Source organism: Sorex araneus, chromosome 2, assembly GCF_027595985.1.
Source record: "Sorex araneus isolate mSorAra2 chromosome 2, mSorAra2.pri, whole genome shotgun sequence".
Lineage (NCBI taxonomy): Eukaryota > Metazoa > Chordata > Mammalia > Eulipotyphla > Soricidae > Sorex > Sorex araneus.
Window position 1 is genome coordinate 371,965,531 of NC_073303.1, and position 288,358 is coordinate 372,253,888.

General features: G+C 40.7%; 1 protein-coding gene across 2 annotated transcripts; it reads left to right on the forward strand.

Annotated features, from left to right (window-relative positions):
* Window positions 1-57,405: 57,405 nt before the first annotated feature.
* CDH7 (cadherin 7) lies at window positions 57,406-216,173 on the forward strand. 2 transcript variants are annotated; one of them, XM_055126070.1, is made up of 12 exons: window positions 57,406-58,866; window positions 72,412-72,819; window positions 127,104-127,398; window positions 132,268-132,387; window positions 139,583-139,750; window positions 141,913-142,100; window positions 169,958-170,211; window positions 181,936-182,072; window positions 182,918-183,039; window positions 183,715-183,832; window positions 187,425-187,676; window positions 202,134-216,173. In XM_055126070.1, exons 2-12 carry the CDS (start codon window positions 72,610-72,612, stop codon window positions 202,625-202,627), a joined length of 2,358 nt encoding a protein of 785 aa, XP_054982045.1. In that variant the 5' UTR covers window positions 57,406-58,866; window positions 72,412-72,609; the 3' UTR covers window positions 202,628-216,173. The 2 variants fall into 2 exon arrangements, with proteins under 2 accessions (XP_054982045.1, XP_054982046.1); XM_055126071.1 differs by lacking the exon at window positions 57,406-58,866 and adding an exon at window positions 59,073-59,147.
* The last annotated feature ends 72,185 nt before the right edge of the window (window positions 216,174-288,358 follow it).

The window sequence follows — 288,358 nt, forward strand, 5'->3', positions numbered from 1 at the left end:
CACCAGAACCTTCCCCCCATCACTTGTGAGTCACTCATGCCATGAGTTTGGAGAGATCAGAACTGAGGGAAGGGAAATGGTAAGAATACTTCAAGGCAGTGTCCTTCTGAAACAACATCAATTCTGGGTTCAAAAAGAACCCTTTGATTCACTTCTCACAACAGATACCAAAGCGATGTCAGGAGTGACATAGTTTTTGTTTTTGTTTTTTTTCTCCAACACAACTAACAATGTCCTATTGGAACCTCCTATCTACCTCATTATTTCCCCAGTTCCTAAGTCACTCAAAATACCTCCCCAAAATAAATTGCCTATCGCCGGGGGCATTATGATTTATTATTACCTGAAGGATTAAAACGTATCAGTGATAGCCACTCTTGCCTGTCCTCTCATCAACTTGAGTGACCCTCCACCCCATTCCTGGTCCCAGTGATTGTCACTTCTGTCTTTCTGACAAACATGCCCATCATGAAAATATATTTTAGCTCACTGGCATAAAATTTTATTGACTTTGCTATGTTTTTTACAGGATTTTTTTCAACATTGCCCTCTTCACCTGAGAGATGATAGCTGTACTTCCAATGGAACACCATTACAATATCTTTCATTTTTATATTATTTTAACATTTTGATATTGCAAAAACTATAAGTATATATATTTAGCTAACCTGAGATGAAGCATCTACATTTAAGGTACATCCCACATGGTCTTACTGATTTTGATACAGAACTTAATGTGACTTTCTAATAAATTTCTAATTTTCAAATTAAGAGTGTTTGCAAATTAAGAAAGACAAGCTTTGTATCAATCTTTTGATTCTATTAAAATAATTCTTCAGTTATAACATTTTTAAATAAAAGTGCGGATACTGCTATTTGCTTTTAATTTTAAAAGTAATGTTCCATGAATCTAATCTAGAATAACAGTTACTCTGGTATGTCCACATTGTAAATTATCTCTTTAAATTTCTCATAGTAAACGTAGAGCTCTATAGACCATACTCGAACTGCTAAGTAAAATCTGTACTACTTAGGTACATAAAATTGATGTGAACAAACGCATATTAGTAAGACTAAATGAATGTGCCTTAGAGATTTGGTTTCTAAAAGTGATGTTTTCTGGAACTGTCTTGGAAACAAAATTCTTACACATTAACCATGAGTGGATGGTTTAAGGAAGCAGTAATAGTAAAGGGCAAATAAAGTGCCTTTTCTTTTCTAACTAAATATCAAGTGAGCTCAACTTCAATGATGCCGTAGCTGCAACATGCATTATAGAATACAGAGCTAATTGCTCTAGTGTTTCAACCCTCCAAGCAGTGCAGATGTTATGCAAATGGTTTAGTGCTCATTTTCAGAAAGTAAACAATTGCGGTAAATTTTGCAAGAGTTTTTTCTCTCCCACCCCCCCACATTAGCACTCAACTTTCCAAAATTGTTGCTAACTGCAATGTTAGTGCTCAAATAAATTGAAATTTTGGAGGGGCAAAAACCTGTCAGACGTGAAAGTAGTCTGGGATTTTTCCTACTTGTAAAAAAAAAATTCTATTACATCAGAAAGCAACATGCAGTTAAATGGAGCGATTAGTATTAAGCTGGCTCCATAATTTGTGGAAACATGTTGATATCCACAGATATAAAGAATTTATCAGGTAGATTTGCAATAAGTATAAAATACCAAAAGACTCCTTTATTTACATGAGATCTATAATGAAAATAAAAGTGAATTTTTTATAATGTGTACTTATTTTATGTCAACATCAAAGGCAAATATGACAAATATTCTGTTAATGGTAAAATATAAATCTATTTTTGAACTCCAGCAGATAACTGTGTGTAATAATTTGTGTTTATATATCACCTATGTAGCTGAGAAGTCTGAATCTTAATAGTTTCTATGAAGTTTAATACAGGAGGACAGAATGGGGATATTTCATGATCATAAGAGTTTGGGAGAGTTTCTTATTGGCTTCCATTGTCAGTGCAGAAAGCTGGCACAAACTTACGGACATAAAATCGTGCACATGTATGATTTCAGGACTTCTCCTATTTAGAAATCCCTAATTGAAAGTGTCGATATGGGGGCCAGAGAGATAGTACAGCAGGTAGGCTCTTTGCCTTGAGTGCACCTGACCTGATTGGATTTCTGGTGCCCCTATGGTCCCCCAAGCCAGCTAGCAGTGATCCCTTAGTGCAGAGCCAGAGGTAAGAGCTGAGCACTGCCCAGCCAGGCCTCCAAACCAAAAACAGACCAAAAAATAGTCACTTTGACTGTCAATCTCAGATCTTAGAGACCATCTGCATCTCCTGCTTTCTCTCTCTCTACCTCCCTACCTCTCCCTCTTCCTTCCTCTCCCTCTCCCTCTCCCTATCCTTCTCTCCCTATCCCTCTCTCCCTCTCTTTCTCTCTGTCTCTGTCTTTGTCTCTCTCTGTCTTTCTGTCTCTCTGTTTCTCTCTGTCTCTCTCTGTGTCTCTGTCTGTGTCTCGCTCTGTCTCTGTCTCTCTCTGTCTCTCTCCGTCTCTGTTTTGTCTCTCTGTCTCTGTCTCTGTCTCTGTCTCTGTCTCTGTCTCTCTCTCTCTCTCTCTCTCTCTCTCTCTCTCTCTCTCTCCCTCCCTCCCCCTCTTTGTTTTCCAAAGTCACACTGTGCCTTTTCAGATAACCGCGAGCGCCTGTGCAGAGAGCAGAGCAGCAGCGTCTAAACAAACCACACCAAGCTGAGCCGTTGGTACCTGGAGTAAGGAACACGGTGGCTGCCATAAGACATCCAGTAATGAGATCCTCATGATTGGAGCCTCACCGGCTTCAATGGTGAGAGAGAACAAACGGTTTCGGCTCGGAAGAGCAGCCTAGAGCCGCAGGCATGGGGCTGCATTCTCTTTCAGCACCTTCAGAAAGAATCACCTTGATTTTCCATGCCTGAACTCCAGAGCGTTGGAATAATCCAAAGTACTGATCCAGGGAGCTGTCTGGAAGGGCTTGGTGCATGCCTGGAATTCTCCAGGCCTGGGACTTGATTTCTGGCACCACACCCCCTCACCCCCCAAGCTCTGCCAGGTGTATCCGGGGTGACCTTGAGTCACCCCAATGTGTGGTCCCTGAGTCTCGGGCGTTTCTGGGCTTGAGCATTCTGCATCAGGTCTGAGCACTGAGGTACCAGGCCAGCAGAGGGGACTCAGTACCAAGGCGCTTGGCCCGGAGTCCCTGGGAACTTTTTTTTTTTTTTTGCTTTTTGGGCCACACCCAGCGATGCACAGGGGTCACTCCTGGCTCTGCACTCAGGAATTTCCCCTGGCCATGCTCAGGGGACCATATGGGATGCTAGGATTTGAACCTGGGTCGGCTGCATGCAAGGCAAATGCCCTACCTGCTATGCTATCACTCCAGCCCCACCTGGGAACGGTTTTAGAGCGTGTTCCCTCTCTCCACGAACAGGAAAGAGAAGCTATGTCTATTACCAAGTCCTCGGGTGTGGTTGTTGCCTGTGGCCAGCTGTTGAGTCACTGTTGAAGGTTGAGGTTCCTAGGGAAGAGAGGATGGAATTCTCTCGGGCGGGCATTCTTGTACCCCCTTCTCAGGCAAGCCTTCTGCCAAATTTAGCAAATAGCCCTCACATTTGGCCGTGTCACATTGCTCTCTGGATATGGCATCAAAGAAACAGGATTTCAGATTTGAAACAATTATTCTTAAGTAATACTAAGTCCAAACTACACATATTGCTCCTTGTGGATTTTGAACTTGCTGCAGGACTGACAATGAAAGAGTTGGAGGCCTCATAAAAAGTTGTGTTTTTTCTTTTCTTTGTACAATTTTACTAGTGTCTTGTATATCCTGGGTATTAATCCCTTATCAGACGGGTATTAGGTAATATTCTTTCGCATTCTGTAGGCTCTTTCTGTATTTTGGTCACTGTTTCTTTTGAAGTGCAGAAGGTTCTTAATTTGATGTAATACCATTTGTTTATGTTTGCTTCCACTTGCCCTGGGAAAGATGGATGGTTAAAGAAACTTTGGTACATCTACACAATGGAATACTATGCAGCTGTTAGGAGAGATGAAGTCATGAAAGTTGCTTATAAATGGATAGACATGGAGAATATCATGCTAAGTAAAATGAGTCAGAAAGAGCGGGACAGACATAAAAGGACTGCACTCATTTGTGAAGTATAAAATAACATAAGATGAGGCTGACACCCATGGACAGTAGATACATGGGCCAGAAAGACTGCTCTGTAGTTAGAAGCCTGCCTCATGAATGGAGGGAGAAGGCAGCTGGAATAGAGAAGGGATCACTAGGAAAATGATGGCTGGAGGAATTGGTCGGGATGGGAAATGTGTGTCGAAAGTAGATAATTAACCAAACACGATAACCTCTCAGTATCTGTATTGCAAACCATAATGCCCCAAAGTAGAGAGAGAGTATGGGGAATATTGTCTGCCATAGAGGAAGGGTGCAGGTGGAAAAGGGGGAGGGTATACCAGGGAGATTGGTGGTGGGGAATGTGCACTGGTGGAGGGATGGGTGTTTGATCACTGTGTGATTGTAACCCAAACATGAAAGCTTGTAACTATCTCACAGTGATTCAATAAAATTTAATACATATATATATGTATATACATATATTTTTTTAAGCTGTGTTTTGGAAAGCTGTTACACTCGCCCTGAAGTTCAGAAATCTTTGCTGTTCAATTTCTGTTGCTCCTTTAATGCAAGAAGAATGCAATTCAGAGAAAGTAGTTTATCCGGAAAATAGAATTTATCTGAAATTCTATTAACAGAACATAGTACTACCTCTTTTTTTTCCTTCTGAATTTAGTTTTGCTTACTAAAAGGATAGCATGCTTAACTATTACTTCTCTATTTGATTTCTAGTTAATGTCTCTTTTTTCTTACATTTGTGGTAATGTTCTTTTATTTTAAAAGCTCTTTTCTTTATTATTCATTTGGGGAGCCTCTAAAATAGCGCTCTGGGGTTCAAGCAGTATCTGGTCTCTCAAAGACTCCCTTGAGTCCCTCCCAGCAACTTGGCCACGTGGGCTAGTATTTTAATGCGGGGGCTCAAAGGTGCATGTTACTAAACCCTGGGGTGCAGTAGAACACCTGTGCCACCCAACAGGGTTTGGGAACCCTTGGCAAGATTTGGGAGATTATAAGGGGTGCCAGGGATCTAACCTGGGTTGGACGCCCGCAAAGCAAGTAAGTGCCTTACCCGCTCTAGTATGGCTCTGGATGTCAAGGAGTGAATCTTAAACCCGTGCCATCTCCTCACTCTTAAAAATATTTTAATTTAAATGCCATTGCTTTACAATAATTATAATTTTGGGGGAAATTTGCACCCAAAGGTCTCTTTTTAGTTTTTCAGTGAGTTACTTCTACGCCTTCCAAATGACTACACGTGTTAGATTTTTGCTGTCATTCAAAATTAACCACACATCCCTATAATAAACTCCTGCTCATTTTTTTTAACAGATCAAGATAAAAGTTTCAAATGTACTGCTAAATAGATCAGTATAATTTGCTTGATCCTGTATAAATAGCAAAACCACAATTATTTCATGTTTTGAGTTTGAATAAACCCAAATCAACAACAACAACAAAAATTAGAGATATCCTTTGGAAAAACTAGTTAAACACTGAATTATCCAGTATGCCAATTGTACACTACAGGTGTTTCCAATTTAATCAGTATCTTCACAACTACCAATTAGTCTCTGTGTTGGATTTTAGAAATAATAACAGAAAGTTGGTTACTCCACTAGCTGTTTATGCCCCCTGCCTTCTTTAAACAGTAATGATATATACACAAGGAAAATAAATTAGGCTTTCTCCCTGTATGATATCAGACAATACTAGTAATTCCAACAGAGAGCCATTTTAGTGCACTTACATTTCCTATCGCAGAGACAGTCTTAGAATTAAACACTTAATTCATACAACGATCATTCTTTTTCTGACTGAAATTTGTTTCCAAAGGAGACAGGAATTATAGTGTTCGATAGATTCAATTTCTAGCTACATGACGTTATATGAGATGTTCTGGCTAATTGAATGGCAAGAGATTCACAGTTTTTCAGAATTGTCACCTTTGGGCCAAGCAGCATACATAACAAGCAAGAGAAAGGCAGGAGTATCCGGGTAACGCTACATGCCTTTACTTCAGATAGTACTCATTATCAAGGGATAGGCTTGAGAAATAGAGCAAACTCATAGGTTGTTGGGACTAATAAAAATCACAAGCAATTTATCTAATGTCATTTTGATTTTATGTAATTGAGAATAAAAGTTTATCAAAGTTAGGAAGTTGTCACTTGTCACTTGTCATCCCATTGATCTTCTATTTGCTCAAACGGGTGCCAGTAACGTCTCCATTTGTCCCTGTCGCATGCTACATCTACTACCCAGCCACTGCCATGCTCCAGGCCACTCTCCAGACACTTGAGCCGAACCTCACACACGAGTGAAGCCCCGCAAAACCAGGTAAGCAGAACTTTGTGACCTTGAACTCTAGGTTCAAGGAGACCTGGAAACAAGATCCTCTATCTGCCTCTTCCAATCTCCGGCATCTGAGGGAGGGGTCAAACTCAGACGCCCCACCCTACCCAAGTCAGATAAATACCTCACTGGCCGACCCCCACTACACCCACTACCCAGCCACCGCCATGCTCCAGGCCACTCTCCGGACCCAGTGGCCGCCATAAGACACTTAATACTCATTATTTCCGCACTATATTTGATAGGTTTAAGTTTGGTGTGAACCATGGTAACAACTCTAAGAGCAATTGGAGGCCACCCTAAAAGCCTTCGTCCCTCCCGAAGAGCCTGGCAAACTACTGAGTGTATCCTGCCCACATGGCAGAGCCTAGCAAGCTACCCGTGGCGTATTCGATATGCCAACAACAGTAACAACATTTGACCTCATTCTATCAGTTAGGAAGTTATTTAAAGTAATTGAAACATCCAATGATTATAAAAATGCTTTACGATAATCAAAGAATCGAAGATTATGCACCTTGCCAGACTCCTGTATCAACTGCTAGTGTTCTGATATTTTTATAAACCAGTGAGCTCAGTGCCTATCTACAAGGTACAGTAGTGCAGAGTTACTGCTGTTAAATGCTATTGAAATTGCATTGTTAATTCCTCACATGATGGCATAATTTTTCTTGATTGAAATAAAGTGTTTCCAATTACATACCAATTTCTTAAAGACACATCTAGACGTATGAATTTTTAAGCTAATGAAAGCAATCACAAAGATGTATATCTAGGCTTAACTAATTATTAATCATTTTGAAGTAGATAGGAATAACACATCATTTCTGAAACACGGGGTAAGGAAATTGAGCTTACATAAAAGTTCTTATTTTTCAAAAATTATTAAATCTAAATCACTGGGTACTACCCAACTTTCCTTTTAAAATTAATTTATCGAGTCACTGTGAATTACGGTTATAAAATTATTCAAGATTGAGTTCCAGGAGTACAATAATCAAACACCAATCCCTTCACCAGTGTCTACTTCCCTCTGCCAGTGTCCCAGTTTCCCTCTCGCCCCCAGCCGACCTCTCTGGCTGGCATATTTTGTTTTCTTTTACTTCTGTCTTCTTAGACTCTGTGATTTATAATTTATCTGTTACTGATAGGGCATCACACATATCACTTTTCCTCCTTTCTCCTTTCTTCACCCAGTCCTCGTCCGAATAAACACTTCCCTCTATCGCTGTCTTAGTGGTTTCTTCCCGGAACTATCCCATCAGCACCCACAGTGGAAAGCCTCCTACTGAGGACCTGGTCCCTTGCCCTTCATCTCTATTCTCTGTGGGCATCAGTTGTTCCCCTAATATGTTTCTTTGTATCCCCCAAATGAATGAGATCATTCTGTGTCTGCCCCTCTCTCTTGGACGCATTTACTCGGCATGAGACTCTCCAAATTCATCTATGTGGCAGCAAATTTCAAGATTTTATCTTTTCTAATGACTACCTACTATTCCATTGTGTAGATGTATCATAGTTTTTTTTGTCCAGTCATCAGTTCTTGGACATTTACTTGGGTTGTTTCCAGATTCTGGTTATTGTGACTATGCTACAATGAACATAGGAGTGCAGATACCTGATCTGCATTGTTATTTTTGGGCCCTTGTTGACTTACCGAGTGGAAGCTCAAATGCTATTTTTTTATAATTGTTCATATTGTCTTCCATAAAGGCTGGACCAGTCGATGTTCCCACCAGTTGTGAAAAGAGAGTCCCTTTTCCCCCCACATCCACTCCAAAATTAGTTGTTCTTTGTGATGCTGCCAGTCTCTCTTCCTTTTGGCTGTTTGTGTTTCTCCTTTGAGGAAGTTCCTGTTCATCTCTTCTACCCATTTTTTAGTAGGGCTAGATGTTATTCCTTGTTAAGTTCTACCAGTGCTTTACATATCTTTGATAGCAACCCTTTATCAGATGAGTGGTGGGCAAATAATTTCTCCCAGTTTGTATTTTGATCTACATTTCCTTTGAGGTGCAGAAGCATCTTAATTTGATGTAAGCTGTTTATCTTTGCTTCCACTTGTCTGGTCAGTAGCAATTTTTTTCCTGGAGAAGCCTCTTCCTGTCATGCTATGGAGAGTTCCGCCTGTTTTCATCTCTGTACCTTATCAATTTAGGTCTGATATCAAGCTCTTTAATTCATTTTGGTTTGATTTTTGTGCAATGTTAACAAAGAGATCTGAGTTTGGTTTTTACTTGTTTGTTGTTATTGCATGTGGCCAAACGGTTTTCTCAACACCATTTGTTGAAGAGATATTCCCTGCTCCACATTATATTTTTTTCTCCTCTGTTGAAGATTGACACCATATACTAGGGTCTGTCTCAGATTTCTGAAGATTTCAGTGTCTAAGGGTCTTGAGTTTCTAACTTTCTGAGGTTTTTCTATTCTTCACTGACTTTTATCCTACTTTTTTTCTGCCCCACACTTGTTTGCTATTTACCCCTAACATGACTTTGTCTAATCCTGGTCCTCAGTCTTGGAATGTATACAGTCATGTATCATTCTCTTCCACTTGAACCTGTGAAACTTACATTCACTTATATTTTAATTTCATAATCTCCTGTTTTCTAATACAATTACTTTGTTCACATCTTTGTCTTGGGTGACTTTTTAAAGTTTATGGCGTTTAGTTTCTGTTTTGTTTTATCATTTGCTCACTTACTGCTTCTCTGTGTAAAGGCTACTTCAATTTTGACCAGAAAAATCCTTTGGGCAACCCATTACATTCAGTTTCATTTTAGAGATAGGTTGTCTCTCTTAGATTTCTGCCATCCAATTTTTATTGGACAGTTAAAACAGTTTTAGTATATAATTATTGTTTTGGTTTCTGTATTAGCTCAAGGGCTACTATAATAGTGAGACATGTTGAGTGGCTTAATCAACAGAAATTGCTTTTCTCATGACTTAGGAGAAGGGAGTCTACCATGAAAGTGTAAACCAAAGGCTGGTTCTTTGAACGTCCAAAGGGAGGCATCTGTTCAGAGACTGTTTTATAGATAGCCACCATCTCCTCACATCTTCATATTACCTTACTTCTGGATTCAATTCACAGTTGTTTCTTCATGAGTCTAGGTATATCGGATTGTTTATTTATTTAATTTTATAGTTTTAAAGTTAAAACTCCATTTTAACTTGCTCTTAGAAGACCTGATCACTAAAATAGGTTCATAGTAAGGGATACTGAGCATTGGAATCCCAAATAAAGACTTGGTACAGAAATAATTCAATCCATACACTTTCCTTCAAATCCTGCAGAATTCTTTAATGAAGTTAAAAGCATGCATAGGAAAGATATCGGAAGGTTAAAGAAGCCTCAATGGTTAGTTCATGATCATAATATTTAGTTTGCTGTATCTAAATCAGCTGAAAACTTCATACAGTTGTCATTGCTGTTGTTTTGTAATTATTTCCCTCTGTTCTCGTTTTCTCCATTGGCATGGCTTAAAGCCACAGGAAATGCACAGAATAACATCAAGTTTACACATTTGCTGTTAAATAAAATGCCTTCTTAAGAGCCACAGCAGACCTTTAGAAAATTATTGCTGAGCTGTTGCACTGCAGGCAGTGAGAAAAATTCAATCAATTTCTGCTATATTCAATTGCTCAAATCTAAAATATCATTCCTGAATAGACTTTCTTAAAGAGAATCCCATCATATTTAATAGTGTTATTGTTTGGTATTTTTTCCTACTGAGAATTGGTTTATACGGAAATAGAAATAATCTGAGCTAAATTGTGAAAATTTCTCAATGATATTCTTGTCATCAGTTATTAAATGATCACCATTGTGCTATGCTGTTTATAACTACAAATAGCATTTTAAAAATAACTAAAACCTTTACACTTTTCTTTGAATCAATGACTAAATGGTGTGGGATATTTTAACTACTGAATGAATTGTCTTAAAAGAATTATGAGAATATCTCTTACAAATATGAAATGAATAATGAAGCAGAAATTTGTTTTTATCCTTAGTAAATAGGACAAATTTTAAACTTTAGCATAATTTAATGTGTGAAATATGAAAACTAAATTATATAAAATATCTAAAAGTCATAACATATAAATTTATAAATGGGTAAAAACCTATAAGTTTATACTTAAGGAAAATATAGAAATTATGTATTTTAAGCAGCATTTTTATTTTTCAAATAAACAAACTAAATGTTGTATAGGCTGATTCTCAGGGATGAGATATAAAGGAGAATTTTATATTATCATTCTTACAGCTTTTTCATCTGAAGAAAGGAAAATCACTGTATCACTGTCATCCCGTTGCTCATTGATTTGTTCGATCAGGCACCAGTAACATCTCTCATTGAAAGGCTTATTGTTACTGTTTTTGGCATATCCAATGCGCACGGGTGGCTTGCCAGGCTCTCTGAGAGGGGCGGAGGAATCGAACTCGGGTCGGCCACGTGAAAGGCGAAAGCCCAAGCTCTGTGCTATCGCTCCAGCAGTGGTACTGTTATATCTATCTATCTATCTATCTATCTATCTATCTATCTATCTATATATATATATCACAGTATCACTGTATCACTGTCATTCCTGGTGATCATCGATTTTCTTGAGCAGGCGCCAGTAATGTTGGCCAGTTCATCCTAGCCCTGAGATTTTAGCAGCCTCTCTTTACTCATTCTTCCCAGTGGTGCCGCATTGGAGGCTCTTTCATGGTAAGGGGGATGAGACCCATCATTGTTACTGTATTTGGCATATCAAATACACCATGGAGAGCTTGCCAGGCTCTGCCATGCATCAGGATGCTCTCAATACCTTGCCAGGTTCTCCAAGAGGGAGAACTAGGCTATAAGAAGTTCGGGAGCTTTGTTTTATAGTCTCTGGATCTTGGCCATTGATGGGATTACACAGTGCCAGGGACAGTTTGTGAGTGTGGCTGCCAAACTATTGGAAAATGCAGGATCTGGGTGGAAGAGGCCCAGTCCCAATCTGAGCAGCCTTGGAGATCTCAGCCCTGGGTCCCACACACCTGGGTTCCTCTGCCGGTTCCTTCATGCATGAGGCTTTTCCGAACGTATGGAGAGTGGCCTTGAGCATGGCTGTGGCTGGGTTCTGGAGGTCTTTGGCTGCCGGAGCTCTGTTCAGGGTGCGAAGGGAAACTCAACCCACCCCCTCTGAGGGGTCCCAGTGAAGACAATCAGGCATGGGGACAAGAGACTCTGCCTCTCTCTCTCTCTCTCTCTCTCTCTCTCTCTCTCTCTCTCTCTCCATATATATATGTATAGATAGATTAGATAGATAGATAGATAGATAGATAGATAGATAAAGATTTTAAATTTGATGTATTAAATTTATGGGAATATTAATAGAGAGAAATTTTTCCAGAACAAACAAAATCTTATCTCTGTATCAAATTCCTAATCTGGGGCAATTATTTTATTGTGAATGGTTCTTTGTGTGCTGAAATGTCTACTTGGGGACATGTTGGAGATATTTGTAGTCTAATAATCTAATAGATATTTTTGTTGTCTAATAGAGATTTTTATAGTCTGATATTCCTTTCCCTTATCAGATTTTAGATACAATAACTTGTTACTTACTAACAAAAGTGATTGTACAGAAGACTTCCTAAATCTTTCAGGTCATCAGTTACTTCCCATCTTTTGCTGAGATTTTCAATAGTGGCTGAACTAACAATGGGCCTCTTGGTCTTAGCGTGAACATGGGTTGTAAACAGTTTCTTAACTTTCAGAGGAGCTAACTGATTTCATATGCCATTCCTTTTCATTTCAGACTTCATTTAGAAACCCTGAAGTCTACCACATAGTAGTTACATACATCACTATTTCATTCTTTCACTTGTCATTAGCCAAAACTCAATATCCACTATTACTTATACGTGTGTTTCTTCATAAAAGAGTCATTACCGCAGTTGTTTCTAAACAACCTGCTGTAAGGTGAATAAAATCATATCTCACCTACACACCATGTAGGACTGCATCTATGTCGTTTGTCAGATCAGTTTTCATTTTCATAGAACCCTCGATTTTAAACTAAAAAAAGCTAACATATAAAATCTAAGATATTGAAAATAAAATATGTGAGTCTAAGAAATCTAGTACAGACTCATTCAATACAATAAAATTTTAAAACTTGCTGAGGAATAGAAACATGTGCAAGTTTAGTGTGTTTTTAAGTTTCTAGGTGCTGTAACTGGGATATTGGAATATTGTGTGATAATTTTGCACTGAATAAAAATTATTTCAGAAGTTTGGAAAGTAACAGATGCAAAGCATGCATCTCTTAACCACTTTAATATCTCTCCAATCAGACATAATTTCAAACATGGCATAATACCATCAGTGACAGGAATTGTAGCATATATATGATTAGTTAGGGGAAAAAACAATGTATCATGTATCAGTTTTGATAGAGAAAAATCTGTTTAGAAAAAAATGGATTTGTTGGGTATTGCTTACAGAATCACTCTATGTACCAAAATTCACCAATTGATAAGTAATTGCATACTGTGCCTTACAGGTCTTCTGTATATTTTTAATAAGCATTTCAAAGTGCATTTAGGAAGTATGGAGAAAGGACTTTATACAGATTTAAAGACGTCATGTTGTTTTAACTGAAAGGAACACAGAGGGTCTTTATCAGAAAATTTATTATTCAATCAATTTTCAAAACCTGATTAATTTTTATAAAAGAGAAATATTGAAACTACCATTTGAGTAAGAGGTTAATAATAAACTTTTAAAAGAAAGAACATTTGTTCTTCCTTAGATATTGCATGAGAGCGTTATCGAGTTTGCTTTGTTTGTAAAAATAAAGACCACTAGAAATAGAAAGTCTAATCCCTTTTATCCAATATCTCTGACTCAGTCAACAAATGGAAATAAAATTGCTCAGAAGGATCCTTAGACAAAATTGAAGGAACAATTGTGTTTATATATAACCAAATTAGGGCACTGTTTGTTTTTATCTGATTTGTGTTACATGCTATTTTCTCTTTTAATTACAAAACTAGCAAGGGCAAATTTATTAATCTTCCTGGAAAAAGAAGTCGCTGTCATTGTTGTTGTTTAAATCTGGCAGGGATTAATGTCTACTTGCCTGTCTCATAGAAATAAAGAGAAAGTAGTTATGAAAGTATAATGGGTTATCGGGATTAGTGTTATTAAACAACGATCATACACTGACACAGCTTTCATTTAAGTGTACGGAATAAATGAACAGATCTGTTCTGTAACTGAGATTCAGCTGGGCTTTTATTTGATCATCTCACTGCCTATAATAAACTCGGGCTTATTCAAATAGAGTGAGAAGCTCCTCTCTTTTAAAAGCTGAATTAGGCAGCATTTCAGAGGGGGTAAAATCAGAGGCTGCACAGCCTCCTTTGGTGGCAAAGAAAGCTGAAGCCAACTGAGAATATCTCGGGTAAAGTGCAGGGTAGGCTCTGAGAAATTAGCACACGACCCACCGCACCCTTTATAAAAAGACACTGGTATATATATTATTAAAACATTAGCAATAAAGATAAATTCAGACTTCACACATTATTGGTTTTATAAATTTTATAATTATTTGTATTAATAATGCCATAAAAGGGCCAGAACGATAGAACAAGAGGCAGAGCATTTGCCTTGCATGTGGCTGACCTGGGTTCCATCCCTGATACCATATACGGTTCCCCAAGCCCTGCCAGGGGGATCCCTTAGTACAGAGTCAGGAATAAGCTCTGAGCACCTGCTAGGTGTGCCCCACACCCCAAAGAAAGAAAAAGAAAGCAGCAAAGCACTATATTATCCCACCAAGAGTAAAGGTAAGGAGTATAGCAGTTTAGAGGTTGCCTTACACCAATCTGTCCTGGCTAGGATATCCACCTCTATATATGAAACTCTGAGAAACACCAGAAATAACCCCTGAGCACAGAGTCAGGAGTAACCCACGACCACTGCTAGTAGTGACACCCCCATCCCCCAAGGCCCCCAATAAAAAACCCTAATCTAAATTTCTCACGAGAGGATATTCAATAAAACAAGTTAAGTATCAATTGATCTCGGTCCCAGCTTGCAACTGTATGTGGTTTTCCAAAGCGACTTGGGATCTATACAAAAGTCTCCTTTCAATGAAGACGTAGATCATTATCCTCTGCCTCTGGCATCAATAAAAAATACCCTAATGTTTCTTAAGTTAAGCAGTAAACAGAGTATAATCAACTTATGCCAGTAAGTTATCCTCCTAACAAACAGTTCCCTTAAATCCATCTTATAGTGAAAAAATATTGAGCAACTATTCAAGGCAGATTATTAATCAGAAACAAAAGATTATGAACATAAGAATAAAAACTTTAAAGGGGAGAGCACAGAAACATAAACAATTTTATTTATTTATTTATTTTTTTGCTTTTTGGGTCACACCTGGCGATGCACAGGGGTTACTCCTGGCTCTGCACTCAGGAATTACCCCTGGCGGTGCTCAGGGGACCATATGGGATGCTGGGATTCGAACCCGGGTTGGCCGAGTGCAAGGCAAACGCCCTACCTGCTGTGCTATCACTCCAGCCCCAAAACATAAACAATTTTAAAGAAGTCACAGACTTGTCCTATAAAAAGATATATTAGGGATATATGCCATGATTGCTATATGTTACTAAAACTGGCTCAAAATTAAATAGAAATACATATCCCTGACTCCAACTGCGTTAACTAACTTGAAATTTCCCCACAATAAAACCAGGATCAGACGATGATATCACTATTTTCCATTACCATTTGTATTGAGGTACTATCACTGTCACTATCACCCCATTGCTTATCGATTTGTTAGAGCGGGAACCAGTATCGTCTCCATTGTGAGACTTGTTGTTACTGTTTTTGGCATATCAAATATGCCACGGGGAGCTAGCCAGGCTCTGCTGTGCGGGCCAGATACACTTGGTAGCTTGCCGGGCTCTCTGAAAGGGGCGAAGGAATCAACTCTGGTCGGCCACCTGCGAGGCAAACGTCCTACCGCTGTTCTACCGCTCCAGCCCATTGAGGTACTAGAATTTACAATATCAATAATTACACTTTCCACTGCCCATCATTCCAACACCACAGCCATCCTCCCGTGTGCTGCCCCCTTTCCACCAGCCATGTCCCAAGGGCTTCTTCCAGCCACTCCCCTCCCCAGGAAAGCTCAGTTCTATAGACAAATCTCCAATTCCAATAACTTTGGCTATTTTTCATTCCTTTACTCTTTATATACCACATATGAGAGTGTTTAGGCTTTTTTGTGTTTTTTGTGGCAGTGGTGAGAACTACACACACGCAGATGAGTAAAGCTAAACATCCCAAATTCCACAAAATAGATGACATCACTATTAAGTGATGTCAATAATTAGATAATAGATCATACCTATCCCCCCAAAAACATCTTATTATGAACCAGGGTTGGAATGTGTCTTAGCCATACTACACTTGCCATTTGTGCAAGTGAAGAATAAGCAGACAAATAAACAAATGGGAAACACAGCAGGACCTGGAAGATGACTTCGAGGGCTGGAGGCATAGTTTTGCTCATGCGAGGGGCAAGTGTTTTATCGCCAGCACTGCTTCATCCTCTGAGCACACGAGGCAGTCAGTCCAGAGCAGCCTCGGGGCAGTGGCCCCTGGGCATCTTGAGCATCTCTGACTGCAGCCCAAAGACAACAAACAAAAGAGTAGGGCACCATTCGCCCGATTTTATGAGGGTTTTGTGGCTCTAATCCAAAAATCTTTCAAAAAAATAATTTTTGGAGGAGGGTGGAGAAGAGTTGGGCTGTGGCAGTTGGTGCTCGGGGCTATTGCTGGCCCTGCACTCAAAAATTACACCTGGCATTGCTTGGGGAACCATGTGGGTTGCCCTGGACCAAACCCAGATCAGTGGCATGCAAGCCAAAAGTCCTGCCCACTGCACCATCTCTCTGGCCCCTGGCGTCTCAAGTTTAAAATAATTATACTGTAGAGTATAAAATGGACTGGAGCAACAGCACAGTGGGTAGGGCGTTTGCCTTGCACGTGCCGACCCAGGTTTGATTCCTCCGTCCCTCTCAGAGAGCCCGGCAAGCTACCGAGAGTATCCTTCCCGCACGGCAGAGCCTGGCAAGCTACCCGTGGTGTATTCGATATGCCAAAAACAGTAACAACTAATCTTACAATGGAGTTACTGGTGCCTGCTCAAGCAAATCGATGAACAATGGGATGACAGTGCAACAGTGCTACATAGTATAAAAGACAGAGTCACATCTACTCTGTGAGCATACGAATATTTTCTACCTCTCAGTATTCCTTGTATAAACAGATATCTCTCCAATTGGTTTAATTCTCTGAAGATTATTTCTACTAGACTCTGCAGGGAGGACCCAGGGAATCTTATATTCTATGTTTCTGCACACAGCAGAGAATTGGTACAACCCTTGTACTTGAAAGTCAATTTGGTTAGACATAGAAATCTTGATTATTTGACCATTTGATTTCAAACATTATTGTGAACGAAAATTACAAGCACAAAACTGAAGTCGTAATACGTATTTATTGACCGTGGTGAGAGAACTTTCTACATTTGAAAGTTTCCACAGAAAATGGAATTAAAGAGATTTTTCAGAAAAAATAAATATGTTGTCATATAAAACAATAAAAGCAACCTACAAAGAAACAGATGATGCCAAATGATATATTCATATCCGTAGATTTTCATTTAAAACATAAAGCAGCAAAGATCACTCAGAAACGCTGCATCTCTCAGGAACACTGAAAACTATAAAATATTACAATAATCAAAAAAGAAAATACAAGACCTGCGGGATTGAATTGAGAGTCACAATTGGCAGCTGACATGAGCTTTGCCAATTGGAGCAGATGGTATGGATATGATTTGACTCTGTGCCACAATCTACCCCTGGTAAGAGACCGGAATTTATGCCAAGAGAATACTTGGAGGCCACCCTCCTCCTACTTTTGCAGAGACTCATGGTAGATGCTTTGCTGTCCCCTCCACAGCACCTGTCACTACACGTAGTGTGAGATTTTAGAAGAAAGAATGAAGTCCATCTTTAGGATTGGGAAACTATATGCTTTTTTTCTTCAGTATTAGCAGCAATACCAGTGCTCACTGATTGAGTCAGCTAGAAATTAGTTTTTTGTTTCTGAAATATTTTAGCATATTATTATATGATACGCTAGATGATAATATGCTGGAGTGATAGGACAGCGGGTAGGAATTTGCTTTGCATGAGGCTGACCCAGGTTCGATTCCTCCATCCCTCTCGGAGAGCCCGGCAAGCTACTGAGAGTATCCCACCCTCGAGGCAGAGCCTGGCAAGCTCCCCGTGGCGTATTCAATATGCCAACAATAGCAAGAACAAGTCTCACAGTGAGTCATTACTGGTACCCGCTAGAGCAAATTGCTGAACAACGGGACAACAGTGCTACAGTGCATTTCAGCATATGAACAGGACATTTTACCATTACACTTCTGTCAGAACCATAGCACATAATATTTGCTAGCACCAGAACTGGGTCCAGGAATTCTAGCAACAATGTAGCACAGACACACCAAGAAGTCCAGGTTTGCTTGCTCTTTTCCTCTCTGTGAAACAAGTTGGTGTGTATGCTTTCTGTTTAGAAAACAAACGCTCTCAAGTGGCTCATGCAAAAATGGTCTTCCTTACTCCATTGGCTGCAGCCCTGCAAAATGCAGCCAAATTGCAGTTTGAATATGAAAACAAAGGGCATCAATCCAACAATTCTTTTCTGGTGCTCTCCGAGAAGTATCCCCAACAGCGAAAACATGAGGTAAGCCCTAACAGGTTTTTCTAGACACAATGAATCTGAAAGTCATTCCAAGGGAAGACAACGAGATGAAAAATCCATCAGACACGGAAAAAATGAACTGCTCAGCACTCGATAGGGAGAAATGGAGCTTTAAGATTTCCAGTAAGGTTTTGTCCACAAAGACTGATGTATTCTCCCCATCATAAAAATCAAATCTCCTCTCCTACCACTAATCTCAGATCATTCAAATGTTCTGCTTCGTTGAGACTTTGGAGTCTGAATCGCTTGTTTCTTTTCCTCTAATCCCTGTTAGCTTTGTTATTTCCGATCCAGCCTAGTCTCTGGGTTCTTGCCTTTACCCTCACTCTTGTGATAAAGCCCAGCATTTCTTTGCTATCATAGCCATCAGAATAAGTTATGTCTTAGAAGCCCAAAATCTGCATCTGCCAAGACACTTTCATCTCTGAGCCAAGTGTGGGAAAAATATTACGTTATGGCAAAGCTTATGGCTTGTCCCTAAATTATAATCTCTTATTTTTAAGAATGTAAATACAAGTAATTACATATTAAAATAGTAGAAACTTTAATAATTTATGTGTTATATCATATGCCTCTATTATCCATAGCATATGTATATAGTAATTGCTTAGGTCAAATGCAACTTTACACTCCATACTTTTTTTTTTAATTTTATTTTTTATTGAATCACTGTGAGATACAGTTACAAAGTTTACATATTTGATACATCACCAAAAACGCCCCTCCCACTCCCACTCTGCCTGTGTGGCAGACAATTTTCGCTTTACTCTTTCCTTACTTGGATTGCATTCAATTTTCAACAGGAGTCTAACTACCATTATTTGGAGATTTTCCTCCAACAGTCAGACATGTTGGATGGCATTGATAGATTGTATGTTTCATTTTTCATACTTTTTAAAATTTTTATTTTTTGACTTTTTTGGGTCACAACCAGCGATGCTGAAGGGTTACTCCTGGCTCTGCACTCAGAAATTACCTCTGGCGGTGCACAGGGGACCGAATGGATGCAGGGGATCGAACCCAGGTTGGCTGCATGCAGGGCAAAGGCCCTACTGCTGTACCATGGTCCACCCCTATTTCATACCTTTTTAAATGCTCGTTACTCACCTGAAGAGCAGAGTGCTTATATAGAACTTCTCAGTTCTCTTCAAACTTGTTTCAAATGTTCCTTCCCTCTTCACACACGAACTTACTTTACAAATTAAATTTTTCCTCTCAGATGACATCACAGATAACAACTTCTTTCACAAATTTAAAGTCCACCTGTGTTGGCAGCATGTTGTGGAAGGAAAAGTGTCTTTGTGGTCCAAGGAGACACACGTTCTGGACAGCCTACACCTAAAGAAGAATGGACCTCAGGATGAGGATGAAGCCTGGTGTCCACTGGGAAAGCTCACAGAGCAGATGTTGCAAAGTTCATGAAAGTCCCCTAAGGAAAACATCTCATCTCCAACACAGTGGACCAACATACATTATTTAAGAGAACAAGAAAAGATTCGTTTTTTATGGGAAACTCACAATCATACTTACTAATGATTATAAGATCATAATTACTGTTGACTTTCGCTCACCTAGAGTTCATATAGTCTTGTTGTGAAATCACAGTTTTGTTAATCATATAGACTATATAGACATATAATCTATATAAGACCCTTGATATCTAGATTATTCAACAAAAAATGTGATTTGTTGGCAATATATTTTGTCCAAATATCATAGAAAAAATATCAACAATAGGGCCCTTAGCAATAGTACAGCTCGTGGACCATTTGCATTCCACAAAGCCAGTTTGGGTTTGAGCCCAACTTCCCATAGGTTCCCCCAAGCCGAACCAGGAGTTATCCTTACCAGAAATAAGCATGGGGCGCCATTGGATGTGGCTCCATAAACAAACCAAAAAAAAAGAGAAAAAGTTCAGACAAAAAAGATGTTAAATTTTTAAAAAAGTATAAAGCAACTACAATTATACATTGTTACCTGATAAATTTTAAGTAGAGTATAACTTTTCAAATAGAATGCAACTAGTTCTTTAAAGAGAAGTTGTCTAGTTAATGTAAAGGAAAAAACCAAAATACCCATAATTAAATTTTCAAACTTGAAATGATAAAATAGCTATCAATTTGTCCTTTTATTTGAAATGATTTTATTAAATTGGATATTTTGTATTCTATATTTTGAATTTAATTTCATTTGTTTTGCTTAATGTCATGTGATAACGATAGTTATGATATATATATATAATTATACTCAGCTTTTAAGAGTAAATGAATCTTTATGGACACACTGTTGACTTTTATGGATTATTCTTACATAACATAATAAGAAATATACACCTACTCATGAGTTTAAATAGAAACAATTTGCAAATTGCAGAAGATTAAGACTCCATAATATACTGCACATTTGTAGAAACTGAATTTCGGGTTAGAATTGTTTTTTACAAATTGCAAGTGGGTGGATTGAGTGGTGACATTAAGAATGGGAGAAATGCACCCCACGATTAAGCCTTGGAATGAGAAGTAGGAGTTCCATCTGCTTAGGAGAGAGTGGTTTTTACCCAGCAGTTAATGTTTGTAAGCATTATAAAAATTTCTCCAAGGATGTCTGTACTTTTCAAAGTAGATGTCATTTGTAAAATCAAATATAAATATTGATAAATGTAATGTGTGGGTATATACACTGTTGATGTTTTCTCTAAACAAGATCTCAAAATGAAGTACTGTTGAAAAGTAGAAAAAGGCAAAAAGAATAGTTTGTTGTATGTTGGATATCATTCCTCTCTCGGATGGTAACTACAGAATTATTGCAGTAAAAGAAAGTTAATAAACAAGCAAAACTTCCATAAATCACAGGACTCAAGCATTTTATAATTTGCTTACTAACCTTAAGAAAACTTGCTATTTAACCTTTAGAATAATGTAGCAAATTGACAAGTAATTAAAATGAGCTAATTATTATCAAATTATTTTCTCTAAGAATGAAAGCACACCTTTCATTGATGGTAAGTGGTAATTCTCTAAAAACTGAAAAGTTTCCTATATCTGAATAAAATGCCTTAAAATTTATATGTCAAACTTATGGACACAACTGACAAAATTTTTCCATGACCACTTAAAGATTTTATAGCTTCAAACCTGCAAGCTATCCTGCTGCAATACTTTAGCTTCTGTTTGCTTTATTTGTCAGGTCATACCAGTGGTGCTCAGTGACCACTTCTGACTTTATGACCAATGAGCACTCCTGGAGCTGCTCAGGAAAATATGCAGTGGGTATAGGGTATCAAAGCTGCATGCCAGGCAACTGCCCAGGGTACTCCATCTTCACTCTGAAGGATGCTGTGTTTTAAAGAGAGCTTGAGTTCATTTGTGTCCACAATACTTATATTTTCCAAAGTATTCTAATTTCATGCTACTGTATTCCATATGGTAATGGACAACATGTGAACATATCTACATGAGATATTATTAAAGCACCCATCTTTACAGTTGTGCTCTAAAATTAATATTAAAAATGAATACATTGTAAAAATAAATACATTGATCATTGTCATTTGATTGCCATTTTCCTGCACAGTCCATTGTAGTTGCCTTTACCACAAAGCATTTATTTATTTACTTGATTGTTTTGTTCAATCAACAGTTGAACTTTATTTTCTGGTAAAATCTTCCTGACATAAGAACAATTGAGAGAAAAATGATCGGGCCATCTCAAAAACTCAAAAGACTTCCAAATAGAGAGAATGCTTGGGAGAAGCCGGGAATCAAGTGCAGGACTCTGCAAAGTGCAGGCTGAATGGCACTGCTTGCAAAATTCAAGGACTCTACTGGATTCTTGCTGACAGTACAAACTCTGAGACTGTATTTCCACAGTGGCTCATTCGTTTGGGCTGAAACTTAAGCAAATGGTGGTTACATCCAGCACTTTGTCTGACTTCTCAATCTTTTGTTTCACTGACAACTAGCTAGTTACAGCACAATGATAGTTGTCAAATGTGAATAAATCAATTAAGGAGCAGAACATTTTAACATGGGAATGTAACAATTTTGTTTTGTAGGAGGGGGAAGCCTGGGTGCTCAGTGAGTCCTTCCAGGTCAGAGGAGCTCTGGGACTCCTCCTGCTCATAGGTCACCCCACTAACCCAACCCGCCACCCCCGTGTATTCAGGGGAGCAGTCAGGAATGGGACCCAAGTCCCTGCATGAAACACATGTTCTCAGCCCTTGTAAACTTATTTTGCTACTGATACACTTTGCTTTTATTTTATATTTCTTAAAATTACATCTATTTAAAATATTGATAAGGAAAGGTCCAGAGTGTCCTCTTGATAAAATCTAAATATTTTGGATAGAGAAAAGGAATAGACTGGAGCGATAGCACAGCCGGTAGGGTGTTTTCCATGCACACAGATGACCCAGGTTCGATTCCTCTGTCCCTCTCGGAGATCCAGGAAAGCTACCAAGAGTATACCGCCCATGCAGCAGAGCCTGGCAAGCTACCCGTGGCATATTCGGTATGCCAAAAACAGTAACAACAAATATCACAGTGGAGACATTATTGGTGCCCCCTCGAGCAAATCAATGAACAACGGGATGACAATGCTACAGTGCTACAGAGAAAAGGAATGTCAATAGTAAACTTACTTTGAAATTGTAGTCCAGCCCTCATGATATGTTGAGAAATTCAAATTATAATTATTTTGAATGTAATAAGTGAGTTTTTGTAGAAATGGTTTAAAGGATCTATTCAGTTCTCTGTGATTATGATAGTCTTGGTTTATAATTAAGGCAAAATGCAAAAAATAATATATAAATATAATAAAATGTTTCAAGAATAAAAGTTTATGTGAATCACTGAAATTTGATAACTCAAGATAAAAAGAATATGATATTAAATGGAGTTAGTATAAAGCAGAATTTTTTCATTTATTTTTACTGATTTAATATCAGGATGCAAAAGTGTAAATGCTTCTGCTTTAAGGGTACAGTGTTACCACAACAGAACCCCTACGAAGTACTAATATCCCTCACCATAGTCCATGGAATTATTTTAGTCCACTATCCCTGATTAACATCCATTCTGTGCTCAGTCCACAGGAATTGTCTTTCATTTTTCATTTGGCATTTTCTCTCTTTTTCACTTTGTATCTTTTACTGGGGAGATGCACATACCAGATGCACTGCTAGCAGGATTGGGGGTGCATATGTGGGTGCCGGGAACAAACTCTGGTCAGCTGGTAGCAAGGCAAGCACCCAACTCACCCACATACTATCCCTCCAGCACACACTTTTTTTTCCCACAAACTACCTATGAGTGGATCGTCCAGAATTTCTCTCTTTTCTTCTCCTTCTCATGAACCCTTCTGCCTCTATCCATGTTACAGCAAAAAGCAAGATTTCCTCATTTTTAATCCCTGAGCAGCATTCCATGTTACATACATATCACAAGTTATTTATTTTCAGGTCATTGCTATTATAAACAGTGTTGTAATGAACATCTGTGTGAATATATCTTCTGAACTAGTGTTGTGCGTGCTCTTTGGATAGCTCCTTTGGAGTGCAACTGCAGGGTCATGTGGTATATCCAGATTTAATTTTTTTTCAGAAATCTCCTTTCAGTTTTCGATAAGGCTAAATCAGTTTTCGTTTGCACCAACAGTAAGTGTGTGTGTTGAGGGAACCCTTTTTCTCCTCCCCTCTTGCACTTGATCTGACTTCAAAGTACTATTGACCACAGACCTCATAAACATTAACAAAAAATTCCCAAGTGTGTACCTCATACTGTGTGTTCTTACCACAATAAAAAAAAGTTTTTTAAAAAAAATATAATTTTTAGGAAAATATTCAATATTGAAAAAGGATACAGTGATAAATACAGTCTATTCCATATAAAGTCAATATAGAAGTGTATTTAAAAATGACTTGGTAAGCTCTCCTGATGTCTGGAACTCTTAATTTAGTGCTCAAAACACTAGGAAGTTATTGTGGCAATAATGGGTCTGGAGTGATACATGGTCTGAGAAATTGTTACAGAATCATTTGAAATAACATAAAACAGAAACGATCTAATTTTCACAAGGAAAAATACTTCAAATGGCATTTAGAAGATTTAATGTAATGGGGAAACACATTGTGACATTATTTAAATAAATAACAAGTTTCAACGTGCATGAAAAAAAATGTAGCATAAAAGAACACAAACTCAACTGCTGATCCCAATGGCACAATGCCTAGCTCACAGTAGAACCTAAAAATGTTGAATACAAAATTTTTTAAAACCAAACACTCATTTCTAGCTGTTTTTAGTGTTTCATGCCAATAATTCTGTGTTTTATATAAACCCTGTATTTTCTGTCTTCCATAAAGCAGCAGTTGGTCTTGAAAGAGTAGTCAAAGAGGGCGAAGACTCAGAATGCACAATTGGCATAGGTGGGGTGAGACAGGAGACAGTCTACTCATTGGACCGGTGGTGGGCAGATTCGAGGGAGCACTGGGAAGTCAGAGTGGGGTGACAGCATGGTGATACAATACCCAGAGAGAACAACTTTCTCCAAAACACAGAGGGAGGGAGTGAGTAAGACAATATCCTGGGGACTGGACACCTGTGTGTGCTCATGAGGAATTCAGCTCTTGACACGAGTACGGGGGTGAAGTGGGTTCTCCAAAGCTAAATGCAAAAGGTATTTCTTACATAAAGTTACCAAGCTGGTTAACAGGAACAGTAGGATGGGCCTCAGTCCAATAGTGAAAAAACCTTCTATGCCTTTTGGTGTCACACCTGGTGATGCTCAGGGGTTACTCTTGGCTCTGCTCTCAGGAATTACTCCTGGTGGTTGCTCAGGGGACCATATGGAATGTGGGACCCAACCAGGTCTGGCCAAGTGCAAGACAAATGCCCTCCTCTCTGTACTATCACTAGATTCTTGAATAATTTTCTTGAGCTCTTTGTTTTTCTCCCTTATCAGACAAGTGGGAAGTCAAAGATCTGATAACCTAAAACTAGAGCCCAGAATTGGAGACTGTTTAACTCTTGCTTTTCATCTTCCTCACCTCCTCTTTCTCTCCTTCCTCTTTATTTACTACCTTTTTTTTTTTACTTTTTATACTGTCGTCTTTACTCAATACTTAATATTTAGATCACATCTCAGTCTGCACTGCCCACGTGCCACATGTTTAGGTGACTAGGGGTTAGGTGACTATGTGACTAGGGTTACCATATTGGACAGCACTAATGTGTTAACCTACCATTTCTACTGTGTAAGTGCCTCATTTTCTTCAAGAGTTTTTCTCAGTCAGGCCCTAGAGAAAAAAAGAAAATGCTGCTCCTTGTAAAAGGGCCCTTCCTATCTTTCTTGATATTAACAAGGCTCAAATAACTCTCAAGATGAAGAAATGTTAAGAAAAATGAAATGAAATACAACCAATTTATAGATGAAAAGATTGAGTTTCAGAAAATTTAACTCTAACGAAGTGATAGAACTTCTTCCCAGATACTCAAAACCTTCATAGTTTAAAGTATGGGTCTGAAGATTGAAATGCAAATCAACTAGTTATTTTTAACCATAACTTAAAAAGGGAAAGAACAGAAGTTATTAGAGTTACCATTAACATCTAGACTGGTAACTTGTACCCTGTGCTATTGCTCTGGTGATTATTATTTTCTTTAAAATATTATCAATATAGTAATGTATCTCAAATAAAGTACAATGTCACATTATTTTTCTTGGAAATGTTTCAAATCCTGTGGTGATTCAGGCGTTAAATGACAACCTTAGTATTAAAAAATGAGAATAAAATGAATTAAAAGTGCAAGTTGAGTCAAAATATACCTGAGAGATCCAGTTGATGCAGGGTGAATAGAGGGCAGACAAAGGTCAGACCCTGGCCAGCTCTGGTCTCTGGAGAAGGTACTGGACCCAGGCCAGAGAGCTGGGAGCTGGCGAAGAGCTTCTACTATACTACGATCGCCTGTACCTGCTCTGTCTCTGCCACGTCTGAACAGCCTGCCCCTAGGTCTACGCATGCGCCCTCAGCTATTACACTGCAGAGACTCTTTAAGGTGCTAATTGCTACATGACCACTTTTATGGCTGAATCTGGGTCCTTTGTGGAACTTTTAGGGATGGAAATGGATCTAGATCCTTTACATAACTACGAATGAGAAATAGTAACAAAACTATTCCACTTTAAAACACTATAGGAAGAGACACCCAAATCCTTAAACTGCAAAATAAATGAGTAGCTTTTTTTTTTCTTTCAGTTTTTGATAGGGTGGGGCTATCAAACACCCAACAGGACTCAGCCACTACTCCTGGCTCTTTGCTTGGGTCTCACTCCTGATAATTCTCCTGACAGTCCCCATGCGGTGCTGAGTCAGCAGCAGGCAGGAAAAGTGCCTTAATTTCTACACCATCTCTCCAGAGAATGTGTAGTAGTTTCATGCTAGTCCTTTGATGACTACGCCAAAGCGTGTCTGTTTATTGACAGAGGTGAAGGGATAATTATAAAACAGAAACTGTAGGCTTGGGAAGGGAGAAGCTAGTGGAGGAAGCTGTAACTTAAAAGAAAAAGTCTTTATACTCATAAAAATCGTGAGAGTGCCTGATGTAAATACTACCTCAGCCTTTAAAATCTTTAGGATCAGCATTTAGTGTCAAAAACCAAAGGGAAAATAATTTAAGTAACGGAAGTTATATCAGACAAGCTCATAATATTTTTGATTTATAAACATGTGTTAATATAAATTATAATAGTAAAATTTGAACTATATTAAAATACTATAGGTAGCAGATTTTAGAATAAAAGAATTGCCTTAGAGATGATAGTATTATCTTCCCTTTTAAACAGTTATCCATTATAATTACTAACTGAAATCCAGAGAAACTAAGGCATAAAACACTATTCTGAAAGTCAGTGAAATAATTATCAGGTGTCATGATAGAACTGCTCTCACTTTAATCTTTTATCAATTCAACAATGTAAAAAATAAAGGCAACTATAAAACAGAAAATTATTATTTGATAATATTTAGATTTTTATGGTGCTTGATAATTCAATTCACTTGTCTGTATATAATAAGATGATATTGAAAGTGGGTGTGAAATTATATTTAATAGACAATAAACTTAGAAGAGAACATTCATGACCAATTCAGTTTTAAGACCTGATTACATAAAAAATGACAAGGCAATTAGCATTATAGATTTAGTCCACAGTAAGAAATACTGAATGGCTGCTTCTTCTCAAATTATAGAGCAAAGTTGTAAAAATTAGACAAGAGAAATTGAAAGATATTCCATTCACAGTAAGATGAACAAATAATTAATTTTTTAAAATTTCTTCTTCAGGGCTTAAAAACTAAATGCATAAAGTAACCAAAGGTCTGTATTACTTTACATAAATATTAAGATACACCTTGTAGAAACAATAACTGAAGATAAAGTATAAATGGCATGAATATTTTATACTGTTGAAAATAAATTGGTATTTATTTGTGTTTTATGTTATAAATTTGGGGTATTAAATGCAACCCCCATGGAGATAAAACATAAAACTGTTTTCCAAATATAAAGAAAAGTAAATCAATCCATTCGTGGGCTAAAGAGGCGGGAAGGCATTAATAAAGAGACCAGCTCCCCATGAGGTACTCAGGGAACATTGGAAAGAGCAGAAACATGTGCTCCCTCCGCAGTAACTACCTTAACGGGAACTAGTTAAGTTCTCTAACCAAAAGTCAGGTGTCAGTAGAAATGACCTTTTTAAAAGAAATACTTAAATATACACTCTTTATATGAAACTTGTTTTAGATACAGACAGGCAAAAACAGTTAAAAATGAACGAATAGAAAATGAAAACACATAACCAAGAACCCCAGGATGCCCAAATCAATGCCAAATAAAATAAATTGTAGATGAACAGGTGTGACAAGGGACATAAAAGAATATTACATATTGATAAAAAGTATCTTTCCATGAAGAAGATGTAACAATTAAAAACGTTCACTGCCAAGATTCTGGGAACACGGCAGAGCAGACGCCACCAGCATCCTACCTGCTACTTAGACAACAACGGCCGGAGCATAAACTGTTTCCCACCACTATTTTATTATTTTATAACCTGTAATTCATTGAAAGCTTCCTGCTTCCAGGAAAAGGCTTGGAGGAAAATTGCAGTTAATTTTGGTCAATTTTGGCTCAGTGCTGAGGTCGCTTCCGGTTCCCCTAAGCTTAGCCCAATTCTACCTCTGGGAGCCCGGCACTTGTTTTATTCCCCCCCCCCCCCAAAGCAGCTTGCCAGACACGCTTGCAAGATGGACCAAAAATGTCTTAAAAATATCCTCTGCTACAGTCTGTTCGCTGATCAGCGATTGTGCTTCTGATCACAGAAGGAAAGCCAAAGAGATGGCAGCCTCTACCATTAAAGCAAACCTCTCCCCCTCCTGCAAACCTATCCCCCTTTCGCTAACATGAATCCCAGCAGATCTAAAGGACAAACGCCCGTTTCTCTTTCTTTCCCTCTTTTTTTTAAGTCAAATTTTAAAAATTAGGTAATTTACAGCAATTGCATATAGTGGAGATTTTAATGTCTAGGGAAATCCGTAAGCCAAGAGATACGTTAGAAGCTCTAAAGTTTGTCCTTACTAAAGAGATCATTTTCAGCCATCAAATAAAGACAATACAAAAATAGCACCCAAAACAAAAAGCCTGGGGGAGGGAAAAACATTATTTCCAGAGTAATCACAAAATTAGTTCCAAATATGGTGTTCAACAACAACAGAACCCAAAAAAGATACGAGACAAGAAAGTGTGACTGTGGGGGATGGGATGGGGGAAGTCGGTGGGATGCTGGGATCCTCAGTGGAGAACGGACACTGGTGGAGGGATGGGTACTCAAGCAGTGTGTGACTGAAACACAAGCATGAAAAAATGTAAATCTGTATCTGTACCCTCATGGTGACTCATTAATTTAAAAAAAGAAAAGAAAAGAAAAAAAGTGTGACTCATTTGAAGTAAAACAAAACAAAACAAACAAGTCTTTTAAAGTGGCCTCAGGAAAGACCTACTAGACAAAGACTTTAAAACAGGTAATTTAAAGATCAAAGAACTAAAGAAAGAATAAAAAAGTCAAGGAAAGTCTGTATTCACAAAATAAAAAACATCAAAACCTCTAAATCAATCAAAATGATGAGTTGGAGAGATAGCTTAAAGGGATGAAGGTGCATGTCTGGTATTTGTGAGATAATGAATCAAAGCCTCACCACTGCGTGGCTTCCAGATCATTGCTGGCACAGCCCTAATATCTCCCAGCACACAATGCCCGCCCTCCCCACCCCTCCCCGAAATGCAGCATGGCTGGCCCAAGCAGCAAATCATTAGGCCTCTACTTTTAAACTGAGCCATACCAGAAGTGGACCCCAAACCCCAGAATGTGGCTGAGGAGAACCCCTTTAAGTTAAAAATAAATAAATAAATAAATAAATAAATAAATACCAAAATGAAATTTTGTATTTCCAAATGCAATTCAGGGTTAAAAGCAGCTTTGAGCAGTCAGGGGAAAATTACTCTTAAAATCTGGAGACAGGCCAATGGACTTATTAGGTCTATGGTTTCAAATGGGAAAAAAACAGTTGTAGAACTTAAACAAATTTGTGGCCTATCCTGAAGCAAACTAACATACATATGTGTGTTCCCAGAAGAGAGAGAAATAGGAGCATAGTAGATATTTGGGTGAGGGTGGAGGGGAGATGACTTGAAGAAATAATGGATGAACTTCTCAAATTTGACTAAAGACAGATAATATAAACATCTGAGAAACTTAACGTGCCAATATAAAGAGAAAATAGTAATTTAAGAAAATAAAAGAACTCCAAGAATGACTTAGGAAGGACTCAGATTGAGAAGCATGACATTTAAAAATTTCAAATAAAAATTTGAATTTTCGATTCCACCATTCTTCCCGCACTAACATATGCCTCAGAGACCTGGGCCATATGCAAACAGGATGAGAACGCTACTTGGGTATCCCAAAGAGGAATCGAAAGAGCTATGCTAGGAATATCACGTCTCACTCAAGTGAGAGAAGGAATCCGGAGTTCTGACCTCTGTCGATGGTCAAGAATCAGGGATGCTGTCTCTTTGCCAAGGCATCAAAAATCAGATGGGCTGGACATGTAATGCGATTCAGAGAAGACCGCTGGACTAGGGCTTTTACCGACTGGATTCCACTGGACGTCAGAAGACCTCGTGGCTGCCCACCAACTAGATGGTCAGATTTCTTCATCAAATCCCTGAATGAACGATTTGAGGCTCTTCCTGTTCCTGGAGTGAGCAGATATCACTGGGCTGCACTAGCTTGAGACAGGAATAAATGGAGAAGTTACTGGTGCCCGCTAGAGCAAATGGAAGATCAACGGGACGACAAGTAATACAAGTGATACTGTTGGTGGGGATGGAAAATGGTATAGCTACCTACTAGAAGACATCTTGGTAGTTCCTAAGAAAACTGATGGAAATATTACCACTTTTTTTCTACCTTGCTCAAGTTCTTGCTCCCATGCACTCAAGACAAAAAGCAGAGAGTGGAAGACAAGAGAGACAACTTGAGTAGAAACATTATCTGAGGAAAAGAAGGGAAGGGAAATTGGCTATGGCACATCCCACTTAAAGATACAATAATGGACTTATAAAAGGGAAATTGGTGAGTGAGTGTTAAAAAAGGTAATGGGCCCAAAGCATAAATTACAGACATGGGCCCGGAATATCGAAAATTTAATGGTCTTCAATATCTGCACTACCTCAGCCCCAGGAGGAGAAGGAGGAGGAGGAGGAGGGAAAAAAGAGGAGGAGGTGGAGAAGCAGGAAGGAAGGGAGGAAGGAAGGAAGGAAGGAAAGAAGGAAGGAAGGAAGGAAGGAAGGAAGGAAGGAAGGAAGGAAGGAAGGAAGGAAGGAAGGAAGGAAGGAAGGAAGGAAGGAAGGAAGGGAGGGAGGGAGGGAGGGAGGGAGGGAGAAAGGGAGGGAGAAAGGAAGGGAGGGAGGAAGGGAGGGAGGGAGGAAGGGAGGGAGGGAGGGAGGAAGGTTATCTAATAGATGTCTGCAAAGTCTGTGAACCGAGGGACTTGTAGTCACACTTTGAAATTATAAATCTCTCTAGAGACCAGGTCATTATTAAATAGAATTTATCAGTTATGGCCAATACAGATTTTTCTAGGATTCATTTTCTTCTCCAAACTAAGTAAAGATGATGCATTTGTTACGGATAATATATCTACTTCAGGATAGGAATTTCTTGTATTTAGCTCTCTCTTTGCCCTATCAAAATCAATTTTCCTTCCAGTTCTTCTCTCTCATTATACACCAGTCCTTATGTTGCAAAACAACGTCCTTCCACTGATCTGCTCCCATGAGTACTGTCTATATTAAGAATGCATGAATGACTGATTACATAAATGAATGACAGAAAACAACTTGAAACTCCAGTTCAGCTGGATGTGGATAAAATAGAGGGCTTGAAGTATAACAAGAGAACAAATCTGGGTATTTTTCTTTGCTTGTTTTAAATTTGGCGGTCACACCTGGCCATAGTGGAGGTTTAAACCTAGCTCTGCACTCCGGAATTAATCCTGGAGTTTTTGCTCGGGAACCATATGATAGGGAATGCCAGGGATCAAACGTGGGTTGGGCATGTATAACGCAAGCTCCGTTCCTGCTATGCTATCTCTCCAGCCCCCTAGCATGTATGTTTCATACTAGGAAAGGAGCTCATATACCTCTGTTATCCTATATAGTGTAAAAGGAAGTTTATTTTAAAACTCTTTTGTATTTAGCCACTGTAAATTCAATAATTCTTTTTACACTAATTTCTCATTTAGAACTAAAGTATTCTACCAAGGACCACTTAATCTACTTAGATATATCATCCTAAATTGAGTATTATCGTTGAAACTATCACAAAAATTAAGAAAACACTACAGACACATACACACTGATGTACTTCTTATAGCAGTCTCCCATATCTGATATAGTTTTAAAATAAATTTCATTTACTTTTTATTATCCTCTGGTTTTGTGCCAATGCAATATTAGGTCTCCAAGTTTGGGCACGCATGAATGTGACAAACTCAACGAGAATAACAATACGCATCCTGCAGAGGAGAGATGTAAGATCTATCCTTGCAATTTGCGTAGAAAGTTTTTCCCCAACTTCATTACTGTTGTAAAGTAATATCTAACCATAACCACCCATGTTGTAAAAATAGAAAAGTAGGAACTCAATGAATTGTCCTATTCATGCAGTGGCAATGAAGGGAAGGTCCTGGGTGTTCAGTTTGTCACTGCATTTCTTCACCGCTTTTTCCCCTCACCAAGTCAATTTTCTTGCCGCGGACGTGTGTCTCCTCCTCCTCTAAGTGCTTGCTTGGAGGGAGAGCCTGAGAGCAAACATTGAGCATCCCACAACACCAAGCATCGGATGGTGCCTCTAAAGCTCTTGGCACTGGTACGTTTGCCCCTGGGCTCGGGGCAGATGGCTGGGTCAGCGGCGGCGGAAATGATAGTCCCCAGGACCAAGGAAACAGTGGGGCGGCTTCTGCGCGGGTGTCTAGCATCAAACCACCCGGAAAGAAAACGGTTTCACTCAAGGGAATAGTGGCTATTTATTTAGGAGCCGGCCACTGGGTGGGGCAAAAGCACATACTTTGTCCTAGGACACTGATCTACCTGACAAGTATAATCATGAAGAAGTCTAGTTCCTTCTTTCTCTCTTCTGATTCTTTCTAAGTGCACTGGAAAGCTCAAATTCCGATCTGCATGTTAGGATCCGGGACTGTAGTATCTAGCATGTGAATTGTTTATATATTTACCCATGTTCAAGAGAGTACACCTCCTCCCGCCTCCCGTCCCTGACACAACACTCCAGGGACTAAACATAGTAATTAATTTGTAAAATACAAAGTAGAATTCCAAGTGATCATTGTAATTTATAATACAATTTTCTCTCCAACAAATTGTATCTCTTGGGCGGTTTTTTTTTTTGGTCTTTCTGGGTATATATAATTTTGCTTTTGCCAGGCAGTTTTTAAAAATGATAGTTTATTGCATTTTCTCCTTACTTCTGTTGCTTTATGATTGTTGTAGTTACATTCATCAAACACCACATTCATATTCAGCAACATAATTGTGGCCGTTTAGTGTCTATAATCACTTAAAGAGAATGAGTGGGAATTAGCCCTTAGCTGGAGTGTTTAAAGAGGGAGAGTGAGCGTTCGTGTTTAAAAACAGACGAGCCAATTTCTGTCCAGATTTCATGCAGAATTTGTGCCCAGTCTGATGTTCTTTGGATTTGGGCTGGGAGGAGAGGAGACACTGCATCTCTGAAGAATTCAAATGAGTCCATTGTAGAAATGCAGTATTTGGGTGAGACATGCGGCGATGTAGTGATCATTTAAGGAAACTTAGCACCGTAGACAGTGTCAGCTACTTGGACTTTTGTCATCTATGGACAATATGAGAACGACGCTTGAAGCATAGTTTCCTGTGGAAGAGAAAAAAAAACCCTTTTCAAATATGCTTGTAATAAATGTGGGAATAATAGAGAATATTATGCCGGTGGTAGAATGCCCATATTAAACTAAATTTGAACACTTCACACTTTTCAGACTTATTTATTTGATTTTATTAAGAGGAAAAAGGATATTACAGCATTGATTTTTGGAAGAAGAAATGAAATTAATCTTCCATGACATTTTCCTTAAGTCTCATCATTTGTATGTTATCAAGAACATCAGCTTGAAGGTGGAGTAGATCAGAAAAAAAAGTGCTTTTATTTTCCTTTTAAAAATTCTTTCTTACGGTAAAAGAATTTACCAACAAAAAATCTACATAGTAAGCAAATAAAATATCTTACTTTAAGTATCTTATTAGAAGAAAGTGTTAGGAAATTGGTCAAAATTGCATTCTACGATCAAAAGGACTGTTCTCACCATCCCCATTATTCCATCGCAAGTAAAGAGATAAAGGAACACTGAATGATTCGTCCACTCTCATTGATGACCACTCAGTAATCTCACAGAATGGCTCTGTAACAATTTTATAAGTCAAGATGGTACAATTCTAAAATACGAACAAAATGACCCATTAAATGCATCACAGAAACGCTGTAGGTAGCAGTAAGGAAAGGGTAAGAAAAACCCGAAAATATGTGAGGCTGTAGGGAAATTAATAATAATGATGGTGATGGTCCACTTACGGAACCCGATGCCAAGTCCTTGACTGAGAGATTCATATTTCTTAGGCTCAGTCCCCACAATTCTGCAAATACAGGTTTTATATTTTTTCGTAAGTGGTAAATCTAGAGAATAAAGAACTGCAGCTTGGCCAAGGTTACCTTGAACCTGGGTGAGGGTAGATTCCCAGTGCATTTATTACGACTACAAAATTAAAAGTAGGCAACAGAGGTATTATTTTACACACGTTCAATGCCCTATAGCGCCTAAGTCCTTTAATACTACTATTTTATGCTTTCAGGAACTTTGGAAGGATGCATTGTTATTAACCCTGTGGTACAGATTTTTAAAAAATGATACTTAAAATAACTATAACCCTCCTAACCCGGGACCCAGCAGAAAGGAGGAAACTCCCGTGCAGCGCAGCCAGCCTGCGTGGACACGAGGCTGAACGTGCAGAGCAGGGACACGGGGGCGAGGAAAGACACGTCCTGCTCCCCGTCCAGGGGAGGATTCATCGCCTTTTCTATTTATCCTTGGGTGACAGGTTACTAGAAGAAATGTGTCTCGAGGGGAGCCATGGAAAGAAAAAATATTTGAGGAAATAAAGGTGGCTTACAAAGGCTTTGTGTGCCGGCCAAGTTCTGGAAGAGCTAAATCTGCCCGCAGTTAAGGGAGGCTGTGAGTTATGGGGGAGCGCGCGGGGCCCCGGGCAGCTGCGGTGGGTTTCCAGCCAGCCTCTGTCTGGTACTAACGAGCCGCGCTCCAGCGTCACGTGACTTCTCGTGCCTGACTTCTCCCTGCTAGTGAAATCAGAGGGACGCGTGATACAGTGTTTCGGGAACTTAGCGACTCTAAGAAAGTTTGACCTTGAGTGCACTTCTGCTCCAAGACGGCACGCACACCTGCTGCAGCATCAAAGGTGACAGCAACTAGGATCAGAGAGACAGAGACAGAGAGAGAGAGAGAGAGAGAGAGAGACAGAGAGACAGAGAGACAGAGAGAGACAGAGACAGAGACAGAGAGAGACAGAGAGAGACAGAGACAGAGAGACAGAGACAGAGAGAGAGAGAGAGAGAGAGAGACAGAGAGAGAGAGCGCCTTGGTGTGCTGAGCTCCCGAGCTGCACTCTAGAAGCCTGGGTTCTAGCTCAGCTCCGGGTTACCCTGAGCACAGTCAAGAGCCACCATAGAGCACTTATCTAGAAGTTCTGCCAGCCAAGTTCTGCCAGCCGAGACTTAGAAGCCCCCCTCCCCCCCAAAAAAGAATACTAGCTCCCCTCCTGCCCCAGACGGTAGCAATAGCAAGATCCTGTTCCTTCAGGCCATAAAGTCTGGAGTAGAGAGGAAGACAGGAAGAAATCGTGATCAAGGGGAAACGGAATATGCAAAAGACTGCTTTAACATTATTTTATTATTATTATTATTATTATTATTATTATTATTATTATTATTATTATTATTTTCTTTTGGGGTCACACCCAGCCATGCTCAGGGGTTCCTCCTGGCTCTGCTCTCAGGAACCACTCCTGGTGGTGCTCAAGGGACTATATGAGACACAGAGGATTGAACCCAGGTTCGCCACGTGCTAGACAAACGCTTTCCCCGCTGTACAATAGCTCCTGCCCCAGGAACAGAGTTTTAAAACAAACTGTATGTTCTACTTGACTCTTAGTGTTTGGAGGGGACCACACTGGGTGGTATCCCGGCTCCTCCCAGCTCAGTGCTCCCTTCCTCGGGATTGGGAGCCCCGTGAGGCACAGGGCCTGTCCCCTGAGCTCTCTCTGGCCCCACACTGCTTATTCTGGAAGGGCAGTTAGACATTTCTGACAAGATGCCTTCCTACCAGCTTCTCTGGTCCTCCTGGACACCTCCATTCTCTCCACTCAAAGGCGTCTCAGCCGAAGGCACTTCTGCCCTGGGGAAGACACACCTGCCTTTGGGACTGACTCAATTCTGCGTGACTGTTTTTTATCAAAAGCATCACCAGATGTCTATTCTGGTTCCACAAGAAAAGTCCTCTGCCCTTCCAGAATGCACGGGAACCAGAATTTTGAAGCATTGTTAGGGACAGTGCTGCATGTCACCCAAGTACTGAAAGATGAAAATATGCGTTATCTGTGGTGGGCTGCCCTAGCAGTAGTCAGGACACTGCAGTGTGGACCTGACAGCTTCCTGGCTTGCCTGGTGATGATTTGGTGCTACAGGACACGTGGGCTACAGGATGGAAATGCTACATCCATCGAAAGAGGGATCATTTGGTGCCCGGGTGGAAATCAGATCCTCTCATAGGTGAGGTGTGTCCTCTTCCTTCAGCAATATTCTAACCCAAATATAAATTATTTTAATATGCATAACTTTCTTTTTATTTTTCATTATTTGGGGGGATAGTATATTGAGACTGTTTAGTTACTATATGTATAGGTGGTTTTGTTATATACGAATTTCATTTTAGAATTTTAAATGATGGTTAAAAATCACTGACTGAGACCAAAGCTAGTCCAGTAGTGAATGAACGTGTGTCTGGCACACACCGAAGCAGGGTTCTGGCCTCTTTATAAGGAAAATAAACTCCTATGCAGAAACTCTGGCAAGCAGAGACTGCCAAGGGACGCTGAATCTGGGCGACATGGCATCACCATGGAATGCATTTGGGATGTCCTTGAGTTAGCCAAAGTCTTTCTTTGTGACCTTGGAAACCCAGGAATGTGTCCCAAATATGCTCCTGTCCTTGAGGTGGCCTGGTCTTTGCTTTACAGATGACGTGATAGAGAAGTTTGGCTTCTGTCCCCTCCCTGCAGCGGCCTGCAGAAGTCCCATCCACCCTTCATGGAGAGTCTAGAAAGCAGAACTCTGGCCATTGTATGCGGCTCAGTCTTTCAGGCCTGTGCTCCACTGGGTCCGTGAGCATCATACACCTGACTTCTCCTTGCAGTCAGGGAGTACCACTAGGCCAGGGGAAGCCCTGGGCAGCCTGAGTATGACTGGGAGTGGTCCTGGAGACCCCCGAGAACTATTAGGGTAGTCTCAATGATACCTCGAAGCCTCAGGGCGTAGACAAGCCTCATACCCAGGGGCTTTCACAGTGAACCACCAGCCTGGACTGGCAGAAAATCACTGGTGAGGTCCTCAGGCCCCTGAGCCATGCTCAGAGGCCCACAAAATAATTAGTAAGTAAATAAAACCACTTGCTCTGCCCAACATTGTATGAAATAACTTTAGTTATTAGGAGACTCCTTTCTAGAAGGAGCAGGACATGGATACTCCCTTTAATCCATTGTTCCTTGCACACCTTTGATTTGACAGTTGCTTCATCTTCAAAACTTGAAGGTTAACTGACTTTCTATTTTAATTTCATCAATTAAAGACTAGGCAATCTGTATGAAAATGAGCAAAAAGTCTTAAATCTATGTTTCTGCTAATTTGCTGAACTAGTATTTACAAAAATCCCACTTTTGAGCATAAAGTCAGGGGGGTTTCAGTAGAAACCAGCAAGCTTTAGAACTGCAGGAGGAACCATCCTGATGAGGATGGACAGAGAGGGTTTGAGGGAAGGGATAACATTTGGAAGCCTAAAGGTCAAGTGGTGTTTTGATGCGGCAGAAGAGCAAACAGTATGAACAAAGCTATTTGGTATTTTTTTTTTAATTCCATTGCTCAGAGAATAAGGAACTAGTCAGTCTGGGCATAGATATGGGCTTCCAGATAGACGGACATGGTCATAGAACTCTCTGGAATGCTGCTCTTAGGAAGTGGATGTCTCCTTTGACTATAAGGACCCATTTATGTTTAGGGAGAAGGTATCTAACCATCCAAATGAGCGTAGGAAAGGAACTCGTAGTGTAAAGGAAATGAAGGAACAGTGAAGAGGCGGCCGTTTGTTTCATAACGCAGGAGTGGCAGGAGGCTTGGGACCAAAGCAGAGCGGAGCTCGCTCTTCAAGCCCGTGTTCTCCTTTGAACGTGTATTTCTCTTTCTATTTTTTTTATTCCACTCTTGGAAGCCCGTGTTCTCTCTTGAACACGTATTTCCTTCTCTTTCTCTCCTCACATCTTTCTAAGGAAGTGTCCTTCAATAAAAAATAGATCTTGCTTTACTGAAGAATTGAAAGAGTGGAAAGGAGGAAGGCAGATCAGAGGGAGGCGGCAGTTTCTACTCGGTTGTCAGGGCAGGGAAACACCGAAGGGACAGTGCCAAGGACCCTCATCTTGGTCATACCAGTAACTGTAAAAGTGAATTTTGCTCTTCAGGACAAGCCCTTTTTTTAATTGAATCACCATGAGATACAACTACAAAGCTTCCATGTTTGAGTTTCAACCAGACAATGATCAAACACCCATCCCTCTACCAGTGTACATTTTCCATGTCCCCGGTATATCCCCCTTTCCAATCCTCCCCATGCCTCCATGGCAGAGAATTTCCCCCATACTCTCTATCTACTTTTGGGCATTATGGTTTGCAATAAAGATACTGAGAGGTTATCACATTTGGTCCTTTATCTAGTTTCAGCACACAGCTCCCATCGTGAACGATTCCTCCAACCATCACTGTCTTAGTGATCCTTCTCTATCCCAGCCGCCTTCTCTCCCAGCTCATGGGACAGGTTTCCAACTATGGGGTGATATTTCTGGCCCTTGTGGAGGACAAGCACATTAGATAGAGACTATGCCCCCGTGAATTCGGTTTGAAAATCTCTGAGCTGCCTCCAGATAAACTTCCCTCAAGGAAAGGAATATTAACATTAGAAATGTTAAAATGTATCAGCACCTTTGAAATGTATTAGCACCTTGTCAGTGACTTATATCACTTGTCTTCCTGGTATAGAATAGATTGATTAGAACAGACCTCCAAGAACTCAGAGGATGAGACAGGGCTAGACTCATACTATGCATGCAGAAGGTCCAGATTTGAATCTGGTACCACATGGTTCTCTGAACACTAGAGCACAGAGTTGGGAGTAGCCCCTGAGTACCACTGAACCCTGATTGAAAACTCATCATAAAATCAATATAAAAGTAATACAAAAATAAAGAAGACTCAAGCACTTTCTTTCAGGAAAAGACAAGCGAATCAGAGTTATCAGCGTAGTAGGGCGCTGCACCCACAGTCACTTCTGCAAGATACGCACCTGCACGCACTTTCTCCAAGTCAACCTTCAAGGCACTTACTCCACAGAAACCCTGGTGATAACTCTCTCCTATGAGGTCATTTACCAAAGGTTACTAATTTTCCTTTTTTACTCTCATTTCTTAAAACCATTAAGCATATTTCTCTGTGACAACCTAACTCTAATGCACTATAAAACCAAGACGTTGTAATTACTGGGCTTTTATACAAGACATGAACCATCATTTTCATCATCTCATAACCACCAGGAAATACTGGAGGAGAAAGAGTGGGCAGCTAGCAGGACCTCCCTCTAACCTGTGATGGACTGAATCAGACATTAGGGAAGCCACCTTAAAAAGAGGACAAGCACTCCCAAAACATGGCGGCTCTGGGTGGAGAAACTGATGAATCTGAGTAGAGGAAGAAATGTTTCACCCAAAGTGGGAACACAGTAGTAAATAATAAACTGTGTGGGTAGACATGCATGAGTTCATTTCATCTGACATGGTTACAATTTTAAATCACTTAACAATCCTCACTCGCATTTACCCAGTGACAGCCAGATTATTGTGTGTTTTCCCTAATGGCTAGTTCATGGGTAAAGACTCTGGTTGTCTCTCTAATTATCTTGTACAAACTGAACAACTGATGTACATAATTCTCTTCAGCTCAACTAACATAAAACATAATAAATCAGCATTTGAAACATATGAAGCCACCTTGTCTTGTAATCACATCTGAACCAACACTTGGAAGACTCCTCTCTCTCTCTCTCTCTCTCTCTCTGAAAATGACTTCTGAGAGAGACAAAATGTCTTCCTGTAATACTCCCAACATCATATTGATTGTAACTTTGCCAAACTACAATTTGAGAAGTACCACTGTGGGTAGAGTGAAGGTCAGGATTAGATCAAATACAACAAGCCATATTAGCCCCAGAAGCATCCTAGAATTAGGGTGATGCTATAATTCTAGTTCAAAACCAGATCTCACTTGAGAGAGAAGTGAAGCATCCACCAGCTGTGAGCGAAGAATGGGAGGGCAGCTAGGTCAAAGGGCCAGCCTAGCACAACCAAAGCACATGGCCATTCTGCTTATAACTCAGCTTGCTGGTCCACCTTGAACTTGATGTCTACATTATGACTTCTTTTGTGAATCTTGTAGAAACCAGATTGAAAGAAATAGCTTTATCCTGTCACCTTGTCACAAAGCCCTGGAACCTTACTGGAGAGTTCTCGTGGGTTTCAGCAATGAATTTACTTTAGCAACAGCAAATATCACTTTTCAGAGTGAGCTCCATTCTGCTTCGGTCCATCCGTATTTATTGTGTCTTTTCAAGGAAATCTATTCCAAGAAAAGTGAGAGTGAAGTCCAGGCCAATACCAAAATATCAGAGTATTAAACTGGGTTTCTTTGAGGGGGGATAAAAATCAAAAAGAGGAGAACACCTCTGGCCCTATTTGAACCCAGGTATTGTATATGGTGTGTGGACCCAGAACCAGGAGTGATTCCTGAGTATCACTGGTTGTGATCCCCCCTCCCCCCAAAAAAAAAGCTCTTCTCATTTTTCCTTGTATCTCTTTTCCTCTATGACTCCTTTTATTCAGTGGCAACCACCGGGTTGTCACTAAATGCACAAAATAGTTTTGTTGATACAGAGCTAGTACAGCAGGAAGGGCACTTGACTTACTTGGGTTGACCTAGGATGAATCCTGGTACCCCATATGGTGGCTAGAACCTTTCAGGGGGAATTCCTAAGCACAGTGTCAGGAGTAAACCCTGAACATCACCAGATGTGACTCCCGTCCACAAAAAAGAAATAGTTTTGTTGTGTCATCAGAATGCAAATGTGCCAAAAGTACACCAAGAGATAATCCAAAATCTTATTAGGTCAACTAAAATGTTGTTTTTAGTAGCATGGAGTCTCATACTAGCTCTACTAGAAAGAAAGTGAAATTTTTATAATATACTATGTATCGGACTGGAACAATAGCACAGCGGGTAGGGTGTTTGCCTTGCATGGGTTCGATTCTTCCGTCCCTCTTGCAGAGCCCGGCAATCTACCGAGAGCATCTCGCCCGCACGGCAGAGCCTGGCAAGCTACCCATGGCGTATTCAATATGCCAAAAGCAGTAACAACAAGTCTCACTTGGAGATATTACTGGTGCCCACTCGAGCACATCGATGAGCAACGGGATGACAGTGACATATTATGTACCACATGGAAATAGGTTCGAATTTTGATGCATATAGTATGCTTGGTGCAAAAACTAATTTGATGTGTATATGCAAGATGTAAATGTGTATCTGTCATTAGAGTTTCTCCTTCCTGCAGTGGGAGTTCCCCCGCTCTCCAGATTGTCTTTATTTGGGGTTTATCACTCACAACAGCCTTGCTGAAGTCCCTGGTATAACAGTGCTGGGTGCAGACATCGTTTGCTGGAAAAGATTCCTCTGAGTACATTTTGCAGAAGGAGACAGCTGCTATAAATCATGTGGGATTAAATAGTCCATTTCAAATGTCTTAAAATGGAATTAATTAAAATTAGATCATATACATAGGAGTATATATATTATATATGGTAAATATAAATATGTATATATTTATATGTCTATATAAATATATAAGAGAACCTGACAAGTTTATGAGAGTCTATTTCCCACTTGGGAGAGCCTGGAAAGCTCCCTGTGGCATATTCATATCCAAAATACAGTAACAGATATATACATACCTCTCAGAGAAACTGGCAAGCTACCGAGAGTATCCCGCCCGCACGGCAGATCCTGGCAAGCTACCCGTGGCGTATTCTATATGCCAAAAACAGTAATGATAGGTCTCATTCCTCTGACCCTGAAAGAGCCTCCAATTGTTGGGAAAGACGAGTAAAGAGAGGCTGCTAAAATCAAAGAGCTGAGTGTAATAGAGATGTTACTGGTGCCCATTAGAGTAAATTGATGAACAGCGGGATGACAGTGATACAGTGATACATATATATATATATGTGTGTATATATATATGAGGAAATAATTTAAACCCATACCCACTTTTTAAAGATGACTCTAAGTATAGGCTGTTTCTGATGGTCACATACAATATTATTTTGAAATACATTATTCTGGTTGAATCCAAAGAAAGATATTCCAGTAAGATATATCTTGTATATCTATATTGTACAAGACTTTGTATACCATAAACACTACAGTCAAGAAAAAATAGACATGGCTATGTACACAGGCTTTGGACTTTTGGTGAAGATTCTGTGATCTCTCTGGAGTCGTCCTTCCCTAGTGACTTTCACCATATGCTATTCTAGAGAGTTCAGTGGCAAGATAAGATAAACTCTACCTCCTAATCAAAATTCAGAGGGGGGGAGGTTTTTAAAAGAAGGTATAAAATAAAATACAGGGTTAAATTTAATGCTCTCCATGTATTCGATATATTTTTAAATGTGAAATTTAAGAGGTGGATAATTACCCTAATGCTAGTATTTTAATTATTTAGATACCTTTTCTCCTGCATATCTAAAATATTCACAGAAATATGTGAAAATGAAAATTATCAGTGCTTTAAGTCTGGCATCCTGAAGCACTCTGAACACCTATAAGCCAGTGGAACAAAAAAGAGCGGAAAGTGCTACTTTTCCCAGTAATATTTCAAGGCCAGCATCAGGTTCTGAGATCATCCAGTGATGGGTGGCAGCTATGGCTCTGCGCAGGCCCTGCACATGGTCTTTTCAGACTTGTGAAGGAGAAGAGCAAAAGCACGAAGCAAAAATCCCTCTAAAGCAAGGGAGGTGGGTGGTTCCCATTCTAGATCCCCACACACTCCATCCCGGAGCCTTTGCTCTTTTCTCCTCCCAGCATAAGAGAAAATTTAAAATATTCTCAAAGGTGATCCAAGTCTTGGGCACTCATCACCAACCTGGCTGCAGACGCAGCATGGCTATTTTTTATTATTTACCCGTGGTGTTATTATTTATTCCCAAAAGGCAACTCATCATGAAGATACCAGGCAACTATTTCCTTGGAATTTACCACTTGTTCCTTTAACCATTCAGTGAAATTTAGTTTATTAAGATCTTAAACTTGATCATGACATGAAGGTAAGAATCCTAGTACTTCACTGACATAAACAATCCTTTTTAGAACAAAAATGGAGTTACTACCCTATGCAGACAGAGCTTACATCTCACTGGGTGGCTAATGACAGAAGTTTCACAAAGAAGAATAAGCCTCCCATAATACACTTAATTTCCCAATACCATACCATAGTGGGGAACATCTTCTTGACCCACCTGGTGTGCAGCTACTGCCCCAAAGCATGAAATTTGATGGTTGGTGTCATGCTCTCCTCACCATATACCGTAAATACAGATGCTACTCTTTCTCAGATGAATACCTAATGATTTTAGATCATTTTTAACTCTTTCACATTTTATTGCCAAAAGAAACATTATTTCTCATGCAAAGTTCTGTCTGGTTCTACCAGCTATAGTTCACCTGCTTTGAAAAGAGAAAGGCCATTGTCTTTATATTTTCTATTGCCCCCAGTGGTTGGAGAGGTACATTTAAAACTAATTTTTTTCTCAAAAGGCATCATTGACTTAACTTCTCCTTGCCAAGTGCCTTTGTTTTGCTTGACATGCACAAACTTCCTTGTTGTTAATTTCACTGTAAATTCCATTGTGTTACCAGACACCCTCTGGATGAGACTCTGTGGATCAATATTCTGAATTTATTTTTGTATGGAGCTATTAACACCAGTATCAGCAGGTAATTAACTTCCCAAGTAGAGATATCATTCCCCATCTTCATGAGAAATCACATGCTTATGCTAAAGAAGTATTTCTATTTGCATCTAACACACATCAAAAGAATTCGTGGCTAACTTCCAAGTTCATGTGAATTCTGGACTCCATGGGTCTAATTTTTTGGCATTGTATAGCTTTAATATATATTAGGAAAGGAGTGAGTTGAAGAACCCATAAAATGTCAATCACAAAAGGAGATCCACATTTGAACAAGATACAGAGCTAGGTAGAAGAGCTCAATAATAAATACTTCTCAAAATGTACAGCATCCTTCCAGAAAGGATAGGTCACTCCCATTTAAAGTGACCACGGAATTCACTTGAAAGGTCAGCATTCACTCTACCAAAGTTAAGAGCAGAGATTCTCACTTACCAGCATATTTTAGGAGATGACTACCTTGGCCAAGGAACATACTGTATGTTTAATGGTAGTTGGAGAAATGTGCAAAATTACACATCTTTTCATTTCTATTCTTTTTTGAATACTTAAGTAGTTTAAATTAACAACTATACAAGACTCCATTTATTGACTGAGTACATGTTACACAAGATCGTACAATAAGTCCCAAGTGTATGAGCAAAGAACTCTGCGCCAGGCTGTTTTCACTCAGGGCTCCCCAGAGGGGGCGGGTGAGAACCCTCCCCACCCCAAGGGACCCAGCCCCCGCAGCCGACCTTCACTACCCACCACTGCCACACTCCAGGCTGCTTTCCGGACTGTGAGGCAACACAATACAAGACACTTACTACCTATTTTACATAATTACCACAGCATATTTGATGGAGTTCAGACAGTAGGCAACAAATCATAGAGTAATGCCTATCTATCTATATCTCTTGCCCGCACACCTGGCTGTCTTCTCCAGGGCCCCTCGGAGGGGATGGGCTTCAGCTTCCCTCCCCACCCTGAGCAGAGCTCCCGGCGACCGAAGACCACTGGAACCTAGCTACAGCCATGCCCAAGGCCCCTCTCCACATGTCCGAATAGGCCTCACGCATGAAGGTACTGGAAGAGGAACCCAGGTGTGTGTAATTCCATCAACAGTCAGCACCCAGAGACTTAAAAGCAAACTCCCAGAAGCGCACGGCCGCTTGTAGCCTACTTCTCCCTCTGGGAGAAACTGGCAAGCTTCTGAGAGTTTCCTGCCCACATGGGACAGCCTCACAAGCTTCCCATGGTGTATTCATATGCTAAATCCAGTAACAAGCTGGATCTCATTACCCTGACCTGAAAGAGCCTCCAGTGCTACATCTTTGAGAGGGCTGAGCTGAGAGAGACTTCTAAGATCTCAGGGAAAGGACGAATGGAGAGGTTACTGAGCCCATTCCAGAAATCAACGATTAATGGGTATTTCGTGATTCATGATTCATGATCTATATCTATCTATCTATCTATCTATCTATCTATCTATCTATCTATAGAGAAAGGAAGAAAGAAAGGAAGGAAGGAAGGAAGGAAGGAAGGAAGGAAGGAAGGAAGGAAGGAAGGAAGGAAGGAAGGAAGGAAGGAAGGAAGGAAGGAAGAAAGAGAGAGAGAAAGAAAGAAAGAAAGAAAGAAAGAAAGAAAGAAAGAAAGAAAGAAAGAAAGAAAGAAAGAAAGAAAGAAAGAAAGAAAGAAAGAAAGAAAGAAAGAAAGAAAGAGATTTACACATACCTACATACTTCTTGGAGAGCCCGGCAAGCTACCGAGAGTACCCTGCCTACACAGGCAGAGCCTGGCAAGCTCCCCATGGTGTATTCAATATGCAAAAAACAGTAATGATAGGTCTCATTCCCCTGACTCTGAAAGATCCTCCAATCATTGGGAAATAGTAGTAAGGAGAGGCTGCTAAAATCTCAGGGCTGGGAGGAATAGAAACGTTCCTGGTGCCAGCTCAAGTAAATCAAGGAACAATGGGATGACAGTGATACAGTGATACAGTGTATGAGCAAAGAAGTGTACTGTGCTCAATAATGACAGATCCAGGGAAATAATAAGAAAAATATTGGGGCAGCTCTATACTACATGGAAGTAAGGCACTTGGTTTGATCTCCGGCACCTCATGGGGTCCCCTGAGCACCCCCAGGAGTGAGCTCTGAGCACAGAGTCAGATGTAAGCCCTGAGCACAGCTGGGGAATCCCAGAAACCCAGTATGGGTACATAGGGTCAAAGAGATGTCTTAAGGAGGTGGAGACAGTCTGTGCATTCAGGAGATTGTCCATTTCCCAGTGCCACATTGGTCCCTGAAACACCACCTGGTCACCCCAAGTACAGAGCTGAACATCACCTCAAAAACATTCTGAGGATAAAGTTTAGACTTCTAACATAGCACAATAGTTCATAGTATTTTTGGCCACAAAATCTCAATCAATAAAAAACCTAATTTTTTTAAGTGTCAATAGTTCCAATAATTGGGAGGTCTGGGTTGAATGGGAATTCAGGGAATTTATTATTATGAAGCTGAGCACACAAAGAAACACTGGGGGCTGATTCTACAGTTGTGTGTAGAACTGATCCAGTAAATTCCAGCAGAGAAGAAAGAGCAGGCTGAGTCGGTTCTTAAAGACTGCTGGATGTTCTTATCTTGCCTAATAGATTCAGAACATTGTGTTTTCCTTTTTTTTTACATAGTTGTATTTATTTTTCTCATAAAGATATCAAAGAATCCATTAATTACGTAATGTTATAATGAACATCTTTAGACCTTATTTATTGTCTTTTTAAAAATTTTATTGAATCACCATGAGATAGTTACAAGCTTTTATATTTGGATTATAATCTCACAGTGATCAAACACCCATCCCTCCACCAGTGCATATTCCCCACCACCAATATCCCTGGTATACGCCCCCTTTCCCACCCTCCCCCTGCCTCCATGGCAGACAATATTTCTCATACTCTCTCTCTACTTTTGGGCATTATGGCTTGCAACACAGACACTGAGAGGTCATCATGTTTGGTCCATTGTCTACTTTCGGCACGCATCTCCCATCCTGACTGATTCCTCCAGCTATCATTTTCTTAGTGATCCCTTTTCTATTCCATCTACCTTCTCCCCTCCGCTCATGAAGCAGGCTTCCAGCTATGGGGCAATCCCCCTGACCCTTGTATCTACTGTCCTTGGGTATAGGTCTCATGTTAGGAACACAGTCTTTTAAAAATAAATATGAGACCATTGAAATGTGTCCTTTAAAGATTCTTTGTTTAACCATTTTAAAAGCCTTGATTGAAAATGACAGTGTCATTTTAATCAATTTATGCTGCTTGTTATGAAGCTTCTTTTTATCATTCAAACCTGCGTTCCCCCATGCTTTGTGGGGAGTGGAAGTCTTTCTCACTAGTTTAAAACTTCTCATATTCTGTGCTGAAGTCAGGGACAGTCTATCAAAGTTCACTCAACCATCACATTGCTTCAATTACTTCCTACATAATGATCTCTTTTCCTTTAAAATGTCTTTAGCCTTCTGCATGCATGCGTCACGCACACGCAAAAGTTTGTTAAATATCTAAGTGTGATGGTGTGAATTCCTCAGGTGTTGGAAGACAGAGAAACTAGAGGGTATTTGATAATTAGGTGCAACTTAATAAGTGCCCAAGTGCTATTGTGCCTTGCTGTCATTCAGCGAACAATCCTTTAGTTTCTGAGGTCATTCTGACCCCCTTTCCAATAGGACCGGCTCTTAATATCCAGTGTATCAAATCTAATCCTACGGTTTACTGTGCACCAGTGCAATCGGTCTGCTGGGAGCTCTGTCCTCTCTTCCCTGTGAATGGAAGTCTTGCTTCAGCCCTGCCGGTGGCTTGAATCGCCTCAATTTGTTCTGGCAATCAGCACAGCTGCTTCATGTGAAAGGCACGGGGACCGCTGACCATCGCATTAAGACTGACCTCAAGCTCCATGGAAGAGGCTCAGCCCTTTCTCCGGGCCGGCAGAGCGTGTGCAAACACAGCAGCTCAAGCGCAAAATGGTGCAGTGATTTAAAGCCAGGCTCAGCCTGCTTCTCCTGCTAGAAGCGCGCTGAGACCAGACGGGCGGTGGGATCCTTGCCACATCTGCTGCCTGTCCCCGGGCCCTTGACTGAGGACCGAGGCTTTCTGAGGGCCAGACGCTCGGTGAAAAGGTGATTGAAAGCTGGCCAGGGGCGGAAAGAGTTTCCCCTTTGTGCTCAAGGGTTCTGAAGGAAGTTGAGTTGCTTTTTTTTTTTTTTTTCTTCTGCAAAACTGCCAGGGGGACAAAAATCTTTTCCCAATTAGTGCCTAATGGACTTACAGAACTGTGAAAAGTTACATTTTCTCTCTCTTTGCTTTTGTCTCAATATCTCCAGCCTGGACTCAGTTCATCAAAAGTGCGATGGCTTTTCAACTCCTTCCACATCTGTTATATCTGAGCTTCCTTGAATAGCGCACAGACAGTGGAATGGCAGGATCTTCTTTTGACTTATTCCCGTACTCATGGTAAAAACCGAGTATTTCACAGAAAATATTCCCTTGAGTTGGATATGTACACCTTACTCTAAATTCCTAATTTCCTATGCTGGGCTTCAGTAAGCCTTAGCACTGTAGCACTGTTGACCCCTTGTTCATCAATTTGCTCCGTCAGGCAACAGTAATGTCTCCATTGTGAGACTTGTTACTGTTTTTGAGATATAGAATAAGCCACAGGTAGCTGGCCAGGCTCTGTGGAAGGGATACTCTCTGTAGCTTGCCGGGCTCTCCCAGAAGGACGGAGGAATCGAACCCGGGTCGGCCTTAAAGTTAGAATAGTGTATGGTAAAAACTAATGATGTTTAGGTAGGTTTCAGGAAGTAACAAATTTGTTTTATTTTATTTTTTTGTTTTGCGGGGCAGGGGTGCGGGGTGGGGGAGAGACGGGTGGTCACACCCAGCTCTGCTCAGGATTTTACTCCTGTCTCTGTGCTCTGGGATCACGTCTAAAGTGCTCAGGAAACCGTATATGGTGCCAGGGAGTAGACATGGGTTGTACACAGGCAAAGCAAACACGTATTTTTCCCAAACGTCATTAATGATTTTGTTCACCACAAAACCAAGATTTTTTTTTTCATCTCTTAAAATTATCAGACAGTCAGCTGCAAACCTATGCTCTTATTGACCTGAATTCTTCGAATGCTTCACAAAAATTTGAGGGTAAAGTATAGAGAAAAATTGGAAAAAAAAAACTTAGGTCTACAAAATGCTAAGAGTTCTAGAGATATTAATGATCGTTATCCATGTTCTATTTATAATGAAGACAAATACATTTGAAAATACTTAAGTTTGTGAATGTTTTTAAAATGAGCTACTGAGGGAATAGGAGAGATTAGGAAGCAATGGGACTGGCCCTTGACCTTGAGCCCCGGAAACTGTGAGATATGAATGTTTGATGTTTACCCCCCTCGGTCCCTGGCATTTCTTAGGCAGCACAACGAGAATACAACATTTACCTTTGCTATTAGGGATTATAAATGTGGGCTCCTGGAGAAGCCCAACAGTTAGATGAACGCACAGACTGACAACTGGAGAATGCCTCTCCCATCTCAGGGGACTAGAGGATGCTCAGGTTCAATCATACTTTTAATGGGAAAATGTAGCCTGGCTGTGGCCTGATTTTCGGTGAGTACAAGAGATGTCAGAAAAAGAGATTTGTCTGATGCGTTTTGGATAACGAATGCTGGAGGACACATTTGAAAAGAAATGTGTTTTTGAAACTATGCGATTATGAAATGTGTCGGGAGGTTGGGGAAAGTTAGATGGGCACATACTGGTGAACTTAATCTAAGTCAGCTACAATTTCATGTTGGGGCGTTTTATATTCATTTCAAACAGGAAAGGTAGTTAAACATATTTTAGCTCTTTTAATCTACAGAATACTTAAATATTCAAGAGCTACCTCAATTTTTCTAACAACAGAGCTATTTTTATTCTTTTGCATAAGTCTTATACATACTTAGCTAATCTAGTTAACTTTTGAATGGAAGAGGCTTGATGTTTCACAGAACAAAGGAAATGAATTCTCAATCAATAAGGCTTCAAAAATAAAATAGCTTTCTTGCCATGAGCTATTTTTATTTATTCATTAATATTTTTAATGACATTATGTTGGTTGACAACACAATGCTCTTTAGAAAGACAGTTTTGTGCCACTTTAAATGCATGTTTCTGCACTATGATGCCCACCACAACAGACCCTCCACCATAGCGTACTGGGCGCCCCCCTCCTTGACGTCCACTCCATCTCCTTCTCAGCAACCTTCATTCCAGAGATAAAATTTCAGGGTTTGTTTCGGCATAATCTGCTCCTTGATCAACAGGCCTTGAGCTTTATCATATCCATGGAGTTATCATCCTGCGAAATATTTCTCAACCTTTCCAAACCATGGTCCCATTTGACTTTATTTCCTTCCTATGATCCGCCCATCCTATGAGCTGATCCCTAGTCTCATGCCATGGCTCCTATTAACTCATTTTTGACATGCCACGCCCCCCCCACCTTGGGACATCCTAGAGGCCTAAATGAGACCTATAAGAGAACTATATGCCCCCTGGGGGTGACACATCAGAATATAGTCTCTCTCCTCTAAAAAATAAATGACTCGGTCTCATTGGGCAACTCTCAGTCTCCAAAGAACAATGCATCATGAGTTATATCCCATTCTCTGTATCTATATATTCTATTAAGTTACCATATTGACAAATGTTGCCATATTATTGATGCTTTATGGGCAATGTTAGTTCACTCGCCACCTCTGTCAACAGTGTGCTGGTAACCCTCCACCTCTGGTTCAGATCTCTCTCCTTCCCACCACTTTGTGTCACATTTTCTTGATCTGTTGGCACTATTCAGGTTCAAGTTTGTCTCCACAGGGGACAAAGCTGCCATGTTATGTCTTCTTGGATTTCATATATGAGGGAGATCATTTAGTGACTCTTTCCCCTTCACTTCACTTAAGATGCTACCCTGACGCCACCCAGGTTGCAGTGTACTTCATGATTTTATCTTTTCTCATAGTCAGGTGGGATTCCTTGGTGAATAGAGGCTGCAGTTTCTTTTTCCACTCATCTGTTGTTGGGCGCTGAGGTTGTTTTCAGACCTTGGTTATTGTGAATAGTGTTGTGGTGAAAAGTTGCGCATATGTCCTTGTGGATTAATCTTTCAATATATGGTGAGCAAATGCTGGGGCAGGATAGCTGGGTCATATAGACATTCCAGTTCTGATTATCTGGAGTCTACACACAGTTGTCCATAGGGATGAACCAGATGGTTTCACTAACAATTAATGAGATTGCCCTTTTTGCTGCATCCTTACCAACAGTGAGTGTTAACATTATTTCAGTTAAAATAAAGTTACACTTTTTAATGGTTTTTGGGTCACAACTGCTAGTACTCAGGCATCACTTCCGAGTGCTTTGATGACTGCATATAGTGCTGGGGGTAGAATCGGGGTTGATTAAAAGTTTAACCCCTGTACTATGTCTTGGATCATGTTCTAATGAGGTACTTTCTTACTGACATGTACTGATTTCTCTTTGTTGTTCTGGTTTGCATTTCAGAAATATTCAGTGATAACTAACACTTTTCCTTATTAATTTTCTTTGAGGTAAGGCAATTTACTCAGGGAAAAAAAAGTAGGAGAGAAAGAGTTTTATGCTCAAGAAAGAACACAAATTTTCCAGGATGGAAAGAGCTGAATGATGAACATTTTTTCATATGGATATTTCCATCATGACTTAGTTTTAAATAAAATGTTAAAGTATGAGGTCATATCTATTTGGAAGGAGGGGGGGTATCTGATAGTTCTCAGGTCTTATTTCCTGATTCTGTGGTCAGGAATCATTTCTGAAGGTTATCAGGGACTCTCATCTTGTTCCAGAGATCTACTGACAGATCTGCTGAGTGCAAGGCTAGTGCCTTACCCATTGGACCATCTTTCTGGCCCTATAGTAAATTTATGAAACAATCCCATATCTTTTTGAATTATAGTCACAACACTGATAAAGTAAGAGTCTTGGTGTCTTCTAGGTGACAAGGTATTGAGCCCAAATATCCTCAGTGATTCGTAGAAATTTCATTGCTAACTAAAGCTTGTTAACCTGCTCAGACCATTATGTATAACTGCACCTATATATTTGGAAGGACACTTTTATTACTCAAGTATAACACTTTTGTGTTAACGTTAAACACAAAAAGGCTCACATGCATGCCCTAATGAGTATTCCCTTTCTATCACACCTTACTCTCACACAGAAACACCAGTGCATTTGGAAATGTTCCTGCTTAGGTCAATGGAAGCTGTTTATATTGTTTATATTTATATTCAGGAAATGCATCTCACTCACTTACTGAATCTTTTGTAGTGAACCCTATAGTGTGGTGTTCAGAGGGACCATTTTGCTCCATGGGAACTGGAGTGAAGGAGTGATGCTCATTAAATTCCTCTTCACTCATTGAGACTTCAAATAGGAAAGTAGAACCACTTGGCAATTTGCAAGGGTAATGACTGCTTGGGATTTCACCTTTATGCATGCTGTAGTTCAGGTTCATAAAAAGACTACTGCTATTCTTGACTCTAAGTAGCTTCTAGGGCGGCCGTTCTTCAGGATTTTATTAAGCACGCTTCCCTTCTTGAAAATTCACCTCTGGCTCATTTCACCTAATCCTTCTTTCTAAGGTCTGTAATTTCCTCTTCTAGTCTCCCCTTCTGATATTCCCCCAGAGCAGAGCTTGGGCCTCAAAGTCGGGAACTCCAGAGAGCTCTCCTGACTCCACGCAACTGTGGGAAGAGGGCTCATCCCTACATGAACATTTCATGTGAGTTCCGAGAGCAGCAAATAGCCTTGAGTGTGGCACCCGCAACAAAACCTCAGAGCACAGGGCAAGCCGGTACTCGGCTCTACATACAAAGGAGAATCAAGGGAGGGATGCTGAGAGCAGAGCAGTGGGTGCAGGGGGTAGAAAGATCCCCAAATACACAGTCTCTCAGGGGCGCGTTGAGAGAGCCCTCCCTCTGTCCAGTGGTATAGAGGACGATGCGCATGACATGACTCTGACTGGATCTGAAAATCCCTCTTTGCTCCACAAGCTGAAACCTTCTCCAAATAGTCCCTCTATATTGTTACTACTAAATTCTATTCATGTTCAAAGCCCAACATAGGACCTGATTTTGACTGGCTTATGCTTTCAGAGTTTGCCAATAAGCAACCTCATCTTCCTCTTTCCATCCCCGTATATCTCCATTTGCTGCTCTCTGACTGAATTCACTTCTTTACTGCTAGGTTATCATTACATGTGAGCCTGGAATATCCCTCCATGCCCGGACCTTCCTATCCTCATTCCTAGTCCCTATCATCTGTGACATTAAGTCCTGTGACACAGTACATACTCAGTATTTTTGAAAACAATGTGTGCTAGAGAAACTTTCCTTCTTTTTTTTCGCAAAGACTCTAAGCGAAAGACTCTATTTCTCTCTATCACAGAGAGAAATGTCTCACAGAAATTTGCATCATTGCCTTTATCTCTGAAGACTTTAAGATGGCTTTTATGGAACAGCTATAATTCAAGTGGCAGTGCAAGCCTACTTGCATTATTTCTGACAATTTTGATCTGTGCCGCTTTTAAAAAATAATTTGCGTTCCAAGGCTTCTGAATTCAGAAACACAATAGCACTCCGGGAGTCTCATATGCTATTTCCATGAGGGTTCCCTTGCTTTGCAACGTAAGCCAAGGAAAAATCAAGTGCTCATCTGAGTGCGCTGGCTGTTCAGAAGACACTGCTGAGAAACATGACAGGCGGCAGCGAGTGTGTCTCGTCACAATGATAACTGTGACCCACAATAACTGGGTCAACTGCTCAGTCCGGGGCGATTGGTTGACTTCCTAGGTTTGTTCCAGGGGGCTACGGAATCTTCACCCCGTGCCTTGTCTTGGTGGTTCTGGTGAGCATCAAGCTCCCTGGAATATCTGAGCCGTGGGGCAGCAGCTTGGCGGAATGAATTAACCATCTGAGGGAAATGCACCCTGGGCACCACACCTCCCTTCCCACAGGAGCTGAGCAGGCTCCAGCTCTTCCGTCCTGATGCCTTCTCACCTGAGGAGAATCGAGGAGACAATCCCTTCGACTCCATTAGACTCATGGGCATTTTCTGAATAGTCCTGTGGTGTTGGGCAGCTCCAGTACTCCGTGAGCACTTTTGGCGCCTTTACCCTAGTGGTAAGCTCTCCAAGGAAATACTCACTTTGAATTCATTTTTTGGACACTGAAAATGGAGCCCTAAGAATCTCCAAAGTGGCCAAATGGTTACGTTATCCCAATCTTCTGTAGTCTAGAATTCTTGTGGGGAGAGGCCAGGGTCACTAATGAGATGCAGTTGGGGTGACCCCCTGAAGCTAATTAAGTCGACAAGCCTTTATCTCCCTTCTCTCATTGTTCACACATGCTCTGATATCCATATTCATGCTACAAACAGCTTTATTTATTTCATCCATCTCATTGTTTGGAGGCCACACTCAGTCATGCTCACAGGTTCCTCCTGGCTCTGATCTCAGGGACCACTCCTGGAGTGTTTGGAGACCATATGGGGTACCTGTGATCAAACTCAGGCCAGCTATGTGCAAGACAAGCACCCTAGCAGCTGCACTGTCATTCTGGGCCAAGATATCTTCCATGTCTTTGCATTTTTGGATAGCAGTGGATGCGTTATCAGATCTTTGCTCCACAGTTAAGTGTCTTGGCCAAAACTCTTCTCAAATGAATTTCTATAGAATCTCCTAAAGATTTCTGCATCTCATGACCCATGATGCCTTCAAAAGGCATCTAGGGCGTTCCTGCATGTTGACTGTAATGTTGACCCCGGTCTCCTTTCATAAAACAACTTCATAAAATGACCCTTGGATCCCATCCTGCTCCAAACATCCCAAACATTTTCTCTTCCCACTCAGGAATTTCTGGATCTTGCTATGTCATCCCACACTTGACCTTTCTGCGCCCGTGTCCTCGAAAGTCTTCTGGTGTGTGGCAGAGATGTGTGTCACCCTTTGTTTCTACAACAGATTGAAAAGGTCTGAATAAAATGGACCTTATTCATTTGGGGATTTCCGTTCCCTATTCTAAGATTCACAAAGCGGGGGATCTGGTTAATATTTAACAAAGAATTGAACGATTGTATTGAGCCAGAAAATCTCGGACTGACTTCCATCACGAAGATGGAAGCATACTTAGATGAGAGGAACTGAAGGACAGATACATCCTTAGGAAAATGCTAAGCACTGCATAATGAAAAGATGCATTTCTCTTATTAGCCACCATTTTATATTGGGAGATATATTCACAAGATACTATAAATGGCCCAAACTTTGGGGGAGCTTGCCTTATGAAACTATTCCTTACTTTCTGACACATCTACGTTTCCCCTGGCTCCTTAGAATTTCTACTGAGTTCTCAATGATTAGCTCTTCTGCCCTTAGCTAGCAGATACCAACGCTGCAACTCGGCCACTGGCATTAAGATGGGGTAGAATGAATATGATCTAATCAGCAATCTCATCAGACACTTCTTAATTGCACCAACCCTGCTTTGGGAGATAAAAGATGTCGGGAAGTACTTTCTATAGCGACAAAAACCACAACAAAGTTCTTCTACCTTTCCTTGTCCCTCCTTCTTCAAAATATAGCTCTGCACAGGTTATTTTATTGATTTAATCAAGAGAGTAAGATTCTTTTCCAGTAGGGAAAAAAAGAGAAAATGTATCAAATTTGTGTACAGCGTTCAGTGACATTATGCAAAGAAATAAAACCTTCCAGCAAGAGTTTCCAAAAAGATGGCTTTACGTATATGAATATTAAATATTAGATCATAAATTTGAAAATTATATGGAAACATGAAATTTCCTAAGTGAACATATGCAGTTATGACCTACATTTGTATCTCATGGACTCTTAAAACATCTGGCAGCACCTAGCTATTTAGCTACAGTTCTTTTTATTTGAATTTCTCAGCATGCTAGCCTTTCTAATCAACTGAAACTCGGAAGCCGAGGAGGGGAGAGGAAAAGGGAGCTCGTAAAACAGGTCTTGTTCCTGGACATGAGTATACAGAGTAACCCAGTGACCCTGTGGTGTCTTCCCTGCATCTATGGTCCCTAATACCTAAGGAAAAAAGCTTCCTCCAAAGTATAAGACAAAAACACCCTCCTGGAAGGATACCTCTCTACAGAGTCAATCCTTTGCCACATGGCCCCAACATCCTACATGTGTACTCTCTCCTTTGTCCTGAATACACCCAACTCACTGCAGACTTTTGTCTGGTTTATTCCTCCTACAGTCATTTTCCAGCAGATTCCACACGCCCAGCTCATTCCTGAACTCGTTTCTCAGTGGAAGTCCCGTCTCTGGAGAAAGACAGCACTTGGGCTGGAGGAATAAGAGAGCAAGGAAGTCACTTGCCTAGCAGGTCACTCTGGGTTCCAGCCACACCATCCTAAAGGTGCCCTGAGTTCCACCAGAAGGAAGTTTTGAGTATGGTCAGGTGTGGCCCTCCTCCCACTGGGAAAAAAAAAAAAACAGCTCCGTTCAAGAGATAGCACAGTGGGCACTTGCATTTCAACGTGGCTGACTTGGTGCTCTCCCTGGCACTGCATGTGACCCCCAGAGCACCATCAGGAGTGATCCCTGAGTGAAGAGGCAGGAGTCAACCCTGAGCACCTTGCGTTTGCCCTCACCCCAAATAAACTTAGAAAAGAAAGATCAACCTGACCTCTCTAGATAATCAACCGGTATCACTTGGTTCTGATGAGAATCTCGTCTTTACCTTCCAGCTTGTTTCTGCTTGGTGGGAGGAACTCTAGACCTGTCCCGAGGGCGAGCGTTTTGTCAGTGTTAGACGCAGTCCTCTACCTACTGAGCTCAGGCTGTTCCTTCTAGAAGATGGGTAAAGTTATGACAAAAAACATCTTCAAAAGGGCCTGTTGAGGGTGTGAGGGCATCTAGTTCAGCATGGAAAGATTCAGAGGACAACAGCATTCATACATAAACACGCATGTTTGCAGCAAATTTGGGGACAGAAGAAACACAATAATAAAAATGATCTCTAGATTTATTCCTGTATGTGGTGTCCTTGAATTAAAACAAGCTAGCACACTAAGATGGTGGCTTGCCTGACTCCTGATCAATATTCCGCCTCTTACAAATGGAAGACCCAGACAAACAACAAAGGGGTTTACATAAAACTTGAACTTCCCCGAGTAGTGTTCATTGTTGCCTAAGACGCAAACATCCATTTCTTTATTCAACAAGCATTTACTTTAAGCCAAATATGTGCTGTGTCTTGATTATACTGAACAACCATCTTGACGTTTTTGTAAGTTCCATCTCAAAAGCAAGTCCATTAGAAGTATTTTTCTAGCTTTTTCCAAGGGTGGCTCCTTCCCACCCTCTGTGGCTCTCCTGTCTTGCTGCTTGGGACTTCTGAAATTTTCACTGTGACCCCCTTGTAATATCTTGGGGTCCAAAAAGGCATATGAACCCAGGTTGAGAGACACAGCACACACTAAGCATCACAAATGTAGGTAACTCTATTAGAAATCTGTAACATTGTAGACAATATTTACCAGGACAGTGGAGTTCTTTTGGGGGGTGGAGACATTGGTCCACACCCAGGGGTGCTGGGGGACTACTCTCTGCCTCTGTGCTCAGAGACCATGTGTTCCATAAATTGAACCTCTCACCGGCTTTAGAAAGCAAAGCACACACTCTGCTATTTTTCAGGCACCAATGGAGGTTATTTTTTTTGTTTTTAACGCAGAAAAAAAAAAAACATACGAGAAAACCAAGTCAAAGAGCTCAATGATAAAGCCATAATTTTGGGTACCTAGAGAACGATGCAAGCCCGGACAGAGAAGTGCATCCTGGGAAAATCCAGGCGCTGAGGGGGGAGAGAGAGAGAGAGAGAGAGAGGTCGGTTCTAAACGTCCTGAGGTTTGGTGCGGGCTGGAGGCTGGGTGTGCTGGCTGCAGGGCACGCCTGGAGCAGGGGAAGGTTAGCAGGCGGCGGAAGGCAGAACTTTCTCAATGAAGCGACGCGCTGCCAACCGGGCGCAGGGTACCCCGAGCTGCACCCCAACGCCCGGCATGTCTGTGGCTGGAATTCTTCGCACAGAAGCCGAGGCCGGGCTCACCAGACGAGAGGGTACTAAGTAGAGACGTGGGAAATGCGAGCTCGGTGCAGGGGAGGGGCTGGGCGGGGAGAGGCGGCAGGTCTGAGCCAGCCGGCACAGCTCGGGACCTGCAGAGCCCCAGCCCGCCGCACCCGCACTTTGAGCATCGCCGTCCAGGACCGGCTCCCGGGGGCAGCATGAGCAAGAGGGTCAGCGGGCGTGCTCGGACGTGAAGCTCCATCCCCCGGCGACCCCCCGAAGCGGATACTTCACCGGCAGGTAAAGGAGGAGGCTCCGGGCAGGGGAGAAGCAACTTGCTCCCCGCGCCGGCTGCAGCGCGTCCTGCCGGCGCCCCCCGCCCCCCGCATCCCCGCCCCAGCTCCGCGCCCCCGCGCCAGCTGCGGATTTTCCAGGCCCCCTCCCCCCCTCCGTAAATCACACACCTGGGAAGTTGGGCACTAGACGGCCCGCGAGGGGAGGGCGTTTGGCGCCAGTGAAGAAAAGTCCAACTAGGGCAGCGGGAGGAGAGCGAAAGGGCAACCGCGCCGGGCCCGAACGCTGTAAGTTGGGCTGACTTTGCCCACTTTGCCTTCGGCCTGGGGAGCTCCGGGGCCCCCGTCCCTGCTCCCCATCCCCCACCCCACCGCGGGGCGTCGGGGCCAGGGGCTGGGCGGGTGGATGGGGTCGGGGGTTTGGCTCGGCCGCGGCTCGGCTGCTCCGGCTGCGGCTCCGTCGGCGGCGCCCCGGGGTTCCCGGGCATCAGCTCGGTGCGCAGCGCGCTTTCGGCGGGCACGGGGGAGGCGCGGGGGGCGCGGGGCGCGGGGCGCGGGGTGCGCGCGGGGGTGCGCGGGGGTGCGCGCACGGGCCGGCCGAGCGGCCGCCTCTGCACCAGCCCGCGCCGCCGCCACCCGCCGCCCCCTCCCCTGCGCTGGTCCCGGAGCCCCCCGCGCACCCCGCCGCGGGGGTCCCCGTGAGCCCGGCGAGACCCCAGGTGAGTGCGGGGGTCAGTCCTCGCCGTGCGCCCCGGCCCGCGGGACCCCTGGAGCTGCTGTTCTCGGCGATCGTCCTCCCCACCTCTACCCGCCCCCCAAGTTCTGGCCGCACCGAGGGCGCGCGGGGCCCGGGAGACGGCGTGGACCCCCGGCGGGTGCCACGAGACTTGGCGAGTTCGCGGAGGGGGGAGCAGATCGCCGCGAGTGTGGACGGCGCCCCCCGCAGACGCTGGCCGGGGCCCGCCCGCGCCCCCTCGGAGCGGGGATGCTGGAGCGCGGAGCCAGGCGGGGGTCGCGGCCGCCGGCGGAGGGGGCGTGTGCGTGCGCGTGCGGGGGTCCCCGCGGCGCCTCCGACTCCCGGCCCCTTTCAGCCACCACTGCCTGGCCGGGTCGGTGGGATTCGGCGACCCAGAGCCTCCAATCCAGCCGCCCTTTGCTTCCCCGTCCTCAGCTGGGCAGAGGGCCCCGCGCGCCACGCGCCTCCCCGTGCGCGCTGGACTCCCCCCGCGGTGCTCCCGTGTCCCCGGGCTCGGGGGTGGCTGGCATTGGCCTCCCGGCGTGGATGCGTGGGAAAGGACGCGCGGTCTGTATTGGCTGTACGCTGTAGCGCGCCCGCCGCCCGGAGGTCTTAGCTGAAGTTCAGGTGAGTGGACCGAACCCAGCCGGGGCCGGCGGGAACGCGGGGTCGTCAGGCGCCAGGGCCAGGGGGGCATCGGGCTTGGTGCATCAGCGGACTGAGCCGGGGAGGGACTTGAAGGAGCTTCTCTTTATGAGATCGCCAGTGAATGAAATATCCTTCGGTCTGGTCCTTCGGAACTGCTGTAAGCAGAGAGGTTGCAACCCCTCACACCCCCCAGTAGGTAAATGGAACTTTGTGGGGGGAAATAGAAAGAAAAGAAAAAGAAAAAAGAGTGCGAATAAATAGCTCAGGCTAAACGACAAGTAATGCCTCTTGACTATCGGAGTAATAGCACAAATTTACATATATTTGGGTAGAGTTTAAGGGGTCGTTTTTTTAAGGGAAAGTTTGCAGGGATAGGCAACCAACAACATCAAAACAGTTGAGTGTCTTTAAAGAGATAGGGGCTAGGGGTGAGGCTGTGTGTGAAGAGGAAGAAGAGCCACAAAAAAAAAAAAAAGTGTGTTGAAGCTTTAGGGAACTTCCCGGAGTAAGTTCTTCCTTAGAATCCTTGGGCTTTCTTTCCCTCGCTCTTTTCTTAAAACTGCTTAAAGGAATACAATAAGGAGAATCTGTCTTTTCTTTAAAAATGTGAGGGCTCTTTGGAACAGTATGAATTGAAAATCGAATGAATGGAGTCTCCAGTCAAACAGGCAACTTTGGAGAAATCTTGGTTCTCTGCTAGTTTTTCCGGGGAGCGGAGACTTGGTTACTATCTGACCAGAGGCAGGATTAACGGTGGCACCTGCTAAAGAACTCCAGTGCCAAGAGCAAGGGAACAGCCTGTAAGCACTGCCCCTTCTCAGCCTGCTGGGTGCTAGCAAGCTGGGAAACTTTCATAAAGGGGCACCGTGTGCTTAGAGTGGGCAACAAGAGATCAGTAGAATTGTTCAACAATCTGACAGATCTCAAACGCTCCTGAAGTCCACTTTTGTGGCTGTCATCCCGGAGTTTGGGACTTTCTTATCAAAGCGTCAGAGCCCCTTTGGCTGTTGGCTTAACCTTGAGTTGACTCTACATTTTAGCGTACAGTAGAGAAGGAGGCATGGGGTTGTGGGGTCGTGGGTATGAGAAGTTAAAACCAAGCTCTGCGTGTCTGACGGCTTCAATATTCTGCCTCTCCTCCCATTGAGCATCTCATTTAGCTTTGTTTGGGGGTGGCTGAGCTAGTAAGGAAGTTCCCAGAATGTGTTCTGATCTGGAGGGAGTAAATCCATCTTTGTGTTAAATCCAGTCCAGTATCTTTTTCCCATTCCTTGTGAAAATCTTTCGGATAAACCGTTCGGTGCCGTGACTGTTTCTGCCTAATTCCTGTCTCCCAGGGCTTGCTGAGGTTTTGCCTTCATGTCCGATCCCATCCTCTGTATACCATCATGCTTCTCTCTTTCACCCCAAAGCGGGTTCTGACTCGCTTAGGAGGCTTCAAACCCTTCGCCAGGAACCGGAGTTGGAGAAACTTCGAAAATAACTTCCATGCATTAGTTTGATTGCACAGGGCCTGTGATAGAAGCTATTCTCTTTGGCACGAAGAAATCAGTTGCTACTAAATGGGGTGACGAAGGGGAGCTGAGGACAAGGAATAAGGACATGTGATTCGAGTCCTGCGTGTGACCGGCTCGTCAGCCTCTGACAAGCTGAGCCAATCTAGCTGTGAGCAGCAATCCTCGGCTGCCTCCTCTGGGATTTTGCTGGATCTGCAGAAAGAAGCCCCTGCAAACGTTTCCCCCTTGTCATTCTCCAAGATTCCTCCCTGACAGAATTAACGGTGCAAATGAGTATGCAGACATCTGTCCAGACAGTTAATTCTGATTATATTATAGATTTTCATTCTGCTAAGGTTTCTTTGGGGGACTGTTTCTGCAAAGCGTTTATGGAATTATGATGCCTCTTATTGAAGCCACATGCATCATACCTGCCTCGGTGTGAAAGCAAGGGTATGTTACAAATCAAAATGGAGACAGCCTAGATTTCTTGCAAAAGTATTAGGAAAAAGGCTTTTAAATGTGACTCCCCCCCATGTTGGTATTATATAAGTAGCTCAGAAGTATTGTGCTTTGTCACTTTGTTTTTCTTTTTAATTTACATAGGCCTCTGCTAGTTAATTAGAAAGTATTGTTCTCTCCCTTTTTTTCCATGCCTTCACCCATGCAGAGGTTATTTAGTTGAAATTGACTGTCTCAGCCTCTGGAAGAGAAGTTTCCATTCATTTCATACACCCAGACGCACACTACAGGCTGTGTGATTCATCCCCAGCGCCCTGGCCGGAGTATTTCGGCCAGTTAACCATGGGAGCGTGTGGCCTGTGTTTGTAATATTATCTGGCCCAGGCTGCTAATGGATTTGATCACAGTTCCTGGACATGGGAAGTCACATATCACAGAAGGTCGACCCCATGCCACTAATTAAAATGTAATCATACCTGTGTAATTCCTACCTAGAATTGCTATCCTATTTCTACAGCATTTAAGGGACTGTTGCTGCAATATCATGGGGGATAATTAACTGCAGTGTTGTGTTGGGAACTTACTTTTTCCTCATCAGATTTTTTGGGGGATGGAGGGACAGGGGTTGGACCAGAGGCAGTTCCGCTCAGGACTTACTCCAGGCTCTGTGCTCAGGGGTCACTCCCGGTGGGGCGTGGGACGCCTGTGTGGTCCTGGCCAGCAATAGGCCTTTCTTTCTTTCTTTCTTTCTTTCTTTCTTTCTTTCTTTCTTTCTTTCTTTCTTTCTTTCTTTCTTTCTTTCTTTCTTTCTTTCTTTCTTTCTTTCTTTCTTTCTTTCTTTCTTTCTTTCTTTCTTCCTTCCTTCCTTCCTTCCTTCCTTTCTGATCAGGGACAAGCCCACTGTCAAGCTGGGTATACTGGTTCCTTCCCAATTTTCGGGAACATATAAACCGCATCCTACACAATACATCCCTTCCTTCTGAACTCTCGAACCTGCTGATAAGAGCAGACCAGCTGAGCTCTTGTTTTAGAAATGAAAACTAACAATCTGAGAAAGATTCAATCTGTCTTCAATTTCAGTGAAAATGATACATTCCAAAACTAGGAAGTCGGTGTAAAATGATCCGAAGGAGAAATGTTTAACCAACTCCCCTTCACCGTCTCCTGGCCGCCCCTCGGAGACCTGCGACTGGACCCTTGCAGTAGGATTCTGGGGGTCTCACCTTCCTTCTTTGTGAAGAAGAAAGGGCCATCCTTTGGCCCGTGTTCCTTTCAGTTCCTATATGTTGTTCGTCTGTGTCTCCACCCTTTGATTTCAAACTTCGGGGCTCAGGTTTGGGGACGTCTTTATTTTCTTCTCCAATCTGGGCAGGACGGGTAGTTTATGAGGCCTGTCAACCCGGAGTGCTGCCCAGCGGGGTCCTGAACTGCTCACTTTCTCTATCTTTCTCTGCGCCCTCTCAGGAAGATTCTCCTCTTGAGAAGGCCCCTTACAGGAATGTGTGTCTGCATATAGTAAGGCCATTGGATTGGATATGTAAGAGGGAAGGTGTCGCCCAGGTGGATTGAGATGGTTCAGCATGTGGGGCCAGTGCCGTAGGACAGTGGGGAAGGTGTTTGCCTTGCATGTGGCCAAACTGGGATTGATCCTTTGATCTTCGGCATCCCATATGGTTCCGTGACCACCCCCAAGAGCAATTCCTGAGTGCAGAGCCCGCCCGGAGTAACCCCTGAGCATTGCCAACTGTGACTCAACAAGCAAAAAAAAAAATTGTATGGGGGCATAGTTTTGCATTTGATCAAATAATGCTGTTCTTCTTCTGATGGTTACTGGTTCTCAGCAATAAATATTGTAGGTGGAGGACAGTCGGGGCCCTCAGGTTGTGACCCCCCGACCCCAAAGTTTTTCTCTCTCCTTTCTCTTTTCTTAATCCTTGCAGTGTCCCTGACTGGGGCCTGTTCACCTAGAACTGGTTTCTATCATGAACCCTTAGGTGAACCCAGCTGGTCCCTTTATTTCACTCTGAACTGTCGCTAACCTCAGTCCATAGACTGCCCTGTCCCAAATAGCTTGACTAATCAATGGGACCTGCCTGGAGGTGGGTGATAAAGTGGCAACAGATCTTAAAATGTTCCTTGGTTAGACCTATTTTCTTTTCTTTTTTCTTCCATCTTTCTGTGTTTTTTAAATATATATTACTGTATCACTGTCATCCCATTGTTCATTGATTTATTCAAGTGGGTGCCAGTAACGTCTCCATTCATCCCAGCACTGAGATTTTAGCAGCTTCCCCTTACTCATTTTTCCCAATGATTGGAGGCTCTTTCAGGGTCAGGGGATGAGACTGGTTATTGATACTGTATTTGGCATATCGAATACACCACGGGGAGCTTGCCAGGCTCTTCCTTGCAGGTAGGATACACTCAGTAACTTGCTGGGCTCTCCAAGACACACACACACACACACACACACACACACACACACACACACACACACACATATATATATATATATATACATATTTCCTATATGGTTATTTGTCGCAGGGCCGCTCATGCGTGAGGCTTGGCATAAGCATGTGGAAGCAAAAATTAAATTCTTCAAAATTTGAATCAGTGGTCAAGAAGAATGATTATTTTATTTACTTTTTAAAAACAATTTTTTTAGTTAAAGAGTGTGATTTACAAAGTTACTGATAGTTGAGTCCTAGGCATACAATATATTTTTTTAAATTTTTGCTTTTTGGGTCACACCAGTGGTGCTGAGGGGTTATTCCTGGCTCTGCACTCAGGAGTTCCTCCTGGTGGTGCTTGGGGGACCATAGGGGATGCTGGGATTTGAACAGGGGTCAGCTGCATGCTAAGGCAAATGTCCTACCTGCTGAACTATTGCTCCAGCCCTAGCATACAATATTTCAACACCAGTCCCACCACCAGTGTCAACTTCCCTCCATCTGTGTTCCCAGATTCCCTCCCCACCCCAACCCCACCCCATCCCCTCCTGTCAACTTGACAGACATTGCTGAGTTCCAGTGGTTGCCACTTAGATCTCATATTTTCAATGTTGTTGCGTCTGTGTTTTGGATATATGACTGTACCCTTCAGCCATACACCAGTGTAACCGAAGCCCCGGTGCCTACTCACCCATTACTTCCCATTCTCTTCTTCTCTTTTTGATTTCTTTCCTTCCCTGTCCTTCTCCTGTCTAGACACTGGGGTCAGGCTGGATCTAGGCATCCCTGAATGGAGTCGATTAGATCCTATCCCCACACAGGGGGAGCATCTCTTTGGGAAGTGAGTGAAGTAGCAATGCCCAAACTGTGTTCTTTCAGTCAGGCAGACTACAACCTGCTGTGCAGAGAAAGACCATGATGCATACCTGATGTGTGTCTGGAGAGCAAGGACACAGAAACTCTTTCAAGATATTGGATGCATGGGGCTGGAGCGATAGCACAGCGGGGAGGACGTTTGCCTTGCATGCGGCCAACCTGGGTTTGATTCCCATATGATTCCCCAAGCACCGCCAGGAGTCATTCCTGAGTGCAAAGCCAGGAGTAACTCTTGAGCATCGCCGGGTGTGACCCAAAAATCGAAACAAAACAAGCAAACAAAAATACAAAGATTTTGGATGTATGGTGAGGCAGCCTCTTCACTGAATCTAAAGAATACCATTAATCACCCAGGTCATTGAATCGAGCGAATACCATTAGGCACCCAAGGAGGATCCCAAATAGAACTATCTTCTCTTCCCAAAGGATCAGAAAATAAAAAAACTGAGGAGCAGGGTACACAGTAAGCTGTGGTCCGATTTTGCCAGGAAACCACTAACCAGCTGTTGCTATGAACAGCTCTTGAGCTTTTGTTTTCATTGCTAAACATGAAATTGTTCAGCCTTTGTGAGGATTCATTTAAAAAAGGTTGCTTGTCAGAATGTAAAGTTCAACTTTAAAGTAGCCTTGGAAATGACAGTTTCTTCCCAATAGGCCAATAGCAAATTCTTTTCCCCTTCGTTTTGTTGATATTGTTACAGCTGTGATTTCTTGTAGTGGGATGAGGTATAGATCAGCCAGCAAAACATCTTGGGGAATATCAGATCTGGAGGTGTTTGGCATTATGGATTTCTCTGATTCTTCTGGACTGTTTTCCACGAGTCCTTAGCAGTTGCTCTCCTAGAAAATACATATTGCCAAATTTATTTTGGGAATACCTTATTCCATCTTTCTGGGAACAAATATCCATATTTTTTTTTTCCAAAATAGGGCCAGAGCTTCTTTGAAGCAGTACTGGTCAGAGGTAATGGCACTTGTGTGCTAGGTGCTATCTGCTGTTATCTGCCATGCCTGCACCTGGTAGATTCTATAAACAAAGAGAATGAGGGACTGAGCCCGTCTTTGAGGAAACCATTATAATGGAATATCTGAGGTCAGCCATGGGTTATGGACTGAAAGGAACACTTCCATTTCAGTGTTATGGAACCTAAAAATAGGGCTATGTTTCCTTTTAAATACAATCAACAAGTATGTAATATAGCCCAAGATATTTTAGACTGCTTATTGTACTATGCTTATGTATATGTGTGTGAGTGTGTGAATATATATACTATATATATATTGTATATATATACAATAAACAAATATATATATATATTTGTTTTCTTTTATTTTGGACTGGAGTGATAGCACAGTGGGTAGGGCATTTGCCTTGCACGTGGCCGACCCGGGTTCAATTCCTTCATCCCTCTTGGAGAGCATGGCAAGCTACCACGAGTATCCCACCCGCACGGCAGAGCCTGGTAAGCTACCTGTGGCCTATTCGATATGCCAAAAACACTTAACAGCAAGTCTCACAATGGAGACATTACTGGTGCCCGCTCAAGCAAATCGATTAACAATGGACGACAGTGCGACGGTGCAGTGCAGTTATTTTATTCGGGACATCACCAGGGTCTCTCAGGTCAAAGACGGTCTCTTTGACCGTCTACTCAAAAACTCACCTGGGTGATCTCGGGGGACCATATAAGGTTCTGGGAATTGAACCTGAGGCAGCCATCCGCATGGTGAGCTCTTTACCCGCTGTGTTCTCTCTCTGGCCCGGCACTGTGTCATTTTAAGAAACATTTTAGCCTATATAAATTAATTGCCAATCAGGCATGTGCTTAAAATTATCCTGTAGTTATAAATTCATGTGAGCGACTGATTGGATTCTTTTAATCTTTCATGCCACTTCTTTTGTCTTTAGCATGTTGGGGTTGCACTTGTGCTGATGAGCAGTTTGTGTGTTGAAGCATAAAACCCTTTAATGTTTGGTCATGGAGGAACTTTTGGTCATTATTTTTTATAAATTTAGGCAAAACATTTGATTAAAAGCATGAGAATCGCTTGATTTGATTTTGAAAACTGGCTTCACAGAGATGTTAAGTGGAGCAGAAAATCCAAGAAAAGTTTATAATAATTTGTTTGGGTAAAATAATATTAGCTATTAAAGTTAAATGAGTACTAAGCCATCTACTTGGAAATACTTCTTTGAAGAAAAGAGTCACTGGAATGAAACGGGCACATGATGAAGTGGTTTCGAGTTCATACGGTGATGGGGATTCTCCTGGCACTACTTGACTCGCGGTGTGCCTTAGCCCGCCCTGCCCAGCCCCTTTCAGTTTGCCCTTGCAGAGTTAATATTGTGCCTAGTCTTAATCCTCCTGTTACTTGTGGTCCCTTTTCATGTGATGCTTAGTTTGGAGAGAGCATTGAAAACAGTTTCTAAATGGAAAGACAAATACAATGTTTATATCTAACTGGACTGGAGCAATAGCACATCGGGTAGAGCGTTTGTCTTGCACGCAGCTGACCCGGGTTCGATTCCTTTGTCCCTCTTGGAGAGCCCAGCAAGCTCCCGAGAGTATCCCGCCCACATGGCAGAGCCTGGCAAGCTATCTGTGATGTATTCAGTATGCCCAAAACAGTAACAACAAGTCTCACAGTGGAGATGTTACTGGTGCCCGCTCAAGCGAATCGATGAACAACGGGACGACAGTGCTCCAGTGCTATATCTAACCTATCGAATTAGAGCAAACCACCATCACTCTCAATCCAGTGATTGTTAATTTCCAGAGACTCGTCAGGTCCCCCTCACTGCTCTTGCCAGCCTTTCTGAGTGCTCTTTCATCTACTCACCTCTCACCTCCTTCTGTGGTTTTCCTCAGAGTTCTAAAGCTTTCCAATATTAACCGTTCAGCGGTCGGTTCAGATTTGTGGATCTTACAGCAAACTCGCGCCCTTTCTTGCCTTTGTCTTGGAGGTGAGCGACCATGGGCAGACAGCCTACCGGGCCGCCCCTGAAGACACACGGCTCAGAAGAGACAGTAGAGGAGGCAGATGACAGGCAGGAAAATGAACCACATGGAATTCAAGGAGGAAGGGCTGCAAGTATCTTAATTGGGGACATGGCTGAGAGAGACACTGTTACTCCTGGTGCTGAAAGTCGGCTCATGCATGAGGAGAGAAGGTGCCCCTGATGCTTCCCCCATGCCTTTGGGGAAGGAGTGCACATTTCATGTTCAAATCTGGGCTGTTTCTGGTGGAGGACCACAAGGATCTGAAGGCTTTGCAGACATTATCAGGGCCTTTGTTTCTCTCCTGCTCTCACACCTCAGGGCAGAGGAGTTGGGCTGGACAGCTGGATTGGCTTTGAGTTTGACAACCAGACTGTGAAGGATCGAAATCTATGGGGAAGACTGATGAAATTCAGTCTCTAAGGCAAAAAGAAAAGAAATCCAAACATCTTTTGTTTAAGTCCATAATTCTGTTCATTATTAGGCTAAATGCTGCTTTTATAGTTCTGTGCTCTCCTTCCTACCGTTTAATGGTTAAAAGTTCACACCATTCGCATCTTAACACAGAAAGCCAATAAAACTGATTTGATATGATAGTCAAAACCAGAACAGATCCTTAAGAAACCAATTCAGAAATTCATTTCTACTCCCTCATCCTTCAGATATGTAAATGAAATCGAGAGGAATCTAGGCCCCACACACGTGGTAGAAACTCCAGTTGTACTAATCAGAGACCAGATTATATTTCTTTTCATCCTTGCCAACAAACATCCTGAGTGAATTCAAATTTCTAATGCTGTTACCAGTGTTTGACTTATGAAATTTACAGGGAACGTGCCTTTTAGGAAAGAAAGCATGACATCATTTTTGGAAAAATAGTATTTGGGTGCCCTTTTTCTTCTCCATCTAGATGTTTTGATTAATCTCTTTCATTCTCTGGCACTGAATAGAGCTATCTAAAAGAGTTCTTTCCCTGTCAAATTCATCTAAAACAGTCTACTAGAGATCAGAGTACAAGGACAATAAACATCATGTGGACTTTAATTTTTGCCTGACCAGCTTCAAACTCAAAAATGATCATATTACTGGTCCCAACTGCAGTTGGTTTAGTGCTCTTTGAAGAACCAGTTGTTTTAGTGTTCTCAGATGTGTCAGACTCTGCCCTTCACATTTCAGGATTTTCTTCTTTGTCTGATGTAGATAGAGATTTTATTGTTTTCCTTTTGTAAGCAAGGTCGAGGCTGAATCTCTGGAACTTCTTTGAATGTTCAAATGACTTGTCCAAGATTGCAGAGCTCAGAGGTGGTCAATTCCGATTTTATATCTCTCTCTGATGCAAATGTTCACAGTCTTGCACTGGAATCGTTTTAACCTTCACATTTTGATTTCCAGACATTCACGTTCTTTCATTTTTAGCAATGGCAATGCCTTTTGCACAGAAACAGTTAATCAGGATAAGTTCACCTAATCCATCAAGTAGCCCAAAGAATAGAATTTGACTAGATCACATTTTTAAAATGCTTTAGGAAGCAAAGGCTTATGACCTGTTATAATGAGGACATTTATTCTGTCCGGAGGAAGGGGAGCTGTCCTTTAGCCTCGGAGCTGAGGTTCTAGTCTCAGTCCTTTTATCTCCCCACCCCCAGGATCTGATTTCCTGGCAGGTGACGCGAACCACACAGCCATGCCACTCGCCAAGCTCAGCAGCTGCCACCTCAAGGCCTTCCCCCCTGAATATTATGATTCTTGGCTCTGCCATTGCTGTGCCACCGTTTTCTGATTTACGAACTTCCTTGCTTTCTTTTACTACCAATAACTTGTTTCCGGTGGGTTAGATAGATCTGACCTTTTTTTTTTTCTTTTTTGGGTCACACCTAGCAAAGCACAGGGGTTACTCCTGGCTCTGCACTCAGGAATCACCCTTGGTGGTGCTCAGGGGACCATATGGGATGCTGGGAATCGAACCCGGGTCGGCCGCGTGCAAGGCAAATGCCCTACCTGCTGTGCTATTGCTCCAACCCCTGATCTGACCTTCTTAAAGTCGATTTTCTATCTCATGGAGGGCCTCTCTTTAGGATGTCTGGACCCGGGGCTGGAGAGAGTGCAGCACAGCGGGTACTAACCTGTCATGAGGCTGATCTGCATTTGATACTCTGCACCCCGTAGGGTCCCCTGACAACTATCAGGAGTGACCTCTGAGCACAGGAGCAAACCCTGAGCACAGGCAGTGTGGTCCAACTCCTCCATCCTCCAAAAATTGCTTGCAGGACAATTTTCCAGGCTTCAGGTTACTTCTTGCTGACATCTAAGACCTAGAAGTTTCTAAAAAGATGTACTAATGGGCCAGATTCACATCAGGCCCTGCGAGGGAAGTACTTGGGGAGAGAGTGTTCAGTACACATGTCACAGTTAGTAGGCTTCAAGAATAAGGTCATCTGTGCTGGTAGTTCTCAGCCTGCGTCCATTAACACCAACTTGAATTATTCTGGAATGTGTTGTGAAATTTTAAAACTTTTTGGAGGTAGTTGGAGTACAAATATGTTCATGTGAAGGGAGCTCAAACTCAAAGCTCAGTGGGTCGGATTCTCTCAGTTGTGTGAACTGCTGAACACACGTAATAAATTCATAGACTATACAACCAAATGGGATCTTCTGCTATGCATGCTATTTTCTTTAAGCAATTGGACTGTCAGAAATGATTATCTAAGGAGTTGCAAAGTTGGTGACAGGGGAGGTAGAGAGACAGAAAAACTGACAATAATAAAGATTGTGCATTTTTTGCTTTGATAAGAAGCTCTCTCAGCCTTTGGGTTTTAAAACCGTTTTTTCTCCTCTCAAAAAAAATTAATGCTTTTTCTTTCCTTAATTTTCCTATTGTTGATTTATTCATAAACCAAATTCATAAGCCAAGGTGCAGCCTACTGATTGAAGTGAGCATTTTGTAATAACTCCTCATTCCTCTATGTTTTGGGGTGTGTTCAGAACTTTGTTTTGTAACTGATTTTTGGCTACTGCATAATCAGAATTCTGCAATCTCATAAGAAGACTTTAAAATGAAAGGTTTTTTTTTTTCCTGTGCCTCCTCCAGTGACTCCTGGGTGCCTCTTGCCACTATGCTGGTCAGTAAACCCCACCCCATCAGCATTCAGAGAGGAAGGCCCTACTACGTGTCAGCCTTACTGCAGGATGCTCAATACACATTTGTGGAGCAGAAAATACCTGCAGAGCAATCAGAATTCAACATGCTACCCACCATACATGACAATAGGTTTGAAGGGTGGAAAGTACAAATCCTGGGCTTTTCAGCTGATCACAATCAAATCAGAACACATCCAAACAGCTGGTGTACTGTGACTCAGACTCAATCAACCAGTTTGAATCACCTCACTTCTTTATTTCTCTTTAGAGTTTCGAGGAGCGATTTCAAACCAACATATGTCCTTCCCATTTGGTTAAATCCCAGCATCGAGTCGCTTTGCTTTCATATTCTAATATGAGCAACTGAAACTCACTGTACTCAAAAGGCAAAAAATAAATAATAAATAAATAAAGGCTCACATGAAAATGAAGGTTTTTTTTTTTTATTTTAAAATGATGTTGCTCTATTTCCATTCCATAAAGCATATGCTTAAATAAAGTACCATAGAGAAAAGCGTGAAAGATGAAGGTTGTGATACGGAGTGAGGGTAATTCTTGCATCATCATCACTGATGGAATTCGCAAGGATGGTGCGGTTATTGTACATTTCAATCAAAGCCTATAATGTGTATTTTAATGATCGTGCAAATTGAGGTATCTCGGGAAATCCAAGCAGGTTAGTGAATGAGAGGTCCAGATTCTGTGTTAGATTTTTGACATTAGCTCTTCTCTCTTTTCTGATAGGCACCGATTACACCATTCTTGGGCGAAAGCGATTGGGCCGTGGTAACCTCTTCCAATCGAACACTCTACAAATTATTATCTCTGGACTTCCAGCTGACATCCTGCCGGAGGCAAGAGCAGCTCAGCCAACTGGAACTGTGCCTTTTCTCTTGTCAAGGTTTTTTTCTTACACAGGAAAAAGAAAGAGAAAAAAAAAAGATGAAGTTGGGCAGAGTGGAGTTGTGCCGTTTGCTGCAGCTCATAGCGCTTTTCCTGTGTTTTTCTGGCATGCATCAAGCAGAACTTTCAAGATCCAGATCGAAGCCCTATTTCCAATCAGGGCGGTCCCGGACCAAGCGCAGCTGGGTGTGGAATCAGTTCTTTGTGCTGGAGGAGTACATGGGTTCAGACCCCCTCTATGTAGGAAAGGTAGGGCGTTTTGTTCCTTCCGTCGTGGTCGTGAATGCTGGTCAGGACAGAGGGACCTGCTCTTCTTTGCCCTGGGGTCGGAAAAGTAATCTGTCACAACTATGAAGTAGCTTATCGAGTTGTTGATGCTATCCGCTCTGAAGTTTTAATACAGGTATTTTCCACTCTGTGTTATGAAGTCCAAATGAATGGAGTGATCATTCACCCTAGAAAGAGACAATAATGCTTAGGAGCTAGACCACAATTCTCGCACACAAATGACACATAATAGTGATATGTAAGATTAGAACAAAAATATTTGTTCCTCAACGAAGAATAGTGTTTTGTTACAGCCAGTGGAGATTTAACTTTTTTATTTTTTAATTATTTGGGAGGAGTGTGCCATGTTAATGAGACATTAACTCTACCCTTGGAGATCCTTTTGCAGTTGAAAATTTCAGTTTTTGAGCTTGTTGTCTCAAAATTGTGAGAAATTCAGCCCTAAGTTGCTTAGCATGGTCCTGTTTGGATGGATTAAACAAAAATAATTATCTGCTTTGCAAAAGTTCCTTTTGTTTAAAAACAAGTGTGAATGGAAGTTAATTAGGAGTGATATCAGACAAATGGTGAGCAGATTGTGGTAGGTTTGGTTGGTGCCAACTTGTTGCCAAATTGAGATATTTCTCACAATCTCTTTCTGTCTGACTCTCTGAATGGGAGACTTCCCATCTGAATTGAAGGGTAATAAAGTCCGGCTTGTCCCTCCCAGTTATATGCCCTGTCCCTCAACTCTATGATTTTGCCAACTTTCATATTTATAAAGATTTTTCAAATTTTCTCTCAGCTTGGTAAGGAGCATTGGGGAAGGTTTCCTAAAGAAAGTGATTGATTAAAAATCTGTATATACCTGAATTTCTTATCTTCACTTTCCCATCTGTGTGTACCTATCCCTGACACCATGAAGTAGAGCAAACAGATTAATTTATCCGTGAGTACACTTTTTGCTTTGAATGAGTGAGAAGAACCACCTCTTCATTCACTGTGTACATTTTCATCTGATTACACTTTCATCACTGAGACTAAGGAATAATATTTTTTGTTCTTGGATTATTTGCATAAATCAGGGAATCTCTTATAGTTATTACTTTATTTAGTATTTCTATAGTTTGTAAGTACTGATAGTATAACTGAAAACCAAAGGATTAAAGTATGTTAAAATTTTTAGAAATGTGGATTCATTTTGTTTTAAGCCAGTCCCACATTTTTCAGCCCTAAAAAATGGCTTCTGGAAATGCAAGGATTTTTTTTTTCTGCATGTCTAATTTCTAATTATTTATTTACTTATTTAATTTCTTTATACAGACTTACAAATTTTCGTGTCTATATTTCAGTCCTACAATGATTGAGTACCTATCCCTCCACCAGTGCCCATTCTCCACCCCCAATGTTCCCAGTGTCCTTCCCACCACCCCCACCCCTTCCCAACCCTTGCCTTTGTGGCAGAAACATTCCCTCCTACTCTCTCGCCGTTTGGGTGTTATGGCACGCAATGCATGCACTAAGCAGTCATTATATTTGGTCAGTACTCTACTTTCAGCACATATCTACCATACTGGGTGAACCCTCCAACCATCACTTTCCCAATGGTCTGTTCTCCATCCCACCTGTCTTTTCCCCCAGCACATGAGATTGCCGTGGGGCGATCCTCCGGGCCCTTATCTCTACTATCTTTAGGTGTCATTCTCCTATGCTCGCATGTCTAATTTCTTAGAGCATTTGCATTCATAGTACCACAATCTGTATTATACACTGAGAATCATACAAGAGAATCATACACTGGTTCTCTTAATCTTTGTGTTCTTGTAACTGAGAGTGAAAGCTATTATGCATTGTCATTGACTAGAAGTCGAGTTCTTAATTCCATTCATTTTTAATGAGCACTTAACAAATCAAGCTTTTATTCCCCCTATGGACAGATCTATACTAGTTACTTACTTCATAAAATATCAGAGTTAGATGAAATCATGCTTTTCTAAGAATTTTTAAAAATTTGGAAAGCTTCTAAGCTATTTGTATGAATTTAGGTATAAATGAAGTTCCCTGGATACAGAAGGCATTTTGAAGTAGATATAATTTAAAAAAATAAACAGCCTTTTATTTTATTATGTTATTATTTTGGGGGTCTTTGGGGTCACACCTGATATAGTCGGCTTACTTCTGAGTCTGTGCTGAGGCATCGCTCCTGGTTCTGCTCAGGGTTCAAAGGGAGGTCAGCCAGGGGTGCAACTCTCGCCTCTCCGTAGTGACTCTCCAGCCACTCAATGCCCTTTTAAAAAGCCTTATCATTTTCACACACTAACTCAGATTGTTTGTATCCTAATCACTACTGGTAAATCAATTTAAAATTATGGTAAGTCTTGCCCATAGTGTTACTTAAAATCCTAATACACGAGGGCCCGATGGGAAAAGCTATTATTTTATAAAGAAAGCTATGCACTTCTTTTTAACTAGATAATGAAGCTCGTTCTTGACCTCCCTTTAAGTAATCCTGCTATCTTTTAATATTTCTGTATCAGGAAACAAACATGTGCTTATGTCTTACGTATTATATTCTGGGAGTTTGATACAGATACTCTTAGGGAAATACTCATGATATAAATGTTTTTTTTTTTAAACCCTTTTACTTGACTAAATAGAAGAGAAGGACAGATAAAGAATCTGGTATGGGAAAAGATGATTAGGTAAGGTCTTTAAGGAGCACTTTGTATTTACTTGGGAAAAATGGTGAGGGGGTTGAGCACTGTATTTAGATTACTAGAGGACAGAAGGTTCTTCTGGACCATGGTGGTCTGAGCATGCAGACATTTCAGAGATGCTTTGACCTCAGGATAGATATTCTTTCTTTTTTAAGTTTGTAGAGATAATAGCTCTCTCTTGAGAGTCTTTCATTCTGCACAAACAAAAAAAATAACTAGAGGAAAATGTAGAGATAATCAGCAGAGCAGGCAAAGAAAGCTAATTATTCCCTTTCACACACATGCATGTGACCTACACTGGTTAGAGAATCACATGTTTGGAATCTAGCAACTGAGGTCATTATTTGGAAAACATAAATGATAACCTGGTCCTCCAGGTGATTTCTGAGCATGATGGAGAAGTAGGGGATGCATTCCGTTGACTTCACTTTTGTTATCGAGTCTACCCCTTCCTGTGAGTTGTATCCCTTTGGGCAGGCTGCTTCCTGCCTTCTGAGATGGCAATCATGAAATGGGCCATGCAAGTCACTGGGTTAGAATAAATGAGATCAAAATGTTTGAGATATGTATTTAATTAATCGAGACTCGATTATATTCATCTACTTCACTGCATATTACAAATAAACTACTGAGTTGGGGTAATCTGTCATGTGATGTGTCCAACTTTGTATTGCGATCCTTCAAAATGGAAGAAGGCATCATTTTATATGCAAAATAGTACTTAAGCTCATTACAGTTATTACAGAAATTGTTTAGTTTGGATGCACTTAGAAATGCAGGCTGTCCCTTTGTAGGGGGGGGGGGTTATGCTTAGTGGTGCTCAGGACTTATTCCAGACTCCTCGGTCAGGAATCACCAATGCAGGAGTGGGGGACAATATGGGATGCCAGAGATCGAATCTAGGTTAGCCACAAGCGAGGCATGCACCTACCCTCTGTCCTATCACTCGGGCCCCGTCCTGTCTTTAAAGATGTCTTCAATTAGACTTTGAGAATATCAGATTTGTGGGCAAAAGACTCAGTCCTTAAACCGTGATTTTATTTATTTTTGTTTTGTTTTTTGGGTCACATCTGGCAATGCTCAGGGGTTAATCCTGGCTCTGCACTCAGGAATTACTTCTGGCGGTGCTCGGGGGACTATATGGGATGCTGGGAATTGAACCTAGGTCGGTTGCATGCAAGGCAAATGCCCTCCCTGCTGTACTACTGACCTGGCCCCAAACCAGGATTTTAAATGTCAGAGAAATCATGACTGTACATCCTTTAAACCACTGAATGTGGATATACTATTCGTGACTAATGGCCAAACCAGTGGGTACAGTACTTCCAACTGGTCATTAAGACAAAGAAGATAATGATATTTTAGTTAATTTACCATGTTGCACACAACTTAGGACCACAGGGAAATAGTCCGTTGAAGAGGGCGAGAAATGCTTCTAGCACCATCCCTGAGGGCACTCGGCATCCAAACTTCTGGGATGTGTTAGAATCGGTTGGTCCCACCTCAAGGAGAATTAACACCTGCTGCTGGAATTCAGACGCAAAAACCTCTTCATGCCGAAGCTCCCTGGGCCCCTCTTCCTGGCCCTTTCCCGGGGAGAGTGAGGGGGAGAGACAGTTCCTTCTTTTCTCCTTGACTTTGGGGCGGTACCTGCAGGCCGCTGCACTGTGCTAAACCCTCCTCTCCTCCACTTGTCATTTCCCACTGCAAGTCCCCCCTGGCCATCTGACAAGCGGGTGTGTCGCGCAGCCTCAGTTGCAGGGCTGAAGTATTTTCCATCTCTCCTGACCACCAGGGGCTGCCAGCCGCTCTCTGCGCTCAGGGTCACTACTTTCCCTGAAACGTGGGTTCCGTGCCGCGCTCACACTCTGTTCCCTCGCTGCTCCCATCCCTCTTGGCTTGTCCATGACGCCCCTTTCTTCCCTCCTCATTCAGGGACAGTTGATACCGATGAGCCCCGTTCAAATCCAACCCGGAGACGTGCAGTGTGGGCTGGGCCCGGCTTTCCACACTCATGGGCTCATCACTGAAGCCAAGTGCTCTCCACGTGCTTAATTATCTCTCCTCCTAATGCAAAATCTCACCCAGGGACACTCTGTCTTCCGAAGGCTACAGCTGAGTGTTCGGGTCCCAGAAAATAGTCTTCTTGAAAGTGGGTTGTGTTCAAAAGAAATGCCCTATGAATTACAGAGTGGGTGGGACTTCTTTTTTATTAGCGTCATGGATAGAGAAGACTCTTGCTGAAATGTTACCCTACTTTGCTAGTGAAAGTGGGCTATGTGGCTGTTTGCCAAGGAGTTTGGGCAGAGATAGGTTCCGTGGGAGGCAAATATGTATTTTTAGAAATGCTTTGTGGTGGACAACTCAGAGGGCTGAGGGACGTACCCCACAGGGATAGGGCCCTGGGTCTGTCCCCTGTAACACATACCGCCTCCCTGGAAGGAAGAGAAGCCCGGTGGCTTCCAGGACTGCTACAGAGCACCCCAAAATCACCAAGAAAAAACCTTTGGGGCACAGTTTTTGCTTCTTTAGTTACGGTGGCAGAATTACCAAGTAGTAAATGCATTTTTCTGCACGTCAGATCAACCTTTTGAAGTTCCTGTATTATCCTTTACACTATAAGGATAGGCAGGTGTCAGTGTTTGCTGCAAAAACACAGAGCTACCATGGGTCAGCTTCATCTGACTCCTTTGCTCAGTGCTCAGAAGACCTCAGTGAAGGTGTCATGACTGAAGGCTTTCTCAGGGGAGACTTAACAGCCACCAGCCCGAGGAGAGAGAGCTAGGGATTGAAATGTCTTTTTAGTCAAAACAGATGTAGATTGACTGACTTTTTTTTTTATTTACTATCGGTATTAGTCAAAATTATCTGTGAACACACTTCCTTAAAGTGTGCCTATGTTTATACACTCTTTCCTTGCTAATCATTTTCGTGATAGAAGAAGCAATTAAAACAAGCAAACAAACAAAATCAGTCAGAAGCCAGAGAGATAGTACAGCGGGCAGGACACGTGTCTTGCATGCCTTCAACCTGGGTTGATTCACAAGCACCTCACATGGTCTCCTAGGGCCCCACTAGAAGGAGTCCTTGAACACAGCCCCCGGAGTAAGCTCTGAGCATAGCCAGTGGGGGCCAGATGTTAAAAGAAAGGAAACATTCAGTGGACTGGCTGCACAAAACTGTTACGCTAATTGTATTTCACATTGTGAAAACTGTTTACTTGGCAGGGTGTTGGAGTTTGGGGGCCACACCTTGCAGTTACTGGGAGTTTGCTCCCCGCTCTGGTGTTCAGGGGTTAATACCAGATGTGCGCAGGGGTCTGTGTAGTGCTGGGGACTGAACCTGGGTCAACTGCGTGCAAATTAAGTACCTCAGACCTTGCATTATCTCCCCAGCCCTTTGTAGTGATTTCTGAAGTAAAAGAGAAAATGGCAACTCAAATGATACCACGGGGCCTCTGGATAGCACGTGCACTGGAATGGCAAGACAAAATTTATTTGCGGTCCTCATTGGTAGGGCTTATGGAATCTGTATCAGTCTCCATAACTTTAAAAGATAAATGGCAGAATTAGAGAAATGGCAGGAGTGTCACCGAGTCTTTGCTGGTTTAAGCATATATAGATAAGTGCTACATTGGGGCAAATTTTATTCTAATCACTTTCCATGATTTGTATTGATTACCTGTCACTGCGATTATGATCATCGGAGAGACACAGACGTTTGCATAAATATGCTTAGTATTATATCCTCCAAATTCTCTTTGACAGGCTGTCAAGCCCGTCCTCCGTGTTCTCTTCCTGCCTCCACTTCTCCTCCCTTATCTACGCCGCGGTGCACACTGCGCCAGACAGGAGAATTTATAAAATAAACTCTTTCTCCTTCATAAAATTCGCAGTCTGGCTGATAAGTCAAGCAGGTAAGCAGATGGCAGCGGAGAGCGTCGAGGCTGCAGCGACTCCCCAGCTGTGGAGGTGGGCGAGACCGAGGAGCTACCTCGCGGCTCTGTGCAGGATCCCTCGCGGGGGGGCGAGGTGCTGTGATGGTGAAATCTGCGATTTCATAATCCTGTTTTATATAATCTTCAAAGCGAAAGACAGAGAGAGGGTGAATTATCCTCTCCGAAAGTAGGCCAGCGTCTTCTGAAACTATCTTGGGGAAAGCTTTATATAGGAGAAGGATCAGTAAGCAGAAACCTGAGGTTACACTGCGAAGTTTCCCTTTGTTTGGATCAATGGGGTGAGACATAAAATGATGCTATTTTCTCATCTGTGAAATGGAGATCAAATAGGTTAAGGTTTTTGTTCTGTTTCCGGTGCGGCACCCAGCGGTCCTGGGGGTACTCTCAGTTTGGTGCTCTGGGCCCAGAGCTTGCTCCCCAAGGGGCTCAGGGAACCCAGGGATGCCGGGTTTGAAGCCAGGCTTAGGCATGCAGGATGTATGTGCCTACTTGTTGCAATGTCTCCCTGGCACAAGGGAGTTAAAAAAAAACAAATGGGGTCACACCTGAAAGTGCTCAGGGGTCATTTTTGGCCATTCTCAGGGAACATCTGTCGTCCGGGGACCGAGCTGGGATTGATATATTCAAGGTAAGCACCTTGAGCCCCTGCCCCACGCTGACTCTCCTCATTTGAAGGCTTTATTTTGAAATATTTTGACTTAAAAATTAAATTGAAAGTACTATCCCAGAGCCCCCAAAAGGTCATTCTTTTTTCTTGGCTATACTTTATTTATCGTAGGTAAAAAGCTGTTTCCTAATCAACAGATGGTCTTGAGACTTGCAGCTTCCGAGATACGTTTTCTGGTTGGAGCCAATCCAGTAACGCATCTTGCACTTGTGTCTCTCTCTGGTCCTTTCCACCTGAGAGAGGCCCTCGGTCATCATCGATGTTCTGGAAGTTCATAGTCTGCTTTATTCACCCATTGCTTCCTTTTCTGCCCACTTCAGATGATACCATTCGAGCAAGAACAATGCTACATACACATCGTAGTGGGGCAGACCATCATTCACACCTATGAAGTCTTGGCGTACTTGATTTAGTTACTCTGATGAAGAGAGTTTTAAATCTAAAAGTTTTAAATCTTGATGGGGGAAGTGAACTTATATAAGCTGTCCTTGTGGGTTGTGGTAAATGAGGGCAATATCGGATGCATTATTCAGGTCATTGTCCAGGTTTCAAATGAGGAGTATGTTTCTGTGAAATGTGTGACAGGGTTCAGTCTATAACATGGCCAGGTAATGTCCTTCATTCTGTACTGATCTTGTTCCTCAAGACTACATCAATTTAAGCTGCCTCAGGAAAATTGATTTTGTTTTCTTTTTCTTGACTATTTAGTGATATTTTCTGCGGTCTAGGATTTCAAGAAAGTTTTCTGCTTATCGAGTGCTGAGAATAAGTGATTTCTCCTCCATTGCTTCCAATATGTAAATGACTGTTTGGCACTCTAAGGTTGCCACAAATATTTAGCCTTTTTATAATGATAAATAAAACATTATTTTGAAAAAAATAAGGCAGCCAGCTAAGATGAATTCAAGAGAATGTAATCTAGTGTCTTACGTTTTAATGTATTCAAAAGTTGCAATCCAAAGAATGAAGAGAATTATAGTTAATGTGAGAAAAGGTTTGGCCATGATAGTTTTTCCTAATGATTCTTTTTTAGAGTCCACAACTTTTCCATTTCCTAGTCAGTACTGATTCATTCTTCAGGAAAGCCTTCTGAGTTAAGAGGAGAGGCAGCATTAAATTAGGGATGGATGTAATATGTACAATTTGAAAGTAAAATACGTAGAGTCAGGGAGTAAGCATTAGAACTCCAGTTTAGAAGACTTGGAAAACTAATATGAGTTCTTATATCAGCTAGTTAATCATATTCTATAGGTATACTTAGGAGTAAAATAAGTAGAGTCGGAAAAAGCATTAGAACTCCAGTTTAGAAGACTTAGAAAATTGAATCAAATTCTTATTTCAGCTAGTTATCATATTTTGAAGAAATATAAAGTCCCAGTTTATAAAGCTCGCTATACGAAATCCCATGCAGAAGCTCGAAACACCAAGGAAAGAGATTCTTCCTCCAGAATCCCATCTAGACTCCTTGGTTTCAGCCCAGAGCAAATTGTGAACTGTAAATAAACTCGGTGGAACTTCTGATACCAGAACTGCAAGGTGATACATTCCTACTGACTTCAGTCACTAAGTGAATGGTTAATAGTGCAACCGTAGAAAGCTTGTGCTGTTAGGGCTGAAGAGAGGACAGTGGGTAGGACACTTGCCTCGCCTGAGGCCAAGCTGGGGTTTGATCCCCAGCATCCCATATGCTCCCCCACCCCAGACACTGCCAGGAGTAAACCCCAAATGCAAAGGCAAGAGTATAACCCGTGAGAATCACAGCATTTGTCCCCCAAAACAAAACAAGTAGGCAAGAGAGTCCATGCTGTTGTTATAAACCACATGGCATTGTCATTCATCACAAGCGTTACATATACACACAGAGAGCGTTCCTTAAACTTGAAATGTAGGCTGAAAATTTCAATTCTGTAATTGAATCAATGAGAAATAAAAATACAAATTTTCTACAAACTGGGACCAAAATAGAAGGTAATATTTTAGAGAATATAGAGGACATTTTATGTCTATAAAAATTTTGGTTTTTGATAAGTGTCAAGTTCAGTTAAAATATTATCTAGCACTTTCGTGAACATAGGCCTTTGAAACCCTTATCTTTAAAATGACATGATTCAAGAAGACAAAAATGTGCTTTGTAGGACTTTGAAATCATGACTTGCTACTTCCTGCAATTTAACAAGTCTTGAAACTGAATATAGTAAGAATAATAAGCAATTATGCAAGACTCAAGTGACATTTGGGCCATAGAGATAGTACAGCTCGTAGGATGCTTGCCTTGTGCACGGTCAACCTGAGCTTAATGCCCAGCCCCACCTGTGGTCCCCTGAGCACTGCTAGGAGTAATTCCTGAGTGCAGAGTGAGGAATAAGTCCTGAACACCACTAGCCCCCCAAACTAAATGAAAAAAATACAATAACATTTGTTCACCACCATAAATATTAGAGATGAAGCCTAGAATAGTCATTTTCAGAGTAGGCTATGCTCCATAATCAAACTGTGGAGGATTCGGTAAGAAAATATTTAGGAATTTCATTCACTGTCACTGTCGCTGTCATTCTGTTGTTCATTGATTTGCTCAAGCGGGCACCAGCAACATCTCCATTGTGAGATTTGTTGTTCCTGTGTCTGTCAGATAGAATACACCACAGGTAGCTTGCCAGGCTCTGCTGTGCGGGTGGGATACTCGCAGTAGCTTGCCTGGCTCTCCAAGAGGGACAGATGAATCGAATCCTGGAAGGTCGCATGCAAAGCAAACGCCCTACCTGCTGTGCTATTGTTTCACATTTTAAGAGTCACACTCCTTAAAAGTTGTAGATTTTGGTGTATGAGACAGTCACTAAACTTATGGAGTTTCAACTGATAAAAATATTTCCAAGCCAATGGGAAAGACCACTGGCCACTCCACACGGGTGGATCCAACAGACCACGGGATAGTTATAACTCCTCTGCTTCACATTGTGATATTTCAGGGTGCTCTGCAGACTCTGGGCTTGACCTGGCTCAGCTGGGTAGAAAGGAGGACTTCCCCCTCCTGCTTTTGCATGGTGGCTCACCATTGCACCGTCTGGGAAGGTCACCCCTGGAGATAATGACTAGAGCAAAGAAAATGGTCAGGATGTTAATCAAGTTTGTCTCAGCCCATCTTAGACACTGGGTAGGAATTGGACATAAACATGAAACAAAGGCCAGTGGAGAGTGAAGCAAGAGAGTTCACTGAAGCCATCCATGTTTCTCCTTAGATTCTAATCCTTGTTTTCTGTAGGATAAATGCAGTCGAGTAATCGCTCAAAATGGGGCTGTTACAGGAATGGTAATTGCAAGAACTAAAATGATTAACATTCCAGAACATTTTGTGTGTACACAGTGCACAATTTTCTGATAAGAATGCTCCCCTTCCAGTGTTTACTTCTCTTAGTTAAAATGCTGACATATTTTAAGGTATTTAACTGAAAACACACAATCAAGATTTGGACAACACATCCATAATGCTCAACAGATGTGAGCCTGAAAGATCTGTGATCATTCGTGAAATTACTTAAACCAGGCTTAAATTAGATTTTTCTGATTGTGAGTCATTGGAGGGTCCAGAGTAGAGCAGAATGTGTGGAGAGTGAAAGATTACATATTCTTCAGTCGGTTCTTTGGAATGAAAAAGAAATAAAAGCCAGCATTTTCTTTTCCATAATATATCTGAGACATCTCCTCTGAATCTCACATCAGCTCTATCCTTGCTATACAGTTCGTGCAATTTTCTGAGCTGAATCATAACAGAGATGCGTTTAGGTAAAGTTTGCTTGTTCAGGAGAAGCAGATACTGATGAGCCCGAGTCATCTGCATCAGTTGCATTATATCTAAGAAGAGTCAAGCTGTAGGTTCAAACACTGACTGCTAGTAAAGCAGATGGAAACTTGCACGTGTTGGAGCACATAGTGAGAGCGTGTTTGTAATCTTAGAAAATAATGCGTCGAGTATACAAAGAAATACAGGGGCCCCAAAAGCCACTTAACTGTGCCCAGGTATTCAGCTCTGTAAAGTCATTTTCACAAAGATCTGTGTCATGTGATTTGATGATCGCACAGAGCTCGCACTGAAATTAAAGACACACGCTTTATTACAATGGATAAGTTATCTTTGGGGCTGATCATTAGAACACCTGCAAGTAGACTTTTACCTGTAGCAGAACATCTGTGCTCAGTGAATTTGAGCGAGCAGTATGGAGCATAATGATCGGGAGCAAGACTTTTTCTTTTCCCATTGATTAGATCATTTGTTGGAAACGTGAGAACAATTGATGATAGAAAATAAATACAAATGAATGAGGATACAAGCTTAGGGTCAGAGGAGGAAATACATTCTGTTTCAGATTCAATTAAGATTCTGCAGTGAAATTTATGATAAAAACAGAGAACTAATATTCAGATGATGAATCTCTCCTAACATAGAGTATTTTTCTCAGTGTTCTCTCGTCACGTCGTCTCCGGCCTGCGATCTACATTTAAGTTCTCTTTCTTCAGACTCTCTGGGCACCATGATAGACTCTGATTTTCCATCCTACACTGGTTTTAACTTTCTTCCCAGCTTAGACACCAGTGAGAAACACGGCTACTTTAAGCATAAAGGAATCCAGGCTAATTCAGGGGCTTCAACCAGCATTCAGTCCATTGCTTTTCTCATGATTTTGCAAAACAGTGGCATTTCTTAGACTTGAGCAGAAAAAAAATAAATCCTTTATGTGACTTTGGTCTGGTCACATATAATTTTATTCTCAGATTCATATATTGCTAACTGCATCCTTATGCCTAGACATAGACATCTATCATTAATAATAAGCCTAAATACTATATTTATATAATTTTTATAAAAAATGGACAACCTAACACACATTTACTGAAGGTGTGATGGAGCAAATTACATTATATTTCTATTTCCAGTTTATGAATACAGGAAATATTTATACAGTATCCCTTTTGCTTGGTTCCATTTTTTTCTTTCTTTCTTTTTTTTTTTGTTGGTTTTGGGGCCATACCAGGTGGTACTCAGGGCTTCTTCCTGGTTGTAACTCAGGTATCACTCCCAGAGGGCCTCGTGGAAACTTACGGGTGTAGCAGTGTGCAGAGCAAGTGCCCTAACCAGTGTACCGTCTCTCTGGCCCTGGTCAGGTCTTTAGCTTGCTTGTGGTAGAAGCATACACATTAACACCACGTAGCCTGTGCTGAGTTGGAGCCTAATATACATTTATCGGAGACTTAATGGCACAAATAGCATTTTATTTCATCCACTTATAAAGAGAAATATCAACACTCACCACAAGAGACTGTTGTGTGGATCAAATGATGCAGTTCATAGGAGAAGACCCAGAGGAGCAGAAAGGGGGCGGTGTGTTTCTAGAATGAGTGACCTGTCTGAACAACGGCCGTGTACCCGTGTGCAGGCATAAGGCTGTAGTTGGAGATATTCGTTAAATGTACCAGAAGTTCTTGAAATTTTGAAGGACACTGTTGCCTTAAGAAGATGGTGAATTTTAGGACAACTTTTATGGTTTTTTTCAAAGCCTGAATTACATTCACATATGAAAATATTTGAAGACCACTATTTTGGATCCCTTTCCCATTTCCAGCAAATTCTACAGGGCCTGGGAGATATTGTGGGAGATAAGTGCTTACCTTTCATGCAGGAGGCTGCAGGTTCAAACTTCAGCACCACATGTATGCCCCTGAGGACTGCCAGGAATGGCCCTGGAGCACAAAGCCAGGAGTAGCCCCTGAGCACTGCCTGGTGTGCCTCCGCCCCCAACAAACTAAACTGTGCTGAAACAAAAGTAAATGCTCCAAAATGTGAAAGAATCCTGGCACTTTATTCACGCGAGGGTTTCTAGAATGCTCCTCTCATAATCAGTTGTGTGTGTTTTGTGAAACTGTAAGCTCTACTTCCCTCCCTACGCCATGTCCATAGCGGATGTTCATAGCCAACTCATCACTTCAGATAAAGGAAAATCAATATCTTCATTTCTCTTCGCATTAATTGTGTCACAATTCAAACAACCATTGTTTGCATGTGGATGTCGGTAGTAGTTTTATCATTTTTTGAGGAAACCCACATGAACAAAATCAGGATTCATGACTAAATAGATGAGGTCATCAAATAATTAGTCAGAAAGCTAAATGAAGCTCTGATAAAATTGGGAATGAACCAGGAAAGCCAAAATAAATCTCTCCAAAGTGTATCTTCTCCCCACTCCCCCCCAAAAAACATGTTAAATGACGAGGCTGGCATCTGTCTCTTCTTCCATTCCAACTGTGAAAACTCTCCATAGGCTATTGTGACTTGGTCTCCTTCCCCATCCTGTGTTCTCTGTGTTTTCCTTTGGTTTGACAATTAGAGAAGAAAAAACAAGGCTTTGCGTTATAAACCCTCTTACCCTCCTGCATGGTGGTGACCCATTGAAGCAGGCCCTGGTTTTCCCCGAGTCATTGAATCTGACAGGTTCAGAAGAGCTCGGTTTCCTCAGTGACCCCGGTGAGTGTGTCTGAACCTCCCACCGCTTCTCTGGAAGGTTCCCATCTGGGCTAGAGAAATTGTCCAGCGGTGAGACAACTGGCCCAGATTCAGTCCCTGGCACTGCCAGGAGTGATCTCTGAGCAGAGATCTAGTCTGAAGGCCTGAGCACAGCCAGGGGTGACTCCCAAACTATAAATAAATAAAACCAAAAGAGAAATGTCATTCAGAGTCTCTTGTACAGGAGCCCAAAGACAGAGGCACGGGGCTTCGTGTGATCTTTATGCCAACCCAATAACAGCATCATGGACCTTCCTTTTCCTAGAATTTTTAAATTGTTTTAAAATCTGCCATCGCGACCAGAACGATAGTACAATGGGGCAGGCATTTGCCTCGCACACAGCCCACCTGGGTTCCATGCTTGGCGTCCCATATGATCTCCCCATGCCCTGCCAGGAGAAATTCCTGAGTGCAGAGCCAAGAGTAACCCCTAGGCATCACCGGGTAGCACTGTAGCACTGTCGTCCGGTTGTTCATTGATTTGCTCGAGTGGGCACCAGTGACGTCTCCATAGTGGGACTTGTTATTGTTTTGGGCATATCCAATATGACAGAAGTAGATTGCCAGGCTCTACCATGCGGGTGGGATTCTCTCGGTAGCTTGCCAGGCTCTCTGAGAGGGACACAGGAGTCAAACCTGAGTCGGCTGGTGCAAGGCAAACGCCTTACCCACTGTGCTATCGCCCCAGGTATGACCCCCAGAATAAAAATAAATAAAAGCAAACAAACCAAAAATCTGCTCTCAACCAAGCAGATGGGAATAAAGTAACAGAAGGGTGGCGGGAGAGAGGTGACCTGAAATCACACTGGGATGTTCCCTGTAAGATCGAGGTCCCTGGTGTTATTAGTTTTTTGAAGGGGAGGATATAAAGATGAAAAGGGAGTGAAGACAATATGCCACATGGAAGGAAGTGTACAATTTTGGGTGGTTTTCTTTTCATCATTGGGAATTGGAAATGATGAGATAAGTTAGCTGCTATGTGATCATCTCTACACAGCTCAGAAACGTTCACCCTAGTACCCAGTACAGAGAAATGGTAGTGACTTGGTAGCTCAGGCTAATGTGCCAGAAGGAAGTTTAGCCTACTCGGGAAGTCACAAGTGAGGTTCTGATTCAGAAAACTCGACTCTGTAAACTTAGTTTGTCCGCTTGGAAATAATTTATATTTTCTTATCGTGGATGGATCTAATCATCTGTAAAATAAGTTCAGGCATAGGCTTCATCTACTACTGCTGTTAGGACAAATATATGTGAAATTTTCTGTTCATGAACTAAGGTTTTATTCTGAACGGTGATACATGCTTTTACTACATTCAGTCATGACTGGACAATTGTTCTGAGTCAGCTTTTTGCTCTTTGAAGCATATTTTTAAAACAACCTCTAGTGTTAGGAGAAAACAAGAATAAAACCAAACAAGATTCATCACCTTGGCACACTTCGTGACCACAGACAAGTTCTTTAAATTACCTTTCCTTGTTCTCTCATCTATCAAAAGGGACACTTTGCCAGATCTCTCTATCCACAAAGTTGGAGGCAGACTCACAACCTTCAAGAGGTAACATCTGCTAAAGTACTTTGAAATGTAAAGAGAATTACACCCTAGAAGTTATCTTGAATCGGAAGAACAGTGGTGGTTATATTTATAAAACATGAGGGTAAGAACAAAATCTGCAACCAGTTCTTTTTAATGGGTAGAGCAGTATTACTGAGTAAGGCTTGATAATCTCTTTTGGTAATTATTTAGAGGTAATACTTTGATATCTAGTCTATATAAGGAGCACTGCTTTCAGGTTTTAAATTTTACAGATTCAGAGTCAAATCAGTTTTAAACAGCTTGTCAAATCACACATTTGAAGGAACGTCAGTACACACACACACACACACACACACACACACACACACACACACATATGCTTCTTACTCAAATAACCTGGAAAAGCTACTGGCATTTTGAGGTTTACACAGGAGGAAAGAGATTCCGAAGCCATTAGAATTCTACTGAGGGAAAGTGATGCTTAATGGAACTAGATAAATGGGATTGCTTCTTAATCTCTCAGTTAATTTTCTTTCTTTCTTTTTTTAAGACTATGCTTTAGGTCAGAACTTCATTTGGTCTGAAGTTTGGCTCAAACAGCTTGTTGGACTTTACCTATCCTGAACTCCATTAAGTTCTAAATCCAGAAACTACATTTGATGAATTCTTTTTAGTTCCCAAAAGGGTAGCATTTTAACATCTTGTTCAAGTACTGAGGATTAATACTGCTTGCAAAGCGTATAGAGGAGAGCAATACTGACATTTTGAGGGGAAAAGCCATCTATAGCTCATTGCAATTTAATATATGCGTCAACAAATACTGATGTCATTGGAAAGATAAATGATGGGAAACCAAGTGTATGTGTGTATGTGTGTCTGTTTTCCAGTTGGGTGTTTGAGTTACACACAACAGTGCTCAGGAGTCTGGTCTTGGCTCTGTGCTCATAAATGACTCCTAGAAGTGCTCAGGTAACCTTATATGGTGCTGGGATCAAACTTTGATAGGCCACAGGCGAGGCAAGAGCCTCATCTCTTACATGATCTCTGGCATTAAACCAAATTGTGACAACTCCAATAAACTTAAGAAGGCATAAATGGATCATATAGGAAGTTGATATTGGAAATATTGCCTGACTTCTAAGACCTGTCTTTGCAGAGACACCTGTTTATATAGGAAGATGTTATAAAGTAGAATTAAAGAATAAAGGGTAAAAAGTCAGAAGCTGTTTTTCATTTTTTAAATAAATGAAGTGGAAAGATGTTGAAATGTATCATCTGATGATTTGTGAAACAAAGGGAGACAACTTCCTTAAATGCAGTTCTATAGTATTAGGCCAACAACATGCTTCTATTGGTAAACATTTCTACATGTACAAAGGAAAGCAGAAAATTTAACTATGTTCCAAGGAGAGGCATTTCAGTGTTAGGGTAGATTTTATACATTTGATCCTGAAAAGTCCTCAAGGTTATTGATAAAATGAATGTTAATCTCACACAAAGGATCATAGGTGGATTATTCTAAGATCTCTACAGTGTGACTATTCCCTAGGTGAAAAGAGTCTTCATCTTGATGAGTATATGCTCATTTAGATGGATGCATTTGTCTTTTATCTATCAAGCAGAAATATCTAAATGACAAGAGAGAATATTATATCCTAGCCCCACAAACTCTTCATCACAGGCTGACACCATAATTTTGAGTCATCTTTCTTCTGTATTCCTACCATGTATGAGGTGGCAATTCAAATAAGAATATGTCTACTATTCTCACATATCCCCAAATATAAGTGCTCTTCAGCTTTTAATAGGTGTCCGTAACACTATGATACCATAATTTTATAGTAATTAAATGTACAACTTATATTATCAATGCCCATCTGATACTAATATATATATATATATATGTACTTCTGATATTTGTCTAGTAGTTAAATGTGCATCTGAAATTAGTAATGCATGGCTACATTAGCTTTGTAACCATGCCTTCTTGGGTCATTTTTACTAAAAAAAAACCCTCATTTTTGTTTGAGTTCTGATCATTTCTCATTGAAACTTGTTAAGAGACATTTAGCAACTTTAATCTGTATATTTCAGAGTCAATGAGTGTTTTTTTATGGTTGCTTGGTAGTGAACCAAGCCAAATTCTAGTATACCTAAGTGATTGTCATCATTATTTCATGAGAACTGATACCATACTGAGTCAAAAACATGTAGCCCTGAGCTCAACAAAACTAATTATGGGAAGAAACTTCAAGAAAAAATGGGTATATTTTTGATCCCAGAAACATATGCCATTCTTCATTTTTTTTTCTGACATCAGAGTTTGCACAAATGAAAGTAAGCACATCTGTAAATTTTCTGCCTCAAATGCCTTACCCCACAGAGGCCCTAGCTCTCAGGGAAGCTTGGAATAGGTTTTTCATTTGCCCCAAATCAAAGGTGAGTTCACTTTTAATTTTGTTCTCTTAATTGATGGGCCTCTTCTGATTCTAAAGGGCAGAGGAGTCAATCAAGGGATTTCCTTTCCTAAATCTTGCACATGGAATCACTTGCGCTAATTCTGGGCTCCACTAGAGTTGCAGAGGATCCTTACTAATACTTTTTAGAAATCAGTGGATCTAACAGACACAAATAACAAATTATGATCTTAAATGGGAATAGGGTGCGGTGAATAGATTCATGGTATTTTAGAAGGAATTTCTGTCTAAGGCTTCTAAGGGTTAATACTGGTACCTGATAACTTTTATATTCATAAACTAGAGTTTGATGCAGTGACCATTTATGGACTCAAACTCAGCATCCTACAAGAAACACAGTTGCCAAGGAACATGGTTGCCATGAAACAGTCTGATGCTTTTTGCCAGCCTCCTATGTCATGTGTTTGCAGACAATGAACTGAAAGTCCTGCTGTTTTCACAAAGGTTGCTGCTGTATCAGTGACCTTCCATGGATTTCACAATTTACACTGAGTGATTTCTTGCTTTGCAACTTTTACCCTGTTCATTTGTCTTCATTCTCTATTTCTTCTCTGCCTTATTTATTTGTGGAGGGTAGTTTCCTAGTAACAGTAGCAGACTAACGTATTCTGGTATGATGGTCCAAATACAATTCAGGCAGATCCTTTTTTGCTAAAGTCAATAGAGGTATTTGTCCTATCCCCATTCTGCACATCTGAACCTGCTGAAATTTAGGTGTCTGTGTTTGCATTTTGATATAAATAAAACAGAAAAAATTCTGCATGTCCTGGATCATTTATCCCCAACTTAGGTGGCACAAGGTTGACTTCCTGTTTCAGCTCTCTTATGTGAGACTTGTCCCCCCATTGCAGTGAATGGAGTGGTCCTTCCTGTGGTTCTTTGTTGTTTGCTGGTAATCTTGATGATTGAAATGTCTCCGAGGTGTAGTGCTGATGTGCAGTCTGGGGTTCTGAGGCCCACAAAGTTTGTAATATGTCTTAGGGAGATGAAGTGTATCTATAAGTTCGACTTTGCTAAAGTTGGGGAAGCTGATTTGAAGACATAACCACCATAAGTAATGGGAATCAGTCCCAAGAAAAGAGGAAAAACCATTGATGCAGAACCATTCATGTAGTAGAAACGGATGCTGTCCCTTAGCACTTTTGATCACCTTGGAATCCCATTATTACCTACAAGTAGAAATCAACCTCTAGTGATCAGCACACTTAGAGAGCAGGTTTTTGGTCCAGTTTGAAGAGAACAGCTGGCCTGTCCTTCCTTAGTGACCATTGGGTGTGGCAAAAATTATGAGGAGGAGAAAGCCATTGGGAAGACAGGAAGGGAAACAGAAAAATAAAATGCAAAAAAAAAAAAGGAATTTTGTTTGTTCTACATTGTTTTCCTTTCTTTCCGTACTCACCTTTTAAAAATGGCTGGAAGCATGATGACTTGTAAACACATCATTATTTTTCCTGAGTGAAATAGCTCTGAATTTGTAGCAAGAAATCACATGCAAATATATTATAAGCTCAGGGTAAAAATAGTTATGGTATTTACATTTGCATATATTTGCATATAATTTATATGTGTGGTCAGATCCTATTCATGCTATTTTAGAGGGAAAAAAATTAATGTTGTTAACCTCATTTATTATTTAAATTAGCATTTCTCTTTTCAAACTTTTTTTTTTAATCTTCCACTAACCAGTCAACAGAAAGTTGAGTCTGAAATGCACAGAGAAATGAAAGGCTGCCGAGGGTCCCTGCAAAGATGCTCAATTCCAACATCAGATATCTCTAAGGATTTAGTGTCACATCTCAGATAAAACATCCCGGGTGGGTGGAACCTGAAGACTGAATTCCATTCATCTTATCGTTTTGTAGAGGATGGTTCGCTTTTTTGGAAGTGTTGAGGTGGGTACAGAGTGAGCTAGGGGTAGCCCTGGAGAAAGTCCAGTTCAGCGTTCTAAGCAGAGTCTACAACAAGCGCCAAGACTCCTAGGAAGAGTGCCCTGATCAGTGGGAGGAGATAGATCCAACGAGCCAGCCAGGTTGGGTGCAAGTGAGTAGGTCTAGGAGAGCAGGAAGGAAAGGGAATGAGGTCATAACTCCTGGTAGGGAAGTGTCAGTGGCTGTGCTGGCTGGAGTGGAAATGTGCTGTAAGAAATAATGTCCTTGGAAGTAGCCTCTGGAGAGACTCTTCACAGCCAGCGGGTTTGGTGTCTGACAGCATGGTAAGCGTTCGAGCGGGGTGGGGGGCATCCTTTTATTCCTTTTTGTTACAACAGACATTTTTGTGTTGCTGCATTGACTGTTGTGTTTGCACTCTTTCCTTAGCGATTGGAGCCCCCTGAGCCATTTTAAGCCCCTTTTGGAACCAAGGACTCAGTAAATAGGTAGAGAAGTAGGTACTCAAGAGCTGGAACTTAGGGTTGTTCTATTTTTAATATTTGCAGCAAGCACAGATTCAGGAATGGCGTGCTTTGGGTCTTTGGCTAACTAGAATTTGGTTACTTCATTGCAACAAGCCCCTTGCAAAGCAATACATGCAAACTGGGTTGATCGAATTCAGTTTACTGTCTCTAACATAATTTGTATGAAATGACTAGAGAACCATAATGCATACAAATATTGATACAAATCATATAACATGCCTTGTAAAAGTTTATATATTGGTTAATTTGCAAACCAAAGGGGCAAAGGGGCAAATGTTTAGTTCTTTGTAGACAGAAATAATCATTTTCTTCGACTATGCTGTCTGGTCGAGAAGATTATATATTATGCTCTGTGCAGTTTAGTAAAATTATGCCTTGTTGGTAGATAATATAGGGGAAATCTTAAGATCCTTGAAATAAAAAAAAAACTAAAACTTAATGAAAATTGCATCTAAAGGTGTTTGGGGAAACAATATATGTAATTTTCATAGTGACATTGGCTTTTAAATAGAAGACATAACTCTTATCACAAGGAGACTAAACAAAGATTACAACAAAAGCAAACATTTTGAAAATAGAAGTAAGGTTTTAATTAGAAATAGTAGAACTGAAGTTTTGAAACAACATTCTACTTAGATGCTGAGACTTCATTTGAAAGTGTGTCATAAATAATTGTAATGTTCATTTCAACTAGCAGCTTCTTAGGAATTGGCATTCAGCATCTTTGGTTTATTTAAGCTGAGGTAGGATCTGGCAAAAAGTACACTGTGATCATAAATTTGTGCTAAAATTCCCCATTAATGTGACTGTAGCATGCATTGGTAATGATGCAACTTTCACTGTTTCACTTAACACACATTCAGCTTGTATTTCTATAGTAAATATACTTGGTTGTATCATGGAGATTGAAGAGAAGTTCTTTGCAAGTTAAATATTTTAATATGAAAACCACTTTGTGGGGAATACCTGACCTCCTTAAAAAGATGACATAAAGTGAAATAATAAGGGTTTTGTGAATTTAAAGCTCTGTATCTGTATAAATAAATATATATATTATCATATGTGAACTTCATTTGGACATTGGACCAAGTGTGTGCCCATTAGACTCTTACACCCTCTTCCCAGTCATGAAAAATCTATGAAAATATGAATCTAAGTTTTAAGCTGATATAAATCCTCATCTGTGTAGCGTGTCATACATTATACTAAAAATATTTCATTGAATGTATTAATAGAATCTCCAAAAAATGTGGGGTTCTGGTACTAAAGGGTATTGTAAAGGTGTAGCTTCAAGGGTTGGTAACTCCTTGGGTCAGATCATATTTTGGTTTTATGTCCACTACTCCTGACAGTTGTATGGGTTTTTACCAAAGCAAATGAGTCATTTCTATTAGCAATGGTTACTGACTCTGCAAATTGTAAATATGCATAAAATACTGAGGAAAATTTTATCCAAAATGATGCATTTTTAATTTTACCAGAAATTTGATAGGTTCATAAATGAATATATAAAGAGGCTTTTATTTTTGCATACCCCTTCCTGACCTTCCCTTCCTTCTCCCTTCTTAGGTAACTATGGCATCTTTTTTTTTAATCAAAGTTCACTAGTTTTTCTGTCCGTTTATCAATTTCATATCTTGTGTTTCACATACAGATAAAAACATCCAGTACTTGTGGGTTTTTTTTTTTTCTGACTTATTTTACCTAACATAATTCCCTTAAACTCCTTTCACCTCACATAATTCCCCTAAGCTTCGCTTGCAGGACATTTAATACTTTAAATCTGTTGAATTATGGACGTACACTTAGGTGCATATTGGTCTACAAGGATGGCTGAAATTTTGATTTAGGGGACATGGTTATGAACTCTTCAAAATTGTATCTGCTGTTTTCTACTAAAGCTGCTGTTGATAGCGATGGTTTGGTACACACTGATTAAATTTAACAATACTTTAGATGGTATTTGCCACCCATTCTACAATATATGCCCTGGGATCCTCTGCAGAACTACAATGTTTCTACATTTGAGCCATATCCCTGGTCAATTTTAAAATATATTTTACGGGTAAAGAAAGTACACTTTATAAGCAGACTGAGACTATTCAGTAGCTTTGTGGGCAATCTATTTTCTGAATGAGTTGGTAAAATTCAGAGCATAACTAACCAGTTACTTTGAAGAGTGGAGAAGAGTGTATATCATATTTACTTGTTTTGTTTTGTTTTGGTTTTTTGGGTCACACCCATCAATGCACAGGGATTACTCCTAGCTCGGCACTCAGGAATTACTCCTGTTGGTGCTCGGGGGGCCATATGGGATGATGGGAATCCAACCCAGGTTGGCCATGTTCGGTTTCCTGTGCAAGGACAGTGCCCTACCTGCTGTGGTACTGCTCCAGTCCCCATATTTCCTTTTTTAAAGGGAAATTGATCTCAGTCAAATAAGGCACTGAAATCTTGCTTGAAAATATTCAGCAAGAAGAAAGGCTGATCCTGGCTCTGAAAAGCTTCATTGTTTTCACAGCATTTTTACTGAACTTTGTCTTACTTTCAGCACACTGGAAATGAACTTCAGTAATCAGGAACTCGTCAGATTTATTAGGTAAATGCTAACAGTAGAACTCTCAGCACTGTTTTGGGTTTTAGCAGGTATCCTGAGTAGCAGTGGATTCACTCAGTATGGATTAATCACCAGCAACACACACTGATCTTGAGCCTTAAAACATTTCAATCCCAGCTGGTGCTATTTCCATGGAGTGCTCCTTCTGCTAGAGCACTAGCCAACTCTCCACTGCTGGTTCAAATCAGAGGAGGGGTAAAGATAAAAATATAAAAGCAGTCAATCACTTTAGACTTGTCAACATCACTGAAATAGTGGATGTGTTTATTCTAAACAACACACACATATTCTGAAACTAAGAAAACTACAGAGAAGGAGGCAGAGAAAAGGCAAAGGAGTCAGGGTAATGAGTAGGAAGGAAGGGAGAGGATGTATTTGTGGTTGAAAAGACTGGTGGGTCCATGCAAGGACAGGGGGGTGGGAGAAAGAAGAAAAGGAAGGAACCTTATTTGCATTGGGTGGGAACTTCATTGGTACAAGGCGGGCTGGGAGGTGAAAGTGATCAAGTTCAGCCCTCAGTGGAGTGGGGTCATCTGCTGGTCTGCTCTGCTGATTAAATTGTCATGTGTGTGTGTGTGTGTGTGTGTGTGTGTGTGTGTGTGTGTGTGTGTCTGCCCGTCTGTCTGTCTGTCTATCTGTCTGTCTGTCTGTCTTGTAGCTTTTAAAATTATTCCTAATTAAACCTGTCTTATGATACCATTCCCCAGATCTCTGTTTAGTTTTAGAGAATAGCATAGGAAATTGTTTATGTGGGAAGAAAGTGTCTTATTCCTGCTTCACTAAGTTCCCAGATTTTTAAAGAGTGCCAGTTTCCAGGAAGAATTTACTCCGAACGGGCCCACCCCGTGCAAGTTTAGATTGTGCCTGTACTTAAGACCCTATGACTAGTTGAAAAGCAAACTGCTGGGTTAAGGAAGCACAAAATCAGAAGTTGCTCGTGATCTGTAATGTTCCTATAATAAATCATAACCAAGGGGCTGGAGTGATAGCACAGCGGGTAGGGCATTTGCCTTGCACGCGGCCGACCCGGGTTCGAATCCCAGCATCCCATATGGTCCACTGAGCACCGCCAGGGGTGATTCCTGAGTGCATGAGCCAGGAGTGACCCCTGTGCATCGCCGGGTGTGACCCAAAAAGCAAAAAAAAAAAAAAAAAAAAAAATCATAACCAAGATTTTTTTTTTTGTATCATGCATGACTTTACTCTTTGATCAAACACTTTAGGAAGAATCTTGACTCTCCATCCATGTGGCTATGTTCTGGACATAAAAATATGCAACAGTTCAATCTGGTTCCCTTGTAGGTCACATTGGAATGAGGAGACAGACATGATCTCTGTGTTGTCTGATAGAAGATTTCATAAATGTGCAATGAAAGATTAGGGAAAGCCAAATCTTTCATTGTCATCAAGTCATCCTTGGGATATCAGACAAGTCTTTAAACGGGAGCTGATATTTAAGCTGAGCTTTGAAGGATAAGAAAGGGGTCCCTGGATGAATGGGGTGAAAGAGAGCTTTTTGTTGTCCCTGAAGAGTAAACCAAACAAAGATCCAGAAATAGATACAATATCATTTATAAGGGATTCAGCAGGCCAAAGAATAAGACAAAGCAGCCATGACCTGGAGTCACAGCATGCAAGTTGAATATTCATGCGGAGGAATATTTGTGTTTGTCTTTCGGAGCACAGGGCCGTGATCTTGGGTCCATTTAAGCTTTAGAAGGACCAACTCCATGAGAGTCAAAGGGCTTGGAGTTGGCGTGGGCCAGACCGGCGGGCCTGTTTAATGTCGGATGAGCACCACAGGCAGGGTGGGAAGGGACTTGAACTCCCGTCAAGGGGGTGAAGATAAAAGGATGAAATGTGTTAACCATGACTTGGGAAGTTGAGTTGTCACACGCTGTCCAACAGCGAATTGTTGAGTTGATCATTGGAAGGATCCAGAGGAGGGGATGAAACTCTGCCCGTCATGTTAACCGTGGCCTCGGCAGCACGAGCCAAAAAAAAAAAAGTGCACTGCACAATGAAGGCGAACTCTGTGCTTCGGGCTCATGACAGGAAATATCAAATTCACTTGCCCTTGGGCAGTGCTGACTTTAAACTGCCTGAGGGATGTGCACATGAAGTTGTTCCCTGTAATGGAACACTCGACTCTGTAACAGAGAAGGTAGTTGAGGAGAACAAGTTCTTGAACATGGTTGATGGCGAAGCCTGTAGGGTTTAATGACTCCCTGGAGAGCGTTTCTATTTAAAGCTTCACCCTTTCGGGGTGAAGAGTTCAAACAAGGCGCCTGAAATGCACTTGGCTTTTGCATTCATTTCTACTTCTCATCCCCTTTTCCCAGAAATATGTTTTCCTCTACAGTGTGGGGGATCCGATTTGGGCTCTCACACCTATGACCCCTGTGATTCGCCATTGAACTGTATCCCCGGGCCGTGGAAGACTTTTAAACAATACCACATTAAACACTCTTAGTGGCCTTTGAAAGAAATACTATTTTAGTGAAATATTTATGAAGAGAAATAGATTAATTCAAAGTGCACCCACTGAATTGTACAATATTTATTATGAACCACTATATAATAATGCATTACTTAGATGCAGAAGAAAATTGTGTTTAGAAAATAACTTTCAGAAAGTGTGAAAAATTTTTATTTGAGAACTTTATTGTTTTCTTGCTTATAAGCATCTCTTCTATGAATATGTCAAATAATTCACTGTATTCACTGTTATCCCATTGTTCATCGATTTGCTCTAGCGGGCACCAGTAATGTCTCCATTGTGAGACTTCTTGTTACTGTTTTTGGCATATGGAATATTCGATATGTCAAATAATGATAATAGTATTTAAATTTTTTGCAGTTAGTTGCTATTCCTTTCAGTGCCTGTGCTTATTATTTCCATTTGAAACCTAAAATGTCAAATGACATATGTATTTATATGTCATTTGACATATACAATCATATATGAAATCACATCTGTGTGTATCTGTGCACCTTCATATATTTGTAAGTGTGCATACATGTATTTGTGGACAGGCTTCTAATTCAGTGCCACACATCCATTAAATTCATACATATATATACATTAAAATTAATATTGAGAGACTGGAGCAATAGCACAGCGGGTAGGGCATCTGTCTGCCTTGCACACGGCCGACCCGAGTTCGATTCCCAGCATCCCATATGGTCCCCTGAGCACCGCCAGGGGTAATTCCTGAGTGTAGAGCCAGGAGTAACCTCTTTGTATCATCAGGTGTGACCAAAAAAAAAAAAAACAAACAAAAAAAATGATATCGAAGTTTGTTCCGAGATTGTACTGTCTTTTCTTTTCCTTAGTGTTCTTAGTCAAAAAACACTAATCTATTGAGGAAATTCATTATACCCATTTTATTGGAAGTTTTTGTCATGAAGGGGCATTAGGTCTTGTCAAATGCTTTCTATGCCTCTATTGAATTTATCATTTACCAAAAAAAAAAAATTTGTGGTATTTGCCACTACATGGATGGAACCAGAAGGTATTGTGCTGAGTGAAGTTAGTAAGACGGGTTGGGACTGATTCATAATAATTTCTCACATGTTGAATATGAAGAAGCATAGTAGGAAAATAAGGAATGGCAAAGGCGGAAGAACCTGAACTTTTATAGAACTGAGCTTAACAAGGCAAGGAGAAGGCAGAGTGTGGGCCACCTAGTCAGTGGTGAAGGGGAACAGTGCCCTGGAGGATGGGGAAGCTGTAAGCATGGGACCGACCATTGCCAGGACTCTAAGTTCTAGAGACTAAAATAAAATAAAGTAAATAAAATAGTGCTTCCATAGCAAAACCTGCTCCTGACTTGTATTTTGTCGATGTCAAGCTGTGTTCTTTTATATTCTCACACTTGAGTGAAAAAAAAAAATTGAGATTGTAGGAATAGTATTCCTAATCAACATCTGTGTTTGGGATACTAAATCAAAAAATTGTGTACACATTGAGAAAACCTGGGCGAAGTTCTGTCCTCAACACTCCGCTCCCCGATCATTTTCTGCCCTTTTTAGATGCCCTTATGCACTGTCTTCCTTAGATTGAGGCTGGACCAAAATTCTTAGTGACCATGGTAAATAACATACTATATCATGGTTATTTGATATTCTCTTGAGTCTGCCCCGCAAAGTCTGAAACTAGTTTTGTGATTCTTTTAGACTATGACAGAATTATTGGGAAAATAAACACAATGTGACTTCTAGTTTGAATGAATTCCTTCTCAATAGTGTAGTAGATTCTCCAGTCTTTATCCTTCATCTGTTTCTCTTTGGCCTTTCATTAAATTGACGTCTGTGGCTTTTAAAGAACTGACATTTGCCTAAATCATCTCTCTTACTCTCTGTTTAGTATGCCGATTTGTATCTCTGGTACTCGGATAGTGACTTATGAAAACAAATGATAATAACCGTTTGTTGTTTGGTGGTATGTCAGAATGTTTTTCTTAAGTGACCCCAGCTGACTGCTTATTAAGGAAAAGGCTCTTAGAAGCTCTAGTCGTGCTCCATTGAGTCTGAGAATAGTTGCTGTAGCCAACTTCTTCTCTGAAATGGTAAAGCATATGGAAGGTATCTTCAATGTTTTTGTTTGTTTGTTTGTTTTTGGCTTTTTGGGCCACATCCAGAGATGCTCTGGGGTTACTCCTGGCTCTGCACTCAGGAATTACTCCTGATGGTGCTCAGGGGACCAATGGGATGCTGGGAATCGAACCTGGGTTGTCCACGTGCAAGGCAAATGCCCTACCCACTGTGCTATTGCTCCAGCCCCTCTTCAATATTTGAAAGAGATAAGAAGAACATCAAAAGGCGTTTTTTTCTGGGCTCTGTCCTGCAGGGGAGCGAGGTGCTGTGCCCGCTATAACTGAGGGAAGGTTAGCATGTGTTGAGTATGAATGTAACCGACCCAAACCCGAGCCTTGAAGGTGCTCCCCTGTCATTCTTCTCAGAGAGACTGTCAGGGCAGGGCAGGAAGTGCTCCAACCTAGGGCACTGTAGCCATTTGACGTTTTATTTTCTTGCCTGATACTTTTTTTGGTTTTATTTTGTCTTGGGATAGACTTGGAGGTACACAGGACTTACTCCAGGCTCTGTGCTCAGAAGTCATTCATGGTGGGGCTCAGGGGATCATATGTGGTGCTGGGGGTTGAAGCCAGGTCTGGCGTGAGCAAGACAGGCACCCTAGCTGCTGTAGTTTCTCTCCACCCTGCTCACCCCCCACCCCATTGCCTAAGATTGAAGGAGCAGAATGAGTATGTGTATCATTTTCCTTGAGCACTGAGCTTATGCCTCACCTTCTAGCCATTTCTGGAATGCTGTTTTTATTTTCATCTTTTAGCTTGTATTCTTGCCCGCTTGCAGACTAACCTCAGAGCACTGTTGCTGAGCTTCACCCAGAACTGCAAGCCAGAGAGAAGCCTTGTCGCTTTGTCCTTATTGCCATTCTCAACTGGCTTCCAGAACCTTCTCAACCTCACAGACCAGTTCGGTTTGACCTGCATCAAAACGCAGCTCTTAATGAATTTCCATTTTGAAAAAAAATGCAATTATCTGAAGCATTTTGCCATGTTCTAATTACTCTTGGTTAGCGGGCGACCTGGGAGTCTCACACAGGTTTCTGCTTAGCAGACTCAGTCTGACCTTGGCTGTCCCAACACTGACACCCCTGCTTGAAGAGCTTAATAACTTCCTTCCCTCTGGGTACATAGAACTTCTGTTTCTTCTCTCATATTTGCTGAGGGATTGGGGGATTATTCTTGACAATTGGAGTGCGGGGAAGGGGGACAGTGTCCAAACTTCCATCGCACAAAATTGGAGACACTTCTGTCGCATAAACATAGGGACACACTCCAACTGAGTGGGTCCTTCTTCATCTTATTCCAGAAAATGCATAACATGTAACAGAAAGTACTTAATATAATTCCAGTCCAGACTCTTGATTGAAAATCCAAGATTTGTGTGTGTGTGTGTTGGGGGGGTGGGGTGGGTCTAACGGTAGTAACTATAAATTGCTTCACAGCATCTCATCATACTGTATTGTCCTTAAAGTAGAACTACTAGTCAGTGTGATTGCAATAGAGACTTGATTTTGTAAAACAAATCTGAGTAAGATCGTCTTGAAGATGTCATGTAGGAAACACAGGAGTGGCAGTGCCAAACAAAATGCTGTCGCTTACCCAGGCTGTTGCATCATATTTCTTTGAGGGACACATACTAGTCCATGCTTCATGTGCTTTTTCCACTTTTATTTGACTGTCCTGGATTTCCTGTTAGTTACCTGTCCAAGACGCCTCATTTCAGTCTGAGGCATTTGATTGTAGAAAGCCCCGAGGAAATGTGATTTAAGTTTGCAAAGCCCAAAGCCGGTTGCCTTCATGGAAAGAAAGTTGGATGGAGAAGCATATAGGAAAAGTGGAAGGAGGAAACTGGACATAAAAAATAGGCAGGAAAGATAGAAGAGTGGCTAGAGGGCTGCCTTGCACAAGCCAGGCCTGGGTGTGACCTCCACTACCTCAAAAGACCCCCGAAGCCCACCAGGAGTGATCTGAGCTCAGGCTAAGCTCTGAATGAAGCCAGGAATTGCCCCCAAGACCAGTTAATAAATAAACAAGCTACATAGTAAGTTATTATAAGATAATGCCTATATTTTATGCTCAGAAATTAACATCATCATCATCATCATCCCGTTGATCGTCGAATTTTTCAAGCAGTCTCAGTAATGTCTCCATTAGTCCTAGTCTTGAGATTTTAGAAGTCTCTCTCTACTCATTCTTCCCAACGATGCCACATTGGATGCTCTTTCAGGGTCAGGGGAATAAGCCCCAGCTTGTTACTGGTTTTGACACATGAATACATCATGAGGAGTTTGCGAGGCTCTCCCATGTGGGCAGGAAACTCTCAGTAGCTTGCCAGTTTCTCCCAGAGGGAGAAGTAGGCTATAAGGTATCGCGTGGCAGAAATTAGCATTCTTGCCATAATTCATACACCACTATCATTTCCTAACACTATAGTCTAAAATACAGAGGCCCCAAACTTATTTAACCTACTACCCCCTTTTCATAAAAAAAAAATGATTGTCTCAGATGCATCCTAAAATCTCCATTAAGTGAAAAAATAGCACAACTATGCCTTACTGAGGCACTGCCACCCCACTTACCTGCCTGCATCTTTGCAGTGCTTAGGATGCGGGGCATTTTGGGAGATGGTCAGTGCAATTCTGGTGCTCATGAAGTCATAAACTCACAGCATCAAAGCTGAGCTGGTCTTTAATACGTAAAGCTATAGGGTGTCTTCCACGTATCAAGTGGGAGAGCATAATAGGACGATATTCCATGACTATGAGTTATCACGGGGCCGGAGGGGGCTCTCAGGAGTTGGCAAATGACTTGAGAAAAGTGAAATAGTGGTGCTGGTGCTGCTAAAATAGAATGTGAAAAAAATATCAAGTCAGAAGAGCCATGTGTAAAGAGAAGAGCAGACAATGGGTAAGCTGTTGTGTTGCATTTGGCTGTGTGTGTGTGTGTGTGTGTGTGTGTGTGTGTGCGCGCGCGTGTGCACTCACGCTTGGGAGGTCAAAGGCCAAAGAGACACACAAATCTTATATTCATTTACTATCAGTTGTGACTGGGATATGCCTTCCTGATCTGCCAGCAGGTGCTAGGACATGGGGTGTGCAAGAACACGCTTCTTCATGGCCAGACCTAGCTTCAAAGCTGTGTCACGGTGGTGTAAGCTTCCGCCCTGTTCAACCACTTTCTCTTCGTCTCATATGAAGTCAGTAATGCCCAACACTGACTTTTGTTAGGAGAATTAAAACCCCTTTACCGCTGTATCTGGCACAGAATCACACTCAAATATAGTAGCTCATTCCCTGAGCTGTTTGAATAAGAGAACTCTAAGCCAATGTGTCATCCGGGTAGCTCAAAGGGAAGATAACAAGTAAAAAACCAAGAAGCACCAGATAGGAAAAAATGAGAGGGACTCCAGGCTTGAATGGCAGCGAGGAGCCTTTGAGGTGGGGGGCGGGGAGGACCGTGTGCAGAAGAATTTCCCATCCAGTCATCCTTATCCAGCCCTGTCCCATAGGTCTCCAGGTCTGAAGCCCAGAATGCATTGCTCTGCAGGGGGTCTGATTATACCTGACATGTGACAGCACAGACCCAGTGCTCTGGGATGCTTTGAAGAAGGTTTTGAATCACAAGCACTGTAAGGAAATATTCCTCTGGCATCCTTTTAAAATTGTTTTGTTTGTTTAGGTCTACAGCAAAAGGGGGTTTTAGTTAATGGAAGCGACATAGAAAGCAAGAGGTAGAACACCCGCCCCCAAAGATGCCCTCCAGCTGTGTTTCTCTCCCCTAATATCCCTCAGTCTAAGGCTGCTACCAGGAAATCATTATCACACAGTATTGCTGCAAGGAGTTTGGGATAGTTCAAATTGAAATAATACATCCAGACCATGTATCTATAATGTGACAGCAAGAAGCAGAGAGAAAATGTATCACGTTGTAAATCTTGGAGCTAGAAAGAGCAAATGGGTTTTCTTAGCATGCATATTTGTAAGTGTCATTAATTGAATTTTGCTTAAATTAGCCGATAAATTATAAACCAGTCCCATTGATAATATTTCCTTGAATGTAGGAGCCTTTATTCCAACAGTCCTGTTTCTGTAGTCTATAAATTTTAATATCTCCTCCAAAGATATTTTAGGGTGTGTTCTTGGCAGAATTTTGAAATAGAAAGCTAATTGTTTTTGTTGAATTAGCTTAACCAAATTCAAGCCTTTCTACACCTGGCAAAGCAAATTGACAGTCTCAAGTGCCGAGAAATAGATGTTCTAATGTCTTTTCTCTCCTTAACTGTCTTCCATAAAATAGATATTTTTGAAATTACAGGAAAGACTCTTAGCAGATGAGTCTGTGGGGTTTTCTGATGATATGGTAGTTGAAACATGTTCTGAAACACTTCTCTCGTTCCCACGGTGCCAGATCCACACACTTCCCCTGTGTGATTTTATGAATTACTTTTACTAACACATTCCTTAAAAAGACCATCTATGTTAGGCACCAGGATGGATTCTAGCTTGCTCTTTGTTTGGAGGGACTTACTGAGATTTAGAGATCAAAGGAGATTTTAAGACTTCCTTCTTTCCTTCCTTCCTTCCTTCCTTCCTTCCTTCCTTCCTTCCTTCCTTCCTTCCTTCCTTCCTTCCTTCCTTCCTTCCTTCCTTTCTTCCTCTCTCTCTTTCTTTCTTCCTTCATTTCTTCCTTCCTTCCTTCCTTCCTTCCTTCCTTCCTTCCTTCCTTCCTTCCTTCCTTCCTTCCTTCCTTCCTTCCTTCCTTCCTTCCTCCCTCCCTCCCTCCCTCCCTCCCTCCCTCCCTCCCTCCCTCCCTCCCTCCCTCCCTCCCTCCCTCCCTCCCTCCTTTCTTTCTTTCTTTCTTTCTTTCTTTCTTTCTTTCTTTCTTTCTTTCTTTCTTTCTTTCTTTCTTTCTTTCTTTCTTTCTTTCTTCTTTCTTTCATCACCGTGAGATACAGGTACAAGGTTTAATGTTTGACTTTCAATCATGCAATGATCAAACACCCACTTCTCCACCAGTGCACATTCTCTACCACCAATGTCCTCAGTATACCCCCCTTTCCCATCCTCCCCCTTCCTCCATGGCAGCCAATATTCCCCATAGTCTCTCTCGACTTTTGGCCATTATGGGTTGTAATACAGATACTGAGAGGTTATCATGTTTGGACCTTTATCTACTTTCAGCACACATCTCTCATCCTGACTGATTACTCCAGACATTATTGACTTAGTGATCCCTTCTTAATTTCATCTGCCTTCTCCCCCAGCTCATGAGACAGGCTTCCAAATATGGGACATTATTCCTGGGCTTTGTGTCTACTATCCTTGTGTGTCAGTCTTGTATTAATTTATATTCCACAAATGAGTGCAGTCCTTCTATGTCTGTCCCTCTCTTTTCTGACTCATTTCACCTAGCATGATATTCTCCATGTCCATCCACTTATAATCAAATTTCATGACTTCATCTCTCCTAACAGCTGCATAGTATTCCATTGTGTAGACATACCAAGTTTCTTTAAGCAGTCATCTGTTCTCCAGCATTTGGGTTGTTTCCAGATTCTGGCTATTTTGGGCAGTGCTGCAAACATGCACATCCTTTCAACCAGAGTCTGACTCACTTTAGCCACCACCGTGGTGGTTGTGATTTTGCAAAGAGCTAGCAGAGGAGATTGCTAGCGTTGGGCGATCATTGGAGAGGAGAGAAGTGCCCCTGTAGCATGGAGAGAGGTTCAGTCATTTAAAAGTTAAACAGAGAGAGGGAATTTGCAGACAGCACTCGGGGTGGAGGGGGGGAGGGACCCTGGGGCCATCGATGGGGGAGAATGGGAACTGGTGGAGGGATGGTTACTTGAGTATTGTATAACTGTAACACAGGCACGAAACTTTGTAACTGCACCCTCATGGTGACTGACTAATTAAAAAAATAAAAATTAAAAAAAATTAAGTGTCCATGTAATAGAGAAGGGATCACTAAGAAAATGATGGCTGGAGGAACCAGTCGGGATGGGAGATGCGTGCCGAAAGTAGACAATGGATCAAACATGATGACCTCTCAGTGTCTGTGTTGCAAGCCATAATGCCCAAAAGTAGAGAGAGAATATGGGGAATATTGTCTGCCATGAAGGAAGGGGGTGGGTATACCCGGGATATCGGTGGTGTGGAATGTGCACTAGTGGAGGGATGGGTGTTTGGTCATTGTGTGATTGTAACCCAAACATGGAAGCTTGTAACTATCTCATGGTGATTCAATAAAATTAAAAAAAAATAAAATAAAAAATAAAAGTGAAACAGAAGGGCTGGAGCAATAGCACAGCGGGCAGGGCATTTGCTTTGCACGCTGCTGACCAGGTTTAGATTCCCAGAATACCATATGGTCCCCTGAGCACCACCAGGAGTAATTCCTGAGCACAGAGCCAGGAGTAACCCCTGTGAATTGCCGGGTGTGACCCAAAAAAGAATCTTTCACAGCTCCAGCATCTGCCCCAGTGTGGCCCTTCTCACTAAGCAGCCCCTCGCCACTGAAGCCTGCTCATCCCCAAACAATCTGGAGCCCAAGACACACAGCCTGTAGAAACTGAGGCTGCCTTGTAGAGTCAGCCAGTTGAGAGCGTGTGTAGGGTGTTCTGCTCATGTGTCTGTGCTCTTCCCTCTGTTCTTGTACATTGGTAAGCTTCCCTGTTCTCCAGAAGCACTCCTGATGCATTACATGTGTTCACGGAATCTCTCATCCTCGGAGTATTAAATATTTGAACCGAGATGGTCAGCCTGGTTGCTATGGGCACTCAGAGGGCCTAGCAGGGCCTTCATTCCTGCATTTGCTTTAGAGAAACACACATCTTTCCTAGGTCACCTGGACCATCAAGGCCTCTTCCTCTCTAAGACCTTCTGTATTTCCACTGGGACGGTGGCATCATCCCCGAAGTGTTCCCTCCAGTGGAATGGGGGTTACTTTTCATTCAGGAAGTGCCACTAATTATTGAACCCAGGCTGGAAAGTTCTTGCCATGGGCATGCTTTCAGAATTTGAACCTTTGCTTCCCACCTTTGGGGACACTCAAGCATGCTTCTTTGCTCCTTTTGATCCACTGACTGCTTCCTCCTTTCAAAATGCTATTTGCAGTACAATGGAAGTACCTTTCCTTCAGCTGCTTCTGCTTCTGCCCTCCGTTCAGGGGAGGGCTCCTATGCTGAGGGTGAGTGCTCTGGACAGTTTGAATCCTAAGAGCCAGATGGTGCCCTCTTTGTGTCTCATTGCTCACCCCTCCGTCTCCTCACACTGAGCTTTTGCAGCTGGGTCATCCAAATGGCAGAAGGACTATCCAGCTGCTCAGCCTCTTCTTCCTGCCCATGGTCTGTAACCAGTTCACCTTCTGTCCATCACCAAAGCCACTTCTGTCTAGCAGCTGGTGATGCCTCTCGTGTGTCCTGGTTCATGGGGGCCTGGGGGGCAGGAAGTCAGAGAGAGCCTCTCACATGGAGAAAATCACGTGACATCCTCCCCGCTAGCCCTTCCATTTCTGAAGCTGGCTAAGTTTCTTCCCCAGGAAGCTCTGTGGCCTTAGACGCAGCCTTTACATCAGAGGCTGATCAGCTGAATGTGGGCAGACTCCGGCTTCTCCTGGAAGGAACGAGTGTTTGAGCTCTTACGGTAGAGGGTTCAGCAGGATAGATTGCATGTCAAGGATCTCTTGGATAATAACCTCCTTGAACGATACCTTTGACAATTTAATTCTGGATCACAAGCATCGTCTTGGTTTGCTTTATAGGTTTATTTTAATCATGCAATGGTTGGAGATACTAATTTGTGTAAGTGTGAGTGTGTGTGTGTGTGTGTGTGTTTATGAGCTCGTGCATATCTGTGTGTGTGTGGGGGGGGGGGGGTGTAAGTCATCTCAGGAAGTGCTCCGTGGGTTCAGGTCCAGTCAGTCGTCTCTGCTCTGAAAGTTCACTGCTTGGCCTCTGTGGGACTTGATCCAGGAGTACTGGGGTCAGCAGCACTACACCTGCCAGTGTTTGGGGGACTCCCTGGTTTCAGGATCCAACTCAGGACCCAGGCACTGCACTCCAGCTATTTCAATTAACTTCCCCCCAGATGTTATACTTTTGAACACACATGGAGAATTTCTGTAGAAAAAAATAGAATATCCTGTTGCTTCTATTTGTTATAGCAGCTTAGGATTCCCTGCCTTGCTGTAACTGAGAAGTACTAATATATGAAAACCACCAAGGTGTTTTACTGTTCTCAGCTTATCTTTCTGGCCCCAGAAGGCTACTCAGAGCCCCAGAGCGTGCTTACAAAATGAACCTGTAACATAGAGAAAATGTTACTGACACCACTAATACCCTTGAAATAGGCATTACTCATAGCCAGCTCTCCACAAAACAGCTCTTTCTTCTTAGGTGTCCCCAGACATGAATTACCTAACAAATCAGCTTGCTTGATCCCCCTACCATGGAATGTTGAAATAATTATAGAGTGGTTTAGGGCTTAAACATAGCCATTATTTAATACATCAGATGCTATTAAATGGATATATAAACATATTGTCTACTGTTTCCTTCGTGTTGATGGAAATATCTATAAGATATTTTTACAAAAGATGTCAGCAAGCCAATAAAAATTCTTTAGTAGTTATATAAATTAAAAGTATAAATTAGGAAGTGACTCATCTTCAGCAGTGACATTGACCCTCAGTCACTTTACATAGGAGTGAGTTTAATTGTTAGCTCAAAAGTTTTCAATAGGATACTGGTTAGATATTCAGATACTGCTATCAACTCAAAAGTTTTGATCATATGAACTTAAGGCAGAGCCTAGAAGTTGACACTTTCAACAAACAGTTATTTTGATGCAGGAAATTTATAAGCAAAACTTCAAAAAATTATTACTTTATGAACTCCCAATAAATCATTGAATTATTTAGTGGTCCTTTAAAATTTTGTAATGAGACAAATATTTAGAGTACAGGTTGTAATGTACTTACAAAGTTGTGCTTTATTTAAAAAATTACATGTGGAATGATTTTCATACTATAAATCAGTGGATTCTATATATTAGTCTTTTTTTCCCCCTAAAAAAGGAATGTACATCAGTCAAATATTTTCCTGGAAATTAAGTTTTGGTTTTCATTGCCAGATCAATTCTCAGTAATACTTTTCTTGCTTCAACTTAAATGCCATTTACTGAGAAAGCACTTATCTGAACTTTGCTGCTTCTCCGACTACATGATTTCTTGGCATTCTGTGGGTGCTTTGGGGGGTCATTAGAAGTACAGCTGTAGTTCAGCCTGGCACACTGCACTTCCAGCTCCAAGCTCACAATGATGAGTCTATGTGAATCAACCCCGGCTCCTCCCTGCCGCCCTCCTGAGCCTCATCCACATGCTCCTGTATATCTGGCTTCTTGAGACCTCCTTCCCTCATTGGAACAGATGATGATTATATTGGCATCATGTGAAGGCAGAAAAAGGCCCAACTTGAGCTCTATCTGCCAGGACAGCCCAGTTTGGCCACCAGGATCTTGTCGAGGACATGCCTCTGGTCCAGGAAATGGTTGAAGAGTGGAACCTCCGCCCCTTCCCCTCTGTTGTTGGGGGAACTAAGGTAGTGATTGTTGGTTACACCCACATCCATTGCAGGGCTCACACATTTGAGTTGTAGTGCTCACTAGAGTTATGTTAGGTTGTTTGTTAGGTTGTTTGTAGTCTTGGTTGTTTTTAGTTAGGTTGTTTGTAGTCTTGACCCTGGTGCTTACCGGGAAGGTATATCGCTCTGACCACAGTTTTTGGATAACTGTTGAGTTGTCCTGCTTGCCAGGGGTTGGATCTGTTAGTTGTGGTGTAAACACACACCTGATTGCAGTGGGGCTGCAAGTTGCTTGTGGCACTAGCAATCAGAAATGTCACAGGGGCTAGACACAGCTGCCAGAATTGTACTGGACACATGTGATGGCACCAAGATCAAACTCACGACGTCAGCTTTGAAAGCTGTACCTGCTGAGCCAGCCCTCTTCTCCGAAGGGGCTCCTTTACCTTGCTAATCTTAATAGGAGCTAAATGGTTACTTTCAACTTTATGAAGGTGTCAAAAAGAATTAACTATACAATTATTATGTACCCAGTGAAGACAATTCAAAACTAAGTGTACCAAATGGGTATTATACATTATTAACACACTAATATACGTGTATCCCTGTGCATTTAGAGCCAACTCTTAGCTCTGCTAGCATTTTCCCAAGGGTCTCTTCATAGGAACGGAGGCAGGGAGGCATCTCACTGCTGTTCTTGTCTTTGCGGGCTGGCTGCATTTCTGTGTTCACATGACCAGTCCTCAGTGTTCTTCCAGATCTTTGTCCGTACGCTGTTCTCCATCTGACCTCAACAGACTCATGGCTCCTGTTTCAGAACTGATAACATCATTCAGAATATTCTTTTGACATTCTTGCACAATTGCAATATATTTTGAAAGGTGTCTCCTCAGACCCCCAGAGATCCCCAAATTGTGGCCCAGTGGTTTTAGCTCTCATTGCTTCTATTTCTGAAAGGACAAGGCAGTGCAAAGCAGACTCTGGGAAATATTTTTTCCAAAATCATTTTGCTTTCGCACTCCGCAAGACAGAGAACACGTTGCCTTTCACCAAAGTCCAGGCCTCCTTGTGCATGCAGATCCCTTGCGCCCTGAACCTCCTTGCAGTTACTATTTTCCCATCTTCCTGCGTGCTTAGGACAGGCGGACAGGCGGAGGCTTTCAGACTGCGTATGACCAAGACTCTCGAGAGAGCTGTCCTGTAGGCTCTCCCCACTGACCAGGAGCTCCTCAGCAGATCCCCAAAGCCTGGTCTGCTATTGTTTGTATGCAAGCATCCTGATTTTTTTGGGGGGGTGAGAGGATTCCTCACCAACAATGTTTGGGAGGTCCAGGCATCCCTCCCAGAAATTCTCATCTTGGTCAACCAGGCTGGTGGATCAACACATGGGCCGAGAATGTGGTGTCGCCTGGACCCTGTGGTACCGGGCTGTTACCTGGCATTGCCCGGGGGCCTCTAGGGACAAACCCTCTGCTGCCAGAACCAGGCTCTGCCCTTAGACTATTGTCTGGCCTTTGCAAACTTATTTTCCTCAGTTCTTTGGGCCACCCCCTACAGTCACTTCTGCTCAACTGGCATTTCTGAGGCCACCCTTGGTGGTCCTTGGAGGACTTCGTAGTGCTGGGGATTGAACCCAGGACCCCGATGCAGAGAACGCACTGCAGCCCTGCGAACTGGTTTTTTGTTTTTGTTTTTTTGGGTCACACCTGGTGATGCACAGGGGTTACTCCTGGCTCATGCACTCAGAAATTACTCCTGGCGGTGCTCAGGGGACCATATGGGCTGCTGGGATTTGAACCCGGGTCGGCCGCGTGCAAGGCAAACGCCCTACCCGCTATGCTATCACTCCAGCCCCCTCGAACTGTTTTTTAAGAACACAGACTGCCCAGCTAGCATCAGCCCCTAGAAGGCAGGCTTGAATGGTATTATATATTTTTTTTTTTAATTTATTTATTTTTAATTAGAGAATCACCGTGAGGGTACAGTTACAGATTTATACACTTTTGTGCTTATATTTCCCTCATACAAAGTTCGGGAACCCATCCCTTCACCAGTGCCCATTTTCCACCACCCGTAAACCCAGTGTCCCTCCCACCCTCCCCAATCCCATCTCCCCCCCACCCCACCCTGCCACTGTGGCAAGGCATTCCCTTCTGTTTTCTCTCTCTAATTAGCTGTTGTGGTTTGCAATAAAGGTGTTGAGTGGCCGCTGTGCTCAGTCTCTAGCCCTCATTCAGCCCGCAACTCTCTTCCCCCACATGGCCTTCGACTACAATGTAGTTGGTGATCGCTTCTCTGAGTTGACCTTTCCCCGGAACGTGAGGCCAGCCTCGAAGCCATGGAGTCAACCTCCTGGTACTTATTTCTACAGTTCTTGGGTGTTAGTCTCCCACTCTGTTATTCTATATACCATAGATGAGTGCAATCTTTCTATGTCTGTCTCTCTCTATCTGACTCATTTCACTCATCATGAAACTTTTCATGCCCATCCACTTAACTACAAAATTCTTGACCTCCTTTTTTCTAACAGCTGCATAGTATTCCATTGTATAGATGTACCAAAGTTTCCTCAACCAGTCATCCGTTCTGGGGCATTCGGGTTTTTTCCAGATTCTGGCTATTGTAAACAGTGCTGCGATGAACATACATGTGCAGATGTTGTTTCGATTGTACTTTTTTGCCTCTCTGGGATATATTCCCAGCAGTGGTATTGCTGGGTCAAATGGGAATTCAATATCTAATTTTTTGAGAGTCGTCCAAATTGTTTTCCAGAAGGGCTGAACCAGTCGGCATTCCCACCAGCAGTGAAGAAGGGTCCCTTTCTCCCCACATCCTCTCCAACAGCGGTTGCTTTTGTTCTTTTGGATGTGTGCTAGTCTCTGTGGTGTGAGGTGGTATCTCATGGTTGTTTTGATCTGCATCTCTCTGATGATTAGTGATGTAGAACACTTTTTCATGTGCCTTTTGGCCATTCGTATTTCTTCCTTGGTAAAGTTTCTGTTCATTTCTTTGCCCCATTTTTTGATGGGGTTGGATGTTTTCTTCTTGTAGAGCTCAACCAGTGCTTTATATACCATTGATATCAACCCCTTATCTGATGGGTATTGTGTAAATATCCTTTCCCATTCTGTGGATAGTCTTTGTATTCTGGTCACTGTATCTCTTGCGGTGCAGAAGCTTTTTAGTTTAATGTAGTCCCATTTGTTGATCTCTGTTTTTACTAGATTGCTTAGTTCCGTGTCACCTTTGAAGATACCCTTATCTTCAATATCGTGGAGGGTTTCGCCGACCTTGTCTTCAATGTACCTTATGGTTTGTGGTCTAATGTTGAGGTCTTTAATCCATTTTGATCTGACTTTTGTGCATGGTGTCAGGTCAAGGTCTAAACCCATTTTTTTGCATGTGGTTGTCCAGTTGTGCCAGCACCATTTGTTAAAGAGGCTTTCCTTGCTCCACTTCACTTCTCTTGCTCCCTTATCAAAGATTAGATGGTCATACATTTGGGGTTGTGTGTAGGGATATTCCACCCTGTTCCATTGGTCTATGGCTCTGCCTTTGTTCCAGTACCATGCTGTTTTAATTGTTACTGCTTTGTAGTAAAGTTTGAGGTTGGGGATGGTGATGCCTCCCATCATCTTTTTCCCAAGAATTGTTTTAGCTATCCTTGGACGTTTGTTATTCCATATGAATTTTAGGATTGCTTGATCCATTTCTTTGAAGAATGTCATGGGTATATTTATAGGGATCGCATTGAATCTGTATAATGCTTTAGGGAGTATTGCCATTTTGACAACATTGATTCTCCCTATCCACGAGCAGGGTATATGTTTCCATTTCCTCATGTCCTCTTTGAGTTCATGGAGTAGCGTTATGTAGTTTTCTTTGTAAAGGTCTTTTACTTCCTTGGTTAAGCTGATTCCGAGGTACCTGATTTTCTGGGGCACGATTGTGAATGGGATTGCTTTTTTCATGTCCCTTTCCTCTGCCTCATTGTTTGCATATATGAAGGCCATGGATTTTTGGGTATTGATTTTGTAGCCTGCAACTTTACTGTATAAGTCTATTGTTTCTAAGAGTTTCTTAGTAGAGGTTTTAGGCTTCTCTAGATATAGTATCATGTCGTCTGCAAATAGTGAGAGTTTGATTTCTTCCCTTCCTATCTGGATGCCCTTAATCTCTTTTTCTTGTCTAATAGCTATCGCAAGTACTTCCAGTACTATATTGAAGAGGAGTGGTGAGAGTGGGCATCCTTGTCTTGTGCCTGATCTCAGAGGAAAGGCCCTTAGTTTTTCCCCGTTGAGGATAATGCTTGCCGTAGGCTTGTGATAGATGGCTTCGACTATCTTGAGGAAAGTTCCTCCAAACCCCATTTTGGCGAGGGTTTTCATCATGAAAGGATGTTGGATCTTGTCAAATGCTTTCTCTGCATCTATTGATATGATCATATGGTTTTTATCTTTCCTTTTGTTGATATGCTGGATTATGTTGATTGATTTCCGAATGTTAAACCATCCTTGCATCCCTGGGATGAATCCCACTTGGTCGTGGTGTATGATCTTTTTGATGAGTTGTTGGATCCTATTTGCTAGTATTTTGTTGAGGATCTTCGCATCGGTGTTCATCAGGGAAATTGGTCTGTAATTTTCTTTCTTAGTGGTGTCTTTGTTTGCTTTTGGTATTAGGGAGATATGTGCTTCATAGAAACTGTTTGGGAGAGTTCCTGTTTTTTCAATTTCCTGGAAAAGTTTGAGGAAAACAGGCAATAGGTCTTCTTTAAATGTTTGGAAGAATTCGCCAGTGAAACCATCTGGGCCTGGGCTTTTGTTTTTGGGGAGGTTTTTGATTACCGTTTCAATTTCCTTAACATTGATGGGTCTATTCAGGTATTCCAGGTCTTCTTTCTTCAGTCTTGGGAGATTGTAGGAATCAAGGAATCCATCCATTTCTTTTAGGTTCTCCTTTTTTGTGGCGTAAAGACTTTCAAAGTAGTCTCTAATGATCTTTTGAATCTCACTGGTTTCTGTTATGATGTCCCCCTTTTCATTTCTGATTCGATTTATTAGAGTTTTCTCTCTTTCTTTCTTTGTGAGACTTGCTAGCGGTTTATCAATCTTATTTATTTTCTCAAAGAACCAACTCTTTGTTTCATTGATCTTTCGGATTGTTTTTTTGGTTTCGATGTCATTAATTTCTGCTCTAATTTTTATTATTTCTTTCCTTCGGTCTGGTTTGGGGTCCTTTTTCTGGTCCTTTTCTAGGGTCTTGAGTCGTAAAGTCAAGCTATCTATGTGGGTCCTTTCTTCCTTCCTGAGGAATGCTTGGAGAGCTATAAATTTTCCCCTTAACACGGCTTTCGCTGCGTCCCATAGGTTTTGGTAGCTCGTGTCTTCATTCTCATTTGTTTCTAAGTATCTTTTGATTTCTTCCTTGATTTCCTTCTTGACCCACTCATTGTTCAACATGGAATTGTTTAATTTCCAGGTGTTTGATTTGATTTTCCGTATTTGTGGGTGGTTAGCTTCTATCTTCAGCGCATCGTGGTCTGAAAAGATGGTTGATACAATTTCTATTTTTCCGATTCGATTGAGGTATGTTCTGGGGCCCAGTACATGGTCTATTTTTGAAAATGTTCCATGTGCACTGGAAAAGAATGTGTATTCTTTCTTTTTGGGGTGTAAGGCCCTGTATAGGTCTATTAGGCCTCTCTCTTCAATTTCTTCATTCAGGGTCAGTGTTTCCTTGTTGAGTTTTGTTCTTGTGGATCTATCTAGAGGTGATAAGGCCGTATTGAAGTCTCCGACTACAATTGTGCTGTTAGTGATGTCCTCTTTGAAGTCTGTTAGGAGTCGTTTTAAATATTTAGCCGGTCGTTCGTTAGGAGCATATACGTTTAAGAGTGTGATTTCTTCCTGTTGTACATATCCCTTGATAAACAGAAAATGACCTTCGCTGTCCCTTTTGATCTTTTTCATCCTGAAATCTATGTTGTCGGATACCAGGATGGCCACCCCAGCTTTTTTAAGGGGGTTGTTTGCTTGGAGGATTGTTTTCCATCCTTTGACTTTGAGTCTATGTTTACTCTGTTTGTTCAGGTGTGTTTCTTGCAGGCAACAGAATGTTGGGTTTAATTTCCGGATCCATTTAGCTACTCTGTGTCTCTTGATAGGTGCATTTAGGCCATTGACATTGAGAGAGATTATTGTGATGTGGTTTGTGTCATCTTTCTGTGGGATTTGTTGTTCTTATGGGGCTCCTCCTTGCCTTACAGTAGCCCCTTTAGACCTTCTTTCAAGATTGGTTTTGAGTCTATGAAGGACCTGAGCTGTTGTTTATCCGAGAAGTAGTGTATGTTTCCTTCGAGTTTGAGTGAGAGTTTAGCCGGATAAAGTATTCTTGGTGAGGCATTCATTTCGTTGAGTTTTTTCACTATGTCCCACCATTGTCTTCGGGCTCGGAGGGTTTCTTCTGACAGATCGGCCGTAAATCTGAGGGGTGCTCCTTGGTATGTGATTTCCCTCTTTGACCTTGCTACTTGTAGAATTGTGTCTCTATCTACAGCATCCGCCATTCTGACTATGATATGCCTTGGAGTCTTTTTATTTGGGTCTCTTTTTGCTGGCACTCTTCGGACTTCTTGTATCTGGACGCCTGCCTTCTCCAGCTCTGGGAATTTCTTAGCGATGATGTCTTTGACTATGTTTTTTTCATTGGGGTTACTTCCCTGTGGTTCTGGTACTCCAATGATTCTTATGTTGTTCCTCTTGAAGTCATCCCCCAGGGCTCTGATTCGCTCTATAGCCATTTTGAGGTCTTTGGCCATGATTTGTTGCTGTCTGTAAGCTTTCTGCAGCTCATCCTCAAGCTCGCTGATTCTGTCTTCGGCTGTAGTCATTCTGCTGTTGAGGGCATCTAGTGATATTTTTATTTCATCTACCGATTGCTTTATTTGTGAGACTTGGGTTCGAAGGTTTGAAATTTCTGCTCTCATTTCTGCTCTCATTTCTTCCTGTATTTTCTTGGTAGACCGTTCCAGCGCTTGATTCATCTCCTCCCTTAATTTATTGGATGTCTGTTCCATATTTGCTTGGAGTAGGTCGACTCTCCTCCATATTTCCTCTCTGAATTGTTTATCTGAGAGGTCGTAGATGTTGGGAGACTGTTTTGAGGTTTCTAGTATCTTTTGTTCTCCCTCTCTTGGTGGAGGGGATTTTCGCTGTTTCTTCATATTGTCACGGAAGTGCAGAGTTGGCACCTTGTAGTTCTTTATTCCTCTTCCTTTTTGTGGGAAGAAGGGTCTCCGATTGTGCTAAACTTCCCTTATTCACTGATAGCTTTTATAGTGTCAGCCTAAGCTAATGGCTATTTTGCGTAAATGTTTGAGCTCGCAAAAGTGAGTTTTCAAAGGAATACACAGTACGGATTGGGCTGAGGTAGCAATGAATAACTGCGGCCGCGTTAGCGGCCGCCGCTGCGGAAAGAAGCCACGCCCACTTTTTAGGCCACGCCCCCTAAGATGAGGACACGCCCCTAAGCAGCAGAGTGGGGATTGGTCAGGATCCGACGGCGGCGGCGGACAGGTGCCAGGCAGGGGCTTCAGGAGAAGCCCCGAGCCGCGGCGGGCAGGGGGCGGGGAGGGGACTTCTCCGCGCTGAGGCAGGCTCTCCAAGGGATTGCCTGTTTACCTGCAGGATGGAGATTGGTCAGGATCCGACGGCGGCGGCGGACAGGTGCCAGGCAGGGGCTTCAGGAGAAGCCCCGAGCCGCGGCGGGCAGGGGGCGGGGAGGGGACTTCTCCGCGCTGAGGCAGGCTCTCCAAGGGATTGCCTGTTTACCTGCAGGATGGAGATTGGTCAGGATCCGACGGCGGCGGCGGACAGGTGCCAGGCAGGGGCTTCCGAATGGTATTATATTTTTGGGCAAAAGACAATGCCTAAGAGTAGAGAGAGAGTATCTGAGAAATTGCCTGCCATAGCGGCAGAGGGAGGGCTGGATGGGGGGGGAGGGTGGGCATAATGGGGACATTGGTCGTGGAAAGTTTGTACTGGTGGTGGGATGGGTGCTTGATCATTGTATGGCTGAATCGCAAACATGAAAACTTTGGGGACATAAAAAAAAAAGAACACAGGGCGCCTTCTGTGGCAACCTCCTGATTTGTCCGTATTAAAATGAATCTCTTAATCAAAAATAAGTCTCCTCCAGCCTTTTGTTTTAGCTGGTTTCAGCAGACAGGAATTTCCTCTGAACACAATGAAGATGTGACTGCAACACCTCCCCTTTCACTTTCTGCCCATAGACCCGGTGGCTCAGAGGGACTCGCTCTTGTACCCCTCCCCCAAGTTACTCCGCTCTAGTCTCCCCGGACGTGCACTGTGTAGCCAGGCTCTGCTGGAACTGGATGAACATTCTCTTCTTTCAGCTTAATCCTGTCAGGGATCGGCATTTATTTATTTTTTTTTTTCACCTGCTCTGGGCTCAGACTTGGCATCCAGCACTAAGTCAGGGGCAGTGAGTCCAGCCAGGAGCCCCGGGTGCAGCTCAGGATGTGCGGGTAATTACAGCAGCAAGACGAGACCTTGGCTTTGATTTGATCAGTGGGAGTTTGACTCAAGGCAGCCTTCTTGAAGTCGTTTGAAAGTTCTGCGTGTGGCCTGGAGACAGCGGTCGGGAGCAGAGCTGAGCGAGAGCCCTGGGCTGTTCTTTGGGGATGGAGAAGGGAGCAAACTTTCCCGAGTTGTTATCACTTGGCCCCCGGGGGAACAAGAAATGACTCTGACTCTGAAACTTGCTGCGACTGTGCTTAGGGCAACTGTGTAGCTCCCTTGCAAAATGAAGCCTGGCGTTCTCCCTGAGGAATGCAGGGAATTCTGTTTCACCGCGACGGGTGAACACAGAGCAAAAGAAAGTTGCATTTCTTCGTCAAGTCAAATCAAGTAAAAGTTTATATATATATATATATATATATATATATATATATATATATATTGAATCACAGTTACAAAGCAGTTCATGATTGGGTTTCAGTAATAATGTTCCAACACCATCCCTCCATCAGAGCATATTTCCAGCACCGATACCCTAGCTTCCTTCCCGCTGACCCCTGCCCCAACAGCTGCCCCTCTGGCAGGCTCTGTTCTCTCTCCCTCTCCTCTCTCTCTCTTTCTTTCTGGCTACTGTGCTTTGCAATACAGGTACTGAAAGGTAATCGTGTATAAGTTGATTTTATTCTTAATTCAACATTCAAGACCAAGCGGATATTTCTGAATTCTCATCTACGACAGATAAATAACCCTAGATGTAAGAGGAAGCAAGACAGCCTCAGAAGGAGTAGACGGAATGACCACTATGTCTGCTTTCCGTGTCCTGGTCTCACAGACCTGTGATCTCTATGATAATGAATGGTGACTCTGGAATAAATTCATGTGAATTTCGGCCAAAAATGAAAGTTGAGGAGTTAATGTCTCTCATATACATATATGCACATATGTGTAAATATATGCACATATATATGATATAACTGTATTGTCTCTCATATGTATATGTATATATACACGTATATACATATATAGCTGCTTTAAGAAAAAAGGTAGATTGTCTTGGTAATTTTCACCTTACGTAAGCGCTTTCTGAATTGTATCCCTTCCCTTTATTACCTGTGCATTATAATTAACATCTATACCTTTCAGCCAGGTGGCTTTAGCAAAGACGCTTCACAAGAAAATTGTGTTCCATTACCCTGGACCACAATGATAATTATAAATTAGCAGTACTTCAACCAGAGAGAAATGACTAATACACTTGTTTTCATCGGTAATATTTCCTCAACAACTTCATAATTACATGGTATCCAGTGGCATGTGGAAAATATCTATTAAAAAGCATAATGAGAAAAGAAAACTTGCGTAGAATGTATATATTCCAGCAGCCTAGTTTCTGTAATTATTGCTTAAATCTGCCCTTTGTACTTAAAATTTTAACCTTGCAAAACTTAAGTAAAAGTTGAACAAAAACCAAAATCATATATATGTACATACACATATATATATATATTTAATTTTGTAATTGAGTAACATGCTTCACAGTGGTTTCCATATTTTTGCCATACTTGCAGTTTCACGAGCAGTCAATAGCCTTCCACCACTGTCCCATGACGCCTTCCCTCCCATCCTATTTTGCCATGGTTGGACTATCTCAAGGTTTCTTTGGAAACTGTCTAATCTCTTGCTTTGTTTCTTTAAACCCTGCACATAAGCAAAATCATCTGGTATTTGTGTTTTCCCTCTGACTCACTTCACTTAGCACGATACACTCCAATTCCATCCAGGTTGCAGGAAACTGTACAATTTCGTTTCCTGTAGCTAAGCACTATTCCTTCATGTATATGAAACAATTTCATTATGCACTCATCTGTTCCTAGGCACTTGGGTTGTTTCCAGACCTTGGCCATTGTGAATAGCGTGATGGACATAGGTGTGCATATGTCCTTGAACCTCATGTTTTAAAGTTCTTGGGATAGAGGCTTAGGAGTGGAATTGCTGGGTCTTCTGAATGTTCTATTTTTAAGTTCCCGAGAGTCACTGCACCCGGTTCCTAATGGACGGATAAGTCCCTCCAGTAGTGGCTCTTTCTCATGTACGGCCATCATTGTTAACATTCTTTTGGATGTGGGCCACTTCACATTTTTGAAATGATGACTCAGTGTTGATTTGATTTGCATTTCCCTGAGAATAGTTGATAATGAACATTTTCCCATATATCTGTTGACCATCTGTATTGCCAACTAGCTTTTAGCTTTAAAAATTAGGCGCTACAGCTCCAAGCCCTGAGTTGAAAAAGTTGTGAGAAAATCACTGAAACTGCAATGCATTGATCTGTTTTTAGTTCTGATCCGAAAATTAAGTGCATTATGGATTTTAGAATGTGAATCAAAAGCATTCCCTACATTTGAGGGGGTTGGGGGGATTCCCCAGGGAGGGTCAAACCTTCCTTGAAAACCTTTATACATGTGTGCGAGAAGTGGGCAAAACAGGGAGAGAGGATAGAGAGAGAATTGTTTCCTGTGAACCAAGTGTATTAGCATGCAAGTACAAAATAGTACATATGCTATTGCCGTGGGTGTACACAGGAAACGTGTGTGTACCCATGTCATGGGCCTATGCAGGAAGGTTTCTGAGCTCCATTGAAACGCTTCAAAGGATAAGGACAAAGCAGAGCTGCATGATTTTGCCTTTATTCATTAATTTTTTCTTATTGCTATTAAAACTTGAAAGACTGAGAAATAAAATAAACCAGCACTCCTATTTTCACCATGTGGCTCTTATATTCCCCAAGCAATGTAAATTATTGATAGGGAATTTGGAATATGGTCATAAAAAAGAACCCAATTTTTTAAGGAAATTATACATTAACGAAGAGGATGGAAATGAGAACAAAGCCAGATGTTTGAATTAAAGCAGAATTAAATGCATTCTGCTATTTGAATTAAAATAGCTTGCCAGAGGGACAGAGATAGTACAGGGCTCATGTTTCTTGACTTGAACATGGTGAACCCCAGCTTTCTCTGTCACTGGCATGATCTCTACTGGAGCAAGGTACCCTGGGTATTGCTGGGTACAGTGTTGAAACCAACAGTAACAATAGAAAACAAAAGGCATGTTTCAGAAAGTATAATAGGAATGTAAGAATTCAGGGGAAAGAACTGTAAGTTGAACTCTAGGTGACAAAGTACTTTTTTTCCCAAAACTCTGGAAACAGTGCTATGCTCCGGCTCTTCTGTGAGTCCATCATGCCCAGAGCAGAGCATATACAGAGTTCTTATCCAAAACAGAGATGGCAGAGATAATGTATGTTCACAAGGAGCCCAGGTTTAGAACTATACACCATGGGAAGCAATTAAATGAATTTGATGGGGCGTAATAGCCTACTTATGGAGATAAGCTTTGAACAAGCATGATTACAGCCTTGACAAAGTATCCCCCCCCAAAAAAGATTTAAAATTTTTGATTGATGTGTTGTTCAAAGAGAAGAGAAAGGAATGGGTATGTTAGAGACAATGTATGTGCGTGCGTGTGTGCATGTATGCTTGCTTTTGTATGTGTGTGTGTGTGTGTGTGTGTGTGTGTGTGTGTGTGTGTGTAGTGAAAAGTTCTGTTGATCAGAGGCTGATGGGGCTATTATGGATTATCAGACATATTCCGTTTTCATGTAAAGTGTGTTTTGTGTTGTTAACCTAGGTAGATTATAAATTCAACACGGTTTGGTATTTCTTACACCGTCACCATATATGGTGCTTGCACCCTGACATCTAGGATTCACATGATTTTATCTTCCTGATAAAAGTTCAAGTTACCAGTATCACAACATACACTCAACTAAGGAGTCTACATGTGTGAATGTTTGTATTCATTTGCAAAAGATTATATATAATAGTACGTACTTTTATAATATATGATATACGTAGTTATTGATAATGCAAAGATTCACTTTGGAGACACTACAGATACTCTGACAAGTCTGTAGGGAACCCAGGAGTAAAGGTGAAATTTTATCTAATTGTGTGGCTGGAGCGATAGCACGGTGGTTGGGCGTTCGCTTTTCACGCGGCCGACCCGAGTTCGATTCCTTTGCCCCTCTCGGAGAGCCCGGCAAGCTACCGAGAGTATGAGCCCGAGTGGCAGAGCCTGACAAGCTACCCGTGCGTATTGGATATGCCAAAAACAGTAACAATAAGGCTCTCAATCAGAGACATTACTGGTGCCCACTTGAACAAATCAATGAGCAACGGGATGACAGTGACAGTGACAGTGTATTTACTAAAGAGCCGCAGCGCTCTCTCTCTCTCTCTCTCTGTCTCTCTCTGTCTCTCTCTGTCTCTCTCTGTCTCTCTCCCTCTCTCTCTCTCTCTCTCTCTCTCTCTCTCTCTCTCTCTCTCTCTCTCTCTGCATCTGTGTGTTCGGCAGTCTCACGCTGCTTCCCCAACCCTGGGGAGGTCAATGGATGGATGAAGGAAGGAACGAGGGCCAGGCTGGTTGGTCTCAGTTGCCGTTTATTCCAATCTGCTCTCCATTCTCCTGTGATTCTCCTCCTGTGTCTTCCTCCCCTCTACTTCATTCTCCTTTTGGATCCCCCAGCCCACGCTTACAGCCTAATTAAATCCCAAAACATTAGGGGTTGGGGCATACACATAGGTGTGGTCATACATAAGTGGAGGTAAAGTTCTTCCCTCAGGGAAGCTGCTTCTAGGACAGATATTCACTCAGTAAGACGACCCTGCCAAGACTGACATTCTAACTGTGGGTGTGTTTCTCTTCTCCTTAGTCCAACAAACATACATTCATAATATTAATCATTTTGTATGGACACATTAAGAAATATAGTAAGCTTCTAGGATTTCTCTCCTGGGGACATCTCGCTATAGATCTCAGACTGTAGTGCTCAGGCCAGATTAGTCTTTCCTAAACTTAGCAGGGTCCTAATCTCATCATTACTTTTTGGATCATGACAGCATTTGTCCATGACCATGCTCTTAATATAATATTATATCATGGTGCTCTGGCCTGGCCCATTTCAATCCTAGAGTAGCTCACAGCTTGCCCTGAGTCCATTCAGTCCCTTGTTGGAACCCTGTTTTTGGGGTGCTAGGAACTATGGGTGACTGAAGTTTAAGTTGAGAAAGCAGATACCCGGGAGTTAATATTACTTGGACTCAGTTAATTCCCAAGTTACTAAAGCATAATATTAACTGTCTTCCTGTGTCAACACAAAAATGACATTGTTTTAAAGTAAACTATGCAAAAAAAAAACATAAGGAGAGGAGAAAGGCAATATATAACTTACAGTACAAGCTCAGTGTCCCTAGAAGGATCTGACCTTATAAGTAAATGAACTCTGATTTGGGGGAAAAGGTGATAGACCAGTTGGGGAAGAGAGCACAGAGAAGAGTTTACAGATAAACACAGAGGAATGGGAGTGACTCAGGAGCACTGTGATGGGTATAATCGGATAAACCTAAGCTCCGTATGGCAAGGGAGAAAGGACAAACCAATGTTTTCCTACATCTAATGATGGATGAACCAATCCCCTGCCCTTGTTACTTGGATGTATCTCTGGGCCACATTGCTGAGAGTATTTGCATTGGAATACACCTGGCATCATGAGTTCTTGGTATTTGTTTTGGGTTGTGTTTTTCATCTGTTGTTTGAGTCGTTTATCTCACTGTAGGATCATAGACATTTCTGTGTCTGCCTTCTTAGGCATTTGCCTGAAAGCATAGGACTTTTCCACACCGTGCTCCTGTGTGTGTATGTGTGTCTGTGTGTGTGTCTGTGTGTGTGTGTAAATAAGAAGGTATATATCAGCACAGGAATGCTTTGGGGTTTTCCCTCCACAGTGCTCTCCTTTTGTGAGTCTTTCTTTCTCCACGCAGAATGTTGGCCGACTTCCACTGACGGCGTGGGCTTGGCTGGGCCTATTAAGATTAGTGATGGACACAGACTCCCAGATTAAATGTCTGAATGCTTCGGATAATTATGTCTCCATCTCAACATTGCAAAGTTGGTCATCAACTCTCAACTGCAGCTGCTTACACTAACCTTGCAAGGACACTGAGCTCAGACTCCAGGCAATTTTCTGCTTGTGAATTTTGGCAGTGATTACAAGTCTAGTGATGGTCCCAGCTGGGAGAAAAGTGTCAGTAATGGGGAGGATGGTTAAGTTTCGCAGCTCCTGTAACAGATGTGTGTGTGTGTGTGTGTGTGTGCGTGTGGGGGGGGGCGTGGAGGAGGCTGCCTGCCGAGATAGATTAAATGGAGGGGGAGCCTTGGAATAGTGGGGAAGCAAACAAGATGGACCACCCATCCCCCTACTGAGCAGCCTCCCACACCATCAGTTAAGGAAGCAGCTCACAATTGCCCCAATGAAATCTTGGGTGCTCGGGTGGAAGGTCAGAGAATTTCAAGACTGTGAAAGGCTGAGCTATGTTCTTGCTCACTTGCCTTGCGAAGTACAGGAGCCCGGTGCTACCTTAGCAGCACTCAGTGGAGAGAACTGGATGAATCCTGGGGTCAGGGGGCCATGGGCATCCCTCCTGAACCTTAGCAGTCACACAAACCTGCCGCAGAAGATCCAGAGCTGGGTCGCTTCTGTATTTCTCAGGGGTATCGCCGCTTCCCGGATGCTCTCTTGCCCGTGAACAGGAGCAGGCAGGCAGAGCAATCCAGCAGGCACAGGAGGGCTTAGAAGAGAGGCGAAAAGGGCCTTCACAGCAGTTTATCCTCATCTCTCAGTCGCCCTTGTGACGCCTGTTCTTGCTTATGGTGGTGGAGGCGCTAGAGTTCATTGCTGTGAGATACTGGCATGGATTAAAGGTCTCCGTGGAAGGGAGCAGGGAGCTGCCCTACCTGTTCCTCTCTCCCACCAGCCTGGCCCCTCTGGCCCCTCTTCCTGAGTCCTTGTTAGATGCCATTGTCCCCACCTGTCTGGATGCAGAATTACATCGCACCGGATTGTTCTCACAACCCCAGGCTGCCCGAGAGCTGGCTGGGGGCCAAGCCCGACTCCTCATCCCTAGTTGCTCTGGCGGCAGAGACATGAGAGATGATTCAGCCCTTCTTTGAGTTCTCAGAGCCTCACGGGCACGCGGGGAGGCACCTTGGCTCAGGCCCTACCCAGGCGCCGCTTTCTTGCTCCTTACAGAAGCATGTGTAGGAAGAGCTAAGAGAACTGGCCCTCGCTCATCTTGCTCTTTATTTGTGGTTAGAATTTTGGCTTTGGGGGGATCCGTGGTGGCCAGGATTGAGCCAGGTGGAGGGAACTCCTGCAGGCAAAGCATCAGCATCAGCATGAGCCCTTTGGGCTCTCTCCCTGCAGGCCACTGTCTTTGAAAATTACATCTCAGAGGATCGCTAGCCCATTCCACATGGAGTGAATCCGGGTGACAGTCTGTGCCAGAAACTCACCCCTTGTGTTATGTAGTCCAGCGTCAGGAGTATAGACACTAAGGGCTCAATTGGGTGTTTAAGCACGTGCAAATGGGAGTCTAAATCCAGCTGAAGTCTCTCGCGTAGAAATCCCTGGGGCAAAAGGCCGTTTCCTCAAAGGCTACCAGGGCAGATGAACCCACACTGTCCCCACTTTCCTAGGCATCTCCCACATATATATTTTTTTATTCGCAGCGCCCTTTCTTTGAAAGAATGCAAATGCAGTTCTGTAGAGCGGCACAAAGCCTTGTGATTTGGTAAATTGGTTTTATTTTTTTTTTGCATTCAGATTAATCGAAGTTCCAAAAATGATGGCAGTTTAGAGGGGATGGAAGATTGTTGAAATGACAGATTGAGTACTGTATTTCTCAGGTTATAAAGTTCAGGAAAATGTGTAATTATTTCTGAGTTTCCTAAGGTTCCTGTGTTCAACATAATGTTCTGACATATAGCAGGGACAGTTCCAGATAGGAAATGCAAATGAGTCAGAGCTGGCCCGCTGCCGACGCTGGGGTTAATCATGCAAATCTAATGCAGTTCTTGGTATTTCAAGAAAGGTTTTAGTTGAAGTCGCGGGCACATATTGATTTAAAATTCCTACTTCAGAGAGCAGCGTAATTTTTTTTTAAGTTCAAATTTGAAAATATAGAATGGGATTTGGAGGCCCATGTTGACTGCACATCAATCTCTACTTGTTAATCATGAAAAGTCATGGGCGGGAAAGACAGATTCAAAGCATGTGCGAGTTCCTGAGCATACTAAATCGCATATGAGAGCTGGATCCACAAATCTGTAGTCCCGGGCTTGGAGTAAGAGCAAAGCAAGCACATGCATGCTTACGGAATATCTACCCTGTTCTAGCACTCACAAGCTGCAGGCCAGAATAGGAATAAAAAAAAAGGCTGCCACTTTAGGAATGATCTAGAAGACCTTTGGAGAAAAGTCTGGTTGTAGGAAGAAATGAGCCATTCTCGCTCCCCAGAGCAAGCCGACACACTCAAATAGCCTTTCTACCGTGCACAATAAGCGTCAGCTTGTCTTTCCAAGAACATTAGAATTTTGTGCGGAGAACTGACCTAGGAATTGCTTATTTATTTATTTATTTATTTATTTATTTTTTACGTAGCTCCCTATCGCTGACTCTCTTGTAAGTTAATCTCCTCTCCCATGAATTTTTCACCAGCTTCACTCCGATGTTGATAAAGGAGATGGCTCTATCAAGTACATCTTGTCAGGCGAAGGGGCAAGTTCCATTTTCATTATCGATGAGAACACGGGGGATATTCACGCGACCAAGAGGCTGGACCGCGAGGAGCAGGCCTACTACACGCTCCGGGCCCAGGCTCTCGACAGACTCACCAACAAGCCCGTGGAGCCCGAGTCTGAATTCGTCATCAAGATCCAGGACATCAATGACAACGAACCCAAATTCTTAGATGGCCCCTACACAGCTGGAGTCCCTGAAATGTCTCCAGTGGGTGAGTAATGAACACAAGCTTTTTTTTTTTTTTTTTCAGCTTTTGGTGTCACACCCATTGATGCTCAGGCTTACTCCTGGCTCTGCACTCAGGAATTACTCAGGGCAGTGCTTGGGGGACGGTATGGGATGCTGGGGATCGAACCTGGGTTGGCCATGTGCAAGGCAAATGCCCTACCTGCTGTGCTATCACTCCGACCCTGAACATAAGCTCTTGCAATGCTTTTTTGGGGTGTTGGAGGATCCAGGGCGCTGAACTGAAAATGTAACCTTCAGCAGTGCTGAAGAACGAAATCCCTTATTGTGCAAGGTTAGGTCCAAGCTGCCTGTGTTACCACGTGGTATGGGACAATTTGTTTCCCTTAGGTGGGGAATGAGAGAAGGCTTCCATTTACACAGTTTTCTCCATGACTTCACCAAATTGCAAGGGTCTCGCATTTCCTTTGAATGGAATATTTGATGTTCAAACAAAGGCTAAAATTATGGCTATGGAGTTAAAAAAAAATGAAGTGCTTCCGGCAGAGTTTTGTGATGATCTTCTCTGCGTGTGTGTTTTTTCACTCAATGATATTAGGGTGATGATTCAGTATTCAAAGCAAGCCTCTGTTACCTGCGCAGAGAGCAGGCCTGGGGCTGGCCAGGTGAACCTTTGCATCCGTTGGTCTCTCTGCCCCTGGAGTGTCTGCAAACCAGCAGTGTGCATCGCCTCCAGAAACACAAGCACAGGAGGACTTATATTGAATTGACAGTATTGGTAAAACTAACTGAGTTTGAGAGAATCTAACATAAAAATCAGGAAGGGCTGTTTTATTCAAACATCTCTTGACTTTGCCTCATTACTGGAAAAAAAAAGTAAAATCCTTTTAGTATACAGTTTGCATCAAATAATACAAATTTAAATCCCATTTATTCAGGTGCCTCTGGGATGGTTTTTAATTGGTGTGTAATTTCAGGATCGTTGATCTTAGAAAACAATTAGAAATGATGGCCTGGGACATGGACCAGCTGTTTTATGTATTTCCTATTGAAAAGAACCTATTTATTTAAAATTAGTGATTGAACTTGTATTTTTTTTTCTTTTTGGTCATACTGGCCAGTGATCAATGCTCAGAGGACCTGTGTGGTATGAGGGATTCAACTGGGGTTGGCTGCACGAAAGGCAAGCACCTTAACCCTGTACTATCTCCCAGACTCAAACTTCCATCATCCCATTGTGCAGAGTCTGATTTTTTTTCAGTAAGGGTCATTTTTTTTTTTTCATTTTACAATTCAGTCAAATACGTATTCTGGAGTGGAATTGCAAGTCTATGTCTCTGTGACCTTGAGGGGAAACCCCAACTTAGTGACCAAGACCTCTGTTCCTGCTCCATGGAAATGGGAAATTATTTAGGATCCCTGGACTCCAACTACTGAAGACATTCAAGCGGAAAGTGAGCCCGGCGATTCAGAGCTGGTTAAGAATTCTGGACCTCTATGGTACCATCTCTGTTCAGTAAAATAGTTCAAACATTTTTTTTTTCCAACCAAATTGGCTTATTTCCACCTTCTCAGCGACCCCACTGCTTCAGACTACTTCCTGCAATGTTGCTTGACACCACCAGCCAAAACAACAATAAGAACAGCAACAGCTGCCAGATTTACAACGTTTTAGAAAATGCAAGGCATGTTTTCTCCAGAATTAGAAGCAGGGATTTTTGGGAGATGTCCTTGAGCAAGTCCTGATTCTCAAGGACATTTTAGTGTCAAAATTTGGCTTGTACACGACCGCCTTTCCTACATGAACTGTAGCTGTGAACATTAGCTAGAGACATGGTCGCGCTGTCACGCTGTCATGCTGTAGTCACATTGTTCATCGATTTGCTCGAGTGGGCACCAGTAATGTCTCCATTGTGAGACTTGTTGTTACTGTTTTTGGCATATCGAATACACCATGGCGAGCTTGTCAGGCTCTGCCGCCATGTTGGCGAGATGCTCTCGGTAGCTTGCCAGGCTCTCCGAGAGGGACAGAGGAATCGAACCCAGGTCAGCTGCATGCAAGACATACGCCCTATGCACTGTGCTATTGCTCCAGTCCATGGACATGGTATTAATGTGAATTCTTTGTTGTCAGCTGCTACAATGTGCAGTACTTTGTGGGTTTTAGAGGTGCTGCCATTGAAATGATTCTGTCTCCCTCTCTTCCTCTCTCTCTCCTCTCTCTCTCTCTCTCTCTCTCTCTCTCTCTCTCTCTAGTGACACCAATTGTACATTATTAATTCCACCTGCCAAGTTACTTTATTTGATTATTCCAAGTCTATGTAGAATTTTTTAAGAAAATTAATGTGAAATATTTTCAGTATTTACTTGTTACTGATTCAGAACACAGAGAACAAAATAAAGAACAATGCCTGCTCATGTAAAATATGATATATGAATTATTGCAAGTCATAGTTTAGGAAGGTGTATAATTCTAACCGTAGGTATAACACCCGATCATATTGTATATCCAAGTTATTTAATTAATAACTAGAAGTTTTTGTTTTCATTGAATACTAACTATAAAATTTAAAAGATAAGAATGTGCCCTTAGGATGGTTTAAGATAGTTTAATCATTGTCATAAGAGCATTGGATAATTATAGAAAATTTGAAATAATCTGAAAATGTGTCAATGATGTATAAAGTTGATGATTATTTCTTAAAAAGTATATGCAACTGAGTTTACTACAGTTTATATTTCCCTCTGGGGGGGGTTGTGTGTGTGTGTGTTCTTTTAAAATAAAGTATGAAATCAGTACTTAAGAACGTCATCAGAAAATATATTTCTGGAATAGTCCATTTTAGAGAAAATAAAAAGCATAAATATTCAGTATATCACTGAAAACCAATCACAGTTAAATTCTTTGTTTTGATTGGGTCAAACACAGTGGTGCTTAGATTCCTAGCTTCGTACTCCATGTCTGTCTAATGGAACCACAGAGAGTACTTGTAACAGGGACCAAACTCAGGCACCCTACACGTGCTCAACTCCACGGAAATTTAATTCTTAAATTAAAAATCTGTCTCAGCCCAGCTGGTCTAGCAATGGAGTGATTGTTAACAAAGCAAAAGTACTTCAGAATTTTTAAGTTTCATATCTAATATATAATGTGATATATTAGATCTAACATATAGTATATGTAATTTCTATTCATTTGAAAGAAAATTGATGTATTAACAGAAGTCACAGTATGAAGGGACATCAGCGTGTAAGAAAGTGGATATGGATGGCTTATGTGAGATATTCTGGAATATAGGTCTATGTAGGACTAAATTGGAAAAAAAATGGTAGATTTTTTTAAAAGGCTATATTTCCAAGAAATTATTAAAAACAAACCTGAATCCAAAGGAAGAGTGGGACTTATCTCCTCTGCTGGCCGAGCATGATGAAAGCCCTTATTAAAATGCCTAAAGAAAGCCTATTTTAGTTTCTAATCTCTTTCCTTTGTTGGGTTTTGGAGCCACACCCAGAAGTGTTCAGGAGTTAGTTCCAGGAACTGGAGAGAGAGTATGTGGGTAGGACGTGTCCCTTGTTCTTACAGGCAGCCTACCTGGGTTCTACCCACAGCACCTCATACGGTGTTCCATGGCCATCAGGAGTGATCCCGGAGCTCAGAGGGAGGAGGAAGCTCTGAGCACCACTGGGAGTGGCCAAAAAAATAAAAAATAAAAATTGAATAAATAAAATAAAACAAGTTTGCTTCCTGCTCTGTCTGGGGATTTTCTCCCAGCAGTGCTCAGGGACTGTGTTGGTGTTGGGGCCTCTGGTGTGGGAAGCATGTGGCATCCATCTTCAATCCTCGTGCCTTTCCGATTTTCCCTGTCTTTATTTCTTTTTTTCCTATTTGTTTGTTTTGGGGCCACATCTGGCTGTACACGGGGTTACTCCTGCCTCATGCCCTGGGATCACTCTTGCTGGGGCTTGGGACCATGTGGGGTGCCAAGGATTGAGTAAGTTGAGCCCCCGGTGAGACAAGCACCATAACCTGTCCTCCCAGCGACCACCCCTCCCATCTGACAGGTAACACTGCAAAGGAAACTAAGAGGAAGCAAGCCCGGTGTTTTCTATAATGACCGAGTGAATACACAGTTAAAATTAGCATGGCATTCTGTCGCCAAATGGAGCAACACAATGCATGAGTTTTTCACATTGCTGAACTTTTCCTCCTGGGGGTGGGGTTGGGTTTCCATTTTTATGCTTGGCACATCAGTGCTGATGTGTATCACCTGTGGCTCGCAGGTGGCTGTGGCTTAATTAACACAAATTGCAGCAAGACATCAACGTGTTCAAGAAAAAAAAATGACACAAAACAAGAGGCAGAAGCACATGAAAACTATTACTAATGACATAAATGCAGTCACCAGATATCAGGTTCAATGGACGGTTGGAACTGGGTCGCTCATTCGGTTTGGATGTTTCCCTTTTTGTCAGACTCTAATGAGCTGTGACAGAGAGACCCCCTGCATGATGAGCAGTCTTGCCATGCTCCTCTGTGCACGTTGATGGAGATCTGCATGGAATGTTCTAGAAAAACTTAGTCCCCTGGTTCTGTTGGTTGAGATGCCTAAAATTTTAACTCCAGTGAATCCTGAGTAGATTCCTATCCTATTGGGCATTATTAATCACCGATTTTTTTGCCAACATACTTTTAGATTTCTTAAATATTTGTGAAGTTTCATTAGTGTTTGTCTTCCTAAGGGGTCCATCATGTCCATTGACATACTCCTTTGTCCTATGCCTCGAAAAATAGAAAAACAAAAACCAATCATAGAGTCTGAGCCTTTTGTGAGTAGACAATGTTTTGTGGTTCTCAGAAGCTTTAAATTCATTTGCTTTGTGGGTTGGTCCATAGGAACCTCGGTGGTACAAGTAACAGCAACAGACGCCGATGACCCCACGTATGGCAACAGCGCCCGAGTCGTCTATAGCATTCTGCAAGGACAGCCTTACTTCTCTGTGGAACCCAAGACAGGTAACCATGGAAACGGGACACTCCTTGCAAACGCATGATTCAGACTTTGACATTGAATTAGAATAATTTGGGGATGGGTGGGGGCAGGTAGGACATCCAAAGGATGTTCAGAGGGCCCAGGGACCAATTCTCTGCCAAGTAGGCTGGATGACTGAGCATGAGAACCTAAGCATATGGTGCTCCTGAGGTGAATTAGAATAAACTCTTCCTTGAAATTATTTTTATTCAGTATCCTTGGCTCTCCTTATTGTGTTTCTCTCAGTGTGTGTGTATTCATCACAGGTAGCATAGGAGTCACTGAAGAATGTTTTGTATTGGGGCTGGAGCTATAGCACAGCGGGTGTGCCTTGCACACGGCCGCCCTGGCCCATATGGTTCCCCAAGCACTGAGCACTGCCAGGAGTAATTCCTGAGTACACAGCCAGGAGTAACTCTTGTGCATTGCTGGGTGTGACCCAAAAATCAAAAACAAAGAAAAGAATATTTTGCATTGTTTAGCAGTATTCCCACCAAGATTAAACACAACATTATATGTTAAAAATCATTCAACAGTGGAGGATAGTGCAGGGGTGAAGGGACCTGCCTTGCATTTTGCTGAGCCCAGGTCAACACCCAGTACTCCACGGAACCCCCAGTAGTTCCGGGTGCCTCTGTGGAGTGGAGCAGCAGTAAGTCTGTGCTCAGGAAGTGCCCGGGCTCCTTCCTGTGTGTGGGGACCTGGGTCCGCCCCTGCCTCTCTCCAATAAAAGAAACAGAATAGACGTTGAGGTATTGTCTACTGACCATGGAAGGAAAGCCAGTTCTTCCCTTTTGTTCCATTTTCATTTTGTTTTCCATCATTTAGAGAACAATTATACACAATAAAACTTAATCTCAGGCTCATCAAGTAGTAGACGAGGTAATAGGTTCAGTTTATCTTTCCAAGAGTTCGGAAATGAGTTTTCTTGGGGAAATTCATTGAAACATACCCATTGGGGAGATGATTTACTAAGTTAGAAGCCCAAATAAATGCTTCATGAAAACAAAAATTCGGAGACAAGGTTTCCCTGAGTTGCACCAACTGCCTGGCTTTGCTTTGCTTTTAAGCTAAAATGAAAACCTTACATTAAGCAAGACTATCATTTGGGGCCTTCTATTTTAGTTATAAAATACTTTTCTCCCTTCTCTATGTATTGGGTAGAGTGGGTGGGGATCAAAATGGGTGGGTGTTTTGTTGATTTTGTCACTGTTGAAAATTGCTCTATAATTTAGACATTTTGTCATTATCATGGAGAAAAATTAACTTTTAAATGGTCACATTTATGAGATTGAATATTTGGATAGTACTCGTGGTCCTAAATGGATATTTCATATATATTTTTAAGTGCCAATATTATTAGATTCTCAAATCTCAGTGTGGGGAGATATTTTAAACATCTCGAGAATGATGCTTCTTGACTCGTTAAGAATTCATGGAGATGGCCTTGGAATTTTTTATACTCATGCAGTGGTAGCATTTGAATCCCACCTGGAAAATCTAGTGAAGAAGAAATGGTTCTTATTAAGCAAGTGTTGCAGGAGAAGCAAATGAAAGTATTTACTTGCGATATGAATGCTGTGAATGTAGAACATTTGCTGCTGGTTGATTTGATGATAGAATTGAGAATCCTAAAGTCAGACACCCACCCGTTCCCTTTATATATCTACTTTTGCAGCATAGAACGACATTGACAAGTTTCTGACAGTTTGTTCACAAATTATACTCTCCTGCATTACATAACTTCCCCCAAAATAGCATGTACCAATCCCAAGGGTTAAATATTTTGCTGCGACTAATGACTGGCTTGTGATTTTAGGTTTGTTATAAGATAATAGGTTTCTCAGAAACCCAGAGGAACTGAGCCCTAGGCCTTTGACTGGACCATTTTCTGTGTGGATCACACTATCGCTTCTTCTAACTTCATTTTTAATTTCAGAATCGCAAAGATCATGTATTACAGGAGAGGAAGGGAGTTGAGTTTAATTTTGTGTTACTTTCACTTCTGATGCTATAATTATAGAAATCATTGGGATTTCTCCTTTTTCTCTCATTAGAGCAGTGGTATTCAGAAAAATATTTCCCCCTCTGATTCTTCATAATATAGAGAATGCATTCTTTTGCGAAAAATAGTTGTGTTTCTCTGACAAAAATGGAAACGTTCTTAGTCCTGAGGCTCATGGGGAGCTGTAAATCAGGTTTGAGTTAGCCTTCTTATTTGCTGACAGTATGAGTCTTATCTATGTGAGAAATAACACAATTTTCCACATTTCTGAAGCTGAGGGCTTTGAGAAGAAGCAAGAAAAGAAAAATATTGAAAATTTCAGACAAGAAAAATATGGAAAATATGCCAAATCAAGATTAGGAGGGAGGGAAAACTAGGTTCAGGCAATTGTTGCTTGGTGTGTTTCTCTTAGTTTATAGCTCATTTTTAATTTTTCCATTAAAATAATATTCCATTTTAATGCTGTTTCTTAATCAAGCGCTATTTACTAATTGTGTACCATTAACCTAGAGTGTGCAGACCTCAGAGCATGAAAATGCCAGCTGCAGCCCTGTTTGCAGGCCAGATGACCGGAGGCTAGCTGGATTTTCAACCTTGATTTTTCCACCCACACAAACGGAAGTGTGAGTTACCACAAAAACCCACGTTGCCAGTTCAGCCTGCAGGGAGCCCCACAGCAAAAACCTGAGAATGCACTTTGGGGCCCTTCTGAGGTTCTTCTCCATCCAGTTCTGAATAGATTCAAACTTTGCAGGAAGGAGAGGCTGGTTCTGAAAGTGCTTTTCCACTCTGCACCCTGCAAGCTGGGGGGTGCCATATTTTGACCTGTTAGATGGCTGAAGGGGACACACAATTTGCAGTTCCAAATGAGCTGGAATTAGTAGGATTTCAAGGTGCCATGGGCAGAATAAGAGCTGTGGGGTGGAAGCTGGGACACCCAGGTCCCCTGACTGTGCTGCTGGGTGTGGAGCACAGACTGAGCGTTAGTGAAACAGGGTTCATCAGCTTCGAGACCTCTCTTCCCCGCTAAGAGGCCTGGCTCCCGGGGCCTGCGCTGTGTGCTGGTGTCATAGTTTCCCGGAAATAAATAAGGCCCAGTCCTATAGTGGCCTTTATATATGTTCCGTTTGTGGCCTGGCTTGTGCGGTGGGCATTCGCTCAGAGCTCCCTATGGGCAATTTCCACATGCAGGTTTATGGGAGGCCTTAATCAGGGACCCTTCATTTGATATCTCTTCTAGAGTTTTCTCCCTTTCTCAGGCGTTCCTCTCTCACTTGCTCTTCTACATCTTTTTGCAGTTCCCTTCCTTGCTTAGCTTAGAGGTCACTGTCACTGTCACTGTCATCCCGTTGCTCATCGATTTGTTAGAGCGGGCACCAGTAACATCTCTCATTGAGAGACTTATTGTTACTGTGTTTGGCATATCCAATAAGCACAGGTAGCTTGCCAGGCTCTGCTGTGCGGGCTCGATACTCTTAGTAGCTTGCCCGGCTCTCCGAGAGGGGCGGAGCAATCGAACAATCGAACTCGGGTCGGTGGCGTGAAAGGCGAATGCCCAACAGCTGTGCTATTGCTCCAGCCCAGCTTAGGGGTAGAGAAACCAAATAAAACAGGCTTAGAAGAACTATGAACATATGAGGAAGCCCTTTTCACCTTGCACAGTGAATGGAGCTGGATTCAGTACAGGGGGCTGGATGCTTCCCTTTCCCCCTCTCCCCGGCTGCTGCCTACCTTCTGACGTCAGTGGGTGTCTGGAATATTCAGACTATTCACGAGTCTAAGTGTGCAGAATCCATGCATCTTTGACTGGCTCACCCTGTGGAGGTGGATTCAGAAATGTTACCTAGCTCTGTTCCAGGCAGAATCTATGCAAATTCTTCAGATATTAGCTTAATAGGATATACTTAAAAGTATATCATCAGTGACTCCCAGACATAAGAGAATGATTTGGAAAACTCATTCCCGGATGAAAAGCCAGACTGTTCTTGAAGAATAATAGTGATAAATTTAAGTTATATAGGCACAGTGCTTTCTTGTGAATATGGATTGTCAATAAATAAAAAGTTTCGGGTTACTGAATCAGATGACACAGTTATAGAAAATTTATTTAGAACGCCTAAGCTCAGAGTCAGTTTCTTCTGGGGTGGTAGAGGATGCATTTTCTTTTTCATTGTTGGTAGCTTAAACTGATTGATTATTGAAAGTAAATAATAGTTTCCATGAAAAAGTCATACAACTATGGAGTTTTGGTTAGACAAGGCTGACTTTTATTGTTTCAGAGATGTAGTGTTAATGTTTTTTTGTGTGTCTGTTTATTTAACATAAAATGCAAATCAAATCCAGTGAGATTTCTTTCCCAGATGTTGGCAGCTTATACCCCAAAATAAAAAACTAGCAACATGTAGAAACCTATCTTTTGGAATGTCCTTTTTTAAAATTCAGTTTTCTCCTTTGCTTATCACACATTTACTTACTATCTGAGATCTTTGGAAATTATCTTTACCACCTACATTACTTTGTGATCATTTGTGTTTTAGAAACAGATTATTTATAAGATCACTTGTAAAAAGACAATTTAAGTCATGAAAAATGTGTAACTTGATGACCCATTTTTTAGACTTTCAAAAAACAGTGTCCACTCAACAGAATTATGTTAGGACAAGGAGTTGCGTTTTTTTTTTTGCCTATGAGTTTAGATATTTTATGCCTCCCCTGGTAAAGCTAATGTATGAGGTTGATGTATGCATACCTATATATTAGGGAAAGGTGAACATTTAAACTAATTTTTTCTAAAAATTTCAGTATTTTATTATCTCCTGAAATGTTCAACTGCTCAAATATTTGAGATAGATGATATATATAATTTTTTTAAAAAGGAGTTATAAATCAAAGCAAATGGCATAAAACAAGATGAAAAACTTGGAGAAGTAGAATTTCCAGAGCCTTAGACAAAGATGGCTTTGCTTGATATTCACTGCTTGTCATGTAGTAGATTAGAGTTAACACAAGCATTAAAAAACAGCCATGAAATATCAAGAGATACTTTATAGCTCGACTGATAGTATGCATCAGGCACTTGTCACTGAATCCAGGGAACATGACTAATTTTCCTTAATAATGTGGTATTTCAAAGACATTTATATGTAGTCTTCAAAGACATTTATATGTAGTCGATAGGTAACCAAGATAATTCAGAAAGTAGTTCCTTAAAGTGGCCTTGAATTGCTGTAAATGTAGCAAGAATACCAATTTATATTTAGTGCATTAAAAAAACCTGATTAACATTTAGAAATGTAACTGCCTTAAAGTAGGGTAACCTAAATGTTTAAAATATTGATTTATGTTTGCATGACTGTGTGTTGGTGCTGGAGAATTAGTTATCAGACCTAAACAAAACTATGAATGTGGAACATAGCATGAGAGTTATGTAACTTGGAATTTGGGGTAACAATAATACATTATTTAAATTGTTCTAAAAGATTGAAAATGTGGCTCACTTGCCCCTACTCCCCACCCCTCCTGCTATCTGGGAGACTAGTTCCCAAGCTAGAATTCTGTGTTGTAGAGAACAAGCATTCTATAGTAACATTTGAGTTTATAGGGGCTGAAGCAATAGTATAGCAGGTCGGGCACTTGCCTTGCATGCAACGAACCCAGTTTCCATCCCTGACATTGCATATGGGCCCCGGGCACACGAGTGATCCTTGGGCACAGAACCAGGAGTAAGCCTGGGACACTGCCAGGTGTGGCTCCAAACCAAACCAAAACAAAACAAGACAGAATTTGAGCTTATCATGTTTGTCTGGCAGATAAAGCAGAACACATAGAAATCATGATAAGACACACCCACTTAAGGATCAGCTTTTAAACAACTGAAGTTGGCGGCTTAATTTTTCTGTGTAACCTTGGAGGATTTAAATAGTCTCTACACTGAGCACAAGGGAGAATATCCCAAATTTGTATGCAATTACTTCTGCTCAAAGAACCCACCTCTATTAAGCAACTGTGATGTCCAAGTCATACACTTGTTCCTCTGGCTATGAGCCTCTAAAGATTTAAATTCTGACATCTCCCTAAAAGTTAGAATCTCTTTAGACCTTTTTCCAGCTTAGTCAATAGACGTAATTGCCCAAAGTGATTATGTAAGATATTGTCCTTGATGGAAAAGATGAAAGTGCAAGAAATGATTAAGTAGCATTCTAGACTTCTTATATTTCATTAGTAAAGATGGCCTCTAATTACTAGGTTCAAAGTCCCCATTGATCAATATTAAATAGATTTCCATTTGATAACATCTCTGTGAACAGTTTCTAAGTCTAATATATTAGGCATATACTTCATTTTACATGCTTACACACAACACATTTCTCCCCCAGAGTAGAGGTTATTGTCTAGTTGTACATGCATACTAATTAAATCAATTAGTTATTAATATAAAATGATGCACTCACTGCAAGAATGACTATTGAGTCATTTCCCCACTGAGCAACATGCAGTTTTGACACATCTGAAGGCTGATGAAGGACTGCCAATATTAAGTGCTCTTGCCTAGAGATGAACATCACCAAAACACACCGGTAGTTTCACATTTGCTCGTTTCCACGAACACAGTCACCCTCTCATTGAACAGCTTCTTCTGACTCTGTCGCAGCCTAAAGTCACCAGTTGATCGTTGCAGTGTGAAATGGTGTTTTGCTCACTGAACGTAGATCACTCTTACTCTTTCCTTTCCAGAGTATGTTTTAACTCGGCAGAGTGGCAGTAGGGCCAGTAGCTGAAAGATTTATGGTGAGTTTATGGCACTAGAATTAAGTTATTAGAGAAGCTGAAAGAAAATCAGGAGAGGTCATGGTCGTAATATTTGTGGAGGTGACTTCCCAGTTACTGTAGGATAAGGAGTACTTTAAATTCTTCTTAAAGTGTTGCTTCCCTAACAATAGTCCTCTGAAACTTAAAGATACTCCTCTGTCTTATACTAAGAAGTCCTACGCTTCTGACACTTCCTGTGTGTTGTGATATTGTCTCTAATTACCACAGCCCATCGGGGTAAGTCTGCTTAAGATGATTAAATCAACAAAGGGCACCGACTCAAGAGAATGTGCTCTACTGGTGTTCATTCATGTGAATGCAGTGGTGATTCATGACGCGTTTTACTGGGATTTGAAATTTTACAGGAGTCATCAAGACCGCCCTTCCCAACATGGATAGAGAGGCTAAAGACCAGTATTTGCTTGTTATTCAGGCAAAGGATATGGTTGGTCAGAATGGAGGACTCTCAGGAACAACGTCGGTCACCGTGACCCTGACTGATGTCAATGATAACCCACCTCGCTTTCCTCGAAGTAAGCCCGGCACATGCGCTGACTTTCCTTGCCGCTCTGTAAGAATGTCTCTAAAAGGGAATTATTTATAAATAGCCTTCATGGAAATAATTCTACTGCATTCTCTGCCAATTATCTGGAAGCATGATTTTAATTCAGAAATGACAGATAACAAGGGTATTGACAGTAAATTGAGGCCATCTAATTTTTTTGCATGACTTCTGTCTTAAATATGACATTTTTGGATCGCATTTTGAACACCTGACCATGGATTATGTCTTTGACTTTAATTTTTGCCTTTTTCATACATCCTATGAGTTGTGAGGCTGTTGCTGGTAGAAATACCCCAATGCAGTTCTTTGGTTCTGCATTTTAAATGATGTTGCTATATTTTTACCGAGAGTGCAGAACTCTCTTGGTTTTCATTCCATGCTTTGTGATAACTAGTGCATGCCCCTTTCACATTCCTTGAGCAGTGAAACCATGTATTTCTTATGCAAACAGTCAGTGATTGAAAAAAAATTTACTCCATGGACCAGAGAGAATGTACAGGAGGTAAGACACTTGCCCTGGATACGGTTGGAGTCTCTGGCTCTCTGTATGGTCCTTGAAGCCCCTTCAGGGTCCCTTCTGAGCACAGAGGCAGAAATCACCTCTTAGCACCACTGGGTGTGGCCAACCCTCCCTCCAGCCACTTAAAACCAGTCTAGAGAACCATGAAATGACTAACTCTGAATTATTGCTGTGAACAAGGCAGTTTTTCATTTAACCAAGTAAAAGAAAGAAAAAGTTCCTCAGGTAAAGATGTCCTGCTTATAAAAAATTTTTAGTGCTCTTTTAGTTTGTAGTGAAGCTTTTCAGTGTACTCCAGAAGGTAAGGAAAATGCAGAGACTATAATGTCTTTGAAATGCTGGTCATAGGAATGAGTTAGCACCTTCCAAACAAATTTTACAAGCAATCATTTCAAACAAGGGTGCTTTTTCTGTAAATGGGAATGCCTGTCTCCTTTCCTTTAAATATTTCAGCTTTATATGTTTCATTTTAATTTTATGCACTTTAAATATTATTTTTGTTTCCCAGGCATTTCAGCATCTCATGGTAAATAGAGAAAATTTTACCTAAGTTTAGCATTTAAGTAATATCTTCCCTCCCTCCCTCTCTCCCTCCCTCCCTCCCTCCCTCCCTCCCTTCCTTCCTTCCTTCCTTCCTTCCTTCCTTCCTTCCTTCCTTCCTTCCTTCCTTCCTTCCTTCCTTCCTTCCTTCCTCTCTCCCTTCTTTCCTTCTTTCCTTCCTTTTTTCCTTCCTTCCTTCCTTCATTCATCCATCCTTCCTTCCTTCCTTCCTTCCTTCCTTCCTTCCTTCCTTCCTTCCTTCCTTCCTTTCTTCTTTCCTTCCTTCCTTCCTCCCTTCCTTCCTTCTTCCCTTTTTCCTCCCTCCTTTCCTACGAAGAAGAGTGCTTGTTGAAAAAAAAAAAGTTTAAAAAGCTATACTGTTCATGTTATGTGTGTGTTTCCTTTTAGTCAAATAATATTATTTTACTGATGCCCTATTGGGTTTGTGTATCTGTATACAACCCACACACATCAGTATGAGCCTAGTTAAATTTATGAGCTCAAAGAAGACTAACATTGGTTTACTTTCATTTCCTTCTCCAATGTTTGAATACATTTTAGAAACATACCATGTTTTAGTAATATACTATGTTTCACTGACATGCTGTTCTGAAAATTGTGTAACACCATGTCATCAGAAATAGGCTTCTGTTGGCCTATTGAAGTTCATGCTATGCTATTTTTGTTTTATGTTTAATATTCAGTTTATTATTTCCAGTGACTATAAATCTATCATGTTTATAATTTCATTATAAATACATCATATAAGATATTTATAGATACAGGTATATTACATTTATAATGCATCAAAATAGTTATAAATATATTTATAATACATTTATAAATTTATCGTATTTACAGTTATATTAAGTTGTCCACTATTGGCTAACCTCCTCTTTCCGCACATCAAAAAACATCTGAGGCTAGAAGGAAGGTGTGTCTTGTACCAGTATTGTTTTAGCCTCCTGTTACAAAGCAAAGATTTAGTCATCAAGTGTTTTCATCGGTTAGCCAGCTAACCGATTTCATTGGTAAAGTCTTTGTTCATTTTGTTCTTCTGAATTTCACAGGGTCTTACCAGTATAATGTCCCAGAATCATTGCCAGTGGCCTCAGTTGTGGCCAGAATCAAAGCTGCCGATGCTGATATAGGAGCTAACGCTGAAATGGAATATCAAATAGTGGATGGAGATGGATTGGGGGTGTTCAAGATTTCTGTGGACAAAGATACACAGGAAGGAATCATTAGTATCCAGAAGGTAATGTTTGGTTTTTATTCTCCAGTGAGAGTAACATCATTGAGATGATTAAAGGGCCAAAGCTGATTTGATGGAAGATTACGTTAGACAAATAGATTAGCCATTTGGAACTGGGATGGTTTTAATTTTATTAAGAAAAGCTAAGATCGGAGAGACAGTCTCAGAGCTAAGAGGCTTTCCCTGCATTAGACCAACCCTGCTTCCAAATCCCTGATACTGCATGGGGTTCCCCGAGCACTGCTACCAGGGGTCACTACTGAGCGTAGAGCTAGGAATACACCCTGAGCACTGCTGGGTGTGAAAGCCCACCCCCACGCGCCCCTAAGGAAAAAAAGTCTGTATTTGTTTCTAGGTATCAGAATCTTAGGAAGTCTTCTGTGACCTTTGTGATCACATTATCGATTTATCTTCTGAGTAAACACATAGCCCTTATCTAAAACACTGTGGATAAATATTGTAATAGACCAATGATGAATGTGCATTGAAGTAGCCAGCTTGAATTTGGCTTTGACTTTAAAGGACCAGCCATCTCATCATTGAGACACACATCCCCCTACAATAAAATAAAACCCTAAAAACAGCCCAGTGCCCTTGATAAGCAGTGTAGATAAGCAACCCCCAGGTAGAGAAAAATATAAAATAAGGTCTGAGACAGACTACAGGATGTTGACAATTGGCTTTATTATCAATGATTCTTTTCAAAATTTATGCTACCGGAAATATTTGAAGCAGTCCCACAGAGCAAGGTATTTGAGAAGCCTAACACCCTCCTGTCAATATAAGTACACAGAGCTTGAAAGTAATTGTAATCTGAATAATTCTATAATTCTACAGGCCATGCTTAAGTTAGCTCCCAGCACTAATTAGATAATGGCAGACATGAGGTCTGTTTTGTATAGACAAAATCGTTTGCCAAGTGTTGTTTTTAAAAGTAAGCAAACATAATTCCAGTACAGGCTTATTATCTCAAATACCCGAAATATCGAAAACTAAAATATATATGAAAACCCCTCAGCTCCTGTGTGCTGGGATATATCCAGGTGGAGAGCTCTGTAATTAACACTGCTCAATTATTAACAGACATCAATAAAGAAAGTTGTATTTTTGTTGTTCTAGGAAAACATATGTTTGATTTCAGGCCAATGGGCAAAACATTTCTGCAATTATTTCCAGTGGACAGCTGCTGTTTTAGCTCTGCTGGTGACAATCTGTATAAAGTTTTAATAACGAGAAAAGGCCAACTGTTGGTGAAACCTATTTTTGTCTAAAGTAAAAGAAATGCGTTCAGGAACAGTGCTGTCCATAAGATTGGAAATAATCCTCTAAAAGCAATCTGCTATATTCAGGAATTTCAAATTGTCTACTGGTATTATTTTTATTGAACATGTACATGTTTCTGTTATAACGTTAATAATATAAATCTCAAGAAAAGTGCCTTTAAATGAGAAATATTTATTTTAGTACAAAAATACAAAAAAAGGAATATTTCCCTGTAATTCCTTACTATTTCTGGACTTTATGAAGGATTAATTATAAAAAGGAAAATGGAATAAAATGCATTTAATGTCAGAGCATGAAACTCACTGAAAAAATGGATAGGAAAAATAATAACTTAGAAATTGTAGTACCGTGATGCCAGTGAGGACCCCAGGTGGGGAAGAGAGGGGCAAAAGCCGCAAGAAGGGGAGCTGCTGCCCCCAGGAACTGCTATTGAGACCATACGCAGGCCTTCCCGGAGAGAGGGGGACAGAGAGGGGGAGAGAGAGAGAGAGAGAGAGAGAGAGAGAGAGAGAGAGAGAGAGAGAGAGAGAGAGAGAGAGAGAGGGAGAGAGAGGGAGAGAGAAAGTGAGAGAGGGAGAGAGAGAGGAAGAAAGAGAGAGGGAGAGAGAGAGGAAGAGAGAGGGAGAGAGAAAGTGAGAAAGGGAGAGAGAAGAGAAAGAGGAAGAGAGAGGAAGAAACAAAGAGCAGGAGAGATAGAGAGAGGGCAGAGAGCAGGAAAGAGAAGGAGAGAGAGAGACGGAGAGATGAGAGACAGAGAGAGGGAGAGGTAGGAGAGAGGGAGAGACAGGATACAAGAAGGAGAGGGAGAAAGGGGGTGAGAGAGAGGAAGGGAGGGGAAGAGAGGGTAATGCAGAGAGAGAGAGAGAGAGGGAGAGAGAGCGCTAGTTCTCTAGTCCTGCAGAGTAGGGGAGCTGAGTGCGCATCTGAAGCGGGGTGATGTGGGCATGCTCGGGCACCCTTGCACTGGCACAGGCAGCCCTTGGGCGCGGGCCGCGCATGCGCCTCCTTTCTTCAAGCCCCTAGAGCGTTTCTCCCAAGCTGCCCATGACCTTCCTGTCCAGGTGAGAGCCCATTGCTCAGGTGGTGGCCGAGGGGGTGGAGCAAGCAGTTACAGACAGCCTTCTCGGGCTTTCCTTCCCAGGCCTCTGCTCCCGCGGGAGCTTCTCTTGGAGGGGGTCCCCCCTTCTCCCCTGGGTTCAGGTCTCACCAGGCCTGAGTTCCTGTGTCCCCAAGGTGGGCCCTGGCGCCCTGGGCTAGCAGGTTTGATTATTTCTCAAGAACTCACTGCCTCTGGGACCTTCCCTCCCCCCTCCCTGCCTGCCTCGCTGCAGTTAGACACAGTGAGTAAGTGCTGCTGGACCTTGTGTTAGTCCTTCAGGCTGTGAGAGTTTTTTTCATTGTATCACCGAGAGATACACGATTACAAAGTTGTTCCTGAGTGGGTTTCAGTCAGACCGTGTTCCAGCATTTTCCCACCACCAGTGTCCGAATTTTCCCTCTCACCACCTCTCCTTCTGCATTAATGACTATATTTGATATTCTCAACAACCTCATCAAGGCATTAATAAAGTGAAAATACAGATTTTTAAAAATATTTTTTATTAGTGAATCACCTTGAGGTACAGTTACAAATTTACGAACTTTCATGTTTGCATTTCAGTCATACAGTGATTGTTTACCCACCCTCCACCAGTGCCCATTCTCCTCCACCAATGATCCCAGTGTCCCCCCACCACCCCCATCCCAACCCCCACCACCCCACCCTGCCTCTGCAGCAGGGCATTCCCTTTTGTTCTCGCTCCTTTTGGATGTTGTATTTTGGTATAAAATATAAAATTGATATAAAATATAGAAATATTTTAAGTGCCTAGTTGTAGTTAAATATGGCTAGATATTATGTTGTCTTAACACGAAGTTTTCTACATTATTGGAATAAGGTGATGATGCTGAACAATGATTTTATTTAACATTTTATTTTATTTTCTTTGACATTTTATTTTCCATAATTCTCTTCATTATTTATTTACAGTTTATAAAGTTATGATAAATATAGCTTGACATTATTTTTTATAATTTATTTATTTTTAATTAGTGAGTCACAGTGAGGGTACAGTTACAGATTTACACATTTTCGTGCTTGTTTTACCCTCATGCAATGTTCGAGAGCCCCAATTTGGGGAGACTGTCCCCAAACATCCAGGGTCTTCCGTGCACAGGGCAAGTCTTCTTTCAACTGAACTTTCAGCCCCAGAAGACTGATTTAGTCTAAGAATTTTTTTAAAAAAATATTACTTTATATCAATAATTAATAAATATAGATAAATATATATTTATATCTAATATTTAAGGCAGCCCCTCAAATTTCCTCTTGCTCTGCTAGTGTATAAACCTGATCTGATGTTGAAGTTTATTTTCATGAGGGTGTATTTCCTATATTAGGGTGGAATCACTAAGCTCAGGCTGCAAAATAACCTACAGCAGCGTTCCTCAATCTGTCTGACTTGTTTTCTTTTTCTCGGTCATTTTTCTACTTCATTCACATATCATTCCCTATGTAGGTCCCCTACAATATCCTCAGAGCACACAGGGTCTTATGACCCCGGATCTTAACCTTAATCTCTTAAGATAATGGTCTATAATCTAGTTCTGTACATTCTCAATCTTTATTAAGTCATTTTGATAGCATGCATGCACATTAAGACATCAGCCTTGTTCTGTGAAAAAACATACTTAAGCAAACCCATGATTTATATAATAGAAATAAGTGGAAGTCAGGATCTTCCTCTTTTCTTCTTGCTAAAAAGTCTTTAATGTTAGCAAATGTGGCATCCCGTTTTCCCCCTTCCCTCCTTCTTCAGACAGTTCTGAGTAAATAAGAGATGCTGGTGTAGTTACCTTGAATATATCAGCCTAATTTTTATTTCCAAGGTTTCTTCCACCCCCAAACTCACTTTTTTCAAAGGTATAATTTTGCATTGTCTGCTAATATATTCTAACACCTACCCAAGCCAACTCAGAGTTCTTACTGATGTTGAAATTTGCATAAATAACTGACGCCACTAAGAGTTGATTAAAAATAGTAGAAATGATATATTTACTTTTTTTCTTTTTTGGCTTAGTGATTTTTGAGGTTTTTTTTTTTAATGTAAAAGTTCCATTTGGTATGACAGTTCTAGTTTCTGGATGAAAAAGTGCAAATCAATTGAAGTTTTTCTCATTTTTTAGCAACTATTTCACAGATTTACTAAAACATAATTGATGTTCTACATGCAACAACTCTTCCTGATCCTATTTCAGGTCTTCATGAACTTAGAAAACTATGAGCAGGGCTCACCATTCAAGTCTTTTTAAGATGTATTGACCACCTTGAATTATTTTTACTAGTATTTAACAGATACAGATAACGCTATTTCTCAGTTCTACTTAAAAATCTAGATTAGACACTAAGCATTTTTAATTCCTAGAAGTAACTTGAATTTACTTCAGGGTCTCCAAGCACCCCTTCCTCCCAAGGGATTCTCTTGTACTGTTTTTAGACTCATGCTAATTTTCTCATTTCTCCCAATGTACATTTCCTCCTAACCTTTCCTCTTTAAACCTGGTGAAGGTAAACTGGGGAAATAAATTCTTTTGCATAGTTTGTCTCTTGTGTACTGAAATGTGCGTGAACATTACGGATGCTTCTCTCCAATGTTGAGAGCCCATTCAATAAAAATGTGGTGACGAGGGGCTGGAGCATTAGTACAGCACAGCGGGTAGGGCGTTTGCCTTGCATGTGGCCAATCCGGGTTCGATTCCCAGCATCCCATATGGTCCCCTGAGCACCGCCAGGAGCAATTCCTGAGTGCAGAGCCAGGAGTAACCCCTGTGCATCACCAGGTGTGACCCAAAAAGAAAAAAAATGTAGTGATGATGTCTCAGCACACAGATAGTGGGAACCAGAATCCAGAATGCTGGAATCCGGATATGGAATGCAGCCCTGGAATGCCGACCCCGGTGAGGGTCCTGTCTGCTTTCTTTCGTTTCCTCTCCTGGAAGAATTTCCCCTTAAGAAAGCCTGTTGCCTTTATGTTTATACCAATACGCTAAAGCCCTCGGTTATGTAACAGTCCAACCAGATAGATCCATATTGTTTAGGTGCCTGACCAAGGAATGCTTTTCTTTTCCTTTTAATGATTGTTGGTTCTAAGGAATAAATTCTGGTCTCAGTAGCACAGTTGGGGGCTCTTGGTCTCCAAGGCTGTTGGCCCCTTGATCCCTTGCTGTATCTCTCTTATTGCCATCTCTTGTGTATTTTCTTAATCCTCACGGCATCTGTGCTTCAGACCTCTTTCCCTGAGGCTGGCAGGTGACACTCAAACAGAATTTGAACCCTCAGAACCAGAACCCAGAGAGCCAGAATCCAGAATTCTGGAATCCAGATACACAAATCCAACAGCTTTTTCATACGGGTAGCTGTGGTGATTACGATGTGGGTAAATATCTGGGGCTTTATAGTAATGTCCAAATAAGTTTAGGCTCACACATGATGGTCAGCTGATCACCTCAACGGTTTGTGCAAGGTTAGAGGAAGACCTTGAGCACTGGACAAATAATACTAACCTCCATGTAGGAAAGGCTTCGGAGATTTAGCCACAAGGGAAATTCCCAGAACAAAGAGTTCACATTAGGAGGAAAGTTCGGAGAATGGTAAGTGATGTTGGCTGGAGTGCATTGTGAGCGGGCCGAAGGTACCAGTGAAGCTGTGTGCATGAAAGCACTCTTTTGCAAAGTCAGTGCGAAGTAACTATAACATATAGTCATTCAGTTTGTAGTAAAAATTCTTGCATACAAATATTTGATATTAATTGGGGCTGGTGCAGTAGCACAGCGGGTAGGGCATTTGCCTTGCATGCGGCCGACTCGGGTTCGCTTCCCAGCATCCCATATGGTCCCCTGAGCACCGTCAGGAGTAATTCCTGAGTTCAGAGCCAGGAGTAACCCCTGTGCATTGCCAGGTGTGACCCAAAAAGCAAAAAAAAAAAAAAATTAATATTAATTAGTCACTTAGGTTTTATCTTAAGTAGTCTGTGAAGTGGGAAACTGCTGGGTTTATTTTTTCCATTTAGATCTGTATTATCAGATGAGCCTGTGATCATTGAAATTCATGTCAAGCATTTCTCTTCTTTTCAAATTTTTATTCCAATGACTAGCCTTATGTATATAAAATATAACAGCTTTCTGAGCTAATCTAATAGATCTTTTTACTTTTACTGTGCTTATTTAAATTTAAAAAATATATATTTTTTTGGTTTTGGCCAAACCTGGCAGTGCTCGGGACTTACTCTTAGCTCTGTGCTCAGAGAATTCTCCTTATGGCACTTGGAATTAACTCTATGCTGCTGCCTATGCCTGCTCTCTCTAGCCCCTTGCTTAGCTTTATTTTTTTGATAACCTGGGAGCCATGCCTGGAAGTACTGAGAGCTTGCACCTGACATTGTGGTCAAGGATCACCCCTGGCAGGGTTGATAAACCATAGGGTATGCCAGGGAATGAACCAGGGTTAGTCGTATGCAAGGCAAATGCCTTACCTGCTATACTATGGCTAATGTCTATTTTTATTGCATTTAAAACCTTGTAATCATTTTTGTTATCTCTCCTCTTCTTGTTCCATAATAATGTCTGATATATATAATAACTTTGGGGTGTATGTATATATTTTTAAAATTTTGTGTTCCAGAATTTTTCTAAGGTTAGTGAACATTGCTTAACTCCAAAACTATTTAAATAATTTCCAATTGTTTAATTGGGAATTCTTCTCAGTTCTTCTCAGTTCTTAAATTCATCATTTCTTGAGATTGCTGTTTAAAACTCAACACCATTCTATCATTCCAATTACATTAAAAAGAAATATATTGAGGGAATATGATGAAGTGATATGACAAATTGAAAAGAAACCGTAAAAGAATTGCTAATGAAGATATGCACTTAACTACTCAAAAGGTATTCGTTGAAGGGAACTGAGCCATATTGGGTAGGGCATTTGCCTTGCATGCAGTCAACCCTGGGTCAACCCCACTCTGATCCCTGGCAGCTCATATGTTCCCCTGAGCCCTAAAAGCAGTGGAGTGTGGCCCCCAAAACAAAGAAATTAAGAATTCCCCGAAGAATAGTTAGCATTAACTATAGCTTTTAATACTCAGAGCCACAGAAGCTAGTTAAATGCAATAGTTTCACTATTTAATTCATGAGAAAAAGGTTAGCACCATAGCCTCCAACCGGTGGCTTCCATTCAAGAACAATTCTTTCGGTCCAAATCCTTAAATCCCTCCTTTTTAAAGCCATTTAATCTGCTGGCCTCACAATGCTGTCTCTGCCCTCAAATTCAAGTGCTTTTTAATCATGCAGCAAATGTATCATGGGTCTCTATTTCTGAAGTGTTTTTGCTCACAGTTTCACAACTAAATTTTCTTCAGAGTCGTGGTAGTCTCAGAATGGAGGTCTGTTCTTAAGATTTCCTAGTTGTCATAACTATTGGCAGCTTGTGGCCACAGAGGATGACATTTTTCTTTTCAGTGATGCTTGTCAAAATTTCAATAAAACCGAGGTGCAGGGACTGGCGAGATGGTACAGAGCTGGAGACACATGCCCCGCTTACATGTGGCTGACCCTGGTTCCATCCAGGCATATGAGAGCCATCAGGAGCAGCCCTTGAGCACTGCTTCGGGGCTCCCCAAACTCAAAACAAACAAAAGTTGAGGTTTATATTCCACCTAAGATAAAATACATTCTCACAATGAATCATATATGTATATATATACACACATATTTGCACATGTACACACATACATATATGCATATATACACACATACATATGTGTGTATATTTTTGTATCCTGTAAATTATTTTACATGGGGAAGGAAAAATAATTTTTCCTCTACCCTTCTAAGTTCTTGGCTGAAACCTCTCTGTAATAAAAACAAACACAAAAACATATTAACAAGAAAAAAACAAACTGAAGTTTGATACATGTATACCTCATGTATACATGGGAGATTTCCAGGAGAACTAAGTAACTCTGTAATTGCCAAGTCATCACCTTAAATACTGTCTCCAGGTAAAGACAAATATGTTGGAGGACAGGGCTATGATTATGGGGCGTGGCCAGGGCAAGCTTGGTCCAAGTAGAGAGCTATTCTGTAGATTTACCTTCTTGTCTCCGCTAAAAATGGATTATCTGGGGGTCACTCACACTCCTATTCCTGTGTCAGAGAGAAAGACATCCTTTTAAGGGGAAATGTTGCTTATAGACATTTGTTTCTTATAAATAGGGTAACTGAATAGGGTAACTTCTACCAGGTTTTCTGAGCTTTCTCCTAAGACTACTAATTTTTAAAAGTAGTCATTTCAAGATAATCCTTATATCTCAGGAGAGTCCTTCCCAGAGGGGTCATTTTGGTTTGTGGATTTCTTTTTTAACTGAGATCACAGAATACTTGAAGACTCAAGGAATTCTTGGCAGTTATCAGTCCCTTACAACTTTTTGAAGAATAAGGATTGGAAATATTTCCCAGTGTTAGGGTATTTTATTTTTCACCATAAATAAGTCTTCTGTCTGAGAAACTTAGCTCTCTGACAGGGAAATACTTGATTGCTGAGTGTGCCCCCTGTTCTTTGTCATATGAGTCACTTTCTTCTGGCTTTTTGAGTCTTCTCTTTCTCATGAATTCCCTGAATCTATTGCATTTTGATATCTCAGAACATATATTTCTTCATTTTGTCTTATAGGCCTTAGAATTCACATGTCTTTGGATTATCCACCCTCACATAACCAAGTTGTGTTTCTCTTCTGCTAATCTGTCAGATAGTAATTTGATTGGTCAGTCATCTCCAGGAAAACCAAGATGGGTCAAGACAAAGTGTTTCCTTCCTTGACATGCCAAAGAGACATATTTCGCTGGGGAATCATCTGTGCAATGCAGAATAGAATCTGGATTCCAGCTACAAGAATATTGACCAAAAAAACTATATATGTATCTGCGTAATTAGTTGATTTTCACTAAGGTGATCAATCAATTGAATGCTGCTATGGGAAGTTCGCCAGAAATGGACCATTTATCAATAAGCTTCCTGGTTTCTTCCAACTCTAAAAAAGCATTTACCTTGGAGCTTCTCTGAAAGGGACAACATTTTTGGGGGGTGGGGTAGCAGGGTGGTTCCAAGTTTTGGACACGGACCTCACATTTAGGATGTTGGCACTGTTCCACTGAGGCCATCCCTGGTCTGAACAGTAGAGGTTTATTTCCAATTTAAATCATCTTTTCCATTGGAATTCCTCTATTTCTCTGCTTGTGAAGCATGCTTAGTCATCACTTTATTTCCTCTCTATTCTTCAAGTACAATAAAAAGCACTCCCCATGTTTTTTCATACACAGGGCTTTGTCATGATTCTAATCAGATTTATTACACTTTCAGCAAATCATCAAATTCTGAAACATTTACATATGTTTCACTTGGCACCAAGTGGCTTAAGAACAGGCAGAGAACAAAAGAAAAATACATTTCTGAATAAAGATCTGTCAAGGGTCAAGGTGAGAACGTAGGCACCAGAGGCTCATGTCTCACACATGCACTGTGATCTCAGTTCAACCCCTGGCATGCATGGCCTCCCAAACTCCAGAGGGCGCTGTGAACCACACTGTAGTCCTAATGGTCCGTTAGTACTGCCGGAGATCGCTGGTGGCTTCAAGCAATGGCTTCAAGCCCAAGGAGCATCTTACTACCTAGCTGTAGCTTTAAACCATATGGCCTGGTGATCAAGTCTTGCAGGGAGTGCAAGTCTCCAGGTCCCCATGTATTGCTAAAGCCTCCCCCACCCCCAAGAAGAAACCAAAGATGTGTTAGAAAAAAAGTATAGACTTGCAGAAGCTTTCATTTTTAAGATTATTGCTTCAATGGCTTATGCAGGAAATGTTTATCAATATGGTTAAATAGGTAGGATCTACAAGGCTAACAATTTACGTTGGATAACATGGAGGTTTTGTTTTAGCTTAATTATCCTTTAAGAATCATACTTGCATCGTTTACGTATTTAAAAAGACAAAATGATGATATTTTAATGTGCTTAAATAACATAAAGCACATTACAAGTTATTTCTGTGGCCATTTCTAAATGATTTGATGAAAATCTTTATGTCTTGCTAGAAAGGGTTTCAAAATTTGCAAAGTGCAAACATTAAATATTATTTCATATGAACGAGAGTAATGTCCTTTTTATCTACAATTCCCTCTTTTTACATTTCCATATCATAACTTACAATTTAAGACCTTTCGTCTTTCATTTTTCCTTTGAGACATTGCAACATTTCCACTCATATACTTCAGTTTTCAATATAAAACCTCAGTTGGGATTAAACACAAAATTCTGTTTCTATAAGGTACATTACTATAGAATTGCAGCACAATGAAAAGTGGGCATTTTCAAGATGCATTTCCTATGACGGATAAGTACAAAGCCAGTGTTTGGCATATGGTTTGTTTGGAGGCTCATATTGTCACACTAAGTATATATTTGAGCTTATTCGGGTTAATTCTTCTATGCTATCACCATAAATCTCCTCATATCCGGACCCAAGGAAGGGCTGAAATACATAAACCCCATCAAGAACAAAGCATTATTGTAGCAGGATTGATAATGGTGCCATTATGGACGGGGAAGGAGAGTTAGAATACGCAGTGCTCACTTCGCCTTCTGCTCAGACAACAGCCTTCTGAACTCTGTGGTTTACTATCTTGTCACTGGAATCGCTGCTTTGTCTTCTATGTAATAATGAGGAGTTAATTCCCAGAATTAAGTGTGTATTTTGGGATGTTATCAAATGCTGCTGATGCGTGGGGGAGGAAAAGCAAACCAATAGCAGTTCCAATTTATTTGTCTTCTTTCCATTACGTTTTTCTGTCGAGGATTTTATTCAATTAATCCTGCCACCGTGGGTACACATTGCTCAAAGTGGAGCCAAGATATTTCTCTCCTTTGACTGTGAAAAGTTGTGCACTTGGGTTATTTTCGTCTTAAAGGCCAGATGTGATAAGATTAATGTAGGAACTAATTGGGTTCGCTTCTGAATTGCAGATCACATTTTTCACTTTATTCAGTTCATTGCTACTGTTTAACTATTCGGAGATGCTAACATCACTTAAATCATGCCCAGGCGTGCACGTCTCCACTTGGCTACCTGCTTGTTAAGGAGTAAACTTACTTGTGTTTGAGTATCCAAGATTAGAGATGAATTTAGGGTGTTACAGAGAAAATAAGGAATGCACATTCTTTGAAGAAAGTCATTAGAAACATAAATGTCAACACCTGATACACTTGATCAAAGAGACTAAGAAGTCACTCACTTGAGAGTGTTTTCTATTTTCTTTGATTTTGACAGTTAACAGAGGAGCAGTGTTTTCAATAGATGGGTATGTCAAAGGCAATTTCTAGTGAGTCTATGATAAAAAGAGGTTTTGTTTGGTTTTGCTAGTACTAGTCATAGAAAATGTACAATTTTTCCTTCCACCTTTTTTCCCATAGTGTACAGCTTCCTAAAGTTAGTGTGCATAGGTAGAACTATCACTGTCACTGTCGTCCTGTTGTTCATCGATTTGCTTGAGCGGGCACCAGTAACATCTCCATTGTGAGACTTGTTGTTACTGGTTTGGCATATCAAATATGCCACACGTAGCTTGCCAGGCTCTGCTGTGTGGGCTGGATACTCTCGGTAGCTTGCTGGGTTCTCCAATAGGGACAGAGGAATCGAACCTAGGTCAGCCTTGTGCGAGGCAAACACCCTACCCGCTGTGCCATAAGTAGAAATATCTACCATAAAAAGAACCTAAGAGATAATTTGAGGACTAAAAGACTAAGAGATGATTTGAGAACTAAACTTAGGTTTCTAGTATGATTCAGTTGATGGACTTTGATGCTTTTCCTTGAGAATGGGAGTGCAGTGATGATTCATATGGTTGGCAATATGTTAAAGCTGAGGTTCCCATAATATCTAGGTATATATGTCTAGAAGAGCATGAATAAAGGTTTGTAGCTCAAAGGAGAGCAGTCTAGAGTACAAATTTGGCACTGGGAGTTATAAAAATATATGCTCAGTTGTAGGAAGGGCTCATTGAGAGCCTTCGTGAAGCACGAATAGAAAATGGCGGAAAGGTGATTCAGACATCACTGCTAAAATATTTAAATCAGCAGGACAGAGAACAAGTCTGAGAAGTAAAATTGTTTCATTCTTCCAGTACTAATGCATTTTTAAATAGTTTAAAAAATAATGTAGGAGGCCAGAGCAATGGTGTGCATGTTATAAGGCTTGATGTGTGGTGGAGGAAAAGCAAACCAATCGCAGTTCCAATTTATTTCTCTTCTTTCCATTACATTTTTTCTGTCAAGGATTTTATTCAATTAATCCTGCTGCTCTGGGTACACATTGCTCAAAGTGGAGCCAAGATATTTCTCTAGTTTGAAAAGTCCTGCACTTGGGTTATTTTTGTTTTAAAGGCCAGATGTGATAAGATGTGAGAAGCTGACTCTGTTTTGACCCTTGGACACACATTTAGTTCCATAAGCACTGCAGGAAGTGATTTTTGAGTATAGAACTAGGAGTAAGCCCTAGGCACAGCACAATCTTCATCACCATCATCATCATTAATAATAAGAACTTGATGCACAAAACAATGGGAATTCATATTCAAAGAGAAGAATTATTTTATCAAAAGAGAAGGAAATGACAGATCCTAAAATCTACGTGAGGCAGTAAAGGAAGGATAGAACCAGTAATCAGTCAATAGATGGTTATGGGTCAAGAGGCAAAAGTTTCTACACGTGGCTCTGATCTCTCACCCACTTATTTAGTCATTTAGTCATTTCAATTTATTATGGTTGGCAATATTCTCTGGATTTGCTATCCAAATTGTCACAATGAATTGATTCTCTAATTAATTCTAATTCATTCTCTAATTATCTGCCTTTCCTTAATTGTATCAACTCACTAAAGCTGTGTAACAAAACACCCCAAGATCCAGTGCTTTGATGACAACAGCTTTACCTTCAGTCCTCAGCAATAAGGAATTTTGAGGGACAACAATTTGGCCTTGGGTCAGCAGGGTGATCGTTGGGTGGCCTTCCATGAGTGGATGCTCATGTCAGTGCTCACTTCCTTGGCGGCCACGTGGCTCTACTTCAGTGAATGCAGTTGTCTGCTGAGGACAAAGAAATCCTCATCTATGTCCCCCATCATATGAGGAAATTGCGTTTGTTCTAAGAATGACAAGACTGAGAACTGTGTCTCTCAAAGCTAATATCCAAAATTGTTTCCTTGTAGCAAGTCAGGCCACAGGAGATTTATGGAGGATGGGAGAAAAGAATATCAGAGGTAGACTGGAAGTACTGTAGACAGTGGGAAGAAAGGGAAAAAAAAGAGTTTGAATCCCAGATCTGCCCTTGAGAAAGTAAATACTTTCAGGTCTTACTCACATGAAATGATATAAGCAAGACTGAATTCCGGTCAGTCACTAGCTCCGTCATCCTCTAAATTAATTGTACTCATAGAACACAATAGCACAGCGGCCTTGCACATGGCCAACCTGGATTTGATTCCTCCATCCCTCTCAAAGAACCCAGCAAGCTACCAAGAGTATCTCCCCCAAACGGCAGAGCCTGGCAAGCTACCTACCCGTGGCGTATTCAGTATGCCAAAAACAGTAACAACAAGTCTCACAATGGAGACATTCCTGGTGCCCGCTTGAGCAAATCAAATTGATGAACAATGGACGACAGTGCTACAGTGCTACATAGAACACTTGTATGGATCTACACTATTTGATGAAGTTTCCTGAACAAACAGAAATAAAGTCATCTTTGGGCCATAATCTGCGTTCAGCTTCCCTGCAAATGTCTAACACCCTTTCCAGTAAATCATTGGGTATCTTCAGCATGTGTCAGAGGCTGCAGGCTACAAACCACAAGAATTCTGCATCTGAGCCATAGTATGGACTGTTTTACACACGGCTCAGGAAGCTGGTCCTTGCAAGACTTGTTTGTATTTCTTTCTTCTAAACTCAAAACAGTTCACATCAGTTCACAGTAGGAGACTGGAGGATGCAGCCTACTGACTTCCACCTCCAAAGATCCCCGAGTCCCCATCCCTGAAACCTGGGACTATTTTACATTCACACAACCAGTGGAACTGTGTAGGTGTAATTAAGCTGAGGACCTTGGGGTGCACACATTATCCCGGATTGTCTCATTGTCATCAGTGAAATCACAACCTGAAGGTCATTGTAGCAGGGAACTAGAATGAGTCAAAGTCAAAATAAGAAACAAGGTGGGGGTTGGGGATGCCCTTTCAGAGTGATGAAGGGCTTGATGGCTACAGGGCAAGTGGCCTCTTGGAAGCTGGTTCAATTCTACCCTGAGGCTCCCAGTAGGCAGAGAGCCCTGCCAACTCCTGACTCAGGACGCTGACCTGCAAACTTATAAGAAAATTTGTGGCTTCTCCTCTCCCTTCCCCTCCCCTCCCCTCCTCTCTCTCCCCTCCCCTTACCTCTCCCTCACTTCATTTTTATTTTCTTTGCTTTTTTCATCTTTTCTTTTCTCTTTTCTTTTCTTCTCTTCTCTTTTCTTTTCTTTTCTTTTCTTTTCTTCCTTCCTTTCTTTTTTTCCTTCCTTTTTTTTGCTTACCTTTCTTTTCTTTTCTGCCACTAAGTTTCTTCCCTCCTCCATGATAAAAAATTAATACTGAAGTCAAAGTGGATTATGTCTATGAGTGGAACTGTCAAGAAAGTGAGAGAACTTTCAGGAAGTCAGGATGGGTGAGGCACTGGGTGTCCACCCGTGTACCAGGTTAGTGACACAGGTCAGCAGTGAGCTTGGGAGGGAGTCCCCACCCCTCACTTATTATCATGACTGAATCTCACCTTCCATGCCAACTTCTCCCTGACTCTCCCTAGTCCCATCATTCTGGGATTCACAAATAATTTCTTTATGTTTGGTTTGATTTATACACCCGATTCATTCTGATTCTTCTTGTTGCTTTAGTCAGTGGCTCAAAGGTCCTGGAATCACTCTACCTGTTGGCAGCCGAGGATACATCAGGCTGTGGAACAACAAAGGAAGTTGTTTGGTTTCCAGTAGGGACCACTGTATGCATTAACAGTTTACGACTCAGGGCAGAAGTGGGGTGTATACATATATTTTTGTTTTGTTTTTAGGTCCCACACCCAGCAGTGCTCAGGGCTTCCTCCTGACTCTGTGCTCAAGGATCACTCCTAGCAAGGCTCGGGAGACCATATGGTGTGCCAGGAATTGAACCCAGGTTAGCCACAAGCAAGACAAGCACCCTACTTTGCGTACTCTCACTCCAGACCCAAGACGGGGGATTTGTGAAAGGCTCACACAGGGAAGTGGTCTGAGTTTTAGACCACTGGTCTTGAAAACGTTTTGATTAGTTCGTACATTCATCTGTCGCTTTATGACTATTTGATAAGGGTCTTCAGAAAGAAGCGTGAAGGGTTGAGCCTTTTTTTTTTTTCCTGATCATCAAAGAGATCTGAAAATAATTTCTGCTCCCCAGTAGGGAGAAACAGGGAATTGCTGAGTCAGCACCTACCCAGACATCTCTGCGTGGCAGGAAGTGAGTCAGTTTGACTCAAAGATGTTCTGTATATGTGCTTGTGAGCTTAAAACCCAGCCTTTCCTGGGCTTGGTTTTCAGACTCAACAGAATGCTCTGTCAAAAGTTTATTACAGTTGTGAGAATAGAGGAGAGTGAGCGGTAAATAAGCCTATTTTGTAAAACTTTTATAACAATGGTACAAGATACGGACTGTATATTGTTAACAGAAACTATATTTAGCAGCCTATGATGCTGCTTCTCTGTACTTAATTTTAACTAAAGCTCTAAAATTTATGTATGCATTTAATTGGTGAGCTTAGATGCTTTTAAAAGATGGTGCTAAATGGAGATAGCTCTACCTACTTAAATTGCTTTAATTTTTTTTTTTTTAATATTCAAGGCAGGACTCATTATATTGAGGTTAAAATGTTAATTTAAATTCTCATGGAAGTCATAGGCAAATCACATAGCTAGATAATGGAAATAATTCCTGATATTTATAGCCTTTTTCTAATCCTTTTAAGAAAATGTAATGTTTTAGGTCTTAAAATGCCTATAATTTTGTCTACAATGGTTGGGTTTCAATTTACTTTTGGAACAGTGGCTCTTCTAAGGACCAGGACCATCCAGGCAGAGTGTGAAATTTGTATCAAGCACCTGGCAATCAAAAGTGTCAAAGCAGGTATTTGTCAAGCTGAGATAGAGATTCAGAGAACTCTAAAGTGGATAGGAAAACATCCTCTGTGTGTGTGTGTGTGTGTGTGTGTGTGTGTGTGTGTGTGTGTGTGTGTTTGGGGAAGGTGGGGGTTGTTTCCTTCGCTCATCCTAAATTTGCTGACTCTTAGTTTACTGTTTTCCATTTGATTGATTTGACTTTAGATTTTTGTTGTTGTGACTGTTCCTCATCGTGTAATCAGTGAATCTCTATTATACCTGAGACAGTGGCTCCTAGAAGAGATCTGTAAGATTAATCCCTTGGGCTGCTCTCATCGATCCGAATGTCTAGTGCCATGAAGAGTGCATAGAATGGACAGCACCCCCCCTTCTCCAATTCACAGTGCACGCACACACACAAACACACACACACAAACACACACACACACACACAAAGCATGCCCAAGGAGCCGGTAACACTGTTACAGTTCTTGCCCCTTCATACACAAATCTCTACGGGTACATCAACCTGGCAGGTGCAAATGCACAATCCTATGTGTGGTTTTCAGATACCAATTGGGAACATCACTTCGCCCTATCTTCCATCAAATTGATACCCTAATTGTCCATATCTGACTTCAGGTTTCAGGATTTCCTCCCTACTTCCAAGATTACTGAAACCAGTTTCTGGGCAAAATTCTGCAGGTCAGGCTGCCATTGAGGGTTCTTCGGTGGGTGGAGAGAGCAGAGTGCAGTCTACACCGCTGACAACAGCAGGGTGGGGGTGTGTAGGAGCCACTCTGGGCTGCGGGCCTGATTAGATTCTAGTCATTGGATTGTTTTTTTTTTTTTGTTTTGGGGGATATTTTAGCTTTTGGGGATCACACCCAGTGATGCTTAGTGGTTACTCCTGGTGATTACTCCTGGCTCTGCACTCAGGAATTACTCCTGGCAGTGCTTGGGGGACCATATGGGATGGCGGGGATTGAACCTGGGTTTGCCACATGCAAGGCAAACGCCCTCCCCACTGTGCTGTCATCAAATGGTTTTCTACACAGGCAAATGGAGCTTTCTGTGTCTCCTTCAGAAGGACGTTCAGTTTAGGAATTGGAGCACGACTCTGGTGGCCAGGTGGTGCCAAGACCACAGAGAGATAGAGAGATGCTGTCTCCTTTGAGGTGACGTTGCAAATACTTGCCTCCTAATTTCTCAGGGCAGGCTTTTTGGAGTCCAAAAAATGTCCAGATGTCATGAAAATGTTATCCCTTCCAAAAAAGGCAGAGGAAAAGTTTGCCTGACAAGTCTTCTAAGGCTGTCAGGGGGCTGTGGGCCCCCTCCGTCAGGAAGCGGGTGAATGCGGTCAGGCTGAGCTTTCCCAGCCCAGTCTAGGGTGGGGTGAGAGGCAGGAAGCGCGGCAGTTGTGTGTGATACTTTGGGGAGTACACAGGATTTGGTACCACCATTGCGCTGCAGTTTATGGATTCATTCTTGCTTAGATAGGTTTCTACATCAGGATCAATCACTTTCAAGGTTTGCGAGATTTACCCACAAGATATCTTTAGAGTAAAATAATCATAAGTGGAAAGTTAGAAATGAAGGTGGCTGTTTCTTAGTTATGGTCTTAGATGGATTCCATTTACTTAGGGAGAAATTTTATATTGATTTTTTCAAGGAGGCAGGAGGTTATTGACAGCAACAGAAGATATTTTGATGTACAAAACAGCTGGAATCTTTGAGAATGATGCACTTGAAAATGATAGATGTCCCTACTGCTTTTATTCAAAATCAATGTTAAGACATTAAATGTATAGACATGTATCTGTGCATACATGCAAACCATATGTACACATACATACACACACCATACATACACAAACCATATGTACACATACATACACACACCAGCCTTGGGGGTATCGTGTCTTGGTTCAGAGGAGCAAAATGAAAAATCTCTAAAAGGATTTAACTTGGATCCGTTCCTAAAACATCTATAGCAGCGCGGGCCAGAAGTGTCACATCTAGAAGAAGGTCGTTGAGTTTAATGGGAATGTATCTGGCTGTGGACCAGAAGCCAGGCTAGATGGGGGAGGAACAAACACTCCGCAGTGATTTTATTAAATGAATTCAAGAGCATATGCTCACTTGTTTTAATATAAAAATAGCAGGAGAAACTTCTGAGACTTATGTGTTTAGTAATTTTTTTTATATTTCTAGTTCAACAGATACATATTATGCTCTGACTTTGTTGAAGATTCTCACTGGACTTGCCCAAAGTTGGTACTGACACTTTGGAACAAAAGAGGTGTTGGAACAACCTAGACTTGGGAGAAGAGGGGAGGGAGGTCTTATAGCCCCAAATGCTACAATTGAGGGATCTTTTGTGTTGCTGCCTTGAAGAGGTATATATATATGTATATATACATATATATATACATATGTATATATATACATATGTGTGTATATATACACATATGTATAAATACATGGGCTGGAGCAATAGCATAGTGATTAGGGTGTTTGCCTTGCACGCGGCTGACCCAGGTTTCATTCCTCTGCCCCTCTTGGAGATCCTGGCAAGCTACCCGTGGCATATCTGATATGCCAAAACAAGTAATAACAGGTCTCACAATGGAGATATTATTGGTGCTCGCTCGAGCAAATTGATGAGCAACAGGATAACAGTGGTACAGTAATACAGTATATATACATATACTTCTTTATATAGTATATAATATAAATTATATATAAAACATACATATTATACATAATATATATTGCCTTAAAGAGACATTATGTATATACATATATATAGTGAGAGAAAGAGAGAAAGAGAGAGGGGCAAAGAAAGGAGTCATATATCAGGTAAACTTGGGAACTCCTGATCTAGACAGAAGGGCTGTAGGGTAAACTTAGATGAAGAAAACCTAGTCTTTTGCTCTCAGCCTGTTCATTATCTAACTGTGAATAGTGACATTAATAATAACAGAGTCATAGTAGCAGCAAATATCTATAATGTATGTTTGTCTGCTCCTGTTGTTGGCTCTTAAAGGACCTACAAATAATAAATAATGTATAAGTATTGTAACAATAATGCTTAGAAATAATATATAGCAACCTGAGGAGGTTAGTGATGTAGATGTGGGCCTAAAACTGAGAACATTTTCCAAGATGAGACCCAAGCATTATAATCTGAAACATTTCCTTAGTATATAAAATGGGAAGGGATTGGGCGTAGCTGGACGTGCCGTGAGTGCATGGTGTGGCTATCCCTGGGGCGTTTGGAAGTTTGGACTTTTACAGCTGTTTCGTGTTTCAGTTTTTGAATCATACCAATCTTGCATATTTTTAAGTGCATGGTAAAGACATGTAGAACTCCTTGTTTGTAGGGCCAGCGTGATAGTACAATGACTAGGTGCTTGCCTTGGTTCTTGGCACCCCCGGATGGTCCCCTGGACCTGAGAGATGAGCATCTCTGTGTGCGGCTGGTGGGGCCAAAAATGAACAAAAAAAATAAATCTCCTCTTTGTAGGTAGTGTTAACCTAAGTGGGTTTGTTCTGAGCTAGCTAGGAGGACTGTGGAAGAGTCACGGAGATGTTAGTTGCTCTCTAAGGAATAGGAAAAGTGGCTGAATTCTAGCAGATCAAGCATCAGGGGCGCTGCGGGTTGGGAGAGACCAGTGTGTGCTGCTCAGGGCAGGGGGGTCTTTGAGTGGCGGGAGAAGGGAGGAGAGAGAGGGGCAGCGGGTCTGAAAGGAAAATGGGCTTTCAGGCATCGATGGTCCTGGCGGTGAGCTGGGGGCCTTCGAGGCCAGGGATTGCCCGACAGCTGCCTGCTTGTGTGGAACCTACCAGTGAAGGGTGGTTTTCATTGCTCAGTTACTGTAAAGAGAATAAAGGAGGACGTGCATGATGCGTGGAAGTGACTCCGGAGTCTGACTCAGTGCCTGTGCAGAGATGACTGACAGGTGGAAGGCGGCAGAGCATGCCTGGTGTGCAGCGCTGCTCTCTCCAGGGAGAGCTTCGGACCTTGTGTTAACATTACATGATGCTTTTTATTTGCTTTGATTTTTTCTTGACTACTTTTTTAAAAAATGAATCACTGTGGCATCCACAGTTACAAAGTTGTTCATGATTGGGTTTCAGTCATACAGTGTTCCAACACCCGTTCTTTCACCACTTTACATTTCTCACAACCAGTGTCCTCAGTTTCCCTCCCATCTGCCAACCAGGCAACACCTCCCACTCCCCAGCTTGCCTCTGATGGCAGGGGCTTTTCTTCTCTCTCTCTCTCTCTCTCTCTCTCTCTCTCTCTCTCTCTCTCTCTCTCTCTCTCTCTCTCTCTCTCTCTCTCTTCCTCTTTCCCTCTGGGAATTATGGTTTACAATACAGGTACTGAAATACATATCCCTTTACCAACTTTCAGCATTTAGTTTGTGTCCAGAGTGATCATTTCCAACTATCATTGTCACAGTGGTCCCTTCTCTCTCCTAACTGCCCTTCCCTCCAGACCTGTTACGGGCTACCAACCATGGATAAGTCCCCCCTGCCCTTGTTTCTACTGTCCTTGGGTATTAGTCTCCCACTATTTTTTTTGCATATCCCACAGATGAGTGCAATCATACTTTGTCTGACCTCTCCTTCCAACTCACTTCACTCAGCATGATAATCTCCATGTCAGATGATGTTTTTTTAAAACCTGAAGTTGTTCATCTATTTCTAGCAATAAATATAAACAATGCTGTCTTATAGTTGGGGGAAACATACCAGCCACTGTTTATTAGTGCCTTTAACAAATTTTTCATTTGAAAAATGACAAAATGGTATGACCTTTGGGAGGTCATGGCTATTGGGGGAAAGTCACCTAGAGTTAAATTTCATGTTCTTATCTGTCATTGTGGGCTATGGTGCAAGTGAAATTTTGGTTGAGTTTTCAATTGAGTTTATTGTCCAGAGGTTCAATGTTTGAACTATCAAATTGAATCTCTTTAGATATTACCTTTGGCTCCTTCCTCTTCCCCTCTTTAGCCTTTCATCATGATTAGTCGTGGTTATTTTAACTTTTCTCCCTAAGTATAATCCTGATCATTAAATATAATGCTATAGAATCTATTGCTGGCAGAAGAATCAAGAAGAGAAGCAGTAATTACAATTGCAGTGAAAGGTTTTGTATAATTTGGTTAACAAGTCTATCTGTCACTCCATACCCCTCTTTGGAAAGTTTGATATCTGGTTTGTTTAATTCTGATTTGCTCCGAAAGTCCTTTTACAGCAGTTCCTTTGTGTGGAATCTTGATTCATAGTGCTGTGTGTAAATTTGTCTATTGCTCTGTTCTCGTGACTTCTTCTAGATCCCCAGCCACTGTGTGTAACACTGTGTTCTTTCTGACACTGCAGCATCCAGATGTTTGCACCTCATGCTGTTGCCTTGAGACACATTTAGAAAATCAAGTTGCTAAAAAATAATTGTATGCATTTGTACACTCAGGTTTAAATTATTCTTTTTTTACAACAGACTCCCACTTGAATAGAGAAACTCATGCTTTTTCTGTAAGCCCTGATGGATGTTCAAAATGTTGCAGCTTTGAATTGACTGAAAGATATTAAGCTGCTTGTACACACTTGATCATATGTGGACATAGAACATAAAAGAAATCTGCCCTATAAATTGTTGGCTTTGCCAGTTATGAGATTTTATGAGAGCATTGGCATGGTGAATATTCATGTTATTTGCATGTTTAGATTCTAAATAAATGCATAGAAGTAAATTGGAATGCTTAATTTTCTCAGCAGTTCTTAAATTTGGTTGCATGTTTAAGTCCAAAGACATTTGATGACAAGATCAGATTTATTTCTAGAGTGTGTGTGTTTAGTTGTCCTGTGAAAATAGGCGTGATATGTGTCATGATGGGGTGGCCGAATCCAAATCTTCTGGGCAGAGAGCAGGTATGGGTGACTTTTGGTTGAGAACAGTGAGCTAGCCATGCTGTAACGTCATGGACAGACCATCACCATCCCCAATATTATTAACAAGGTTTGGTTGTCCGAGCAAGCTCTGCCACTGCTCCCAGCATCGTCATGGGAAACGTTTTCTAAGAACTGAGCTTGGTTTTCTCAGCGCAATAGCAGAAAGGTCTTCGGGTTTTATTTATGCTTGTGATGGGTAAAAACAATATTCTTAAATTTTTTTACCTCATCTCAAAAAATTTTTATCTCAGGGAGAGCTTCAGAATTCTTTGGGGCAAATGTAAAGTTAAAAATTGGGTCCTGGAGTCTGAAGAGATAGTACGCAAGTAGGGAGCTTGCCTTGCATACTGCCGACCTGGGTTCAATCCCCAGCATCCCATATGGTCCCCCAAGCACCTCAAGGCATTAATTCCTGAGTGCAGAACCAAGAATAATCCCTGAGCATCGCTGGGCATGGCCCAAAAAGCAAAAAAGAAAAAAAAAAGTTGACTCCTTTCAGCTGAATATTTGTGTACTAATGGTTTCTAATTCAGTAAAAATTTACTAACCCTCTTCTATCAAGTATATCCATAGCAGCTAGTAATGACCAAACAAAACAGAGTTTCTAATCTAAAAGATAACAAGCATAAATAACTGCCTTCACATCTAGATAGTATAAACATATTTTGAGTGTTGATTTATATAATTTTTACTTCTTTATTAACCAGAAATGAACTGCAGATGTATACACATTTACACAGGTGTACATACAGATTCTATTACACTTAAGGAGTAGTTACAATACACATAAATACGCATTGCGTATATGTATATAACCCTGTTTTAAATGTCTTCACAGCATTATATCCTTGGAGATTTAGTTGGGAATCTATGCATACCTACATATGTGTATGCCCAAGTACCTTTATTCATTCATGTGATTAATTTGGAAAATATTTCCCAACATTACACTTGAGTTCATTTTCCTAATAGTTTTCATCAAACAATGACAATTAAGCTAATCATATGCTTTATGTTTGATGGTTTTATAGATGTGCTTCCTCCGTCCTTTGCGTTGTTTGCTGATTACTTTTGGCTTCCCTATTCCTTTGCTTTGACATCTTTCAATGCGGAGTGTTTAGGAGCAGCGTCAGTGACAAAATAAATTGAAGTTGAAAGTTACATTAAAAAAATCGCTGCAACACTCCACTTTGAAGAGAAAGAAGCAGGCTATTATATCAACTTCAACATATTGTATTGGGAATTTTTTATGTCACAGGTGTTTTCTTCCTAACTCAACAATGGATTTCTACTAATTCAACATTTCTTTCGCCTTAGATTTTATAAAAGCACCATTTGGTTGGACTGAGTTTACTTATTTACTTATAGAATCATTGTGAATTACAGTTATACAATTATTCATGACTGAGTTTCAGGTGTACAATGTTTGAGCAACAATCCCTTTGCCAGTTTCTCCTTTCCTCCACCAATGCCCCCAGTCTCCATCCCACCCACCAGCGTGCCTCTGGGCACACACTCTTTTCTTTCTTTTCTCCTCCTAGGCACTGTGGTTGCAATATTCCTACTGAAAGGGTCTCAGGCGTATCACTTTACCTCCTTTCAGCTCCCTGTTCCTGACCAGAGTGGCCACTTGCCCCTATCATTGTCATAGTGGTCACTTCCCTATCTTAACACCTACCCTACACTATGGCAACTTTTCTAAGAAGGACCAATTCTCTTGCCCTTTTGTTGTCTTTGACTTTATTCATTGTGTGCCTACTGTGATTCTTTATATTTGCAAATGAGTGTGATCATTTTGTGTCTGTCCCTCTCCCAGTGACTCATCTCACTCTGCATGAAACTTTCCAGATCCATTCATTATCAGTAGATTTCATGACTTCATCTCTTTTAATAATTGCATAGTTTTCCATTGTGTACATGGACCATAGTTTCTTTGTCTAGTTGTCTGTTCTTGGGCCCTTGATTGGTTCTGTATTTTGACTGTTGTAGAGAGCGTTGCAATGAAAATAGGAGTGCAGTGGCTTTACTGCATTCTGTTTTTGGTCTCTTAGTATACATTCCCAGAAATGGAATTGCTGGGTCATATGGAGTCTCAATTCCTGATAATTTTTTGAGGAATATCCATTTATTTTCAAAAACGGCTGAATCAGTTAACATTCCCACTAGCGGTCAGTGAGGATTCCATATTTCCAGCATCCACACCAACATTTATTGTTATTATTCTTTGTAATGAGTGCATCTTTTTGGCATGAGATATCTTATTGTTGTCTTGACTCAAATTTCTCCAATGGTTAGTAATATAGAGCATTTTTTCATATGATTTCGTCATTTGTATTTCGTCTATGAAGAAGTATTTTTAATTGCCTCTCTCTATATTTTTGCTAGGGTTGGTTTATTTTTTCTTAGTTCTACCAGAGCTTACTATATCTTGCAAATAATGCTTCGTAAGATGAGTGGTGAACAAAAATCTCTTCCAGTCTGTGGGCTGTCTTTGTATTTTAGTCATTTTTTCCTTTGAGATGCAGAAACTTCTCTATTTAAGGTAGTTCATCTTTGCTTCCATTTGTTTGATCAGTGTTGTTTCATTCTTAAAGGTATCTCCAGCTTCAATTTCATGGAGAGATCTGCCTATGTTTTCTTATATGTGACTTATTGTGAAGTGCTTGAACATCAATTGTTTTTTCATAAGTAGCAGTTTTACAAAGAAACAAATCTTTGTGAATATTAATCCTTTATTGTACTTCATTTTAAAGATAGTTAAGAATATTTATTTCTGGTCCCCTGAGCACCGCCAGGGGTAATTCCTGAGTGCATGAGCCAGGAATGACCCCTGTGCATTGCCGGGTGTGACCCAAAAAGCAAAAAAAAAAAAAAAAAAAAAGAATATTTATTTAAAGTCCAGTTCTCATAAACCTGTAAATTAGGCCAGAGAGGTAGTGTATGGGATACATCACTTCACTTGCCTTTCTGGTAGGTTCCTTTCACCACTTATGGAGCTCCACAGCCTGTTGGGAGGAACACTTGAATACAAAGCCAGGAGTAAATTCTGAGCACCACCAAGTTGCCTCAAAACAACAACAAAAGAATTGCAAACTACCAATAAATAATTTATACTTTACTATTTGAAATTATATAGCATTTTCCCTTTTAGAGAATTTAATAAAAAAATTATTATTTTTTTTTTTAATTTGTTTTTGGGACCTGGAAGTAATTAAAATGGGGAAAGTCTGAGTGAGGTGGAGAGAACCTACCTGAGTTTCTTGTTCTTTTTATTGTTATTGTTGTTGTTGGGGACCACATCTGGCGATACTCTGGTTGCTCTTGGCTCTGCACTCAGGAATTAGTCCTGGAAGTGCTGGCACTGGGGGACCAAATGTGATGCTGGGTCTAACCCAGGTCACCACATGTGAGGCAAGTGCCTTATGCTATCCTGGCTTTCCACTTGTTGTTTCTTTTAGTTTTTAAATAAGCAGGGAGTGCTTTCATTTTATTTGTTTGATTTTCGGCCATACCTGGCTGTCCTTAGGGGTTATACCTCGTATGATATGCAGGGGTGGTTCCCAGAGGTGCTGGCCAGACCATGTGGTACTGAGGATTAAACTTGACCTTTTGAATGCAAAGCATGCTGCAGTCTAGCCCTTTTAATTAGCACTGTGGCCCTGAGTACTTTTGTATTTGCATGTTTTCGCTATAATATTTGACATTGCTTCAGCTGCCATTGCTTCAGCTACCAGGGCTCTGCTCAGGGCAGGGAGGGAAACTTAATCCACCCCTTCCGAGGGGCTCCAGTGAAGACAGCCCAGTGTGGGGGCAAGAGACTCTGATGAATTTGGGCGAGCATCATGCAAGAAGGAACGAGCAGAAGAACCCAGGTGTGCGGGACCTGGGGCTGAGATCTCCAAGCCTGTTTGGATCGGGACTGGGCCTCTTCCACCCAGATCCCCCATTTCCAGTAGCTAGGCGGTCACACCCAAAAACTGCCCCTGGTGCCCTGTAATTCCATCAATGGCCAACATCCAGAGACTAAAAAACCAAGCTCCTGGAAGCAACATTTTATAGCCTCGTTCTCCCTTTGGGAGAACCTGGCAAGTTACAGAGAGTTTCCTGCTTGCATGGGAGAGACTGGCAAGCTCCCTGTCACGTATTCATATGCCAAAACCAATAACAATGATGGATCTCATTCCCCTGACCCTGAAAGAGCCTCCAATGCGGCACTGTTGGGAAGGACAAGTAAAGAGAGGCTTCTAAAATCCTAGGGCTAGGACAAATGGAGATGTTACTGAGACTGCTTGAGAAAATCGACGATCAACAGGATGATGAGGATGAGGATGATGATAATTATGTAACTTATAAATTTAGATCTTATATTGAGATCTTTTATTATATGTTTTGCATGTCATTAGGAACGAGTATTTAGTGCATCAGATAGGAAAGGACAAAGCCATACTCTCACTGTTTACAGATGACATCCCCCAATATTAAGAAAACCTAGAAACAATAAATTTATATATCAAAATGACTTGCTACAAGATTTACATGCAAAAGCCCATGGTTCTTCTATATGCAATTAGTGAAATAGAAAATAAATAAATAAATGAATATTAAATCCTATTCACAATTGTGCCTCATGAAAGCAAGTACCTAAGAATTAACTAAACCAAACAGGCAAAGGGCATATACAATGAAAACTACATAATGCTATTTGAAAAAATAGTCCCATTAGCTGAGCCAGGAGTGACCCTTGGGTACCACTGCCAGTGGCCCAAAACCAAACCAAACCATGGTAGGGGTTTTCTGCAGAATAATGAACTATAGGGCCACACAAAGGCAATGCCTTGGCTTTGCTGCCCGAGTCATTGAGAGTGCAGGATTGTAATACAGTCCCGGAAGCAATGGGAATGACCTTTGGAATGAGAAACTCAGTGCAGAGTTAGATTTTTCTTCTCTGTCAGTGTGCACCCTTGAATAGTGCTGTTAAATTACAGGGTTGAAAAATATTGCAGTGATGTCCCTGTTGGAGCGGATTTTTAAATCTTCTCCGCTGACTCTCAAATAATAACCTAAAAACCTGCATTTGCCCAGGCGATGGATGAGACCGCAGAGTGGATTAGCTCGAAAGCACTTACCCTTGTCTCAGAGCCAGGAAAGCTACAAGGATTTTGATTGGCATTAGGACATATTAGCTTTGAATGCTGATGTGGCGTTTTTGCGTGTGGAGTCTGCTCTTCTCCGCTTATTGACATTCATCAATGAGAAGGCAGTGCCTTGCTGACTATCTAATCGGTAATTTAATTTTCCTAATAACTTTCTTTACAGGACCTGGATTTTGAAGCCAAAACGAGTTACACGCTCCGGATAGAAGCTGCAAACAAAGATGCCGACCCTCGCTTTCTCAGCCTGGGGCCGTTTAGTGACACAACCACTGTGAAGATCATCGTGGAGGATGTGGATGAACCCCCCGTTTTTTCCTCCCCCCTGTACTCCATGGAGGTGTCAGAGGCGACTCCAGTCGGGAACATCATTGGTACAGTAGCAGCTCATGATCCAGATGCCTCGAATAGCCCCGTGAGGTAACATTCCTTGCCTTTTCTTTCATCACTGTGTATTCACACTCCTTTATTCTGCCTTATGATCCCCCGGCTCATAACAAACCCAGACCTCTGGCGTATCATGAGTTGAGGCAAGGGAACTGCAACTGGACCAGAACAACACCAATATTTTTCTAATTTAAAAATGTGTCACCTGATTATCCAAGGGCTGGAGCAATAGCACAGCGGGTAGGGCATTTGCCTTGCACACGGCCAACCTGAGTTCAATTCCTCCAACCCTCTCAGAGAGCCCGGCCAGCTACCGAGAGTATCCCGCCCACATGGCAGAGCCTGGCAAGCTACCCGTGGCGTATTCAAAATGCCAAAAACAGTAGCAACAAGTCTGACAATGGAGACGTTACTGGTGCCCGCTCAAGCAAATCGATGAACAGCTACAATTATCCAAGGCCATTATCCTGGGGCAGTAGCGTTAGGGGCTCCTTTATTATCCATAAGCCATGGCTGATGTGGCAGCTCGACCAATTACCCTAAGCTCTTTAGAACCAGCTGCATTCAGAGTAATACCGTCCTAGTTGTGGGATCAATACAGGCATTGGAAGAATCATTTCTGAAACCATTGACATTCAGGGTAAAGTTTTAAGCAAACTTGGTATATTTAGGTCAGATAGCTTGATATACTATATTTGTACTTATAAAATAAAAAATAATGCCTTGACTACGTTTATGGCCTATTTTGCAATGTTCTGTCTGTGGCCCTGTGGCAATACTGTGCACACATTACAGGGAACAAATCTCTTTAGGAATAACAGAAGGATGGATAAGGATTTAAAAATACAACAATATAACAACACATCTGTCACTCTGACAGCTTACAATCTGAGATCTACCTGGATGTGTTGGGGTTTGCCTGTCTGTATATCTAGATGTCTATAGCCATACCTATACCGATATGTATAAATATATGTGTATGTGTGTAATTGTATCCTTTTAATTTATTATTTAGGTATATGTTCATTTATTTGAGAGTGGTTCTGGGCTACACCCTTTGATTCCCAGGGGCTGTCCCCATGTCTGTGGTCAGGAGTGAACCCAGCCTTGTGCTATATTTGGTCCCAGGGACACAAGGTCTGTCTCATAGGGATGCAGTGCAAACACCTTTATCCCCATATTATCTCCCATCCCCAAATTATGTCTCTTTAAGCAAATATAAGGAATATCCCTGAAATCATATTGAATTACATGCCTTCCAAAATAAGATAGCATAAATAAGACAAAGTGGCTGTTTTCATGGTGATTACTGAGTATGTAAAGTGTAAAAATCAGTGACTGTTTTATGTTCAGATTTGCTCAGTGTATATTAGCCGCATCTTTATAGATTTCCCTGACATTGTACCATACTGTGTACTTTGGCCATAAATAACCAGCTACAGCATAAGCTTAGATGGAGATCAGTTACTCAGAGCTGTCTAATTTCTACCTACATCATTCAAGAGACAGAAGAAAATCAGAAGAAAGGGAGAATGTGTCATGAGTTTAGGGATAAGGAAAGTAGACTATCTATCCTTCATTCCACACACACAGTGATGCACAGGGACGAAAGGGTTAAGACTGGACTTGGTTGATCTTGTAGGGCAGTAGGGCAGTGGCCTTCAGCAGCAGAGGAGCAGCTGGCTGGCAGCATGTTTTTCCCTGGCTTGCATTTCTTGTAGCTGATGAAGGTGACTGAAAGTTCAAGTGAAGTATCCTCTGACATCATTTTCCAAAGTTTTTAAGCCCTGTATCTCAGGCGCGAGTGCGCGCGCGCGCACACACACACACACACACACACACACACACACACACACACCAGGGCTTGTTCATTAAGTTAACTTCAATGTTTTGAATACTTCTTTTTATTGTGCAACGTTAATTTCATGACATGTATTTCATGCATGCATTCTTGGGCGCTTTCTTTTCACTATTTTTGCAAGGTCTTCGCCGTCATTCAGGGCTTATGCATTTTTTCCTGGAGCTGTCTCTCACACATGCTCTTTCTCTTTACCCCATGATATTCTTTTAGAGACCCACACCTTAACTTGTAGTTTGGTGAAAATCTGTGTGTTGTCCCAGCTGTGATCTCTCCACATGCACGTTCCTTTGCACTGATTCTTGCCAAGGGCCCCAGAGGAGGGTGTTTGTTAACAACCTGAGTTTCTTTACAATCCAGAAAAGGGGGAAAAATTCTTAGTCCTGCTTTAATCCAGTTTCTCTGGACACTAAGGGAAGGTACTTAATGGTTTTACACTTGGAATCATGACTCGAGTATTCGGGAGTATCATTCCTATCAAGTGTTGTTAGTGTTTAGTATAATTATTCTTTAGCTTATTTTTCTGTTGTGCCATTTTTCTTTGAAGATCAGTAAGGGTCACTCCTGGCTCTGCATTCAGGAATTACTCGTGGTGCTTGAGGTATCATATGGGATGCCGGGGATTGAACCTGGCTCATCCTTATGCAAGACAAATGCTCTACCTGCTGTACTACCGCTCCAGCCCCTCACTTGCCTTCTGACCTAGGGAAGCTATTGCATAATTGTGTAAGGTAAACGTGCCTTAGGTTATTATACAAGTGACTATCTATATGAGTTATCCTTCAACAAATGCCGAGTGATGGGTAGACAGAACGGATGTCTGCTGCCTTAAAAGGACTTGAAGAATGGTAGGAAATCTGAAGAGCCTTTATCAAGTCTGTGCTTTCACAATTATTTTCTGTGTATTTTGGCGGTGGTGGGGTGATGGGGGAGGATGGCTGGACCACACTGGCAGTGCTCAGGGCTTACTCCTGGCTCTGTTCAGGGATCACTAATGCTGGTGCTCAGAGAAGGTGTGCCACATGCAAGGATTTTACCTGAGGTACTATCTCTCAGTCTCTTCTTCTATGCTTTAGAAATGCTAAACTTCTTAGGCAACCAGAAAAGCTGTTTCACTGTTACTGAAAATCAGGATGGTATTTGAATGATAAAATAGTCTATAGGCTTTTGGATTATTGATGTTTCCATATATTGACACCCATTGTAGCACTATAGTGAGATGGAGCATCTGCCTTTTACAGTGGCTGACACATGAGACAATAGATCAGCATTCTGGGAAGAATACATGACTCGCTTCCTGCAAGGTAAAATTGAGATCCTCTTCCCACGTGATCTGTGCCTTGTCCATCATTTAAAAAATTTTGCCTGCTCTACTGAATTACCAGCCCACAACTCCAACTCCGCCCTTAGTCACTGCCTGTTTCTTATGTAAGTCCAGGACACTTTCTCATCCCTGCCCTTCACGAGAAGTCCAGTACAAATAGGCAGAAAGATGAAATGAACGAAGAGCCCAGCGACTGGCCAGATGTAACCTGTCTTCATGACAAATATTACGTCTCTTAGAGCTTGTCCATCATCCCAGTAACCTGCTAAGCAACAGTTCACGAGCACTTCATTTTCTTATTTTCTTGTATGAAACTAGAAGTCAATGGTGGTGAATAGGTGATACTTGAGATTAAAAACTGTTTTTTTTTTTTTACTTTTTGGGTCACACCCAGTGATGCACAGGGGTCACTCCTGGCTCATGCACTCAGGAATCATTCCTAGAGGTGCTCAGGGGACCATATGGGATGCTGGGATTCGAACCCGGGTTGGCCACGTGCAAGGCAAACGCCCTACCCGCTGTGCTATCACTCCAGCCCAGTTGTTTTATTTCTAAGTGGCTAATTTGTAGGGTTTTGGCTTCTGAATCTTTTAATTTAGTTTTGTACATCATTTTTGGCCTTAAGTACCAAATATCAGGCTTTATGGTAGAGCATGGTAAGACAGATTGTTACTTGAGGATTTGTAATCATCTTGCTGAATGGTAGAAACTTTACTTCTGTTTTCCTCATCGTACATGGATCTAATCTCTGGGAGGGAAGATTAATCTAATCTCTGTGGCAGAAGTCTCGAATCTAGAGGACATAGACTGATCCATAAATCCACATCACGAAGAGAACTTTCTCGAGCAAACTTGCTCTGTGAACAACCCAGGAAAATACCCATAGTACAAACAAAGATTAAAAAAAAAAACATTTCTGTTCACCTCAAGCAACTTACAATATCTGCTTGTAGAAATAAGATCCTATGGACGTTAAACAATCCGAGCAGGAGAAGTGCAGAGCCTTAGTAACCTGGCAAATCCTGAGATAAATAGGAATCACTCCAGTTCACGGGGCTCAGACTCTCATTCCAAGGAGTGATGGTGCAGGCGGTACTCTGCGGGCTGGGCCGGAGAAGCCCAGCAAACATTATGCAAAGTCTCTTTATGTTTTATTTAGTAATATCCTAAGAGCCTGGTGTTATATTACAAAATCAGCAAATTTATTTCTGTAGGCAGTATAGCAAGCCCAAAGTCCCTATGCTGAAAATAGCTGATGAATTGAAACATGATATTATTACAAATAAGATCATACGTGAAGAAGGATGAGCACAAAGTAAAGGGGATCATTTTCAGCACCTCTAACGGTCTAGATATAGAACAGTATTTGTATTTATGTTCAAGGTTGCCAGGATAATATTTACCTGCCAGCTCTTTTGGCATTCCTGGGATTGTATATTCTCAGATAAAAGGTGATAAAATAGTATCAGATATTACATTATGTAGTGTGACTGGGATGAGCATATTTGGAGAGTTTGAATAATTCAGTGTATATTTTTACGTAGTTTGTATGCATGCATATATTTGTACATATTATTTTAATCTAAATTATTTGTGAGTATTACAGAGAAATTGAAAGATCAGTTGAACAGTTAGTCTTCAGAAAAGAGAGGAGAAACATTGATCTATAGATTTAAGGGGCAGGAATGAACCAAAAAGCTCATTCACACAATCTCCAGGATCATGGTGGAGAGAGAAAATTTGGGGGAACTTTATTTGGCCTGTCCTAAGGTGCATTACTCACTTTGATTGGAGAAAATCTGGAAATTTTAATTTTGAACAGCACTGAGATTGCATGAGTCTGAGTTTTTTGTTTTGTTTTGTTTATGTGCCATGCTGGTGATGCTTAGGGATTAATCCTGGTTTTCAGGAATTATTCCTAGTGGTACTTAGGGACCATATGCAGTGATGGAGATTGAACCCGTTTTGGTCACATGCAAAGCAAGTGCCCTGCCTGCTATACTACCTCTCCTGCCCAAGTGATTGAATTTTTTTTTTAATTTTTATTTTATTGAATCACCATGTAAAAAAATACAAAGCTTTCAGGTATAAGTCTCAGTCATATAATCATTAACCTCCCCATCCCTTCACCAGTGCACATGTTCCACCACCAAGAACCCCAATATAACCCCCTCCCACCCACACCCCCACCTAAGTAACTAATGATCTTCACTTTATTCTCTCTATACTTTGAATACAAGTGTCTTCATTCTAAGAAATGAAAAGAAATTATTAAATGATGCTTTTTCAGCAGGCCTGATTGTTAGGGGAAAATTCCAGACAATAATAGTGTGTTCTCTATTGAAATGATTGAATTTTTAACTGCTAGAGGAAATTAAGTTGCATTTTCAGAAGGTGATGAAGGGGTCAACAGCACCTTGCTAAGTATTGACCTTAATACTTTAGTTTTAGAGCACGGTGGTCATCATCAGAGCTCCAGAAGAGAAAGCATTCCTTGGTCAGAGACAAACATGCTCCCTTTTATTTACATAGAATCTGTGGCTGCAGGATTTTAGCAGGTTCCCCATCGCAATCTCTACATTCCTTGCAGCACAGAAACACATTTTCTTAAGAGATTGAGGTTTCAGTTCAAATGATTCAGCTGTGTACATTGACAAGATTTTTCCATGCTCATTTATTACATTACTTATTGCTGCTTGGGGAGTTATACTAACCTGCTTATATTACTGTAGGCAACCCACCTGCATATTCAGTTTTTTCATGGTGCCATTTGTATTGATAGTCGGGCAATGAAAATATTGCTTGTTAACAGGAAGAGGAACATTTTAATTAGTTTGAAGAGCTTTCAAACAATGGCAGTAATAATAATAGATACTGGTACTCACTTTGTGTCAAACATGCAAAAAATCTGAGGATATGCAAATGCTAAGGTGAGCTCCCAACCTGCTAGATATTTTGTCCCCTTACCCTCACCCAGAAGAGATCTGACCTGAAAACCCTTAGGAAATCCAGTGTTAGGATGAGAATTAAGGAATCATCTTTTGACAAAAAAAAAAAAAGGAAAACAAAAATATATTCTCAATTTGCAGGAAAAGAAAATAGTGAAGAAGCAAATAAAATGCTCAGATTCACACAAAATGCCCAGATTCACACAAAATGCCCAGATTCACACAGTTGGATAGTGGTAGGGTAAAAACTAGAAATACAGGTCTTCAATTTCATTCTCTGGTTCGTGATGACATATCACCAAGAGCATGCGGTAAAGCCCATGAATCAGGCGGACTAAACACGAACTCTGATTTCAGTGGAGAGGCAGGACGCTTCAGTGTGGAGGACTGTCCTTCGGAAACAGGCCTGACACAAGTAGGAAGACAGCAATATAGAGATGAAGATGAAGATGAGGCATTTTCATTCACCAGCGCATGAACATGATGGAGGGTTTCAGATAAATTATCGTAGGACAAAATGAACTCATACTGCTGAATCACAGAGCAGTTCATTAGAGGCAATACATATAAAATTTTTCTATCTATATTGCCTATAATGTATATATATTGCCTATAATGTATATATTGCCTATAATTTATATACATTGCCTGTAAAATATAGCCTATAAATGGAGTTTTCCTACTCTGTGATACAGCATTAGGAGTTAATAGTGTATACACACATATATATGTATATATGTATCCATATATATATCTTGTACACACAAATATATATATGTATATATATTTATATTTATATTTATCTTCTATCCCCACCCCAGGATGCCCTGAGAGAAAACAGCCCGGCGCAGAGGTGGCTTATTGTTGTGACCCCTGGGTAGCCGGAGACTGGGGGAAGCAGGCAGAGGATCTCTGCTCCGGGGTCCCACTGAGCCCAGAGTCCCAAATCACAAAGTTCTGCACTACCTGGGTACTGTGGGACGTTGCTCATGGGTGAGGCTTGGCCCAAGCGGGTGAGAGCCCTCCCCACCCGGAGGGACTCAGCCCCGGCAGCTGACCTCCACTACCCAACTGCCGCCATGCTCCAAGTCGCTTTCCACACACTCGGGCTGCGCCACACACACGAGTGAATATATTCCTGGACACATTATCATAGAGGGAAATAAATATATATCCCTCTCGGAGAGCCCGGCAAGCTACCAAGAGTGTCCCACCCGCACAGCAGGGCCTGGCAAGCTCCCTGTGGCGTATTCGATATGCCAAAAACAGTAACAATAACAGTTCTCATTCCCCTGGCCCTGACAGAGTCTCTCATCATTGGGAAAGACAAGTAAGGAGAGGCTGCTAAAATCTCAGGGCTGGGGCGAATAGAGACATTACTGGCGCTCGCTCCAGTAAATCCATGAACAACAAGATGACAGTGACACAGTGATATCACACACACACACACACACACTCACACTTACACAAGCAGTGTCCAGAGACATGATTCAGCACCTTGGCTCTATCAGTAGCCAACTGAAATGCAGTAACATTATCTACTTGCATTAATTCGAACTTTCGCATTTGACCAGAACCAACAAAGTTGAATGCTGATAATTTGCTAATGAGCAGTGTGGAGTCATACATACCCAGGACTGATGGTTTGGCAGGGCAGTGCCATCAAGGGCTTTGCTTTCTTTGATCAGGTACTCATAATCTCATATTTCCGCACTGACTTTGGATTGTCTTGCATTCAGTTCATGCCCCAGGTGAGAGAAAGGGGAAGGGTCAGAATACAAGGCCAAATGAATTAGCTGCTCTCTTCTTTAAAAGGTTTTTCAGTGGTGCCTGATCCAGCCACTTTCTTTTCATAACTTTTCCACAAGTTTAGTTACAAAGATCCTATGTCTAGAAGGAAGCTGGTAAATTCAGCAGGATATATGATGTCCTGTAACATAAGCTCTGTTAATTAAGAGCAAATGGCTATCAAAGAATCAAGTAAAATCTGTCAGACACAACCTCACAGAACCATTGGAGTATTATGAAAAAATACATCTAAACTATGTTTTAATTACTCAACTGACTTCGAAATGGCAAGGTTCCGAAGGAAGGACAGATTGGGAGAAAGATTGATGATGCTGCTTTTAGGCATATTGAACTTGGGTTAAAGGTGTTTTCAGGTACCTGGAGTCATTTACAAAATCTCAGGAAAAGAATTGATGCTGGGCTTTGGGATTTGGAGCTGTCTGCATAATAAATGGAGTGGGCTAGACTTGAACTGCTGCTGCTGCAGAAATAGGGCATTGGCCGAACTGGCTGTTCTACTAAACAATGAAAGAGACCAAAGGTTCAGGTGATACGGCAGAAACCAGAGGGGTCACACAGCAGAACTGTGTGGACTTAATAACAACCCTCTTTCTGCCTGTTTAGAGGCCTGGACAGTCACTGGACCAGAGAGTCCAGAAATGCACCAAAGAAAGGGCCTCCACTGATTTTCATTCAGTTCTCTCTTCTCTTAGACTCCCAGCCCATGCAAAGTTAAGAAAATTGTACATCTCACTCTCACTAAAGTGCCCACATTTTCTGGGATCTGAGAAGTAGTACTGTGGGTAGGGTACTTGCCTTGCACACAACTGACCTGGGTTCAATCCCTGGCACCATGTGGGTTCCCGTGAGCAGAACCAGGAGTGAATTGTGAGCACAGAACCAGGAGTAACTCCTGAGCATTGTTGGGAATGACTCCCAAACAAACAGAAATGAAACAAACTTTTTTAAAAAAGGTCCTGAATTTTCTTCATTTCTCTTTGCTAAGGCATTTTCTCAGGTGACTTATATCTAACACTACTGAGCTAAGGCCTTGTACTTAGACTAGGTTTGGGCATGTTCAGAGAAGACCATAGAAAAGGGGCACGTGGTTTTCTGGTATGAGCAAAGGTTCCTGAGACTAAGGAGCACAAAGGCCGCTGACTGTTCTGGACTCTTTGTCTCCTGGTCGTGTCCACCTCTGACCCAGCCAGCACGGCCTTTCCCCTGCACTGCTGCCGAGACTCTCCGTCCCCCTCCAGGATAGAATTTGCTGGTTTTCTCCTAAGTGCTTATAATAGGTTGCTATTTTTAAGAATATTTTATGTACTGAGTTACCTAAAATAGGACGTCACGTGCAGTGTTCAATAATAATTGCTGGATGCATGAATAAATGAAAAGGAGACATAGATAAAAATGTCAGAATTATTCAGGGGATCAAATATGATATAGCTATGGATATTATATATTCCATAAGACTGCTTTGGGATGAGTTCTAAGTAAAAGATTATAACATTAAAATAGGTGTAATTCTTGAGAGCCATAGAGTTGATGATTTAGAAATGAGCTGTTGTTTATGAGTTTCTTTTGTTGTTGTTGTTTGTTTGTTTGGGGGGAAGGGACACACATGGCAATGTGCCTCCTGGCTCTGCACTCCAAGGTGATTGATGCCACGGGCGTGGGGCCATATGGGGACTGAACCTCAGCTGGCCAGTTGCAAGGCCTTACCCGCTTTACTATCACTCTGACCCTGGCGATTCGTTTATGAGCTGTGCCCCAGGTGCTTTGGGGCTATGCTTTCCTCTCTGTATGCTCAATGATGCAATGTTAGGGATCAGACTCCACAATCCCACCTGCAAGGCATTGACTCTAGCACAAGACGCTATCTCTCCTGACCTAGAAATGGTAAATATTTTATGGAAGAATTAGTATCCGTTCATCTTCAAAGCATAATTTGTTTTGAGATTTGGAGGGACTGGAGAGACAGTACAGCAGGTATGGCACTTGTCTTCCATGATGCTCACCTGGGTTTGATTCCCTGGCACCAGCTTTGGTCCCCTGAGCACAGACGGGAGTGATCCCTGAGCACAGAGCCAGGAGTAAACCCTGAGCATTACCAGGTGTGGTTCAAAATTTGTTTAAAAAAATCTTTGTTAAAGCAAAGGAAAGAAACTCTAAATTGGACACACTCAATATGTTGTTAGATTTGTTCTCAAGTTTCCTGTTCTCTGAGTGATGGGAACTTTGAAACTATTGATAATAGAGGCAAATATTTTTGTTATTGACTTCGTCTATGGAAAATCATGTTTATTAATTCCAACTCCAAGGACTTGGAATTAAGGACTCCAAGGACTTTGCATTATGAAAAAGAATAAATTTGGTTTTGAATATGCAGATATTATCATGATTTCAGAAAATGAACAATTCAGGGTTTTAGTGTTGAATTAATTGTTGCATGTGTATTAAGTCATATTCTTTTTGACAAACATCAGTTGTCCTATTATCATTATATGAACATACCTTTGCATGTGTTTGTATATATACATATCTTCACACATACACGTGCATACATAGCTGTATATAGGTGATAACAACATTAAATACTGACGTCAAATTGCTTGAATAATGTAGCCTATAGAGAAAATATCTGTCTTTTGTATATAATTGCAAATTAACATCTATGCATTCAATAAAATTATTATTTGGATGGTTGATGCATGGAAAATGGATTGTAGCCAATTAAGTAGAAAATATGATGATAAAGAGAAAAATGATGTGTAATTTAGAGGCTCCAGAAAGTAGTTACTTGGACTGAGACAATACTTGAGAAAAGTTGCCGAGAAATCTGTTGCGTGGATAAGGAACAGGAAATAAAGAAACAGTGCTAGAGGTTTAGTTTGAGTAATCACGTGACTGGTAATAGCATTCATTCAGATGGAGTAAGGGAGGAGGAGTATGAGCAACTGGGGAATTATTGGATCCTTCAATTACAGTTTGGTTCATATTGTAATTCCTTGTAGACTAAGTAGGTGGCTCAATAAGGAAATTGAGTAGGTGACTCAGTATAGTAATCTGGGTCTACGTGATCATGCATACACTTAAGAGAGATCAAAAATAGAGGTGGTACTTAAGCCAGGAGACTAAGGAAAATTAAGTTGCCAAGTAAAAGTGTTCTACTGACCATGGTAGTTTAACACAATCTGCTTCCAGGTACCTTTAAGTACATGGATTACCAGACAGGATAACAAGATAACTGATTTTTGGTTAAATTAATGACCATAGACCCAAAGGACAGGTGGATCTTTTGGGCAGGTCACAGTGCTTACAAAGCCTATCATATGTTAATTCCTGTATGTATATTTATGTAAATGTGTATATATTTGTATTTGAGCCAATATATGAACATATATAATTTAGAAAAAAAACACATTTTAAGTATTTTACATATATGCCTATTATATATGTGTGCATACACATATATGCATAAGTATGTGTGTGTCTCCATTAGAAAAATGACGCGTCTCTCCATTTCTTCAGCTTTTTCACTCTAGTCCTTACCAGATAACCTTGTCTCACATGCCATTGAGAAAGTAAAAGCCATTAAATAATAGTATCTTCACATGCTCAACCCCCAACCTCCCTAGCTGTAGGCAGACATGAATATTTGCCGATCCGTCCTTTTCTTTACTAATGCTTCCTTGTCTCTTCTTTTTTTGTGTTTCTTGCATTTTTAAAAACAGCATACTGACAGTTGGTGATTTTATTTAAGAACAGTGGTTACATTTAATGCAATGAACGTAACAAACTATAATCAAACATAATTTTTTTAAATGTCCAATTAGGTATTCAATTGACAGAAACACAGACTTGGAGAGATACTTCAATATTGATGCCAACAGTGGTGTTATTACCACCGCCAAATCTTTGGATCGAGAAACAAATGCTGTCCATAATATCACAGTCCTTGCAATGGAGAGCCGTAAGTTGTAAGATTTAAATTACAAAGATGCCTTTGAGATTGGAGAATGGTCTATATGAGGTGCCATATATTTTGTTTGAATCAAACAGTATAGAGGCAATGTGTCTAATTTCAGCTGTGAAATATATGCATGAGCACCAAAATTATGTTAATACTTACAAAGAGATGACTACAAATTTCAGGCCACAGTTACCCTCCGAATGCTTTTTATTGGTTTTGGTCAGCTGCCTTTCTTCTGAAAGAGAATTGGGAAAATAGTTTGCTAAATTCCATAACTGGTTTCTAAGACATTCTGGTTTTGAATTCACTTTAGTCTCTCATAAGAAAATATATGCAGAGAAAATAAGTATAGGCTTAACATATATTAATTGTATATATTCATACAAATAGTAGCTATAAATCCTGAAATATAGACTTCATCATTCTTTGATAGTTTTCTCACCAGAGGCTAAATGTTACCTACATGAATTGTACCTGCCACCTATCTCTGTCATTTATGTACTAGTTAGACCAGATTTTCTATAACTCCCATTAAAATTACAGTGCATGGTGCCAAGCTTTATTTGAGATTCGCTCATTTTCTTGTTAGAATTGTGCTTTGGCTGTGCAAGCCACTCAGTTTCGGTTTGTTTGAGGGTGCACACCCAGCAGTGCTCAGGGATTACTCCTGACATTGCACTCAGGAATCACTCCTGGCTGGGCTTAAGACCGTATGTGGAGCAGGAGTCAAACCCAGGTGGCCTGTTTGCAAGGCAAGCGCCCTCTCCCTGTATTATCTCTCTGGTCCCTGATTCTAGTTGATAATGTTTCCCGACTAACATGACACAGTGCTTCTTCTCTCTTAGAGAATCCATCCCAGGTAGGAAGAGGCTACGTGGCCATCACCATCCTGGACATTAATGACAACGCCCCTGAGTTTGCCATGGACTACGAGACCACGGTCTGTGAGAATGCGCAGCCAGGACAGGTAAGAGGCTGCCGATCGTGGCGTCCGTGTGTGTGTGTGTGTGTGTGTGTGTGTGTGTGTGTGTGATTGCTTCCAAAATATCCAGGGGCGGGAGCCTTTGAAATTCTGCCAGCTTTAAGATAAACTATAACCAGCATGTTTCTGCAAAACCAACACTTTGATGCGGAGCATAAACTAATATTAAAGGAACTTTGAAATTCTGGTTTAATTGGGATGATGGAAATTTCTCAGGAGGAGTGTGTCTATATGGTAAAAGCCCTGGTCAGGGCTTAGTCCCTTTTGAGGAGAAATAGAGCATAGCAGGCTTGATTGGGCTGTTTCCCACATTGGGCTTAAGGGCCTTGAAGATCTGAGCATGGAGGGAAGCTTAATTTTCGTGGGGTGTGTTTTACTTTCCTTATTGTTCCGTGTCCTGTGATGTGTGCTTGGATGGTTTAATCAGTTGGCACAGCTTCCTGCTGAGGTTTACAGAAGTAAATTCACACATGAATTTTGAAAAGGACATGATTTGTTTTGCAAGAGCCCTTTTCAGACTGGGTTTACGGCATCCGGGCACACACGCCGCTCCTTCCGGAAACTGGGACTTACTCCTGAACCCCATCGTGGCTCTGCGTGGCCCCAGGAGACAGCAGAGGGCACCGCCAGCAACTCACAGTTCCCGATTCCTATTCACAGGTGATCCAGAAAATCAGTGCCGTTGATAAAGACGAACCCTCCAACGGCCACCAGTTTTATTTCAGCTTGACCACGGAGGCCACGAATAACCACAACTTCTCATTAAAAGATAACAAAGGTGAGTGTTGTGATTGCTACCTGTGGAAGCCGAAGATATAAAGGCTCCAAGGAAGTACGTTCTCTTACTCAAGAATGCTGATTATGGATTTTTTTTTCTAACCAGCAAGGACATTAATTAAAGGGCAATGAGCCCCTCAAGTAATTTTTATCTATGGATTTGCTGTCATGAAGAAGAAACCGGGACTTAAATCATTTAGGCTTCGAGCCAAATAGGGGTGGGAAGTCAAATCCATCTCCCTCTGTCTTTCCTCCCAGACATTTGCTTTCTTATTTGTACCCCAAGCTGCTTATCCAGATTATCTAACTGGTTGTTGACCAGATAAATGCCCTAGTGAGCAGCTACTGCATAGGTGTATCTTGAAACTTGGAAATTGTTGGTCTTTTAACTTATGCTGAACCAGTCTATACTAAGTCAACTCAACTGTGATTTAATGTTTTTAATGTCAAGATGAATTTTTCAATCTGGTAAAATAGACAAAGTTTTATAATACACATGACATATAAAATATGTGTGGTACATGATTTATTTGTAAAAGAAATATAAAATAGGAGGTGGAGAGAGAGTAAAGAGGGCAGGGTTCTTGCCTTGCCCACGGCTGACCTGACTTTTGTTCCAGCATCCATTAGCATCCATCAGCTCTACTGGGGTGATCCCCAAGTGCAGAGCCAAAAGTAAGCCCTGAGCACCACTACATGTGACTCCCAAACAAAACAAAAAGCAATATAAAAATAAATCACAAATTCCCTATCCCAAATGCCTTTTCAATGCTTCTGTTGTTTCATAGATGTCACTATAGAATCAGTTTTACAAAAACTTTGAAGTAAACTCTGTTTCTCTTAAAATACATACATTTAAACATACCCACACAGACAAACAAGTACACAGTTATAAAATCTTACAAAGAGGGGCTGGAGCAATAGCACAGCAGGTAGGGCGTTTGCTTGCACATGGCTGACCCGGGTTCGATTCCCAGCATTCCCGTATGGTCCCCTGAGCACTGCCAGGAGAAATTCCTGAGTGCATGAGCCAGGAGTAACCTCTGTGCAACACCAGGTGTGATCCAAAAAAAAAAAAAAACTTACAAAGAAAGTCTAAGAAGCTGCTGCTTACTAATTTCAAATGTATATATCCACGTTGGTTTTCATTCAGGCCTCTATCATCTATTATCAGAGAACAATATTTGCTGTTGATATGAAGAATTGTATTCTTCCCAAAACATGGGAAAATGTAATATTTCATTCAGTTTGAATAGGTGACTCAGGATTCAGAAAAACAATGTAGATTGGCTAGTCAGATACTAACTTATCTAAAAAGACTTGTTCTCAGAAGATGGACATTATAAGTGCTTTTGCCTGAAGCCACCAATATTTTAATACAGAAAATCCGAGTTTGGCCTCAAAATGTCAGTCTGAAAATAATTTTTCCTGATTCTATTCTCCACTTAATGAGAACACTATCTGTCCCTTTAGTAATAGAAGAGGCAGAACAGCCCCCAGTATACAGAATCCCCAACTCGGTGACTTAATCACACTTGGAAAGGACAGTTCTCATCACTTGGATGCGCCCAGCTCCAACATGGGGAGAGGAATTGATGACCGTTCTAAGAAACCGATGAATATTTCCTGTATGTCAATATTCAGTACTACTGTTGTGACCACACTGGTTTAGTTCCAATGTGGGTCTTTGAATTTAGTGTGTAAGATTAGGATATAAAGTTAGAGTTGTTTAACAGTGCATAGCTTTGGATCTCTTACATCTCATGCCTGTACCTTCTTGCTGGTCTTTCACTTGTTTTGTCTCTCGAAGTCCACCACTGCCCTACTGGTGTATCCGTGACATTTTGTGTCTGCCTCTCCTTGCTGCATTGCCACTCTCTGTCTCTTTGGCTTTTCTTGGTTCTTCAGCCACCTGCTGCTTTCTTTGCGATCTGGCTGGTTCGAAGAGAGGGTTCAAAAGATTGTTACCTGCCATGTTCTCCATTTTTAGCGATCGTATTCCTGCCCCTTAGCCATTTCCATTATCTCTTGACTGGCTAACATCATATTGGTGAGATTTTAAGTGGACAATTAAATTAACTAGATTCATTGGTAACCTTTTCCTCCACCATCACATTACAATTGTGGACAATTCAAGCAGGAAAATGCCCGGATTTATTGGCCATCTGGTCTACCAAACCAAGTCTTTTCCAGATTGCACTCAGAGTTACCTAACCCAAACTTTTAAGGAAAACACGTTGGAATAGGAGAGTATCAGTCTTTCTTTATGGTGTTGCCTCAGGTGGTACATGCAGAAAAGATGAAGCATACGTATTCTTTCAGACACTGAATTCTCTTCTCAGTTTGGACATGCACATGTTTGTTATTCAATGCTGGACATGTCACATTACAAATCCACTCTGAAAAATTTGATATCGCACATCAAAAATACGGGCGAGTGGCTTACTTAAAGACTGAGCAGATAAAGTGTGGAAATCAGAGTCTAATTCCTGTTGTAGGTAAGGTATTCTCAGCAACCTCCCGTCTGTGGTTGTTTTGTGCTATTGGGAAACAGAACACTCAAGTCCAACTTGCTCTCTCATGTTAGAGTATTGTTAATTTTTTCTGGTAACATCCGCTGAATATGTTTTGATAGCTCCATATAGTAAAGTATACTGCCTGACATTGTGATCACGGTTTTCCTTTTTCTTTACATTGCTTACTAACTGCTGTAATTGTAAAGAACCTCATTTATACACTAAAACTTCTCTAATTTATACACTCAAACATGTTAGTTGGATAACTTGGCAGCATGTAAAAAAATTCCATTTCTGGTATAGTCATCACTGAAATGTGACTTATATCTGTGGACAGACTGAGCACTGAATGAGAATTAAAGAGAGGTCACCTGTTTATTACAACATGTAATAGATACATTGGGCTTCAGGGAAAGCATAGAGAAATGTGGATTTCAAAACTTTTACAGTAATTGTTCTCCTAAATAACTATGATATTTAATTTTAATAAAAACAGAATCAATTCTTTTATCTGTCTCTATAAAAATTGGGCTCAAAACTTGTCAAAGAAGGAATAGATTTGGCACTGGAGAGATGGCATCAGGGTCACGGCATTTGCCTTGCAAGCATTAGACCCTGCTTCAGATCCACAGTACCACCTGATCTTCTGGGAACCTCCAAGAATGATGCCTGAGCACAGAACCAGAAGTGAGCACTGAGCATCACTGAGTGCTGCAGCCCCCCAAAAGATAGGGTCGATATGAAGATCATCTGAGCCAGCTTATAATAGCAAAAAGATTTAACCTGTTCACTTTTGCTATTTGAATACGTTTGTCAGAACTTTATTATCTGTAGAAGGATGCACTGTTTGCAATCTTTAGAACGTTGTAGTTACCATAATAAGCAAGACATGCTATTTTCACATTTACTTTCATTTTATAGCCATCATTTTTATGGTAACTCTAGACTGGCAAATGAGCCAATCATTGGAAATATTGCTCTTGTCAAAAGAAACTGGACACGGCGAGCTCAGCCCCGAGGGGGTGGGAAGAGGGGCTCCATCAGCAACCTCTGAGACACTCCCTTTCTCTGTCCTAGACAACACCGCTTCCGTTCTCACCAGGAGGAATGGCTTCCGGAGACAGGAGCAGTCTGTTTACTACCTGCCCATCTTCATCGTGGACAGTGGGTCACCGTCCCTCAGCAGCACCAACACCCTCACCATCCGGGTCTGTGACTGTGATGCAGATGGGGTAGCCCAGACCTGCAACGCCGAGGCCTATGTCCTCCCTGCAGGTCTCAGTACGGGAGCTCTCATCGCAATCCTCGCCTGTGTTTTGACACTGCTGGGTAGGTTCCTTTCCTGCATGTGTTACGAAAACACCCCCACCAACAATGCGCCCACCCTTCCAATTGTCCTCTCCCTTGCTGGTATCCTTGGGGGAACACATGCAAAGACCCTGTTGATATTTTGCTCAATGAACCACGGATGACCCTTTCCAGGGTTTCCAGGGTCTAATAGAAAATTTAGCTCAGAAAAACTGGCATCTCTTTTTCAAACAGTGACTACAAATGCCTTGTATACCACTGATTTCTTTCAGTAATTTTTAAAAACCATAGCCAGTTCTTTGCTTTAGAATACAGAGATAGATACTTGATACCCTAGAGACAATTTTTAACTAGGCTTTTTCAAAATTGTACCTAATTTAGAATTTATTACTTTATAACCTACTCTTTTCAGAAGATGTAAGATGAACTTTATCATTATTTGCAAAGCTTTGAAGACTGCAGTTTCAGCAAGGCGAAGTTATAATTTCCCAAGAAGAACTACCATATGCAATTGTATTTTTTCCATGATTACTTTGTAATTTGGTTAAATTAGATTTATAACTCATATTAGAATTGCATTTTTATAAGAGATTATGCAGCATGCTTTCATAAATTGGGAAACATCCAACATGGGCATTGGGTAATAGACTTATTTCTTAGCTAAATTCTCCTCCATAGTGTAATTTGCTACCACACAGACAATCGGCATTTAATATTTTATGAGAGATTGTACTATGCATTTTTTTTGGTACTATACCATTTTAAAACCCATTTATAACGTATTTGGTTAAACACATAATTTAGCAATAGACGCAATCGTTGTATGTATTTACAAAAACGATGTGTGAATTTACATAAGCATGATTTTTATTCCTGCATCCAACTTAGACTAGTTTCTCCCTAGGTAGACCTTAGTTTTCCTAAGACTAGACATTTCATCTTAGAGGGGAGTTAGGGGTTAGGGGTTAGGAAGATAGGATATATGTTTTTTTTTTTTTTTTTTTTTTTTGCTTTTTGGGTCACACCCAGCGATGCTCAGGGGTTGCTCCTGGCTTTGCACTCAGGAACTACTCCTGGCGGTGCTTGGGGGACCATATGGGATGCCGGAGTCAAACCCAGGTCGGCCGCGTGCAAGGAAAACACCCTACCCGCTGTGCTATCGCTCCGGCCCCCAGGATATATGTTTTGCATGTGGGAGTTCCGAATTCTATCCCTGACCCTGTGTGATTTCCCAGGCACTCATTCCAAATAAAAATAACTAAATTATTTTTAATGTGAAAATAATAAAACTAGGACCATAGGCATGTAAATGTCTTATTTGGGGGCCACACCCGGCAGTGCTCATGGCTGTCTTCTGGCTCTGTGCTCATGAATCAACCTTGGTGGAGTTTGAGGAACAAGATACGGTGTTGGGCATGAAGCAGGTATCCGCACTGCTGTACCATCGCTCCTGACCCCATAAGTTTGTAAAGATTAAATGAGATGCTAATTTTCTTAGCATAGTATGCAAATTGCCATTGTTGGAGCAAAAATTTTCAACCTGTTAATAAAGGTAATATGTAGTTAAACACTCACTGGAAATCACATAAAAACAAATTATTATTTTTAATAGCAGCCTCAAGTAACTAGGTAATATTTACTTGTCACTGTCATCCCGTTCCTCATTGATTTGTTCGAGTGGGCACCAGTAACGTCTCTCATTGTGAGACTTATTGTTACGGTTTTTGGCATATGCAATATGCACGGGTAGCTTGCCAGGCTCTGCCGTGCGGGCTCCGTACTTTCAGAAGCTTGCCGGGCTCTCCGAGAGGGGTGGAAGAATCGAACACAGGTTGGCTGCATGAAAGGTGAAAGCCCAACCGCTGTAACATTTTACAGGTGAAATAATCCTCCCAGAAATTTCCAATTAGAGCTTCAGTAGAATATAAGGGACTCAGGACATTTTCTGAATGTGTTACTATTGCAAAATATCTTTTGTTTTGCTACCGAGTTAGAAAATACCATAATAAGGAAGAAAATTCGACGAAGCTGTAATCATTGAAAGCCACCCTTTCTTCCTTTACCAGGTTTAAAATTGAATAACACAAATTTAAATTGACCTTGAATTAAACAAAAAAAAAAGATCAAGATTTCCTTGTATTTGACAAAAGTATTTTGATCAAAGCACAGGTCAGGAAAAAAGGAGATAGATTGATTATATGTGAATGAAATGACTCTTTCACATCCAATTCATTCAATTGTTGCATTAAACTTCAACCACATTTCATTGACAGCTTAGATTGTCCTATATTTGAAAGGAATAAGATAAAATTGTATTCTGGAAAATTTAATCATAGCTGACACTTAATCAACTATATTTTTAAGCTGTCTAGTGAATGTGGCTTATTTTTAGAAAATATGTTCACTTGTGTCTTTGGGATTCTTTGCAATTTAGATTGGATGTGACTAGTTAAGAACCATTGAGTGGAAAGATAGCCTACTGTGTAGGGCATTTGCCTTGCCTGCAACCAACACAGGTTCTATCTCTAGCACTGAATATTGTTCCTGAGCACCAAAAGTGGCCTCAAAAAAAGAATCATTACGTAGTTAAATTGGAAGTAAAATTATTTTTATTGAATTTCATTCTTGCCTAAATACATATGTATTTATCTTTCAGGGCAAGATTATAGATTTGGGAATTTTGTCAAGACTTTTATTGGTCTGTTACTCTTTGTTCAATGTTAACATTTTTCTTAGACATCTAAGTTCTTCTATTAGGAATACCTCTTCTATTTCTAAAAGAATGTCATGTCCTGTTTTGTATATATAAGATACATAAGTCTATGTAGTGGTTTTTATTTTGGGTGAGCAAATATCCGACAGATCTCAGTACTTGCTCCTGGCTCTGCTCTCCGGGATCATTCCTGGCAGGTGGAGGCAACCCAGTGAGTCGCTGGGAATTGAATTGGGATTGGCTGTATAGAAAAGAAACATCCTACCTGCAAACAATTGCTCTGGCCCCTCTACATAGTGATTTTAAGTTTACGTGGCCCTAAGTCTAACTGAATATTATAGTGCTGAAGTGCAATTTGTTGTCAGAAGTTGCTTTTTTGTTGGTGGTGGTTTTGAGCCTACTCAAGAGTGCTCAGGAGACCAGGCAAAGCTTGGAATAGAGCCCAGGCCTCAGACGTGCAAAATCTGAGGCCTCGGAACCATCTCTCCAGCCCATGACCCGCATGCTCCTCAAGTCTTTGTGACTCATGTGCCATCAACTAATCTATTCAAATGCTAGCACGGGGGCTCTGTGCGTTACACATGTTTAGGAGCAGATAACCAAAACTATTTTCTTCTCTTTGGCATCAGTCTCTTCCATTGCGGAGTCTGTTTATTCACCAGATTAAATGCCTGAGGTGGTAGGCATGAACACCTTGCAGATGGGGAGTGTACACAGCCTGCATGACGCTTGACTTCTACATGAATATAATTGATTTTTTCTTCACATCTCAAAAAATGCAATGAATCTTACTTCGAACACAAAGTACCAAGATTTATGAGGCAAACCTTTTCAGGCTTTTAAAGAAATAATGCTAGAAAAAGAGGGAGGTGGAGATGTTTGAGAATAGGGTGGAAGAACTTAATAATCATCCTGAGTGCCAGGATGAAACTCGTGAAGCCTGGGATTTGGGATACCTCCCAGAGGACAGCTTTCTCCCATGGACCAAGTTTGTGTTTCTTCAACTTGTCACAACAGAGGTGTGACAAGTTGAAGCTCCTGGTAACTTGCCTGGGATGTACAGAAGTTTCCAGAATATTTATGCTGGATGGCACTGCAGAAAATTTCCAGCCCAAATATCCAAACTTTACACAGGAAATTAATTCCAGTTAGGTTCAAAGATCTTTGGGGGTTCTTGGAATTGGTTAGTTCTTGGTATTGGGAGGAATTTTAGACCTTATTCACACTCACTGATCATAGATTAATCCATAAATGAGATACATCTTGAAAAACATTTAAAAAGCTGTATTGAAATGTGCTCTTTCCCAGAATTTGAAATTCATGTCATCTGAGGAATATTCATCAGTCTTCACCTGTTCTTCATTTGGGGTGAACACTGATTCTTCATTGTCCTCAAATTCACTCTCATTTATTTGTAACTGAAGTTTTTTTTGTTTGTTTGTTTGGGAGTCACACCCAGTGATGCTCAGGAGTTTTCTTGGCTCTGTGCTCAGGAATTATTCCTGGTGTGCTTTGGGGGAACCATATTGGATGCCAGGGATAAAACCCAGGTCAGCTGCGTGCAGAGCAAACACTTTACCCATCCTAGGTGCTCCAGCCCTCACCATATTATTTCAATGAAAAAGGTGATACACAATTTAGAACATGAGGTTTCCTTTTTTACACTGAGTAAAGATGGAATGGGAGATATTCTTTTAAATTCATAGTGAACTTAACCCATTATTTTCCATATATAGTTTTGTCAGTATAAAGCAAGAACATAATAGTATTTAAGTGTTTAAATATCTCCCCTAATACTATCACATTGTACATTTTTACCATAATTGACTCATAATTGCTGATATTTTTGGTTGTTTTCAACTAGATTGAAAGCACTTTTAGAAGCAGTTTGAGTGATCAATTCTCAACTTCAAGAGGTATTTGATTTTACTTCTTTGATATTTGATCTGCTTACCATAGGGTATTATTTTCCTTCTTCTGAATCTTTGAGTACAAAATGTTTCAATGATTTCCAGCAATCAGAAAATATATATATATGGATTTTGTTTGTTAAATTTGTAATTACACTTTAAATAACCTACACCACTTGTCCTTTTTTGTGGTACGTAGGTCCTCTTTTTCCTCCTGTTTTTAATTTCTTACTTGCATCAAGTGACGTAATTCTAATTTGGATATTTAATGAAGAAATTTGTGATGCTTGCTTAGGGGATATTGCCATTGAAATTCAATATTTTCTTATCTTTAAAGCTGGAAAGCAGAACTTACTTTTATGAATGTGACTTTGATAATTTACACATATCTGGTTCATATTTTTCTCATTTAATATTGAACAGCATTACTTATTATTCAGTTGGATTGTTATGATGAAAAATCTGCAGAGGATTATCAAATGCTGCTTACCTCTTATCCTGAGTTACTCTCAACTGAAAGTTCTGTGTGGAACCAGCCAACTGTCCCTCTTCACTCAGTTCCATCCCCCAGTCAGTGAATTCCCAGGTCCTGCCCAGATTACTTTCTTGAACCTTGAATCTCTTCTTTCTCTCACTTGATGTTGATTTATCCAAGATCCATCTTGTTCCTGAATGATGGTATATCAGTGCAGGGAAAGCCCTTTAATAACAAATGTGCAACCCAGTTAGTATAGAGATTCCCTTGCTTCAAAAATCACTTATCTCTTCTCTCACAGATTCAACTTCCTGCTCCCCACTGGTAGGATACTTGAGCCAGGGGGCATCCGTTGCTTTTTCTCACACTCATCCTGTCTTACCTCCTCTCATAGGCATTTTTCCTTCTACTGAAACTCTCTCCAGACTAAGTGAGTAGTAATGACGATTTGTATTGAGGAATTCCTTTGCTTCTGAGTTCAGCTGAGAACTCTTCCTCCAGGCACCACAGAGCCTTAGGTTAAAGATTCTTAAGTGAAGGCCTCTTTCCTCCAGTGCTCTTCTTTTTTGGAAAACAGAGAACCAGAGAACCAGCCTCATGTTATCCTTATGAGATGGAAGGCGTGTCACTCTAGCATACTGAATGAACTCACTCACAATTGGAATGTATCCATTAGTGGAAAATAATATTTCATCTTGTTTGTTATTTTCCAGAAATAGAATTTTCATAAGATCCTGAACATTGCTACCATCTAATTTTTCTATGATTCTACAGTTTTATGAATTTTTTTCAAGGATCCAGGCTGCCCTTAATTTTTAACCTGGAATTTTAACCTTTAAGATAGGTTGAATGTATTTAAAAACAAGTTTTTAAAGTTTTAATATACAGCAGTAACATTAGCTTAGAAAATATACATGTTGGTATGCTTCTGGGCTATGTTTCCAAATAATGCACAGAGCACAAATGCTAAGATCCTTCTGAGCTCTCCATCCCTCGCATCGGTAGGCTTAGTTCTTGCTCATTCTAAAAGATTGCCTTGACTGAAGAATGTCTACTCCTTGATTTATTTTTTTTCCCTTTGTAAACGTTAACTACCTGTGAGTGAAATCATTGACATTTGACTTTCTCACTCTGGCTTATTTCACTTATGGGCCTCTCCTATAATTTACCAAGTAGTTTATAATAGAGTTGTTTCAGGTATTCAGTGTTCTAACACCAGTCATTTCTGCCACCAGTTTGATTTCCCCTAACCCCACGTCTGCACCATTAGCAGGCACAAACAAATTTCATATTGCTTGTTCCAACACAGAGGCAAATGGAATTATAAAAAAAAATAGACCAAAATGTCAATTTGTGAAAATTGTTATATCTTACAATTGGAAACATATTTTTTGCCTGAAACATTTGAGAGGCATCAGATGTGCTTGCCTAGAATCCAAATGTTTCTTGCAGTCCACAAAGCGAGCTACCAGGTGACGTCTGGTTACCTCTTGAGGGCGGAGGGCTCTCTGAGTCCTTCGCTTCCCCAGCAGGAAGAGCCCCTGTGCCTCTCTCTCATTCTAATAGTTTGAAATGTGTCACCCTGTGCCAGACACTTTCTGTGTACATCCTCCTGTAGGGCTTTTAGGATCTCTTATGCATACCCGGCTTTTCTTACCTTGCCCCAAAGTTTGGGTATTTGCAGAGAATACACTCGTGCTCTGATCATATCCTCACAAACGTTGTTATTTATTATAAAATCTTCGTATTTTTTTGTGGTTCTTAATTTCTAAATATGTTTCCTGAAATACAAAGAGCAAAGTATCGTGACCTTATCTCTTTTTTCATTTTTTTTTGGTTTGTTTGTTTTGGGACTCCGCCAGGCTGTGCTCAGGGCTTACTCCTGGCTTGGTTCTCATGGATTACTTCCCAAAGTGCTCCAGAAACTATATGCAGTCTTGGAGATTAAACCCAAGTCAGCCTCGTGCAAGGAAACCACCTTATTCACTGTAGTATTTTCCTTGCTGTCTATTTTTTTTAATTTTATTTTAGTACACTTGTTCACAAGTCTATTTATTTATTAAACTGGTATCTTCAGATAAGCTAGTACAGGGAAAGTAAGAGGAAAACTATTTGGGGATACATGTGTGAATAATATTTATCATAGTCTGTTGCTTATTTTACTACCCTTGCCTCATATTTAAGCCTTCAAGAATAGGACCAGTGCTGCCCAGCTACCCAATAAATAGATACCAATGCAATTAACTAAAATAACAAAGAGGTTCAAAATCATGAGTGTAGCTTTTTCTTTCTTTGGGTGCAACAGTTGTGTGACTTACTTTAACACACTGGAAAGGAATAGAACTGAATTGTATAAAGTTTTATAGCAGTTCACAGTATGGTGTATTATTTAGCAAAACTAGAGAGTACTTACTCTTTGTGACACTATTTCAGTACTTTATAAGTATGAACTCAACCCTCATAAAAGTTTTTGTCAACCAGTTATTCTGGGGTAAATACTGCTATTGTCTCAATTTTGAAGAGATGAAAACTGAAGCAGGAGATGCTGAAGTATCTTCGTTGTGACTATTCAAAAAAGTAGGAATTTAAAATAGATGGTTTACAGTGACATAAGTGGGGGAGGTGGGTTTAAAGATGGAATTCCTAGCACATTTCAGTATACAGGTTCCAACGTGTAAGAATCGGGTGCTTGAGGGATTGGAATGAACATGAGGTTTAAATAAGGGGAGAGTGAAAAAGCTGAAGTCAAAGATAATCTAGAAATTTCAAGTTTGGTTATTTTTATGACTGAGAAAATAGTTCACATTAGATCAAAGTTCATTTTTTCATATCCAGCAACATCAAATATTTGGAGAGAACTTTCAGTGGAGGGTCATGGGATAAGAATGTGGTATCAACAAATAAGTTTATTACATTTATTAATTATTCATTGTATAGTTTTAGTGTCAACTAAAATTTATCAATCAAAAATACTTTTTTAGCAGTTTTAGTGTCAACTAAAATTTATCAATCAAAAATACTTTTTCGAAATGTGATTAGCAAATTTTGATTGTGGTGTGGTTCTCTGGGATTTCAGGGACCTGGGGTTTACCAAATATTGAAATTGATGGAATTCTTGGGTTGTTTTCGACTCAGTTTTGGATAAATAAGGAAGAAGCCAACCCACTAAAGGAATTCATTGCAATACCACTTAGAAAATAGTCACCAATTGGCTCCAAGAATCCTCATAATTTCCTAATTCAAGAAGGATACCCCATAATTTATCCCAGTTCAAGTTCTTTGTCAACAGTGACGGACAGTCTTTATAAACACGGGATGAGAAGAACCTGTTCACTGTGGCAGTGTCTTGGAGGAACAATACGGATGGCGGTGGGGGTCAGGTGAGCAACAGTGGATTTCTCAAGCTTAGGGGCAGTCAGGATATAATGGAGTCGATCTAAAGAGATCAACTAATTTTACCAAAGAAGAAAAAACAATGAACTTGGATCCTGATGGAGGGTCCTGTCTCTGAGTCACAGTCGTTTCTATCTGATGTTGGCATGTGCTGAGTTTCAGTTCCTATCCTAAAAGACAAAGGAAGGGGGGTGAAGAGTAAATTCCTTTTACTGATGTCTTTCTTACTGGGGTCCTGGGCCCCTACCGTGCCTCAGCTCCATAGCTGGAGTTTCATATGAACCAAGTATGCATTCTTCCATACCATCACTATCCCCTCCTCATCCTGTGTGGCTGAACTGAGCATCCTTAGACCCCATTCCTCCCAGGTCGCTGCCTTCTCCACCCACCTTCTGCCCTGTGCATATTTGTGTGGATCTCCCTGGTGTTTCTTGTGAAACCGTTTGCATTGACTGTTCTTTGGAATTCTCTCAGTGGTTTCCTCCCCACCCCCACCCCAAGTAATTGTTAGCTGTCCATCTTGTGAGTGAAGCAAGGCACACACTGCCATCTCCAATAACATGTAGTTGGCAGGTGTACACAAAAGACTGCAATTTGATTTTAAAACAAAATTCTTTTACAGAGCTTTAGACTGGAGCAGAAAAAAAAACTGGCCTCACAATGTTTCATATGACAAGTAATTTTAAATGAATCCCAGAGTCAACAGTTGAAATATGTTCAAATTAATTAAGCTTCATTTCTTTCTAAAAGAAGCCACCATATTTAGCATTAGTACTATTTGTATTTATAGGATCCCATCTGCAGAATACCATGTAGTTCTGGGTACCAAAAGTGGATGTTGAGAATTCTGATCTTTTCAAGCCAAGAGATTACAGAAGAGTGGATCTGGGATAATAATGAGATGTTAAACTAAAATACTGGGAGGTCTGGGGTCAGCGCGGCAAAGCAGCAGGTAGAGCATTTGCCTTGCAATGGGCCGACCCAGGTTCAATCCCCAGCATCCCATATGTACCCCGAGCACCACCATGAGTGATGTCTGAGTTCAGAGCCAGGAGTAACACCTGAGTATCACCCGGTGTGACCCACAAAACCAAAAACAAAAGAACTTGGAGGTACTCTGCATCGCTTTAGGAGAAAATGTGTTTGACTTTTGTAATTGAATAATCAGAACTTTGAAATACTCTCTGGAGTGAAGAATGTGAAAACAGACTGGTCAGTGCCTTGTAGTCTGGGGATAACCCCTGTTATCTTGTCCATTCTCTTGACTGAATGGTTACGATTGATCAGAGCAGCCCAAACACATGCTTGAGTGTGCAGTAATATTCAGGGAGTCTCTTCCACGTAGCCCTTCTCTGCCCTCAGTCACCTTTGTCCGTAGTAACTAGAAAAATGCATCCCGTATGGTGTTTATCATATTTCTGTCTGTTTTATGTTGTTCAGCTGGGCTGTTCCTTCTCATAAATAGTGTGAGTTCCTAAATGCACATATTCTGTTTGTCACCACAATGCCACAGGTCTAGCAGAGCCCGCCTCATCTCTCAGGGGTTCATTCTGCAGCCTACGCAGATGAGAAACTCCCCTTCTATCTTAGGTGGTTATCTTGTTGGTGAAGCCCCCTTTTCCCAACAAAGTTGTTCCTGTGATTTTCAGTGGTCATTTGAAGGTGTCATTATTAATAACCTTAATAATAGAAGTTTGCTAGAGAAATGGGCTTCTTAATTATAGACATCAGATGTGGTCAGGTCAGCCTTTAGGGAGATGTTTAAGGAAATAGGACTAAAATCTGCTCAAATTAAGTTGGTGAGTATATGTTGTGGTTTAAACATCTGGGAATGTTTGTCATAAACCACAGTTCAGTTGAGAAATAAAGGGCCTCACTAACTCATGGTATGTGGTTTACAAATCTTAGGGTTTTGTCTACCTACCCTATAATGTCTATTATGTGGGGAGAAAGACTGTTCTTATCTGCATGATTTGCACATATTGAAATCTGTACCTTATAGTGAATTAAATTATGAGTTATCTCTGTATCACTGTCATCCCTTACTCATCGATTGCTTGAGCAGGCACCAGAAACATCTCCATTGTGAGACTTGTTGTTACTGTTTTTGGAATATAGAATATGCCACAGGTAACTTGCCAGGCTCTGCAATGCAGGTTGGATACTCTTGGTAGCTTACCAGTCTCTCCGAGAGGGACTAAAGGATCGAACCCAGGTCAGCTGCGTGCAAGACAAACACCCTACCCATTGTGCTATTGCTCTGGCCCATTATGAGTTATACTATCTATATTTATGTTTATATACAATCATATAGAATTTGAGGCACCTGGATGCAGGATACCTCCCTTATTGTTCTGTTTTTGCCAAGACTATTTCTTACATATCATGATACTCAAAAGTGTTGAATTGAATGGTACGAAATTTAGAATAGCATCATTCTTTTCCTCCTATAGTAGTAATCAGATTTACATGTGTCTTAAGAAAGAAATGCTGCTCTAAATAGAGATTATTTCCCGCCAAGACCAGGTTGCTCACAGCATGCATTCTTTAAAGCAGGACAGCTTCAGCTTCTTCCACAGTTGACTTCTTTTCACCCAAGAAAGAGAACATGATATGCACCACAGGAAATCCTTAGATCCATTTCTTGTTTGATTTTGAATTAAATTTGGATTGTCGAAAGTTCAGAACCTTCTACTGTTGCCAAATTTTTCACGACTTCCACATTCAATTATGGATCCCCATATGGGGTTGACACCCACAGTTAAGAAATGCCCTAGTTCTTGGGTCTGATGGGTGCTTACATCCCCTGTCTCTTTCTTTGCTCACTGGTTGACTGGGCCAGTAATATTCTTCCATAATACTTGTCTGATCCCTATTCAACCCTCTGCTTCATTCATGTCTTGGTTTGCTTCCTTAACCTTATATCTTTTTCCTAATATATTTCTTTAGGTGATCATGTTTCCCCCTTTTGGAATAATCACAGCTGTACTCTTAAATTAGTCATCTTATTATTAGGGTGATATTGACCTCCACTAAATTCTACATTCCATAAGGAAATTTACTATGTGCAGTATTATGTCATCACACTGATGCATATAACTGGTAAACAGGTTTCTTTGTAATTTTATTTTAGGCACTATGGTTTACAAACATCTACTAGTAGGGTTTCATACATGAAATATTTTACCGTTACACCTTCCCCAAGTGTCAACTTCCCTCCACATTAAACCAGTGTCCTCCCACTACCTCTCTCTAGTAAATGCTTAATAGATTTATTAAAGATACATATCATGATCAGTAATCTTAATTAGCTACATATCTGCACTTAAGCCTGACCTAAATTTTCTATATCTACAAGAAGTATATTCAATGTGACAGAAAAAAAATTCTTAAAATATATAATCTTTTGCTCACTTAGGCAGAAAATATTCCTTTTAATACAGAGATTATCACCATGGTTCCTGAAGAGTAATTATTGCTTAGGGTGTTTGCCTTGCATGCCCGGGTTTGATTCCTCCATCTCTCTCGGAGAGCCCGGCAAGCTACCGAGAGTACCTGCCCGCACAGCAGAGCCTGGCAAGCTACCCGTGTCATATTCGATATGCCAAAAACAGTAACAACAAGTCTCACAATGGAGATGTCACTGGTGCCCACTTGAGCAAATCAGTGAACAATGGGACAACAGTGCTACAGTGCTACAGTACAGAAAGGTTAAGTTTTATTTTTTAATGTGTTCAAATAGTCAGAAATGATTATTCTTCTAGATGACTGAAATGTTAAATTGTTCCACCTGCAAAAAAGCTTCACAATTTTCATAGCTATGGGCAAGTTTGAACAGTAAAACAAACACCTTAAGATCTTCAATCCTCGGCACCGTGTAGAGCCCCCCAACTACCAGCAGGAGCAACCCTGAGGATGGCAAAACTCACCCCACCCTCGTACCCCCAAACGCGCAATGAATTACAATGAATATACGAAAGCATAGGTATTTGATAGATCTACTATAATCTAATTACGCGACCTGGGATATTTAAACCTTAAATACTGTTTAGGGCTCCAAGGGGACCGTGTAAGCAGTGAGGCCTTTGCCCGGCATGCAGCTTGCCTCAGTTCAATACCCAGTACTGCAGAGGGTCCCCTGAGTGCCCCAGATGTATCCCAGCCCCTGAACAAGAACAAGTTATTTAAATATTTCAAACTTTTCTTTTGCTTTATTTTTGTTTTTGCAAAATGTGGAGGGTAATTGGATCTAAGCCACATTCCACTTAGTATGTTTAAGTCCTTTTAGACCGTCCAGAAGATTTTTTTAAAAAAAGGTTGATGTAAAAGAAAAAAATGTGTTCTAAAATATATATAATTTGATTGTTTTTGTTTAATTCATGGGGCCATGAACTCCTTTGTGGTCACAATGTGCTAGTCCGTAATAACAATACATGTAATTATGTATTAATTTGGGCATAGGAAGGGGAATCTCTCCTTTGGAAGAGACGACTTGCTGCCCCGTCGGGCCACTGGAGAGTACTGACATCTTCCAATCCGTCTTCTCTAGATCTAATGTACAAAATCCGAGTTTGGTATTTCATACTGAAAATGGGAGTCGGCTGATTGTAGAGGGGCTGTTCGTGTCTGTGCAGGGGCCAACGTGCTAGACTTTATATAAGGTCCAAGTGTCATAGACTAGCACAGGGCATTTCTGCCAAGCCTGGCCCAGGGCTGCAGTGCACTCCCCTCTGAGTCACACGTGTCCCGGGAGCCCCAACATGTTATGAATGTTACGGTTCATTTTCAAAAATCCTCACCTGTTGTTTGACGGCCCTGGTGGATAGCATTTTCCTGCACTGACACTTCTATCGGCTAGGGAGGGCGGGCCACAGGAAGAGTCAATCGACGTTCCTTCCACCAGTTGCTACATATGCCACATGTATTGGGGATGCCCAGGTCAGTCTTGTTCCCAGTGTATAGGGAGGAGAAGGACATAGAAGAAAAGGCACCAAGGGGGCATGGGGATTGGGTACATGGCGGATAGAAGGGTCGTAGGGCTAGGTATCCAAACCGCAGTCAACTGTGCTGCCAACGGAGAGCCAACCTCAACTACCAAGCTCAACAGTGTGTCAAAATGGCAGCCCGGGCTGGGGGTGGGAGGGGCCTTGGGGGCACTGATGGAGGGCAGTTGACAATGGTGGCTGGAATACAGTATGTCAAAAACTTTAACTACGAATACCATAAACAATGGGGGCATCCACAAAATCCAGTCAATTCTGCACTCAGAATGAGGTTTCTGAGTGTTGTCAAGTGTTTTCTTGTTCGTTTGTTTCTTGGGGGCATACTCAACTGTGCTCGGGAATCAGGTGGGGTGTTTTTGGTTTGTTTCTTTATTTGGTGGTGGGGAGGGGTATACCCAGCAGTGCTCAGGAATCAAGTTTTTCTTTTTTTTATTTGGTTTATTTGGGGGCCATACCCAACCACGCTCAGGGAAGAAGTGTTTTGGGGGGTGTTGGGGAGCATACTCAGCTGTGCTCAGGGACCAAGTGGGGTTTGTTTTGTTTTGTTTGGGCGGGGCAGGGGACATACCCAACTGAGCCCAGGAATTAAGTGGGGTGTGTTTTTTGGGTGGGGTGGCATACCCAACTCTGCTCAGGGATCAAGTGATTTTTTTCTATTTGCTTTTTGTTTTGGGGAGGCTTACCCAACTGTGCTCACAGATCGTGTTTTTTATTTGTTTGTTTCTTGGGGGGCATCCCCAATTGTACTCAGGAATCACATACCCAGCACCAGCTAGGGCGCCCCACCCTCGGCCTGGCGAGGTCTGGTCTGGGCACACACGCAGCGCTGGGTACAGAACCCGGGACAGGGGGCGCGAGGCAAGTGTCCTCTCCCCTCCAATCCCAAATCCCAGCGGGCCAGCCTCCGCCGCTGCCCGTGTGCGGGATCAGGGGAGGGCAGCCGGCCGCCGGGTCCTGACCCGATCCCCTGTGCTCTCCTCGCAGTGCTCATCCTCCTGATCGTCACCATGCGGCGGCGGAAGAAGGAGCCGCTGATCCTGGACGAGGAGCGCGACATCCGGGAGAACATCGTGCGCTACGACGACGAGGGCGGCGGCGAGGAGGACACGGAGGCCTTCGACATGGCCGCGCTGCGCAACCTGCACGTGCTGCGGGACCCCGCGGCGCGCCGCGACGTCACGCCCGAGGTGCAGTTCCTGGGCCGGCCGGCCTGCAAGGGCGTCCCGGACAACGTGCTCTTCCGCGAGTTCATCTGGGAGCGGCTCAAGGAGGCCGACGTGGACCCGGGCGCGCCGCCCTACGACTCGCTGCAGACCTACGCCTTCGAGGGCGACGGCTCGGCGGCCGGCTCGCTCAGCTCGCTGGACTCGGGCAGCTCCAACTCGGACCAGAACTACGACTACCTGAGCGACTGGGGGCCGCGCTTCAAGCGCCTGGCGGACCTCTACGGCCCCGGCCCCGAGAGCCTGTACTCCTAGCCCCGGACCCGGGTGGACCGGCCACGCACGCGGTGGAGACGGACGGACGGGCGGGCGCGCGGCGGGGCGCACGGGCATCCCCCTGGGCGCGCGCCCCGGGACCGGCTTGTAAATATCCGCACCCCCTGGGGATGCGCCTCCTGCAACTCTTCCTGGGTGCAGTTGCTCACCTTCTCTTCCTGGGTGCAGTTGCTCACCTCCTCTTCCTGGGTGCAGTTGCTCACCTCCTCTTCCTGGGTGCAGTTGCTCACCGAGGGACGGCGCTGACCACGGGGACGCTGGACAGCAGCGGGTGCTGTTTTGGGGGCATCCGGATGCTCGGTGGCTGGTGAATCGAGAGCAACTCGCAGATGCCTACCTGCCCAGGCACCCCCGCTGCAGGAGGGAACACTGCCCAGGGAGATGCAATGCCCAGGGAGATGCGGTGCCCAGGGACCAGCGGTGACCAGGTGCTCAGCTAAAGGCTGGGCACTTTTTGCAAGAGCCAACCTAGGGGGGCGAAGGGAATTGATGACGGTGACGTTTCTAGCTTGCTATAAGAGTCTAGACTCTAGCAAGGTCTTCTTGCCGGCGGTTAGCAGAAATATTTTTACTTAGCTCTTTATCAATTCTTAGAAAGTCTTACTTACTTGATCCCACCCCACCCCCACCCCACCCCCCAAAAAGAAATTCAATAAAATCTCGTATAAAGCAACAACCATAGACCAGTGTTCAGCAAATGAATTAGGAAGGGGTTCCAAATAAGAAAAGGAAAAAATGTTTTTCAAAGTTTGCCCTTGTCCTGAGATGCTCTTGTAGGTATGGGAAAAAGTTGCTGTCTATTCGTGGATTTTTTTTTAATTCTCTCTTCTGATTTGTACAGGAGAATGCCTTTTCTTTTTTATTCGACACATGGTGGTATATTTATTTTGGAGCCCTGGTCGCCAGGAAATTCAGGTCCATCTTATTGCCTCATAATATTAAACTCGTCAGAAAATGCTGATTTTACTCCAGTCTGGGTTGGAGGGGAACCGAAACGTGGAAACGGAGAGAAGAAATGGTTGAGCAGCTGAGCTCCATGCAGTTAACATCTCAGAGGGGAGCTCAGTGGTAGGGCCCCCTGGATATTCCTCTGAGCCATCAAAATGTATCAAAGAGTGGAATAAAGTACTGGGATTCCAGAAAGAAAGTTTTCAAGAATTGCCATTTCCTTTGATGCAAGATTTATTTTCTCCGGTTCCAAGTTCTATAAATGCCAGGAACATCTGAGGATTTTTTTCCACACAAATCTATTGGCTGTAACATAATGAGTAAAGAATTATTTTTATTTATATGTCTACACATATATACATATATATTTCATATATATGTATAATATATCTTAATGTGCTGCTGTTGCTGGTTTCAACCCTCACCTTTGAATTCTGATACAGATTACATTTCCCAAGTTTGGGGGGCAACAGGAGGGGGACAACAATGTATGATTTCTAAACTGGGCCAGGGTGCCGGAGTGAGGAAGGCCAGTTAAAGTGAGCATATGTTTAAGATGGGCTGCTTAGAAAGAAAATAGTAATTATGCCTAAAATATGTCTACTTCATTTTTTTCCCTCTGGTCCCATAGTAAATAATCTTCGTATATTCAAATAAGAAGTGATTTGTTATTTCTTTTCTGCTTTCAACAAAGAATTGTTGAGTTCCCAATAAACCTGCAGATAGGAGGAAATTAGCTTCTGAAAGTGCTTCTTGCTAAAAAAAGAACAAAATACTGGACCCAGAGTATTAATGTTTATATTAATTGGAAAGAAACTATGTAGGATTTCATGAACTTGCCAGACCATCTTTAGAAATAAAACAGCCACGTGGCCTTCAGCATCAACCAAATAAATGATCAATTTGGTTCTTCACACACTGTCCCTTTATTCGAATACAATATAGAGATGCTTCTTTGCCATATTATTGTGTGTATATGTGAGAAATAATTTTATAACAGTGAGATTGTTGTGACATGTAGTCACTTATGTAAGATTTTCTAATTAAATATATATAAATATGGGTAAAAGTGCCCAATTCAAAAAAATTAGAATGTGGTATAGAGATTAATCAGTTGTTAAGTCTGCAGGGCGCTGAAGAGTTTTGTTACTAGCCGTCTTATTGTGTGATAGGAGATAAGAGTTTAGTAATTTGGACTGTGATGTCAAAACTGATTATACCGATTGCATCACATATAACTAGAGGGAGCTTCGAATGAATGACTTTCAGGGAAGAGATATCATCAGTGACTTTGCTTTCCTTTTATAGTTTGTATATTCTCCTCCTAAACATTTTTTTAAAAAAACGTGTCAGTAATAGATTCGTGGAAAAAAATGCTCAGATTTAAATATTTAAAATTTCTGCACCTCCCTCATTGCTTTTTCATGTATGAAAATTGCATCAATGTAACGTTGAAATGGACTTGGTGGCATTTTTGTTTAAAACTTTGGAATAATTGTAGGAGCACTCCTAATATAAACTAATTTTTTTATGAATTACTGGGACTAATTGTAATAGTAATGGGCCTGCAACTTACTCTAGTTTCATCTTTCTTCTGAAGTCTAAGGCTATATACTGTTATCCGATATAACACCTAAGAGATAGAGAAACGGAAACATTTGATGAAATTCAATAAAGCTAGCCAAGAGAGCCTCCAAAAGCATTGAAATGAATCCCTATTTTTGTCACTAAAATTTAATGGCACACAGTACCAGCTAGAGCCAACTTCCCGGAACTAATTATGCACCTCTGTTCCCAGCACCCTTTCCTTTGATGTCGTTTCGGTAGGTGGAAGTAATACCTGCAACACCATAGTAATAAGCAAACACTGCCTTTTCCACTGCAAAAAAACAGATGTTAAATGCTTACCAGTGCTCATTGCTTAAATTAGTCTATGGAAAAAAAGACTCATGATTATGGTATAAAAGAACAGAATGTCTGAAAATGACACGAAAGGAATTTACATTATACTTGTGATTTCTTGCTTTTTAATGCTTGGAGCTCAAATTAAAGGGTAGTGTGAATCAACTTCACTGGGAAGCAACGGCTTGATTTCAACCACAGAGAATAGTTTTTGAAGTCTTTCATCTGAACATTTACACTGATCCATTGGAGAGCACTGTTAGAAACTTAAAGTTCACCAAATGACATCTATTCCAAACAATTTCTTTTAAAAATCGTATCACACTAATTACCATCCATGAAATAAAAATCGGCCCAAACTCCTGAACTTGTTATCAAGGCAAACTTTTAAGTCTATTAAAATAAAAAACAAGCAATTCAAGGAAGCTGCCTTTTGCAGATCGTGCCTAAATTGTAAATCTGGGTTGGAGAGTAGAGAAGATTAGACAGCACATGTGTCTTGCATATGGCCAACTCTACTTGGCATCTTACATTGCATATAATCCCCTGGTGTGGCCCCCAAACTACAAAAAAAATTGTAAATCTGGGTTTGCAGATCAGTCTACGATCCACATTGAAGTAATATTCCAAAGTCAACTACAGATAATCAGGAAAGAGAACAAGATGAGCTATATGGGGACAGCTAGTAGACGATTCTGTAAGAAACTACCCAGATGAACCTGGTGAACTCAGTGCTTTGACTGGCTCTGCAGCTGAGACTGGAAGGAAATGCCAGTTTAAGTAATGATGACAGCCTTTCACTTCGCCTTTTGAGAATATTTTAAATTACTTTAAAATTTATGCACAGTTATATGTCCTACAGCAGGAAGAGTCTTCAGCAATTAATCTCATGTAAATGGAGCAATTGCACAAGGTATGAGTGATACTGTGTTATCACCCACACGTCCAAGGGAACTTAAAAGAATATCAACTACTTGCATTTATGTTCAAATAATAACCTGAAGAAGCTTGAAATAAATTTATTCTAAGAGGCAAAAATAGTCTGATTTAAGCATATTAAGGTCTGTAGGCAGTTGTAAATATTAATCTTAAATTGCCACGTTTAATTTGACATCTATTGATTACAAACCATTTTCATTACCTTAATTGTTTCTAAATCACTACTTAAAGGTTTATTTACAGTTGATCAAATTAAAGTTGCTTAGAAGAACGTTTCAGCTTCACTCTTGTGAAGGATGGAGGCAATTAATAGATAAGAAAATTTTCTTTTCATCTGTGCTGTTGATTTGATTTTAAATAGTCTGCTGTTTTTAAATTATTAATGTATATTTTGTATATATACAATATAATATGAAATTTAGCTGAGAGCTAATACAATCATTGCAGACTAATAATCATAATCAAAAGTAAGAATGAGTGAGAGGATTTATAGAGTATAATTGAAATCGTTTTGGAGAAGAGTGATAAGCCCATTTAAAAAAATGGCATTATATGAGGCACTATGGGATTTGGCAGGCACCGTAAATTAGAATTCCAGGGGTAATTTTTCAAGCAGAAACAAGATAACCAGTGTGTATATGACTTCATGACAATTTGTTGTCATTATTCTAACTTTTACAGGGGGAGGTTAACTGAGAAAGACATGTACCTGTTGGTGTGTGTGTGTGTGTGTGTGCATGTGTTCATAGTTGAGGAGCACCCAGATATCTATCTCAAATGACCCTGAAAAATCAGAATTATTACCTTGTCAGTGCCAGTATGTTGTCATTTGAGCAATATTTTTATCTGCTTCAAGAATCGAACTTAATGGAAATCTGAATAGGAGAGCATTTGGCCGAACTATCTGGATAATTGCCTTTTATTTTTACTGGGCAGATGTGATCTCATTGTTAACAGGGAATGTGGAGTGTGAATTATTTGTTATGGAATGTCATGGTGTTGGCCCTCTGAGGCCCAGTCTGCTGTGGCAGGAAGTACCCCTGGTCTGTGCTGTAAAATCTGGGTCAGACGCCAATTCCGGCACATTTTTGCTGTGCCCTCGATGCCACTCTCGTTCTCTGAACCTTTATATCTTCCTGATTAAAATTGAGTTAATTGCTATCCTGTCTGTTTCCAAGGCGTGTGAGATGATTAAGTAAAAGTGCTGTGTAAACTGTAAAACATTGTTAAAAAATGTAAGGCTTTATTATGGAAAGTTATGGAAATTATATAATAAGGTTGATTATATTTATTGTTATATGGTAAACACAAATAATTTCTGGGTTGGGAAATAGGCGTTCAGTGGGAAAAGGAACATGCAATTAGTATCCTAAGCTGGCGGAGAATATTCAAAGACAATTGGCATAATTACTTAAAACCAGTACTCCAAACAAACAGTCATTTTCTGAGTTTTTGAAAGCTGGGGATCTCACTCAAGCTAATTCAACCATTCATAAAAATTAAGGATGTCAGCATGAGCGAGGCATTATGAATTAAAAAAAAAAAACAACAATTTTCCCCACACAAGCTGTTATAGGGTGGAAAATGAGGTCTCTCGGTGAACTAGCACCCATTAGAGATCCAAATAAATTGGACCAGATTATTGAGAGACATCAGTGAATACAAGTTAGATGACCTTTTTTGCCATGGGAGGTGATAAAAGGAGGCCTCCAAAGTAGAATATATGCTTCCTTCATGAGTGGCATATGTAGAATTAATAATGTATACTCTTCAAAGAATTATAGGACAGTAATATTAATGGACATGCAAACCATTCAGTATTCTTGCTAACTACTAAGCACTTTCAGTATTAATTTTGCCATCACTTATTTACCCTCATGCACTGAGGACTCTTCGAAGATTAAACAATAACATCTAGCAGATTCTACTGTTATGCCAGAGACCATCGGCTCATAAAATGGGGTTCCTGTCACTTCTACTCAGCATTATCTGCTATCTGGTTATTTGAAACTTGTGCCAACGAGCATTATAAACAAACATAAATGAATAGCTCTGTAATGACTGACAGTGTTGAGATGCAGCCTAGCCGACTTGTTCAAAAACATTAACTCTTGAATTTTCCTTGTATTCATGAACTTATGCTAATGGTTTATATTTTTATAAATGGGAAATTATATGATTCAATACCTTCCTGCTGTATTTTTTGTGAGTACTGTTTCTTGTATATCAAAATATAGAATATATAGTATGCTGCATATGAAGAATCTTTCAAAGAGGAATCAGCACTTTTTAAACAACCACCAGTAACTATATAGAGATGGTTATTTTACTTGTTGTGTGTGTTTATTTTTATTTATTTTGCCTTCGAGTATTGAGGCACTCCAGGGTTCCATACTGGTGAGTCATGGCCAGTGGGGTCAGCGGCTCAACGTGAGGCCAGAGGATGCAGTGCCACAGTGCTGGAGATACCAGCACCTGCCCAGTGGTACTCAGGGGGATTCCAGAGCTGAACCCAGTGATGCCCAGAGACTGTATGATGTCAGGAATTAAACTAGAATGAGCCACCTATATGATGTCAGAAATTAAACTAGAGTCGGCCACATGCAAAGGCAGCAATTTAACCCCTATACTATCTCTCCAATCCTGTAAGAATATATATATATAATTTTTCCTGCCCCCCTGTAGGATATTTTAAAGACAAGAAAATGAAAAGGAGTAAGAAGTCACTACACACATCCAGTTACTATTGCATCAGTATATTAGGCTTGAAATTGCTTATGTATTGAACGTATACCACAGACATAGACACACACACACAAGATTATGATACTAAATATTTAAAGCAAAGAAAGGGCTTTCAGCATTTTGCTTTGAAAGATAACATGGCTATCGATTCTAATTAATTTACAATGAGATTAGCTGAACTTGAGGAGAAAATACTGCACATTTTTAAAGCTGCTCTCTACTGCAGGTTTTCAAAATTCTTTATAAAAATCTAGAGAAATGAGCAAGTCACAATCAGTAAAATACCCCCATGCATTTCAGAAAAGTCACTATTGAATATTTATGAAACTCTAATATTCAAATGATTGAATCCTTTTCTTCCCCGTAATATTTTTGCTTACCTAAGTCACTTGAATAAATATAGAATTTGAAAAATTCGTATGCATCACTGAATCAATCCTGAAGACCCAGTTTGACTGAGCCTTGGAAAAAAGCAAAATTTTAAGGTCAGAATGTTTGTCAGAAACTGAGGATCATTACACTGCTGCTCAAGCTCCCTTTTAAGAGTTTCCTCTAGTACAACATGATTGATGTTGGGGCAGGGACAGGATATAAAATAACTTTTTAGAACTCTCCAAATCTAGAGTTAGAACTGTACATGTTGTAGACAAAATTCATGCTGATTATGAAGCAAGACAGGAAATCAGGTGGTGATAATGGGAATCTTGCATTATTTCCTGATGTTTGCTTTGCTGTGTTTAAAACAAAAATATTGGAAAGTTGCAGAGTGAGATATAAAAGAAATTAACTTCCCAAATGTTGTCTATCTAAGGCCTGAGCTATGACCAGGAAGCTTCCGAAGTTCTCATTCTTAGTTGTGAGTGGATTGCCAATTTGGATTTCTCTGTACTTCTCTTGACAACATGGTACTGAAATGAGGCTTTGTGTAATGAAATCTCACATTTTTTTCTAAGTGATTTCTAATATAAAATTTTCTTCCTAAAATATTTTCTTGAAGTGTCATTATCTTAGCTTCAGAAAATAGAAAATATGGGATTTTTGACATTATTATAAGCCTTCAAATCATCTTAGAAAGGCATTGTCATGACTCTTTGATTAAAAAAAATTGAAGCCCAGGATAATTGTAATTCAGTTAAGGAAATGTAATATGCATGGTAGATATAAAAAAAATGGGGTGGTAGAAAGAAAATCCTTAGGATATTTGGTGCCTTGTAGTATTCTATTATTGTAAGATGCATGGTATTCTGGTTTGAAAGGTTAAGAAGACATGTGAAACTTATTTCAAAATCAAGGTCTCCAACCATATTAGGCTTGGTTTTCTAATGGCATCTGAGGCATTTTATTACTTTAAAAAAATTCCAATTGGGAAAGTTGTGCTAATTTCCATGTTTGAAGAAATAAGGAAACAAATATTTATGTTACCTATAGCACTGTCACTGTGGTCCCTTGTTCATCGATTTGCTCCCGTGGGCACCAGTTCCTGTCACTCTCACTGTCATCCATTGTTCATTGATTTGCTCAAGCGGACACCAGTAACGTCTCCATTGTGAGACTTGTTGTTACTGTTTTTGGCATATAAAATACGGGATACTCTTGATAGTTTGCTGGGCTCTCCGAAAGGGACAGAGGAATTGAACCTGGGTCGGCCACTTGCAGGGCAAAAGCCCTACCCACTGTGCTATCACTCCAGTTTAATGTCACCTGTAAATGGATATATTGGCACTTGGTTCTAACCCATTGCCTCTTAGATTGTTCAGGGAGCTCATTGTCCTGGAAATGAACAAAGTCCCAGCATTTTGCCCAAATACGCATTCAGAAATCCAGCCTCCTTTAGGGTTCCTATCACCCCTGCATTACTGGTTCATAAGAGCAGAAAGTCAGTCCCAACACACCCTACATTTTGGCAAAAGGAAGAACGGAAGTAAAAGCTGTATACTGTGAAGGTGAGCTGAACGCACACTGGTCCTGGAAGCAACTGCCCAGCCCAGCTGGATGCCTGCTGTGCTCCTACCTCTCTAAAGACATTCAGTCAAATACGATGAACAATTAAGCATTACCAAATACAGGAGACAAGATGCCATGACAAGGAAGTTTTGCAGAAGACTGAGAATACTGTAAGACATACATGGCATTCTGGCTTGCAAGCTTAAGGAGACGTTTGATACTTATTTCAAAATCAAGCTCTCCAACCATATTAGGCTTTGGTTTTCGGACGACATCTGAGGCATGTTATTCCTTTTATTAAAAAGTTCACTTGGGAAAGTTGTGCTAAATTCCATGTCTGAATTAACCAAAAACCCCTAAAAATCGATATAGGAAATGTTTGAAGAAATGAAAGAGGGCAAGTAAAAGTAGCAATAAGTTCATCTTATTGATGGAGTCTGGCTTGCAAAAATAAATTGCACATTCAGAAAAGAAGAATTCTACTTTAAAGCCAAATGTTTCGGAGGGAGTATAGACTGCATTTGGCACTGTAAAAGAGAGATTGAGTCCACTAAGAGATAGACTGAGAGAATTAGCTGCATTGCAGCAGTAAGAGACATTTGAAGATGCAATCCTAGAAAATATAAAGGTCCCAATGTCATGCCAAGGTCGAACATGCCTTGAACACTGCAGTTTCAGTTACTGAGAACTTTGGTAGAATGCCCCCACACCTTACTTGACTCATGTTGGACTCTGACTACACGTCCTGTGCCCTTGACGTTACAGCAACCGAATGACCTTGGCACATTGTCATTTGATTTCTTAAGCTCAAAGGTCCCTTTCACAACAATTATAAAAGTATGAAGCCTTAAACCTAGTAAATAAATCGAACACGTTCACTTCAACTTGCCTTGCCCCTGTAAAAACTATACCAAAGCAATTGGATTTTAAGCCAGATAATTAAACAGGAATATATTTTCCCTTATCTTTTCTCTCTGGGGCTTCTGAGCGGTTTCATCTGTAGTTACTGATGATCTACGTGCAATGTTATGTTTTTTACTCGGATATTAAAGGAATTATTGGAATTGGACAGAAAAAACTCAATATAATGATTTAAATGGCATGTGTCCAGAAAATGCTTATTCCTCCCCCAGGAACACACTGCACACCCCTCTTCAAGCTTCTTCACCCTTGCAGTCCGTTCGTCAATGTGTTCTACAGCCATAAATACAACCAGTAAGCACCAGTCATTCCTCATTTCTCTCCTGATCTCTTGGACATCCAGTCTGCCCTAAACCACTTTTAGCTCCCTTTGTTGATAAATTTTATAGACACAGCTCTACTGTGCTCTGTGTTTTACAAGTTGGTAGTAAATGTGCTGCCCTCAACGCTCAGCTGAGGTAAGGGTTGCTGTGTTGTTTACTGTTCCTTGGAATCTCTAAAGAGGGTCAAGGGTGAATATGGTGTTATAAGAACTTGTTCTCAGATGTTAAGAAGGCCAGGATTTGGAGAGAAACAGGCTTTCTACATAACAGTACTTTTTTGCCTCACCAGATAAATAACTATCACACAAAACAATCAATAGATAAAACTGGGTTTTCTGATTTTTTCATGCAGTGGAAAATATATCCCAGATTTGGAGAAGGAACATAGTCTTTTTTTGTATAAGCCTAAAAGAAGTTTTATATTCATCTTTTATTAGTTTGAAACATAGGCTAGCTTCTGTAATAAAGATAATTGGTAAAATGGTTCACAAAAGTAATTAATGGAATTTCTTATTAAAAACATTACTTTTATTATCCAAAATTATATCAGAGAAAACTTAAATCACAGAAATTCTTCTTTACTTAAATTTAAGAAACTTACTTAGATATAGCATTTTACCATTTTGTACACACATTATATATGTATACATATATATTCTGAGGATATGAATTATTAGCATTTGACATTCAAGGAAAGGGAAACTCAAAGAGGTGTAATTGATTTTCCAGTGTTTCTACAGGAACAACCGATGGAATAGAAACATGAATTAGACCAAGACAGTTTGTTCTCTGTCTTTCCTTCCCTTCCTCTTTCATTCCCTCTTTCCTTTCCTTCCTTTTACCAGTCAGAAGTACTGAAAGTTGACACTTAGGAATCACTTCTAGTGAGTTCAGGGGACAATATACAATGCTGGAGATCAAACCTAGGTCAGCTGCATCCAAGGAAGTGCCCAACCTACTGTACCATCTCTCCAGCCCCAAGACCATTCTTTCTTAACAGCAATGTGATGAGACATTATCAAAAACCCCCAAATCATTTCACTGTGAAGCACATATGCTGACCAGATATGTAATCGATGTGTTTTGCTTTTACTCCAGGTTCATATGTGACCAAAATGGGAAGACATAATCTGTATGAACGGGATCCTTTAATGTTACTAGATGAGAAAGCATGAAATACACTCATCATTGTATTTCTAGAATCAAATCTGAGTTGTTCTAAATATTATTTCACTTTTTCAATATCACATCGGTCTTTATACGAATTGGAAAGAATTACAGAGCACTGTGAATAGTTACAAACTTCAAGAACAGACGGAGGGATGGGGGCGGGGCTCGGAGATTAACATGTGGCTTACATGCATGAGAGCTCGGTTCAGTCCCTGACACCTCAAAAAGAAGGCAAAAAAATAAAAGATTAGGTACAGGATGGAACTAAAAGCTTTCACTTCGAAATGACTATCAAGGGGGCTGAAGAGACAATTCAGCAGGTAAGGCTCTTCCTCTCACCATGCTGACCTGGATTCCAAACCCCACATGGTCCTCGAGCCCCTCAAGGGGTGATCCCTGAACACAGAGCCAGGACTAACCCCATCAACACCAGGGATGCCCTCCCAACCCCCACCAAACAAACAAAAAATCACATCCTGTGTTGAATCCAGTGACATAGAAAGAAGGTTGGTATCGCTATTAGAATAGAGATAGGTTTAGTATGGCAATTGAACTTAGTACGTGTCATTAAAATCTTGACTACTCTGAGGGAAAAAAAATTCAACATTTTCTGAATCCATACTTACCCTATTAAAGGAAAAGTTCATAAAATGTTGATTAAAAGCCAATATCAAAATGATTCAAATTAGCGTGGCGGATCCGGGTTCGATTTCTCCGCCCCTCTCGGAGAGCCTGGCAAGCTACTGAGAGTATCTCGCCAGCCCAGCAGAGCCTGGCAAGCTACCCGTGACGTATTCTATATGCCAAAAACAGTAACAATGAGTCTCACAATAGAGATGTTACTGGTGCCCGCTGGAGCAAATCGATGAGCAATGGGATGACAATGACAGTGACAGCCATATTTCATGTCAAAATTCCTCCCCATCTTCTAATCAACCTTGTCAAATCTAACCATTAATTGACTTTTAAGTGCTAAGTAAGCTTTCACATGGGATGCAGGTTGATCATACAGTGGGGAATTAAATATTATTTCCAAATACCTATTTTTTTCATTTATTTTGTGATTTTTGCATTGCTCAAATCCTAGAAAGACAGTGTTATTGTGTAATAGCACTCTTCTTAAGAAAGCTTATTCCTTCAGATTTTATAAGCTACACTTAACTCAATTTCTGCAAGTTCAAGATTTTTGCATTTCATATCCCATGTCCTTTTGAAAGGCAGAGAGCTCCAATGAGTGTGCAATCAGTGACCTCTCTCAGGCAGTCTACCTACCATGAATAGTAGAAGATAATCTTTACATACCCATATAAAGACTATCCAGGGATCCAGCTACTCGCTGTATTGGGTAAGTATAAGTTGAATACTTGTCAGTGACTTCAAAACACTTTGCCTGCCTTTTACAATGTGATTATCAAAATAAGCACTTCAAGGATAGATTATGTGGTATTGAATAAAATGAAAAGCATGAATCCATACTTGTACAAAATGATTTAAAATTAAATTAGAATTTCAAAGGTACTTTCTTGTAACTGAATGACAACATAAATACTGAAGGGATGATAAAGCTAGGGATATTTCCATGGATATTAAAACTAGTGTGTAATACTTGATTTTAAGCATATTTGCATATTTCTAAGAGTTATCCTTAACATATTTATTAATTTCAAAGGGAAAGTGTAATCTTTAGAGTGGGAAAAAATCTCTCAGACATAACTCTAATCAGGTCATAACTAGAAAAAAAATAGCAAATGCCTCTCGTTTGACATTCTGAGAAAGATACAATTTTGCTTTTGAAAGAACTGTTTCTAATCAGAAAAATACATACTGTAAATACATATTGAGAAACAGCCCCCAAAATAATAAGTGTATGGTTTTCAAGATTTTCAAGATGAAGGAAGATAGCTATGGCATGTTACAGATGAAAGTACGGCAAGGGGATATTTAAGTGCAATGTATCTGCTCTCGGAGTTAAAAGGATTTTTTTAATGTTTCTATGAAAAGACATCTTGAAGGCCAGCCTAGTATCTGCCTGACCACAGAGTGAAATTACTTTTATATCTATTTTCCGTAACAAATGAAACACTTGATTTCTGTAATGATAGAATATTAAAGCCAGAATTATCTTAGCAACTGAGATAGATTAAAACAGATAATCAGATAAACATAGTAGGGGACTTTACATCCCAGTGTTAATTCATGTGATACGGAGTTAGGAGTAGTTTCTATGGTGATCACCAAACTGCTGCTAATCTTCATTTCCTTTCTGCATATGATAATATATTTTCTTTTGTGAATTTTAAGGAGATGCTTTATAAAGTTTTTATATTTACCAATGATGTAACTTGGCAATGGCTAATTTTCTTACAAATGCAGTTTTTCAGGTTATTATCTTCAAAGTTTGTAATCAATGTTATCACTTTTCTATGATGTTAATGATAGAATATGTGACTGGTTTGAAACAGATTCATTAAGTAGAAATCTATGTTAAGTAAGGACCAGAAATATTCCTTAGGAAATACTAAGTCTGGAAATACTGCTGTTATAGCAAACATTATGATGTCATTTTCAAGGGTCTATTCATCATTTACTGTGCTGGGTAAAGAAAAGAATAAAATGGTTTGGGCCATGGCTAAGGAGGTGTTCAATTATTGCCTGTCAAAAACTCCTCTGATTGAGTGTGTGAATGTAGCATTCGTGTATTAGAATATTTTTAAGAGTACTTGTTATTATATCAAAGAAGCAGGTAAAATTATCAAAGTTTAATCTAAGAAGCTTAAAAAGGTAGACCCGTACGTTTCTTGCTTTAATGACTGGCAAGATGAGTGATTGTGGGCTGAAGCAATAGCACAATGGGTAGAGCCTTGATTTGAACGCAGCCAAGCCAGTTCCACCCTCTGCAGCCTCGATGGTTTCCCCAAGACCTCCAGGAGTGACCCCTAAGGGCACCTCCAGGAGAAAGCCCTGAGCAATGCCGGGTCTAATCCAAAGAAAATATGAAAAAGAGATATGTAATGTAGTTTTATATAAAATTAAAATTCTTTATGTAACTTTCTCTGAATTTTTCAAATGATCACTTAACCGTTATTTACAAAGTCCATAAATATTCTGATGTATTCAATAACTACCTTTAATTTCTTCTGCCTTCTAAAGATTAAGATATTCCATTAGAAAAATTTACTCAGTCCCTGCCTGAATAGAACACATAAGCAAATGTGACTTCTTTGAACCTTCTCCAGATAAGCTTATGCAAATTCCATAAGTATGCATTTTCTAATGGTCTCTCACTTACATTCCCAGTGTCTGTGTTGTATGTTCCATACATGGGTTGATTAAACCCAGTTTGAATGAAGGATGGGTCTACTCCTGTGATCTTTGGGCACACACCACTGATGGTCATTCTATTGCAGAGAATGATGGATACGTGAGGTATCAAGGTGAGACTAAATGGTCCAGGGAGGGTTTAATCATAGATAAAACAACAGGTCATATATCTGTAAGCTGAGGCAAAGGAGACCAGTTCTAAATGAAGGTGAGGGGAAGAAACCCAATGTATATGGATGCCGTGGGCAGGAGAATGAGAGTCATAAAATAAAATGATAATGCCCAAAAGTAGAGAGAGAATATGGGGTAAATTGTCTGCCATACAGGCAGGGGGAGGGTGGGAAAGCGGGAGGGGTTATACTTGGGACATTGGTGGTGGAGAATGTGCACTGGTGGAGGGATGAGTATTTGATAATCCCATGACTGAAACTCAAACATGAAACCTCTAACTATCTCAAGGTGATTCAATAAAAGAAAAATGAAATAACTGTGAGGGATGATGGGATCCCTTGCTCCCAGCCTTAGTATATATGGAAGTAGGAACATGTAAAAGTTCTCCTATGGTTTTGGTGTCATTGATCGCATTGATTGGTAACCATTGATCGCAGTCATCAGCACAAAGGGAAAGACTTTGGTGATGGAGGAGAGAAGTGGTGAGAGGTAGATTCCCACAGAGAAGGCAGAGAGAGAAGAGTAGAGAAGGGGTATAGGACCTCTGGCCAGCAGTGTGACACAGGACTCAAATTATTGATAATGATCAGAAATCAACCCAAACTGTCCCTCAGGGCCCAAATTGCTAATACTGCACTATTTCTAGTAGAAGATCAGCAACTTTCTGAGGGACTTGGGGTGAGGAGATTTTTCTCTCTGTGAGAAATGTTTATGTAAGAGGAATAATAATCGAATTGTTTTTAGAACAACAATAGAATCTACTTCCACTGGCTATTAAGAGAGTTGAATATGTGAATTAATGAAAGGCACTTAGAATAGTAGCAGTCTTTGTTTGCTAAAGACAGAATTCTACCAAACTTAATCTATCACCTTTCTCCTGGATCATTTGTGAAAAAAGGTTAAATCAACAGGGGCCAGAGAGATATTGAAGGAGTTAAGGCACATGACTTTTTCATGGGCTTCTAAGGTTTCATCCCCAATACCAGTAAACTGGAGAAAATCCCAGAGGGCTCCTAAAATTAGTAGGTACAGGCACTGGAGCAATAGTACAGCGGGTAAGACTTTTGCCTTGCATGCAGCCAACCCGGGTTCAATTCCTAGCATCACATATGATCCCCTGAGCACTGCCAAGAGGGATTCCTGAGTGCAAAGACAGGAGTAAACCCTGTGCATCGCCAGTGTGAACCCACCCCCCCCCAAAGAAAAAGCTAAAAAAAAAACCTCGTGGGTGCAGCTCCATAGGGCCTGGAACACCTAGAACACCCGCAGGGTGACCCCTGCCAAAAGCATCCCACTGCTTCACATCTGAACCACTGACCCAATTAGCTGCATCACCAGGAGGGGGTCCCCTCACATGACTTGGGTGTCCCCTCACCAAACGATATTTAAGTCAATATAGTATGACACCATGAAAGTAGTCTATCTTGTGACTTGCTGCAAACAGCATTTCTACACCCATGGGAGAGTTCGGCTTAGACCTTCTCGTCTTTAATTGTGGGTCATCACCCCAAACCAGTTTGGATGTAGACAGTGGTGGTGGAGGGGGAGGTTGTGAAAATTTGGTAACATGCCAAAGTTTCTGAACATGTGAAGACCAGAAATTCGAAATAAACTTGTGGAATGAATCCCCTCTGCTTTTGCTAGCACTCATCCATGTTGCTACCACAGACATATACATGAGAAGGGGTTGCTAGTGGAGAAGTTTTACGAAGCCTAGGTCTAAATCAAAGTTAGCCAGGTGAGTGACCATAATTTCCCTCAGATGACAATATTATTTCTTCTTCTTTTCTGGGGCAGTTTGGAACACAAGAAATACACTGTGTCGCTGGTCCCTACAACATTGACTAGGAAGCCTCAAGTTCATGAACAATTGAGACTCCCTAGTTCTTCCCATGCCTACTTACATTATTTTAAAAAATACCTACAGCAGAAGTGATAGAAACTTACTATCTCAACTTATTAAGCTGAGAAATTTTTAGTCCCAGATAATAAAGCGATAAATTATTAACACATTACTGATTTGGTCAGATATCAGATTGGAAGGTAAAACTGTCACGAAGGCATTATTACCTAGTAAATGTCTTTCTTTTCAACAGAAAAGAAAGAGATCCTGAGATGGTGTTGTCTAACAATTCTACAAGCACTTCCCAAATTCTCTTTCAAATCAGAATATTTTATTTTCAATGTGTCTATGAGCCCAAACCTCAGAGGATTATCATGAGATATCAAAAGATAGTCCCATTGTGAAAACTAAAATCTCTGTTCATCACTACTTTTCCATTTCAGATGCAATCCATTTTTTTCAGATGTTTAATGCTCAAATATTTGCCTTTGTACCACTAAAATTTAGGGAAGTATCTATGTTCACTGAATCTGGGAAATATTGAAAGAGACTGGTCTTTTGAACTAATAATCCTTTCTTAGCTATACAAATTCAAATAAACAGACTTCTGAAAAAAATATTTTCCTTAAGAATTTTATTGACCACAGCATTGCAAACATCTATATCTTCTTGAAAGAAATAGAATATGATGTGATAGTATTTTTTAACAAAGTATTTACAGCTAACAGCAAACTAAAGTTTTCCAAGTCCACTATATCAGAATCGAAGAATTAAGACAAAGAATAGTGTCAAAGAACTGCTAAGAAGCTTCACAGAAATAGCAGAGATATACCCAGGAGAAATAAGTTTCTATTAAAATACGACAGAGCATTTAACTGCACTGCTCTGCTCTCTTTGGAGGTCGTTCAATGATCAGTATTTGCAGTAGTGTTCTTTTAACTTTAAAAAATACTGTTGAAAGCTTTGCTTTTTTCTTCTCAAAGAATTTTGCCCTGCTTTACAGGCAGTCTCCACAGAGAAATAAAAGTTAAGTTGTGTGATAATACATTGCATTTCACATTCAAGGACACTTAAGGATTCGTGAATTATATAGATATTAAAACAATATTTTTTTTCCAAAAAAGAATGAAAGATTCAACAAGTCTGTTTTCATTCTTCTGTATCTTTTACCCTACCCAGGCTAGAGAAAGTTATAAATATATTAAGAAAAATATAACTTAAACTTTCTAAGAATTATTTTTGTTTGTAGAGAAGCAAAGGTTAATTTGGTGACTAAGTGTAGATGTGGGAATGGAAGGAGTTCTTAGGCAATTTCAAACTCTGAATATATATGAGTTTAGGATTCAGTCATTAAGGAAAAAATGTTTATTTGGAATTATCTTTTTGAAAATAATTTTCAAAAATAGAAAATATTACTCTATCAAAGAAATGAAAAGTACCTGGAAAGTAATTTTTCATATTCAATATTGGACATATATTGATTCTTTTTACCTTATAGATATGGAATCAATATATAATTTTATTTATTGATACTTATACAAGGGGATATAGGAAGTTTTTGAATATCATAAATACTACCAGAACTTATATAAAAGAAAAAAAAGAAACTTTAATTCAAATATTACTCTTTATGGATGGATGGATATATGGATATATATATTCGCACACATGTATGGAGGCAGAGATCTCCAAGGCTGCTCGAATCCGGACTGGACATCTTCCACCCAGATTCCCCATTTTCCAGTATCTAGGCAGTCCCACCCAGAAACTGCCCCCGGTGCTGTGTAAGCCCATCAATGACCAACATCCAGAGACTATAAAACCAAGCTCCCGGAAGAGAGTGACACAGAGTCTCTTACCCCAGCTCCTGGCTGTCTTCACCAGGGTCGCTCAGAGGGGGCGGGTTGAGTTTCCCTCTCCACCCCGAGCAGAGGCCTGGCAGTTGAAGACCCCTGGGTCTGATGGCCTAGTTATCCCTCTTGGAGAACTTGGCAAGATACCGAGAGAGTTTACTGTCCACACAGGGGAGAGCCTGGCAAGCTCTGCATATTCATATGCAAAATACAGTAACAATGATGGGTCTCATTCCCCTGACCCTGAAGAGTCTCTAATGCTCTAATGCAGCACATTGGGAAAGATGAATAAAGAGAAGCTGCTAAAATCTCAGGGTTAGGATGAATGGAGATGTTACTGGGCACGATTGAGCAAATCAATGATCAACAGGATGACAGTGATACAGTGATACAGTGATACACACACATATATGCATACATAAGTGTGTAGGTATATTTCTGTAGTTTGCCACTATATGCAAATTGGATTCAAAGTCAACACTTCCTCAAGTAACACTTAGTTTGATTATAAGTCACTGAAGAGTTAGCAATTTTCCTTAGAATAATTACTTCCCATGGACTTATCTCACTGATAAAGCCTAAGTATTGATACTGTCACACTTTTTCCCTCTGGTATATTATAAAATCACATAATGAACAGATATTTTATAAAAATCTGTCACCCATTTACATGCAGATTGCTAGGGAAATTATTTATTTTTAAGTATGATAAACATAAACTTCCTTCCACTAATTATGACATGTTAGTATACATTTTTTAAAATATTGAGCTATAAAAACTATGCTTAGTCTCTTAAAAATTTTACGCCACTTTTACTCCTCAGAGATATTTATCTAAAGCCATTCATGGAATTCACTTTATTGTGTCAAGGTTTTTCTAAAAATTCTAAGATATTCTTTTATCTTACATTTAAAACTCTTACATGAATCTTTATTTACACAGATGCTTCTTTATTACTTGTCACTTGTCATGGTGTTGATCTTCGATTTGCTCGAACATAATGTCTCCATTCATCCCTGTTGCATGCTAGTGTAGCCCAGTGGTATCTGCTTGCTCCAGGAACACAAAGAGCCTCAAATGATTCATTGAGCATTGACCAGCATTGACCATCTCGTAGGTGGGCAGCCACGTGGTCTTTTGATGTCCTGTGGAATCCACACGGTATCAGCTTTATTCCAGCAGTCATTCCTAAATTGCATTATGTTTCCAGCCCTTCTAATTTTTGATGCCTTGGCAAACACAAGAGCATCCCTGGTTCTTGATCGTCGTCTCGAGATTCCTTCTCTCACTTCAGTGAAATATGATATTCCAAGCATAGCTCTTTCGATTCCTCTTTGAGACACGTGAATAGCGTGTTTGTCCTATTTTTGTAAGGCCCAGGTCTCTGAGATGTATGTTAGTGCAGGAAGAACACTGGAGTAGAAAAGATGTGCCCAGAGCCAGAGGTTCTTCATTCTCTTAACAACTTCAGTGCTCTTGAAGGTGTTCCATGCTGCTCTCTTCCTCCTGTGCAGTTCTGGCACAAAGTCTTGCTTCATGTTGAGTTCTTGACCCAGGTACATGTAGCTGCTGCATTCAGAGATGTTCATTCCATTGAGAGCAAATGAAAAGTCAGAGACTCGTTTGTTTTTCATGAACTTTGTCTTGGTGAGATTCAGCTGTAGTCCGACTATTTCACACTCATGGTCAAAGTCAGCCAGGATTTGTGCCGCTTGGCTAATGTTTGGTGTTATGAGAACAATGTCATCAGCGAAGTGGAGGTGGTGTAATTGCCGACCATCTATCTTCACTCCCATTCCTTCCCATTCCAGTCGTCGCATGATGTTTTCGAGGGTGGCACTGAAGAGTTTCGGTGAAATGGTATCACCCTGCCGAATCCCTCTCTTTATGTCAATGATCACTTCCTTGTTGAATGGTGAGATCCTGGTGGTGAGTCCGTAATACAGCTCTCAGAGGATCCTTATGTATTGAGTTTGAACACCCTGTTTGGCTAGGGCTTCAATGACTGCTTCATTCTCAACAGAATCAAAGGCCTTCTTTAAATCGAATAACATTAGACAGAGAGGCATCTTGAACTCTCGCAAAACTTCAATGAATTTGGTCACCGTGTGGATATGGTTGAGCATGCTGAATCCTTTTTTGAACCTGGCTTGCTCACATGGTTGTCCTTCCTCTAGTGGTCTACCTATTCTATTCAGGATGACTCAAGTGAACAACTTTGTAGATGACAGACAACGGGCAGATTGGCCAACAGGTGCCAATGTCGTGGATGTCTCCATTCTTGTACAACAGAATGGTCCTGCTGGTTTTCCATTGGGATGGGACCTTGCACTTGAACAGGTAGTGTGTGAAGAATGGAGCCATTGTATTGATTAGTACTGGTGGAAGATTTTTCAGGTGTTCAGGTCTGACCTTGTTCTGACCGGGTGCTGTACATGTCTTTGCTGACGAAATGGTGTGTTGGATTTCAGAAGGGAGGACGTTGGGAACGACATATCCATCCTGCAGAATTTGGTATGTGGGCAAGTGGACATGGCTATTGAAGAGATATGAGTATAAGTTGTGAATAATCCTCTCCAATGCCCTTCTGGAAGATGTGATACATCCATCGGGACGTCGGAGGACAGTCATCTTGGTCTTGTAGTTGGCAAAGGACAGGCGAGCATTGCGAATACTTTTTCCAGCTTCTGCCTCATCGGCCAGCACTGCTGCTCTTCTCTCTTTGAGGTCTCCCTTTATCGCTACCTCCACTGCCCAGCCACTGCCACTCTACAGGCCACTTTCCGGACACTCGGGCCGAGCCTCATGCATGAGTGAAGCTCCACAGAACAAGGTAAAGTAGAACTTTGTCACCTTGGTCCCCAGGCTCAATTGGACCCGGAAACAGAGGTCATCTTCCTGCTTCCTCCAGGGATCCCATCCAGACTACCCACTCTACCAGAGCCAGATAAATACCTCATTGGCTGACCTCCACTACCTCCACTACCCAGCCACCGCCATGCTCCAGGCCACTTTCCAGACTTACTAAGTCACTTACTAAGACACTTAATACCCATTTTCCATATCTACCGCACCATATTTGATGGGGTTCAAATATCGTGTGAACCATGGGAACATCTGAAAAGGCAATTAGAGGCCGTCCATTAGTGGAGGATCTAGGTTTGATGCCTGGCATTGCAAACTTTAAACAAGAAAAGAAATATTTGTTAAAGAGGAGGGTAAACTTGCATTTGAAAACTGCATTGTGATAATAGAGGAATCAGGGAATCATTCAGAAGAAATATACATGAATATGAAGGAAGCCATAAAAGGAATAGTTTAGAAATATTCACATCATTCATTATTTTCAGTGAAAACATTTTTCTAGTTAATTTTTTGCTTTGTATTTAGATAAACATTGTATCTAAGGATACTTCAATTCTGAAGACTATTATATATCCATTTGTCCCTACAAATGCTTTAACTTCCTAATAACTGCCATGTAATAATATTTAATGATCTCTAGTGTGTGTGTTAAAAGAAGTGTGTTATCAATGTAATAAGTCTATTTTTTCTTTAAACATATTTAAATAATACTAACAGAAAAAAATAATTATCCTCATGTGATATAAAATCCCAGAGAAGTTCAAGGTTACTCCTTCCAAATATTATACACACACATAAACCACTGCATACTCACACCCACAGAACAAAGAAAACACACTATATGACAAAATGTGAATTTTAGATTCACTAATATTTGGGAATTTTTATGAATGCACGTGAAAACTGAAATTTCTATTTCAATTTGAAAATATTTTTATTATACATTTTGTGGACTGGAGCCATAGCACAGCAGTTGGACATTCGCCTTTTACGTGGCTGACCTGAGTTCGATTTCTCCGCCCCTCTCGGAGAGCCTGGCAAGCTACCGAGAGTATTGAGCCCGTGAGGCAGAGCATGGAAAGCTACCCATGAGTATTGGATATGCCAAAAACAGTAACAATAAGTGTCTCAATGAGAGACGTTACTGGTGCCCGCTCGAACAAATAGACGAGCAATGGGATGACAGTGACAGTGATACATTTTGCATGGATCCTACATTATTTTATCAAAATTCCAAGAGTACTAGCTTTAAAAGAATCTTCAAGTAAGAGCAAGATAGTATACTGAGTTTAAAATGAAAATTGTTTAAATTATTCTCCTCACTAAATGTGATGGACAATTCATTTGCCCTCTCTTTGTACATTTCTTTTATAAGTTAAATAATATTAATAATTTTGCATGGGTTTTTGCAATTATAGAAAAATTTCTTCTGAGAGGTGACAATAACTTCCCTTATAATACTTTTTCACTCAACTAGCATAAAGCTATGCTTCTGAGTGGTAGCTATCACTCACCTATAATGTGCTTTTTCAAAAGCCAAACTATGAAAAAAGGCATGAGGTTTTGTCATAATCTTAATCACTATTCTGAGTTTCTGATTCATTCACTCCTAAGTATAAAAACAATATACCCCAGTCAAGCATAAATATTCTGATGTAATTTTAAAAAATTAAAAGTAGTCCAGCAGCATGACAGGAATTTATGACATTATATTCTCTGAAAATGTTAATCCAGTTTATGCTACAATATAATTAAATAAGAACTCCCACTTATGCTAATATTTTAAGAGAAAAAAATATTCTGGCAGAGGAATTTGCAAACCATAGAAAAGACAGAGCCACTAGCAAGTAAAAACACGAAGAACTAAAGAAATTTACTCTCTTCCTTACTATAGGTATTTTGAAAATCCTTCAGTTGATATGAAAGATACTTTTCTTTCATGCAAAAAAAAAAAAGGATGAAAGTGACAGGGTAGAACCAAAAAGTGTTCTTAGTTCCACACTATGATTTAGATGTTAATATTTTTATGATAGTAACTTTTTAAGGATATTCATATTTCTTATAATAGTTGGTAAATAACAGTTCTGAGAAATGCCCTACCACTGAAAAGATTTTATTTGTTCAAAGCTAATAAAATTGTATAGAAAATAGCATTTTGGGTATGCAAACACACCATCAAGAGTGATGTAAGCATCTTAAGTAGTGACTGATGGCTACTGATTTTTTTCTTTTACAGGGCTAGGTTAACTTCAAACATGCATTAGAAAACTAGGAATTATAAATTGGACCTTGGAATATACTGTATCATTAGTGGCCGCTGAATTTGAGAGAATAATGTCAAACGGACAATTCATACAAGTGAAAAAGGAAAAGTCACTCTGAAGGCTCGTTTGTGATCTAATTTTCTAAGCTCTATGAATAGGATAAAAAAAAGACTTAGAAGTTGGATTGTGAAATTGGTCCATTCCATTGCAATGGTCAGCTTTAAAAGGAGGGAGATTTCTAGGTTTTATAGACATTTCTTTGGGACAGAAGAGGTGGTACAGGGTGACAGCCCGTGCTCAGTACATATGCTCCCCTGATTCAAACCCCAGCACTGCACGTGGTGTGACTCTCACGTGAGGAGTCACCCCTTAGCATAAAGCCAGGACTAACCCCTGAGCACTGCTGACCCCAAAACAAAAATGGTGATGCAATAGTAATAATAGCAAAGATATTTTCCTAAGTATTATTAAGAGTTCAATAAAATCAAGAGTGAATTGGGATTTTAAATATTACTAACAATCTAAAATCTTGTATGCTTCGAATAGCCCTGTACTCCAATCAGACCCTTAGCTCTCTGCATTCGGTATGACTGGGTGCCCCCCACTGGAGGGGCGGGGGCAGAGTGAGGCTTTTTGGTTCTGGTGGGGTCTCTTTAGATTTTATAATTATTCACCATTTTCCCCCTGAATCAAGTATTTTGTCCTAAAACAGTGATTTGATTTCAGGTGCACCTTGACAAAAACATATTGAATATTTGTTTGCTTTAAATTCTAATTTTCAGAAGACAATCCGTGGGGTTTTAGTACTCAGCCTTGATATGACTATTAATAATGTTAGTATTTGCAATGTAATAAATGCTGTGCTTCAACAACAAGAAGTAAGACAAAGATTTCGCCCAGTAAGCCACTGTTTTGCTTTCATTGCTTTAGTTTTAAAGCCCACCAAACACTGTTCTGGCACTACTGCAGGCTCAGTGCTCAAAGGTCTCTGCTGGCAGTGCTGAGGGGACCAGGACACCTGTATGTAAAACATGCTCAGCCTCCAGCCTGGAGTCTCTCGCTCTCTCTCTTCTTTGTCTCTCTATCTCTGACTCTCTTTCTCTGTCTCTCCCTCCCTCCCTCTCTCTTACTTTTTCTCCCTCCCTCCCTCTCTTTCTCTCTCTCTCCCTCTCTTTTTTTTCTCTTGCCCTAACCCACTATTTTATTTATTGTTTTTTTTTTTTAATGTGAAACAAGGTAGTTTTTATTGAATGAACTTTACTTAGAAAGATGGGGCCAGAAGGCCAAGGGAGAGAGCTAGCAAGCAAGATACATGTTCAAGGGAGAACAGGAGTGTAAAAGAGCAAGCAAACAAGTAAAGAGACAGAGAGACACACATGTATACATTCCAGGTGAACACAGGCTTGAGGCCCCAAGCAAACCCACTATTTTAAAAGCTACCCATGAACATTAAATACCCATGAACTCTAAATCCTTTGGACTTCTCATCTTTTCTCCCCTTTTCCTACTCCAATCCTATATTTATTTTAGGTGATGTAAACTGTTCACCCCTTATTTTTGTAGCACTGTCGATTTGCCCTAATGTTCTGGAAAAACATTGTCACTAACTAATTTGTCATGATCCTTCAGCTCTTGGGACTAAACTACACATTTTGTGAAAGGCTCTCAGATCAGGTCACTCCAAATCCCTTGTGGAAATTGCAGACCCTCTGGGCCACAATTAACAAAATCGTGTGGGAAGAAAAGAGTGGAAAAAATTTTGTGCACAAAATATGGGGTTTATTCCTGTAGGATCCATTTGCCTCCGCATCCTCTGCCATTGGAAAGTCTGCCCATCACTCTGGTTCCTATTGGTGCCTTCCTTCCTTCCTTCCTTCCTTCCTTCCTTCCTTCCTTCCTTCCTTCCTTCCTTCCTTCCTTCCTTCCTTCCTTCCTTCCTTCCTTCCTTCCTTCCTTCCTTCCTTCCTTCCCTCTCTCCCTCCTTTCCTCCCTCCCTCCCTCCCTCCTTCCTTCCTCCCTCTCTTCCGCCCTCCCTCCCTCCCTCCCTCTGTCCTTCCTTCCTTCCTTCCTTCCTTCCTTCCTTCCTTCCTTCCTTCCTTCCTTCCTTCCTTCCTTCCTTCCTTCCTTCCTTCCTTCCTTTCTCTCTCCCTTTCTCTTTTTCTTTCTCTCTTCCTCTCTCTTTCTTTCTTTCTCTCTTCCTCTCTTTCTTTCTTTCTTCCTTTCTTCCTTTCTTCCTTTCTTCCTTTCTTCCTTTCTTCCTTTCTTTCTTTCTTTCTTTCTTTCTTTCTTTCTTTCTTTCTTTCTTTCTTTCTTTCTTTCTTTCTTTCTTTCTTTCTTTCTTTCTTTCTTTCTTTCTTTCTTTTCTTTCTTTCTTTCCTTGTGTGACTGTGATATATATGGTCTGACCACAATGAGATTCTGTGAAAGTTAGATTTACAGTTGTGGGATCAATTCCCCAGCGTGATCTACAGAGGGATTGTTCTCTTTAAGTTCAAACTAGCCCTTTTTCAATAAATGTAACCTTGGGGTGAAGAATGAAGGTCAATAGTGCCTGGTGCCCCCAAGGATGTGTTTCTAGGATTTAGGGATGCAGAAGAAGCTTGGGGAGCGGGGTCAGGCTGCCTTTTCAGAGCGGGCCTCAGTGCTCTGAGCGTCATTCCCAAACCATGAGGCAGAGCTGTCGACAGGATGCGGCTCCAGCCTTGGGGAGCTGGGGCCCAGGAGAGCCAGCCCCAGTGCGCAGGCGTCTGCAGGGTCACAGGAAGAAGGAAGCAGATGGTTTTAAGTTCTGAACAGAGAAGACAGCCTGGCTGACTTGGAAGACGTGCCGGGCCCTAGTCTTCGTTCTTTGCCCTTTCCCCACTTGAAGCAATAGGACAAACTCCCATCTTTACAGCCTAGAAGGATGGAGTTGGGGAGAATTTTACCAATGGGTTGTCGGTGAAGGAACTGCCCTCTCTGAGTAAGTCTGCTTTTAACCCTCAGAGTATCCTTCCTGGAATGTAGAATAGCTCCCTCCCTCCTCTCTTCCTGAACCCAGGGTCCCTGAACACACAACCAACAGCCCACACCCTATTTTTCTTAGGCATTGACTGCCATATCCGTTCCCTACTTACATTGTTAAATGGATTTCTCCTCTGCTAACTTAACTGATGCATTTTTAAAAATTACTTGTTCAGCATGAGAAGTATCCAGAAGGGTGGGAAAATTTTTCTTGTACGTTAGCATCATACTCTTAGCTACTTCTATACTGAGATGCTGCTAAGCTTCTTCATGACTATAAGTGTTAAGTTCTCCTGCAATGGAGGTTTTGGATATGGCTTGAGAGAGCTGAGTGACAATGGCACATTTTTTCCCCTCTGAAATGAATTTTCAAATAATTATAAGGCTTGCCTTTAGAGAAAAAAAAATATTTGAAACAATAGTACAGAGCATAGGATGTTTGCTTTGCACATTCCAATCCTGGTTTGATCACCAAAACATCCTTATGGTGACCCAAGCACCACCAGTAGGGATCTCTGAGCACAGAGCCTGGAGTAAGCCCTGAGCATCACTGGGTAGAACCCCAAAGCAAAGAAAAAGAGTGTTAAATATAGACTCAGCAGGTACATAGAATAAATTTTTTTCAAGACCTCTTCATCCTTGGGAAGTTTTGTTATTTTAGAAGCAACAAAATTTTGAAGCAGAAATCAGTAATTCATTAGTCCTTTCATGGAAATCCCATTATACATACGAGGGCAATTGCTTATGCTGCCTGGCCTGTCTTTGCTGAATTTGTTTCATTAATATTTAATAGCTGGAGTTTGTCAACAATGTCATTTTCCCTGACCTTACTTTGGTGTCATTACCTGTGTGGTAAAGGACAGAATTCCCCAAGATACACAAAACAGGTCTTTTGTGATATGTCACATTAGCAAGTCAATTATTTTCAGTTAAACTCAATTAAGTCCTTCTGGTTTGGAGAAAATCTTTGAAACAGATTTACCCAGAACAATTGGAGGCATTATTCAGATATAGGTTATCTTCAGAAAGCATCTTTCTATCGGAGGAGTGTAACTGATGATGATAGAAAGCAAATCATCCATTTGGAGCCTAAGAGTTGACACAAGAATAAAATCTCACTGGCAGGTTCTGTATTCCCAGACACCATCACTGAGAACAATCCCATGTTTCTGACACGATCATAGTTGCTTTCTCTTTGCTACTCACAAACACAACAAGCTTCTGCACTGGTTATATTTTCTTTCTCAAATATGACCTCCTTCCTTGGAGTCCTGGGTAGAGTATTAGTCACCGAGAGTCCATTTCCCAGTGGATACTACTGGCCACCCTTTTCTCCTCTTTGGTCAATAATGTAGTAGATACTGAAAGACACCTCTGTTCTTCAAAACCACACATTCATCAGATACCGACTTCAGAGGACTATGCAGGTCACACACAGGCCATGCCCATGCCTGGGTCTCATTCCAGCACTACTTCAGAAGGAAAAGCATCCCCCATTGACTGCCATGCTCCCCTCCACTGACTAAATCAGGTCCCAATTATCTTTGCGTTGTCCAGGCACATCTTTGCCTTCTTCCGTCATGCTCTCACCCCCAGATTCACCTGACACCTGCCCTCCTGCTCTAGTCTCTCCTCCCTTATCAGTCGCTAACCTAGACTACTATATTCCCTCAGTTTCTCTCCCAACACCACCGGGAAGAAGCCATACAGCCTGTGGCATTGTAACTAGTATGAAGGGTCTGGTACGTTCCACACAAGCCTATCATGCTCTGTCATTGCTATTTAACTGATCCCTTAAGTCCACCGCCAATTCTACCTAAGCACTCTGACAACCACTTAATTCCCCTTGTGGCTGTAGTTTTCCAAAACCTTTGAGAACCTGGTGTTCTTCCTGCTACCTGAGTGTACAACACTCAGTGTATTCTATTGTTTTGTCACAACATCCTGGTTCTCCTAGTGTTCCTAATGATCTTTCTTTCCATGGCTTCTTTCCAAGTTCCCCCCATCACTTATTATTATCCCTGTATTTGAACGCTGCACCTGTACGTGTTTATTTAGTCCCTTCTAGCTCGGAGGCAGTAAGGCTACCAATACTACAACAGGCCCCTCCCTTTGACTCCCAGATATGTTTTTACAATTCCTTTACCTTTATCATCCTCCTCCATCTGCAATGGCCAGTTTATGTTGGGGCCACCCCTACACCTCCTTCCAGCTTGGAGAATTTTCAGAAGATGGAACTTTGCCCTTCCTTCACAAAGCGCTTTATTGCTTTCTGTAAAAGAGAGAAATGATAAGCATTGGATTGTAAAGCTTCCTGTTTGGGTGTACAGGGTGACAGGTTTATAAAATACCACTGTCAAATTGTTTCCTTATTCCCAGGCACAAAACAGGACATGGGAAGTCAGTAAGGGATGACCAAGAGAGACGTGCCATAGAGCTTTCAGACAGCATGGTAGAGACTCAACCCCACGAGGACGTCTCATTACGTTTCTGTCCCCAGGAGGCAAAGCCCAGATACTAACTTACATAAAGCAACTCAGCAAAATATTCAGCAATAGGATGTAGATAGTATCTTAGATAGTAAGGCCAGGCCCACCTCTGAGGTCTAACTCACATTGATGGCCTCCCAGGGGTGGGAGTTTCATACCCCCAAATGGGTGCATAAATCCAGATAAAGGGAAACACTGAATCTCTTGCTCTTTGGAGTAAAGATCCAATTCCCTATTGCCCAAGCTCAAGTCTATTCCTTTAATAAGTTTATTTTCCCCAAACCCCATCCTGATAATTGTGAAAATGAATTATTTCACAAACTGTATAATTGTTCATTAGCCCCAACATTATCCCTATATTAGGATCCATATCTAGTTATGGAGAATCAAAATTCTGTCACATATAACCTCTCCTCTTTGTTGGAAACATACCCAATACCCAACTCAGGACAAAAACTCTTGCTTTGTCCTATTTACTCTAGGATTGATGTACATGAAAGCAAATAGAAGACAAAATTATTTGTCTCTTACTTATTTAATGTGAACTTGATTGCTTGATCAGCTTAAGTGGGAGTCCAAAGGCAGTGAGAAACATTTTCTGTCTATTGCTTCATTTTTGTCTATTAAACAAGCATTTAAAAAGTTATTTCTATCATATTATACTAAAGTCTGAGTTGAATTGTTAGTGTAAAACATGGCTTATTAAAGTATAAATGCAGAAATTCTAGTAATACTATAGTTTACTGTATATGTCACTGTCACTGTAACTGTCATCCCGTTGTTCGTCGATTTACTCGAGCAGGCACCAGTAACATCTCTATTACACTCAGCCCCCAAATTTTAACAACCACTCCTTATTCGTCTTTCCCAATGATTGGAGGCTTTCTCAGGGTCAAGGGAATGGGACCTATCATTACTGTTTTTGGCATATCGAATATGTCACAGATAGCTTGCCAGGCTCTGTATCTTGGTAGCTTGCCAGGCTCTGCCTGTGCAGGCAGGGTACTCTTGGTAGCTTGCCGGGCTCTCCGAGAGGTATGTATATATCTTTTACTGTATCTGGGATATAAATATGCCATGGGAAGCTTGCAAGGCTCTCCCGTGCAGGCTATAGACTCTTAGTAGCTTGTCAGGTTCTCCAAGAGGGAGAACAAGGCTATTAGATGTCATGCATATATATGTATGTATATATACATATATATGTACATATACAGATGCTGTATATGTATCAATGTAAATAAGACCAATAACAGGAAATATTATATTTATTTATTTATTTTTGACAGTTGTGTCTGCACAGGTGATAGTTCAAACTAGACAAAAAAAAAAGAGTAAGCAAAAAGTAAAAATGTCCTGTAAACTCAGAGTTCTAGTTTATGCAACTAAAGTATCAGTAATGAACAATGAGAAACGTGATCTGGGTCATAATTTTTAACACCTGGATCTAAACTCTTTCCCCAGGAAGGTAAATTCACACTTGGATAACAAAGAACAATACACAGAAGAAATTATTGACCTTATTGACTCCTTGTACTCTATACTCTCTGCCTAAAGCAAATAATAATTATATAAATTCAGGCATAAAGTCGAAAGCACATTTGAGATCTCAGACCACTAGGACAAAGACCTTTATATACAAAGAAGAAAGGTGCCGCCAAATGTTGATCTGAGTTGGAGAAAAATAAGATTTGTTAGGAGTTTAAAATAAGCCTGTTTTGTCCACTAAATTCCTCTTAAAGAAATCTGTTCTTAGAAGAGAGCTACTTTTGTCCTCTCAAGCACAATTCCGAGAAAAAAGATGTCAAGGCGTCTGATAGAAGGGGGATCATGGAGACCTTCTTTCTGGCGTTGCTTATTTAATGTGTTACTTACAAAATATGTGAGAAATATACACAATGCCAGACATGCTCTGTGTCCTATATGTGATGCTAATAAATTAATGATTAGTTAAAGTGGCGTTTGTTGTATGCCAGAGATCTCCCTCTCCAGAAGCAGAGAGACTCATTCTGAGATGAATTGGTCGCTGTTCTTCTTATTCCCTCCTTTTCTGTAGTCCTCTCTTTTCTGAAGTTGGTTACAATTTTTTGTTGTGATATTGTATGGGGTTTGAGAAGCAGGCCACCTTTATGCTGGGATACAAACACAAGTGTAACCACCTATAATTGCTTAGGAAGTATGATTGAAATTGTTTCTTAATACAATGTATACTTTGTTTCCCTTCTGGTAACTTTTGTCGTCACTTAATCCTATCATTTTGAAAATTCTCTTATATTTTTGAATGTACAGAACCTACAATCCTTGTTTGATCCTCTACCTTAAGCAAAATTTAAAGGGAAAAATCCATCTTATGAGAGTATTAAACTAAATGACATTATATTAAGAGGGCCACTTGTCATGGGCACACCAATATCAACAGTTTCTTTTAAACAGCTTTATTTTACACATCTTATTATGGATTTGTTAATCTTCTATTTTGAGTCTTTCTGTTTGGTTTTAATCTTTCCCAGTGATTCTCAGGAATCCTTATGTGGAACTGAACCAGGTTTTTCCACGTGCAAACCACATACTCAATACCATTGAGTAAATTCTGAGACTCGGTTGAGTTTAAGTTATATGGACTCTTGTCTTATTCTAAATTTATTTGATTTACAAACTCTCTTTGGATGTCCCAATTTACTTCAGTTGTTCTTTAGATAGCTAATGCATGCTACAAATTAGTCTTACTGGATATTATATCCGCAGAAACATTCAAAATATTTTTTGGTGTTAAGCCATCCAAGATTAGAACTTTTCTCTCTTTTCCCCATTGTTCAGTCTGCTGCCAAGTGTACCCATAATAAATAGTAGACTTTGTACAAATTTTTCAAAGAATGGGATAGGAGGACTCCAAGAGGATCAGAGAAATCAAACACGGTGACAAGGCTGTGTAATGAGAGTCTCTGGGAACTTCAGCAATAGCATTTTAATACAATGACTTGAAACAATGAAAGCAAATGGATCTTTGTGTTCCAGCTGAACCTTGCAACATCCCAATGATTGACTTTTTCACACAGCTGGGGATGCACAAGCATGGAAGTGTCACATACACACACACACACACACACACACACACACACACACACAAGAAAGGACTACTTTGATGAGATTGAGTCTCTCCTCTTAACTTCCCAGTTATTGCTAATTCTGTATCCTGCCAAAGCCTTCAGGTTGTGTAATGTAATTTACCTTGGAAAAGTCATACCCACATTCTCAGCCATAAAGGAAAGTTTCATTTTATGATTTCCAAAACATAGCTTTTGGGAGTTCTGTAGAACTAGAGTTTCCCACATCTGGTCTAAGGCTGAAACTTCCTGGATTCCTATAATGTGCAGCCATACCTATTGCCCCAGCCTTGATTGGCACACAACAAGGAGTAATGCTTGAATGCACAGACAGGAGAAATCCCTGAGCACTGCGTGGTGTGACCAGAGAGAGAGAGAGAGAGAGAGAGACAGAGACAGAGACAGAGACAGAGACAGAGACAGAGACAGAGACAGAGAATGCCCACAATGTAATTTTACAGAACTCTTTTCTTCCCGTTTCTAAAACTATATTTATACAAATTTATTATTGGGTATCATTATGGTATATATTCAAAAGTATATAATGCATTTTCACAAATTTGTAAGCATTTATAAGCAACCACTAATCTGCTTTAAGCCATCATAGATTTATTTGGATTTCTAGAATTATAAATACATGGACTCCAGTATTATATCTTCTATGAAATCAATCCTTTTGATTCAGCTTAATATTTAACTATTCAGTTTCTTCTTTTTATGGCTGAGTGTAATGTCATTTTATTAATGTGCCGCAATCCTTTGTGTAGACATTTGAATTATTTCCAGTAATTGAAACAATTACTGTTGGCAAATTAAAGTACAAGCATTTGTACAAGAAATATTTGTATGGACATATGTTTTTACTTTCTCTAAGATAAAATGGCTGTATGATGTGGTAAATCTATATTTATAATTTTAAGAAACTTCCAAGTGCTTTATGATTTGTATAAATAGTCATGCAATTATTTATTACTCTTATATAAACATTCCAGGTGTTGTTCTGTGTTCTCACTAATAATTAACCCCATCAGACTTTAAGTATTTATATACATGCATAATGGTATTTTTGGTGTAACTGTAATTTTAATTTTAAAACGGTTAATCCTAACCATTTTTAATAATTATTTTGCTGTTCACATCTATTCACTTTTATATATTGAAATCAGTTGAATTATCTAACTTGTTTCTCTCTCAAAGATCACTGTCTTTCTCTGTCTCATGTCAGATGTCATAAGAAGAGTTGTTTTATAAATTTTGGCTTGATTTCTTACTGTTTGAGAGAGGAGATCATGGCTATTTCCTGTGTACCATCTTGTATACTAGTAGACATTGTTTTTTGGCTATAACTAACAGGAAAATTTAATGAATTGGCAATGAATCTCTGTCTCTGTCTCTGTCTCTGTCTCTCTCTATCTAATCAATCTCTATCTATCTATCTATCTATCTATCTATCTATCTATCTATCTATCTATCTATCTACCATCTATATATCTACCCTCTGTGCTGTTTTAATATAAGATAGACATTCACACCCAAGAGAGCCTTGAGTTCAGTTTGTTTATTTGTTTGTTAGTTTGTTTGTTTGACGGAGGGGGTAAGCTTCTCAACCCTGTTAGCAAAAGAAAATCAAGGGCAATTGACTCCTACACCTAGTATATCTGTGTTTATTATATTAATTCATTTTCCTAGTCTTGAGGTATAAATAAATTCATTTGAGGATGCCACACTTATGTTCAGCTTCTCTTTTGCAGAGATGGGAAATTTATTCTTTGGCACTGCTACAGTTGTTATAGTGAACATTTGCACCATATCTCCATACATTTGTCCAGATGCCAGCTTTGAATCTCTTTGCAGAACTCTCATTAGCATTTGTTCCAAGGCATTGATTATCTTCTTAATTACTAAAGTTGAATAGTTTAGTGATTTCCCTGGTTGAATATATTCCCATATGGGCCAGGCGAATGTTTGGGAGCTAATAACTAGCATGGCCAATCTGCTGATGGCCCAGCTTAGCTAAAGCATCAATATAAACAGTAGGTTTCAGATACCTGCATTGGAGTTACCAAACTTACTATGAGCTATTTTCCTTAACTATAATATAGAAGCAACTGATAATTATGATAAAGTGAAAACAAATCCACAAGCTATAGAACCCATCCTGACAAGTGGAGCAAGACAGGAATCCAGTAGTAAGAGAAAACCAACTACAAGTTTCCTAATTTCACCTTTAGGATTTTTAAATTATTAGATTGTAATTGTATCACTCCCCTTGATCTAAATCAGCTGCATATTATTTTTCTGCTTTAAATATTGTCTCTGGCTTGCATTTGCTTTTGATAATTAATAATTTGATTTTTATTTGGTAAGGAAATATTGATTTCTTTTAGTTATCTTTATTTTGCATTATAGTTTTGTTGACATATGCCCATAATTTGATGTCCTGAGTTTGTAAACAAAACTAAATTACAGAAGTGCATACTAAAACTAGGAACCTTTCAAACTAATATTTGCCCTCAGTGAACCATGCATATTTTGTTCCATTATCTCAACTCCTCTGTTTTAACAAAAACTTACATTTAGGTCATGGTCAAATCCATGAGAAAATGGTTTGTTTATTTTCTGCCCCTGAAACTTTTTTCAGGATTACACAACATTTATCCCCAGTCGAGGCATTATCTGATGTTGATAACTCATATAAAAAGTCATACAAGGATGAAATTTGAAATTTGTAGGAATAGAAGTTGAAAGCTCTTGAGAGGAGGCTGGGATAAATGAATCTCTCAGTTCTGAGCTTTTTCTCTCCCCTGACCCTTTCTTCGTTTCTGCTGTCCAGGAGATGGCTGGGGTCACACATCCGCCTGGTTCTGGTGCTTGCACACTCGGCTGTGGAGCTCACACCTCTGGTTGCAGTATTGAACAATCAGCCCTGGTGTTGATTTAGACGGTTTGCACACACCTAGCCTGTGTGCCAGAGGCGACACCCTTTATTGCAGTGCTCACTGTCCCGGACAACATCCTGGGACCATAGTCAACGTTTGTGGTGGCACGAGAGTTCAACTCAGGGCCTAGTTTTGCAAAACAGCTATTTTTTCCATTTTTGCCAAACCGGGATCTTTTCTTTTGTTTCTTTGTTTTCCATAGAGACTAAATGTAGAGGATAATATCACCTGGGTTTCTAGTTTTCATATATTTTAACTATTTATTCTTTTGTGCTAATTTCAACAAATTAATCCTAGCTTAAATTTCAAAGTCAACTCATAACCTAGAAGGACTGATCATAGCAAAGAAATACACGGGTGATATATTTATACTCATTGTCTTCCCCGAATGAGGAAGGCTTCTGGAATTAATACATTGTGAGCTGTTCATTAAAATTAAATCTTTTCTATCATGAATATGGTTACTTTAAGAGGTAGCTTTCTGTTCTGTACTATTTCACAGAATAGTCTGTTGTCTAAATGTTTTGAGTATATATGTATATATGTGTGTGTATATATGTATATGTATGTATGACTAATAGTTAACAACCTGGGGTCATTTTGGAGAAGGATGCAAATTTTTGTTTCAACCCTTCTCACCCTGCATCTTGTGCAAAGACCTTATATGTCAGAAACTCTGGGAACGGGCCCAATTCTTTTCTAACAAGCCCTCCAGTGATTCAAAAAAAGCCAAAGTTTGAGAACCACTGCTCTAAATGATCTTACTTTGTTATTCAAAAAGTCTGAGATTGCCATAAAATCAAGTACTCAGGGATATGCCTACTAATTTATTAATTTTATTCATTTGCAAGTGCTGGCAGTCTATTCAATTGATTCCCCTGTACAAAACTTCTGTATCAAACCAATTTAAGGATATGGCCCAAAATAGATCTCTCTAAACATGAGCTGCAAGAAATGAAATTGAGTATAGTGTAGGTCAGTATACACACAAAGGATGTAAAAATATAGAATGATATGAAAGTGTTACAACAGCAGGGATAGTAAATCATTCTCTGTTGTTCTATTTTAAGGTAACAGTGCATATTAAACCCATTTTAACAAGCTATTTATTATATGTCTTATTTACTTATCAGACATCACATATATGTGTGTATAGATATAGGTAAGCACTGCAGCACTATCACACTGTCGTCCCATTGTTCATCGATTTGCTTGAGCGGGCACCAGTAACATCTCCATTGTGAGACTTGTTGTTACTGTTTTTGGCATATCGAGTATGCCACAGGTAGCTTGCCAGGCTCTGCCGTGCGGGCGGATACTCTTAGTAGATTGCCGGGCTCTCCGAGAGGGGCGGAAGAATCAAACCCAGGTTGGCCACATGCAAGTCAAATGCCCTACCCTCTGTGCTATCTGCGAGCCCAGATATAGGTAAAGATATAATTATTTTTACTGTTTGAATAACAAGAATCTCAAAGCATCTATTCAATATACTGAAATAAAATGTTAGTCCTGTTGATTCAAATACTTCGCTGCTTTCACTCTATTGAAAAATTCTAGTTAACTGAAATCCCTTTTCTACCAATCAGAGGATCCCATTATATGAAATTCATGAACAGGAATCCACAAAAAGCATTTAATAAGAGTTAGGACATGTTTGAGGAATACAAGCATTATAGATGTGACTTACTCATGGCAGCTAGCTAATTCTTCACAAAACATCAAATAATATCCATTCTTTTATTTACGTGTCTTTATATTTCTGTCTACATGAATAACACAGACAAGAAAATTGCTGTTCCTTGCATAGAGCAGAATTTCCAACACTCCTTCCTCATCCCATCACCCTCTAGACTTCAGAAGACATTTGTTTGTAAATTTAAGTGAAGGAGGTAAGATTGGCCATTGCCAGAATGATCAAAAAGACTGTTCTCAAAATGCCTAAAGCAGACTGTCCCGCAAAATCCATGTTCCCGAGGCCTGTGGAGTTAAGGTCCCTAATGTCCTATTGGCTGGGAGGAAGTGGCAACCATGACCTTGTCAGAGTTCAGGGGGAAAGTCTCCATCCCACACTCTGAGCAATTAAAGCATCGTTGATATGTTAGCAGTGGCAGTGCAGGGCTTGAATGACACGCTTTTCAAGACCCTATGGGAATTAAGTTATTTGCCTCACACGTAGCTAATCCTTTTGATCTTTCGTGGCATCTGATCCCTACTACTATGAGAAGCAATCCCTGAGCACAGAATCAGGAGTAGCCCTTGATGCACCCCTATCCACGCAGATCCCTGCAAACATAAGGGAGACAAAGGAAAAATAAGACTAATGGCATGGAGAGTGAAAATTTACATGACCGTAAATTCTAAAATACAAGCACACACCAAAAATAAAATGGAGCCTGGGGTGTTTATCTATATTTGGACCCGCTGCTTTCAAGAAAGGAGCAATTGTGGGTGAGGAGGGGTGAAGAGGAGAGAGAATTGCACCTTTTCTCAGAGTCAAATGGTGAGTTTCTTTCGTAGAGAGGGCAAGATTGTGATCACTCACACCTTGAGCATCCCTGCTGGCCACATTCTCCTGGGCTGCGCTTATTCCATCAGCACCAAGGTAAAGGATTAAGAGAAGGACACAAGCATCTTGTTGGCTCAGCGTCTGTGGGCTCCTCAGATCATCCTCAATTTGGAGAACAGTGTCTGTTGCTCTCTGGGTGGGCTCCATCAGCCTCAGAGTCCCCCGTCCAGCAGTGACCCGTGTTGACACAGGCCTCCTATGAGCACAATGAAATAAGCCCATGGTGGAAACTGACTCCACACCTTTAAGAAGGAAGTTACCCAGCTGTAGGATCATTTCCCGAAGAATCTTTCAACAGAGAAAACTGTCTTCAGGTAGGACAGACAGCTAGAGGCAAGGTCCCCCATTTGCTCGAGCAAAGCAATGCACATGGGGACAAGGGTGCTACAGTGCTACAATACTAAAATACAGTGCTATAATACAGTGCTACAATACTACAATACAGTGCTACAATACAGTGCTACAATGTGATGATTGTACATTTGTGGTGGTCTCTCTCCTTTCTATAATCCTCTGACCACCCATGGTAAGTCGATATGGTTGTCATTAAAAGCAGTTTTTTTGCAGGCAATAGTCCATTCATTAGTCATTGTTTTCCTTGAGATTAAAAATTTATTTTCTGATTCTCTTACTTTGGTACTGAACTATCTGCTCCTGTAGTTTTAATAAGTTTGAGCTGCTTTCCTTAATGCTCTCCTTACAGAACACAAAGCTAACTTTTAACATCCCTTCAGTATTAAATATTTAATGATGTTTGAATACGAACTTCTTAAGGATGGTTTAAATCATTGTACAAATTCACAAGTATAAATCATAATGGTTTAGGCTAACACTGGATATGGAGAGAAACAAGAAATTAAAATGTTATGAGCTAAATAAAGTTACATAGGAGATTTTATACTTATAAGGAGAGCAAGTCATGTATTTCTATTTATTTCCTTGGAGTGAAAAACTTTTTCTCCTAATTACCAGTTAATGACTATAAAATGCCTTGAAAATGTGTAAGTGCTGCATATAGTCCTTATAATCATCAAACCTTCATGACTCCTTCAAACACTCTCTGATCATTTAGCCGCATCTGAAAACTCTTTATGATAATTGCTCCTCTTAGTCATTTCCATTGCAGGGTGACTGCCTCTATTTGAAAAGAAAAATATTCACCTGCTTTGAACACTTGTCCTATCTCTATTCCATGCCCTCTGGTTGTCACGTTTAACTCTGGCACAAATATCCTTTTAACTACTGAATTATCTCTCTTCTTTCAAGTGCCTGGTATAAATAATGCCTGTGGATGGATTTCAAAACAAAGATCATCTAAATTATTGTCAAGTGCCTCAGCCTCTTGAATCCCAATTCTATGTTCTTGTTTTGAATCCTCTGTACTCTCGACTCTGGCCAGTTGCCACGTTTCCTACCTCTTTTCACTCCAGAGACACGGGTTCAATTCTCCTGAGCGTGCCTTGGCAGCGTATTTCATGTGCAGCTCTCTAAAGACCACTGCAATCACTTCCTCTGATATCTTAACTTCTGCTTCGATGGGTGCTCTGGGATGGGGAGGACAAATGCCGGCTCTGAAATCAAATACTTGTCTATCTTTGTTAATATCCCACTTTGATAGTATTATAAAAATCGTGGCCAGGCTGTCACTCATGTTTCTACATCGGAAGGCTCCGATGAGCAGTCATGACTCAAGCTGACCTTCTTACATGCTTTTGGCATTGTGGTCACTCTGTGTTGGAACTGAGGAGCAATCAGTTCCTCACTGAGCAGGAAATAAGAGTGGAGGGAAGTGAAGACTGATACAGGGAAGCCGCTGGGTGACTGTTCTCTAGGTATGTCTCTTTGGAATCATGACAGGCATAGAATATATTGAACTGAGTCATGATTTATAACTAGTCCCTGTCTTGGGAGGGGCTGCACTATTTGGTAACATTATTGATGTTCCAAGATCTCTGAATTATAATTGCTTTACTTAGTCTACCATTATTGCCATGTGACATTGTTTTGTTTTGGGGCCATACCTGGTTGTGCTCAGGGTTGATTCCTGGCTCTGTGCTCAAAGATCATTCTTAGTGGTGCTCAGAGAATCATAAGGGGTGCCAGGGATGAGGTCCAGGTTAGCACAAATAAGGTAAGCACCTTCCGTACTAAGCTATGTCTTTGGTCCCTATAGTGTTTTAAAAAATTAGTATTTATAATTCATACATTTTAGTCTAATTTATTATAGAGCTATTAGTTATAGCTAATCTATGAAAATTAAGTGGCAAAATGCATATATACAAAAATAGTTTGATTCTAAGCTATATATATGTATATATGTATATATATAAATATTAAATTACACTGTCATTCAAGTATTTGACCTCAAAGTGAATTTTGCTTGAACTGGACTCATCAGTCTTATGACTAGAGATCTAAAGCATCCCTCAGTTTCTTAGTACATAAGGGACTAAATTTCTTAGTTCTTTAGGGTAAGTGACTTCCCTCATTTTCATTCCTCCTACAAAACTAGAAAAGCATCGTGTAGCCACCATACATTCTGACATCAGCAAAACATAGCTGCACTTGCTCATGACATGTTTTCTGTCCTTAATGGGGTCATACACTTCTCCTACTGAATTATCTCAGAGGAAATGTCATTCTGTTAATAGGGACCCAGGTTTTGCTGATCTACACCCTTAGCCCCCGTACTTTGTAGTGCTCAGTCCCACCTCCTTCATAGCTCTGTCCATTCTGTCGATGGCAGTGATACTTAAGCACCCTTCTCAGACGTCAGAGAATGCTAAGTGAATGCTAAGTGAAGCTCAACTGATGTTCTGGGGATCAATAACAGAAGAAATTCATGTCAAAGATTGTGTTGTTTAAACTATATAACAGCTTTGGAGGTTCCCACCACAAAACTGGCAGCAATGATTTGGAAATACAATGTTAGGACAAAGAAGCTCTAAATAGAAGGAAAGAATGAACTATTGAACAGTCAAGGATTACTGGTTTATAAAAAAAAAGATTTTTAAAAAGCAGTATTTATTTTTCATTCCAGATATACCCTAAACCTAAATGAAGGGAAATATTACCCTGCTTTGTTTAAAGAATGACAAGATAAGACCCCCCAAAACCAAATGAAAACAAATTATCCATAAATCATCAAGGTAAATATCAGTGTGTTTGATTACACACAAAAATGCACACATCTGTAAATTTTTATTTAATAGGATATTGTAGATAAGACTGTCAGATGACAGGAAGTTTTGGAAATCTGACATAGATGTCAAACATAGGACACAGTCCTGAAAATTAACAGAAGCAGAGGTAATACTTATTATATCACAGGGAAACACTGAAATTATTAAAAATAATATAAATGCTGCTGCAACTACATTTTCACCAACACAGACTTAAAATCAGTGGATGCCAGTTAGTTTTCTGCAGCTGATATGCAGACAGACTGTGGACATGGCTGTGGCCCAAGTATTGTTAGGGATTCTGGAGAGTAATGCAGATATTTCAATGAAAAAAATAGATAGCATCGTTCAAGCAATTTCCCTGACACATTCTCCTGAGACTGACTTTGCATAACTCTAACTATAAGCTGAACTCTGCAGGGCTATTCATGAAACAGGAGAGCCTGATGTGACAGGACAAGTATGCCTCTTTGGTCGTCGTGACACCATTGGACCAGGCATTCTACCAACAATTTTAAAGAAGAAGTTTGAAATGAGTGTGTATGGTTCACACAATTATTCTGGAGAAGAACCCCAGAAACTTCAGTCTTCTTCCCTCTGAGAGTGACATTGGGGTGTCCCTGAACCCAAAGTACAGACAATAAATTGGGGCCCTGGGGGCTGGAGCGATGGCACAGCAGGGAGGGCCTTTGCCTTGCACATGGCCGACCCAGGTTCAATTCCCAGCATCCCATATGGTCCCCTGAGCACCGCCAAGAGTAATTCCTGAGTGCACTAGCCAGGAGTAACACCTGTGCATCGCCAGGTGTGACCCAAAAAGCAAAAATAAATAAATAAGTAAATAAATAAATAAATAAATTGGGGCCCTGTTATGGGCTACCTTTGACACACTCCCCATGTCAAGCACATCATTCCTTCCCAAGAACTGTAGTAGGTCTCGCCTCTGTTACCAGGAACAATATCTGTAGTTCTTATCCACTATATTACCAAATTACCCTCTTTACTAATATCCCTACTCTCCACCTTTCCCCTATTCCTAAACAGATCCCAGACAATCCAGCTTGAAATCTTCTTTTAAAGATATTCCTCAAATACAGATCTGATCGTCGCCACTTTCTCTGTGAAATCCTTCCATGTGCATTACCCATGATTAAACAAATTTAATGTCCAGGTTATAATTATAAATGTATATTTATAGCACCTACATATATATACAGATGAAAAATACATTTCATGTGTACATTCTGTGTATGATATTTATATTTCAGATTGTAGTTGTTTGAAATGTAAATCATTTATTAAGGTCACATTAATGCTACCAAAAGGAGGAAACCAATTCTTTCAAGCCAAAGAGGTAAAATATACTTAATTTCAAGAACTGATTCAGTTAGTAGTATTTAACTCAAACTCAATCTCATGCAGTTCATATAAACAATGGATTTTTTTTTTTTTTTGCTTTTTGTGTCACACGCGGCAATGTACAGGGGTTACTCCTAGCAGTGCTCTGGGGACTATATGGGATGCTGAGAATCTAACCCGGGTTGGACGCATGCAAAGCAAACACCCTACCGGATGTGCTATAGCTCCAGCCCCTATAAACAATGGATTTGTAAATACCTTACTTTTATCTTTAATGACTTTTTCGAAAATCATTTCTAAGTGGTTTAATTAAAATACCATTTTCTAAGTAAATATTCAGTGTATTCCTAAGCAACACTGCAGTCTATATTTGTTAGACACAGACGTTTTTAATAATGATATCACAACATTCATCACCCCTGAATGTTAACATAAGTTAATAACTATAGCTATTTGTGCAGTACGTTTTCTGGGCTATATATGCAGGTTTGCCTATGTGTGTTTCTTTGTCTAGAACCTACACAAATATTTTATATAGTGCTCTATATGCTTGTATTTTTCTTGGATATTGCAGCACTTGTCTTTGCTCTGAATCACTCGGAGGAGCACCATCTGTGTTACATACATGCATGTAAGAATTTAGGTATCCAGTGGGGTTGATGCTTCCTTATGCAACTTGATCTTCATCACCTTTGAGAAGATACTATTATATCCTAACTTAATAAGTGAGTTAGCACATTTATGAAGGGCATTAAATTGTTTTATGCTAGAGAAATCCATTAGGCCTAGAACTATAGCAATGGTTCTTATATCCAAAAGATACGTTTAATCTTTTAAATTAAATACATGCTAATACGTCTACATCTTTGAACTAATTCAAAATATATTTTGTGGGATTTTGGCAGAGAGAAATTAAAAAATACTAGTTATCAGTATTTGCCTTATTTCTTGACTTTAGTAATAAACTCAATCATGAAAACTTTGTAACTATCTCACAGTGATTCAATAAAAAAAATAATAAAACCATCTGCACCCTAATACTTGGAATTTCTGAGTTTGAGTTTGTGACGTGACATGATGGACAGGAATTTTGAATTTAAGCTAACTGGTTTTGAATAGAGATATTCTGTACTATCTGAATTTTCACCATGTCCCACTATGAAAGAAAACCTTCCTTGATTGCACTCTGAGTTATAGAGCTAAACGGTCAATCATAGATTTGGAGGTGGTGGGCACCTGAGAAACAAGAAATGCAGTGAAAATGGTTTCTAGGGGCCAAAACCTCATTTCACTTGCAATCAGGAGAACTAGTAGTATGACCCGAATGGGATGAGCTGGCAGTTACTTTCTCACCGCCTCTATGGGCAGAATTACCATACTCCACTTTGATTTCAGTCTTGGAATGTCACAAATCGAGTTACCAACAAGTGCACCAGACTTCTGGCTACAAGAGTGGGGTTTAAGTCCCCAAACTCTAGGAAGCTGTTGCTGCAGCCAAAGAAAGGGGTCAGCACTGGGATCTAGCAACGTGGAGCTGAGTTAGATGTTTGGTCTTCTGGTCTATCAGCATCCCTGGAGGTAGCCTTGAGGGTCTCCAGGATCACTGGGTGAGGCTTGGAGGTTTCTGGAGCACCACAGTGGGTACAGGGAGCTCCAACTCTCTGGGACCAGAGCAGCATTGCAGCCAAGGGCCCCTGGCATTGAACCACGTGCTCAGTTGGCTGAAAATTCACGTATGATCCCCAGGCTTCCTGCACACCACCTTGGTGTGTGACAAGCCTTTCATGATTGAGTTTCAGTCATACAATGATCGAACACCGCCCCCGCCCCACCAGTACACATAGTCCCCGTTTCCACTACAAGAGTTCTACCACCGCAGTCTGCTGTATCCTTCACACCAGCCCCACCCCATCTCCCCCCCTTGCTCTGCGGCAGGCACTTTCCTTCTTTCTCTCTACTTTGGGTGTCATGGTTTGCAATACAGGTGATGAGACTTCATCATGTTTGGTCTACTTTCAGCGCCCGTCTCCCGTCCTGAGTGCTCCTTCTAACCGTAGTTGACTTAGCGGTCCCTTCTCCATCCCAGCTGCCTTCTCCCCTAGCACACGAGGCAGGCTTCCAACCATGGAGTGATCCTCCTGGCACTTGTCTTTACTGTCTTTGGGTGTTAGTTTCATCTTATGTTATTTTATATTCCACAAATGAGTGCAATCATCCTGTGTGCTGATCCACTTTTGTAGGTAAGAAGAGAATAAGTATATCCCTTGTTTTCCTCTCCTGTCTGCAAGCAAGCTCTCTGAATTCTTGGAGGCATCTCAATGTCTGCAAATCTGCAAATCACTCGAAGCTCAGCTGGGTATGGCATGGTGACCTGATTTGGATTCATCCATCATAATGCTAGATCACTGGCATGTCCTTCTTTCTGGTTCAAGGAAGAGGAAATTTAAAACATTGTGTGGCCATCAAATGTTTTAGAGATGTTGACAAATGACTTTCAGAAGGTTGTGTGTTTTTTATGAGTTGAGTTCCATCATTAATCTCATGCTAAATTGTCCCTTAGCAGAGTTAACTCAGGAGATTTTAAATGACATGTTCTTTATCAACAGTAACTGCTAGAAAGAAGCTAGGTATGCTTTGATTATAACTTTTGGCAGTTAATATGTATTTGTTTTCTGTAATATGTTGCACTGTCACACTGTCCTCCCATTGTTCATCGATTTGCTCGAGTAGGCACCAGTAAGGTCTCCATTTCGAGACTTGTTGTTACTGTTTTGGGTATCGAATACGCCATGGGTAGCTTGCTGGGCTCTGCTGTGTGGGCGGGATACTCTTAGTAGCTTGCCGGGCTCTCCAGAGGGATGGAGAAATCAAACCCTGGGTCAGGCGCGTGCAAGGCAAACACCCTACCTGCTGTGCTATTGCTCCAGCCCTCTGTAATATGTATTTATTTAAATTTTTGTTGTCTTTTTTGTGAAGGAAAGTTTTCTTTCCGAAGCCTACATGAGAGGATCATTAGTTGGCGAAATTCTATGAAAAATGCTCCTTCACCTGTTCTACTCTGCCTTAAGTAATTTCCCCCCAATCTTCCGTATTTCATCCCTAAGAGTCCTCACTGATTTTCTTGCTCTGCCATGTTTCACTTAGCACACTCATTTAAATGAAACACTCACCTGTCCTTGTCCTTAAATGGCACTCTGTCCTAAGAATTTAAAGACCCGCAAGTAGCATATCAGAAAGGTTAACGGCAAATGAAATGATGCATTTCAGTGTTACTGTGGACTTCATTAAAATTTAGTATTCGTTATTGGTCTTTTGAACACCATGGTTTCCATTCAATCATTTGATTCTGCCCTTGTAGTTTTGTTAATAATTCAGAAACTTTGCTTCAAACATTCTTGTCAGCATCTTTAAGCGTCATGCTAATAGTCCAACACTGCTGGAATACCAAAAAAAAAAAAAAAAAGACAGAGGACCATGGACAAAGGCAGGGCTTATTCATCAAATTAAATTTGTTTCCTACCATCCCTGCTTACTGTGTGGATGCAGTCTCCTTCTATAACTTGGAAGCCACTACTCTAAATATCTCCTTCTTAGTATAGGGACTTAAGGTACTCATACTATGTAGTAATCATTCTTGTCATATGCAGTAATAATACACACCATTTATATAAAAATGAAAATACAAAAAGTTAAAAATGGAGAATAAACACAATACATGTTTTTGCCTGGAGATAACTATACTCCTCATTCAGCATTAACATCTTCATTTCATAATTATAAAGATCATATTGTATCATAGATTCTCAATATATTTTGTGCGACATAATGCATATTTCCTCTTCATTAATTCAGCTCACAAATTAAAATGTGGACTGGCAATCATATTGGTATGGTACAATTTATTTGTTCATTTTTAACTACTCAATTTGTAGTTATCAAATATACTTCAATGTAAACCAGAACACTGAAGTATATATATATCAAATATATATTATATATAAATATATATATATGAACATGGTTAAATACTTATATTGCCAGGAGATTTTAATATGAGTTTGGTAAATGATACGTAAACCAGATATTTGATCCATTTTAGATGTGTCAATGATGTAAAATCTATATTTATTTTGGAAGTGGTTTGGGATCACACTGGTTAGTATTTAGAGGCACTTAGTCTGGTGCTCAGTGATAACTCTTGGTGGTATTTGGGAACCATATGTGGTATCAATAACTGAACTGAGGATGGTCACATGCAAGAAAAATACCTTAGTTCCTATACAATCTCGGTGGTTTCCAAGTCTCTATCCTTTAATTTATCTTTTGATTATGACAATTTTATAAATAAAAAAGTATTTTATTATTTTAATTTGCATAACTTTGATTCCCGCTAAAATTATGTTGGAACACCTAATTCATTATTAACTGATAATACTTTGTTCAATGCATAATGGCCACAGATTTTATGGCATACTTTTTGCAAAAATGTGAAGCACAACAAATTATATAATTATTAAAATTTGCATCTGCGGTATTACTTAAAAACTGTGTGACAAATATGTGGTGCAATATGGTAATATGTGTACTGTTTACCTAATTGATTAAAGTGATTAATGATTGTTAGTAAAGCATTCCCAATGTAACGTACCTCTCTTGCTCAGTACTCTGTGCTAATATGTGTTATTCTTTGTTGAAAGTTTCTCATTCTCACTAAACTTTATTGTCATATAAAAAAGCATGGACTGTGGGGCTGAAGCGATAGCACAGCAGGTAGGGCATTTGCCTTGCACACAGCTGACCCGGGTTCTATTCCCAGCATCCCATATGGTGCCCTGAGTACCACCAGAAGTAATTCCTGAGTGCAAAGCCAGGAGTAACCCCTGTGCATCGCCAGGTGTGGTGGCCAAAAATGCAAAAAAAAAAGAAAAGAAAAGAAATGGACCATGACCATTTTTACACATAAAAGTTAGGATTAAACACTATAGTTTCTCTTTCAAGACAAAAAAAAAATAAGCAAATGCAAATGTTACAAATACCCAAGGGTTTTACTTTAACATAGTTGGACGTGTTAGTAACTGCCTGATAAAGAATAAACTAGAATTATCAGAACAAATTGCAGTTAGATATTATAAAAATATGCCATGCTGGAAACGTATTGATGCCTTTACCAAACTAGTGAATAGGATTTATGAAACAGAGTGAACCCTGAAACTTAATTTTATTATTCTCATGACAAATCCATGTTTACATACTATCTTGAACCAATCACATGCACAGAGCCTGGCCCATGTGTGAATCACGGGAAGCAGAGGAAATCAACTTTATTTGCGTGTTCAGGGATGCTATCTCTGAATAGGTGACATTTAGGTAAAGAACAGAAGGCTGAAAGTAAATATGTGAAATTTAGTCCCTTAAAGAAGAATTAATAACAGCAAAGGCAAATGAAAGAAATGGTCTTTTCTAGATGAGAAGACATAAAATGGAAGAGGTAAAAAGACAATTAATCATGTGTGTCCTATCATAGGCAAAGCAAGAACACAGATTTTGTCCTCGTAAGCCACTGAGTGATGCTGAACAAGATCATGAGATGTGGTTTGTATCAGAACTTCTTAAAAGTTTTCCACTTGTAACCCTTTTCACCCAAGACATTTTGATGTGTATATAAATATAGGTATGCAAATAAACTATTTACTAAATTTAGTTAAAACAATCTTTATGACTCCACAATTAGTTACATGACCTCACATTTAGTTTTACCCTTCATTTTAACAATCTAAAGTTAATTTCAGTTTCATACAAACCTATTCTGTCCATGTCATTCTGAATTTGGTGAGTTCAAAAAGGGAGGAATGTTCATATGCCTTAGGATATTCCAGTTGGAAATATGGAGACATGGAATAGCTTATAGAAATTCATAGCTGTATCTTTAATCATCACCATAAGTTTGTACTTAAAACTTCACTTCCACTATGGCAGGTTTGGGAATGGAAGGACATCATAGACACACTCTCCCATTGCACAGGCATATGTATTGGGAGCAAAAAAACTGACAGCTAAGGGTGTGACTCTTAAGATAAATCATAGAATGCAGATAGAGATTAATATAGGGCCCTGCTGCAAGAGGACTAAATGACGAGAAGACACTCAGAAGAGGTTGGGGGGAGGGGTTCACAAGAGAACTCCAGGCAGAAAACAAGCAAGCGTAGAGCCCCCGGACCAGTTGAGCAGAGTGAATTTTCTGTTCCCAGGGTAAGAATAAGATAGTCAGTGAGATCAAAGGGGTAAAAAGACAGGCTGGTGACAAATCACATCATCTTTTAATCACAATCAGAGTTTTGCTCTCGATGCAGTTTGGACGTTGGCTCAGGATTCCTGCGCAATGTCCTCTTTGCAGGGTCTACTCATTACATTTAAGAGTACTTTTGAGTTGTGTTGACATCAACAGAATTCAAGGGCATTCGTATATTTAATGAGTAGACACTGCACCTCTATTCTAAACAAAATGGAACATATTAGATTAGTAGTTGAAGACTGCTCTTTTTTTTTTGGATTTTATTTTATTTTTTTTACAGTTACAGATTTATACATTTTTGTGCTCATGTTTCCCCCATACAAAGTTTGATAACCCATCCCTTCACCAGTGCCCATTCTCCACCACCAGTAAACCCAACATCCCTCCCCCCCCTCCCCAGTCCCGTCTCCCCCCACCCCACACTGCCACTGTGGCAGGGTATTCCCTTTTGTTCTCTCTCTCTGATTAGGTGTTGTGGTTTACAATAAAGGTGTTGAGTGGCCACTGTATTCAGTCTCTAGTCTATATTCGGCCTGCAAAATCTTTCCCTCACATGACCTCCAACCACATTTTACTTGGTGTTCCATTCTCTGAGTTGCCCAGAATGAGAGACCAGCCTCCAAGCCATGGAGACAGCCTCCTGGTACTTATTTCTACTATTCTTGGGTGTTAGTCTTATAGTCTATTATTCTATATTCCACAGATGAGTGCAATCTTTCTATGTCTGTCTCTCTCTTTCTGTCTCATTTCACTTAGCATAATACTTTCCATGCTGATCCACTTATATGCAAACGTCATGACCTCATTCTTTCTAACAGCTGCATAGTATTCCATTGTATAGATGTACCAGAGTTTCTTCAACCAGTCATCTGTTCTAGGGCACTCGGGTTTTTTCCAGATTCTGGATATTGTAAACAGTGCTGCAATGAACATATAAGTACAGATGTCATTTTGACTATACTTTTTGGCTTTTCTGGGATATATTCCCAGCAGTGGTATTGCTGGGTCAAATGGGAGCTCAACCTCTAGTTTTTTGAGAATCGGAAGACTGCTCTTTTCACCCAAAGAAATCAGACATTTTCATAGCAGTTGTTGTCACAGAAAGCTCAACTCATCATTTCTGTTCATTGCTACAAGGTACACATGAGAGTTGCTAAACATGTCACTGAATTTTATTGCTTCATATATTATAAATGAACCCTTATTATTGCATCAATTAGAAAATTTTTCAATAGATAGGTAGAGAAAACAGGACAGCCACATTTAAAAGAATTGTACCGGAAAACCTGTCTCACAGCATGTATAAACATTAACTAAAATTGGGTTATCCTCAGAAAGAGCTGATTGTTAGACCGCAAACCATAAAACATATTGAAGAAAACAATGGAAAAGCATTCAGTGATATTGACTTCTGTGATATATTTGGGGATTCAACTTCAACATCAAAGGAAACAAAAGTGAAAACAAATGGAATTACCACAACGTAAACTGTGTCTAACTGGGAGAGTACATCAGCCCACTCTACATTTGACAAGCACTAATATGTAATATATGGAGGAAATTCACAATTCAACCAGAAAATCAATAATCCCATCAGAAATGGGGAAAAAAATTGAAGGGACATATCAACAAAAATGGGATACAAATGGCCAACTCTGGCCTTGGTGATTAGTGCAATGAAATATTTGAGCACTACACTCAGTTGTATGTGTGTGTGTGTGTGTGTGTGTGTGTGTGTGTGAGTGAGTGAGTGTGAGAGCGAGAGAGAAGAGAGAGGAGAGAGAAAGAGAGAGACCATCAGTGATTCCTGGAACATGACTGTGAAAGAAAGAAGTGGGAATTATCATTTTTAGATGACCACATTTATTCTTTTTAGATTTTTTTTTGGAAGGAAGGTCACACCCAGAGGTGGATTTCTTCTGGAGCCGTGCTCAGGAATCATGCATGGATTGAAATGTACATGGATTGGAATGTACATGGATTGGAATATTATTTAGCAATAAAAAGAAATAACCACTAACGAATGTCACAAATTACCTCCCAACCCATCATAAACCTCCAAAACCATCTTGCTAAGGAAGATGATTCAGTCATTAAGAATTACATATAAGTTTGGGGCCGGAGCGATAGCACAGCGGGAAGGGCGTTTGCCTTGCACGCGGCCGACCCGGGTTCGATCCCCGGCATCCCATATGGTCCCCCAAGCACTGCCAGGAGTAATTCCTGAGTGCAAAGCCAGGAGTAACCCCTGAGCATCGCTGGGTGTGACCCAAAAAGCAAAAAAAAAAAAAAATTACATATAAGTTGCTTGGTTCTGGTCCTAAGACACATTCACCAAGAGACCTTCAGAGAAGAAATGTGATAAGTTCATTTTTGCCAGGATCTGAACAAGAGACTTGACAAAGAAAGCATCTGGATGTTGGGAAATTTGGGGCGGGGTCTACCCAAGGAAAGACTTCAGACAATAGCCTGCAACCACAGAGATTCACAATCCCATAAATTTACTAACACACACTAAATCATATATAAAAGTAGAGTGGAATTAATGGTATGTAAATTATGCCATACAAAATCTGTGAAAAAAATTTTAAAAAGAGGTTAATTAGGGCAGTGGGGAGGCAGCTCTGGGCTGGAAAGCTAACTGTGGAGTGTTCAGCCCAGCGTCCTACATCATTCAGGATCCACTCAGGAGGGCAGGAGCCTCTTGGAATTTCAAATAGGGAGATGCGTGTTCCAAAGATGATGGAAGAGCTGGCGCAGAGGCTCCCACATGGCATCATGCGGATGCCGTGTGGTTGACGCTGAGAAAGTCCAAAAGGTATCTGGAGGCAGATGAAACTACCGCAGGGAGCTGACAGGCATCGCAATTCACTCTTCTCGTCTTCGACTGTTTCTTCTCTGGAATCCAACCAGCAGGCAGACCACCGAAGAGGACAGCGACAAGTTTCACTGGTAGGGTGTCAAGCCCACAACACAGAGCAGACTTCACAAAGGCTCGCTTGCAACCAAAAGGCAAATGACCTTGCCCGGATACATGCGATTTAAAGGGCAAAATGCTCGATACTGAACATTCAAGAGCAGGGGGAGAAGGATGGTGTGAGGAAAGCAAGCACTTAGAAGCATCAGGAGCCTGAAGAAACTGAGGAGTGCAGACCGGAACCCGGGAGGCAGACAGGGGAGGGTTCGAGGCAGATTACTTAAGAGCTGCATTTGCTCTCCCACGTAAGAGGCCAAGTGACTGCAAATATAACAGTACCAGATACAATTTCAGCCAAATGCCAGAACATTCAGCAAGATGAGATTCTGAAGTACCTTGTAGGAAACAGTGCAAGTTCTGAAAAGAAGTTTGGGTAAGGAGGCGCCATTGGGAAGTGAAGCTAAGTTGACTGTTGCGCTACCACAGTTCTCGGAGGTTCGGGGCAATGTGACAGTGGACACAGTCGTGTCTGGGCGTCTCAGGCCTTCATGCCTGTGAGCTGATGTTCTCAGGCTTTTTCCCCCGCACAGAGGCAGCGAGTCTCATCCGCAGGGCTGAGCTGGATCCAGCTCTTCCAATTGTCCACAGGGAAACAGGCACAGAGCACAGAGAGAAACGTTGGTCTTTCAAATAAGATACTTTTCTACAGATTATTAATAGAGAAGAAAATGGGTAGAGAGTGGATATTGATTTGGTCCAGGGGAAATTGTTTCATGTTGGTTTTAAAGGTGTCATTTCTATTTCTTTTTTTTTCCTTTTGGGTCACACCCACAGATGCACAGGGGTGACTCCTGGCTTTGCACTCAGGAATTACTCCTGGCGGTGCTTGGGGGACCATATGGGATGCCGGGGATCGAACCCGGGTCGGCCGCGTGCAAGGCAAACGCCCTACCCATGTGCTATCGCTCCGGCCCCCTAAAAGTGTCATTTCTTGAGCGCAACAGTTTTAACTCCAGGGTCTGTGTATTGTGGCAAGGGACTTCCTGAACAATATTCGGGAAGTCCCAAGTGGGACTAGCCAAGAGCAATGAGATGGTGCTGGGATTTCACAGCTGTCTGCTTATGGGATCACGCAACATTGAGTCACTTTCTGGAGACTCTTTTCCAATCTTTAGCCCTCCTTTGTCCAGATGCCCTCTGCTCTCACAGAGGCCCTCCTCACAGCTGCACAGCTCTGTCCTCTGCTTTTCTCCCCGTGCCCTTAAGAGTTTGAACTCTTCTAAAATGTGGTTGGAGGTCATGCGGGGGAAGGGCGACGTGTGCCGAATGTAGACTAGAGACTGAACACAATGGCCACTCAACACCTTTATTGCAAACCACAACACCTAATCAGAGAGAGAGAACGAAAGGGAATACCCTGCCATAGTGGCAGTGTGGGGTGGGGGGAGACAGGACTGGGGAGGGGGGGGAGGGATGTTGGGTTTACTGGTGGTGGAGAATGGGCACTGGTGAAGGGATGGGTTATCAAACTTTGTAAGGGAGAAACATGAGCACAAAAATGTATAAATCTGTAACTGTACCCTCACAGTGATTCACTAATAATAAATAAATAAATAAAAAGAGTTTGAACTCTTCTTTCCTACTAAATCCACAGGGTCATTATCCTTCTGAGGAATAGGCAAAATGTAAGGGGATAGCGAATCTCCTATGAAAACCATGTTGATTTTCTTAATTGATCAGTGTCTGGTGAGGTGTGTGTTGTAGCCACAGTGACAATTTTCAGAACAAATTCAGCATCTGTGTCAAATGCAACGTGGAGAAGTGGAAGGCCATGGGCATAGCTGGGGATGCATGGCCCTTGGACTGACATTTACAGCTGTGTCTGCAATGATAGCTACACAACTTTACTACAAGGATATGAAGATCTCTATACATGTCATTTGTGTAACTCACAGTCAAAGCACATTTCTTTTTATAAGATGTATGAATTATACATATATGTATATACCTTTATATATATTATTGAATCACCATGAGAGTCAGTTACAAAGCTTTCCTGTTTGAGTTTCAGTCATACAATGATCGAATACCCATCCCTCCACCAGTGTACATTTTCCACCACCAATCTCCCCAGTATCCCTCCACCTCCTTCTTAACCATCCCCCTGCTTAATGGCAGGCAATTTACCCCATACTCTTTCTACTTTGGGGCATTATGGTTTTCAATATAGATACAGAGTGGTTATCACATTTGGTCCTTTATCTACTTTCAGTACACATCTCCCATCCTGAATGATTCCTCCAACCATCATTGGCTTAGTGACCCTTCTCTATTCCAGCTGCCTTCTCCCCCAGCTCATGACACAGGCTTCCAACTATGAGGCAATATTTCTGGCCTTTGCATCTACTGTCCTTTGGTGTCATCTCATATTATATTATTTTATATTCCACAAATGAGTGTAGTCATTCTATGTCTGTCACTCTCTTTCTGATTCATTTCACTTAGCATGATACTCTCTATGACCATCCACTTATAAGCAAATTTGATAACTTCATTTTTCCTAAGTGCTGCATAGTATTCCACTGTGTAGATGTGCCAAAGTTTCTTTTATCAGTTGTATGTTCTCAGGCAGACAAGTTGTTTCTAGATTCTGGCTATTGTGAACAGTCAAAGCACATTTCCTAGTATTTCTATTTTTATGCTCATTGACAAATCAACTTTAAATATTTCATGCAATGTAATTTTTTCCCTGCTGCTTGGATCGGTACTGGGCCTCTTCTGCCCAGATCCCCCATTTTCCAGTAGCTAGGGAGTCACACCCAGAAACTCCCCTCCTAACCCCCCATGTAATCCCATCAACAGCCAACATCCAGATACTATAAGACCAAGCTCCCTCTCAGAGAACCTGGCAAGCTATTAAGGTGCCCGCTCGAGCAAATCAAGGATCAACGGGATGATAGTGATAGTGATAGTAAATTTTTCCCAACGTTTTTCTAAAACAGGTTTGAAGTCACTTTTAACAATAAGCTTTTTAAAACTCAGGATAAAGAAAACATTAAAAAAGCAAACAGGTCACCTAATCATATTCTTGATTTCTTTACAAATCATCATCATCATCGTCCTGTTGATCATCAATTTTCTCGAGTGGTCTCAGTAACGTCTCCATTCATCCTAGCCCTGAGATTTTAGTAGCTTCTCTTTACTAGACCTTCCCAACAGTGCTGCATTGGAGGTTCTTTCAGAGTCAGACAAATGAGACCCATTATTGTTACTGGTTTGGGCATATGGATGCGCCATGGGGAGCCTGCCATGTTCTTCCATGTAGGCAGAAAACTCTCGGTGGTTTGCCAGGTTCTCTGAGAGGGAGCGCAAGGCTATAAGATGGCTTCGCAACCCTGTGATTCTGGGAGCTTGGTTTTATAGTCCCTGGATGTTAGCCATTGATGGGATTACACAGCACTGGGGCAGTTTCTGGATGTGACTGCCTAGTTACTGGAAAATCTTGGCAGAAGAGGCCCAGTCCTGATCCGAGCAGGCTTGGAAATCTCAGTCCCGGGTCCTGCACACCTGGGTTCTTCTGTTGGTTACTTCATGTGTGAGGCTCATCTGAGCATATGGAGAGGGGCCTTGAGCATGGCTGTGGCTGGGTTCCGGAGGTCTTTGGCTGCCGGGCCTCTGCTCAGAGTGAGGAGGGAAACTCAACCTACCCCTCCAAAGAGCTACAGTGAAGAGAGCCAGGTTCGGAGGCAAGAGACTCTGCCTTTACAAATATTAAGCATAAAATATAATTCTAAACTTTCTTGGATTCATAAATAAGGAAAATACAAGCATTTTTATTAAGATTATTGTTCCTTATGCATACAGTATAGGAAATGCAGAAACTTAGATGAACTTTTTCATTATTTCCCTCCACATAACAATTCAACTCTTCAGAGAGGCATAGTTTTTACTAAATGAGACCAACTTAATTTCCTCTAAGTGCTTAGATGGGAACTGCATGTTGATGTTGTGGGCGATGTTGTTTCTGTCTCATTGTGGGTGATCACAGAGCAGTGCACGCCCAGTAGGGGGACCGAGAGTGCTCCTCTTTCCACCACCACAGAAAACTCTAGAACGTGATGGATTTGAAGCAGAATTCTCACAGATGTCTTCTTTACAAACAGAAGTTTCTCGACTAGTGTTGATGTTGCTGTAGAGTAATTCAGAGGAGAAAAAAATAATAAGACTCTGCATCTCTCATTTCGAAGAGCTCTGCAATGAGGCCAGGGCGGGAGTCCAGCCGGTAGAGCACTTGCCTTTTGCACACGATTGGGGCAGTTTGATCCCAGGCACCCCACACTGTCCTCCAAGCCTCCACGAGGAGTGGTCCCTGAGGGCAGGAGCAGGAACAAGCCCTGAGCATCACCGGATGTGGCTTCACCCCCAAATAAAATGAAATAAAATAGAAGGTGCCTGTCCAGGCTCCAAAAGCCAGAGTACCTGCATGCATGTGCATGTGGTAGACTCCGGGGATGGTGTGGCTGTGCCTGGTCCTCTAGGCACCCCTGACTGCCATCACGGCGGCCACCAGCCTCAGCACCGTCCTGAGCACTGAACTCTCAGCACCATCGAGAGGGAACAAGAATTGCCAGAAGTGCTCCTCCTCACACCTCCCCCCGCCCCCGCAAGTACTGCCGGGGAGTCAGGCAATGAGAGCCATCTGCTGCAGTTCCGGCGTCGCTGCGGGCTCACTCCTCTCCTCGGGAGAAATCAACCTCAAAGGCCCCACTGCACAACCAGCAGCTGCTCAGGGCGGGAACTCCAAGGAGCGTTTAATAACCCAGATGCTTAAGCATCGCGACGCCTCCACTTGAGAGGGGCAGCCAGCACGCGTGTGACGCGGATGCTGGCAGGGGGCGAGAGGAAGCCCGAGGCAGCAGTGCTCCCCCCACCCCCCGACATGGCCTGTGAACTCACCTTGGTGTGAACTTCCCTTCTGGACCAGTCTAGCAGCCTGTGGCTCACTATGCAGTGCTCGGGGAGAAGTGCCTCGAAGAAGACACATTCACTGATCCAGACTGATTATGGGAAGGCCACTTTACACACACCAGCAGGGCTGTGCCCGTCAGCCACATCCAGGATCCCTGGGTCCTTGGGTCCCTGTGAAGCCAGCCCAAAGAAGAAATCCAGTGTTGAGCTCAGTACTAGAACCCCGGACACAGAGATAATTAAAAATATGGTGACAATTCCTTGGTGTGTGTGTGTGTGTGTGTGTATTTCAGAATTTAAAAATATTTTTTAAGGGGCTGGAGTGATAGCATAGCGGGTGGGGCGTTTGCCTTGCACGTGGCAGACCCGGGTTCAAATCCCAGCATCCCATATGGCCCCTGAGCACCGCCAGGAGTAATTCCTGAGTGCAGAGCCAGGAGTGATTCCTGTGCATAGCCAGGTGTGACCCAAAAACCAAAATATATATATATATATATATATATTTTTTTTTTAAAAAAAAAAAGAATCACGATGAGATATTGTTACAGACTTTTATGTTTGTTTCAGTCATACAATGATTGAGGACCCATCCCTCCACCTGTGCCCATTCTCCACCACCAATGTTCCCAGTGTCCCTCCCGTCAACCCCACTCCACCCGAACCCTCCTCCTAACCCCACTGCGTCTGTAGTAGGCACATTCCCTTTTACTCTCTCTCCGTTGGGGTGTTATGGTTTGCAATAGATAATAAGTGGCCATCGTGTTTGGTTCATAGTCTACTTTTCAGCACGCATCTTTCATCCGAGCAAGCCCTCCAGCGATCACTCCCTGGTGTTCTACTGAACAGGACAAGAAGGCAGGAACCTACAGCAAAATTTCTTATTAGCAGTTGCACAGGTCGTATTCTTCAGGGGACCATGCCGGGGGTGGGGGTGGGGGATTATACTTGCTAAATCTTACCCTGCTAGTCTACAACACACTTGATTTCTCAAAAATACTTTTTCCTTCTCTTTTCCTATCAAAACTGCTTCTTGGGGCTCTGTAGGGTGGGATGGTTTTCTTGGATATGGGTCTATCTTGTGCTCAGGCTGTTAGCCCTGAATAAACCCGTTTCTCTCACTTCAACTCGTTGCTTAAATATTGATGTACAAACATTTGGTTAGGTGGTGTGAGGCGCTGAGATAAGAAACGCAAGAGAAATTATTTTTCACGGAGAATCACAGGGCTCGCTCAAATCTTGCGGCCAAGAGCAGCCGACACAAACTCCTTTTATTTGCTGGCTTATTATAACCCCGTCCAATGACATTGAACAGAGTACGAACATTCAAAACAAGGAGGTGGAAGTACAGGAGGAGCATATATCCAAGTATACATTGTTTCGCTCTATTTATGGGGCAAATAGTTACAATATCCAGGAAACAGGATCAGTCACAGGAAGGAAAACATGGTCAGTTCCAATTTCTGAGGAAGAAGACATGCTCTAGCACTAGGCTCCATAGGTCCCGACTTCCTCACCCCTGGGGTCTGTGATAAACAGGAGAGGGTGTTTCCATCTGAAGGTTAGCTAGTCTGAGATGTGTGAGAAGGGGAACCTGGTGCATGCAGAGAGTCAGTCTGGCCTTTTCCAGATCAATGGAACTCACAAGCTTAGGCTCGCCCACTTAGTGTGATGTGGGGGGTCCTGGCTCTGCTTCCTGCTTGCAGGGCAGCATCCAAGGACTCATCTTCATGATCTGGTTGGGCACCAACAATTGGTCTTCAGGCCACAAGTACACTCCACAACTGGGACATATGGGTCCATGCCTCCACTAAGTCCTGACTTGGTGCGGGGACTCTAGGCCCATTCTCTGTTGCTTGTAGAAGAACTTACCAAGTTCTTCTACAAACCAGAGATGAAAGAAGAAACCTATCATTAGAATTTGGGAGGTTTAAGGAGTTATCAGATATTAAAACCTAGAAAAGGGTCAGAGAAAGGAGAATACAGGGGTTAGGTCTCTTGCCTCGCGGGGAGCATAAATCAGCTTAATCTCTGACACTGTTTATGGTCCAGGAGTGATACCTGAGTACCGAGCCAGAAATAAACCCCGAGGCCAACTGGGTATGCCTCCAAACAAACAGATAAGCACTAAAGACTTACAGTAATAGCCACCAAGGAATATTCGTTTAATCAGTTATAATTAATTATGATTAATTGCTTTTACAGTCATACCAGGCATGAGCTGCACGTGCATAAAAAGTTACTAAATGATTCATGGCAGCAACTTGTGCAAAATCAAAGGAAGTGCATGCTCCTCTCTCTGAACTGACTGGCTTCTTCAACTTCTAGGGGGGTGGGAATTAGGGAATCCGTATCCTGTCTCACTGGAATTATGGCCTCGTCTTTCCCAGGGAAAGCACATAACCTCCTTTTCTGCAGTGTCTTACACAGAACTAAGAACTGAAGTTCCTTCTGGTCTAAATTGTTGATAGCACTTCGGTCGAGGGTCCTGGTGCAAATAACCCGGAGAGATGCTGCATCCATAATGTTCAGTTTACTTCGTTTTACTTTAAATCATCAAGTGCCTTTTCCTACCAATTAGCCTGTTTGCTCTTGCCATGTTCTTGGTGAAGAATATGTCATTACTGGAAAAGATAATTGGCGATGATAACAGGCGATGTCCTTAATATGTAGACACAGCACAAAGTAAATATTTGAAGCATTTGTGTGATCTCAATCAACCTTCAGGAAACAAACTCTAAGAGGCATTTAAGCAGCTTCGCCCAGGACTCTGCTTGCCGCCCAAGGAGACGGAGTGTCAGAAATGTCCCAGGAGTCACCTCACACGTTGACAACGTATTCCTCGCACTGCCACACTGTTTGGGAGGGTGATTTTTCTACTTTCAAATCAATTTCATTTCTTGTTATGATAAAGAAGACAATTGAAAGAAGTCACTGCTTCATTGAATTCCCTCACAGGTCTAGGGCAAAGAGAATGCCGGAGTCTTTGTGAACTGAAATGTTTAGTGCAGCAGCTTAAAAGCCTTTGTGTTGGGTCGTAGACAGAGTACTCACTTTGAAGGAGGGGTACCAAAGCTTTCTTTCTGTGAAACTGTCAGGCAGTGATTCAGTTTTTTTTTTTTTGAGGGTACTGCCAAAAGTCAAGTTCAAACTATTCCCAAAGGGGTGAGGATTAGTTCCGGGGAAATTCCCTTGAGTCTGTAGGACAGTTAAATGGGGCACAGCTGTAGTATCTGAAGCTCTAGCCATGCTCTGCGTTCTCTTGCTGCTGTTATTTCCTTCACATACTGAGTTGTCATTCCTTCTTGAGCACATAAAAACCTGCTTCCTGGAGGAATGAAGGTGGAGTCTAAGAGCGTTGCTGGAGAAGACTCTTGTTCTTCCTACTCTGAGTCTTTCTCTTAGAACCTGTCCTCCTCAGGGGCCACTCACATCTAATAAACTACACCACCAAGGACTGAAGACCAAACGCTCCTAACACGCTCCCAACACCGCTGGGGAGAAGATTCCAAGCACCAACAAGATCCTCACAGGTTGCTCTGAGTTCCTCACTGTGACCCACCACAGCTCACCTTCTTCCTTCAGATCCTGCTCTTCTCCTTCCCCTCAACTGCAGGGTTTTGACCCCAAAACACATCCCAAAGGTCTGTAGAATGCTCATCTCCACAGAGCAGTAGCTTCCCAATACCGCCCCGCCTGCGACACTCTGCCCACGTGAGGCTGCATGCACCAGTCCTCAGAGCTATTTGCTTTTAATTTTACAAGTAAATATTGTTCTGAGGTAAATGTAGAGAGAGAGAAAAAAGGATACAGAATGGTGCAGAGCTCAGTGCCTTTTGGCCAAGCTCACACACCACTCCAAACTGCACCCAGAAGACAGAGAAGATGGAGTAGAGTTCCTCCTCAGAGTACCTCAGAGTATGGATTACAGTGGACTTCTTTTCTGGAACCTACGCTGTTATTGTCTGTCATTAATAGTTGTGGTAGTAGAAGTATCAAGTTTCTGGGAATTACTTACACAAATACAGCCTACCTCTCACTTAAGAAATCCTGGTCCTCAGCCTTTATATGTCCATCCTACCCAGAATTCCTTCTTTGCCACTTCCAATCTATTATTTGTTATTTGATAGGGCATTGGTGCATATATTTTGATTCATAGTATTTTTATTTTCTTTAAAATTAGCCTTGGGGCTGGAGTTATAGCACAGTACAGCGGGTAGGGCATTTGCCTTGCACACGGCCAACCCGGGTTCGATTCCCAGCATCCTATATGGTCCCATGAGCACCGCCAGGAGTAATTCCTGAGTGCAGAGCCAGGAGTAACCCCTGAGCATCACCAGGTGTGACCAAAAAAAAATAAAAATAAAAAATAAAATAAAATTAGCCTCAACAGGACACTTTTATTTGAAGATTTTTATGTGAAGATTTTAATGTGAACACACTTTTAATATGAAGATTTGTTTGTGTGTTTGTTTGTTTTTAACCCATTAGACTTCCTGAATGAATTCGGATATCTATCAATCTAGATTAATCTTCTCCAGTTTCACATTTAGATTCACTACAATTTTGGAATTAGGATTAGATTTAATTCAATCAATCTAGAGAGACATTGGATGTTTATAATTTGGTTGTGAGCCAATGAACATCAGTATATATCTTATTTAATTTCATTTAATAATTTAATTCATTTATAACATTTTTATATTTGCTCTTTGGTATAGAATGTTTTCCCTTTTGGGGGATGCTTTTCCAAGTGGATTCACTTAAATTTTTTTGACATTTTATATCTGTGTCTGTCAAGTGACTTTTTTACCCTATTAATTTTGTATCCAATTCAGTGAGAGGGTCACTTTGCAACTGTGAAATTTTGCCACTAGGCATTTCTTAATTTACCACACATCATAATTTTCTGTGAAATATACTGCTTTACATTTTCTTTTATAATTGTGCATAGCGCCCTTCGAGTTATAACAGCATTCTGCTATGCCTCAGAAGGTCAGGGTTGGTGCTGGACATGCTTGCACTGTGAATGTGCAGGAAATCCAGAGTGAATTCTGAACAAGAAGAGACAAATGTAAAGAAACAGTCCGACACATATGTTATTCATGCGGCCGCTTTCTAGTTCCCTCAGGTAGCAAAAGCAGCAGCGGAGAATCCCAGGTGGAGCAGAGGGAGTCACTGACTGATGTACTTGCAGCCCACAGGGGAGGCCAGTTTGGGCAAAGCTTAGGTGCTTCTCTCTCTCTGCAACAAAGGACACCCCCTCAAAGGCCATCCAGCTCAGAGCATGTGCGCTTATTGGAGTGCTCATTCTCTGGCTCCTCGAAAGCTGCTTTCAGTGCTGTCTTGCGTGCTTTTCTCTTTCTTCTGCTTATTGTTTGAAACTTCTTCCATCACTTGCTTCAGAATTCAGGACAAATTCTGGTGAAGAACATTGAGAAACAACCGAATATTCGACAGACACCAATCCCAAATTTGTGTTTTGAAATTTTTGCTATAAAGCAAGCTTGCAGGCTGCCTGTCTACAAGTTAGATGCACCAGTTAGAACAGGAACTACGAGTGGTTTTTTGTCTAGTGGCAAGAGTCGTTATTTGCTCCACGTACAGCTAGAGTAGGAAGTCACCTTTTTTTTTTTTTTTGCTTTTTGGGTCACACCCAGCAATGCTCAGGGGTTACTCCTGGCTCTGCACTGAGGAATCACTCCTGGCGGTGCTCAAGGGACCATATGGGATGCTGGGAATCAAACCCCGGTCGATCATGTGCAAGGCAAACGCCCTACCCGCTGTGCTATCGCTCCAGCCCCATAGAGCAGGAAGTCAGCTTGCCATCTCAGCTTCCTCCTTTTCTACTTGATTCTTCCTAGCTTCCGGAAGTTGATTATTTGGGTACCAATTTTGGTTTTTCTGATCATTCTTTCTGACACTGACAGGTGCCAAGATTCAGTACAACAATTTTGTCAAATACAGACCTGTGTGTGTGTATGTGTGTGTGTGTGTGTGTGTGTGTGTGTGTGTGTGTTTTGGATGAAGGGAATATTACTCTGCTATGAATATTATATCAGATTCCGGTTTGTGCATACATGCCATTGAACTTGGGAGGAAGGGGCACAACTTACTGCTTCCAAACTCAAAACAGTGAAGGCTTAGAGAACTTAAAGTGTTTTGTTCAACAAAAGAGCTTTGAATGTGAACAGATTGCAAAGTATACTGTTCCTTGGAGTATTCTCTGCCATCAAGGTTGCACTGTTGTTTTCTCTGTTGCACAGTTTGTATTTGCAGCATTTACATCAATACCATAAAATTAAATACACAGCACAGTGGTTGGATGTTTCCCTTTCACATGGCCAACCCGTGTTCGATTCCTCCGCCCCTCTCGGAGAGCCCGGCAACCTACCAAGAGTATGGAGCCCGCACAGCAGAGCCTGTCAAGCTACCCGTGCGTATTGGATATGCCAAAAAACAGTAACAATAAGTCTCTCAATGAGAGACGTTGCTGGTGTTCGCTCGAACAAATCGATGAGCAACGGATGACAGTGACAGTGACAGTGACATCAATACCATACCTGGGAAAGTCCTAGTAAAAACTCTGCTGAAAAAACTGCTGTGTCTAATTTTTCGTAGAAATCATACTGACAATGTAGACAAGTCAGAAGGGATGATGGGCCAACCTTTTAAAAGTATAATGAAACTCAAGACAAGGAACTTCATATAACATACTAAAAAGTATATAAGACTGTGTGGAAGAATCAGTGTTGCAACTACATTTTCTGACCCCTGCTCCCAAATCTTTGCTTTGTACAACCTTCTCATAGTAACAGGATGCAAATCATTTGTATTTAGCCGACAGGTATCTTTTTACTTAGTTTGGTTTAAATCTAAGCTTGGTTATTCACGCCTGGTTGTTTAATGGTATATAGTAGGCTTGCTCTCATCTTGCTTGTTGTTGCTTCCTAACTCATTAAAATACAGTTGCATGAAAGCAGAGAACAAAGTAAGTGCCTTTGTGGAGTGTGTGCATGCGCTCGTGCGCACGCGCGTGCATGTGTGTGTGTGTGTGTGTGTGTGTGTGTGTACGAGCAGGTTTTGTGGCTCCAGTGCAGGACTGAACTGAAAAGCAGTAACTCTCTCTGTCTATGTGGTGCTTACCATGCTTCCCCTTCTTTCCCCAACTCTTCAAATATAGGTACCTGTGTACTTACAAAGCAATATTTTGTTGAGATTTTCATTAGATAAACTATATTAAAGGTGTCACTATTTAATGAGAAAATAAATTAGAGTAAAATCTCTCACCAAAGTAATATACTGTGATACTGGCTAAAATTCATTTTTGTAAGGTTAAAAATTGTCACAATGTTTATACTCCCAATCCACATGGCAAAATCCCTTTGGTCATGGGGAATCTAAACTCTACTATGAATTACTTTTGTTAAAAGGTAGGGAAAAATAAACAAGCTCTAGAGAGAACAGTCTTTTATAGAGAACAGAGAGAACTTCACAAAATAAAGTGTTTGCACACCCCAGGTTGGCAAGGGGCCATTCCAGAGTGGAATGATCATTCAGATCATTTATAATGAGACTCATTTGAAGAAAGAAAACTGAAATCAAGGAAAACAAAGTGAAATAGCCTAAATCATCTGACTGTTAGGATAAATTAGGGTGACCTTCAAATCAAGCAAGGTGAAAATATTTGAACTGTCCTGTAAAAAATCTCAAATGCTCTTCAATGCTATGGTAATGTGATTTTTACATTAAATTTGCAACCTGTTAAGTGAGTAAGAACAGAAATGATCACGTGTGAGGGAAAGAATTAGAAACAATTTCAAAAGTTGTATGAATATACATATTTTTACAGACTATATTGATAAATTAACTTTATAAGTATAGTATAATAACATTTATAAGGCATTACTTTTTTGTTATTAAAATTGGAGATATATTTTCTATTATGTACATAATCAGATTAGTTACTATAATTTAACAGAATTTTTATAAAGTATTTTCTGTTGAATTCCTTTGCTTTTTCTATACTGATTCTGAAAATGATTTGATAATGTTCTACAGCTCTGTAACATCTTGAGGCACTGTTCAATCTTCATTATTTCTATTTTAGATTGCAATCTGTTTCAGATTATTTTTGTTAATGTTCAGTTTTGCTTAATTACTGAACCAGATATGTGTTAAGCCAAATGCAATGATACGCAAAGTGACATTACTCTAAACAACACACACATACATTCTACCATGTTTTGATGAGATATCATGAATTTTCATATGAAGAAAATAGGATTTTTTAATATTGACATAATCATCAAAGATACTTAAAGAACTATTATTAACAGTTTTCACCAGACTTTTAAATTATGCAGTGGTTTTGAGCCTTGATCAAATAAAGCTACTCTTAGTTCCTTTAATTTCAACCAAGATTCCGGTAGATTGAACTGGTTGTGTAGACAGAATTATGCATACACATGATAACCTGGTATCCTGTATGTACTTTGGATATAAAGACAGAAGTAAATACTTTAGCTTCAAAACAAAAGTCTGAACAACCATTTTACCCATTTCCCACTTTTATAGACTCAAATCATAATTTTTCCCCCTGCTCTGTTTGGTCCTGTGTTCTGAAATGCCGTTGTGTTACAGATTCTGTTATTGAGTTAGCGTGTATGATATGCAAACATGAAGTAGTGATTTACTTAGTAACAACCATGAAAGCTATGAGTGACCTCCTGTAAAGCCTTATCTCATAACAGAACATCTTTTTAAAAAAGTTTTTATTGAATCACCTTGAGATACGGTTACAAAGCTTTCATGTTTGAGTTTCAGTCATACAACGATTAACACCCATCCCTCTACCAGTGCACATTTTCCACCACCAGTGTCCTCATTATCCCCACCACCCACACAACCATCCTAGCCCTTCCCCTGCCTCTATGGCAGACAATTTCCCCCCATACTCTCTCTCTACTTTTGGGCATTATGGTTTGCACTATAGATACTGAAAGGCTAACATGTTTGGTCCTTTGCCTACTTTCAGTACACATCTCCCATCCCGAAAGATCCCTCCAACCATCACTGACTTAGTAATTCAGATGCCTCCTTCCCCAGCTCATGAGGCAAGCTTCCAAATATGTAGCAATATTCCTGGCCCTTTCATCTATTGTCCTTGGGTGTCAGCCTCATGTTATATAACAGAACACCTTAACATCATCACACTATAAGCCCCTGTTTAACTGGTCAGGGATATGTCAATATCTTTTTTTAAATTTATTTATTTTTAATTAGTGAATCACTGTGAGGGTACAGTTACAGATTTATACACTTTTGTGCTCATGCTTCCCTCATACAAGGTTCGAGAACCCATGAGAACACATCCCTTCACCAGTGCCCATTCTCCACCACCAGTAAACCCAGCATCCCTCCCACCCTCCCCAATCCCATCTCCCCCCGCCCCACCCTGCCACTGTGGCAGGGCATTCCCTTCTGTTCTCTCTCTCTAATTAGCTGTTGTGGTTTGCAATAAAGGTGTTGAGTGGCCACTGTGCTCAGTCTCTAGCCCTCATTCAGCCCACAACACCCTTCCCCCGCATGGCCTTCGACTACATTATAGTTGGTGATCCCTTCTCTGAGTTGCCCTTTCCCCAGAATGTGAGGCCAGCCTCCAAGCCATGGAGTCAACCTCCTGGTACGTATTTCTACAATTCTTGGGTGTTAGTCTCCCACTCTGTTATTCTATATACCACAGATGAGTGCAATCTTTCTATGTCTGTCTCTCTCTTTCTGACTCATTTCACTCAGCATGAAACTTTCCATGCTGATCCACTTATATGCAAAGTTCATGATTTCCTTTTTTCTAACAGCTGCATAGTATTCCATTGTATAGATGTACCAAAGTTTCCTCAACCAGTCATTCGTTCTAGGGCATTTGGGTTTTCTCCAGATTCTGGCTATTGTAAACAGTGCTGCGATGAACATATAAGTGCAGATGTCGTTTCGATTATACTTTTTTGCCTCTCTGGGATATATTCCCAGTAGTGGTATTGCTGGGTCAAATGGGAGCTCAATATCTTGACTTCTTCCAAACCTGACCACATTCTTTCAGAGTCATCTCACTTTGGGCAACTGTTTCTATTTGGCGCCATTATTTCTACTTAGAACATTGATGTTAATAAACCTACTGAGTTTATACTTTCAGAAATAGGTGGAACAATTTTTAACACCTGGCCTATCTCCATGCAACACATGTTCTTTCCATCACATTATGCTTATCAATATTTGAAAGAGCATGCTCCATTTCTCCAGATGAAAGATTCCCAGCCATCGTGCTATTTAGTTAAAAATTATACTGTTGTAGGCTCACTTGAATTCTCCAAGAAAGGGGCAGAAGTAGTACTTAGCACCTATGTATGGGAATTGGTGACTATGTGTAATATGTAAATTTATATACACACCAATGCTTGGCAAACAAAAATCTATGTATTACATGAAAATAGAGTACTGTCTCTAATGATTTTCCATCTCTCTTGGCTTAAGAATGTGTGTTTGACTCCTGATGCAAATATGTAGGGGATTTAAGAAGAGTAAGAACATATGCTTGATCCCAAGCAACAGCAGTTTAGTGAAGTGCATTTATAAACAAACAATGGATATAAAATTAACATTCTTTCTTATGTTTAAATTTTTTATTTTTTAAAAACATATGCTCCTTATAAATTAAGGAATATACAGAATTTTAAGGAGAAACAAAGTTTTCAACTCTGAAATTATGCAAACATAACTCTCTATATAAAAATAGTCTAGAGCCAAATCTATATTATTTTATAAACAAAATTCATCCCACCAGGTGAAATAATTTATTTGATAATCCACCTCTCCAATCATGGTATTAATTGCTTTCTTTGGATGTAGTATAATGCTTTTTGTATAACCTAGGTGATAGTCTATATAAAAAAAAACCCTATTTTTAAACTAAATGAAAAATGCATCAATTTAGTGCATCTCTTTTTTTAACCAATGCATGGATCATGCTGTGTTTTGTCGCACTGCACGTGCCCCAGTAAACCCTCTGAACTCTTTGTTGAATTAAAGGTCAGAGAGGACTAAACTCAATTCCCAGATATTTTATACTTTAGCCTCTGATTCTACATTTCTTGGCCTTTCGCCAAAACATCTGAAATGTGAAGTTCAGACTCAAGAAAAAGTATAAGCAACTTGGTTTCATCTTTAGCTGCCTTTAAATAAATGGACTCTGCACTTTCTGCATTTACTATAGATAGAAAATGCTGAGTAACTAGAGGCAACAGTCGATGAAGGTTTTGGGGATTTTCCTTCTATCATTCCCAAATACCCCACTTCCCATGCTGGGAGCTCAATCTGGCTTAAAATATTAATTGCCCTCTCCCAGAAAGCAAATAGTTGGTCGCAAGAGAGGTTGTCTCAATTCACAGCCAACTCTTTAGTATAATTCCAGGGTGTAAGGATGGTTGAGATAAGTTTTCTGCAGCAGATAAAAAGAGGCAAATATTTTTAGACAACGGACTATGAGTTTATCAAAACCTTATTAAGGCTGAGATGTTTTAAGTTGTCAATGTTGCAGAGCAGAGCTCATTTAAGAAATTTTCAGGAGACTGATAAAACAATAAAGCAAAAATGGAAGTCAACTTTCATGACCTTCTTTTGAGATGAGTCTCCATGTCCCATCAGTTCAAGCAAATAAAAGAAATATAGATTTCAAATATTTTCTTTTAGAAAATCTCTTGAATTTATCTCTGATGTGGTTTTCATAAAAATTGGAAAAATATGAGCAAATATTAAATTCCCGTCAACTTACTTTAGTAAGAAAGAGAAGTAAAATATAGATTAATGGACTATGTGAGAGTCTAAAACATTTCTTAACCAGGGACCATACAGCCCAGGATATTCTAAAGGTGCTACACATTAAAATTATGTAAGTGGGGTACCATGGCATAGGATTTTGATATAAACCAGTATTATGGGGTGGCGTGAGCCAGAGGGGAACAAGGTCAGAATGTCACATTGGGAAACGTTTGAGAAACATGAGACTAACTTACTCTTTAAAAATGATTAAAACTTGAATGTTAACAAATATTTAAACAAGGAATTACTTGTCTCCTCTAGAATAATCTCTGGTCCCTTAATTTACCTATCTAGGTTGACCAATATACCATGAGAGTCAACTACAATCATAAGGGACATAAAAATAGGACATAAATCAGCAAATAATATTTACCACTAATTGTATACAGATGACCAAGGTTCAGAAAGAGCCGCGCTTTCAGTTCTCTGAGAATTTGAAAAAAGCACGCATTAAAAAACTTTCTGCCCCTTAGGAAAGATGAGTGAGGATCTAGCAGCTATTTTTAAATTAAATTAATCACTTGGGAAACTGACCCAGCAGTCATGATTAAAATTGGAGGCAAATAGAAATTTGAACAAGACATGGAAAGAGAATAGATTCCTCTTCGATTTTTAGACAGACCCGTGATATTTTCCACGGAAAGTTCTGCATGGTTATCACCTAGGAGTATTTTCTTTAATTGCACTATAAGTAAACTTTGATGCACTACTTTGGCAAATCAACCTGAAGCTGAACACAGTAGAGATGCTCAGCTTAACTACACATAAAATTTTGAGGTGAATTCTAATTCCACCCTTTTGCTTCCACTTAAAAAAAAAATATTTAGACTAGATCAATCTAGAGCCCAGAGAAGACACCTGATGACAAGCCCCCCAGAAACGGCACACATTTGGGGAAAGTGATTTGCCATTTCCACGAATGCTCCCGAGCACGCAGTGTGCAGGTTGACTTTCATCGGGTAATTATGTTGAATCTTCTCAGGAAGCTTTTGTTCCCCAGGCGGCTCCATTTTGCGTAAAGCATCATCAGTATGCCTTCCTCATACATCATGCCTGTGACAGTTTCAATGGTGTGCTGAAGCAACAGCTCATCAGAGCTGCGCGCACTCAGATGATTTATCACCGGAACACGGCGTCAGGGCGAGGCAACAGAATAATCTATGGCCAGGAGCACTCAGGAGTGCCACAGAGGACACAGCGACTAGCCCGAGAGGCCCAAGGAAACCAGAAAACCTCACTTGAGTTCATCTATGCAAGGGGCGAGTGGTGGGCCCAAACACGTATCTGCTTTGCACATACCTAGATGTTGGGGCCATGCTGGGGTGTCGGGGATGGGTATGGGGATCAAACACATCCGCTCATATCTGGATAAACACCTTGTAAATCCAACTCAGATTTGGTTTTTAAAAGGAGAAGTTGTGGTGATTAAAGGTGGAATAGGATTGCAGTTGTTGGTCTATGTCAGGGTCACTCTGGGGTTTGTCTCTATCGAATTTTCCAGAAGGATGTACAGGGTGTTGTTGTTGTTTTTTTAAGTATAGGGGGCTGGAGAGATATTGCTGCTGGTAGGGGATGGGTCTGGCACACGGTCAACCCTGATTAAATCCCTCTCACCCCTGATAATCTCATAACCCTAACCAGGAGTCAGCCCTGGGCACAGAGCCAGGATTGTATGCCCTGAGAACCATCAGGTGTGGTCCAGAACCAAAAGGTTACTTCTTCTGTAAGTATCTCTAGTACCTCCTCTGAAATATGTATGAATTTTGGTCAGTAGGAAAGAATATTCCACCTTGAAAATTAGCAAAGACAAAATAACCTCCAGGGAAATGACCGGACTCTTTAATAGAATCCAAACACGAATTCTGTCACTTTAATGTTGTTTAGAACAACAATCACAATATCATGTCCACTTAGGGGATAAGGTTTGTTGACATTCTTAGACCTCAGTGTCCTATGTTACTTGAGACACTAACATTTAATCCTCCAGAGAATCTGACCCCCTATTAAAAAGCTTCGCAGAGAGGTTGATCTTCCTCATTTTATGAAGATTTCAATTGGCCGTGTTCCTTGGTGTCCTTTCCCGCGCGTCATGTCCGAGGGCCTCTCTGTCTTCTGAGATGATTAGTGCACATTAAAATAGAGCCAGTTTGGGAAGCTCGGCGGGCTCGCCGCTAATGAGTTCTCCTTTCAGGAGGACAGAAAGTGCTCTTGCCCTGAATCCGACGGGCTTGCGCGTCCTACTTCTTGAAGGTGCTGCTCCGTTAGAAATATCTCTTGGCAAACCTCCCAACAGAGCATTTGTCAAGATCTTATCAATCCTCAGTCCGAATTGAAGGAGAAACGTTTCCCGAGTGAGTTATTTCTTTTCTATGCAACAGGAAGCTGTTGCCACCAACTTTATTGGGCAGTTAAAAAAAAAAGAGGTTTTAAAGAGACAAAATGGTCCATTATGCTGTCAGTTTGTATTTTTGATATCCTCACGGTATACTACCTTATTTTACGAGTTTGGAGGCACCATTTCCCTAATTCCTTCTGGCCAGGTGGTACCCTTATCAAATCTGTGTTCGCAATTTCAGTAGCACTTATCTTTCCATGATTCATCATTGTAATTTATCTATTTATGTGTTCTCCCCCTAGGCCTTGAGCTCCTAGAAGACAAGAATTAAATTTTATCAATCTTTATATTCCCAGGAGCAGCATAAAACAGGTGCCCAATCAATGTTAGCTAAAATAATTTTGTTACCTATGGGATTTAGATATATATTACGATTCTCCAGAGCATGCTTCTATTTATATAGACAATGTTCTGCTCGTATTCTCCATACTGGATTTTCTATTTTGATCTGGTGACATTTCAACTGAGTTTAGATTACAAAGACTAATTGAAATCACACTATTTGTCACTTTTGCTCATTTAAACTAAAGATGAGCCCAGTGATACAAGCTTTCATTAACAATATCATATGTTAAGCATGACCAGAATAACAGATACAGTACTCATGATTACTCAGAAACAAAAAGTAACACCAGTTATTTTTAGAAGTTAAATGGACTTAACGAAAAATAAGTTGAGGTTTCTAAGTAGAACTGACTATGCTCAGTGATCACTAAGGCCTGTTTGAATTAAACAAGGCAGCTAATCTGAGGTCAGCACTATCATTGTCCCAACTCTGCTGAGGATGTTTAGAGAGCCTGGTTACTCCATCCAAGATAGAAATTAATACTTAGTGGAATAGTAACTCAATTCCTGTCATGTATGGCATGGGTTTCAGCACTGTTTACCTATGAAAATCTGTCATCCCAAATGCACAGGTGCTTTGAAGTTATGGAAATAAGATAGCCACAGATTGAGGCTGCCAAGATGGAGTTTTGGAGAAATTTCCCTAAGGGAAGACTTGGACCTGGTGTTGGTCTATGCAAATATTAAATTTTTTAACGGTGTATGATAAAAACAGATTTGTACTTTTATTGGTTCACCCTGATGACCAGAGTTAATTTAAGGGAGTTAAGAGTAGATGATAAAAAAACAATTTTCAAACTTAAAATATATACAAACTTTAATATCTAATATAAAATAGATATTGCCTATCTATTTTCATGATGAACAGGAGGACTTAAAAAAAAAAGAACATTGGTCCCAACTCTAGAAGTTCTGAAGGCCTGGAGTCCCCAGAGTGTATGCATGTTAAAAAGTTTTCTGAGACTAAGATCTTAAGGTTTGATCTCCAGCACCAGATGGTCCCATGAGCACTGTCAGAAGAGATCACCCCCACACACACATGATCCCCTAGTCCCCACTGCCCTAGCACAGAACTGGGAATAGGCTTTGAGCAGGTTTGGGCCACCAGGTTTGGCCCACAGATAAGAACAAACAAAAAAACATGAAAGTCTTCTGGTTTCGATGAGACTGCTGACCTGGAGAGGAGAATATGAGAACCACTGATCTGGAGAGTTCCAACTACTCAGGCCAGTGTTGATGATGAGTGAACTTACAGATCCACAGGAAAGATGCAGAGCAGCAAGATTTGTAAAGATATAGGCATAAGAGCTTCCGTTTCTAAGAATGAGATCCTTGAATCTTCATATCCAGAATTAATTAAATCGGGTCTGATTCTCATATTTTTGGACTGGGTCATAATATTAGCTGAGATGAGAGCAGTTATGAAGGATTTATTGAAGATAGGAAGGAAAATGCGGCTTTTGGAGACGTGTGTAAATCTTAGCTGTTCTCGGCATGCGCTCATGTCTCCACTCTGCCTGGACACTTGTGGACCCCTGGTGTAGGAGGTTTTCTTAAGAATATATGCAATTTTGTATAACTGGGACCTAAACCTGAAAGTTTTGTAACTTTCCACATGGTGATTCAATAAAAGAATAAATTAAAAAAATAATATACGCAATCAACGTACACATTATGTCTGTGTGCGGATTGACTTGGTTCCAGGGTGATAAAGTTATTAATACTATCCGGGCATTGGATAGCTTTGCTCGTAGTCTCCCTAAACAATGGGGCCTTCTTAAAAGTCACAGATTTCATGGATGACATAATCCATGGTATATACAGTGCTTCCCAGGAATTCATCTTACATCACGTGGGTCTTGAGAGGGATTAGGGAATTCCTGCTAGTTGCTTTTCCATGGGAAATAAAGGTTGTTGTTTCTGACCTGGGAGCCTCACGGTGTTTACAAAGATCCAGGAAACTGTGATTGAACTAATATATATATTGGCTTGCAAGTAGAAAAGAATGTGAGCCATGTCACAGCTCCAGACCAGCATTGCTATAGAACATTTCAGCATATATGACCTAGAAAAGGACCTAATTCTCAGGACACAGATTTGAAGACAAGATGTTGTCCATCAACAGAAGAGGAGGGAGTGAAACATGGTGCCTTAAAAGAACTGGTCACAAGAGCAGTAGAAATGTATTGGCAATGAAAATCCTATGGCCAGTTCTGTGTGTTAGAGAGAAACAGAGATGGGAGAATAGGCAGGCATTGCTTTGGAACTCAAAGGAAATCAACTGATATGCAGTTATTTATATTATTGAAATGCGTTTAACTTAAAAGCCATCTTAGGGGCCAGAACAATAGTACAGCAGATAGGGCCTTGTACACAGCAACCCAGGATCAATCCTTCTATTCCATTCCAATCCTGCTGAGGATTGAATAAAAGCCCCCTGAGCTTGTCTCAGTGCAAAGCTGGGAGTAAACCCTGCACACTACCAGATGTAGTCCCAAAACAAAACCAATTAAATCAAAACAAAAAATCTATTAAAATATGAAATGTGGAAAAAAATTGAAAATAATTAATTCAAGTAAAAGCAACTGCCAATACCTGCAACCGTGGAGATGTGGCTCCAAAGCATTATTTTAGGTGATAGAAACCAGATGCAAAGGCCTACTTATTTGAAATTTAAAGCAAATAAATTTGGTGGTGGGGGGCGGTGATGAAAATCCCTTGATCCTGATTGGGGTCATTACACCATTGCATATAGTTGACCTGATTATTCAAATTGTACATCTAAAATTTTGTTACATAGAACTGCACTATAATGAGGTTGATTTAAAAAAAACTAAGCACCATTAATAATGGTTATATATGCATGACTTAATCTATGTCTACCTTTTGAATTTTATTAAAATACTGTCTTAAGATTTCAAAATAATATAGTGTTATTAAAATTGTTCCTCTTCCTGTTCTTTTATCATATACTAGTAATGATTACTTTCCTACAAATTTTGAATTATGATATTGGCATCATTTCAATGAACTCATCCCATTTCCTTAGTTTCTCTACCTTGAACTGACACCATATTCAGTTTTTTATTACTTGTTAATGTCTTCTGAGTTATGAGCTTTTTTAATACCCTCGAAATATGTCATCTCAACAAACTATTCAATTTTCCATTCTCTCTGAGCACGGAGATCTTAAGATGACAGTTTCTTGATTTTGTCCCAAAAGACAAATAGAAGAAAGTGTGTACTAGTTCAGAATGCCAAAAGAAAGAACATACCAATATTGGAGTCAAGTTATTTTGAAATACCTACCTAATTCAGAGAAAACTACTTGTTTCTGTTATAATCAGAAAAATTTGACTCCAAGCCTGGTTAAGAAACTCATCCTTTCTTAATTTGGGCCATTTAATTTTTATGCTTGTTTATCTGTAATTTGAATGTAAATTTATCTACCTCAAATTAATTATACAAAATTAATAAAAAGTGATGAGGGGAGGTGGAAAAACTAACATTATTTTGGCACAAGTCTGAGTTACTTATAGTAATGACCAAAATTTCAAGGAAGTTTAATGTACTCTTACTTTCTCTACTCAAAATTACTGTTGAGTGTGAAGAAGAAGAAGAAGGAGAAGGAGAAGAAGAAGAAGAAGGAGAAGGAGAAGAAGAAGAAGAAGGAGAAGGAGAAGAAGAAGAAGAAGAAGAAGAAGAAGAAGAAGAAGAAGAAGAAGAAGAAGAAGAAGAAGAAGAAGAAGAAGAAGAAGAAGAAGAAGAAGAAGAAGAAGAAGAAGAAGAAGGAGAAGAAGAAGAAGAAGAAGAAGAAGAAGAAGAAGAAGAAGAGAGAAGAAGAGCAGGAAGAAGAGGAAGAAGCAGCAGCATATTCTAGAATGATGCATTCCTTAAAAAAATTTTAGAATAATTAAACAAAATTCAAACTAAACATGAAATTCAAATAAAATAGAAATTGAGACAACACATAAATTTATTAGTATTTTGAAATCAATTTCACATTCTGTGATACTTCCTCTACCATAAACTATGGGCTGGAGCAATAGCCTACCAGGTAAGGTGCTTCCCTTGCATGCAGCCAACTGGATTCAATCCCCAGCATCTTATATGGGCCCAAGCCTCATGAGGTGTGTTCTCCACCCCCAACACTGCTCAAAATAATAATGAATCTACTACAAACTCTTAGCAAGATGTATCATAGACCAAAAGTGTTCTGATATATACATTTTTATTGAATTTTTAAACTATTTTATTTGTGATGCTAGGATTTAAACACATTTTAATTTTATGTCATTATCATATGCTCCAGTAATTTTATTTTTGATAGATACTATAAGCAATACTATATATTCATTTTATACTCAAGCATAACTACTCATTTTGTACACAGACATACTTCACATATAGTTTGGTACAACCATAACTATTTATATGATGAAATCTGGTAATCACTATGAGGGCAAGTAAAAAAATATAGTTAAAGTTCCATTTCTATGGTATCTAATAGAATTTTGAAATGCAATAATTAATTGAAGACAGATTCTCATCTGAAATAACATTGTTCATTCTGAAAATAGAAAATTCTACAAGAAAGAACTTTCAGTGAATATTATCGGTGTGACCACATTTAAAAGCAGACATTTTGAATATATATATTGAATATATATACACATATATAAATTACTGTTTTCATTTAAGAATATTATCTATTGAGTATTTTTTAAAATTTATTAGCAGAGTGCATGATGCGAAAATAAGCATCAATCAATAGCTAATTAGATTAGTCTACTAATAAGCATAAATTTTTTGTTCTGATTTGTTTTGGGGTCCACATCTGGCTCTGCTCGGGTGGCCGTACCAGGCTCAGTGCATGGCGGTTTCTCCTTTACGTGCTCTGAGCACTACATGATGCCGAGTATCAAATCCAGGCTTCCTGCATGCTGGTATGCCAAGCATGCACACCGCAGCGTTGAGATATCTTTCTGGCCCATTTTAATGGAAAATATTACTGGGCATATCTTCAAGAGATTTTTATTAGGAGTGATCTCAACTGGATTTGCCTTGCATACAGTAGTGTCATAAACATATATAATTTAGGTCACAAATATATATGCTCAATATTTGCTGTATATATTTGTGTTATTTGCTGTGAGAGATTTTTACTAAAAAGTTCTTAATCTAAATGTTTGTATTAAATAATGTTCATTTGTTAAGCATAATACATGTAATAAGATGATATAATTGAAGGTTATCTTAGAGTGTAAAATATTTTTGTGGCCACAGAGGACTATAAGATATTAGACCTTCTGTTTGGTGCACCTATGGTTCAAGTTTCCTTCCTCATATCTGGGGCTCATCGGGATAGTCTCCCCCAAATCATACTCTCTGCTCATCTCTAGTCATCCAAGCCAAGTTCCCTTTGTGTTGTAATGTGCTCGCAGGTTCAGATAATTAGCACATAGGCATCACTGGGGATGGCTTCATCGTTCAAATTTCCAGGATCTTTATGACATACATTATATGAAAATTTAACTGTGATTAGTTTAACACTTTTGCTAATTAAATCAACAAACATCTGTTGAGTGATTATAGTCAAGTACTGTACTAGCAAATGGGAAAAAGGCTACACACAAAAATACATTATTTCAATGGAGTTAAGTTCAACAAGAAATGGATTCAATAGCCAGCAACAGTGATGGAATACCTTGCAATGCAAGCATCTGAACCAGGAAGTGGTAGAGGGATGGAAGAGAGAGAGTCTTGGAGAAGATCCATACATTTTCTGAAAAGCATGAAAGAATTAACATGCAACTGCTGGTGGGGATATTGTCAGGTTCAACACATGTGGAAAACAGTATAGAGAGTCCTCAGTAAACTTATAATTGAACTTCTCTATGTTCCAGCAGTTGTACTTTTAGGCATCTACTCCAAATCCTTAAAAACATTCATTCAAAAGGACATTTGGACACCATTATTCATTGCTGCACTCAGTACAATAGCTAAGATATGGAGTCAACACCTAGGTATTCAATGATAGAAGAATTAATTATGAAGATGTGATATATATATACACAATAAAATACTATGCAGCTGCAAGAACAATGGAATCATACAATTTGTCACAATCTGCATAGAAGTGGAAGATGTCATGTTGAGTGAAGTACACCAAAAGATGAAAGGCAAACGCAGGATGATCTCACTAATCTGAGGTATGTAGAATAATTGAATAAGGAAATTTAGTAAAGGGTTAATGCACAGATCATCCATGAACCCATAGTTTATAGAGATGAAGGAGGGAGAAGGAAAAAAATCAGTGAGGGGTGGATTTGGTGGGAGAAGACAAATGGGGGTTATGGCCAAACAGGGGTCAGGGCTTCAGTTATACTGGTAACGTGGCAGTATGGGATAACTATGTACCCAAAATGCAGACTCAACGACACTGAAATTATAAGATCTAAGCTGCACCCACTGGAGCTTTGCAAACTGCCTGTCAAGGTGATGGGGGGAGGGGCCCAATATGGGGACACTGGTGGGCTGAAGTTGGCACTGCTGATGGTACTGATGCTGAAATATTATTTGCCTATAACTCAACTATTAATAACTGCAGATTACAGTTCTGTAGTTAAATCAAAATTTATTTGTAAACAAAAATAATGGGGTCGCAAAGAGAAAGGGTATTCAAAACATAAACCACTTGTTAAAGAATCGAATGCCTCCAAAACGACAGAGATATTAGAGTTTTCCTTTGATAAAACTCATCACTACATCCGTATCAAATGTTTCTGTGGGTATGATAGCAGCACTTTTCCGAAAAATATAAAATGCACAGTAACTTAATTTTCTGCTGAGGTTAGAAAGCACCTATGTTTCCTCTTCATCTAATGTTTATGGTCATTTTCCTTTCAGGAAATTCTATTTTAAGGTGGATACTGCTGCAGTAAATGGAAAACAAGTGACTGGAAATAATCATCAGTAGAAACAAATACAGTTTTCTCAAATGTCCTCCCAGAGGCACTTAATATCTCTTCTCTCTCCTTCTTATCCACCAAGGCTCCCTCAAATACACAACAAACGTAAGACAGAGCAGTGCTTGCCACTTCTGAGCTTCCGAAGGATCCTTCACTTACCCCGTCTGTAACTTTAACAATGAACTCTGCGGGGTGGGGGAATGTTCAAATAGGCAGAGATGTTTCTTAGAAAGACACTCAACAACCCCATTGTCAAGTAGATGTAGAGTAAAACTCTTATGCACTTCCTTCAAGTTAACATTTGATAAGGTAAATAATTCTCACAAAATGAGGTCAGTTTTCTATCTGCTTTTAGCATGTTGGACAACTCAAACTTATGGAGAAATAATGACTCATTCAAATAGAACTGCTGCAACCTGATTTCCAATTGGTCTATTGAGGGACATGGTGGAACTGTACACATAGGTGACTTGGTCCTGCTAGTTTATATGTCCTGAAGAAGAGAATGGTTAGAGATTTCAAAGACAAAATTTTGTGGGAACATCAAACCTCTAAAGTAGAGAATTACTCAATACCAACGTTACTACTAACTCCACCAACACCAACATCAAAAAAAAAACAAAACCTACGTAGAAGACCAGAAATTCAGAAATTCGGAAATAAATGAATGAATTATGGGTGAACAAGTTACTCAAGTTACTGTAAAAAATTAGTTGTTTGTCTCCTGCAACAGTTTTAGAGAATCTGACACATTATCACACTCATTTTATTTTTGCTCTATTCACATTCACAAGAGACTCATAATCCCACATTTACTATCTGCACTAACAAATACATCTCATTTTGAATTAATTTTATCTACAAAATAGAGTTCACATGCATTATTAATAATGAATAAAGGGAAAATTATGGCAATGCAAGTTGGGAATAAGGCGGAATGTAAATAATTGAGGATTTGGAAGAACTCATCTGATTCCCTAAGGTGATTCAGCACTATCACTAAAGAATTTCTAGTTATTTCAAGGACTTAAACCTCAGGGAGGTCATGGCTTCTTGATTCTAGAGAAAGACCAATTAGTAATATAAGAATATAATTAGTCTCAGTTTGTATAGTTTCTATTTCATCATGGAATTTTAATCACAAGCAATGCAAAGAAGACAAAGCCAAAGGAGAAAATGGCAGCTTGATGGTCTTTTTTCTCTTCCTTTCTTTTTCCTTTTATTTTTCCTTTCCTTTTTACTTCTCTTCCCTTCCCTTTCCTTTCCTTTTTCCTTTCTCTCTTGATCTTTCTCACCCTTTCTTTCTTTCTCTCCTCTTTCACCCTTCCTTCCTTCCTTCCTTCCTTCCTTCCTTCCTTCCTTCCTTCCTTCCTTCCTTCCTTCCTTCCTTCCTTCCTTCCTTCCTTCCTTCCTTCCTTCCCTCCCTCCTTCCTTCCTTCCTTCCTTCCTTCCTTCCTTCCTTCCTTCCTTCCTTCCTTCCTTCCTTCCTTCCTTCCTTCCTTCCTTCCCTCTTTCCTTCCTTCCCTCCTTCCTTTCCTCCTTCCTTCCCTCCTTCCTTCCTTCCCTTCTTCCCTCCTTCCTTCCCTCCTTCCCTCCTTCTCTCCTTCCTTCCTTCCCTCCTTCCTTCCCTCCTTCCTTCCCTCCTTCCCTCCTCTCTCCCTTTCTATTTTCATTTCCTTCCTCCCTGTCCACTCCTTCCCTCCCTCCCTCCTTCCCTCCCTGCTTTTGGCCTTTGGGCCTTACCCACTTAGCAGTCCTCAGGGCTTACTACTGGCTCTGTGCTCAGGGATCAATGTTGGCCCTGCAGCTCCTTAACATCTGTACTATCCTTCTAGCCAGGACCAGAGACTTTCTTTCTCACAAGGGCAAGGTACTACTGGTCTGTACAGTCATCAGCATGCGTTATTAGGTACAGAGCCCTGGACTTCCACGGATAACACTAAAGTCGTGATCTTTATGGACATCCAAAATAAAGTCCCCATCACTAAAGGCCTCATCCTTTGTTTTATAAAGTAACCACTGTCTGATTACCGAATCTGTAAACTTTTCAAAATAGTTATGGCCTTTTCACTTCAAATACAAACACATACTCGGGCTCTTTGGTTTGATTAGAATCTCAGTTGGAAGCAAAACTCTTTATTACAAGTTATGACAAAAGATTAGGGCAGCTGGGGAGTGGGAGCACAATTCTGTCATTTCAGTTTTCCTATTTCCCTCTGGATTTCTTGAGATTTCCTTTTTATTCAAGAATTCTTTTAGAGACGCAACTTCAAAAACATGTCTTGCTCTTATCCCCGAAAATATTTTCAGACAATTTTTCACACGACTGCTAGTTGGGAGAGGGAGGAATCCTGATTGTGTTTGAGCATGAATTTCTGACTTTTACCTTGTCTGTGCTATCCTGTGATTTTCTTTTCTTTTTTCTTTGGTTAATTTCCTAAATGACAGTTTAAAAGAGACATTAAAATTCTCAAAAGGTGCCCAAGAATTATGAAAGCATTTAAGGTACACTATTAGACATGTCCGATGTTTTATGCCCATGGCAATCTTGGCTAATGAGGCCATTTACATTCAGGAAATGAAAAGATGGTCAGGAGAAAGTCATGGGACACATTTTTACACATTTAAAGACATTAGATGTATTAACTGGACATCATTGAATTGCAAGGCCAGGAGCCTCAATTATTTGAGAAGCATATTTTAAGCAGCCAAGTCCTCATTACAAAGAATTTAAAATTCTTAAAGTTTATGTGGCCACCGTACCATTTACATCAGGTGCTAATGATTATTCTTATTGAAAACTAGAGCTGTGATATTTCTCAGTAAGGTGGACCATTAAAGCTTATTTTCATAATTTTAAGTTGCTATAATGTTCTACTGGAGTTTCAAAGTGTTTAAAATATTCCTGGAGCCCAGTAAGTTTAGTCAGCTAAATGAGCTGCGTACGGATATTAAGATACTATTCAGATAATTAAAGCAGGAAGCTATTTAAGAATACCCCATATCTTTTTTTTCAAATACAGTGGCAGCTTGGGCAAGAAGGAAAACTATAGTTCATTACTTTACTAGTGATTCCCCTTTTAGAATTTCTTTGCATTGTAAGAGTTTCGGTGAGAAGAGCATCATGCAATACCAATGATGCCCAAAATATTATTTCGGGAGTAGTACTTGTTAAATAAAATCCAGCTGCAAATGACTACAAATTTTCTCACTGATGTTCTCGCACCTCAAGGATTATGCTACTGGTTCCAAATTTTCAGAAAATATTGGTGATTTATGGTATTGTTTTCAGGGAGGACAATAGCTCAAATTTTTTTTTACTTAACTTTTGGAAAGAAAATAATGTGAGAGAAGTGATAAAATCCCTGAATTGACCCAAACGCTGTGTCTCTTTCCAAACAAAGAAAACTAGAGAGCTAACTGAGGAAAGGTAGAAGGTCTAAGAGGCTTTATATGAGAACATGGATGTTTGATCAGATTATTTTAAAAAGATCACATTTGAATTCAGAAGAGAGACTGGTAATTTCTCTTGAGCATATTTATAATAGTACATATGAAATAATGGCAACAGATGTGTTTTTTGCGATTTTCTCAGAACTAGACCACTCATACATATACGTATATATTTATTTACTAACTCATATCATCATTTACAAATGATATCAATAGACTGAAATTTTTTAAAATGCAAGTATATTTTCAGAGATTGATATTAAAATAGATTTTGTTCTCATGTAAATGAAACCGACAACATCATTTGATTTATAACTTTTATAACAAACCATATGTTAAGTATTTTCCAAGTTTTCTAAGTTTCTCTCTTGGTGAGGAATTCTCCCAATGTTTAGTTTGTCTATGAACCTTCTCAATTTTCACATTTTCAAGTAGAAAAATAAAATTGGTCATCTTTATTGTTCAGGTTGTATAAATCATGATCAGTTTTAACTGATACGAAATTTATCACTCACTAGAGGTATGAGAGATAAATCACAAGTGTTGATAGTGATCAGCACTGTCATCTCATTGCTCATCGATTTGTTTGAGCAGGCACCAGTAACGTCTCTCATTGTGAGACTTATTGTTACTGTCTTTGGCATATCCAATATGCCACGGGTAGCTTGCCAGGCTCTGCTGTGCGGGCTAGATACTCTCAATAGCTTGCCAGGCTCTCTGAGAGGGGTGGAGGAATCGAATATGGGTTGGCCGCGTGAAAGTCAAACGCCCTATCGCTGTGCTATGGCTGATCACAACCCTTTTTTTAACCTTTTTATTTTAGCAAGTACATTTTTCAATTTTAAGTTTGCTTTATAAATAAAATGCTTATTAGTCAATTTTTAAAATTTTTTTGATGATTTGTTCCTGTTATAACTGGATGAAATATATACGGATATGAACTAGACCAGTGGATCAGAAAAAAAAATAAAATCAATTGTGTTGAATTTCTGTAAGATGACTGTGTGATCCCAGACTGTTCCTATGCCATCCCTACATCCCTGTCAATGCTACAACCACTTCCTCCGTGGGACTTTCAGATTTTAGGGCACAGATGATGGTTTACTGATGAACCCGGCAGACTCAGTTTTTGCCTTTTTCTGTCAATAGATTAATGGGAGAGGAAAGTATTTATCAGAAAATGATCCAAGTTCATCTAAAATCTCTACTCTGGTAAGAGTTCCAAGGGAGAAGTGAGGGCAATTGAATAGGGGAATTTGACCCACTTACTTGGGTTAGGAAAATCTTCACTGACAGTGATGTTTGGGCTGGAAAATGATGCACTATGAACAGATGAGGTGTTTCATACTCATGGAAATAACTTACGTAGCTCATGCAAACGACATATGGGGCCAAGGTGATTGAGACCCTGTCTTGGCACAGCAACAGATGGCCCAAAAAAGCAGAAGATAGATGGGCCAGATCATGAAGGTTCAAGGTGACCATGGACCATGGTAAGGGCTGGGATGATTCTGTTCATAGCATGGAACACTTCACTGAATTATCTTCAGTTGGTTACATTTAAATTTTCATCCCTTACTCCAGTTTCCCGGCAGGAAATGGATTAGCATTTAAAGAGATGCTACTCTTTGTAAAGGTTGCATGATTTATGGTTCTCATTTGTTGCATTTATTATCACAGTAAAAAAATCAAAAACATATTATTTACTGTGTTCATACAGCAAGTTTATGGAGTGGAAAATATCTTTAAGGTTTGCTTTTTGAGAAGAATAAGATTTAGAAGAGTTAAGCAAATTGACTACCACAATTAGTTTAACTGAGTAACTCAACAGTGAACATTGTTCAACTGGAATTCGAATTTTTGATCCCAATTATTCTCTACCACTGGCACGCACGTGATGTGCTACAATCTGACCTGGAGCAATGGCTGCTGTGGGAAGTTGAATATCTCTACTACTATACAATTATCCTACTGAATGTCTCTTCCCCTCTTTCTTTGCAGCAATTTTATGCCTATGAATTTTGTATATCTAACCCTTAATATCAACTGTGGCTATGAAATCATATAATTCTGTTTCTCTGGTTGCAACCAATTTCTCCATGTGACTAAAGTCAAAGGCAAGTTCTCAGTACACTGATATGTCTCGAATAGACGCTTCTATTATAAGTCGTGGTTATCGTCTGTGCATTTTAACTATCCTCATGCATCACATTATGTTGATTCCACCATTCTGCCAATCAACGGTTGCTCATACCATGCAGAAAAAAAAATCTATTCTTGTCAGTAAGGTATCATTTCTCATTACTCCAGCTAGTTCCTTCCTGTGTTAGTAGCCTCTTTTTTTTTTGGCACTTTTTGTGGGACTTAATTACTTGTTTCTCTGTCTTGAACATTATTTTTCCTCTTGATATTCTCACAGACTAGTTCTGTTTTATGCTGGTGAGAACTCAATAGCTCATTACTAGATCTAGCACCTAGTATAATGCCTGACACATCGGAAGTTCTGTAGATATTTGGTGAGTGATTCAAAGATGGGATGGATCATTCCCTGTGCTCACAACTCTGAGAGCTAGAAATGTCTGCATTACTTTTCATTTGGGGGAGATGGATTACAACCAGAGGTGACCTGGGACTATTCCTAATGGTGCTCAAAGACATCTCCAGTTGCACTTCGAAGACCAGGAGGTGATGACGGTTGTACCTGGGCCTTCCACATGCAAAGTATACTTTTCATTTAAGATGACTTAAATGAAGTCATCTCCCCAGCACCTGGATTCTTTTCAGAAGAGAGATCCGGGGATAGACATTCTCTCATTAGACATGGTCCTCCTCTCTTTCACTCACTAACACTCCGCAGAATGGGAAAATGCTAGGATACTGGGATCTCTAGTCCTAAGCTACATGGATTCTGGCTCTTCATTAACATGTGACCATAGGATACTATAAATGTTCTTCTTCAACTGTAGATTCCTGTGTGACACTATCTCGAAGGGTCTTCAATGAGAATTAAGTGTGAAAAAGTTCTTAAAGCCTGCCCTATACTAAAACAAAAACTTGCTATCTTCTTTTTACTTTTTTCTGTGTGCAAGGCAAGTGACTTGCCCTCTGTACTATCTTTCTCCCTACCAAAAATGTTATTATCATTCATTCCATAGAAAGCTTAGAAAACATTTCTTGTCAATTCCTTTTCATTGGTTTTCAAAACAGCTTATTTTAAGATGTAATTCCTGATCATTTTGTGAAAATGTATTCATGCTTTAACTGTCTTCTAAAAACTTCCTATTGAACTGATCATAGTATTTGGTTTGTAGTTTTCGTCTTACTTTCCGTAGCTGTCACTTTTCTATTTGTTACATTTTTAAAGTAGTAATAATGACTTTAATACTTAATAATAATTAAGTCCTTTTCAGTAGCACTGTAGCACTGCTGTCCATTGTTCACTTACTTGCTCAAGCGGGCACCAGTAACGTCTCCATTGTGAGACTTGTTCTTTTCAGTAGAGGAAAGTAATCATCTGAGTAATCCTGGTCTTAAATCTTCACATGTTAAATGTTGGCAGAAAGAAGCCTCATGTTAAATGACTCATTTTGAAATTTGTTAAGAATCTGTATTACTTAACATTTTTTTAAAAAAGTATATTGTTTCATTTCTAGTTTAACTCTAAATAAATGAAAAATTATTTTAACATAAACTATAAAAGGATGTGTGTAGTTAATTCGGTGTCTAATACAATAGTCATACATTTTTTGTTAGAACTGAGGACTAGTATATTGAATTTTTAGCTTAATGGAATCAATGGTAAACTGAATAAGAGGTCTAAGTGAGTCGTTGTAATATGTTATACTTCATGATATATCTCACAATGACCGGAAGTTTCATACATTGAACAACACAAATGCATTTTCTGTATACTCACTTAATATCTCAGGAAATTGATGTTTAAGTGTTCAATAATATCAACCTGGGATCTTTGAATAGCAAGAATGAGTAATTGAGTTTTGCTTTTAGGAATTCAAGACTTCATCCAGTCATCTATTTGTGCAGAACTACTATTATCTACCCCAATAACCTCTATTACTGTCTGTTAAGTAGATTGTATAAGATGTAGATCTAGGTGAAAAACCCTTCCCCATCCTCCTCCACCCACAATTCTCTCTTTGGAAGCTCTTTAATCTGTTGGTGTTAAATGGTTCTTGTCAGATCAGTCTCAGTTTTGTAGAGTTACAAAGTTTGGGGAATTTATCTAACAAAGCTTAACTTTTTTCTTTGAAAAAGTAAGGCTTTGGACTGACTTGTTTCTGATATTTTCTTAGTTTTTGGACTCATTTGTGATGCCTTTGTGTCTACTTATTAAAGACATAGAAAATCTCTAATAGGCTAATCCTACAATTCTTTTGTATTATAGCTATTTTAAAAGTTCCAAGAAAATTCTAGAAAACTTATAACATCATATATCCCATTAGGCCTCACTGTTCTAATTATGCAAAGGCTAGCATATCCACGTCTGTGGTTCAACGTGTATCAGGACTACTCCAAATTGATGCTCACCTATCAAACTGTGTTGACATTGCTCATTCCTCTTTAATGAGAGGAAAAAGATAGGACTTTTCTTCTGCTAATTGGAACTTTTCTGTTCACACGAATAC

What these genes read in the sequence shown, in the direction of transcription:
- CDH7 (XM_055126070.1), top strand. Translation starts at nt 72,610, where the DNA reads ATGAAGTTGGGCAGAGTGGAGTTGTGCCGTTTGCTGCAGCTCATAGCG. An exon ending in GAATCATTAGTATCCAGAAG is followed by an intron (nt 142,101 to 169,957) that starts GTAATGTTTGGT and finishes CTTTCTTTACAG; the next exon opens with GACCTGGATTTTGAAGCCAA. An exon ending in AGAATGCGCAGCCAGGACAG is followed by an intron (nt 183,040 to 183,714) that starts GTAAGAGGCTGC and finishes TCCTATTCACAG; the next exon opens with GTGATCCAGAAAATCAGTGC.